This window comes from Bubalus kerabau, chromosome 10 (genome assembly GCF_029407905.1).
Source record: "Bubalus kerabau isolate K-KA32 ecotype Philippines breed swamp buffalo chromosome 10, PCC_UOA_SB_1v2, whole genome shotgun sequence".
NCBI lineage: Eukaryota > Metazoa > Chordata > Mammalia > Artiodactyla > Bovidae > Bubalus > Bubalus kerabau.
Window position 1 is genome coordinate 49,712,449 of NC_073633.1, and position 288,358 is coordinate 50,000,806.

Here is a 288,358-nt window from a genome sequence, read left to right on the forward strand (position 1 = left end):
CAAGAATACTGAAGTGGATTTGCAATGGATATAAAATTAGCCTCTTTCACAAACAGGGAGAGAAGTGAATTGAACCTCCTCTAGACAGACTGTAGTTGCCTGTCTAACTAAGAGCTATTTTACATTGCTATCAGTTACCTACAACTCATAGAGTCCTAAAATATCTCAAAGGCAAGGAAAGGGACAGAGCCCCTGGGAACCAGAATGGGATAAACCCAGAGGAGTGTGCTTTCCAATGAAGCACAAGTTTTCCCCTACAGTTGAGATCCCTTTAGATGCCAGCCACTGAGCTAATCTGAGTAAGAAAAAAGTGGAACTTGGTGTGTACCCTGCTCTCCAGTCCATGGGGTTGCAGAGTCTGACTAACACAATATCTGCTCTCAAAAGGCTCTTTCAGTCCATCTTTATTACCATGTTCTGTGGACTGGATGTTTGTGTTCCCCTCAAATTCATATGTTGAAAATCTAAGGTCCAGTGTGTTGGTATTTGGAGGTGAGGTCTTTGGGAGATGATTAAGTCATGAGGGTATAACCCTCATAAACAGGGTTAGTTTATAAACAAAACCCCAGAGCTCCCTCATCCCTTTCACCAGTGTGAAGATGAAGAGAAAAGACAGCTGTCTAAGACCCAGGAAGCAGGCTCTCTCCAAACAATCTGCTGGCACTTTGATCTTGGACCTTCCAACCTCCAGAACTCTGAGAAACAAATTTCTGTTGTTTATAATTCATCCAGTCTATGGTATTCAGCCCAAATGGGGTGCTGTAGTCTATGGTAGGGTAGCTTGAATAGACTAAGACATCATATAACCCACCACTAAAACTGGATCTCACCCTAGCTCTCATACAGAGATATTTAGGTATTTCTTTGGGTTCATCGCTGTCTTCTGGGTGATAAAAGCTGCCATCTATTTTAGTGCCTACAGTGTTTCAGGTTCTTGACATTCTCCTTAAAGCCCCATCAGATAGGTAATAGTATCTTTCAATTTACAGACGAAGAAAGAGAAGCTGAAGAAGTTGTCATACACACACCCAAGATCTCAATCTCTAAGGGTCTGTTTAGGTTCAAACCTTGGTGTATCAGGCTCCACTTTTGCTCTCTCCCCTAGTTCAGTGCTGATCCAGCAGAGCCTCTCTGGCAAAATTTGCACTTTGCAGTCAATATTCACACCAGAAAAGAGCAGTTAGTTTTGTTGAACCTTGAGAATTATGTGTTTTCAATAACCTCTGAATTTTCAACATCTCTATGCTCAGTAATAGACATAGTAGGACCTCAAAGAGGTGTTTGTTTCCTTCCTCTTTCTTGGAGGCTGAATATTTCTAGATGGGGTCCCAGGGAAAAAATTTTACAAAGATATTCTCTCAGAGAGATGTAGAAATTACAGATGAAGTCCAAAGTTTAAGTCAAGAGATAGTTTAAAGCAGGAGTTGGCAAACCACAGTCTGTGGGACAAACCTGGCAGAGTGTTTTATGGCTATAAGCTAAAAATTATTTTTGCATTTTTAAATGGTTGGAAAAAAAGAAAAATTATATTTTTGACCCATAAAAATTATATAAAATTAGATTTCAGGGCCCATAAATTAGGTTTCATTAAAATACAACCATGCCCACTCATTTTATATTTTCTGTACCTGCTTTTGAGCTACAATAGCAGATCTGAGAAGTTGTGACAGAAACTATATGGCCTACAGAAGTGAAAATGCCTATTATTACCAGAAAACGTTTGCCAACTTCTGGCTTAGAGTCACTTTCAGTTTGAATGTTGAGAATAATTCCCCAGGAACCCAGAGTAAGTAGTTTTGAAGGAGTCCAACACGACATGACCTAAATATGGCAAGTTTCAGAATTACTTGGGAGGAAATTCTGTTATTGCAGGGATGTTGGTAAGAAGGCAAAACCCTATTGGAGGCTTCAAATTCTCATCTAAACACCACTTTGGGTAGGTTCTCCTCCTGGGTTTCCTGACTTTGGCACCTCTCTCATTCCTTAGCTGTTCTGGGTTTATGTCCTGTGGAAGCTCCGCCTGCATTTACCATTAATTACAATAATTAAAATTAACTGGTGCCTCCTGTGTGGGAATTTTCCGGTCCCTAACAAGACGCTTCCAAAGGCTTATTCTTTCTCAAGAGCACCCTCTGCTGGTCAGTTCTCAGAAGGCACGTCATCGTCACCTTCACAAGCTGTAGGTGGGTTTTGCTGCCAGGAAGACGCCAGAGGCCGATTTTCATCTAGAAACAAAGGCATTTGGGGGGATTGTCTCCATGCCTGGCCAAGTTTTTCACAGCACGCAGGCATTAACCGAAGAAACAGAACTTGGTGAGAGAATAAAACTCACATTGAATGCAAACTAACAAACCCCTAGTTAGGCTGCAGAGGCCTGGAGTACACACAGGCCTGTTGAATGCTGACTTTCAAAAGACCTGTTACTATGGCAAAGCTGTGTTCATTACTGTTTACCAGTAAGGAAGGCTGATAGTGTCTTGATAAGGGAAGGGCAAGGTCTGTTTTATTAATTCTTTGAGGCCTGGCTGAAGGCAGATCAGAGAAGCCTGATTAGGACTGAGAGAGGATTGTGGTATAACAGATTAAGATTGTGGGCTACAACAATGTAAGGCGAGTCTAGGAATGTAAATTTACACTGTCTGCTGATGACTTGAGACTTGCCAGAAATTTCTGCAATGAAACAAAAAATTTGCAACTCGCTTTTCCAACGTAAGAGTCTCTGGACTAGTAAAGTTACGCTAATGAAACTGACTTGTTAATGTAGACAGGTTGGGGGATTGCTAGTTTGGATTCTAAGCTGACTGAAAAAAAAAAAAAAGCAGAACCTAAAAGTTGAGAATTCTGTTTTATTTGGCAGCCAAAACAGTACTTAAGCCCAGGACTCAGTCTCTCAACTCTGAAGGACTGCTTCAAAGAGAAACCAAGAGTTTTTGCAACAAAGACCAGGTAGTTGGAATTTCGAAAGATTACTGTTAATAAAAAAAAAAACAAAAACTTAGATATCTCAAGTTAATGAATTTAGCACTTTTCTTTGTATGGGAACATGTGAGAGTCTGGGCTCACTTAAATTATTTCTTTGGTAGGCACCTCAGCTATCTAGGGCCAGTATCCTGTTCTTGGTGGCGGCTTTAGTGGCCTTGATAGCTGTAACGTCCTTTCTTTACTCCCATGGCAAGCAACATTTTTCGTTCACACGTCTTAAGATAGTGAGTGTTGTCTAAGAAGCCTAGTGTGGGTGGGAGGTGGGCATGCCTAATGCCATTGTGACTCCAGACAAAATGTTGGGGCTGCTCTGAGTTTCCACATTTCTTTGGGGGTGAAGGGAACTTTGTTACTAACTCATGCTTGGAGGTAGGCACTCTGCAAGTACAAGGGAGCTAGAGCTGATTAAAAAAAAAAAAAACCAGACCGTGTCACCCCAAAATATTCCTCTGACATAAAAAATTATTTTCAGCTGAAGGCAATTAAGAAGTTGCAAACCCAGGAAAAGCTCTCCCTTGTTTGCCTGAAGACCGGAAATAAAATTCTCCTTTTACTGGATATAGACTCTTATCGGCCCATAGAGGGCAACAAAGGAATCTCTAAACAAACCTTGTTAAAGGAACCCTTATCCTTGTTAAAGAAGATAAGGGTTACCTGGGCCTCCTTGAAACATCCTTAGTCCAAACTCCTTTGTGTTGTTAATTCTGCACACATTTACTGTTTAATTGGCGGAAAAATATAAACATTTCCTACTCTGGTCACTTCTTTGAGTCTTCATTCTCTGGTGAGGAATCCCACATACATTTTTTTAAATTTTATTTTAATTTGTATGCTCCCCTCCTGTTAATCTGTCTTTCTCAGTTTAAGTTTCAGACCCAGCCAGGCACCCCAAGATGTCCCTGGGGGAGTTTCTCCTCCCCCAGCACCTGTCAGGAAAAAGATTAATGTCTAGAGGCTGTGTGAGTGCCGATTTGATAGGAGTATGTGCGTTGGGCCCTAAGGGGGTCAGGGTGAGTGAGAGACCACCCCATTCTCCTCTGCAGAGGCCCTGCCCTCACTGAAGAGATCCCAAAGGTGCTGAGGACAGAGCCTAGGCTTGGCTGGGTGCAGGGAAAAGTCAGGGAGCCTGCACAGGGTTGACGGGAGACCTGGGATTCCAGGGGTGATGGGAAGGGGACAGGCTGCCAGAAAGTGTCCCAGGCCTGAAGGCCAGAAAGCTCCCAGCATGTCCAGTGTGCTTTGGAAACAGGCAGGAAAGGAAGTCTGGGGCTGGCCTTATTTGCAAAGGTGTTGAACTTGATCTTTTAGGTGGTAGGAAGCCCCTGAAAAACTTTTAGCAACAAAGTGCTAAATGTGCTAATGATTTTACTTGCTATTTAGAATTCTACTCCAGTTTGGAAGCTGTAATAACAAAAACAGAGCGAGGGCCTTCCCTTAGAAAGTGGCTGTGGATGGAGGGGAGGAAAGATTCTGGAGGAAGGGGCAGGATCACCACGCCCTGGACAGCACCCCAAATGGGGGGGCAGGAGGTCAGGAAGACGGAGGGTTCTCTAGCCTGGATACTGCAGGAGACTTTGGTTCCATTAGCTGAGATGGGAAATGCAAGAGAGCAAGTTCATTACGGACAGCGCCCCTTTGGTATAAGGATTATTTCAGCTGGTTATTTTTTAAAAACAGCAGATACCGGATAAGCTCTATATTTATAAAGGAACTCTCCATTTGTAAGGGTGTTTCCCTCTCTGTATCAGGAAGAGAAGAGTGACCCTAAACCACAAGAAACTCTTATCCAAGGAGAAGGCAGCAATTTAAATCTGCGTCACAAACAACCCTGCTTTTCCTGCCGTTGTCCCCATGACTGGCCTTCCCCATGCCCATTTTTTTTTTTTTAGTGAATATGAAGATGGTATTTCAGCCTGAATTCTAAGCCACCTCTTAGAGAGTTACTTTTTCTTTTTTCTTGGGTTTCTCGCATGTCCACATACACAAGGTACACCTGGGAATTAACTTGCTTGTGTTTTTCTCACTAATCCATCTCTTTGCCCGCAGGGGCCCTGCTGAGACTTTAGAAGGTTAAAGGTAAAAGGTTTTCTTCCTCTCCACAGAGGTGATAGATTCAGCTTTGCAATTGCTGGCTGTGAGGTGCAGAGGATGGGGCTAGCCCAGAAATTGCAGAATGAGAGCTTCTCTGAGAGGTGGGGATTGCACACATGGGTTCAGGCTTCTTCAACAGCTGAAACTACAAAATAGCTGAAGTCAGCAAAGGAAAGAGTGAGTGCACATGGAGAACAGAGGGGGAAAATCCCTGAAGGAAACAGCGGTGGCTTTGCCGTAGCATCAGTGGCTGAGCAAAACCAAATCCTTACAAGGTCCTATGCTTCTTTCTCCAGGGATCAAGCCTCTGGTCAAAGGACAAGAAAGTGTCTTCAAGCTTCTGTGGACAACTAGGGGCCTTGTGCCCTGCCTAGTGGAGAATGCTGTCGACCACATGGAGGATCAAGCTGGGTGAAAGAGCAGCAAGGACTCCCCTACCTCACAGGACAGAATGAGGAAGACAGAGAAGGTAATTAGTTTGTATGGAACAGAGGGCTTGACCTATTTCTGCCTCTGAATTTAATCAACTCAGTGCCTGAAAGGTAGGGAAACAATAGAAGTGGGAAGGAAATTGTACCAAAAGAAGCTGCCTCTGGGGGATCCTGCCGCGTGAGCTGCAGGAAAGGCAGGTGTGTGCTCTCGTGGTTGTTCCAGTCTCGGTGGTTGAACAAGGACAAGTGAATGGCCCTGGAGGAGGTGGGGCTGAGCTGGGCCTCAGGAAAGGGTCTGAGTTAGGAACTTCTGTGTAGAAGCTCATGGGAGCCCAGAAAGGTCTCCAACAGCTGTTTCCAGTCTTGAGAGTGTCACCTGGAGGGCTTGTTGAAACGCAGCTTGCTGGCCTCACTCTCATAGATTCAGACTCATTACATCCAGGGTAGGGCTGGAGAATGTACATTTCTAGCAAGTCCCCAGGAGATGTTGGTGTCGCTGGTCCAGGGATCACTCTTTGAGAACCACTGGTCTATGAGATCCCCAAAGAGTAGTGTGCATACCTGTACCCAAAAGGATGGTAGAGGTGAAAAAGTCGCTTTAGTCGTGTCCAACTCTGTGCGACCCCATAGACGGCAGCTCACCAGGCTCCTCCGTCCCTGGGATTCTCCAGGCAAGAACACTGGAGTTGCCATTTCCTTCTCCAATGCATGAAAGTGAAAAGTGAAAGCAAAGTCGCTCAGTCGTGTCCCACTCTTAGCGACCCCACAAACTGCAGCCTACCAGGCTCCTCCATCCATGGATTTTCCAGGCAAGAGTACTGGAGTGGGGTGCCATTGCCTTCTCTGGAAGAGTATAACAGTTGTGTATATATTTTCATGTGTATTTAAAAAGTACCATTTGCCTAAAAAATTCATGATTTTAAAAAATATTGTGTTTTAGAACAAGACTAAAATGGATATAAACAAAAAAGCAAGTCAATTTATATAAAAATACTTAGCCAAAAAGTAGTATATACTTACTATGTAGTTAGGGGTCAGGGTGAATGTTCAAAAATTAACAAATAGAAAGGCATGGACATTGCACAATCAGAACAGACACAGTTAAAAGTTATACTTTTAACTGAGTTATACTTTTATACTGAGTTATGCAGTAGAAGTGAAGTGAAAGTCACTCAGTCGTGTCCAGCTCTTTGTGACCCCATGGACTATATAGTCTATGGAATTCTCTAGACCAGAATACTGGAGTGGGTAGCCATTTCCTTCTCCAGGGGATCTTCCCAACCCAGGGATCAAACCCAGGTCTTCCACATTGCAGGTGGATTCTTTACCAGCTGAGCCACCAGGGAAGCCCAAGAATACTGGAATGGGTAGCCTATCCCTTCTCCAGCAGATCTTCCCCACCCAGGAATCAAATCAGGTTCTCCTGCATTGTGGGTGGATTCTTTACTAGCTGAGCTACTAGGGAAGCAAAGTAGAAAGGAATGCAGCTAATTTCAGCCCAGGCCAGCTGATTGGGTCTCCTTTATAGATGAGGGAACTGAATTTTTGAGAAGCTGTATTCCAAGATCACAGTCAAATTAGAAGCAAAGCTACAACCACTGCAATATGTAGAACATTGCAGCCGTAACTGCAAAATGTGCCCACAACCTGTGTGTGTGTGCTAAGTTGCTTCAATTGTGTCTAGTTCTGCGACCCTATGGACCATAGCCCACCAAGCTCCTCTGTCCGTGGAATTTTTCAGGCAAGAATACTGGAGTCAGTTGCCATTTCCTCCCCCAGGGAATCTTCCCAACCCAGGAATTGACCCCACATCTCTTACATCTCCTGCACTGGCAGGTGGGTTCTTTACTGCTACCAATAGCACAGGGGACACCGACATGGAAAGGGGGACACACTCCTCTGTTAGCACTGTCCTCCCACCCCACCCTTACCCTCGGAAATAGAGGAGCTTCTCCCTTCATACCATGGCCCTCCTTCCTCTCCTGTGGACCACCCAGGCCCTCCACAGAGGTCATTGGCCCACATATACATATGTATACACAAGCCCTGTCTATAAATCATTTTGATTGTTTGCATTTGTTCAGCAAATATTTCTAGAGCATTGCTGGAGCTGGGACACTGTGCTCGATGCAGGATACAAAGCAATGAAATACAAACCCTGCCCTCAGGGAGCTCACAGTCATTGATGGCAGCAGATAAGAAAGGAGTACATGGAGTCGTGATGGGCTGAGGGAAGTTGCATACCGCCAGATGGAGAGAGGGTGACCCAAGGCACCCCAAAGGTGGTGACCTGACCTGGGTCGTGAGGGCAGGAGGATATGAGGCTATTCCAGGCCAAGAGGGGAGCAAATACAAAGAGACGGAGAAGTCATGGTGCACTGCGGGACCAAAACTGACTGATCAGCTTAAATCAGTCTGATTTAAGCACTGAGTGTGGGAGGCTGCGATAGGAAAGGAGCATAGCATGTGCCAGGCACTGGTGTAAGCACTCTGCACGTGCACACACACAGAATTTTTGTACATCAATCCATATATACATATACATGTGCAAATTAATGAATAAATATCATTAACACATACACATATCATGCATGTATGTGCAATATATGTACAACATATGTTGATACATATAAATTCATATACACATATGTATACATGTATCCTATATGTAATGTTGATGAATAAGTGAAGTTAATTTTACTTTAACTTTTATTACTCATTTATTTTTGGTTGTACTGGGTTTTTGTTGCTCCTCACAGGCTTTCTCTAGCTGCGGGAAATGGGGGCCACTCTCTAGTTGCAGCGTGCGGACTGCTCATTGCAGTGGCTTTTCTTGTTGCAGAGCATGGGGTCCAGGCACAGCCTGTGGGCTCAGTAGTTGCAGATCTTGGGCTCTATAATATGCAGGCTTCAGTACTTGTGGCAGGCACACTGGCCTAGTTACTCCTTGGCATGTGGAATCTTCCCAGACCAGTGATTGAACCTGTGTCCCCTGCATTGGCAGGCGAATTCTTATCTACTGTACCACCAGGGAAGTCCAGTAAAATTAACTTTAATATTCACAAGCCTACCAGGTAAGTACTGTTATTATTCCCGTTTAATAGATGAGAAACATGAGGCATCAAAAGCTTTACCAGTCTTCCCAAGGAAAATTATTAGTAAGTAAAAAAAAAAAAAAATTGGTAGTAAAACTATTAGTAATTTTCCAAGGAAAATGACACAGCTGTGATTTGAACCCAGGCCATCTGATGCTAAAACTTGAACTCTTATACTGGACTGATAGAATGAGGGTGGGAAGAAATGTAGACAGGCTTCAGATTGTGGGCCCCACATCCCATGTGGGACAGACAGGCCTTTATCTTGAAGCTTGCCAGCTTGAAGGATTTTAAGTAATGGAGCAACAGGATTCATATATTCAGTCAGTCAACACATATTTTATTAAGTGCCTATAGTATGCCAGGTACCATATACTAGACCCTGGGGACAGAGCAGTGAACAAGGTAGAAAGGATCCCTACAATCAGGCAGGGGGGTTTCTGCTAGCAGTAGGTACAGTCATTAAAAGAAAAAGTCCACAATTAATTAAATCCTGACCATGGTGTGGATAAAGAATGTGCCTGCTGATGTAGGAGCCATGGGTTCCATCCCCGGGTTGGGAAGATCCCATGGAGGAGGAAATGGCAACCCATTCCAGTATTCTTGCCTGGAAAACCCCATGGACAAAGAAGCCTGACAGGCTACAGTCCATAGGATCACAGAGAGATGGACATGACCAAGTATGAACATAGACAAGATGGTAATAAACTGAAGAGCAGATCAAGGTTGGATGAAAGTGTGCAGCCAGGGGCGCAGCCTGGTCTAAGAATTTGGTGGCAGCTTCCTGGAATAAAAGAAATGCCATCTTATAGCTGAGTAGATGGGAACTGGGCAAAGGGAACTGGGAAGGAAAGGTTAGAGGGAGTTTCGGCCTGGAAGAACTGCATATGCTGGGCCTCTTCACAGCCAGCTGGGCCTGGAGCACAAAATCAAAGAGTGGGGAACAGCAAAGGAGACAGAAGAGTGGGCTTTATTTTGGGGAACATTGAGCTTGAGGTATCAAGAGGATACACAGATTGAAATGTCCAGTGGGCACTGGGTACAGAGATTGGGTACAAGGATCTGGATTTCAAGACAGAGGCTCGACCAAAGGGTACAGATCTGAGAGTCAGTGAACATGGCAATTAGAACTGTAAGAATGAATAAGACCGTTAGGGAGTGTTTGAATAGAGAAAACAGCTGAAAGTGGTTCCCAAGATAGACTAGGAGGTAAATATCTGAATTCTTTGGGAGCAGAAAGGAGCCCCATCAGCCATAAACCATCAGAAGTGGGTCTTCTACCCCCGACCTCAACCCCAATCCCAGGCCTCACACTCACAGACAGCCTCACATACAGACTTTCAGCTTTATTTCTACATGAGGCTAGATCTGCAGTCTTCTTATGTGTGTGTGTGTGTGTGTGTGTGTGTGTGAAAAGTGTTAATTTGCTATGTATTAGGCATTTAATATGTAATACTACAATTTTTACATGGCTTGATGTTCCTTGATTTTGAAAACATACCCAAACCCTCAAAAAACATACATAGTCTGACCTCCCATAACTTCAGGGAGGCCCTGAAAGGGTAGGCAGGATTTTCTGTCTTCAGTATCCCTCCCAAGCGGCCCAGTTCCTTCATTGTTCTGGCCTCCAGGGTTTTCTTTTCCAGGAAGAGTCTCTCTGAGGCTGGGTGACCCTTGCCAGCGGTGTTACTAAGGGGGCTGCAACCCCTTAGCAACACCGCTTTTGGGTCTCAGACCTCTGGAGTCCTTCCTCCACCCCCACCCCCACCACCCCGCCACCTCTTTTAAAGCTGGAAAGAGAACCAGGAATGACCAGATCTTGGGTGAAAGTGAACCAAGGTCAAAGAACATGTGGATTCTAATTCCAGGGCCTTTTCTTCTGCTTCCTCTAGGTGCCTGAGCCTTCGTTCAAATTTGGGAAAATAGACTGTCAAATTTCAATTGGCAATAATAAATAGACCTGTGTTTTCTTAATCAGATTTCTGTGATGCTCTATAATAGAGATCTCAAGTTTTCAGGCTATATTTGTGCAAATTCATGAGAATGAACTTAAGAGCCCAAAGCCCTGAATTTTGTTCCCGCTTCTGCCACTAACATTCTGTGAGCAACCAAATGGCATCTTTGATTGTTGTTTTTTTTTAACTGAAGTATCAAATCAGCAAGTGTGTGTTGAGAGCCTACTTGATACAAGGCTCTGTGTTAATACCATGGGAAAGAAAGTCCTCGAGCTCAGGCAGTGGAATATCGGGTAAGGGTATAATGATTCCAGTATACCATGACCATAATGCAGTGTCCAAAGGTTGGCAGTTGATCTGTGTTCCGCAGAGGCTCAAAGAGCAGGAAAGATGCCTCCTAGCAGAGGTGGCATTTGAAAGGACCTTGAAAGATCAGAAGGTCTTGAGAAGATGAGCATGGTAATGAGGGCTAGGGGAGGCAGGGAGGATGGACAGCGATGGGCACAGCTTTCCAGGTAGAGAAACAGCATCAGCAAAGGCACAGAAGCAGAGAAGTCTGGGAATTGTTCTGCCATGCTTGTAATTGTTACTGACCCATGATGAGTTAAGTAGAGAACTGAGCGAAAGCTTTTAAAAATTATATAGTAATATAAGGGAGTAATTTTTCTCTTCAAACTAATAATTTTTAAAAAATGAACTTGTGTTTGTGTATGTCCTTTTATTTCATTTTTTGTTTAGTGTTAAAGTTTTTTACATTTTACTGTGTTTTAGGTGTAATTTTTTATTGAGATATAAATGGCAGGGTACTTTATGTAAATTAAGAAGAGACATTACTTTGCCAACAAAGGTCCGTCTAGTCAAGGCTATGGTTTTCCCAGTAGTCATGTATGGATGTGAGAGTTGGACTGTGAAGAAGGCTGAGCGCCGAAGAATTGATGCTTTTGAACTGTGGTGTTGGAGAAGACTCTTGAGAGTCCCTTGGACTGCAAGGAGATCATTCCTGGGTGTTCTTTGGAAGGAATGATGCTAAAGCTGAAACTCCAGTACTTTGGCCACCTCATGAGAAGAGTTGACTCATTGGAAAAGACCCTGATGCTGGGAGGGATTGGGGGCAGGAGGAGAAGGAAACAACAGAGGATGAGATGGCTGGATGGCATCACTGACTCTATGGACATGAGTTTGAGTGAACTCCGGGAGTTGGTGATGGACAGGGAGGCCTGGCGTGCTGCAATTCACGGGGTCGCAGGGAGTCGGACACGACTGAGCGACTGTACTGAACTGAAGATGTCCAACAAGTTGATTTGACACATTTACATGTTGCAATGTGATTGTCACCATAGCATTAGCTAACACGTCTGTAATATCACATAATTACCATTTCTTTTTTTAAATGAAACAAAGATGAATATTTTCAATGATGAAAGGTACAATTCACAAAGAAGATAGACATCATATACCATTAGACACTGTAACAATAAAAGAACAAAGATACATAAAACAAAAATCAGAAAAAATACAAGGGAAAAGAAAAAATAATCATAGTGAGACATTAACATTTCTCTGAGAATATTTTATCAAGTGCAGAAAAAATAAGAATTAGGATTATCTTGAATTATGTCATTAATAATTTAAATATAATAGATTTATATTTAATTTATATTAATCATATCCCACACAAATATCTTTAAAACTTTGTATCTCACACATTGTTATTAGATGTCCATAGGACATGTTTAAAAACTGGTAAAAAGATAAACATTGCTAAATTTCGAAAAGTAGAATCCTTTTTTGTGTGTGTGATTCGTATACACACGTTATACATATACACACATGTTATTATACGTAACACACATACATTTTATGTATACACATGTTATTTTTGAAATTATTTTCCATTATAAGTTAAGTTATTATAAGATATTGACTGTAGTTCCCTATGCTATACAGTAAACCTTTATTGCTTGTTGCATATCTAATTTTTAATTAGAAATCTAGCATTCTATTCATACTAAGTCAAACAAGTAGAATCAAAATGTCAAATTTTTTAGGTAGGCAAAAATTCATAAGTTTTCTAAAATACATATATCATACATATTATTTATATTTATGTATACAAAAGTTTTTCCACTATGCTTGATAAGTCTTGAGAAAGAACATTTAAAAAAAAGAGATGGAGAAATAGGAAAACATAAACTAAATGAAATGGGAGCACTGAATATGAAATAGAAAAGTGAAACAAACTAGATAAAAGTAAAATATCCTCATAAGTCCAGTTCTTTTTAAACATGGTTGCTCATTAGAAACATATCTGGAGCTCTGGCAAAAAAAAAAAATAATAATACTAATACCTGGGCATTTGTATTTTTCAGAAAATTCCAAGATAATTCTGATGTGCATATGGATTTTAAAAAGTGATTATAGGCTTTTCTATTAAATGCTAGATTTGGTGATATAGAATTCCATAATTTTTCTGTTGACCAATCATGATACAATGATATTAAGTAATAGTTACATAATCACAGTAGTAAAAGATGTTTGTCAGTTTTCACAATCAATAGCCAGACAAAAAATAAAAGGTGATTACAATTGCAAGCCATAATGGGAACATGATTAACCTAACAATATAAAATAATTACATTCAATTTGGGGGGTCAAGCAGAGTGATGTGGTCAGTGGAAGTGCATACACGCACATGTTTTCATCAGCTCAGCCAGTCTGTCTTTTGGTTAGTGCATTTAATCCATTTACACTTAAGGTACCTCAACATGTGTGATCCTATTACTGTTTCCTTAATTGTTTTTGGGTTCCTTCTCTTGTTTTCTGCCTAGAGAACTTCCTTTAGCATTTGTTATAAAGCTGGTTTGGTGGTGCTGAATTCTCCTAACTTTTGCTTGTCTGTAAGCTTTTGATTTCTTCATCAAATCTGAAGGAGAGTCTTGCTGGGTAGAATATTCTTCATTGTAGGTTTTTCCCTTCATCACTTTAAATATGTCATGCCATTCCCTTCTGGCTTGTGGAGTTTCTGTTGAGAAATCAGCTGACAGCCTAATGGGAGTTCCCTTGTATATTATTTGCCATTTTCCCCTTGTTGCTTTTAATAGTTTATCTCTGTCTTTAATTTTGTCAGTTTGATTACCATGTATCTCAGTATGTTCCTCCTTGGGTTCATCCTGCCTGGGACTCTCTGTGCTTCTGGGGCTTGATTGATTATCTCCTTTCCCATGTTAGGATTCAACTATTATCTCTTCATATATTTTCTCAGGTCCTTTCTCTCTCTCTTCTCCTTCTGGGACCCCTATAACGCAAATGTTCATATGTTTAATGTTGTCCCAGAGATCTCTTAGACTGTCTTCATTTCTTTTCATTCTTTTTCCTATGTTCTGTGGCAGTGATTGCCACCATTCTGTCCTTCAGGTCATTTATCCATGCTTCTGCCTCAGTTATTCTGCTGTGGATTCCTTCTAATGTATTATTCATCTCTGTTTGTTTGTTCTTTAGTTCTTCTAGGTCTTTGGTAAACATTTCTTGCATCTTCTCAATCTTTGCCTGCATTCTTTTTCCAAGATCCTGAATCATATTCACTATTGTTATTCTGAATTCTTTTTCTGAAAGGTTGCCTATCTCCACTTCATTTAGTTGTTTTTCTGGGGTGTTATCTCTCCTTTCGTTGTGACATAACGTTCTGCTTTTTCATCCTGATTAAATTTCTGTAATGTGGTTCTGTTTTAGTTGTTGTGGGATTGTGGTTCTTCCTGCTTCTTCTCTCTGCCCTCTGATGGAGGAGGCTAGTGTAAGCTTTCTTAGAGAAGGGACTGGTGGTGGGAAAAACTGGGTCTTGCTCTGGTAAGCAGGGCCTTACGCAGTAAAAAGTTATGTGAAAGTGAAAGTTGCTCAGTTGTGTCCAACTCTGCGACCCCATGGACTTATACAGTCCATGGAATTCTCCAGGCCAGACTACTGGAGTGGATAGCCTATCCCTTCTCCAGGGAATCTTCCCAACCCAGGGACCCCACATTGCAAGTGGATTCTTTACCAGCTGAGCCACCAGGGAGAGGGTAGCCTATCGCTTCTTCAGTGGATCTTCCCCACCCAGGAATCAAACCAGGGTCTCCTGCATTGCAGGTAGATTCTTTACCAACTGAGCTATCAGGGAAGCCCAGGAAGCTACTCAGTTAGGTTCAGTTCAGTTGCTCAGTTGTGTCCTACTCTTTGCAACCCTATGGACTTCAGCACGTCAGGTTTCCCTGACCATCACCAACTCCCAGAGCTTACTCTAACTCATGTCCATTGAGTTGGTGATGCCATCTAACCATCTCATCCTCTGTTGTCCCCTTCTCCTCCCACCTTCAATCTTTCTCAGCATCAGGGTCTTTTCCAGTGAGTCAGTTCTTCACATCAGGTGGCCAAAGGATTGGAGTTTCAGTTTTAGCATCAGTCCTTCCAATGAATATTCAGTACTGATTTCCTTTAGGATTAACTGGTTGGATCTCCTTGCAGTCCAAGGGACTCTCAAGAGTCTTCTCCAACACCACAGTTCAAAAGCATCAGTTCTTCAGTGCTCAGCTTTCTTTATGGTCCAACTCTCACAACCATACATGACTACTGGAAAAACCATAGCTTTGGTAGATAGACCTTTATTGGCAAAGTAATGTCTCTGCTTTTTAATATGCTGTCTAGGTTGGTCATAACTTTTCTTCCAAGGAGCAAGCATCTTTTAATTTCATGGCTGTAGTCACCATCTGCAGTGATTTTAGAGCCCCAAAAATTAAAGGAAGCTACTCAGTAAAGTTTTAATACAATTATCTGCTGATGGGTGGGGTTGTGCGCCCTTCCTGGTAGTTTTTTGGCCTGATGGTCAGGTTAATAGTGACCTCCAAGAGGGTTTATGCTAAAGGGGACCTTCCCAGACAGCTGCTGCCAGTGCCCCCGTGCCTGTGGCGAGCCCCTGCCGACCCAGGCCTCCACAGGAGACCCTCCAACACTAGCATGTAGTTTTGGTTGTTTCCTGTGGAGTCATTGCTCCTTTCCTCTGAATCTTGGTGCATACAAGGTTTTGTTTGTGCCCTCCAAGACTAGAGTCTCTGTTTCCCCCATTCCTATATAAGTCTTGTGATCAAATCCTGCTGGGCTTAGGTCAGATTCCCTGGGGATCCCCAGTCCCTTTGTCAGCTCCCTAGACTGGTGAAGCCTGATGTGGGGTTCCAGACCTTCACAACAGTGCAACAACTTCTTTGGTATTGTTCTCCAGTCTATGAGTCACCCACCCAGTGGGTATGAAATTTGATTTTTTCATGATTGTGACCCTCCTACTGTCTTGCTGCAGCTTCTTGTCTTTGGACATGGGGTATCTTTTTTTGGTAGGTTCCAGCATCCTCCTGTCAATGGTCATTCTACAGCTCATTGTGACTTTGATGCTCTTGCAGGAGGAGATAAATGCAAATTCTTTTTTACTCTACCATGTTGAACCAGACTCCTATATTTTACTATTGCAATCAGTTGGAAATTTTTTGAATTGATCCTTTACCACAAACAGTTTAAGAAGCACTAGGGTTCAAGCAGTGTCAAGTCTCTAGCTCCATACAGTGTCAAGTATAGAACAGAACTGAAAAAGGTAAGCTTGAAGAGGTAGTTTGAGGTATATTGCAGGGGATGGCTCTTTAAAGGTCTATTTGTGGGTTCAGAGAAGGCAAGGAGACAGGAACGAATGGAAGGAGGATCTGAAAAACATGAAAGCTTCTGATTTCTAAGTGTTGGATCTAATTTTAATTTTTTATTAGTATACATGAAACAAAACACATCTGAGGGCCACGTGTGGGCCACCAATTTGCAGGCTGATGTAGGCACATGAGGCTGAGTTACTCAGTGAAACAGGCCACAGCAGAGGATCAGCCCTGCGGCCGCCTGGGTCCCAAAGGCCTTGGAAATAGAATTCCGTCGCTTAGATGGTACAGGAGCAGTGAGATATTCCCAAAGAACTGAGGGCAGCAGAGCAAAGAGGACCTGGAAACCTAGCTTGGACACGAGGGAGCCAGCAGTGACTTTTGCAGAGATGGACAGAAATGAGAACAATAATCAGATTGGACAGAAATGAGACCATCCTGGGGTTCCAAGGACGGGCTCATTGAGGACACTGATCCACCACCCACTCCTTGGCGTTTTAGAATGTCCCACCCGCAACAAAGGCAAATCCCTGGGAAACGAGGTCAAAACACTGCGTCAACAGACTCATTAGAGTGTAAGTTGATTGTGATTCGGCTTCTACCAACCTACCACAAGAGGAAAGGAGGTCCAAGCAGAAGTTCGGTTCACAAATACAGACTGTTTTATTTCACTTTCTCCATGAATGCTTGGGTCAGGCAGGCTGGGACCTATTTCATTTCCCATGAGCACTGTCAAAGAGGCCCATTGTCAGAAGCAGATCTGGACTTTAAAAAAACAAATTCCAAATACTTCCAGACTGTGAGAAAAGAGTGCGAAAAAGGCAGCATCTTTAAAGACACATACTACGCTGAACTCTGAAGCCTCAGGCTGCCAGAAAATTGGCTCGTTGGGGGAAATAACTCAAACCCTCATTAACTATCTGAATTATTTATTCCTACACAGTCATTAGTGGAACCACTGAGGTCAGGTCGCAGGTTCTGGCACCACCGCTGGGGAGACTGGGTGATGACAGCTGGAGAGGGAAGCAGGAGAAAGCAAGCTGCCCTGGGCTGAACACACCTGTGCCCAGGATGGCGTGTCAGGCACCGAACACGAAATTCCCCTGGAGGCTGCTGCCACTGCTCTCATTTGCCAAAGCTAAGTAAGAATGACACAACAAATATAGGAAAAGTAAAGAGAAACAAAGTGCTCAAGTGCAGATGAGTATGAAGAACAAAATTTTTCCTCTTCATTATTAAAATCCGAGAGAGTAGCACATGTGCCATATTTTCTAGGGAGCTTTGTAAAACAAAAAGCTAGTGGTTCTCCTGAGCCGAGGAGAGAAACTGGGCCCTGCATCTCACTGGAAAATAGATCTGTTTGAAGTAAGAGTCACAGTGGAAGAGCTGAGGAATATGTCTTGACTGATAGTGGCTATATTTCTCACTTTCTTTCTAATGTGCTCTTGCTCTTTAGAATTTATTTTACTATAATGGAAAAATTACCAAATGGTTCTCCAGCTCTTTCAGAAAAGCTGAGTAATAAACAGGAGGTATAAGAGTAAATAGTGAAAAAAAAAAGGAGTAAATAGTGTACAAGATGAGACTCCCCATCCTTAATAATGATGGCTGAATAGAGGGAAAAGAGTAATTTGCAACAGTTAACCCCCTCTCCTATACATGATAGTATATCTGGCAGCCTGCTCTGACCTTCCCTCTGCTCCCTAACTACTGCAACACCCTCCTAATTGCCCTCCCAGTTTCTTACTTTTTTCTTTTCCTTCTTTTTTGTTTTTAGTATATTGGCTGTGCTGCATGATACGTGAGAAAGCTTCCCAGGTGGTGCTAGCGGTAAAGAACCCACCTGCCGATGCAGGAGACTTAAGAGACGTGGGTTCGATTCTTAGGTAGGGAAGATTCCCTGGAGGAGGGCATGGCAACCCACTCCAGTATTCTTGCCTGGAGAATCCCTTGGACAGAGGGCCCGGGGGCTGTAGTCCATAGGTTGCAAAGAGTCGGACAGGACTGAAGTGACAGCATGCTCGCATGGTATGTGGGATCCTAGTTCCCTGACTAGGGATCAAACCCATGTCCACTGCCAACTGCATTCTGTTTGCCACCCAGTAGCCCGGAGGATCATAAAGCCCAAGTCACAACTCCCCACCCCTGCCACCATTTAATACCAACAATAGCTTTCTTCTGCACTTAGAATAAAACCTAGACTTCTTGGCCTTCAGGGCACCCCTGACCTGTGTCATAAATAAAGTCAGATGCTAGCTAAAGTGGTACGGACAGATTTTAATCAGTTACACATTTTCCAACAGGAAAGAGTCCATCATGAACAGAACTCAACCTGGATTGGTAGAGATGCATGGGTCTTTTAAAGGGAGAATGAGGGAGTAGGGAGAGGAGGCAGACGGGAGCTTAATACAATCAGGGAAGTGCAAGATTACAAAGGGGAGTGAGTATCAGTGCAACTAGGCTAGCTGTGTCTGCTGGCCAACCACTATGGACGTTACAATTTTACCATCCAATAGAGATTGAGAGATGAAGACCCTGTCCTCAGGCGATGACCAGAACCAACAGCAAATTTCCTGACAGCCTTGAGTTTTCTCAGGTAGGTACTTTAAGTGGAGGCTAGGATTATCTTAGGGATATGTGGCCTTGAGCTATTAGAAAACACATGTTTGTTTATGTCTTTAGAGACCAGGCTTAAGACCTAGTCAAGGAGGGGGCTCAGAGGAATGTGACTCTAGTTTTTCTGAGAAGAGAATCTTTGTCACCTGCCCTTTCCCTATCGTTGTCCCCTCCCCACTTAACACCCACCCACCCACCTTGCTCATCCCCTTTTCCCACCATGGCCTACCTTCAGTTCCATGGTATCATGGCCTTCCTGCTGCTCATGCTATTTTCTCTGCCTTTTTTTTTTTTTCTCTCATTTGGACATCCAGTAATAGCTCATATTTTATAACTCAGCCCAAAGGTCACCTCCTTCAAGAAGTCTCTCCTCGCCCCCTGGTCTAAATCAGACCCCTTTCTGCTCATCTCTGTCTCCTTTGCCTTGTTGCTGTTTTCTGTCTCCCTGTTGGGCTGTAAATTCCATGAGGATGAAGATCAGATCTGTCTTCATCATCTCTATATCCCAAGTATCTAACTGGTACAGAACAGATGGCTTGGTAAATATCTGCTGAATGAATGAACAAATGGATGACTGGCCGCCACCCTCACCCAGGTCTCACTTCCTCTTGGATTGACCCTCTGTGAGGTATCTGAGGTTTACATGTCATTGGAGCACAGGATAGTTCTGTGAGACTTTGAGGTAGAAGGCAGAGAATCTTGTGTTCCTGAATCAAAATAGGATTTTACTTAAAATGTCCTCATATCTGAGAGCCAGTGTGGGATTCGGGCAGATCTGGAGGAGTTCCTCATCCCCTCCCTTCTTTCCAGCTTGCAGGCTCTGCTCCAGTGCTGTGGTTCACAGGGAGGAACCCTGGGAAGTCTAGCCCCAGCATGAAGCCTGCATTTGGAGCTCACTCAGTAGGACAATGCCCTTTACAAGACGATCAAAGAACCTTTGAGAAACCTGACTTCCCAACACTATAGGGATTCCTGTAGTAGCAGTCCCTGTCCAACTCCTAGCATCCTGAGGAAAGCCTAGTTTGCAGAAATTTGAAAAAAAAGGAGGATTTAGCCAGTACCATGCTTACTGAAGGGTTTCCCAGGTGGCTCAGTGGTAACAAATCTGCCTGGCAATGCAGGAGACATGGATTCTATCCCTGGGTCAGGAAAATCCCCTGGAGGAGGAAATGGCAAACCCACTCCAGTATTCCTGGGAAGAGGAGCCTCAAGGGCTACAGTCCATGGGGTCTCAAAGAGTCAACCACGACTTAGCAACTGAGCACATACACATATGCTTAGTGAAATAAGTCAGATGGAAAAGGACAAATATTGGATGATATCACTTTGATATGGAATCTAAAAAATAAAACAAACTAGTGACTATAACAAAACACAAGCAGAGTCATTGAGAACAACCAGTAGTTACCAGTGGGGAGAGGGAAGATGGAAGATAGGAGTAAGGGATTAAAAAGTACAAGCTACTATGTATAAAATAAATACACTACAAGGATATATTGTACAGCACAAGGAATGTAGCCTATATTAAATAATAACTATAAATGGAGTATAATCTTTAAAAATTTTAAATCACTATGTTGTACATCTCAAGCTTGTATAATATTGTAATTCAAATACACCTCAATAAAATAATAATAATTAAATATTTGAAAAACAGGAAATAACTAAGATTTCGTGGGTGATTCAGAGAGTTAGCAAATGTACCTGAGGGCTCACTGGGGTGTTGAGAAGAGGAAAGAGGGAATAAGAGTACCCACAGGAGATCTGGCAAGTTATTTATTTATTTAATATTATTTATTTGACTGCACAGGCCTTAATTGCAGCACTCAGGATCCTCTTAGTTGCGGTATGCAGGATCTTTAGTTGCCACATATGAATTCTTAGCTGGGGCATGTAGGATCTAGCTCCCTGATCAGGGATTGAACCTAGGTCCCCTTCATTGGGAGTACCAGGGAAGTCCCTAAAGTGAATTATTAAATCTGTATGTTACTATATGAGATCATAAGCTCTGCCATATTTATTACTTACCTGGTTTCAAGCATTCAGAATTGGCTCTTTTATAATATTTAGGGGAAGCTTCATCAAAATTCTATCACTCAAATGTTGACCTCTGTTGCCCTGCTTCCAACTCTGCCTCTTTCCAAATCTTCTCTTCTCTGCCTTTTGGATTGTGATATTCCTGATTTTCTTTCTCCTGCCAATCACTTTTCTCATGAAAGTCACTCCCCCAGGTTTTCCTAAGATGCAGTCACCAGCCCTCTTTTCTTTCCATGGTTTCTCAGGGAGCCCATCCTCATGGTTCAATTACAGCTTTACATTGATGGCTCCTCAGCTGACATTTCTGCCTGGACCACTCACTCAGGCTCATTCCAGAATCTCAGGAGTGTTCACAGGTGTAGGCAAGGAATCATCATAATTTTCCCTCTACCCTGTGAGTTCTTGGCTGAGACCCCTGTAACAACAGTAACAACCACAACAAAACAGATGAACTAGAGAAAACCAAGTCAGTTATTAATACATGCAGCACACATAGGAGAGCCTAAACCAAAAGTAACTCAAAATGGTGTTTTAGAATTCCAGATTATAGAGTACCTTCAACAGAGAACAATACATTTGTAGAGAAATGATAAGACAGAGCAGTTTTAGTCTTCCAAACTGAGGGAAGGTAAATATATGGGAGGAAAATAAGGGAATGAGGTTTGTTTGCAGGTTTCCCTGTTGTATCTCTGAGCTGATGAGAATCCATCTTGAGTAAAAGGAGAATTTATATCCTCAGTCAGTTCAGTTCAGTCTCTCAGTCATGTCTGACTCTTTGCAACCCCATGGACTGCAGCATGCCAGGCTTCCCTGCTCATCACCAACTCCCAGAGCTTGCTCAAACTCATGTCCGTTGAGTCAGTGATGCCATCTAGCCATCTCATCCTCTGTTGTCCCCTTCTCCTCCTGCCTTCAATCTTTCCCAGCATCAAGGTCTTTTCCAGTGAGTCAGTTCGTTGCATCAGGTGGACAAAGGATTGGAGTTTCAGCTTCAACATCAGTCCTTCCAATGAATATTCAGGACTGATTTCCTTTAGGATTGACTGGTTTGATCTCCTTGCAGTCCAAGGGACTCTCAAGAGTCTTTTCCAATACCACAGTTCAGAAGCATCAATTCGTCAGCATTCAGCTTTCTTTATAGTCCAACTCTCACATCCATACATGACTACTGGAAAAACCATAGCTTTGACTAGATGGACCTTTGTTGGCAGAGTAATGTTTCTGCTTTTTAATATGCTGTCTATGTTGGTCATAGCTTTTCTTCTAAGGAGCAAGCATCTTTTAATTTCATGGCTGCAGTCATCATTTGCAGTGATTTTGGAGAAAAAAATAAAGTCTGTCACTGTTTCCATTCTTTCCCAATCTATTTGCCATGAAGTGCTGGGACCAGATGCCATGATCTTAGTTTTCTGGATGTTGAGCTTTAAGCCAACTTTTTCACTCTCCTCTTTCACCTTCATCAAGAGGCTCTTTAGTTCTTCTCTTTCTGCCATAAGGGTGGTGTCATCTGCATATCTGAGGTTATTGATATTTCTCCCAGCAATCTTGATTCAAGCTTGTGCTTCATCCAGCCCAGCATTTTGCATGATGTACTCTGCATTATAAGTTAAATAAGCAGGGTGACAATATACAGCCTTGATGTACTTCTTTCCTGATTTGGAACCAGTCTGTTGTTCCATGTCCAGTTCTGTTTTATATCCTGCCTTTAGGCAAAAAAGGGAGGGAACTTTTTCTGGGTTTGCTGCTTCTCAATTACCTTCAGCTCAAAGTGAGTTTTATGTCAAAGAAGCATACCTATTTTGTGATGACATATTCTGGTTTCCTTCACATTTCCATCAACCATCACCTCAAACTCAGCAGGTCCCAAACTTGATTCTTCATGTTCCTCAACTGGTTCATTTCTCCCAGTGCTCCTGTTTCTATGACTGCAACCACTATTTTTCAAATCTCTGATGTATGACATTCCTGAGGTCACCTTTAAGCCATCCCCTTTTCATCCCATGCTGAGTCCCACCAACTCTGGACTGTTTCTTTCAACCCTCTCTCTGGTATCTGTCCTCATGTTAGGACTATGTCATTTGTAAGTGAAAAAACCCCAACCCTACCTGGCTCAAGGACCCAAAGGAATATATGGGCTCACATATATGAAAAGTAAGACATTTTCAGGAATTGTCTTTCTCCACCTCTTCGTTCTGTTTTCATTGCCAGGCAAGCTTTTCTCCTGAGCATCAAATATGGAGGGTGGATACTTCATGCTCCCTAGATGGCTAAGGAAATTCCTATTAATTCCTATTCCATTTCTACCATTAAAATTGAGCTTCATTGGTCTGCTTTTTGCTTTTAATGCTAAATCATGAAATTCCAGAGCCTGACCTTCAAAAAAAAAAAAAAAGGAATGAAGATGTTCTATCTCCAAGGAAGAAGAAAGACTCTGTATTTGCAATTTGTTTTAAAAAAAGGTCTGATTTAATGGGGCATTAAATTGATAGCATTCATTGGAATATCAAAGTTGTCTTTCTAGACAATAGAGACTTCTGTAGAAGTGTTATCAATTTGTTCTGTTCGTTGTTTTTGGAAGAATAATTTGAACAAAGAGGTCTAGTAAATCTGCTAAGACTTTTTAAAAAATGTTGCAAGTCATGAAAATAACCTTCAAAGAGTAACCTGTATCTCTGATTTGTTGTTTTACTTGATAGCGAGTTGCACTGGTAATAATGTTGAAATTGCCGCCTCTGCATTTCTGAAACCATGCAAACTCTCACAGATACTCCAGGCTTCATGAGCCATGCGGTCCCTGCCACCAGCATCAACTCTACCCTTTAGCACCAGAGCAGCCAGTGAGCACATGGTTGTGACTATGTTCCAATACCACTCTATTTCGGGACACAAAATTTGAATTTCATATAATTGCCATGTGTCATGAAATATTCTTATTTTGATTTTTCAACTAGTTAAAATTATATAAACCTTCCTTATCCCTCACTTGCACTGAGTACTCTGTCTAGAACTGTCTTAACCCTGTGTATTCATGTGGCTAACTCCCTTACCTTCTAGGTCTCTTCTTTTTTTCCCCTCATATTTATTTATTTGGCTACACCAGGTCTTAGTTGTGGGACTCAGGATCTTTAGTTGTGGCATGCAAATTCTTGGCTGGGGTGTGTGTGATCTAGTTCCTTGACCAGGGATCAAACCCAGGGCCCCTACATTGGAAGCATAGAGTCCTAGCCACTGGACCCAGGAAAGTCCCTACATTTTACCTTCTCTGTGAGGCCTAACCTGACCATCCTCTTGAAAACTGCTACCTGCATCGTTTCCCACTGCCTCCGCCATCCCCATCTCCCCTCCTTACTCCCCTTATCTTGTTATGACTTCCCCATAGGATTTATCACCTCCTAAAACATGAAATAATTTACTTATTTATAATTATATAGTTCATCTTCCCTTGCCAGATGGAAGGCTCTCAGAGGGCAGAGGTTTTTGTGTGAAAGTGCCTAAAAGACTGCCTGGCACACAGGCAAGATTGAATAACTTTGTTGAATAATTAAACAGATGGATTAATGCCCTATCAACCCCTTGGCCAACTATTAGATTGGGGTTCAGGTCATTTGATTAAAAAAAATAGTCAATTTCTCCCTCTTGATGTACATAAAGGACTTAATCTTCAGAAATGGAATTGTCCAAGATTCACTTCCTGTTGGACACTATAGGCCAAGGGACTCCTTCAAATGTAGGGGGAAGAAAAGACAAATTTTTGTAAATAAAAAAGAAGTTGAATGCTTATACTCTTCTATACTTCTTTTCCACAATTAGTTTTAGCCCCTGCTCGAGTCTGGTGGTTCTTGCAGCATTCTGTGTGTCTGAATCCTCTTCCAACCTTCTCACACCTGGGGGTGATGACTTTGGGCCTGAAATAGAGAGACATGGTCAGGAGCAAAAAACTTAGTTTTTTGCACTAAGGAGTCAATTCCACAAAGCAAAATTTAAAAGTTGCTTTTCCCCACTTTTTAAAGAAATGCACTATCTGCAGTTGCATTAAGCATTCCTTTATTATTTTCCCTTTGTTTATGGGTTCTGGTCATTTTTCTTAATTTTTGGCTGGTACCTCATTGATTATACAATTAGTATACACCACAGCGTGTGACTAGGGCCGCAGCTCTGATCAAATTTTGTTTGAGGCAAAACACTTGGAGCTGATTTTCCTGATTTACTCAGTAAGCATCTTATTTGGAAAATATAGATTTTCTCACAGTTCCTCCTTAAAGCTGTATTCTGACCTGATAGCACACTTTACACTTCTCAAAATTTATCACTTTATAACTCTAGATCATAAGCACTTATTTACATGCCTATTTTTGCTTTTATAGTTGAATTTCCTGAAAATATCTAACTCATTTGTATGCCCCACAAATGCTAACACAGTGTTTAATTATAATCTGTTGAAGTGAAATTTATATAATTGGCTTACCCCCCCAAGAACTTCAATAGTTCCCAGTAGCATGGCATGAAAGATCCTTCTTGATCAGGTCCTTGCCTCTGTCCAAGTCTCATCAGCTGTCATTCTGTCCTACCTTCCAGCTCCCATAAGTTCTAGCCCCTCTGGGCCATGCCTTTCCTTTGTATATCCTCTTCCCTCAAGACAAGTTACCCTTTTGACTGCACGGTGAACTCACCACCTTCAAGTCATAATTTAAGATTGTTTGTCTGTTTATTGCTTTTCTTCCCTCTAGGGCTTATAAACTTCATGAAAGTAAAGGCGTGGTCTCTCTGGCTCACTGTTGTCTGTCCGGTATCTAAAAGCAGATGGGGACTGAATCAGGAAGGATCTTAAATATGATAAGAAGTTTTGATTATTGCTAGAAGGCAATGAGGACCCACTGAAAGATACTAAGCTTTAAACTGTTATGGACAGGTTTTTGTTTTAGGAGGTTTTTATTCTACAAAATCACTATCATTACTGTGTGGGGGAGTGGGCTGGAGAAGGCAAGACTGGCTCTAAGAAATCAGATAATTAGAGCAAGCAAAAATTATGAAGGCCTGATTTGAGGTACCAACAGTGAGGTTGGGAGGAGGTGAGGAATTTGAGAGGCAGAACAGCAGGAATCAATGAACTACTGGATGTTGTAACTGCAGTCAGAGGGAGTAAAGGGTAAGTCCAGGTTTCTGGCTTTAAAATTTCGTGGTTGCTAGTCATGTCAGGAACTATCACGTAGTATTACAGTTGTATGTTTACCTATGGACCACTCCTAACAAGTCATGTGTATGCATACTCAGTCGCTTCAGTCGTGTCCGACTCTTTGAGACCCTATAGACTGTAGCCCGCCAGTCCATGGAATTTTCCAGGCAAGAATACTGGAGTGGGTTGCTGTTTTTTTCTTCAGGGGATCTTCCCCATCCAGGGATCAAACCCACGTCTCCTGCAGTGGCAGGCGGATTCTTTTACCACTAGCGCCACCTGGGAAGCCGAAGGAGTCATAAAGTGGTGGTTTTAGTGAGTGAAGTTGCTCAGTTGTGTCCGACTCTTTGCGACCCCAAGGACTGCAGCCTACCAGGCTCCTCCGTCCATGGGATTCTCCAGGCAAGAATACTGGAGTGGGTTGCCATTTCCTTGTCCAGGGGATCTTCCCCACCCAGGGATCGAACCCAGGTCTCCCACATTGCAGGAAGACGTTTTAACCTCTGAGCCAAAGGTGTCTTCGACTCTTGCGACCCCATGGACTGTGGCCCGCCAGGCTCCTCTGACCATAGGGTTCTCCAGGAATACTGGAGTGAGTTGCCATTTCCTGCTCCAGGGAATATTCCCAATCCAGGAATCGAACTCGGGTCTCCTCCATGGCAGGCAGATTCTTTACCGACTGAGCCAGGAGGGAAGCCCGAGTCATCAAGGGACCTTGCTAAAAGTCTTTGTATTAGCCTTGTTAGAAGAGCACCTATTATGTAGGAGGCATATAATTAAATGAATGAATGAATGAATACACTGAAAATACTAAACAGTTTGTATGGTCCAATAAGAGGTATGGCCGATAGCAGAAATTCTAAGGATACTGTTCTCTGCATGCTGTTATCAAGACCGCGAAGAAAGCAAGCGGTAACTATGTTTCTCAGGTGCTCTCTGCCTATTGTTCCACTAGAAAGCTGACAATAAAGTTTATTTAAGCGTCGACGTGCCCCGACGTGGCCCCGCCTCCCCAGCCAGAGCCGCGATTGGTGGGCATTGTCCGGCGGCTGCCGTTCCTAAGCCACGATTGGCTAAGGCCGCCATCATTTCGGAGCTCCCGGCGCCCGCCCGCCTTCTCGCCGCGTCACCCGTGTCTGCGCCTCCTACTCTCCTTGCCTCGCCTCGCTTCTCCCGGCCGCATCCCGCGGGACCGGAGCGAGCAGCGGGGACCATGTTCCGACGCAAGTTGACGGCCCTTGACTACCACAATCCTGCCGGCTTCAACTGCAAAGGTGAGGAGGCGGCCCCAGGCCCGCAGCGCGTCCGTGACCGGCCGGCCGCCGCTTTCTCAGCGCCCGCTTCTGGGCTCTCCACCTGGACCGTCCGCGGCCTTGTCTCCCCGGCGCCCCTCTCCTCCCGGCCCCGAATACCTATGCTTTCTCCCATCCTTCCTTATCCGCTACCCACTCTTGCCTCTGCATCGCCACTTTCTGCACTTGCTGAACTCCAGACACCACCCCCACAGCCCTCGTCCGCACCCTCAGCACTCTAGAAGGAAAGTCTTCGCTTTTTAGCCCTTCAGCCCCGTGTTTCACGGGTGATTGGGCGATACCCTGAGCACCTGCTGGGGTCGGCAGAGTGCTGGAATTCTAGGAAAATGCTGAGTAACTTGAAGACGCGTTCAGGGAACTAAGGAGGGGACGGGGTAGGAGTAAGGGCAGTCAGAACCCATCCAGCAGTTTGAGCCCAGGACAAAATGAAGTCCAAGACTGACAGTGTTGGGGTCAGCGCGTGTACTAACGAGCTAATTACAGTGTGGGGGTTGTTGGGGGGGGCAGTTAATAGACGAGCGGGGCAGGTGAATTGTAAATACAAAGGTATTTGGGATTTCACAGCTTGAAACTGTAGAAAGTATTAAGATTGCTACCCACTGCTACTCACCTGCCGCCCACCACTACTTATTTTCTTCCATAATTCTTGGCCGGTGGTAGATTAAGTTTGAAAGGGATCGAGTAACACCTGAGATGTTAAGACCATTGTGTATTCTCAAGACTTGGGGAAGCCTAAATTTGAACTCAAGCTTGAACTTGGAAATTGAAGATGACAGTGTTTTGTCATCTCCTGTAGAAGCATGTCAACTTACAGAATCTTGTTTTTCTGCTTTGCCTTTTATTTAACAAAAAAGGTTCAGTAGGAATAGAGCTTAGATCTGGATTTGAAACTTTGAGCCTCAACTTTTTCACTGGTAAAATGGGAATATTACTTACCTCAAAAGCATATGGAAGGATTAAATGAAACAACATACATACTATTCAATGAATGTGTTTAATGTCCTTAATAGCAAATGACAGTGATAGTTGGTATCCTTGTTCTGATCGCCATTTAATTTCTTGTACTTTATTGTTGCTATTAATTTAACCTTGCTCAGTCCTTTCTCCCCCTCTTCCTCACAGGAACTGAAATAATAACTGACAAGTAGCAAAATTGTGTGCCAGGCACTATTTTTATTCTTATTTTATTTAATCTTTCATAACAAGCCTATGAGGTAAGTCCCCATTTTGTAACTCAAGAATCTGAGGCACAGAAAATTTAGTTAATTAGCCCAGGTTCACACAACCACTGAATTTCTGGAGCCAGAATTTGAATTCAGGCCAGTATATGAACAGAAGTTAATCCAAAGTCTGTACATTCAACTCCTACTTCAAGCAGCTCAAGTAATTTATGATTTTGCAGTTAAAAAAAAAAAAAAATTCCACAAGACTATTTGTGGAGAAGTAAGTGTTGTACCTAGTTCGTCTCATGGGCTTCCCTTGTGGCTCAGCTGGTAAAGAATCTGCTTACAATGCGGGAAACCTGGGTTCGATCCTTGGATTGGGAAGAACCCCTGGAGAAGGGAAAGGCTACCCACTCCAGTATTTTGGCCTGGAGAATTCCATGGACTGTATAGTTCCTGGGCTGGCAAAGAGTCGGACATGACTGAGCAACTTTCACTTTATTGATTTATATGGTGTTTTTATTACAGATGAAACAGAATTTAGGAACTTCATTGTTTGGCTTGAAGACCAGAAAATCAGACACTATAAAATTGAAGACAGAGGTAATTTAAGAAACATCCATAGCAGTGACTGGCCCAAGTTCTTTGAAAAGGTAATAAATTAGAAAGTAAAATATACCGAGAGCTTGTCTATGAAGACAGCTTTTAAAATAATATAATTTTTCTTTTAAAATAATATAGCCGGATAAAACATCCACAAAACTTATTTGCAGGGCAGGAAGAGAGATGCAGACTTACAAAACACACTTTTGAATACAGCAGGGAAAGAGAGGGTGGGACAGATTGGAAAATTAGGATTGACATATATACACTACCATGTGTAAAGTAGATACTGGGAAGTCAGTGTATATAGTGCAGGGAGCTCAAGTCAGTGCTCTGTGATGACCTAGATGGGTGATGAGTGGAATGGGGGGTCGCGTAGGAGGGAGGTCCAAGAGACACACACACACACAGACGTAACTAATCATTGTACAGCAGAAACGAACACAACATTGTAAAGCAATTATACTCCAAACAATAATAATAATAATCAGTGTTAGAAAGGCTTGATTTCAGGGATGTAACTTTTTTTTTTTTTTAACCATATTTTTAAAGCATATTATCTCTTCCTACCAAGCATTCAGTATTAGATAGAAACAGTATGGTGAATCATCAGGCGTGAGGGTGGGGGCAGGAATATAGGGGATAAAGAGTTTGAGCTTGATCCAACTAGGGAGTTCTCACAGTTTTAGGTGATATGACTGGACTAATGTTGCCACTTCTCAGCTTTCCCAAGCAATCCCTGGCTTCTTGAAACTGTCAGCATTAAGCTAATGTATCTGGAGAGCAGGCCCTTATCCCCAGTACTTAGATGAGTGCCTGACATTCAACGGAAAGACCTGTTTCTTTCATGAAAATATATATTTATAAGTCTGTATTTGTATACATATATGTTATGAATATAAATGAGTGAATGTATAGCAAAATTTATTCAAATCCTCTAGGGCCCTGTACCTGACTAGCAGGCTGCCCATTGAAAACTAACTTTATAGACTATTAACTAATAAAAGTAATGGCACAGTTAGACACTCAAAGAAAAGAAATAGTGTAGTCCAAAAAACAAAGAGACTTCTTAATTAAACAGGGACACATATAAATAGTAAAAATGGCCAAAATCAGATTTTTTTTATATTACATTAAAAATGTAGCAGAAATAGTATTAAGACATTATTAACATGATTGAAAACTAAGGTTCTCTTGTGTTTGCTTATATTTAACATACACAGTTGTCCTTTTTGTCTACAATAGAAATAATACTTTTTAAAAAACGGTATTATCTTATTTTTGTGGGTAGAATAACTTTTTCATTGACCTAGTTTAATTTTAGTAACATTTTTGCAGAAAACAGTTTTTTCAAATTAGAGTAAAAATTACATTTTACAGTGTCATTATATTAAACATTTTTATCAGCTCTGTTACTTTGATGAGATCTTTTCCTTTAAGAATTTGAAAATGATTTAATTTTTCATTGAGTGGAACAGAGTGTTTAGGTAGCTAACTTTCTCTCTTTGTGGACTAGGGAATTGTGTAAGCTACATACTATCTCTGTGACAATGAGTAAGTTTATTAACCTTTCTGTGGCTTGAGATTTTTATCAATAAATGGGGATAACAGTGGTATCTTGTCTCAGGAGTGGCATATTGTTCATGAAATATACCTGTGAGCCTGTCACAGAGGTGCCTGGCCCATCACAAGTGCTATATGTTTGTTGATATGCCTGCTTCTGCTACTAATATTGGTACCACTAGATCATTTTCCTTTACCCTTCAAAAGTATATTTTGAAATTTTTGACAGACTTGTTAAGACTTTGAAATACATTATTAGAATTTTATATTTGCTTTTATCACATTTTACTTAATAGTCTACTCGTGTACAAGACGATACAGAGTTCCACGTGTGGGAGGGTGTTGAAGAATAATCAACTTTCCAATGAAAAAGACCCAGAAATGACAGTAAAGTAGTATAATCTAAAGATAAATATATTGGAACTTACACAGATACTGTCCTTAAGGTGGTCTCTTTGGAATGATGATGTCATTGCTTAAAGCATATTTAGAACTTCTTTTGGAATCAAAAGATTTAGATCAGGAGACATATTTTGAATATTGGCAGTTTTTTATACTTTGAAGTTGGGTTTGCTTTTTGTATCATGACTAAATCTTGTGAATGAGATGCCTTTTTTTTTTTTTTTTTTTTTAAAAAAAGCAGGTGAATAAAATTTTTGGTTAGAAAATAAGGTATGGTTAAAAGTGCTAATTCATTAGGTATCCCCCAAAGGATTTCCAGAAGGTTTGAGTTATAGCATTGTTGTGGGATTAGATTTTAAGCTCCTGAGACATTTACTTTAAGGACATGCTTATTTGAATATATCGCTTCTGATGTTTATTCAAAACACCTGTGTGTCACATAGCTTACTCTCTTGGAAGCATTCCAAAATACGAAAGCTAAGGTTTAGATAATAATTGGGTTTTGTTTTTTGATACATGTTTTTATTTAACTACTCTGTGTATTGAGACCTAGAATCATGGTTTAGATTCAGGTCCCTGATTTAAGTTGTATAACTGTCAGGAAGTGTTAACCTATAGGCTTCAGTTTTCTCATCTACAAAATGCAGTTATTGTAGATCAGTGATGCCCTGTCTGGAATCTGCAAAAGTAAAACTTTCATAAAGCATGATGGGAGTACTTAATTTTTTTCCTAAAGTAGTATATACTTAAATGGGTATAATTGCATCAAAGGTTTAGTAATATAAATGTTACAAGAAATTCGTGAGAGATAAAAACTCAGGTCTCTTAATTCCACCATGTTTTATTTTGTGACTTTATAGTAACAATGAAGCAATTTTCTTTTTCCTTCACAGTATCTCAGAGATGTTAACTGTCCTTTCAAGATTCAAGATCGACAGGAAGCAATTGACTGGCTTCTTGGCTTAGCTGTTAGACTTGAGTATGGAGATAATGGTATGTTTTGTGGGGAATATATTGTTTTAAAGGAAGGGAGAGAAAGGGTGGGAAAGGAGGGTAAAAATGTAGGGAACTTGCCCATTTGTCTTAGATTGTTTTACCTTTGATTCATTTTCAGTTTTGTACATCCTCATCTCACTTTACAGTATCTGATTAAAATTTTACTTTTTGTTTGTAGTCATTCTAGATTTTCTTTTTTAGAATTTGAAGGTGATGTCCTCTCACAAAGTCACATCACTTCAGTGAATTTGCTGGCTTGGCACAGTCTGCACCTTAGCCTTCAAGTTCATTTGTTGCTACTGTCCCAGAATTAATAGGATTTCAGGTCTTGGGTGCAGCAGCCAATTTCACTAGAGACTGAAATATACATCTAATGCAAATATGCACTATAAGCCAAAATGTATTTATTATTCATGTTTAACATTATTTTATTACAGAAACTTGTATCATTGGAATATTTTGAATATTAGTACTTACCGTGAAAATAGGTTTCCAATAAACCATTTTCTCTCATTAGGCCATTTCATTTTGAAAGGCCTGCTAACATCTAAATCTAAGATCTGATTATCTTATTTTATCTCCATCCTCTGCATTTATGTTCTCTTTCTTGCAACTATCAGTTCCAGTCTTAATCATTTGCTTTTGAAGCCTTTTTAATGCCTTTTGTTGTTTAGTCTCTTAAGTCATGTCTGACTCTCTGGGAATCCATGGACTGTAGCCCACCAGGCTCCTCTGTCCATGGGATTTCCTAGGTAGGAATACTGGAGTGGGCTGCCATTTCTCGCTCCAGGTTTAGTTTCAGTGTCTTTGGCCCCTCTTTTCTTCCCATCCATCTTTTCCTTTGTCTGCTGTATCTTTCCTTCTCCATCTCCACTGCCGTCACCCAAATTCTAGCTCGTGTCCCTTTCTCCTGAGATTATCATAACACCTTTCATAGTAGTCTCCCATCTGTGTCACCCTCTGTTTTCATCCACATGGCCCCCACCAAGCTAATTTTTTGAAACATAAATGTTTTAGGATGCTACACTTTGTCTCCAAAGTATAGTTCCTTTTATATATTCACAAACACCATTGCTTTCCCATTTTCTACAAAAGGAATTTCAGGCTCCTTAGCATGATATCAAAGCCTTTAAACTAGTATTCATATACTTGCCACCCCAGCCAAACTAGAGTAATGCTGTTTCCTCTTTCCACCTCCTTTTTTCCCCCTTCTTTCTTTGCTTTCACTTTTCCCTTGGCTAATATGCCATTTCAGTCTATCTCTACACATATAAATCCTGTCTGTCCTTGTAAGATCCAGCTCAAATGCCAGCTAGCAGCAGTGATACTTCCTTGTTAACTTTCATAACTTTTACCTCAATAACTTTTTAGATCATTTGCACTTTTCATTTTGCTCGTGTTACTTGCCTCATTAAATTGTAAGCTGATGTTCACCTTTGTTTTCTACATGGTACCTCTATTAATTTCCTGTGGCTGCTGTAACATATTGCCATAAACTCAGTGATTTAAAAGACAGTATTTTACAGTTTCGGAGGTCAGAAGTCCAACATCGGTATCAGGACTGAAGTCAGTTTGTCGACAGGGTTGGTTTGTTTTGGAGGCTCTAGGGGAGGATTCATTTCTTTGTCTTTTCCGTCTTCTGGAGGCTGCCTGCTTTCCTTGGCTCTGTTCCCTGTATCTTCAAATCTAAGCCGCATAGCAAGTTCTAATAATCTCAAGTTCTAATAATCTCGGTAATTCTGCTTTCATTGTCACGTCTTCTCTGACTCTGACCTTCCTGCCTCCCTCTTCTAAGGATGCTGTGATTTCATTGTGCCCACCTAGATAATCCAGGGTAACCCGCCACCCCCAATTTCAAGGTCCTTAATTCAGTCACACCCACACAGTCCCTTTTGCCATGTAAGATAACATATTCATTACTTCTGGGGATTGCAGTATGGCCATCTTTTGTGGGGAGGGAGCAGTCATGGTTCTCTCTGCCACAGTACCTGATGTAGTTTCTTGTGTACAGTAGATGTGCTTATCAATTTTAATAAATCCTTGGTAAGTGCAATATATGAATGTAAGTACAGTTATTTCTCAGTGATAGCATGGTTTCTTTTAATGTATAAAAAAGCTGAGTTTATATCTGAAACACTGCCCCTTAGCAGTAGGAGGCACTGTTGTTCTCTTACAGCTTTACATTGATGAGTTCATTCTTCTTGACTTTTAAGTTATTTTAAATTTTTATTTTTGATAAATTATAAATTTTTATTTATGCCTTAATATTTTGTAAAGCCTTTAGCTTGCTTGTCAATTAAGGTGATTAAAAGCTAACTTAAGTTCTTTTAACTTTTTTTGATAATTTCAAATTTACAGAAATGTTGCAGGAATAATAAAAATAATTATTACTCAAATTCTGCAGGTGTTATTAACATTTTACTTCATTTGCCTTATCCTTTTCTGTGTATTCACATACTCCTAATTTTTTTCTGAACCATCTGATACTAAATTGTAGATGATTTCTCTTGTACTCTGAAGCACTTAAATGCACATTTCCTAAAAGAAAAAGTCATTGTCTTACATAGCTACAGCATGCTTATCATAATCAGGAGATTAACTTTGATTCTCTGCTGTTGTCTGTAGGTATTACTCACATTTCAGTGTTTGTCTCAGTAATGTTCTTTATGGCAAAAACAAGCAAACAAAAACCTCCAAAGCAATCCTGGATTGTGTGTTTTGTTCATTCATCTCTGTGTCCATTCTCCTACACTCTGGAACAATTTACTCAGTCTTTGTGCTTTAGGACAGTGACATTTATTTTTAGAATGGGTGTGTCTGATGGTTCCTCATGGTTGGGTTGAGAGTTTGTAGTTTATTAAGAATAACACAAGTTATGTTGCATTCTTGTAAGTACCTCATATTAGGATGCATGTGTTAGTGATATACCTAAATGTTAGTCATTTTTCTGATCACTTGGGGAAGCTTTCTTCAGTGTAAAGTTACTGTTTTCCCCTTTGCAATAAATATGTATCTTATTTTTTTCTTTTTGACTTGCACCTCACAGGATGCAAGACATTCATCAAACCCCATGCCCTCTGCAGTGGAAGACCAGAGTCCTAGTCACTGAAATTCCTTAGATACCTATCTTGGAAAAGAGATACTTTGAGATGATTTCTCTGTGCTTTTCCTCCTTAAATCTTAGCTTTAGTATCCATTTGATGATTCTGGCCTGAGTCAATTATTATATTGATTATGATGGCCAGAAGGTGTTTTTCTGATGCCATCATTCTTCTACATTTTTTTTGGCTTTCCACTGAAAGGCCTTTAAGAGCAGTTCCCTTCTTACCAATGTATGTTTTTATTCAAATCAGTGTAGATATGTGAATTCTTATTTTACTCAGTGGGTTTTAATCCTTATTTGTCATCGTGTATTTAAATGTTTGTTCCAGATTTGGCTAGTGGGGACTCCTTTCAGCTAACTTCTGTCTGACTTAAATTTTAATGCTTTTATTTTCCTTTTTTTTTTTTTTTTTTTTTAAGCAAATCATAAAAGCACTATAGCCAAAGATGGCTTGGGGGGGCATTAAATTTAGTGAATTACTATTAAATATTTTTATTTGTAAAATCTTAAAATACTGTTTTTCAAGTAAAGCTAATAAAATATATTTTTGGAATTCTGCATTTTAAGACTCAAAGTTTAGCTTTGTGTATCATGGTGTATTTGAAGTGCTGTTTTTTTCTAGAAAGCAAAGTTTTTGATTCTGTATACAGCATTCAAAAGATTTGAGAAGAAACTTCTTAGTAAATTTGTTTTTAACCTCATGTGACTTATATTTACCTACCTCCCATTCTTCTACCCCTCCCAAGTTTCAGAGGAAGCTGAAAAGCAGACTTTCTCAAAATTTAGATACCAAAGAAACATTAATGAAAAGGTATTTGTGTTGGATAATCATTTTACCTTAATTAAAACAATAAACTACTCATATTGTCTTGTAGAGTTTTTTAATAGCAAAAAGTAATTTTGAATGGATGAGTTGTCTGTGCTTACAACCAATTTGGCTTAAATTCAATAACTAAGCAGTGTTTGTTTTACCTTAAGTTGAAGTCCTACAAATTGTATTTTTGGCTGTCTTTACAGCTGAAAAATACAACAAGGACTTGGTACCTGATAATACAAAAAATGCTGACAATGCAGCTAAAAATGCAGAGCCATTGATCAATTTGGATGGTAAGTTTATAAATGCATAAAAATTATCAACATTTTTGGTTTCTTAAATGTTTTTTACTTCTAGAATGAAGTCTGGGTTTACTTGGTTTTAGTAGATTAAGAATGTTTCATGGAGACAGACATTTGTGTTCATATTTTTTTATTCTTTATGCTGTTTTTTATTGTTGTGACAGTGTCCTTTCTCCTTAGATAGTTGAGTACCTGAAATTTAAAATGCTGTGCTTTCATCTGTCCATAGTAACTTGGGTGTTTGATTTGTGTTTAATCATAGTGGTGATTGCTTTCCTAGGTGCAGAAAATATTAATCTAATGACTATGAAACAAGTGTTAAAATTTCTCATTTTTGTAAGTCCCAGATGTCTTTAAGTAGTTCTTTCTCCTTTTAAAAGTATGATGATTCTAATTACTTAGGTTATGTTAAATATTCTTTTGCTGACTTATGGTGACCTGTTATTTATGAGTTACCCCTATGAATTAATAAGCTGCTTGGACACTCTAGGGCTGCTGCTTGGAGAAAAGGTTTTGGGAAAACTGTCCTTTGAAGGGAATCTGTGTATTAAAATTAATAGCTTTTTGAGAAAATTTAATTAAAAGTGCTACATAAATGGGCCTTGCAGAGAAAGTTACAGGACAAACCTCATGTGAGTTAGTCATTTATTGGGTTGTTCACTTTGGTTGATTAGTAGGAAAACCATTGATCTCATCAATTTACCTAATGATGATGCCCCATACTACTTTTGTCAGCATTAATTTTAGAAATTAAGAGATTTTTTTGTTACTAGAAAATAAAAATGTTTTTAATATATGCTTACATTTATGTCTGTAATTACATGCTTACAGAGCTATAAGTTGCCATTTTTAATCTTTTATAGTAAATAATCCTGATTTTAAGGCTGGTGTAATGGCTTTGGCTAACCTTCTTCAGATTCAGCGTCATGATGATTACCTGGTAATGCTTAAGGTCAGATTCATATTTTTGATTCATACATGTAACAATTTAAAAACTCATTTTCTAAGTAATTATATATTTATATATAATTTTTAAAATCTTCATTTTCTAAAAATAATTGATATTTAAATCTATGGTTGAATGAGTAAAATGTGGAGGAATGTAGGACATAAACCGGATTTAATTAGTTCATTGGTTTTAGATTACCTAACAACCAATATCAAAGTATTTACTATGTACCTGCCTCTGTGCTAAATCTTTTGCAAAGATGATCTCATTCAGTCTTCCCAACAATCCTAGAGATAGTTAACTGGTATCTTTTAAAAAATATGTATATGAAGAAACAGACTAAACGATAATAGATAATGTTCAAGCTGACACAGAAAATGATAGGATTTAAACTAGACACTTGACCTTAAACTAGACACTCGGTCCAATCTTCCTCCTGTATCACCCCACCTCTTTTTAATTAGTCCTTCTAAAGATTCATGGTCTATAATACATTAAGATCATGGAAAATGCCAAACTAGTAAATGGTGCATTTGGTCAAAAATATATACCCCCAAGTCTCTCTGAGGAGTGAATGTTTCTGTCCTCCAAGCCCCCCATCCTAGATAGGCCATTCAGTTCAATCCTTCCATCAGGGAATCTGATGGTCTGAAAGATATGTCTTATTTCTGAGAGGAAAATCTGTTCTTGCTTCAGACAATTCATGTTGAGTAACTATGATAGTCTTGTGGGGGAGGGGCAGGGGAGTGGTCCTTAGGATACCAGATTGGAAGTTATTTTAGAAATTATTATTGATTTCTATGAGAAAGAGCTTTAAATTACTTTAAGCCACTTTTCAGGAAATTAATTTCACTCTCCCCACAAGAGATTAAGCCATAATTTATTCTCCTTTTTAGAATTATATTAAGTGACAGTTGTAAGAAGGGAAAGACTATTCTATTCCTAGATTATTGTAATTCTTTTTGCTGAATCTGAATGTTTAACTTGGATCGTCTCAACTCCAATTGGATGCCAAGAGACAAAAGTTGTTTTTAGTGAAATTTAGCTCTTTCAAAGGCTTGTTCCTTTCTTGGGCAATTATAGAAATCATTTTGGAATGGTTCTACAGTGGTTGTTTCAGCCTTAATCATAAACTTAGAGGAAAATAGTGTATTTGGGATGCTAAAGTATAAGTCAATTATAATAAAAAACTATAAAATTCTAATCCTAACTGCATGTTTGTTCTTTTGAGTTAATTGAAGCAAACAGTACATGACAATATGGACATCTTCATAGGTTTGCTAGGTGTGAGAATCAGTACATTAACTGTTTGGCAACTGGACTATGTAATATATTTGCAGTGACTGTTAGATTGGTTTAGTTATTTTTCAAATGTATTTTTCCAGGTTTTTATTATTAAAAATAATTTTTCACACTTATTTTGGGGTTTTCACTATGATTCACTAAAATTCCTTAAAAAAAATCTTTTCGAGTGTGTGCAAGTACATGTATGCACTTGTGTCTGCAGTGAAAAAATGTGTTGATAATGAAAAAATGTGTCCTATGAATAATCTGAAAAAATTTTACTACAGTGAAGAACCCAAGGACAGTATTATACACTACTCTTTGTGTCAGAGATTGTGTGCATGCACACACGCATGTGCATATATCCCTGGTGAGCTTGTAATTTGTTAGCCTTTGTGAGTATGTAGAAGGATCTGGTAGCAATAATTGTTTTCTGAAACGATAACTGAGCCTTGGATAGAAAGGAGACCTTTATTAAAATTTTTTACCACACACAAATTACTTATTCAAAAAATGTAATTGTTATGAACATCATTCCACATTATTAAATGTTAAAAGTGAAAACTTGCATTACATTAGCAGTTTTCTTTATTTTTAACTTGCTGGAGAGTTTGGTACTGAATTAAGTATTTCTAATTTCATCATATTGAGCATCCTTATTCTATATATTGAGAGAAGAAAAGATAACAGCCAGTAAAAAGTAAAACTAATGTTTTGGGGGATTTCTTAGGCAATTCGCATTTTGGTCCAGGAGCGCCTGACACAAGATGCAGTTGCTAAAGCAAATCAAACGAAAGAGGTACGTTGTTTTTTTTTTTTAATCTAAATAAATTCTAAATTATTACTGAACGTTTTTTTGGAGTTTGAACTTTGCTTGACAATGCTTAAGATAGTCTGTGCTAGAACTGCCCAGAGAAAGTACTTCAGCAGGGTGGAATTAGATTCTTAAGCAAATTGTACCCAGTCATATTTGAGTGAAAAGTGAACTTCACATTTATCTCACTTCATTACTTTTAAGAAGCTACCAGTAGCACATTGACAGCCTACCAGTAGAAAACCACTGTGTGTGCTCAGGTAATTTAAAAGAACTTACCCTTGTGAAATTTACTGGGTTATTTTGACTAACTTCTAGAAAACAGGACACACCTCCTCTTTGTTACTCGTTAGTTTTCCTTTTCTACATAAATCTTTATCTTCACCCTTTTGTTTCTTCAGAGAAATCTCATTTCCTACCATAAACCATGATAAAGTAACTTGTTCATAATTTTAGGATAGTTTCAGATGAATTGTACCAAAAATCCAAATGTCCCTAAAGTCTTCTTGAGTATGGGTCAGTGCAGACAGTGTCCTTGGGTTAGCAGCTGCAGATATCTGATAATGCCCCTTCCTGCTACCTAGATGAATGTCTTGGTTACAGTCTGTATTCTGAACCCTGGTCCTTCGGTCATGCCTCCCTCACCCTCTAATTCCCCAGTGTCTATTGTCCTCTGACCTCATCTTTATCAAAACCCAGTAGTTTTGAAAGGTTATTAATGCCAGGGCAGGGTAATGCCCCTCTGAAAGACACTCAGTTTCTTTTAAAGGTTCTTACTGGCTTATTAATTATGTATGAATCAGGCCACTGGAAATTAAAGCTCAGCTTATTTCACCCCCACTATAGAACAAACAGTAAGTTGTTTTGGCATAATAAAATCATTCATAATCATTCAGCAAAACTATGCCTTTGGTTTGGAAGGCAGTGCAAATAAGGCTGTAACCAAATAATCTTTGCTGTTATTTGCCAAGTAAAATTCAGTTTATTTTCAGTGTTCCAAATAAGTCCTAACTTCAGTGTCATCTCAGAAGATACTGTGCTACTGTAACAACAGTGGAAGAGTTCTACAGTTTCTTGTTCGCACTCATTCAGTACACTGGGTTTGGGGCATGAAGTGAGAAGTGACAGTTTAGCATTTGTAACATTGAAAGGATTGACTTTAACTGGTAATGATTTTATACAGTATATAATAAGCAGAGAGTCTAAACCGCCTTCTTGATTTTTGATAGTTATTGTGAACTTTATATGGTTTGGCATCATACCAAAGATGGTGATTATGATACAGTGCTGACTGGTTAACTAAATGGTTTAGATTCTGTTCATTTTCCAAGACCATTTCAAAGTAACTTTTAAATAATATGCAATCTGATAAATGTCATAACCAGAAAAAATAGTTCTGTATATTTTAGATTTGTACAGTTCATAAAGACAAATTGATATGCTCAAAGTTGAAGAAGCTCATGAATGGAAGAAATCCTGTTTGTCCTGTACACTGGCTGCTTACTGTCACTAAAGTGGACAAGAGCAGCCCTGTCAACCTTTGCTCCATAGCTGTAATGATAGCACTGCTGCAGCAAGGAGCTGTGCTTTTATAGTGCCTGGTTTTAAAGGATTGGATTGTGTTATGGAACTAGCTTCTTACTACATGGAAAAAGCTTTTTTGGGGTTTTTTTTTTTTTTTTTTTTTGGTAGTAGGAAAAAAGTCACTCATCAAAAGGCATATTTAAAGAGAAAATTCTCAGGCACCTTGCCACTGCAGCTAAAAGGGCTAAAATAACAAACTAGCTAGTTGCTTTTCAGTTTGAGCTAAGAAAATAGACATGTATCACTATATATAGTCTGATTTTTGTCCTTTTTCCTTAAGGGCTTGCCTGTTGCCTTGGACAAGCATATTCTTGGTTTTGACACGGGGGGTAAGTGATTTTTAATTCAAACTTTTGAGAGACTTGGTGATTATTTGGGGGAAGTGAGTGAATAAATGCAAAAGTTACTGATTAATGCAGTGTTTCTTATGAAACAGATGCAGTTCTTAATGAAGCTGCTCAGATTCTGCGATTGCTGCATATAGAAGAGCTCAGAGAGCTACAGACGAAAATTAATGAAGCCATAGTAGCTGTTCAGGCGATTATTGCTGACCCAAAGACAGACCACAGACTGGGAAAAGTTGGAAGATGAACATTTTAGGATTTCAGCTTCTCACCTACTTAGTACAATTGGGAACCATGTAAGCTTTGGCATGTGTTTGGAAATGTCATGTTTTCAAGGGAAAAATCCCAGAAAATTGACTATGTTCTAGAGATTTACCATCATTGCTTTTTCTTTAATAAAGTTGGGAAGGCGATTTTTTTTTTTGACTGTTGGTTATGTATCTGTAAAAGTAATCTGCTTTCTCCCTTGTGGTTTTACGTTCATGCCACCCCCGCAACTTCATTATAGACAACACAAATCCTTAAGTCATAGGAAAACTTAAAAATATATTTTATTGGAGTAATCTAGAAAATTTGAGAACCGTTACATCTTTGGTATTTATATATAAATGTAATTTTGTGGGTAATCCTATAGAGGGACTTACAGGATCAGAAAATACAAATTGAAACATTCTAGCACCTTTTAATATAAATAGAAATGCATTGATGTAGAGGTAAAAAAAAAAAAACCCCTTAGAACTTTTGTTGGGAAACTATAAATAAGTTGGTTATTTCCCATCAGTTCTGCATTAGCCTTCTCTTAACTATGTCAGGGTTTATGATCTTTTAGGATTGTATTTTTATACCGATCACGTGTGCTTTAATTTCTTGTCCAGAAAGCAAAAATCAGATTTAGGGTCTCAGCGTGCTCTAATTGGTTCTTAGTTGAATGAATTTGACCTTTTAAATATGATATAAATGTTTATGGAAAGTTGCTTATAAGCAACAATTAAAATTCTGTTGCCTTTTTTAATCTTGAAATAACTTGTTTTTTAAAAATACAGTAGTAAAGATTGAGGTATAAACTTTTCACAAAATATACTTAGTCTTTTTGCACTGAAAATGTTCATCTTGTATGTCCAGGAACTTCTAATGGCCAATTCCTTTTTCACTTTCACCTTTGTTCCTGGTAAATGTTCTTTAGGGTCCAGATTCCAATTGTAAACTCCAAGTCCATATTTACTTTCTTCCTGTGGAGGGAGGGAACAGTATGTGAGTATCTTATATCTAATTTGCAACAGCAAGTCTTTTTAAAGGGGAAATATCCTAGTAGGCTGACATTTTTTGTGTACAGTTAAGCTTGGTAGACTTAAGGTAGCAGAATGGTCACCCCTATGTGTTGGCCATGAGCTCTTCTAGCTCGGAGTGGCTGTCACTGGTGGTGGCAGCAGGCCAAGGGTGATCAGCTACTAGATCCATCCTCCTCTACTCAGCTGATCCAAAAGGAGCTGCCTGAGCAGCTGTTTACCTGGGCAGTAGGGGTAGACTGCAGTTATCCCATAGAGGTGAGATCGCTGCTCTGGGAGATACTCATCAGTAAACTGGCCGGTGTCTCTGTTTACTGCTATAACACCGTCCCTGGTAACAGAAAGGAAGAGTGAATTCATAGGATTTAAGACTGGGTAGAAAAAGTCAGTTTATCGATAAGCGAAATCTCTGCCAGACTTCTCAGATACATTTTTAAAATTAACTGTGACTTGTGACTCGGATTCTGAAGATCTGTCTGTATCAGTGATTCTCAAAGTAGTCCTCAGATGTACATCATCTGGGAACTTGACAGCAGTACAGATTCTTTGGGCTCCTACTCAGATTCTAGAATGAGACCGATCAATATGCTTTGTCAAGAGCACAGGATAATTCTGATGTCATGCTATGCTAAAGTTTGAGAACCACTGTCCAAATCAGAATTGCTGGGGGTGGAGTAGAAGGACATACACTTATTTTTAATGCTTCCCAGTTCCTCTTAGCCAACTAGTGTAAGGTGTAGTATTTTTCATTCTTCTGGGGAGCAACTAATATGTCCGTGTCACTTTTTATTCTCTGAAGATCAGACTAATGTCCTTGCTTTTTGGATAGTTTATTACCAAATAGTATTGCTCACATGTAGCTTAAAAATGGCAGACCTCTTAAATTTCTGGGTGATATAAAAGTATGCTTTTAAAAGTCTTCAGTAACACTTGAAGAATGTTATCTACTAATGAAGAAAGAATGAAAAAAAAACCTTAAGCATAGGGCTTAATTTCTAAAGTCACTTACTAACGTGGTACAACAAGTGCTGTCTCCTCCAGAACAGTGCCTTTTCAGGCTTGTCCAGAGTGTCAGGCTCACCTTCTCCAGTCGGTATGGTAGAAGTGATCTGCGTAGCTCACAATGTTGAAGGGGTAGTTGAGGTTGTTTTGAATGACACGCCGTCCAGTTCCATCAGGTAGTATACACTCCAGTTTTTTAGTTCCTTTTAAATCAAAGAGGTCCTTTTATATGATGAAAAAATTCTTTTACCAAAAACAGTGGCAAGTAAATTCATTCTCAGAGAAAACAAAGGTGGAATATTTTATCACCAGTGCAATAATACAAATTAAAAACTAAAATTTTCCTGTTCTATTACCAGTCTTCAGTTTGTTTAAGAGCATTCTAGTTTTTACTGGAATTTAAACTCTTAATCCTGTTTTGGAAAACAGGATTGCACTTACAGAAACCTGGCTAAGTTTCTGCCAGAGGAGGAAATAGAGATAAAAGTTAAATCAGTGTTAAAGAAGTCTACATGTGAGCTCATAAACTGTTAAAATATTTGGATAAATACCTGCCCTTTGTAAGCAATGTATGATAATAGCCAAAGCTGCCTTTTAACTAAAATCCTTTTTTTTTAGACTATATTATTTTCTAGGCAGGAATAAAAAGTAAAAACTAGCCTGACTTGTATTTTTCAATATAAATATTTTAAATAGCTAAACAAGGCAAGAATTTCCGAGTGTGACCTCATGGACTGTGTATCCCAGCAGGCTCCTCTGTCCATGGAATTCTCCAAGCAAGAATACTGGAGTGGGTAGCCATTCCCTTCTCCAGGGGATCTTCCCAACCTAGGGATTGAATCGAGGTCTCCTGCAGTGCAGGCAGATTCTTCACCAGCTGAGCCACTGGGGAAGCCGTTTTCTCATGGAACCCTTTAAGTAAATTTCAAATACTTATTAAAAATATCACTTGTTTTGGGCAGCTGGGTTGTAATATTGACCCACCTGCATTTTCTTCCCTTTTATTAGAATCAAATTCCTTAAGAACAGCTTTTTTTTATTATCTAATGAAACAAAGTATCTTTTCAGTTGTACTAATAGTAACGAAATTACACAACAGAGAGAGAACCTGGGAACAGGCAGCCCAAATTTATTACTAAAGGAAGCCATCCTGCCATATCGCTTTTCAAAGACTGTCCCCAGCATAACAGCATACTGACTTAGAATAACAGATATTTATAGACAGTGAACTCCGGGAGCTGGTGATGGACAGGGAGGCCTGGCATGCTGCGATTCATGGGGTCGCAAAGAGTCGGACACGACTGAGCGACTGATCTGATCTGATCTGATAGATGTTGTAATACTGAGAAAAGAAAAGAACAACCTCTGTTTATTTATCTAAGCCTGTCGATTCCAACAGTGTATAATACTTATTTTTAACCTAAAAGATGTGCCAAGTGCTTGTGTTGGGAGAGGGAAAGCAGTAAAAAAAATAAGTTGGATGTCGAACTAGCTCTCAAACTTAGCACCTCATTTATACACATAAGGCCTCAGGAAGTTCACTGTAACAATCGTTACAAAGTGTCCTTTAAAACAGGGGTCCCAAATTTCTGGGCTCTTAATGTCTGATGATCTGAAGCGGGGCTAATACAATTAATAATAGAAATAAAGTGCACAGTAACTATAACATGCTCAAATCATCCCAAAACGTCCTGTCCTCCCCCAGCCATGGAAAAACGGTCTTCCACGAAACCAGTCTCTGGTGCCAAAAAGGCTGGGGACGGCTGCTGTGAAAGGCGTAGAGCATCTGCTGCCGTGTTATAAATTTAAACCAGACGTTCCGAAGGGCGGGATCTGGTTTTATTGTAAAATCAGAGTGCTCACACTCACTGCACGCTGCAGTGTTCTGTATTTGCATTCCATCAATAGTATTACCTGCATCTGCCCAGCAGAGCAGTTTGGAGAAGGGGTCAAAGGTTAAACCATTGGGTAGTCCAATGTCTTTATTCACTAGAATTCTTCTGTTTTCTCCATCTAAAGACGACATTTCAATCTTAGGTGCTTCTCGATTCCAATCTGTCCAGTACAGGTTGCTGTGGGTAAATCAAATGGAGAAGGATAAACCTTCCTCAATGCATAGAATCCAAATTTCAGAGTCAAAAACACTGCTGAAAGTTAAAGCTGAAGGTTATCTTTGTATGTCCCAGTTGGTGACCTTAGCAATTATTGTAGACAGGAAACTGTTCTGTTAACCACTGCCACTGTGAAAATGGGGCCAGAGGAATAGCACGTCTGGTGTCTGAGTTTTGCTCACTTGTGCCATTTTACACAGGTAACCCCACTATGGGTTTAACAACTGGGATTTCCTAATGGGTTGCTGGAGGGAAACCCACCTCATTCCAGTTGAAGTCGCAGGCTTGGCCTGATCCAAAGTAGCCCCCAGTCTCTCTCACATACTCTTGAATTCTCTACATACCACATCACAGGCTTAGTAATTTCCTTGTTATTCTATTATTCATTAGTTTACTGTCTTATTTCCTAGAACGTAGTAGAACTTAGACTTCATGAAAGGACAGACCCTGTCTTTGCCTGAACAGTGCCTGACACCTAGTACATCCTCCATGAATACTGTTAAATTAATGTGCACTTTTATGCTCATGCTCTGACCCTCCTTACACCGTACTTAGAACCCAAGGGCTTCAAGTGAGGGTCAACAGGTAACAGAGGAGAATTAGGGAAGCCCAGCCGACCCCTGGATTGGATCCACAGCGATGGCACGAGGGTTCACCAGGTCCGTGTGGAAGAGGGCCCGACGCTCAGAGCCATCCAGCCTGGCCCTCTCTATCTTATCCAGGCCGCTGTCCGTCCAGTACATTGTTCTACGGAAGTGGTCGATGGCAAGACCTTCGGGGCTTATTAGACCTGAAATAAAACAAAGGCAAGACTGAAGCAACTGAAGCTATGAAAGGAGAATCTGAAGCAGAGAGGTCTACTATGTTCCCACAGTTAAGGGGAAAGTCGTGAGAGTCTCTAAAAAAACAGACTTAATAGAGGAGTAGGTCCTTTGTGGTTTTCCTGCCAGCTCTAGTTCACTCTAGCCTCACAAGACCCCCCCTCCCCCAAGCCTGGTGGCACCAAGCGTCCAGGTGGCTGGGGCCACTCCCTGAGTTCCTACACAAACCCTTCCTGTTCAGAGTCCTATCTAGAAGGTAGATGGGAGACTTAGGCACAAAACAGGCAAATAACCTGGACTGAGTAGAATGAAATGAAATGGGAAGTGTCTTCTGGGTGGAGCTGCTGACCTGAGTTAATGACCATCTCGGGCTCTGCTCCTGGTTCCAAACTGGCGCGGCTAATTGTCCGTCCAGCAACATCTGTCCAGTACACCATCCTCTCCCGGCAGTCATAGTCAATTCCCACGACTATGGAGCCCTGTGTGACCAAAACACAGAATTGGAACAATTAGGATTCCTTGCACTTCCCCCGACCTCATGCTCAGCCACCTCACTCGTTTGTTCATGGCGGCATTGACCAGCTGCACTGTATGGTTTTATGGGCAGTGGGGCACAGTGGGTAGAAGTACAGGTGATGGAGGCTGGCTTCCCTGAGCCAGCGCCAGGCTTGGCCACTTACTTCGGCACTACCTTCATTTTGCAGATGAGGTGACAAAGGCATACAGAAGTTAACAGAACCTACTTCACAAGGCTGCTATCAACATTAATACCATAAAAGCTTATAAAGTATCCTAACCAGTGATGAGTACATTGTAAACTTTCAATAAGCATTATTACTGTTGGTGGTAAAAGCAAAAGTGATTTCATGAAAAGATCAGCCCATTCAGTGATTAGCGGACAAATGTTAGTCTCGGCAAAGTAAGTCTTCATTACTTCACTGGACAAAAACTCTGTCAAATGTAATCCAGCACTTTTTGAAAAAGCCTAAGATTTGCCAACATATAATGAAATCAACCCTCCTCTGCCCTGTCAGTGAGATCTTTCTGCTATTTGAGATGCAGACACCCTTAACCCTCGTCTCTGCATCTTACTACAAAGCAATCCTTGGGCTGTACTCTAGTGTAAAAGAAAGTCTATTACAACTTGAAGGAACTGGGGAATGGTGGCCACCTGACTTCTGTCTCGGGAGCTCTCCCCTCCTTCCTTACTGCTAAATAAATGACAAAATCCTTTTTTAAGTGCTGAGTCGGTGATATTCCTTTCCAAAATTCTGCACAGAAGTTGCTTCATTGAATTTCCAGCCCAGACTCATGCTCTGAGAAGCCCAGCAGATGTGCAAAGCCAACACTGAGGCTGTCCCTGAGGTCTTGCAAGCTCCCTGCTTGCCTAACAAAGCCTCCTGGGGCTGGCCTGACTGGGAGAGGAGTCAGGACAAGAAAAACAGCATTAGGCTACTGTGGGAAAGTGGGCAGTTTTATATAGGAGGATTTTAATTTTCAATTTTACTTGAAAATGGAAAGTTACCTATCTTGGGCAAGGGGGCACATCCATACAGGCTTCCATTAACCCAGGGGATCATGGGATTCATAAGCCCATTAATGATTTCAAGATTTCTTGGAGAAAAAAGTCCCACTTAAATCTTGTAGAGAAACTAAAAATCAGCAGCTAGTGTCTGGAATAACACACAATTCAAATCTTAAAAGGGGGGAAGGGAACCCATTATAAGTGTCAGTGCCTTTCTGGTGAACTCCCTTCTCTTTCCTCCCATCTTAGTAAAGAAATCCCTGCTCCAAAATGGAGTGTGTTGACCATAGGGAAGCTGTCAGCTTGGGAAGCAGCCAGCATCCCTTGGGGAAAGCCCTGTCTACTTTCCAGGATCACATGCTCCCAATATTTTCATCTATGACAGATTCAGAGAAGATAAGCAGCTGGTCAACAGGACCAAAGAGGAGGGCAGGGGTCCGCAACAACAAGGCTATCACTAGTTGACTTCCAGAATCTGCAGAGATGTCTATGGCTTAAATAGAACGCTGGGACTGGGGTTAACCTATCATTTTCCCGTGGATCTCCAACGCTGCCTCAGCATCCTGACAACTCTGAAATTCACTTTCCACATAGCTGAAACCCCACACACCAACTGGAGAAAGTGGCCTTGATCAGTCCGATGCGGCTCCCAGCAACAGCACCCTCCCTTCTGTGTGTGAGGTTCCCAAAGACAACTGCCAAACAAGCCCTCGAGGAGCACCCCCACACCTCAGACCTTGCCCAGATCTGATAATCCAATACAGTCCCACCCCCAGGGGAGAAGTCCACTTTACATGCAGCGACAGCAGGGTCTTGGCCATGTCTTTCTGAAGCCTGGTACCATTGAGGGGCAAGTGGCCAATCTGCTGGCCCTGGGCATAGAGCAGGAAGGTGCCCACTGGTGGAGGGGTCACGTCGGGCCGGGGTGTGGGCCGGATCGTGGGTGGAGCCACGGTGGGTATACCTGTGGTGAGGAAGAGGGAGGTAGAAGGAGCAGAGCAAAGGAAACAGTCAGTGGAGAGGAGAAGAAAAGTTACTTCCCCATTTGCCAGAGCCTCCAGAAACATCAGCAGTTCTTTACCCTGGACAGATGTGCCCCAGATGTGCCTTAAAAGAAATTCTAATTTCCAGGGTTTTTTCTCCCAAAGATCAACTAGACAAATAACTGCCAATTACTGGGGAGGAAGATGACAAAGTATTTCCCTTTGAACAAAGCAGAACATCCCCCTTTAAAAAAAAAAAAAAATCCAGAGCCAGTGTTGTGTCAGCTTCTCTTTGGGGCCCCAGGGTGACACGTGTCCCTTACACCCCGGGCTCAGAGTAGTGGGAGCAGGCGGTGGGACTACATATTGAACTCAGCTCCAGATGTTCTAATTACAGCAACTGCTGATGACAAAACCAAACGTTAAATCCACATTGGGATCTGGGGCGGACAAAATTATAAATCGGCATAGCCCATCAGCGACTTCTTCCACTGGACTTGTTCGCCCCTCATTCCCCCACCTTCACCCACAGCTGGCAGCTTCCCTACAGGGACCTCAACATGGCAGAGGGGAGGGAGGGCTGCCCTGGGGTGCTTACACGCAGGGGTGATGCCTGGCTGCGAGCGGGTGCCCTGCACCTCTCTGCCGTCCTGGTCAACACACCAGCAGAAGTCACTCTTGCCATGGCACTGCAGAGGGGTGAAGTGGCCCACGTCGTCGCACTGAGGCACGTACTGGTCGTCCCTGGGGGTGCCCCCGTAGTGCTCCAGCAGGCTTTCCCTCCAGCGCTCACAGACGGTCCGGGGCCTCTGGGTGGGCTCTGAGCAGATGTGGACAAAAAGCCTTTGAGTGGGAGCCAAGGACAGACTGTAGCATGTAGTTCAAGATCCCCAGGCCTGGCCTCCTCGTCTTCTTCCTCCTTATGTCCATAACGAGGCCTCAGCCAAGCCCCTGGATTCTGGCCCCGAGCAGGAAAGTACTCCAGGAGGTTCTGCTGGGGATCGGGAGAAGGGGTTGTCCTGATGCTCCTGTGACCCTCAGGCCAGGAGGAGTGTCATCAAGGCCCAGCCACATCAGGAAAGAACAAGAGGTGGTAACATCTAGGGTGCAGGCCTTGCTCAGCCTGGGAAGGGGCCTCTGCTAACTCCTGGGGACTCTCCTTGGGGACTCAGTGGCCTACATGATGCTTAAAGCCAATATTTATTCTTTCTGTTTCAAACTCTGGGACCTGCATCTGAGAGGACTTTCTTGAGACTGGCCAGTGTGTCTTAGGAAGTATTACCAAATGCCCTGCTTACGTGTGGCCCTACGTATCTGTCCACTGGAAAACTATATTGAGTAAAACTGACTATAATTAGTATGTGTGATCATAGAGTTGGTGGCAAACAACTTGATACAGACTGCGACATTCCAGCTCCTTGAAGTCCTTTGGCCACCCTGCCCCGGGTTTATCTCAAAGCTGAGGCTCCAGCTTCCCGTCGTGTTGCTTGGTCCCTCCCTTTCTCCAGCATCTTTCCCCATCCTTCCTCCTTCCTTCCTCACGACCGTGCTGAAACTCTTGTTAGCTTCCATGGCAGAGCAGCTTCCTTACCAGCAGCTTTTTCCCAGACTGCTTCTACAGGGCTGCCAAGGCTCTGTCCCGGATACAGCAGTTCTCTGTCTAAGAGGACTCTGCTTGACGTGGTTTAACTTGACAGTCTCCTAAGACAGGACGACCTACAGGAATTTAAGTACTGATAGAAGGTATTTCTCCTTCATTAATTCCTGCAACTCAGAGCCTGCAGAATCACACAGCCAAGTACCTACTTCTATCACCATGTGGATGTGTAACAGATCTCAGAGGAGAACAAAAACTGGGCTTTCTCCCCTCAAAGCTTCTCTCCCCTAGACTTCTGCATAGCATTATACAGCATCTCCATCTTTCCATTGCTCAGACTCACTAAACCCTGACTCCCTTCTCCCACTCTACATCTGATATATCAAAACATGTCAGCTGATATCTTCACATCTCACCACATCTACCCCTGTCATCTTGTGCCAGAATTACTATGTATGTTAGCCTTCTTACTGGTTTCCCTGCTTCCATCATCTTTCCTGCTCCCCACCCCCTGCCCTGCTGTAAACTCAACCAGCAGCCAGAAAGAGTCCCTTAAAAAAAAAAAAAAAAAAAAGTCATCTCATGTCACTCCTTTGGTCAAAACCTCCAGTGAGTTCAAAGAACAGCTGGAAACATTACATTTGAGCACCTGGAAAGCCAGAAGATGGTGAATAAAATCTTCAGAGCTCCAACCAAAGGAGCACAACTCCAAGACTCACAATGTTTGGGGCAAGCTGATGCCCTCCAGGTTGCCACTGGAGCTCATAACCCTCGGGAAGCAAAGCTCTTTTTAAAACATCATGGAGAAAAAAGACTGACTTCCTCACCCAGATGTGTCTCAGGACCCAGAGAGGGAAATACCACTTCCTCAGACACTCGCCATTGTCACCGGGTGGGATTCCCTGAAGAAGTTCCCAGCATCACCCCTGGTCCACATTCCAAACTCAGAGCATCAGTTCTCGGGGGACCACCCAACAAGGCACACACAGCAGTCAGCCTCTGGGAAAGGAGGACCTCACGTCACTTACACGTGGGCATCTGTCATTGCTTACTATTTCAAGCTATTTCTCAATCCAATCATGGATTTATTTCTCTTTCTGGCTGGCAGGGTTTTAAATACTTTTGAAGTTTGGGCACAGAGTGTTCTCTCACCCTTGAAAGTGGACCCTATTATGCAGATGAGACTAGTCAGAAATGGCGACCAAGGCCAAACCAGCACTGAGAGAGGCCTGGTCATGGGAAAGAGTCTGCACAAAGGAACATGCCCCTCTTTCTGTAATTAACGTCTCCTTCTCTTGGCTCCCTTCTGGATCACTCTCCTTAATACATGCCTATCTTAATAAATTTAACAGGATTCTGAACCATTCTGTTAGGGCACCTCCCAATCATCTGATTTATTCAAATCCCAGCTGGAATTTAATCAAGACTTTTTAAAGACTAGGCATGAGTGAAACAGAATTTCTCTGTATTTTTTTTTGGGGGGGGGGGGGGGAGGCAGGGCGGGGACCTGAAAAATCTTTCCCCAGAAACAGGGGAAAGAAAAAGGAATGTTATAGTGGAAGCAAGGGTATATAGACATCTAGAGCAAACATTACCAGTGTTTACTTATATGAATCTTAGAAGCACTAATGTCCTGGCCATAACAATTCATATTATTGAAAGGATCAAAACTGGCAATCAAAATCAAAACTGTAATCAAAATTACAAAAATGAAGTAATTTTCCATTTCTTACTCTCGTACATTAAAAGCCAAGACTGGTACTTATGGAACCTTCCTCAATGGTAAAAAGTGATCTTTGAATAGTGAGCTCATGTATCTGTATAGGAATTATTTTGGTTAAAATGATACCAAACCAATGCTGTGTTTCATTAATAAAGTTCTTCTGTATTAAAAGAAAAAATTCTTCCTATCTTTGAACAACTCAACAAAGGAGCAGCAGTCTGCCTTGGCAACCTACAGTTGGCGTGAACTCTTGAGTGCTTGGAAACCACACCCCACGCCCCATGCAGACAGGGAGTGCTTAGACCATAACAGACAAGTTCATCAGCAGCATCTCGGGTCTCTAAGGTGAACAAAACAGATCCCTGCACCTCTTCTATAGGTGGCAGGAGCAAGAGTGATTCCCCATCAACATGTTGGGAAGAGGGCTGAGGTTATTAGCTTAGAGTAAACCAGCGGGGTCCACCTACAAGGGTCATACTTATTTTCCCCACTGATATTAAAACAGACTTCAGACTATTTCCTGCACTCTGCAAGTCAGAGTTAAGTGATACAAAGTTACATGGGGAGGCCTCCAAGACCTTACCAGGTGTGCACTGAAATCCATCCCCGTAATATCCAGGTTGGCAGCGGCAAGAGAAGGAGCCAGGGGTATTGGAGCAGGTGGCCGAGGGGTGACATCTGTTTTCTGAGCACTCGTCGACATCTGCAGCAGTCAGGGACAGAGAGGGAGGGAAGGAAGGAGCATGATTTCAATGAACACAGACTGTGCTACACGTGCCTCAGTGTGTGTGGATCGACACCCAGGCATCCACTTCAGAAGACCCTCGAGTAGGGGCAGAAACATACCAGCACCTTAAAGGCAAGCTTAAGGGTACAGAGTCAAGGAGCACGTTCAGTGTAGAAGTCAAATGTGGTCTTTCACACAGAAATATATCCTGGCATCTTTCGTCTACAGTGAATTCCAGGAAGTTATTACCTTTGAACTAACCTTTAGCCCATAAACCATTTCCTTTCAGTAACACTACAATAAATATATGTAACAATAGTTTATTTTTTCCTTTCCTTATTGGCACTACTCCATATTCAGTTCAGTTGCTCAGTCATGTCTGACTCTTTGCGACCCCATGAACCGCAGCACGCCAGGCCTCCCTGTCCATGACCAACTTCAGAGTTTACCCAAACTCATGTCCATCGAGTTGGTCATGCCATCCAGCCATCTTAGCCTCTGTCGTCCCCTTCTCCTCCTGCCCCCAATCCCTCCCAGCATCAGAGTCTTTTCCAATGAGTCAACTCTTTGCATGAGGTGGCCAAAGTATTGGACTTTCAGCTTCAGCATCAGTCCTTCCAATGAACACCCAGGACTGAACTCCTTTGGGATGGACTGGTTGGATCTTCTTGAAGTCCAAGGGACTCTGAAGAGTCTTCAACACCACAGTTCAAAAGCATCTCTTCACAGTCCAACTCTCACACCCATACATGACCACTGGAAAAACCATAGCCTTGACTAGACAGACCTTTGTTAGCAAAGTAATGTCTCTGCTTTTTAATATGCTGTCTAGATTGGTCATAACTTTCCTTCTAAGGAGTAAGCATGTTTTAATTTCATGGCTGCAATCACCATCTGCAGTGATTTTGGAGCCCAAAAAAACAAAGTCTGACACTGTTTCCACTGTTTCCCCATCTATTTGCCAAGAAGTGATGGGACCAGATGCCATGATCTTAGTTTTCTGAATGTTGGGCTTTAAGCCAACTTTTTCACTCTCCTCTTTCATTTTCATCAAGAGGCTTTTAGTTCCTCTTCACTTTCTGCCATAAGGGTGGTGTCATCTACTAACCCTCTTCCAACAACACAAGAGAAGACTCTAAACATGGACATCACCAGATGGTCAACACTGAAATCAGATTGATGATATTCTTTGCAGCCGAAGATGGAGAAGCTCTATACAGTCAGCAAAAACAAGACTGGTAGCTGACTGTGGCTCAGATCATGAACTCCTTATTGCCAAATTCAGACTTAAATTGAAGAAAGTAGGGAAAACCATTAGACCATTCAGGTATGACCTAAATCAAATCCCTCATGATTATACAGTGGAAGTGAGAAATAGATTTAAGGGACTAGATCTGATACAGTCTGATCTATCAGATCTATGAATGCCTGATGAACTATGGAATGAGGTTCATGACATTGTATAGGAGACAGGATCAAGACCATCCCCATGGAAAAGAAATGCAAAAAAGCAAAATGGCTGTCTGGGGAGGCCTTACAAATAGCTGTGAAAAGAAGAGAAGCGAAAAGCAAAGGAGAAAAGGAAAGATATAAGCATCTGAATGCAGAGTTCCAAAGAATAGCAAGGAGAGATAAGAAAGCCTTCCTCAGTGATCAATGCAAGGAAATAGAGGAAAACAACAGAATGGGAAAGACTAGAGATCTCCAAGAAAATTAGAGATACCAAGGGAACGTTTCATGCAAAGATGGGCTCAATAAAGGACAGAGATGGTACGGACCTAACAGAAGCAGAAGATGTTAAGAAGAGGTGGCAAGAATACACAGAAGTGTACAAAAAAGATCTTCACAACCCAGATAATCACGATGGTGTGATCACTGACCTAGAGCCAGACATCCTGGAATGTGAAGTCAAGTGGGCCTTAGGAAGCATCAGTACAAACAAAGCTAGTGGAGGTGATGGAATTCCAGTTGAGCTATTTCAAATCCTGAAAGATGATGCTGTGAAAGTGCTGCACTCAATATGCCAGCAAATTTGGAAAACTCAGCAGTGGCCACAGGACTGGAAAAGGTCAGTTTTCATTCCTATCTCAAAGAAAGGCAATGCCAAAGAATGCTCAAACTACCACACAACTGCACTCATCTCACACGCTAATAAAGTAATGCTCAAAATTCTCCAAGCCAGGCTCTAGCAATATGTGAACTGTGAACTTCCTGATGTTCAAGCTGGTTTTAGAAAAGGCAGAGGAACCAGAGATCAAATTGCCAACATCTGCTGGATCATGGAAAAAGCAAGAGAGTTCCAGAAAAACATCTATTTCTGCTTTATTGACTATGCCAAAGCCTTTGACTGTGTGGATCACAAGAAACTGTGGAAAATTCTGAAAGAGATGGGAATACCAGACCACCTGATCTGCCTCTTGAGAAACCTATATGCAGGTCAGGAAGCAACAGTTAGAACTGGACATGGAACAACAGACTGGTTCCAAATAGGAAAAGGAGTATGTCAAGGCTGTATATTGTCACCCTGCTTATTTAACTTCTATGCAGAGTACATCATGAGAAACGCTGGGCTGGAAGAAGCACAAGCTGGAATCCAGATTGCCGGGAGAAATATCAATAACCTCAGATAAAATTGCCGGGAGAAATATCTCCCTATAGTACTGATTTATAGATGCAAAAGAACCCAGTGAAGCTCCAACTTAGTTTCTCAACTAACAAACACATTCAGTCTTACATATTCAGAGACTCCTACTACCTAGAATGTCCAAAACCTTTCAGAAATTAAAAAAAAAAAATTTTTTAATCAGAAATTTACTTTCCACCTTTAGAAGAAATATAGAAGTATAAGAAAAATATTATCAGAGTATTTAAGACAACACATAGAAAAGAAAATTTAAATTTGTCCAGGTTTTCAGTACAAACAATTCAGGTCCCAACATTCCTACACAGTACCACGTGGATTAATTTTCATACTTCTCATAGCTGCAACATCCTGAAACTTCAAACAAAGGCAGACTTACATTCCTTTTATTTACTGAAATCAGTGCAGGCTGACAATAGCAAGACACCGCCCCTACCCTCCACCCTGCTGCCAGGAAAAAAACGTCTGACAATCTAACTGCTGAAACCAATGGCCAGTAGTTGAGATAAGCCATCTTCAGAGACAGGAAGTCTTCCTAGGCAAAGAGGGGATCAAGGGGGTGGATCTGATCAAGGCTCAATGGAAAATAAAGCAGTCACACCCGAGCTAACATACAAAAAACGTTTTAAAATTGTGTGAAGAGGGAAAAAACATGGGATGGGATGATCAGCATTAAACCAAGAGAACAGGAGTCACAGAATGAACTATGTCGATTCTGTACAGCTTGTGACAGAGACACATGGCACCCTGGAAGCTGGAGACTTACAGCCCTGAATGTGACGTCAGTCAGCGGGGGACAAACATAGCTCCTCGCCCAGCCTCCCAGGTCCCAGATGAATTCTCTCCTGGGGTGATCAGTGCCACCCCTGCTGTGACCATGTTACGCTGAGCCACCTCTCCATCACTAAGGGCTTTCCCATCTACCAGTAAGTAGACGTACTGGACACAGCACAGATGTTCTGTTCAGGGGAAAGGAAAATTTCTGACATCATAATTAGCAATGTAATCACTTACATTGCTTATCTTCCTGATCCAGCATTTCAGTTCAGTTCAGTCGCTCAGTCGTGTCCGACTCTTTGCAACCCCATGAATTGCAGCATACCAGGCCTCCCTGTCCATCACCAACTCCCGGAGTTCACTCAAACTCACGTCCATCAAGTTGGTGATGCCATCCAGCCATCTTAGCCTCTGTCATCCCCTTCTCCTCCTGCCCCCAATCCCTCCCAGCATCAGAGCCTTTTCCAATGAGTCAACTCTTCGCATGAGGTGGCCAAAGTACTGGAGTTTCAGCTTTAGCATCATTCCTTCCAAAGAACACACAGGACTGATCTTCTTTAGAATGGACTGCTTGGATCTCCTTGCAGTCCAAGGGACTCTCAAGAGTCTTCTCCAACACCACAGTTCAAAAGCATCAATTCTTCAGTGCTCAGCTTTCTTCACAGTCCAACTCTTACATCCATGCATGACCACTGGAAAAACCATAGCCTTGACTAGATGGACCTTTGTTGGCAAAGTAATGTCTCTGCTTTTCAATATGCTCTCTAGGTTGATCATAAGTTTCCTTCCAAGGAGTAAGCATCTTTTAATTTCATGGCTGCAATCACCATCTGCAGTGATTTTGGAGCCCCAAAAAAGTTTGACACTGTTTCCACTGCTTCCCCATCTATTTGCCATGAAGTGATGGGACCAGATGCCATGATCTTAGTTTTCTGAATGTTGAGCTTTAAGCCAACTTTTTCACTCTCCTCTTTCACTTTCATCAAGAGGCTTTTTAGTTCCTTTTCATTTCTGCCGTAAGGGTGGTATCTGGCATTTAGCTCCCATAAATTACTTCACTCTGATGTCTGAAAAACCTTGAATGCCTGACATGACCAAGGTTAAATGCCACCTAGAGAGACTCTGCCTAGATGAGCATTTGGCCTGCCTGGATGCCTTCCTTTCACTGACAAAGGCATTAAAGTGGTTATAAATTTATCTGCAAGGTTAAAGTGGTTAGCTCCTCAGTTAACCAAAACTAAACCAAATTAATTACAACAACCAGAAACTTATCTCCAATCTGATCAGTCAGGGCTGTATATTGTCATGTTTCATTATCTTTGAGGTTGGCCCTGTCTGTTCAAAAGGACAATGCCAATGTCCAGTTGGCTGAAGTTGGTGCCCATTCAGTTCCTTGTGCCTTCTATGATGCTATAAAACCAAACTGCAAAAATTAACATCCAACCAAATGCAGGAAATTAAAGCTATTCATAATGCATATGCTAAAAGTACTTCTCATGGTAACAGGAACCCCAGGCAATGGCAGGAAGCAGGAATTCCTGAGACACAGAGCCTATTTCTAGAACCCATAGATCAGTCGCTTGTGATTACTTTTGTGAACAAAGAGAAAGAGGATTCCCCAGAGGTTCTGAGTTGTGTTCTTAAAGCCTATGGCCTAGGAATGCCAACCAGACCTAAAAGAGCAGCCATCCTCCCAAAGGCAAAGTCATGGGGAGACAATAACTTACGAATGAATAGGGAGAATCTCTGAAGAGACTGAGAACATCACAGGTGAACAACTCCTGTCCCCTAAAGCTGGAGAAGCTTAAGATTCCCTGAAGCAAGCTCCCATCTCCTCCTTGGAGGCTCTCGCACCATGTCAGAGAACTGGAGCCCCACCAGCCACTCCAGGGCCTGAGTGTAGAGCAGGCTACCCACCTTCCTCAGAGGGCCAACCCTGAGGAGTGTAGGGGGAACCAGAGCTTGTGTGTAAAGGAGAAATCTTCCTAGCTTCCCAGGGGATCAGGTGTCAGCAGAAAGTATAAAGACACTTTGAACTCCTTAGCAAGGGAGGGGTTTCTTCTTATGCCCCTGGGGACAGGGGCCTGCTTAACCACCATTGTCAGGGTCTTCAGGTGCTGGTAGGTCAAGGCAGCAAGGTTCAGGCACAGGACAGTCTCTGGCCAGTCAGACAATGCCAGATGGCTTAATCTCAGCGCAATTCTCCATTCTATCTGCTCCCAAGCAGCTAAAAAACCTCTTTGGAAAATGTGTTTAAAATTCTCTATTTTGAGTGCAGGCTTTGGTGCTTCAACATTCTTCTCCCTGCCTTACTTCAGAGTCCACACCCAAAACCCAGCTGAAATCCCTTCAAAACAAAGCCAGCCCCTGGACTCGAGCTTTCCCCCCGTGCCACCCCTGGTTTGCTTTTGAACCACCCAGTGAAATTCCCTGGCGCCAACTCTGCTTGATCCCGCTCCAGACCCCAACAAAGGCTTGAAGCATCATGAGTTGTCACTCCCCACCTACTCGGTCAGAACCCAGATTCTAGCTATGCCCATAGGGTCCTGCATGGCATGCAGTGACCTGCTCTCTGGGACCTTTGAGTAGAGGCAGCTTCTTCCCTTCAAGCCTTGGTCTCTACATCGCTTGTGGCCACACCAACTTTACTATACCTTATCCAGAGTCTGCACTCCTCCCACAAAAGCCATGTGCGAGAACAGTGTAAGAACCCCTGTGACGGCCCTTCTGTGGGTGATGAGCCATCTGTAACCCAGTTCCTCGACTCACATGTGCTCCTCCCTGAAAAGGTCTCAGCTCACAACAATCTGCTTTTCCATCCAGCAGAGTCACTAAGAGCTGCAGGGACAAACGTGCCTGAGAAATATCCAGCTCACGCCAATGCAGGGTTGAAATCAATCCTGACTGAGGGGAGCTGGAAAAGATTTCATTCTACTTGCATAAAAATAATTCCTGCTTGTGACTCAGGCTAGATCGAGAACCCAAAGCCAAGGGCAGCCTCCCCAGGGAAACTGGTTTTTAACAAACTGGCTGGAGAAAGGAAAACCCACACACTCTTTCAATGCCAGTTTGATGGACTGAAAACAAATGTGCACTTTAAGCGTGCTCACTTCACAAAACGGAGCCTTCATCGCCATTTTTCTCTTTTTTTCTCTATCTCAGTTGTCACTGGGACACAGGCACACTGTGACATGCCTTTAAAACTGCGTGCACACACACACACGTTTATACACTTCTCCTGCAAGCCACCTCCATGATTAGCCCAGCCCAATTTATGCACAGCAGAGGTCTTTAGGAAAATGATTGCTATTTTCTATGGCCCCGAAGCTTGGACAGCAACCACAGGGTAACTGACTACGGGAGGCAGTCTCTCATAGATGGTCCCAAAGATCCCTTCCCTCCTGGTATTCAGGGTCTTCTATAATCCCCTTCCTTTGAGTAACTGGCTTCCAACCAAGACACTAAAGCAATACTGAGGAGACATCACTTTTGTGGTCACTGCCAACCTGCTAGCTGGCCTCCTGACGCTGGCTTTGATAAAGGAAGTTCCCTTGTGGGAGATGTCTCAGTGGCAAGAAGCTGAAGGTCATCTCCAGGCAATAGCCAGCAGGGACCTGAAAGTCCTTGGGGAATGGAACCCTGCCGATAACCACGTGAGCCTCTTTCCCCACCTGGACCCCAGATGAGACCCCAGGTCTGGCAGACCCCCCTGACTGCAGCCTTGTGAAGACCCTAAAGCAAACGAATGAGCTAGACCATACTGATAATAATACTGTGTACTGTTTTAAGCTGTTACGTGTTTGGGGTAAATGGCTATGCTGCAATAGATTACTAATATACTGGGGAAGCAACAGATTGGCCTGGCCTATGTTTAAGTTTGTGGGTTCCAGAGAGAATCCCAAAAGTAGAGAAGCAGAGATGAAATAGGGACAATTGAAAATGTCCCTGAAATCAGAAAGAGGGCAACCATAGCAAAGAATGACAATCCTAGAAAACTCCCAGCATGGAAAAGTAGCTAATTTCAAGGTCCTACTACAACCCCAGAAGGTAACCCAAGTCCTCCGAGACAAGCAGAAGTTAAAAGAAGGGAGAATGATTCTCGAAGGGGTTAGGACAAGCAGCAGCTCACCTACATTAACATTCTGATTTTCATCCTCATCACATCTAAGCGGCGATTAATTTCAACTTCTTTGTTTTAAACCAAAGACCTAAGGAATAAAATGCTTTCTAAACACCATCTCGGCTGACCTGAGCAGCCTGATGTTTAAATATGAAATTCTACAGACAAGATTTTTTTCTCTGTGTGTTCTCATTTCTGAGAGCCGGTAGTGTGTTACGTCAAACTGAATGATGAGTTTCTACAAGGGAGGAAAAAGCAGTATTCCTACTGTGGGGCTCAGCAGAAATGTGAGAGGTTTGTGCACATCACCTGATGCCTCCTCCCACCCCCAACCACCCCCAGACCTAGAGGGTGCCTCCATCTGTAGAGAGTATCTGTTGCGGATGGAGCTCTCTGGCAGTCAAGTGGGACAAGCACCTGTGACTTACACCTCTACTCCATCCTAACTTGAAAAGCACTTGAGCTCTGTCTAAACCTGGGGGTGTTTTTAGGGAGAAAAAACCCACCTCAGGGCTGAACTGAGTCACAGTTTGGGGTCATTTCAATATAAACTGTGTTTTCAAGAAAGCCATACAGCTAAGCCTCTATACATCAGAAGTGGAAACATTCAAGAGCCAGATTCGAAAAGCCCCACATCTGGAAAGGAGCAGAGGGCTGTGCTGCCCTGACGTATCTGTTCTGTCAAGAACATGTGGCTTTAGGCTGCTGGTCCATTCAGCCCATCCAGATGAAACCAAAAGGAAAGGGGAGGAGAAGAAGCTGGTGAGGAGGGCGGGGCCAGGCTATGCGATCTGTTTAAGAAGATTTGATTTAGTTAAGAACAGGCTATTTGATCTGTTTGAGAAGGAGGAGAAGGGGACGACAGACGACAAGATGGGTAGATGGTATCACCAACTCAATGGACATGAGTTTGAGCAATCTCCAGGAGATAGTGAAGGACAGGGAAGCCTGGCGTTCTGCAGTCTATGGGATCGCAAAGAGTCATACACAAGAGGGACTGAACAACAGCAGCAAAGAAGCTCCTCGAGTTATAAGGCTGTTCTTAGCAAATTTGCTCAGTACACCCAGGTATTCCAGGGCCAGATGCAAAAAGCGATTTGAAAAGAGGGGAAAGCCTGCATTTTCGATTTCTGTTCCTAAAACTGACTCCTTTCCCACCATGCTCTCATTTCCAAGTATCTCATTTAACCATTATTTGTGTGTATTACTGACAGATGTTTTGAAGATCTTTAGCGAATTACGTGGAGAAGGCAATGGCACCCCACTCCAGTACTCTTGCCTGGAAAATCCCATGGACGGAGGAGCCTGGTAGGCTGCAGTCCATGGGGTCGCTGGGAGTCGGACACGACTGAGCGACTTCACTTTCACTTTTCACTTTCATGCATTGGAGAAGGAAATGGCAGCCCATTCCAGTGTTCTTGCCTGGAGAATCCCAGGGACGGGGGAGCCTGGTGGGCTGCCATCTATGGGGTCGCACAGAATTGGACACGACTGAAGTGACTTAGCAGCAGCAGCAGCGAATTATGTAGGCTCACTGAATGATCTCTATATTAAGGTACTACTAATTCCAGTTTCATGAACATTTATAATCAGAGTGTTATGCCTAGTTTTTCAGTAACAACCTCATACATCTTGAAGTTAAATTTAAACAGTTAGTCCTGCTTTCTGGTTTAGTGATTTTATAAAATATGGTATAAAGTCTTAAAGATAGTTAGATTTCTGGAAGGAAAGCTTTGAGTACTTAGGTATGCATTAATATCCTTTTATATCTATGGATTTTACTTCTCTCTCCCCCTCTCCCCTTTCAGAGAGAGAGAGAGAAAAGGAATAAATTACACAGAAAGAATTGTTTGTATGTTTAAAGATTGCTTCAAATATCACTTCAAGCAGGGGAACAGCAACTAAAAATTGGGCAAGACTGGAAGTGCTGAATTAAGCCATTAGCTAAAGAAACTGAAAGATGGAGACTTCCTCCCAGGGGAATATACAATTTTCCCTTGCATCCCTCCAAGCTACAGTAGCTCCAGGGAACAGGAGACTGCAAGCTGGCAGGAGCTCCCCACTGCTCCAGGCACATCTCCTCCAAGGACAACCATACTCGCTCAACAATCTGACTCAAAGGACACCTTTTTTTTTTTTTTTTCCCTCCCTCTTCCAGCAGTTCCAGGAGGTGTGAGTCAAAAGAAAGGAGAGGTTTCTTGAGGCCCTGGGGATGTGGGGATGTGCATCCAAAGCAACTTTCAGGGTCACTGAGCTGCCCACAGGTACTCACCAGTGCACCGGTGCCCGTCTCCGGCATAACCAGGCAGGCAGGCGCAGCTGAAGGAGCCATCTCCATGGTGAATGCACCGGGCCTGGCTGGCAGGAGCACAGTTATGACGGCCATCCTCACAGGGGTTGGGAGGTGGGGTGATCACTGAAGAGAGAAGAAGGCAAAGATGTCCAAGAGCCCAGGCCCGCGAATGGGTGAGCCCTGCTCTTTGCAGTGTGATCTGCACACCAACAGCATGGGGACACCTGGGGGTTTATAAGGAATGCAGTTCCCAGACCCCAACCCAGAGCCAGTGAACTGGAATAGGCATTTTAACAAGATCCCTGGATGGCTGTATGCAAATTACAATCTAAGAAGTGATGGTCTTGGTTTGTGTCTATAATACTAGGCATGAAAATAAGTTGTCAGCAAATGTCCTTGACTAAAGCAGAACACTGCTGCTTGGCATGCCTGTGTGTACATGTACACACACACACACACACACACACACACACACACACGAGTCTCTATGATTGCTGCTACCTTTTCATCTCACTGGATTCAAAAGTGGGTTTTCTCTAATATTATCTGGCTCTAGCAATGGAATGACTTTGGAAATCTAGTTCTTTTGGATCCACTCTTATGTCAAGTATTTATTTGGAACTCTAGAAAGGGTATATTTACCACCAATGGAGTGTTTGGTCAGTCAAATAGGACAAGCCTCTTTAAATTACAAAATCTATGTCATTCTGATTTGAGAAACACTTGACCTCTACCTAGAGCTGTTGGTATTAGAAAAGTTCATAGTCTTACTACATGATTGGGCCAAACATCAAGCTACACAGCAGTCCTGACAGAGGTGAACATCCTTCCATGACTTACACCAAAAATTTCTATTTCAATAGATAAATAGCACAACACAACAACAACAAAAAAAAAAACCCAGACAAAAACAAAACCCCAACACACAGGACTGAACTGAGCCATAGCTTTGGGTTCTTCCCATGTGAACTGTCTGTTTCCTAGAAAACCATGCAGCAGATCTCCTGTAGAGCTGCAGTGGAAAGTCATGCACTCTGGAGCACGGGTAGGCACTCACAGATGCAGGTGTGCCGGTCGTCTGCAAAAGTGTAGCCACTCCGGCACTCACATCTGTAGCTCCCCAGCAGGTTGACGCACACAGAGTTGGGGCCGCAGCGGTGGAAGCCAGTTGCACATTCATTGACATCTAAGGAGGAATAAGAACAGAAAGGGCTGCTTAAACCAAAGGCCCCACAAGTGGATGGTCTGCAGACTCTGTATTCTCTCAGCCCTGAGAGGTTTCGGTGGGACTAGCAGTCGGTAGACTAAATGGGGGGCAAAGTGCAGGCTGCTCAGCACCAGATGTAGATGCGCACTGCAGCCCGCCATAAAAATAAACATTTATTTCAAGTCATTCACGTATGAGCCCCAGGGAGATGTGTTCTGAACAAATCTTCTGAGAATTCTTTAAACATTTAAGCAATTCTGAACACTGAGAAGAAAAACACACAGAGTAACCATGTTTCTTTTTAAGTGTAAAGAAATCTCCATGACTGCTTTTGAGATACAGTAACTGAAAGAAATGGATGAAATGGATGTCTGAAATCTGAAGGTAACCAGAAAAATGTACTCTTTATTGAATGTAAAAAATACTTGATTCAGGCTCAAAACAACAATATTTAAGAGTATAAAATATCCACGAATTACAATAGCCCTAAATACCCACTCCAAACTGCTCTGGCAAACCTAACCAGAATATGCCTGGTTTTTAAATAGTTGGTATTTTTAGATGAATAGCTGCTAAACTCATTGATCCATGGAGATGACAAAGCAGACATTTGTCTTCTATGGACAGAATGCTGGAGGCCTTCATGGAGGAACACAGAGCACCAGGGTCTTACCCACACAATTCCGTCCATCTCCCTGGTACCCAGATGCACACTCACAGGTGTAGTCCACACCTGTCGCCGGATGGCACCGAGCTGTGGTGGCACATGTGTGGCTCCCATCATAGCAAGGATTCACTGGGGTGGGCTCGGAGTCTCCTGGGTGGGTAGAGAGAAAATACAAAAGAAAAGCACAATCTGGTTGTCATCAAGAGAATGGCACAGCAGGAAGTAGATCGGCAAGTGGAACTGGCTGTGGACTTGTAAGTTTGAAGCCTGCCTGGAGACCTGACTAAATTATTAATATCTAAAGTGAGGGTGGATCGTCTGCTTTGCAGTTCTCAATTCCAGAATGGCTTCCTCTTGCCTTCTCTGCAGATAACTAACCTTTTCTTATTTACAGCAGGTTTGTGTCCAGAGAATAAAAATAGCCAACACAAAATAGCCAACATATAGCATCCTTTTAGGAGAAGGCAATGGCACCCCACTCCAGTGTTCTTGCCTGGAGAATCCCAGGGACGGGGGAGCCTGGTGGGCTGCAGTCCATGGGGTTGCTGAGGGTCGGACATGACTGAACGACTTCACTTTTACTTTTCACTTTCATGCATTGGAGAAGGAAATGGCAACCCACTCCAGTGTTCTTGCTTGGAGAATCCCAGGGATGGGGGAGCCTGGTGGGCTGCCGTCTCTGGGGTCGCACAGAGTCGGAAACGACTGAAGCAGCTTAGCAGCAGCAGCGGCAGCAGCATCCTTTTATTTAAAAGTACTTTCATTCTATCATCTTCTGTGATTCTCGGGATAATTCTGTGAGGCAGGCTGTCATTCCTTTTATTGGTAATTTTCACCAATAAGGAAAATAAGCAAGAGACATTAGAAAAATTGTCCAAGCTCAGAAAGCCAGGAAATGGGACAGCAAAAGTTATACCAAAAATTTCTGCCTCTAAATCGGACAGTCTCACTAAGTGCACTATTCTATGTCTCCAAGTTCAATTAATGAGAAAATCTTGTATTTTTTTTTTTTTAAGATTTATAAGACCAAATAAGCGGGAATAACTTGTGCAGTATTTACTCTTTAGGATTAACCTTGCCATGGCTCCATCCGACCACTAGGCAGTGATGACAGCTAACATCTGAAATCTTCCCTTGATCTACTGGATCGAGTGTAACAGTAATGCGTATTAAGCACTTATGTGCCAGGCATTGTTCTAAACCATTACTTACTCTATTCTATTAATTACTCATGACTATACTGTGAGGAATGTATTATCATCTTCTTTTTACCGCAGCACAGAGAGGTCAAGTAACCTGACCAAGGTCACAGAGCCAGAAGAGGTGGACGGGTCCAAAAGTCAGGCAGAGGCCATGCTCCCCAAATCACACAGGCATGCTTGGACGTCCCTCATCCCTCCGCTCTGATTCTCTTGCCAGGTGGTCTGGAAGTATAGCTTTTGGGTTGTGGTGGCAGGGTTAACTTGATCTTACTGACCAAGGTCCTGAGTCAGTCCCCAGTGTGTGCTGCAGTTGAAAACAATAGGGTCATGTCTTCACTGAAGGCCCCACATGAAACAAAGACCTGACTGCCTCCCATTATTCTCTCTCCATTTTAGGAGAAGGTTTTGTACCAAATTCCTGACCTACCCAGCCAAAGGAAGAAGTGAGCTTTGAGATACTTTAGTTTATAAATACTGATGACTTAGCCTTCTTGTTCAGTGCTCTCCAGCATCAAAACTGCACCATGGTGCATTCCAGCAGAGATTAGTGGGTATACATAATGTCAGGAGCTTACCAGCGTGAGAGGCATTAAAAGGAGGAAAAAAAAAATGCAGCCCAGAAGTTGATTGGCCAACTTGGACAGGATACACTAGCCTGCCTGAAATTGAGGAGAAAGTGTGAATACCTGCATCATACTGACTTAAAATAGCCTTCACTTACAGCGTGGCCACACCATTTGCTAAGCCCAATGCAAAACAAAACTGTGGAACTCTTTGTTCAAAAATTATGAAGAGTTTCAAGACAGTGACAGCACAGCTTTAAACCAAGTATCAGCCAATTTCTGAGCCTGAGGCCCTATGCTCAGAATTTGGTTTCCAAAAACACTATATTAAAAATCCATTTTTAAAACTGTGAGTCTATTCATTCTCTGTGACTAGTTAGCTTTTCTCCTATTATAGTAAGTAAAGAAGAGCTGTATCCTTCTTAAGACATTTTCTATTTCTCCCTCTCCCTCTTGAACAGTTTGACTCTCTGACAGAGGATCTGGAACTAATTTAGTCATTTAATCAAGAGGAGAAGACTGGTTTTCCTTAAAGGAACAGTCCATTCAGCTTCAATGCATGGCCCTCTGCCCAAAGGCTCCTCAACTGGAGAGCTGAGCCCTGAACTGGGAGCAAGGGCAGGAAGCATTCCTGGATCCTGTCCTGCAACCCCACCAACACCAGCCAAGCCACACGGGAAGCTCAAACACTTGGGCAAGCCAGGGGGCTGGCTGGTGGTTAAGGAGAAGGGGCTCCCTGGGAAGACTGCCTCGTGAACCCTGGACACCCAACTGGGAGCTCTCATGTCAGGTGGGGCTGCTGTTTTGTTTCACACACATTCCAACCAGATCACCGCTCCCTCTGGAAAAAGGGAAAGGCTCTTAAGATACTTGCAGGCACTGAGAGAGGAAAGAAAAGAGGCTGTGTTTTTCTTTTTAATTTTCTTCTTTCTTCCCCATTTTTCTCCCATTTGGATAGAATCAACAGTATTGTTGTTTTACATAGGAGTGGATGGATGAGCAGGGTTGAAACACAAAGGGTAAACATGCACATTCCTTCTTTTAAAATTTGATCTATGTTACAAGGCAGTCCTGGAGTCTGTAACAGCCATGAGTGAGGGGTGAGAGTGGGCTCTGGGGGTGGCTTTGGATTCGAGCCCCGGCTCAACTCTTCCAGCGTGACCAGGCAAATTATTTCATGTCTACACCATTGTCTCTGTAAAAGGGAGTAACAGTCCTTTGACTGGTAGGGTTGTTGTGGGGATTTGATGAGTTAAATTCATGAAAGGTACTTAGAACAGTGCTTGGCATCAAGTAAAACTGTCCTTTACTACTACCACTACTACCGGTACTAATTAAAATTAGACTTGGGTAGAAAGGAAAAAATCATGTCATTCTAAAAGCAAATTAGCAGCCTGGTACCCACCAGTTTGTGGGCTTTCTAACCTTTTGCTACTCCCTTAGGGTGTGTCTCAAGGAAAGATACACCCAGAGATCTGTCTTTTCCATAAATGATTCCAGAGTCTGAATGGGACTCTGGCCTGGGAGGTTCTCCCACTAAGTTACTTCTCTTACAGATCAGACTCCTACACCTAGCGAAGGGCTGAACTGGACATTCAAAGGTGATGGTCGTTTTCCCTAGGTGTTTCTGTTGAAATCTGTCCTTAAGATATCAGCAAAAACTGATCTTTTCCTTCCTTCTGAGGTACATGTTTTTATAAAGTCAGCTGATATTTTCATGCTATTAATTCACTACATTATAATCCCTTGTTCAGACACTCAGCGGCTGTGCCCCCAACCAAGTTTCTTAAAACTGAACCAACCAAGCACACGAACTAGTTCGGGATTCCTGTTTTGTGTCACCTCTACATTCCACAGGAGAACCCAGTCCTCTTTATCTCCTGTTATCATACTGCTGAAGTGACACCTGCCCAGAGAGCCCGAGGAGGTGGTAAAGGAGGCCTCGGCTCTAGTGGTAAAATATAGTTATGAACCCACCTGTCTGAGGTGCAGATTCTGGACTCAGCAGTATCAGTACTGCTGAGTATCAGTAGAACTGAAGGGAAACCTTCACTCTCATCATGTGCCTCTAGTCTTGAAGAACAAAACTGCCTACTGGCTTTCAGAATTAAAATGTCCCCTTGATCTGACAAAGTCATTTCCCATCAGTAGGGTTCCCTGACTTCCAGGCTCATCCTCTGGCTTGCCCAGAACATTTTTAAAAGTTTAAATACACTTTATTGTTTAAAACAGTTTTAGGTTATCAAAAAACTGAGGAGAAAGTATAGAGTTTCCATCAGATCAGATCAGATCAGTCGCTCAGTCGTGTCCGACTCTTTGCGACCCCATGAATCGCAGCATGCCAGGCCTCCCACCCCCTAACCAATTTACACAGATTCCTCTATTATTACCATTATGTATTAGTATATACATTCATATCACAGTAATCTAAGTCTATGCCCCAACCAGTAACACTGAAGAAGCTGAAGTTGAACAGTTCTATGAAGACCTACAAGACCTTCTAGAACTAACACCCAAAAAGATGTCCTTTTCATTATAGGGGACTGGAATGCAAAAGTAGGAAGTCAAGAAACACCTGGAGTAACAGGTAAATTTAGCCTTGGAATACGGAATGAAGCAGGGCAAAGACTAATAGAGTTTTGCCAAGAGAACACACTGGTCATAGCAAACACCCTCTTCCAACAACACAAGAGAAGACTCTATACATGGACATCACCAGATGGTCAATACCAAAATCAGACTGATTATATTCTTTGCAGCCAAAGAGGGAGAAGCTCTATACAGTCAACAAAAACAAGACTGGGAGCTGACTGTGGCTCAGATCATGAACTCCTTATTGCCAAATTCAGACTTAAATTGAAGAAAGTAGGGAAAACCATTAGACCATTCAGGTATGACCTAAATCAAATCCCTTATGATTATACAGTGGAAGCGAGAAATAGATTTAAGGGACTAGATCTGATAGAGTGCCTGATGAACTATGGACAGAGGTTCATGACATTGTACAGGAGACAGGGATCAAGACCATCCCCATGGAAAAGAAATACAAAAAAGTAAAATGGCTGTCTGGGGAGGCCTTACAAATAGCTGTGAAAAGAAGAGAAGTGAAAAACAAAAGAGAAAAGGAAAGATATAAGCATCTGAATGCAGAGTTCCAAAGAACAGCAAGAAGAGATAAGAAAGCCTTCCTCAGTAATCAATGAAGAAATAGAGGAAAACAACAAAATGGTAAAGACTAGAGATCTCTTCAAGAAAATTGAGATACCAAGGGAACATTTCATGCAAAGATGAGCTCGATAAAGGACAGAAATGGTATGGACCTAACAGAAGCAGATGTTAAGAAGAGGTGGCAAGAATACACAGAAGAACTGTACAAATAAGATCTTCACGACCAAGATAATTACGATGCTCTGATCACTCACCTAGAGCCAGACATCCTGGAATGTGAAGTCAAGTGGGCCTTAGGAAGCATCACTATGAACAAAGCTAGTGGAGGTGATGGAATTCCAGTTGAGCTATTTCAAATCCTGAAAGATGATGCTGTGAAAGTGCTGCACTCAATATGTCAGCAATTTGGAAAACTCAGCAGTGGCCACAGGACTGGAAAAGGTCAGTTGTCATTCCTATCCCAAAGAAAGGCAATGCCAAAGAATGCTCAAACTACTGCACAATTGCACTCATCTCACACGCTAGTAAAGTAATCCTCAAAATTCTCCAAGCCAGGTTTCAGCAATATGTGAACCGTGAACTTCCTGATGTTCAAGCTGGTTTTAGAAAAGGCAGAGGAACCAGAGATCAAATTGCCAACATCTGCTGGATCATGGAAAAAGCAAGAGAGTTCCAGAAAAACATCTATTTCTGCTTTATTGACTATGCCAAAGCCTTTGACTGTGTGTATCATAAGAAACGGTGGAAAATTCTGAAAGAGATGGGAATACCAGACCACCTGACCTGCCTCTTGAGAAACCTATATGCAGGTCAGGAAGCAACTGTTAGAACTGGACATGGAACAACAGCCTGGTTCCAAATAGGAAAAGGCGTACGTCAAGGCTGTATATTGTCACCCTGCTTATTTAACTTATATGCAGAGTACATCATGAGAAACACTGGGCTGGAAGAAGCACAAGCTGGAATCCAGATTGCCAGGAGAAATATCAATAACCTCAGATATGCAGATGATACCACCCTTATGGCAGAAAGTGAAGAGGAACTAAAAAGCCTCTTGGTGAAAGTGAAAGAGGACAGTGAAAAAGTGGGCTTAAAGCTCAACATTCAGAAAACTAAGATCATGGCATCCGGTCCCATCACTTCATGGGAAATAGATGGGGAAACAGTGGAAACAGTGTCAGACTTTATTTTTGGGGGCTCCAAAATCACTGCAGATGGTGACTGCAGCCATGAAATTAAAAGACACTTACTCCTTGGAAGGAAAGTTATGACCAACCTAGATAGCATTTTCAAAAGCAAAGACATTACTTTGCCAACAAAGGTCCGTCTAGTCAAGGCTATGGTTTTTCCAGTGGCCATGTATGGATGTGAGATTTGGACTGTGAAGAAAGCTGAGTGCTGAAGAATTGATGCTTTTGAACTGTGGTGTTGGAGAAGACTCTTGAGAGTCCCTTGGACTGCAAGGAGATCCAACCAGTCCATTCTAAAGGAGATCAGCCCTGGGTGTTCTTTGGAAGGAATGATGCTAAAGCTGAAACTCCAGTACTTTGGCCACCTCATGTGAAGAGTTGACTCATTGGTAAAGACTCTGATGTTGGGAGAGATTGGGGGCAGGAGGAGAAGGGGACAACAGAGGATGAGATGGCTGGATGGCATCACCAACTTGATGGATGTGAGTTTGAGTGAACTCAGGGAGTTGGTGATGGACAGGGAGGCCTGGCTTGCTGCAATTCATGGGGTCTCAAAGAGTCAGACACAACTGAGTGACTGAACTGAACTGATTAGTATATACATTTGTTATAACTGATAAATCAACATTGACACATTATTATTAACTAAAATCATAGTTTACATTGGGGTAGACTCTCTGTGCTGTACAGTTCTACAGGTTTTGACAAATGTATAATGATGCATATCCTCCATTACAGTGTCACAGATGGTTTCCCCTGTGGTCCACCTATTTATCCCTCCTTCCCTCCCTCCCCTTGAGCCTCTAGCAACCACTGATCCATTTACTGTCCCTACAGTTTTACCTTTTCTAGAAAGTCTAGAATCACACAGTATGAAGCTTTTTCATACTGGCTTCTTTCAGTTAGTAATACGCACTTAAAGTTCCTAGAACAAGTTGGCAGAGTAGAAGGATGAGCACTCATCTTCTCCTGAGGGAACACCAAAATTTCAGCTAGCTGCTGAACAATCATCAACAAGAAAATGTTGGAACCCACCAAAAAAAGATATCCCATGTCCACGGGCAAAGGAGAAGCCACCACAGGACAGTAGGAGGGGCCCAACTGCACCTAAACCAAACATTATGCCCGCCAGAGGAACTGAGAAGGCACACCAGGACTCAGGGAAAGGAGCAGTGACCCCCCACAAGAGACTGAGCCAGACCTGCCTGTAAATGTTTGAGGGTCTCCTGCGGAGGCATGGGTCAGCAGTGGCCTGCTGTGGGGAGAGGGGCTCTGGCAGCAGCAGTCCTGGGAGGCACAGCATGTGGCATTAGTCCTCTTGGAGGAGGTCGCCATTAGCCGTACTATAGAGCTGCTGGGTGGGCGATCCACAAACTGGAGAACAGTGATATCAAAGAAGTTCTCGCACTGTTGTGAAAATTCTAGGCCCTACAACAGACTTCCCAACTTGGGGATCCAGCAAAGGGACTGAGAATCCCCAGGGAATCTGACTTTGAAGGTCAACAGGATTTGATTACTGAATTTCCACAGGACTGGGGAAACAGAGACACTTGGAGGGCCCAACAAAAACTTGTGTGCACCAGGACCCAGGAGAAAGAACAGTGACTCCACAAGAGACTGAGTCAGACTCACCTATGAGTGTTTGGGAGTCGCTGGTGGAGGCGTGGGTCAACTGCAGCCTGCCACAGGGCCAGGGGCACTGACAGCAGCAGTCCTGAGAGGCATGGCATGCTGGTGTAAGTCCTTTTGGAGGAGGCTGCCATTACCCCTTCCATAGATTGGCCTCAGGCCAAACTATGGGGAGGGAACACAGCCCCACCCATCAGCAGAAAATTGGATTAAAGATTTACTGAGCATGGCCTTGCCAGAGCAAGACCCAGTTTTCCCCCCAGCCAGTCCCTCCCATCAGGAAGCTTCCATAAGCTTCTTATCCTCATCCATCAGAGGGCAGACAGAATGAAAAGCACAATCACAGAAAACTAACCAAAATGATCATGTGGATCCCAGCTTTGTGAGCCATGCCGTGTAGGGCCACCTAAGACAGACAGGTCATGGTGGAGAGATTTGACAAAACGGGGTCCACTGGAGAAGGGAATGGCAAATTACTTCAGCATTCTTGCCTTGAGAATCCCATGAACGGTACAAAAAGGCAAAGAGATACAACACTGAAAGATGAACCCTCTAGGTTGGTAAATGTTCAATATGATACTGGAGAAGAGCAGAGAAATGGCTCCAAAAAGAATGAAGAGATGAAGCCAAAGCAGAAAAGATGCCCAGCTGTGGGTGTGCATGGTGGTGAAAGTATAGTCTGATGCTATAAAGAACAATATTGCATAGGAACCTGGAATGTTAGGCTCATGAATCAAGGTAAATTGGAAGTTGTCAAACAGGAGATCGCAAGTGTGAACATCGACATTCTAGCAATCAGTGAACTAAAATGGATGGGAATGGGTGAATTTAATTCAGATGACCATTATATCTACTTCTGCGGGCAAGAATCCCTTAGAAGAAATGGAGTAGCCCCCATAGTCAACAAGAGAGTCCAAAATTCAGTACTTGGGTGCAATCTCAAAAACGACAGAATGAACTCTGTTTGTTTCCAAGGCAAATCACTGAATATCACAGTAATTCAAGTCTATGTCCCAACCACTAATGCTGAAGAAGCTGAAGTTGAATGGTTCTCTGAAGACCTACAAGACCTTCTAGAACAAACACCAAAAAAAAAAAAAAAAAAAAAAAAAGACACCCTTTCATCATAGGGAACTGGAATACAAAGTAGGAAGTCAAGAGATTCCTGGAGTAACAGGCAAATTTGGCCTTGGAGTACAAAATGAACAGGGCAAAGGCTAATAGAGTTTTGCCAAGAGAACACACTGATCACAGCAAACCCCCTTTTCCAACAACACAAGAGATAACTCTACATATGGACATCACCAGACGGTCAATAACAAAATCAGATTATTATATTCTTTGCAGCCGAAGTTGGAGAAGCTCTATAGTCAGCAAAAACAAGACCAGGAGCCGAGTGCCGCTCAGATCATGAACTCCTCATTGCAAAATTCAGACTTAAATTGAAGAAGGTAGGGGAAACCACTAGACCACTCAGGTATGTCCTAAATCAAATCCCTTAATAATTATACAGTGGAAGTGACAAATAGATTCAAGGGAATAGATCTGATAGAGTGCCTGAAGAACCATGGACAGAGCTTTATAACATTGTACAGGAGGCAGTGATCAAAACCATCCCCAAGAAAAAGAAATGTAAAAAGGCAAAATGTTTGTCTGAGGAGGGCTTAAAACAAGTTAAAGGAGAAAAGATATACTCATCTGAATGCAGAGTTCCAAAGAATAGCAAGGAGAAATAAGAAAGCCTTCTTAAGTGAACAATGCAAAAAATAGAGGAAAACAACAGGTTGGGAAAGACTAGAGATCTCTTCAAGAAAATCAGAGATACCTAGAGAACATTCAATGCAAAGACAGGTACAATAAAGGACAGAAACAGTATGGACCTAACAGAAGCTCTAAGAATACTAAGAATACTAAGAAAAGGTGGCAAGAAAACACAGAAGAACTGTACAAAAAAGGACTTAATGACCTGGATCACCATGATGGTGTGGTCACTCACCTAGAGCCACACATCCTAGAGCGCGAAGTCAAGTGGGCCTTAGGAAGCACTGAGAGAAGTTAAATGCAAGTGCAAGTCACTCAGTCGTGTCCAACTCTTTGCAATCCCATGGACTATACAGTCCATGGAATTCTCCAGGTCAGAATACTGAAATGGGTAGCCTTTCCCTTTTCCAGTGGATCCTCCCAACCCAGGGATCTAACCCAGGTCTCCTGCCTTTCAGGCACATTCTTTACCAGCTGAGCCACAAGGGAAGCCCAAGAATACTGGAGTGGGTAGCCTATCCCTTCTCCAGTGGATCTTCCTGACCCAGGATTCGACCCCAACCCAGGGGTCTCCTGCATTGCATGTGGATTCTTTACCAACTAAGCTATCAGCAAAGCTCTAGGAAGCATAACTATGAACAAAGCTAGTGGAGGTGATGGGATTACAGCTGAGCTATTTCAAATCCCAACAGATGATGCTGTAAAAGTGCTGCACTCAATATGCCAGCAAATTTGGAAAACTCAGCAGTGGCCACAGGACTGGAAAAGGTCAATTTTCATTCCAAAGAAGTGCAAAGCCAAAGAATGTTCAAACTACCATACAATTGCATTCAGTTCACATGCTAGCAAGGTAAACATGCTCAAAATCCTTCAAGCTAGGCTTCAAAGTATGCAAGCCAAGAATTTCCAGATTTACAAGCTGTATTTAGAAAGGGCAAAGGAACCAGAGATCAAAATGCCAACACCTGTTGGGTCACAGAAAAAGCAAGGGAATTCCAGAAAAAATCTACTTCTGCTTCATTGACTATGCTAAAGCCTTTGACTGTGTGGATTACAATAAACTGGGAAATTCCTCAAGAGATGGAATACCAGACCACCTTACCTGCCTCCTGAGAAATTTATGTGCAGGTCAAGAAGCAACAGTTAGAACCACCCATGGAACAACAAACTGGTTCAAAATTGGGAAAGGAGTACATCAAGGCTATATATTGTCAACCTACTTATTTAATCTCTGTGCATAGTACATGATGCGAAATGCCAGGCTGGATGAAGCTCAAGTTGGAATCAAGATTGCTGGGAGAAATACCAATAACCTCAGATATGCAAATGATACCACCCTTATGGCAGAAAGTGAAGAAGAACTGAAAAGCTTCTTGATGAAGGAGAAAGAGGAAAGTGAAAAAGCTGGCTTAAAATTCAACATTCAAAAACCGAAGATCATGGTATCCGGTCCCATCACTTCATGACAAATAGATGGGGAAATAATGGAAACAGTAACAGACTTTCTTGATCTCTTTTCTTGCACTCATCTTCTCCTGCCAGAGCCACAAAATTGCAACTAGCTTTTGAACAACCATCAACAGGATGACACTGGAACCCACCAAAAAAGACACCCCACATCCAAGGACAAAGGAAAAGCCACAACAAAATGGCAGAAGGGGAACAATTACAATAAAATCAAATCCTATGCCTGACAGGTGGTGACTCACTAACTGGAGAACAATAATACCAAAGAAGTTCTCATACTGTTGTGAAAGTTCTAGGCCCCATGTCAGGCTTCCCAGTCTGGAGATTTAGCCAAGGGACTGGGAATCCCCAGGGAATCCGACTTTGAAGGTCAGTGGGATTTGGCTACAGAGATTCCACAGGACTGGGGGAAACAGAGACTCTTGGAGGGCACAAACAAAATCTTGTGTGCACAGGACCCAGGGGAAAGGAACAGTGACCCCACAGGAGACTGAGCCAGACCTACCTGTGAGTATTTGAGGGTCTCCTGCAGAGGTGTGTGTTGGCAGGAGCCTGCTGAGGGAATGGGGGCACTGACAGCAACAGTCCCAGGAGCTGCATCATGACATAAGCCCTCTTGGAGGTCACCAATAGCCCTACTATAGAAGCCTATAGACTCCAGGACTGGGTTATCTCAGGCCAAACAACTAACAGGGAGAAAGAACAGCTCCACCCATCAGCAGACAATTGGATTAAAGTTTTACTGAGTATGGTCCTGCCCACCAGAGCAAGAACCAGTTTCCCCAGCAAGTCCCTCCCATCAGGAAGCTTGCACAAGCCTCTTATCTTCAAAGGGCTGACAGAAGAAATAAGAACTACAATCCCATCAGCCTCCAGAACTAATACCACAATCAAAGAAAGCTACCCAAAATGAAAAGAAATAGGATTATGTCCAGATGAAGGAACAGATAAATTCCCAGAAAAATAACTAAATTAAGTGGAGATAGGCAACCTACCAGAAAAAGAATTCAGAATAATGATAGTGAATATAATTCAGGATCTCAGAAAAGAATGGAGGGCAAAGATTGAGAAGATGCAAGAAATGTTTACCAAAGACCTAGAAGAACTAAGAAACAGAGATGAACAATACACTAGAAGGAATCAACAGCAGGGTAATGGAGGCAGAAGAATGTATAAGTGACCTGGAAGACAAAAGGTGGAAATCAATGCTGCAAAACAGAATATAGAAAAAAGAATGAAAAGAAATGAAGGCAGCCTAACAGACCTCTGGGACAACATTAAACACACCAACATTCACATTATAGGGGTCCCAGGAGAAGAAAGAGAGAAAGGACCCTAGAAAATACTTGAAGAGATAATAGCTGAAAACTTCCCCAACATGGGAAAGGAAATAGTCAATCATGTCCAGGATGCAGAGAGTCGTCAGCAGGATAAATCCAGTGAGGAACACATCGAAACATATGGCAATCAAACTGACAAAAATTAAAGACAAAGTTAAATTATTAAAGCAACAAGGGAAAAAAGATAAATAACATACAAGGAAAAACACATAAGGTTATCAGCCGATTTCTCAACAGAAACTCTACAAGCCAGAAGAGAATGGCAGAATATATTCCAAGTGATGAAAGGGAAGAACCTACAACCAAGAATGCTCTACTCAGCAAGACTCTCATTCAGATTTTATGGAGAAATCAAAAGCTTTCCACACAAGCAAAGATCAGATCAGATCAGATCAGTCGCTCAGTTGTGTCTGACTCTTTGCAACCCTATGAATTGCAGCACGCCAGGCCTCCCTGTCCATCACCAACTCCCGGAGTTCACCGAGACTCACGTCCATTGAGTCGGTGATGCCATCCAGCCATCTCATCCTCTGTCGTCCCCTTCTCCTCTTGCCCCCAATCCCTCCCAGCATGAGAGTCTTTTCCAATGAATCAAATCTTCGCATGAGGTGGCCAAAGTACTGGAGTTTCAGCTTTAGCATCATTCCTCCCAAAGAAAACCCAGGGCTGATCTCCTTCAGAATGAACTGGTTAGATCTCCTTGCAGTCCAAGGGACTCTCAAGAGTCTTCTCCAACACCACAGTTCAAAAGCATCAATTCTTCGGCGCTCAGCCTTCTTCACAGTCCAACTCTCACATCCATACATGACCACAGGAAAAACCACAGCCTTGACTAGATGAACCTTAAAAGCTGAGATTATTCATCCCTGCTAAACCTGTTTTACAACAAATGCTAAAGGAACTTCTGTAGGCAGGAAACACAAGAGAAGGAAAACTTCTACAAAAAATAAACCCAAAACAATTAACAAAATGGTAATAGGATCATACATATTGACAATTACTTTAAATGTAAATGGATTAAATGCACCAACCGAAAGACATGCACCAACCAACAGACTGGCTGAGTGGATACAAAAACAAGACCGATATGTATGTTGTCTACGAGAGACCCGCTTCATACCTAGGGACACTTAAAGACTGAAAGTAAGGGGATGGGAGAAGGTATTTCACACAAATGGAAATCATAAGAAAGCTGGAGTAGCATTACTCATGTCAGACAAAATAGACTTTAAAACAAAGACTGTTATAAAAGACAAAGAAAGACACTACATAATGATCAAGGGTTCGATCCAAGAAGAAGATACAACAATTATAAATATATATGCACCCAATATAGGAGCACCTCAATATGTAAGGCAAATACTAATAAACAGAAAGGGAGAAATAAACAGTAACACAATAACAGTGGGGGGCTTTAATACCCTACTTTCATCAGTAGATCATCCAGACAGAAAATCAATAAGGAAACACAGGCCTTAAATGACACTTTAGATGAACTGGACATAAATGACATTTATAGAGCATTCCATCCAAAAGCAGCAGACTACACATTTTTCTCAAGTGCATACGGTCATGTATAGCCCACACATGACCACATGCTGGGCTACAAGATGAGCCTTGGTAAATTTAAGAAAATTGAAATAATATCAAGCATCTTTTCTAATCACAATGCTATGAGATTAGAAATAAACTACAAGGAAAAAAGCCCTAAGAAACACAAACATGTAGCGGCTAAACAATATGTGACTAAACAACCATTAGATAACTGAAGAAATAAAAGAATAAATTTAAAAAAGTACCTAGAGACAAATGAAAAGGAAAGCACAAAGGTAAAAAACTTATGGGATGCAGCAAAAGCAGTTCTATAAGGGAAGTTTATAGCAATACAGTCTTACCTCAAGAAACAAGAAAAATCTCAAACAAAAAACCTAACCTTACACCTCATACAACTAGAGAAAGAAGAACAAACTAAACCTAAAGTTAGTTGAAGGAAAGAAATCATAAAGATCAGAGCAGAAATAAATGAAATAGAGACAAAGAACACAATTGCAAAGATCAATGAAACTAAAAGCTGGTTCTTTGAGCAGATAAACAAGATTAAAGCATTAGCCAGACTCATCAAGAAAAAAAGGGAGAGGACTCAAATCAGTAAAATTAGAAATAGAAAAGATGTTACAACTGACTCCACAGAAATACAAAGAATCATAAGACTACTATGAACAACTTATACCAATAAAATGGCATTTTTATTGGAATTACTGGAAGAAATGCACAATTTCTTAGAAAGTTACAATCTCCGTAAATGAACAGAAAATACGAACAAACCAATCACAAACACTAAAATTGAAACTGTTATTAAAAAACTCCCAACAAACAAAAGTCCAGGACCTGATGGCTTCACAGGCAAATTTTATCAAACATTTAGAGAAGAGTTAAGACCTATCCTTCTGAAACTATTCGAAAAAGTTGCAGAGGAAGGAACACTTACCAATCCATTTCATGAGGCCACCATCTGATACCAAAACCAGACAAAGATACCACAAAAAAAAAAGAAAGAAAATTACAGGCCAATATCACTAATGAACAATAGATGCAAAAATCCTCAACAAAATATGAGCAATCCATATCCAACAATACATTAAAAAGATCATACACCATGATCAAGTAGGATTCATCCCAGGGTTGCAAGGATTTTTCAACATCCACAAATCAATCAATGTGATACACCATATTCAACAAATTGAAGAATAAAAACCATATGATCATCTCAATAGATGCAGAAAAGGCTTTTGACAAAATTCACCACCAATTTATGGAAAAACTCTCCAGAAAGTGGGCATAGAGGGTACATACCTCAACATAGTAAAGGCCATATATGACAAGCCTACGACTAGCACCATATTCAATGGTGAAAAGCTAAAAGCATTCCCTCTAAAATCAGGAACAAGACAAGGCTGTCCACTCTCACCATTTTTATTCAACATAGTTTTGGAAGTCCTAGCTACAGCAGAGAAGAAGTAAAGGGAATCCAAATTGGAAAAGATGCTAAATTGTCACTGTTTGCAGATGACATGATACTATACATAGAAGATCCTAAAGACATTACCATAAAATTACTAGAGTTCATCAACAAATTTGGTAAAGTCGCAGGTCATAAAATTAATACACAGAAATCTGTTGCATTTCTATACACTAACAATGAAAGATTAGAAAGAGAAATTCAAGAAGCAATTCCATTTACCATTCCATCAAAACAAATAAAACACCTAGGAATAAACCTACTTAAGGAGATAAAAGACCTGTACTCCAAAAAGTATAAGATGCTGATGAAAGAAATCAAAGAAAACATAAACAGATGGAAAGATACACTGTATTCATGGATTAGAAGAATAAATATTCCCAAAATGACTATACTACCCAAGACAATCTACAGATGCAACACAAGCCCTATCAAATTACCAATGGCATTTTTCACAGAACTAGGAGAAGGCAATGGCACACCATTCCAGTACTCTTGCCTGGAAAATCCCATGGACGGAGGAGCCTGGAAGGCTGCAGTCTATGGGGTTGCTGAGAATCGGACACGACTGAGCGACTTCACTTTCACTTTTCACTTCCATGCATTGGAGAAGGAAATGGCAACCCCCTCCAGTGTTCTTGCCTGGAGAATCCCAGGGACGGAGGAGCTGGGTGGGCTGCTGTCTATGGGATCGCACAGAGTTGGACACGACTGAAGTGACTTAGTAGGTAGTAGAACAAAAAAAATCTCAAAATCTGTATGGAGACACAAAAGACACCAAAGAGCCAAAGCATCTTGAAAAAGAAAAATGGAACTGGAGGAATCAGGCGCTTGGACTTCAGACTATACTACAAAGCTACAGTCATCAAAACAGTATGGTAATGGCACAAAAATAGAAATACAGATCAATGGAACAGGATAGAAAACCCAGAAATAAGTCCACGCACCTACAGTCAGTTAATCTATGACAAAGGAGGCAAGACTACACAATGTTGGAAAGACAGTCTCTTCAACAAATGGTGCTGGGAAAACTGGACAGCCACATGTAAAACAATGAAATTAGCTCATTTGGTAACTACATGCACAAAAATAAGCTCAAAATGGATTAAAGACCTAAATGTTAGACCAGACACAATAAAACTCTCAGAGGAAAACACAGGCAGAATACTCTCTGACATAAATCACAGCAAAATCTATTTTAATCCATCTCCCAGAATAATGGAAATAAAAGCAAAAATAAACAAATCAGACCTACTTAAACTCACAAGCTTTTGCACAGCAAAGGAAACAATAAACAAAACAAAAACAAAACCCACAGATAGGAAGAAAATATTGACAAATGATGTGACTGATAAGGGATTAGTCTCCAAAATTTACAAACAGCTTATGCCACTTAATAGCATCAAAACAAACAACCCACTCAAAAAATGGGCAGAAGACCTAAATATATATTTCTCTAAAGAGAACATACAGATGGCCAATAGGCCCATGAAAAGATGTTCAAGATCGCTAGTTATTAGAGAAATGCAATTCAAAACTACAATGAGATATCACCTCACACCAGTCAGAATGGCCATCATCAAAAAAGCCACAAACAAATGCTGGAGAGGGTGTGGAGAGAAGTGAACCCTCCTGCACTGTTGGTGAGAATGTAAATTGGTATAGCCACAATGGAAAACAGTAAGTATGGAGGTTCCTTAAAAAACTTAAAATAGAGCTACCTTGATGAGAGAATTGACAGAACTTTGTGGTTTAATGTTGGAGACACATTTAAAAGAGATACATACACCCCAATGTTCATTGCAGCTCTGTTTACAATGGTCAAAACATGGAAACAACGTAAATGTCCATTGACAAAGGAATGGATAAAGAAGATGTGGTATATCACACACAATGGAATATTACTCAGACATTACAAAGAATGAAATAAGGCCATTTGCAACAACATGGATGGACCTAGAGAGTGTCATACTGAGTGAAGTAAGTCAGACAGAGACGGAGAAATATCATATGACATCCCTTATATGTGGAACCTAAAAAGAAAGGATACAAATGAACTTACAAAACAGAAAGAGACTCACAGACTTAGAAAAGCAACTCATGGGTGCTGGGGGGAAGGGATAGTTAAGGACTTTGAAGGTCATGTACACACTGCTATATTTAAAATGGATAACAAAAGTCTATTGTACAGCACATGGAACTCTGCTCAATGTTATGTGGCAGCCTGGATGGGAAGGGGGTTTGAAGGAGAATGTATACATGTATATGTATAGCTAAGTCCCTTCACTGTTCATTTGAAACCATCGCGACATCATTAATTGGCTACACCCCAATACAAAATGTTTTTGGTGTTAAAAAATAAAAGTAAAAAGTAAAAAAGAAAAAGTAAAGAAAAGTGACAAACACATAAACAAAAAATTATTCCTACAATTATACTAATACCACAAACATGACTATCAAAGAACATAATCTAAATTAATACCACAGTCCATAGCTTATTAATTAGTCTATAAGCTTTTTTGTCTTAATTTAATGACAGTAGCCTTAACTTCTCACTAATTTTTTTCTCTAAGTCCTTAATCAGCATCATTATTAATTTTTAACAATATGACTCATGATTAACATTAATAGCCAACCAATTTCGCCTACTCAAAGAATCATTAGCTTAAAACAATATTTACCATACTAATTATATTAGAAATATTCCTAATTATAAAATTCACAGCCACAGAATTAATCTCATTTTATATTTTATTTGAAGCAACAGTAATTTCAACACTTATTATCATTACCCAATGGAGTAATCAAATAGAACATCTTAAAGCAGAACCTTCTCATTTTATACCCTAGTAGGAGTTCTTCTACTCTTAGTAGCACTAGTATATATTCACATCATCTCAGGTTTGGGACCTCCCTGGAAGTCCAGGGGTTAAGCCTCCAAGCTTCTACTGCAAGGGGTGTAAGGGAACTAAAGATCCTGCCTAGATTCTGCATGCTGCACTGCATGGCCAAAACAAACAAAAACTGTCACAGGCTCACTACATTTTCTAATACTTCAATATTGAACACAAGCAACATCCAACTCCTGATTCAACATTTTCACACGACTAGCATGTATGACAGCCTTTACAGTAAAAACACTCCTCTACAGCCTTCACCTTTGATTACCTGAAGCGCAGGTAGAAGCCCCCGTTGCAGGATCCATAGTCCTAGTGGCTGAACCAGTAAGATCCTGAGGCTGTGGTATATTGTGAATCACAACAATTCTAAACACATTAACAGATTTCATAACATACCCTTTTTTATACTCGCCTTATGGAGAAGGCAATGGCACCCCATTCCAGTACTCTTGCCTGGAGAATTCCAGGGACGGCAGAGCCTGGTGGACTGCAGTCCCTGGGGTCGCTAAGAGTTGGACACGACTGAGTGACTTCAATTTCACTTTTCACTTTTCACTTTCATGCATTGGAGAAGGCAATGGCAACCCACTCCAGCACTCTTGCCTGGAAAATCCCATGGATGGAGGAGCCTGGAAGGCTGCATTCCATGGGGTCGCGAAAAGTCGGACACAACTGAGCGACTTCACTTTCACTTTAGGAGGAATAACCATAACTAGGTTCAATTTGTTTACGCCAAACAGACCTGAAGTCACTGATTGTGTATTCATCTGTCAGTCACACAGCAGTTGTTATGCTCAGTTCAGTTGCTCAGTCATGTTTGACTCTTTGTGATCCCATGGACTGCAGCACACCAGGCTTCCCTGTCCATCACCAACTCCTGGAGCTTACTCAAACTTATGTCATGTCAGTGATGCCATCCAACCATCTCATCCTCTGTCATCCCCTTCTCCTCCTGCCTTCAATCTTTCCCAGCATCAGCAGCTTTTCCATTGAGTCAGTTCTTCCCATCAGGTGGCCAAAGAATTGGAGTTTCAGCTTCAGCCTTACAATGAATATTCAGGACTGATTTTCTTTAGGATTGACTGGTTGGATCTCCTTGCAGTCCAAGGGACTCTTGGACTTGGAGAAGACAAGAGTCTTCTCCAACACCACAGTTCAAAAGCGTCAATTCTTTGGTGCTAAGCTTTCTTTATAGTCCATCTCTCACAACCATACATGACTACGGGAAAATCCATAGCTTTGACTAGATGGACCTTTGTTGGCAAAGTAATGTCTCTGCTTTTCAATATGCTGTCTAGGTTGGTCATAGCTTTTCTTCCAAGGAGCAAACGTCTTTTAATTTCATGGCTGCAGTCATCATCTGCAGTGATTTTGGAGCCCCCCAAAATAGTCTTTCACTGTTTCCATTGTTTCCCCATCTATTTGCCATGAAGTGATGGGACCAGATGCCATGATCTTCGTTTTTTGAATGTTGAGTTTTAAACCAGCTTTTTCACTGTCCTCTTTCACTTAACACCTTAAAGCTTATATAGGAGCCACAAATCTAATAACTGCCCACAACCTCACATTATCCATATTATTCTGCCTAGACAATTAAAATTATGAAAGAATTCACAGCCAAACAATAATTCTAGCATGAGGTCTACAAACGTTCCTCCCATTAATACATGATGACTACTAGCAAGTTTAACCAACCCAGCTCTAACCACCAACTATCACTCTAACTGGAGAACTACTTGTGGTAGTATCATCCTTCTCATGATCAAATATCACGATTATCTTAATAGGAATTAACACAATACAATAATTACTGCCTTATCTTCCTACACACATTAATTGTAACACAATGAGTCAAATAAAACATACCTTATCAATAATATTAAACTATCATTCACAGAAGAAAATGCCTCATAACCTCTCACATTTTACCTCTCTTACTCTTATCATTAAACCCTTGAATCATTTTAGGGTTCTAATACTGTAAATATAGTTTTTTTTTTTAAATATTAGTTTATGAATCTAGTAACAGGAAACTATACCTTCTTATTTAAAAAAAAAAGTATGCAAGAACTGCTAATTCATGCTACCCCATATAATAGTATGGCTTTTTCAAACTGGATAGTAGTTATCCCATAGGTCTTATGAACCAAAAAATTGGTGCAACTACAAATAAACTAAACTTATTTACTTCTTTCACACTACATATTTATACTAAATGTATCGATTATAATAACAAACACCAACATCTACAAAAGTAGTATATATCCATCCTATGTAAAAACCACTACTTCTATCAGCAGCTTAATTCCAACAATATTTATTCATATATGTCAAGAGATAATTATCTCAATCTGAACCCTTAAATCATCACTTAGCTTCAAATTAGACTATTTCTCAATATTTGTTCCAGTAGAATTATTTCTCACATGATCAGTTAAGGAATTTTCAATATGATACTTAAATACTACTTTTTCTTATCACAATACTAATTCTTGTCACTGAAAACAATCTTTCACAACTTTTCATTGGGTGAAAAGGAGTCAGAATTATATCTTTCCTACTTATCAGGTGATGATATGGATAAGCAGACGCAAATAGAGCTGCTCTTCAAACAATTTTATATAATCACACTAGAGACATTGGATTATATCAGTAGTATAATTTCTATTTAACTTAAACCCATGAGACATACAACAAATCTTGATGCTTAACCTAAATCGCTTACTCAAACCTACCTCTAATAGGACTTGTGTTGTCTGCAACTGGAAAATCCGCCCTATTTGGCCTCTGTTCGTGACTTCCCTCAGCAACAGAAGTCCCTACTCCCATTTTAGCCCTACTCCACTCAAGCACAGTAGTTATAGCAGGTATTTTCCTACTTATCCACTTTTACCCTTTAACAGAATAATAAATTTATCCAAACAACATTATATTTGGATAAATATCACTACATTATTTACAGCAATATGCACTCTTACCCAAAATGACATTAAAAAGATTGTTGCCTTCTCTACTTCAAGCCAATTAGGCCTTATAATCATTAATAATCAATATTAACCAATCTTATCCAGCATTTCTCGATATTTGCACACACCCCTTTTTAAAGGCCATACTGTTTATATGGATCCATATCATAGTCTGGATCCATTATTCATAGCCCAAATGATGAACAAGACATTTGAAAGTTAGGAGGTTTATTTAAGGCATTACCTTGTACCACAACAGCCCTCACTATCAGAAGTCGCTCACTGTTGGGAATACCGTTCCTCACAGGCTTCTACTCTAAAGACCCAAATTATCAACATTGCCAATACATTGTATACCAACACCTGAGCCCAAGTCTCATCACCACGTCTCTTACAGCTGTCTATAGCACCCACATGATTTTCTTTACACTATTAGGACAATTCATTAACTTTAATTAATGAAAACAATCCACTCCCAATCAATTCTATTAAACATTTACTCGTGGGAAGTATTTTCACTGGATTCATTACTTCCAACAATATTTCCCCAACAACAATGCTTCAAATAACTCCACCTTATTTCTCGAAACTAACTTCCCTTGCTGTGACCATCCTAGGTTTTACTCTGGCATTCGAAATCACTCTCACTACACACAACTTAAAATTTAAATACCCTCAAATTTTTCAAATTTTCCAGCCTCTTAGGATATTTTCTCATTATTATACATCACTTCCCACCATACTTAAATTTATCAACAAGCCAGAAATCAGCATCATCCCTCCTAGATTTAATCTGACTAGAAAGAATCCTATGAAAACTACTTCCCTTATTCAAATAAAATTCTCTACACTACTGTCAGACCAAAAAGGCCTAATTGAAGTATATTTTCTTTCATCCCTCATTACACTCACCCTAAGCATAATCTATTTAATTATCATGAGTAACCTATGGTTTTTCCAGTAGTCATGTATGGATGTGAGAGTTGGACCATAAAGAAAACTGAGTGCCAAAGAATTGATGCTTTTGAATTGTGGTGTTGGAGAAGACTCTTGAGAGTCCCTTGGACTGCAAGGAGATCCAACCAGGCAATCCTAAAGGAGATCAGTCCTGAATATTCATTGGAAGGACTGATGCTAAAGCTCCAATACTTTGGCCACTTGCTGCAAAGAGCCAACTGATTGGAAAAGATCTTGATGCTGGGAAAGATTGAAGGCAGGAGAAGAAGGGGATGACAGAGGATGAGATGGTTGGATGGTATCACCCACTCAATGGACATGAGTTTGAGTAAGCTCCAGGAGTTGGTGATGGACAGGGAAGCCTGGCGTGCTGTAGTCCATGGGTTCACAAAGAGTCAGACACGACTGAGCAACTGAACTGAACCTTTATAATAACCACAACACCAATAAGCAATGATACACCAGTAACAATTATCAATCAAGTACCAGAGCTGTACAATACCCCAATTCCTGTATCTCTTCATCAAAAAACTCAGAATTACCTGTATCATAAATAACCCAATCATCTAGCCCATTAAACTTAAACACAATCTCCCCTTCCTCATCATTTAAGACACAAAATACTACTGAAAATTTTATCATCAACCTTGAAAGAAATATATCTACAACAGTCTTACTAGAGACTCAAACCTCAGAATACTTCTCAGTAGCCATAGCTGACATATAACCAAATACTACTAATATTTTGCCTAAATAAATAAAAATACTATTAAACCCCGAAATGAACCACCATAATTCAACACAAGCCCACAACCAATACCACCACCTACAATCAGTCTAAGTCCACATAATTAGGTGAAGGTTTTGAAGAAAACCCCACAAAACTAATTACAAAAACAGTACTTAAACACAATGTATGTTATTGTTCTTACATGGACTCTAACCATAGCCAATGAAATGAAAAATCATCACTGTTAATTCAGCTATAAGAACACTACGGCTTCCGTAGTGGCTCAGTGGTGAAGAATCCGTCTGCCGGTGCAGGAGACACAGGTTCAATCCCCAGTCTGGGAAGATCCCACATGCCACAGAACAATTAAGCCTGTGCGTCACAACTCTTGAGCCTGTGCTCTAGAGCCCCAGAGCCACAACTACTGAGCCCACATGTCGCAACTACTGTAGCCCGTGTGTTCTAGAGCCCTTGCTCCACAATGAGAAGCCTGCGTAGCACCAACTAGAGAGTAGCCCCCGGCTTCCCACAACTAGGGAAAAGCCCATGCAGCAACGAAGACCCAGCACAGTCAAAAATTAATTTTAAAAAGAACATTAATGATCAACATTCAAAAATCACACCCATTAATAAAAATTATTAACATGTAATTATTGATCTCTTAGCTCCATCAAACATTTCATCATGATGAAACCTTGGTTCCCTACTGGGCATCTGCTCAGTTCTACAAATCTTGACAGGTTTATTCCTAGCAAGACATTATACATCAGACACAATCATCACTTTTTCATCAGTAACACATGTCTGCCAAGATGTTATCTATGGATGAGTTATCCAATATCTACATGCAAATGAAGCCTCCATATTTTTTATTTGCCTATTTATTCATGTAGGACAAGGCTTATATTACTGATCCCATACTTTTTTAGAAACATGAAGCACTGAAATCAACTTATTTACAGTCATAGCTACAGCATTTATAGGCTGTCATACTCAACGACAAATATCTGAAGGGCAACAGTTATTACTAATCTCCTTTCAGCAATTCCAAATATTAGCACAAGCCTCATCAAATGAACCTGAGGTGACTTTTCAGTAGATAAAGTAAATCTTACACAATTCTTCACCTTCCATTTTATTCTCCCATTTATCATTGCAGCACTAGCAGCTGTCCACTTACTATTCCTTCACAAAACAGGATCTAATAACCCCACAGGAATCTCATCTCATATAGACAAAATCCCATTTCATTCCTACCATACAATCAAAGGGGCTTCCCTTATGGCTTAGTTAGTAAAGAATCTGCCTGCCAATGCAGGAGACGAAGATGACCCAGGTTCAATCCCTGGGTCAGGAAGATCCCCTGGAGAAGGGAATGGCAGTCCATTCCAGTATTCTTGCCTGGAGAGCCCCATGGACAGAGGAGTCTGGCAGGCTATAGTCCATGAGGTCGCAAAGAGCCGGACACGACTGAAGAGACTGAGAATGCACACATGCGTGCAATCAAAGACATCCTAGGTGCCTCATTACTAATTCTAATACTAATAACATAAGCAGTATTTTCACCACTTACTAGGAGACCTACCCAACTACACCCCAGTAAACTCTCTCAACACACCACTTCGTATCAAACCAGAGTGTTATTTTCTATTTGCCTATGCAATTCTACAGCCAGTTCCTAATAAATTAGGAGTACTGGCCCTAATCTTTTCAGTTTTAATTCTAGCATTTATCCCAGTGTTTCACACATCCAAACAATGAAGTGTAATGTTTCAACCTCTTGGTCAATATGTATTTTGAGTACTAGTAGCAGACCTGTAACACTGACATGATTTGGAGGACAACCCGTAGAGCACCCCTTCATTATTATCCAACAATTAGCATTCATATATTTCTTTTTAATTCTAGTGCAATGCCAGTAGGGCTTCCCAGGTGGTGCTAGTGGTAAAGAATCCACCAGCAATGTAGGGGACCTGGGTTCAATTGCTGGGTCAGGAAGATCCCCTGAAGGAGGGCACAGCAACCCACTCCAGTATCCTTGCCTGGAGAATTCCATGGACAGAGGAGCCTGGCTGGTTACAGTCACAGAGGGTTGGACGCGACTGAAGAGATTTAGCATGCATGCACACACATAATGCCAGTAACTAGCATCATTGAAAATAACCTCCTAAAATGAAGAGTCTTTGTAGTATATCTATAATACTGGTCTTGTAAACCAGAAAAGAAGAAGAATACGTCTCCCTAAGACTCAAGGAAGAAGCTCCAGCTCCACCATCAGCACCCAAAGCTGAAATTCTATTTAAACTAGTCGCTGAAGATTTGTTATGGGATATTTACAAGATTTACATTTACTAAGTACCATCTCAGTGTTAAAATAACCTCTTTTTACCATAAATTACTGTGTACTTCGTGCAAGGCATGTATTACCACATTAATAAATACAAATACATATTATAAATAATCTACTACATGTATAATTATTTGTTATTTACCCCATCTTATTAGCATGCACATGAACCTACTGATAGTTCATAATACACTATACATAAATTCATTATTTACTCCACGCTTAAAAGCACATATGTTATACTATTCTTTCATGGTACGTATTATTGGTTGTACATAGTACATTAAGTCAAATCAATTCTAGTCAACATGTGCATCATATCCAATAGATCACAACTTTAATCAGCAAGTCACATGAAACCATAAACCCCTCTTGGCTGGCATCCCTCCTCTTGTTCCAGGCCAATAACCTGGGGTGTTTTCTATTAATGTCTGAACTTCATCAGATATCTGGTTCTTCGGGACCTAAAATGACCTGCCCTTTCCTCTTAAATAAGACATCTTGCTGGACTAACGACTAATCAGCCATGCTCACACATAACTTGGGTTTCATGCATTTGGTATATTTTTAATTTTTAAAGGCATGCCGTAAGTTGCTGTATAACACAGGGAGCCCAGCCTGGTGCTCTGTGATGACCCAGAAGGGTGGAATGGGGGGCAGGGAGGGAGGTGATACACATACAATTATGGCTGATTTGCACTGTTGTACAGGAGAAACCAACATAACACTGTAAAGCAATTTTCCCCCAATTAAAAAAAAAAAAAAACCATAAAGGGATGCTGTGACTCAGTTATGGCCATCTGAGGCTTTAACATAGTCAAATAAACTGAATGTTAATTGCAAATTATTGAATATTATTTACCAACATCAACCATAAGGTTTTACTCAGTCGATGGTTATAAAACAAGGAAATTACACACATGTATGTACATGTATGGACTGAACAGGTAAATGACCTATTTAACAAACCCCCCTCACTCCCCACTAAATCCTATGCTCTACATGTCCTTAATGCCCTGTCAAACCCCCACAACAGGGCAGAAACATATAAATACATAGAATTTAATCTATCCAACAATGTAATGTGTAAAATACAATAGACCTAGAAAATAAGCATTAATCATACCAAAGAATTACTTAGATATTTACCATTTATATAGACAGATATCTCCCAAGATCCATCAACCATTTTAATAAAAAGTTTAATACTAAATTTAGCATAAATCACACAAAACATTATATACATGTTACTTCACTATATAAACACCACTTGTCAATGTAGCTTAAAACCTAAAGCAAGGCACTGAAAATGCCTAGATAAGTTTATCAATTCCAAAATACATAGGTTTGGTCCCAGCCTTTCTATTAGGTTGTTTTTTTTTTTAATTGAAAGATAATTGCTTTACAATATTGTGTTGGTTTCTGCCATACATCAACATGAATCAGCCACAGGTATACATATGTCCCTTCCCTCTTGAATCTCCCTCCCACCTCCCACCCCTCTAGGTTGCCACAGAGCACTGGTTTGAGCTCCCTGCATCATACAGCAAATTCCCACTGGCTATCTATTTTACATACGGTAATATAAATATTTCCATGCTACTCTCTCCATTCATCCCACCCTCTCCATCCCCTCTGTCCATAAGTCTGTTCTCGGCGTCCACATCTCCATAAAACTACATATGCAATCATCCACACCCAATGAGAATGCCCTCTAAATCACTAAGATTTAAAGGAGCCGGCATCAAGCACACTAACAGTAGTAGCTCATAACCTCTTGCTTAACCACACCCCCAAGGAAGCCAGTAGGAATAAAAATAAAGCCATAAACAAAAGTTCAACTAAGTTATATTAACTAGGGTTGGTAAATTTCATGCCAGCCACCAAGATCATACGATTAACTCAAATTAATAGAAATTTAGTGCAAAACATGTTAAAGAGTAATATAAAGTTAAATTTCAATTAAGCTGTAAAAAGCCATAGCTAAATAAAAATAGACTATGAAAGTGATTAGTATTTCTTAACGACATGACAGTAAGACCCAAAGTGGGATTAGATACCCCACTATGCTTGGCCCTAAATCCAAATAACAACAAAATTATTCACCAGAGTACTACTAGCAACAGCTCAAAACTCAAAGGACTTGGCTATGCCTCACACGCCTCTAGAGGAGCCTGCTCTATAATCGATAAACCCCACCAACCCTTGCTAATTCAGTCTATCTACCACTGTCTCTAGCAAACCCTAAGAAAGGAATAAAAGCATAATTATCATAAATAAAAATGTTAAGTCAAGGTATACCTGCTGGGGTGGAAAGAAATGGGCTGTATTTTCTATCTCAAAAATATATTTCTCACTACATGGACGTTTTTATGAAAACTAAAAACCAAAGGAGGATTTAGTAGTAAATTAAGAATAGAATTCTTGAGTTTCCCTGTTGGTCCAGTGGTTAAGAATCCATCTGCCAATGCAGGGGACATGGGTTCGATCCCTGGTCCAGGAAGATCCCATATGCCTCAGGACAACTAAGACTGCTAGTGAGCTCACGTGCTGCAACTACGAAAGCCCATGTGCCTAGAGCCTGTACTCTGCAACAAGAGAAGACACTGCAGTGAGAAGCCCAAGCACAGCAACTAGAGAGTAGCCCCCACTCGCCACAACGAGAGAAAGCCCACACACGGCAACGAAGACCCAGCACAGCCAAAAATAAATATTTTTTAAAGAAAATAGAATGCTTAATTGAATAAGGCCATGGAGCACGCATACACCACCCATCACCTTCCCCAAGTACTGAAATAAACACTAAGTATATGAGAGGACACAAATCGGAACAAAGTGAGTATACTGCAAAGTGTGCTCAAATAAGTCAAAACATGGCTTAAATAAAGGCATCTAGTTTACACTTAGAAGATTTCATAATTTATGAATACTTTGAACTAAGTCAAGCCAAACCCCCACAAGTTTTACTAATATAAGCAAATTAAATAAAACATTCACTCAACATTTAAAGTATAGGAGACAGAAATGCAAAATATCCTTTGGCACTATAGAGAAAGTACAGTAAGGGAATAATGAAAGAAACATTAAAAGTAACAAAAAGAAAAGTTTACCCCTTGTACATTTTGCATAATCATTTAACTAGCAAACATTAACAAAGAGAAGTTAAATATCCTGAAACCAGAAGAGCTACTTATGAACAGACTCAACTATGTAGCAAAATAAGATATATAAGTAGAGGTGACAAGTCTAAGGAGCCTAGTGATAGCTGGTTCTCCAGGAAAAGAATTTTAGTTCAACTTATAAAATTACCAAAAGATTAAAAACTTTAATGTATTTTTAAATGTTAATATAAAAAGGCTAGATTTTAGACATGGATACAACCTTATCTAGAGGTTAAAAACAACACCACAGTTGGCTTAAATGTAGCCACCAATTAAGAAAGCATTCAAGCTCAATAACTTTATCTTAATACCAATAACAAGCAAACCGACTCCTAGCTTTATACTGGACTAATCTATTGACCAATAGGAACAACAGTGTTAATATGATGATGAAAGTGAAAGTCACTCAGTCATGTCCAACTCTTTGTGACCCCATGGACTGTAGCCTGCCAGGCTCCTCTGTCCACAGAATTCTCCAAGCCAGAATACTGGAAAGGGTAGCTGGTTCCCTCCCTTCTGCAGGAGATCTTCCTAACCCAGGGATAGAACCCAGGTCTCCTGCATTGCAGGCAGATTCTTTACCAGCTGAGCCACAAAAGTCCAAGAATACTGGTGTGGTAGCCTATCCCTTCCCCAGTGGATCTTCCTGACCCAGGAATTGAACTGGGGTCTCCTGCATTACAGGTAGATTCTTTTGTTTTTAAATTAATTTTAATTGGAGGATAATTTCTTTACAATATTGTGGTTTTTGCCACACATCGACATGAATCACCCATGGGTGCACATGTGTCTCCCCATCCTGAACCCCCCTTATCTCCTGCCCCACCCCATCCCTCTGGGTTGTCCCAGAGCACCGGCTTTGAGTGCCCTGCTTCATGCATTGAACTTGCACTGATCATCTATTTTACATATGGTAATATACATATACTGGAAAAGGTCAGTTTTCATTCCAATCCCAAAGAAAGGCAATGCCAAAGAATGCTCAAACTACTGCACAATTACACTCATCTCACACACTAGTAAAGTAATGCTCAAAATTCTCCAAGCCAGGCTTTAGCAATACGTGAACCATGAACTTCCAGATGTTCAAGCTGGTTTTAGAAAAGGCAGAGGAACCAGAGATCAAATTGCCAACATCCGCTGGATCATGGAAAAAGCAAGAGAGTTCCAGAAAAACATCTATTTCTGCTTTATTGACTATGCCAAAGCCTTTGACTGTGTGGATCACAAGAAACTGTGGGAAATTCTGAAAGAGATGGGAATACCAGACCACCTGACCTGCCTCTTGAGAAACCTGCATGCAGGTCAGGAAGCAACAGTTAGAACTGGACATGAAACAACAGACTGGTTCCAAATAGGAAAAGGGGTATGTCAAGGCTGTATATTGTCACCCTGCTTATTTAACTTATATGCGGAGTACATCATGAGAAACGCTGGACTGGAAGAAGCACAAGCTGGAATCAAGATTGCCAGAAGAAATATCAATAACCTCAGATATGCAGATGATACCACCCTTATGGCAGAAAGTGAAGAGGAACTAAAGAGCCTCTTGATGAAAGTGAAAGAGGAGAGTGAAAAAGTTGGCTTAAAGCTCAACATTCAGAAAACTAAGATCATGGCACCTGGTCTCATCACTTCATGGGAAATAGATGGGGAAACAGTGGAAACAGTGTCAGACTTTATTTTTTGGGGCTCCAAAATCACTGCAGATGGTGACTGCAGCCATGAAATTAAAAGATGCTTACTCCTTGGAAGGAAAGTTATGACCAACCTAGATAGCATATTGAAAAGCAGAGACATTATTTTGCCAACAAAGGTCCATCTAGTCAAGGCTATGGTTTTTCCAGTGGTCATGTATGGATGTGAGATTTGGACTGTGAAGAAAGCTGAGTGCCAAATAATTGATGCTTTTGAACTGTGGTGTTGGAGAAGACTCTTGAGAATCCCTTGGACTGCAAGGAGATCCAACCAGTCCATTCTGAAGGAGATCAGCCCTGGGTTTTCTTTGGAAGGAATGATGCTAAAGCTGAAACTCCAGTACTTTGGCCACCTCATGTGAAGAGTTGACTCATTGGAAAAGACTCCAATGCTGGGAGAGATTGGGGGCAGGAGGAGAAGGGGACAGCAGAGGATGAGATGGCTGGATGGCATTACCAACTGGATGGATGTGAGTCTGAGTGAACTCCGGGAGTTGGTGATGGACAGGGAGGCCTGGCATGCTGCGATTCATAGAGTTGCAAAGAGTCAGACATGACTGAGTGACTGAACTGAACTGAACTGAATATACATGTTTCAATGTTATTCTCTCAAATCATCCTACCTTCAGCCTTCTCCCACATAGTCCAAAAGTCTGTTCTTTACAATTGTGTCTCTTTGGCTGCCTTGCATATAGGATTGTCATTACCATCTTTCTAAATTCCATATATATGCATTAATATGGGCTTCCCTGATAGCTCAGTTGGTAAAGAAACCACCTGCAATGCAAGAGACCCTGGTTTGATTCCTGGGTCAGGAAGATCCACTGGATAAGGGATAGGCTACCCACTCCAGTATTCTTGGGTTTCCCTTGTGGCTAAGCCGGTAAAGAATCCGCCTGCAATGCGAGAGACCTGGGTTTGATCCCTGGGTTGGGAAGATCCCCTAGAGAAGGGAAAGGCTACCCACTCCAGTATTCTGGCCTGGAGAATTCCATGGACTATACAGTCCGTGGAGTCACAAAGAGTCGGACACGACTTTCACTTCATGCATTAATACACTGTATTGGTGTTTCTCTTTCTGACTTATTTCACTCTGTATAATAGGCTCCTGTTTCACCCACCTCATTAGAAGTGGCTCAAATGTGTTCTTTTTTATACATAACATTCCATTGTGTATATGTACCACAACTTCTTTATCCATTCGTCCACCGATGGACATCTAGTTGCTTCCATGTCCTAGCTACTGTGAACAGTGTGCGGGTGGATTCTTTACCAGATGAGATACCAGGGAAGCCCTCAATAACTTTATCTTAATACCAATAATAAGCAAATCAACTCCTAGCTTTATGCTGAACTAATCTATTGACCAATAGAGGCAACAATGTTAATATGAGTAAGTAGAAATATTTCTTACATAAACTTACATCAGTAATAATATACTGTATTATTATATACTGTGTCTATATATACTGACACATATACATATATACTGACTGTATACAGTAGATAATATACTGTGTCAGTGCACTAATAATATACTGACACATGCATGCACGCTAAGTCACGTCAGTCGTGTCCAGCTCTTTGCAACTCTATGGACTATAGCCCGCCAGGCTCCTCTGTCTGTGGGATTCTCCAGGCAAGCACACTGGAGTGGGTTGCCACGCCCTCCTCCAGGGGATCTTCCTGATGCAGAGCTCAAACCATAGTCTCCTGTGTCTCCTGCATTGCCACGTGGGCTCTTTACCATTCGTGTCACCTGGGAAGCCCAATATACTGATAATTCACAGTAAATAAACACAACTCAAGATTATTCAGTAATTATGCTATTAATCCAACGCAGGCAGGCACTCAAGGAAAGATTTTTAAAAAGTAAAAGGAACACAGCAAACAAAAAAACATCACCTCTAGCACAACTACTATTATAGGCCCTGCCTGCCCAGTGACAAATGGTAGACAGCCACGGTGTCCTGACTGTACAGAGGCACCATAATCATCTGTTCTCTAAATAAGGCCTTGTATGAATGGCCACATGAGGGTTTTACTGTTTCTTACTTTCAATCAGTGAAACTGACCTCTGCATGAAGAGGCAGCAATAGCAAAATAAAACAAGACCCTTTGGAGCTTTAATTAACTAACACCCCAGAAAACTAACTAAACCACTGAGGGATAACAAATTTTTATATGGGTTGACATTTTTGGTTGGGGTGTCCTCAGAGAATAAAAATATCTCCAAATGACTAAAGTCTAGACTTACTAGTCAAAATATTATTCTTTACTGATTCAAAAATTGATCAACAGAACAAGCTACCCTAGGAATAACAGTGCAATCCTATTCTAGAGTTCATATTGACAAAAGGCCTATGACCTCGATGTTGGATCAGGACACCCCAATGGTATAACTGCTATTAAAAATGTGTTTGTTCAATGGTTAAAGTCCTACATGATCTGATTTCAGGCCAGAGTAATCAAGGTTGTTTTCTATTATATAGTTTTTCCAGTGTGGAAAGACAAAGAGAAATAATGCCCATGTGAAAAGGCTGCCATATATATATATATATATATATATATATATATATACACACACACACACATACACACACACACATATATATAACCAATTAATGATTTAATTTAATATATACAAAATATTACCCAAGAACAGAGTTTATTAAGGTGACAGAATACGGTAATTGTGTAAAATTTAACCCTTTATAACCAGAGGTTCAAATCCTTTCCCTAACAAATGTTCATAATTAACTTCTTAATATTCATCATCTCCCTTCTTTTAGCCATGGCATTTCTTGCATTAATTTAGCCAAAAATCTTAGGTTATATGCAACTTCCAAAGAGACCAAATATTGTCAGACCATACAGCCTATTACAACCTATTGCTGACACAGTCCAATTATTTATTAAAGAACCACTATTCCTTAAGTTATGACCAACCTAGATAGCATATTCAAAAGCAGAGACATTACTTTGCCAACAAAGGTTCGTCTAGTCAAGGCTATGGTTTTTCCTGTGGTCATGTATGGATGTGAGAGTTGGACTGTGAAGAAGGCTGAGTGCCAAAGAATTGATGTTTTTGAACTGTGGTGTTGGAGAAGACTCTTGAGAGTCCCTTGGACTGCAAGGAGATCCAACCAGTCCATTCTGAAGGAGATCAGCCCTGGGATTTCTTTGGAAGGAATGATGCTGAAGCTGAAACTCCAGTACTTTGGCCACCTCATGCGAAGAGTTGACTCATTGGAAAAGACTCTGATGCTGGGAGGGATTGGGGGCAGGAGGAGAAGGGGACGACAGAGGATGAGATGGCTGGATGGCATCACTGACTCGATGGACATGAGTCTCAGTGAACTCCGGGAGCTGGTGATGGACAGGTGGGCCTGGCATGCTGCGATTCATGGGGTCGCAAGGAGTTGGACACGACTGAGCGACTGATCTGATCTGATCTGATTCCTTAAGGAACCAGCTACATCTTCCATTTCTATACCAGTCCTAACTTTAACCCTGGCCCTAATTATACGAATTGCTCTACCCATACATTATCCCCTCATTAATATAAATCTAGGGGTAATATTTATACTAGCTATGCCAAGCCTAGCTCTATATTCCATCTTATGATCCAGATGGGCTTCCAACTCAAAATATACATTTATCAGAGCCTTATGTGCAGTACACAATTTCATACGAAGTAACACTAGCAATTATTCCTCTATCAATCCTTTTAATAAATGGATCTTTAACACTCTCAACCATCATCACAAGAACATTTATGAATAATCTTCCTATCATGACCCCTGGCTATAATCAATTTATTTATTTCCACCCTAGAAGAAACTAACCAAGCCCGAGCCCCCTTTGACCTAACCAAAGGAGAATCTACACTCGCAACAGGTTTCAATGTAGAATATGCAGCAGGCACATTGGATATGTTTTTCTTAGCAGAACATGCCAATGTTATTATAATAAATACTCTCACAATAATCGTCTTTCTAGGATATTCCACAACCCCCACATACCAGAACTATATACAACCAACTTTATTATAAAACACTATCAACAATTTCTTTGCTTTAAACTAAACACACTCCAGTGTTCTTGCTTGGAGAATCCCAGGGATGGGGAGCCTGGCGGGCTGCCGTCTATGGGGTCACACAGAGTCGGACACAACAGAAGCGACTTAGCAGCAGCAGCAGCAAAGCATCCTACCCTCGATTCCCATATGATCAACTAATATATCTACTCTGAAAAAACTTCCCACCACCAACACTAGCTCCCATGCCTATGACACATCTCACTGCCTATTATAACATCAAGCATCACCCTCCACAAACGTAAGAAATGTATGATAGGGACTTCTCTGGTAGTCCACTGGTTAAGAATCTGCCTGCCAATGCAGGGGTCACAGGTTCAACATCTGGTCCAGGAACTAAGATCCCCCATGGCCTAGGGCAACCAAGCACATGCAGTGCAACCACTGAGCCCACGCACTCTGGAGCCCATGCCTCTCAACAAGAGAAGCCACCAAATGAGAAGCTCATGCACCGCAACTAGAGAAAGCCCGCCCACAGCAACAGAGACCCAGTGCAGCCAAAAATAAATTTTAAAATAAAGACAAAAAGATTCCTTAAAAAAACAAAAGTCTGATAAAAGTTACTTTGCTAGAGTAAGTAACAGAAGTTTAAACCCTCATATGTCTAGAATCATAGAAATTGAATCTGCCCTTAAGAGTCCAGAATTCTTCGTGTTACCATATTACACTATATTCTATAGTAATGTCAGCTAAATAAGCTATCAAGCCCATTCTCTGAAAATGTTAGTTTATATCCTTCCTGTACTAGTAAACACCATTATCTTTATCATCATCCTAACAACCATTATCTCAAGGACCATAATTGCAATGACCAGCCCCCACTGACTACTTATCTGCATCCAGTTCAGGCACTGGGTCCTTGTCCCAACTTGATTTGGTGAAATCCTTATCACCCTTTAACTAGCTTAAATGTCACTTCTCTGGGGACATCTTCCCCGAAATTCCCATCTAGGCTCACAGCACCCTGTGCTTATCACTATCATAACAAATATTTGTCAGCATCATTCTCCCTCCTAACTTGGCCATGCCTTGATCACAGGTGTGTCCCCAACACAGATGGGTGCACACAATTGGGTGTTGCAACAAACCAGCCTCATGTATAATGCTCTATCCCCGATCTTGGCAGGGACACTATCTAAAAGCTCCATTTCTACCTCTGTCTCCACCTCAAGGACAGGATCCTGCTTTATTCACCCTTACACCCAGCACCTAACAGACCTGGCACTCAGTTACCTTTAGTGACCCACGTAAATCGTTCTGAGGCACTAAAAAGGAATGAAGAGAGAAGCTTCAATGTAATTTTTGCCCAGTAAGAACAGAAAAGGGAAACCATACCTTCAACAGGGCCAATTTGATTGGTCACGGCGAATCTGAGCACTTTTTCTTCATCCGAGTACAAGGCAAAGACCCGGTCAACATTCAGCTGCTGGGTGACGGGGACGGCCCAGTGTCTGGGGGCATGCCTGCACACCTGGTAAGTGATGTTCTGGTGGATGCGGTAGGACCGTGTTTGGTTGATGGCACCAGACATGAGAGAGTAGGTTCTGGAACTTGTGGAGGTCACAGCTGCAACAGACATCATTCAGTCAAACAAGAAAATTTGCAAATATTAAAAACAGAGGTTTTTTTATGTGGGTTGAGTTTCTCGGCACAGTTTTTATGTAGCTGCTGGAGTATGTCCCCCTCAGAAGTTCCTGAGTTTAAACGGGAAGCTGCGAGGCAACCCCAAGAACGGGTGTAAAAGTAAAACCAAAGCGCTGAGGGCAGGAGATATAAACCCTGCTGTCAGTATTCACAAAGCATACACTATGTTATCTGCCAGCCATGCCCAGCACTCTATATGCACTGCCTCATTTACTCCTCACAGCAGCCAGTAAGGTGGACCCTGTCACCTTGTATGGAGAGCCTTACAGAGCTTAAGGAGTAGTTAAGAAGCAGTCTAAGACACAAGGCTGGTAACACAGAGTGGTAACTGGAATTCAAGCTGACCTGACTCTACTTCCCAAGTTTTCAGCCAATCCATCCATCAGTGCACAGAAAAGAAGCTTTCCTACACCTTGCACTTAAGTCTGAAGGCTTCTGGGGAAAGGAAGTGGGGGAGGACGTCTTTTATTTCCATCTGAGTGCAGAGTAGGGAGGCCTGACAGGTTTCTCGCCATCAGTCACCCTGTGCCCAGGCCAGGTCTCTGCTGCCCATTCTCTTCCCTATGCCTCTTGCCTGATTTCATCATAGAAGAAGCAAATGCACAATCAAAACCCTTGTGCTGCAGGACAGGAGCTGAGATCGGGGCAGGATCTTGAAAGCAGATGGTGTTTCACAGAACACATCACACTTAACACGTCACCCAAGTGAGACAGACAGAAAGCGGGTTATTATTCTAGAGATGAGCAAACAGGCTCTCTGGTGTAAGTGACCTTCTTCCCCACATTCTTTAGACACATTATGACAAAAATTCCTATCTTCTGACTCCAAATTTAACAGTAGTTTTACAACGCTGCAGCTCCAAACAAAGTTACAGAACAAGTATAAATTTCAATAATTAGTACTTTTCCATGGTCCAGAGGGGACGAGAGTTAAAAACCGTACATAATTATACCATCCCTTCCCACTCCACAGACAAGGTTGTAACTGATTATGTTATTATTATTTGCAAGTACTGGGTAGGGATGTTGATATTCTTGTGTACAACAGCCAGCACTTTTCTCAGACTAACAAAATAGCAAGAATAATCAAACCAATATTGAACTCATTTCATGGGCCATGCACTGTTCTAAGGACCTTCCATGCAGTCACTCACATCAGCTTCATAACTATCTTGTGAGATGTGTACCATCCCCATTTAACAGATGTGAGAGCTGGCGGCATGCACCTGAGTCTGCGTAGTGGTAGAGTTCCTTGTAGGGAGCCACGTGGGCGGAGAAGTTTGCCGGGAGGTAAGGCACCTGGCCTTGAATGTTGGTCTTAATGCTCAAGTAGTTCTCTGGGTCCAGCCCCTCAGCAGTTTGAGTGATTCGAACCCTCTCCTCTCCTGGGTAGAAAGTAACTTCCACGTCATGGATAAAGGTAGCACCTGGAGAGAAAAATAAAAATTCAGCACAGGAATGAAAAGAAGCGTTGCATCTTTCAGCAATAATCACCAGTGCATACTTCCACTTCCCAATTTCTGCTGCTGTTGGAGGCAGTACCTAAGGAGATCTGATAACCAGGATAAAGTACTATCAGCTGTTGATTTCATGAGTTCCCCAAACTTTCTGTTCAAGAGTGTGGTTCCATCCTATCCCATTTCACACTGCTTCTCTTTGTAGGAACTTGTTTTCTGTGAAAAATAAACCCCTATGAACATCCTGATGGAGAAGGCAATGGCAACCCACTCCAGTGTTCTTGCCTGGAGAATCCCAGGGACAGCGGAGCCTAGTGGGCTACAGTCTATGGGGTCGCACAGAGTCGGATATGACTGAAGCGACTTAGCAGCAGCAGCAGCGTGAACATCCTTGATCTTTCTCTTTCAAAGGCTGCCAGACTTAGCAAAACCAAACAAAACTCCCCAGGACACCCATTTATATTTGAATTTCAGATGAATAAAAAACAGATTTTTAGTATAAGTTATGTCCCATACAATATTTGGGGCATACTTACAGAAATTATTCAAATTAATCATTGTTTATTTGAAATTCAAATGTAACTAGGTATACTGTATTTTATTTATCTACTTTTGACTCAAGGTTTTATCAAACCTTGATTAAAAGCAAGACCCTACAAACAGCTACTGAGCTCTATAGCTGGAGGTGAGCAAAGAACTGCTCTCTCACACTTTATGTGCAATAAAGATAAATCCACTGAGGAACAAGGTGTACTGAGGTGAGAAGCCAGGATGTATTCCCTACACCCTTGCTATTAAAGGGTGGGACTCAGACCAGAATTATCATCTCCTGGAAGCTCGCTAGGAAAAGAGGATCCCAGATACCCCTGGCCCCCCCCTTCCCTGCACCTTTCTCCTCCCCCCACTTAATCAGAACCTACCCTTTCCTGAGGCCCCAGGGGATGTGCATGTGGGTTAAAGTCTAAGGAGTGCTGTCTATACCATTATAGGTATGGGTCATCAAGGGACAAGGAGGAAAGGCACCACTCTCCATGAAGGGAAATCACCTCCAGGTGCCCTAGAATTTTCACGTGCATCCCTATTTGACAGATACGTGCATGACAACTCAGTTACATGGGGTGTGACACAAAGGCTTCAACAAATGGGGTAAAAGACCATGAATGATCCAAATGGAATCATCCTACTTCTCAGAACAACCTGGAAAGCATTTAGAAGGAATCACGGGGTCTTAAAAACAGTCCTGCAAGGCCAAACCATCCCCCACTACCTTGGACAGTACAAGCCCACCCATGTGGCTCTGGAGCAAGTGAATCCTCTTCCACTGAGTGGAAACCCAAGCCACCAAAGCAGTGGTGACCGCGGCCTTGCTCACCTGTGAGGCTGAAGCCGTTCTCCCAGCCTGGTTTTTCTAAAGCAAAGAGCCAGCCAAATAGACCTCCGATCGGCGTGAGTGGGAGAAGGGCCTGGGCAGCGGGCTGAGGGATGTGGCTGATGGCCGTGTAGGCTCTGCCATCGTTGCCCACCACATAAGCGTGCAGATCCACGTCGGTGAAGTGCACGGGTGTATGGCCCACGAGGAGGTGCCCACTCACCTTCCCATTGACTCGATGAGGTGCCCCTAAGAGATAGAAAACCCTGTCAACCTTGACCATCATCCAGGCGCACAGATAAAGCCACCCAGCAACTCCCCAGTCTCCATCTTCAGCCCTTTTCCCAACTCCTTAACATCCCACTGGCCATCTAGGTACCAGACAGACCTGCCTTCCATCTCTCTCCTCCCCTCCTCCCTCTCTCCCATCCACTTTGACTCTAACGCACTAGCAAAATGGGAGGAAACATTTCTGGTTAATCCTCAAATTGGGAAATCAGCTCAAATGTGTTCATTTCTCAGACATTTATGGAGCACCTGCAAGTTGCTAGCACTTTGATTCAAACAGTAGTGACACAAAGTCCACAAGCAGAACTCATGGTGGCCGCTAGAAACAGCAAGTGGCAGGAAGAGACCCAGCACAGCCCCCTGCCCCAATCAAGCCATCACCCCTCACCTTCCGGTAGACACTGCTTCCCGTTCCCGTAAAACCTGGACTGGCAGTGGCAGCAGAAACCCGTGGCATAGTCAGTGCAGAAGGCGTGCCGGGAACAGCGCTCGTGGTTGTGTTCACAGGTCTCCTTGTTGGCAGCATTGTATGTGAAGACTGGAAAATAAAACAAACTTGCATGAAAAGGACTAAGTGATTCTGGTGTCGTGGCTGCCAAGCTTCATCATGGACACAGCATCTGCTCCATAAAATCCATTTAGAGTGTAATAAACAAATGCAGTTTTGATGTTTCAGAGACAGGGATGACATTCAACGCAGGGAGAATAAACTTGCTTGGTCTTCTGGCAAGAAGCACTGCTGAGTGCTCGCATCTGGTCTCCCTGCAGAGCTGGTGAGCAAGGATGAGGCTGAGACCCTCTGTGTGGGGACAGGAAAGCCAGCCAGGGAGTAGGTCTTAGGCTGAACTGTACAAAATGGCCATTTTCTGGGTCAAAAAATGGCCAAAGATCAGCAATTTTATACGGTTCAAACTACTAGCAGTGAGTTTCTGAGAGGATGACCAAAGAGAAAAACTAACAAATGCGGTCTTATGTTTAACCATTCTTCTCTTCTTTTTGGTAACCCTGAACTTGAGAGAAAATAACCTATAGCTTGTCTTACTACCCAGAAAAAAAAAATGTTTTTCTGAAAGAGAAGAAGGGTGTTAAAGAAAGAACACATACACATACACCCTCTAAAGAATGTGTATGGGGAGGCAGGTTGTGATGGAGGAGAAGGAGCAGGGAACCCAGGCGTGAAAATTTCTGGGGATTTGCAGGGTTTCTTGCGGTGGGTGTGACCCAAGCGGGATGTCTGGGCAGTAGTGGAGAGCCTGGGCACAGGCACCCCTCTCTAGGAAGCCACGTGGCCCCAGGTAAGTTCAATGCTCCAGTAGCTAACCCTTCCATCTCCTGCTTATTCTGCCCATTAGAAAAAGAAAGAGGACCATTTGTGCTGCCAAGAAAGAAAGGAACTGGAGCAGATTCCATTGTCACTACAGCGAATGGCCAAGGAGGTGGGGTGTGGCCAGGGGTGCTGACAGACAAGAGAAGGCTTTCCCCGGACACTGGGGACGATGCCAGTGCCGAGCACGGCCACCAGGAGGCAGAGCGGCCGTGCACACCTCTGCCGCGGGATCCCCTGGAGCAGGAGTTGGGTGGAGACTCCCCGAGCGGACTGAGGAAGAAAGAAGGCACAGAATCCAGGGCTAGACTCCGGAGCTGCTGTGAGAAACACGGATAACCTGCTCTTTGGAAAAACTGAGTGGCAGCTGCGTTCCAGGACTAGGTCTGAAAAGGAGGAAATGGGAAGGGGAGGAAGAAATGGGAAAACCAATACTTACCCAGTATTCCAGAAGAGAACAGAAGACAAAATTGGGGGGTGGTGGTGGGGGCGAGGAGGTGTACCACCATAGAAGTTAACAGTGGGGCCAGCATAAAGACTTGTACCAGCAAGTGAGAATATAACAAACTGAACATTGAAACAGTGCCTAATAAATGCCAAGTACTTTAAATGCTAGGAACTTTAACTTAACTTTTTCAGTGTGCACAAAAGCAGGGACTTTTTTCAAATTCCTATATGCAGATAAACAAGTTTTGGCACAGATCAAACTGACTCTCCTAAAGTCACAGAGGTAGCCAATGTGGGATTTGAACCCAGAGACATTTGCTCCAGATTCTTAACAGCTGCACCTGACCACCCACTGGTGGGGCCCAAGGAGGTCTATCCTGAGAGCCAGGCAAAGGAGCTGGTCAGGTAACTAGCGTTAATCAACACAGGCCTCGACCAGTAGAGTTTGAGTCATACTTCATGTATCAGATGGAACGGGAGAGGACAGCAGAGATCCCCCAGAGGGCTATCTCCCTGGCAGAAAGGCACAGGTAAGAGAACTGAGTAGCAGCAGCCACTTCTGGACAGTATCTGACTGCTGTTTACAGGTTCCTGAGAAAGCAGCGAGCTGAGGGTTGGCAGGACAGACGATCTTGACTCAAGTGGAATATCTGACTGGGAACAGAAAATAAAGTTGGTGAATCAAGATTTGGTACTGGGCCTTGAGCACATGGCTGAGAAATTCCAGTTCGTTAAAAATAGAAAACTAGGCATCACTCTGAACATTTGGGAAAAAATAAGAACAGGAAAGTGACACAAAACTCAACGCAGAAAAACAAAACAGATAATAAAAAAGATTGTAAAAAGTGGCTATGAGGGAAAAACTGTGCATCGTTATTTACCATTGATTTAATAAGAAAGAGGGCAGGAAATCCCAGTTTGAGTAAAAATAAATGAATATAACTTATCAAAATCTCAGATTTCTCCAGCTCAGAAAGTCATGACGAAGTGTTAAGAAGTGGCCCCTGGAGGAACTGGCACACGTGTGAGTGTGTTCACGGCCTCAGCTGCCATCAGGACCCTCCTCTCCCGGAGCATAAGGGAACTGGGTGGCAAAGCACCCCACATCTGACACTCAACAGCAGCCTGGCTCAGATGGCTCCACGGAAACCAGAGATGCAGAGTCTGTTTCTTCCTCTCCAAAATCAAGATGAACCCCATACACACACACATACCCCTCGTCACCAGAAATCACACCATTTCTAAGCGTACTTCTGGATGCAAAGGTGAAGGTGACCTGATGCAGGACTAAAGGGTAGTCATCTTCAGGAAATTCAGGTAAAAAAATTGGTATAGATGAACCTATTTCCAGGGCAGGAATAGAGACGCAGATGAGAGAAGAGGTATGTGGACACAGGGGGAAGGGTAGGCGGGATGAATTGGGAGATTGGGATTGACATATATATATTACCATGCGTAAAACAGATAGCTAGCAGGAACCTGCTGTAAAGCACAAGGAGCTCGGCTCGGTGCTCTGTGATGACCTAGAGGGGTGGGATGCGGGTGGAGGGAGGCCCAAAGAGGGAGCAGATATATGTGCATGTGTGTGTATATATATGTATGTATATATATAATGCTTTTGAAGTGTGGTGTTGGAGAAGACTCTTGAGAGTCCCTTGGACTGCAAGGAGATCCAACCAGTCCATTCTGAAGGAGATCAGCCCTGGGATTTCTTTGGAAGGAATGATGCTAAAGCTGAAACTCCAGTACTTTGGCCACCTCATGCGAAGAGTTGATTCATTGGAAAAGACTCTGATGCTGGGAGGGATTGGGGGCAGGAGGAGAAGGGGTCAACAGAGGATGAGATGGCCAGATGGCATCACTGACTCGATGGACTTGAGTCTGAGTGAACTCCAGGAGTTGGTGATGGACAGGGAGGCCTGGTGTGCTGCGATTCATGGGGTCACAAAGAGTCAGACACGACTGAGCAACTGAACTGATATATGTATATACACACACATATAGCTGTTTCACTTCATTGTACAGCAGAAATTAATGTTGTAAAGTGTTTGTATTACAATTTTAAAAAACACTGTTCTGCCCTCAAATTAATAAATGATGGGTTTGTATTCAGTTCAGTTGCTCAGTCATGTCCAACTCTTTGCGACCCCTCTTTGAGCCTGCCAGGCTCCTCTGTCTATGAAATTCTCCAGGCAAGAATACTGGAGTGGGTTGCCATTTACTTCTCCAGGGGATCTTCCTTACCCAGGGGTTGAACCCATGTCTCCTGGATTGCAGGCAGATTCACCATCTGAGCCACTAGGGAAGTCCTACAGATGTGTAGAGTTGGGTTAATTGAACTAAACTAGTAGGCGGAGGCATGGCTATGCTATGGGTAAAAAGAGAGGCTTGGCAGTATAGCCAGCAACATACAAATGCAACTGTGCCAAAGTTTAAAAGTTTATGGGCACACCATCTGCATGTTTCTAACAAAAAATAAGTTAGGCTCCCATGAAAGTCTATTACATGACTGAAACTATAATTATAATGGGTTAGCTACTGGTAGGCTGGTTTGGGGATCTTTTAAAACTGTGTATGTAGGGGGGAGGGGAGCTGCATGCTCAGGATGGGACTTGCTGAGCCAGGAATACAAGCTGTGCTTTCCAGCACACTGGGGGAACATGGGTATGCTCCTGGTCAGAGGAACATCCGGTTCCTTTTCTGCACCTGCCTCCATGTGCAGATGAGCACACGTAATACTGACAGTGCCAACTTAGGTGAAAGGCAAACGCTACAATTTTCTTCAGTAATTCAAACAAGTATTTACCAAGAACTCCCTATGCGCCTGGCCCTGGAGTAGGAACTGAGGACACAGCAGGGAATAAGAGAAACAAAAATTCCTGTCCTGGACTTCCCTGGTGGCACAGTAGATGGGAATCTGCCTGCCTTGCAGGGGACATGGGTTCGATACCTGGCCCGGGAAGAGTCCACATGCCTCGGAACAGCTAAGCCCGTGAGCCACAGCTACTGAAGCCTTTGTGCTCTAGAGAGCCTGTGCTCTGCAGCAAGAGAAGACACTAGCAATGAGAACCCTGCGCACTGCAACCAAGACTAGTTCCCCCTTGCTGCAACTAAAGAAAGCCCTCGCGCAGCAACCAACACCCAGGGTGGCCAGAAATAAATTTAATTAAAAAAAATTATTTCCTGTCCTGAAGCTTATATCCCCCTCCCTAGACAACAGTCAACAGACAGGTAAATTATTTGGCATCGGGGATAATATCCAGAGCTATGCAGAAACTTAAGTCAGGGAGGGACGGGAGGGTGAAGGTGACTTTGGGCAGAGGCCTGGAGGAGGGGAGGATGAGTGAGGGCAGGCACGCCCTGTCAGGCAGGCAGGCAGGCGCATGGGAGAAAAAGGGGCAGGGAGAGGGGAGAAGGCCGGAGAAGTAGCCCTGGTCACTTCTCTCCTGTCAGGCCTGGGAGGTCAAGGGGAGGATCTGGGTTTTAGTCTGAGCGAGGTGGGAAGCTGCTGGAGGGTTTGGAGCAGAAGGGTGATGCTGTGTGGGAAGGGAGTGGTGGCTTGGTTGTCGGAAGTGCTGATGGAGGGGCTGGAGAAGAGACCAGATCTGGAGTGCTGTGAGGTAGAGCTGCCAGGGTGGGCTGATGGGCTGGATAGAGGGAGAGAAGAGGAGGAGGAATGGGGGGTAAAGTAGAGAGAGGGGAGGTGGGTGGGGAGGAGAAAGAGAGGGCTCCACAGGGATGTTCATTTCCTGGTGTGGGAACTGGAAGGTTGGAGCTGCCGCTTACTGGAGGAGGTCTGTGGGAGGTCAGTTCTGGCAGCACCTCTGAGGCACCTGGGAAGCTCCACTCAGGCTCTGAAGGGACTTACACCTTCAGCATGGTGCCAGGCAGAGGGAATGCTGCGTTCCTTCCTATGAATTCTGGGAACTGCTGCATCAGAATCACCTGGGATCCCAACTAAAAATGCAAATTCCTAGGGCATACCTTTGACCTACCAATTCAGACTCAGAGGGCAGATCCCAAGAGTCTGCACCTTAGCCACACCTGGGGTCTCTTCTGCCCATGGATGACAATGGTCAGCATATTTGCAAACCTTCCCTTTCTGAGTTGGAGAATGCTGTTTCACGTAGTGAATGAATTTCATCTGACCAATTAATTAGCAGCTCCTGGGGTGGGTGGGTTTCAGGGAATGCTTTAGCATTCACTCCTGCCCTGACTGAGAAGCAGGACGCTGCGCTGGATGGCCCACTTAGGCTAAGTCCCCAAGCGTGGCATGTGAAGATCCTTAATGGAGGAAACCAGGCACCCAGGACCCAGGTCTTTATCCGGGCAAGAAAAGCCAGACTTCTGGCCAATGTGACTTCTCAAACTTCTGTGGGAACTGCAGGTAGATTCAAGGATGCTGAACCCCATGGAGGCGGACACTCAGTGTCTGAATCCCAGCTGGATGAGATGTGCAGTGAGTACCTTTTCTTTCTCAGTGGTCATTTTATGCCTCTTTATCTCACAGCTGTAAATGTGTTTTCATACACTTCTTCCTGTTCCACAAAGATTATATGATCTTCTGGCTCTAAATCCAACACTCCTTCCCTCATATCAGCAATACTCAATTGAAGTGGGCTTCAGAATCACTAGGGGACCTGGCTTAAACAGGCAGATTCTGGGTCAGAAGGTGGAGGAGGGGTGTGGAATCAGCATTTTAAACCAGGGCCATGAAAGAAAGAACCACAAGTGGACTAGAGCCACACTTCAAGAAATTTAGTTTTCATCCCACAGATTCCTCTCTCCCAAATTTTACCCACTGGGCAGGCTTCACTCCAGACCCTCTGGGGACCCACATTCTGCCTGGCGGCTCCTGTCACAAGGGAGGGACAAGTCTGCTGGCAACTTGGACCTCACAGGAGGGTGGAGGGCAGCCAGGTGTGAATAGGCTCAGTTTGCAGCAGTTTTGTTAAATGAAATTAGTTGCTAAAAGAATCTCCCTATGAGGATTTAAAAAACGTCATTTCTCTTTTTTTCGTTGAATGTTTTTTCACTCTTTTCCTATCCTTAACGGAAAGAAAAAATGAGGGTGGAGTCACGGGGCTATATCAGGAAGAAGACGGAGAGGCGCTGCCAGGGCACTTGAGACTTGTCCTAACTGGGAGATTTTCACACAAATGGAAAACTCCTCCTCTGCACTTATTCTGATCCATCCTTCAGTCTTCATTTCTCCAAAAACCCTTAAACACTCATCTTCAGCCCTGGCCCAGCCACGTGGAAGACTGGCAGGTTCCAGGGTGCAGACCAGATTCACCGTGCAAATGGGGACCGAGGGCTTTCCTGAGCTGGCCCTGCCTCTGGCAACTGGGCTGACCTTTACTTTAACAGCTCTTCCTGCTACCTCAAGATAAAGAACCTACATTTTCCACTGCAGGACAGATTTTTTTCTAAGTTTCCCACCTCACAGCATGATAGACGAATTAAGAAAAACCACACCCAGCTTTATAATGAAAACCAGTGGCAGGCTTTTCCCTCCAGTGTTCATTTGTTTTTGGTGTATACGTGTGGTACATAGTGAAGCTGGCTGGGCAAACAGGTATTAGGACCCTGTTTTTTGTTGGGGGGAGGGTTACATCTGACCCTAGAAGGCTCTCCCTTAAGGTGTCTTCAGCGGTATGGGTGACCCTCTTGTTCACATTCCCTCAGCAACCTGGGGGTGCCCCCCACCCCTGGAGAGGGACTTATGTGTCTGGAAGGCTGGGTTGGGCAGCAGAGCCTGTTTGAGTTCATCCCAGGGTAGAAGCTACTTGAGACACATCCCTAAGGCCTTTCCCAAGGCCAGAAGCCACAGGGAAATCCTATTCACATCCTGGGCCTTCCCTGCATGACTGCCATCCAAGTACAATCAACAGCATCGCAGGACAGAGTGAGAACGCCTGAGGGTGCTGAAAGCCAGGTGTCCCCTTTCCAATTCATCATGCAGCTGAGGTCAAATAAAGCTCCTCATTGCACCACCTGGGCAGGTAGGTTTCAGAATCTTAAGAACCTCTATGGTCCCTGTGAATCAAGCTCGTCCCTGCTGCCCACAACACTGGCAGGCTCCAGGCAGTGAGAGCCTTGCTGGCAGCTGCCTCTTACACCTACCCTCTGCAACTCTCTCTCTCTCTCCCCCCATTTCCACCTTACAACCTCCACTCGTGTCACTCCTCTGTCCAGAATATGCCCTACTTTCTATCTCTCAAAACTGAGGCTTTGACCTCAAGGCCTGGCTCAAGTCCTCCTTCTCCAGGAAGATGTGCCCGACGCACCGCAGGTAGATCTGCCCTACATGGTGCTTGCTCTAACCTTACACGGCTCTGCTGCAGTCCTGGCCTGCCTCTTACCCTGACAAATCACTCAGTACTTCAGGCTTCCGCCTCCTCCTCTGCACTGTGGGAAGGATCTACTGCACAGGGCAATTCTGAGGATTAACTGCGCTAGTGCCATCCAAGCAAAGTTCCCGCTCAGAGTCCACGTGGACACCCGACAAATATCAGTGAAGACTTCCACTAGTGCCCTGATCAGAGGAGGCCACTGCTCAGGTAATTTTTGGTTTGACAACAAGTTTCCAGAGTTGCTTGGAGAAACAATACCCTTGAAACAGAGAAAGTTTGTGCAGCCAATTTACTGCTGGTTTTGTGGTCTACAAAAACAAAGAAAACAATAAGCTTGAGGCTAGAATTAGAGTGAAATTGGGACATTCTTGCCTAGTGTGGACATGACCTAAAAAGAATCTAGATTTCTCAACAAAAAGTCTATAAAAATAGTCACTAAGGGAAAAAAATTTTTAAAGAAAAGGGAAATCTATTTAATTTCTTGGTTTAGCAAGTTAACTACTATGAAACTTAAAGGCGAAAGTAAAATCTACTGGGCCTGGTGGTTCCATGCCCAATTTTAATTCTTGCAACTCTTCGATGAGGTCCCAGGCGGCACTAGTGGTAAAGAACCTGCCTGCCAATGCAGGAGATATGAGACCCAGGTTCAACCCCTGAGTTGGAAAGAAACCCTGGAGAAGGGCACAGCAACCCACTCCAGTATTCCTGCCTGGAGAATCCCATGCACAGAAGCGAGCTACAGTCCACAGGGTTGCAAAGAGTTAGACACAACTGAAGCAACGTAGTACACACAGCACACACACATTATCTCTGCTTCATAGCTGAAGAAAATGAGACTCAAGCAGAGCAAATGTCTTATCCCAAACCACATAAGAGAGCTGGAAATCAAACTCAAGTCCACTGAAAACCAAAATTCACACTCCTCCACTCCATCATTAGAAAAAGCTGGCAATGTGGCTCAGGGCTGGCGTTTTAGCAGGCAGTGTTCAACGTGAGTCTCAGCCACCCCATCCACTAACTTTCCCAGAGGGAGTCCACTTTTGCCTAATAGACCTGTGGGATGCTAATGTTTTGTTTGGAAAAACAAACTTCACTGCCAAGAAAAACCAAGTAATTAATAATTGCACGGTTCTATACAGTCAGCCCTCTGGTATCCACAAGTTCTGCACCTGCATATTCAAGGAGCTGCGGATCCTGTGCTGTATTTAAGATTCACGGTTAGGGGAACTCACAGCTGAGGGAGTTGAGGTTGCAGAACCAGGGATCCGAAGGGCTGACTGAGGGCCTTGAGCATACACAGATTTTGGTATCTGCACGGAAGAGGGGGTCCTGGAACAAATTCCCCGAGGATACTGAGTCTTCCTAAAGCTCGAGATGAAACCAGAGGTTCAACTATTTTTCATTTCTGCTTTCAAGTTTTAAAGCTTTCCCTCTCTGCTAATATGGTGGCTGATTTTTCAAAGTTCAAAAACTTATAGATTTTTTTCCCCTAAATGTCTCATTGTATTACCCAGATGTTTCAAACGCATGTTGCCATTTCCGAGATGTCAGGGGTAGGCGTTATCTAGCAGCTGGTAAATATCATAGTTCATGCCCCCACGGGAGTTATGGCTGCTGCCTCTGTTCTCTATGGCCAGTTCCCTTGGCCTCCTACAGTTAAGCCAGCTTCTCTCAGCCCCTCACAGCTCAAAACAGGGCGTGCAGCCCATTCTTCTTAACCCTTTAACAAATCACTCCAGGGATCTGCTTTCTAATATTCCAAGCTCTTCTCAGGGCAGGAAGTCACAACCCACAAATGAAAAAACCACTTTGGAGCATATCTTTACCTCAAAATCTCTTTGGTCAACAGAAACCAACACAATATTGTAAGCAATTATCCTCCAATTAAAAACAAATTTTTTTTAAAAAAGAAAAAAACAAGTCTTTGATACTTGGCTTTATATTTTCTTTAGATATATGTCATTTATGCTGAAAATTCAGGAGACTAGACTAAAAAGGTGTGAAAGTTCTGAAGCCTCCCCATAAAACTCACTTCTCTCTCTTGAGAGAAAGGAGGTCCTTAGGCACAAATTAAGGCACAAGTTCTTAACAAGCCCACTCTTTTCTACCACCCTACCCCCATTCCCACTGCTTTAAATCCTCTATAATTAGTAAAAGCAGCCACCACTGAAGTGACTTAGCAGCAGCAGCAGCCACCACTTATTAAGATCTAACTAGTACAGACACTAACCTAAGAACTTCATTATCTCTTTCAATTCTCTCAACAAATTTAGGAGAAACTAGAGGTTTGGGGATTACATGAAGCCAGCATGACAGCCAAGATTCAACCCTAAGTCTGACACCAATGTTCTCCTTGTCATCATTACCCAGCGTCACCTCAGTCATGAAAGTTTCAAACCGCCACCTCCCAAAAGAAGTGCTTCTTCAAGCAAATTCTTGCAGGTCAGGGGCCACTGCAGAACCACCTGAAAGACCTTTTGCTAGGTCAACCTGTTTTACCATAAAAAGCATGGGAAACAGGAAAGGTGAAGAAAAAATACAAAGGTTCTAAAGAATGCTTTCACCTCCGACCTCTTCCCTCCTGTCAGAGGTCAGATGAGCAGTCCCTGGAACAAATAGGATAAATCTGTGGCCAGTTTCCCATTCAGGTGTTCACATCTCTGACTGGGAAGAAAGAGCTGACCTGACAAGTCTCGCCTTCAAGAGAAGGCAACATGGGCTCCGTGTCTATATTAATTAAACCAAGGCCTCCCCTGGGCATTTCTCTGCTGGCCCCTCGCTCTAGTCAGTGAGTCATGAAATGAGGACAAGGCTCCAGGGAGCTGAATAGCACAGCTGCACAGCTGTGAACCAGAAATGACAAGACACAGGTGGTTCGAAGTTTTCTCCCCAGGGGTCCCCTCTCCCACACACTCCACCACCATGTCCCTAACTGAGGGGAGCACTGAGGTCATCCCATTATGGAGGAAGAATCTGGAATGTTCATCCCAGCCAGCACAACTCACCACCTGAAACTAAAGCCCGAAGCCCTCCATCACCATAATACGTGTGAGGCCTCAGAAACGCTTTACCTTTGCTGAACTTTCAGACTAAAATACTTCATTCCACTTGAGAGAGTAGCTGGCACGAGCAACCCCCAGTTTTTCCCCACGTGCTTTAAGAAGCCCCTCTTTTAAAAAAAAAAATATTATTAATGGTCAACAGATTCCAAACAGAATTTGCCTGCCAAGATTTCTTTGGCAAAGAAAAGATACTTGGGTTTTAAAAATAAATCCCCAGCTTCTTTTTGCTAAACTCTTCATCTACTCACTTGAAAGAAAATTCATGAGTCTCTGCAAGACCAGTATTTTTTTTTTTTTTCAATGAATTCTTAGCACCCAGGGTTCAAATCCACTTACCCTCAGTGTTGGAGCTGATGTCGTCCTCCACTCCGACCACTTGCCCCCGGTGACCCAGGTGTGGGGAGTGGTCGGGCCCAGGGTAGTTGGGAAGGGCCGCCGCTCCTCCGGGATGGGCTGGAAGAGCATCCTGGTCCGCTGGCCCGGCCCCTCCCTCTGGGGAGGGCGGCGGGGCTTCCCCGGGAGGAGCAGGTGAATCTCCTTCAGTCTCTGGAGGAGCAGGGACTCTGGTCCCTGGCTGTTCAGAAGACTCGACTCGCCCTTTTAAATCCGGGGCATCGGTCTCCCCCTGAAGTCTCCTCTCTTTGGTGTGAGGGTCCAAGGGGGAAGATTCTGTTTCAGGCCCACTCTGAGATGCTGAACGTGGCTCAGGGGAGGCCAGGTAAAAATCTGGAGCAGAGATCCTACCTCCTAAAGAAACATCGACTGAGCTGTGGCCATTTGATGCCTCCGCTGGCTCACTAGGTGGGTATTCGATTTCCTCCTCATTCTCATCATAATCATCCAAAGTGTCCTGAGTGTAGTCATCCTCCAGGGCCACAGCATGGCTGAAGGACTGTCCCAGAGGAGCTGAAGGACGGGCTTTGGAAACGTCTCCTCCAATGGTCGCTGGCCTGACGTTGTCCAACGGGGAAGTGCTGCCTATGTGAAAAGCCCACACTCCAGGAATGCCCAGGTTGCTGTGTCTAAACAGAAAGGAAAAACGATATTGTAGCATACGTGTCCACCCACCACCTTCTTACAAAGGTGAGCAATTTATCTGAAAACTGAAAGACTATTCAGATCAGATTAAGTTTTCACTGGCAGGGAACCAAACAAAGCCAGACTTACATGATGACTGAAAAGCATTATATTGGAATTTTGATGCAAACAATCTCTTATTAAACAATGGGTTTCAAAGGCCATATGCCTACCGCCGGACACTCAAATCAGAATTCTGTACTACATGTTTTATCTAAATGGCTATATGAAAACACCTAGGGAACAAGGGCTTCCCTGCTAGCTCAGATGGTAAAGGATCTGCTTGCAACATGGGCAACCTGGGTTCAATTCCTGGGTTGAGAAGATCCCTTGGAGAAGGGTATGGCTACCCACTCCAGTACTCTTGCTTGGAGAACTCCATGGACAGAGGAGCTTGGCAGGCTACAATCCATGGGGTGGCAAAGAGTCGGACATGACTGAGCAACTAACACTCCCTGCTGACTCAGTGGTAAAGAAGCCTCCTGCCAGTGCGGAAGGCATGGGTTCAATCCCCAGGTTGAGAAGATCCCCTGGAGAAGGAAAGGGCAACCCAATCCAGTATTCTTGTCTGGAGAATTCCATGGACAGAGGAGCCTCGTGGGCTACAGTCCATGGGGACACAAAGTGTTGGACATGACTTACCTACTGAACGCAAGCACACACACACTTTTAACAAACTCAAGAAAACATATGCTTAAACATTTCTGCCAAACACCTAAATAATAATGAGTCCTTTTTATTTGAGAGTTACATGCCAAGTGCTTAACATTCTTCAACACAACTTGCAAGGTAGGGGCAGTGATATGCCTGATTTTTCAGAGGAGAAAACAGGTTTAGAGAGGTTAACTAATCTTCTTAAGGTTGCACAATAATAATTGGCAGAGCTTGGACTTGAATTCAGCAATAACACCAAAGCCTATGCTCTGAATATCCACATCATGTCAGAAAATCAGTACACCATAGTCAGTCCACATCCTAATTCTTTTACACTACAGAACATCAGAAACATTTTGCTGTTTAGTCACATGGATTATTCAATTAACTAATTCACAAACCCTAGTAAATCAATGTCAAAAAACTCAAAGAAATAGAAATACCTAAGTATCAAAAATGTTGAGCAGATGTAGAACAAAGGTAAGGGGCAGGGGGTGGGGGATAAGAAAGCAGGTTAATTAACTGCCACGGGTCACAGGTAAGAGGCATCCAGAAACATTTGGAGCCAGGGAGCTCACTTGTACACCTCCACTAGAAAAGAACACAGGCTCCATTCAGTCTTCCAAATATCCCAGCGATCCATTATTTTAGTCAATGATACATTCTAAAGAGAATAACCCCACAAACAATTTAAAAAAAAAAAAAGGAAAACCCGAAGAAAGAAAGGGTCTGGCAGGCTTGAATACACCCATTTCTATACTCTCTGGTATATGGACCAAACACCAGGCTCTCAGTCTCTCGTGTTGTGGGATTTTCTCTGCAGTCAGTCCATGAGAAGTCAGTTAATGACTAATAACATTAACAGGAAATTCATTGACTCATATGAGGACAAGAGAATTTTGCTCATTTGGGCTGGCACTGCTCGCCTTCATGTGGATTTCTATAGCAATAATAGTTATTAACACAATCCCAAGAATCAGCCAGTCCCCAGCCCTTCACATGTTGTTACCACCACCGCTGTCGCGATTAGTTTAGGGAAACGAGTATAGAAAGAAAAACTTTTGATCCTTTGTGCAATATGCTTTGTAAACTTGGTAAGTTCTAAGAATTAAATGCTGGTGCTTTCTGGCAAGAAAGCAAGGAATGTTAGAGAAGATAAGAGAGGACTCAGAAAATCTGAGGATGTTGAGTTTATTATCACATCGGAGGTGTTGCAGCTGTGAAATTTCTTCTTGAAGTCAGAAGCAGAGAACTATAAAAGCTTCAAAGAGTAGGAAAGTACAAATTATGGCAGATAAAAGCTAAATAAAATAGCCTTCTACTTAAATATGAATCACCACCCTGGCTTTTGTCATTGTGCATGATAGGAAAGTAGCCAGTTTGAGTTTATCCTAAAATCCAAGGTCATTGGGAAAGCTTAGCGATAGAAAGAAGTTAATTTATTTCCTAGAAAGAAAACAAGGCTACAAAATGAGATGGACAGTGCCTTCCTCCCTGGGGTATTAGGAGGATTAAGCTAGAAAATCAAATAAAATGTTCAGCATGGGGCCCTGCATATAATAAGTGCTTAGTAACTGTTTTCTAGGAGACAGAAAAGAATAATCTCAAAAAATGCAAATGTGTACATTCATATTTAAATGTGCAGAAGAATTATTACAAACACACTATGAATTATATAATTTATGACCTCTAAACTTATAAGACAAGTTTGAGGAAGAAAATAATTCTATTGACTAGGAGAATTTTATTTTTTAAAAATGCATACTGATGCACTGAGGGGCGAGTGGCATGATGTGTGTCACTTACTTTAAATTAGTTACATAAAAAAGAAAAAAATTATTAAGATGGCAAAATGTCAACAGCTTGTAAATCTAGATTACCTCCACTTTTCTGCATATTTTTGAAATTTTAAATAATGAATGCTGGAGAGGGCATGGAGAAAAAGTAACCCTCCTACACTGTGGGTGGGAACGTAAATCAGTACAGTCACTATGGAGAACTATATGGATGTTCCTTAAAAAACTAAATATAGAACTGTCATATGACCCAGCAATCCCACTTCTGGGCATATATGCAGAGAAAACCATACTTTGAAAAGATACGTGCACTCCAATTTTCATAACAGCACTATTTACGATAACCAAGACATGGAAGCAACCTAAATGTCCATCAACAGATGAATGGATAAAGATGTGGTGTGTATATATATATATATATATATATACACACACACACAATGGAATATTGCTGAGCCATAAAAAAAGAATGAAGTAATGATCAAAGTGAAAGAGGAGACTGAAAAAGTTGGCTTAAAGCTCAACATTCAGAAAACTAAGATCATGGCATCTGGTCCTATCACTTCATGGCAAATAAATGGGGAAACAGCGGACACAGTGGCTGACTATATTTTTCTGGGCTCCAAAATCAATGCAGATGGTGATTGCAGCCATAAAATTAAAAGACGCTTGCTCCTTGGAAGGAAAGTTATGACCAACCTTGACAGCATATTAAAAAGCAGAGACATTACTTTGCCAACAAAGGTCCGTCTAGTCAAGGCTATGGTTTTTTCCAGTGGTCATGTATGGATGTGAGAGTTGGACTATAAAGAAGGCTGAGTGCTGAAGAATTGATGCTTTTGAACTGTGGTGTTGGAAAAGACTCTTGAGAGTCCCTTGGACTGCGGAGATACAACCAGTCCATTCTAAAGGAGATCAGTCCTGGGTGTTCATTGGAGGGACTGATGTTGAAGCTGAAACTCCAATACTTTGGCCACCTGATGCAAAGAGCTGACTCATTTGAAAAGACCCTGATGCTGGGAAAGATTGAGGGCAGGAGGAGAAGGGGACAACAGAGGATGAGATGGTTGGATGGCATCACCGACTCAATGGAGATGGGTTTGGGTGGACTCTGGGAGTTAGTGATGGACAGGGAGATAGACAGGGAGGACTGGCATGGTGCGGTTCATGGGGTCGCAAAGAATCGGACATGACTGAGCGACTGAACTGAACAGAACTGAACACCATTTGCAGCAACATGAATGGACCTAGAGATTATCACACTAAATGAAGTAAGCCAGACAAAGAAAAATATCATATGATATTACTGATATGTGGAATCTAAAAGAAGAGAAAGACACAAATGAACTTACTTCCAAAACAGAAAGACACAGACACAAAACACAAACTTACAGCTACCAAAGGGGAAAGTGGGAGAGGGATAAATAAGGTGTTTGGGGTTAACACATACACACTACTATACATAAAATAGATAACCAATAAGAATCTATTGGATAGCACAGGGAACTATATTCAATATCTTGTAATAATGGGAAGGAAAGAAAGAAAGGAGAGAGGGAGGGAGGAAAGAAAAAAATGAAGGAAGGAAGAAGGGAAGGAAAGAAGAAAGAAAAAAGTAAAATAGAGGATTAAGTTGGGGAACTGTTCTATCATTTGGAGGTAGAAAAGGCCTTCCTAAGAATAATACTGAGACCTGAAATCACAAAGGAAAAGGCCAATAACTTTGACAACCCTAAAGTTATACCTTTTAGATCGTAACTACCTTTAAAGATGAACAACTGGATAAAAATATGGATGGCATTTAAGAGAAAATATTTTTACTAGATTTTTCTTATTTGTAAAAGATCTCTCTCTGTAAATACCTCAGTAGAAAAGAGCAAAGAAATGGCTATTAACCATTGAAAAGGTGCTCAGTTTTACCAGTAATCATAAAAATTAGAGTGAAAATATGAACATTTACACCTATCAGATTCACAAATATTAAAAAGATTAGAAGCCTGTAGGAAATGAACATTGTCAATCACAGCTCTCTATTATTGGTGGGATTGTAAGCTGGTGCAGGGTTTCTGAAGGGTGATTTGGTTAACCTGCGCTAAAATGTTAAACTGCATATACCTTTTCTCAGCAATTCTACTTTTAAGAATTTATCTTTAAGACAAGTGAGCATCCAAACAATGTATATTATTTTGTTTACTGCAACAATAATTATAAAAAGGAAAAACCAGAAATAGTTTAAATGTTCATCAATCAGTTTATTATTTTAATAATACAGGCCATATATGATGCCATGTTTTATAGCCTTCAAATAATAATATAAAGATATCTTACTGAAAGATGTCCATAAGACAGTGGTAAATGGGAAGATTCCATATGTATAACAAAAGAACCATTTTGGTTTTAAAAAGGTTTTGTATACACCTAAACTTCTGAAATGACTATTAATAATGGTTATCACTTTGAAGCAGTGATAATGGGTGATTTTTACTTTTATTTCACAATTATCAGCATTACTTGCACCTTATTTTAGTTTTTATACTAAACAGATTTTACTAAAGAAAACTTCTTCTGCCAGTCATTCTGGCCCCCTATCTTCCACTTTCAATCAAGCAACTTGGAGGTTTCTAGGAAGCATGAAAGACAAAGATGAGGTAGGCGTTGTTGCTATTGTTTGGTCACTAAGTCATGTTTGATTTTTGTGACCTCATGGACTGTAGTCTGCCAAGTTCCTCTGTCCATGGGATTTTCCAGGCAAGAACACTGGAGTGGGTTGCCATGCCCTCCTCCAGGTGACCTTCTCAACCCACAGATTGAACCCACATCTCCTGCATTGGCAGGTGGATTCTTTACCATTGAGCCACATGGAGGAAGGTAAATGGAAGCAGTGTATATGTGTACATGTCTGCGTGTACATGTCTGCGTGTCCATGTGTGCCTATGTGAGTTCTTAGGGGCCTTTACGGCTGTGGCGGGGAAGCATAACTGCTTTTTCCCACAGGCTTTTGGCCTCCACTACCTCCTGTACCCTGAGGAGGTGTTAGCACCTAGTCGCATGCTCTGGAACTGTCAAACTGTTCCTCCATCTAGTCTAGGAGAATGCAGGCTGCTAGTATACAGGGCCTAGGCCTTAGACATCTTTGTCTTTCCAGCGCTTGGATGATGTCTGAAAAGCAGAGAATCCATGGGCTCCAGAGAAGAGGGTGGTGAAGCCAGGGCAGAAAAAGCAAGGAGCTAAGTTTTCTCCAGAGTCAAGACTAAAAGGCAGCCTCAGTGGAGCCCATAAGATGCCCAATGTGAGTCCTGAGAATGGGAAAGCAAGCCAGGATTCAGCATAAAAAAAAAATAGTAGTTCAGAGCTCCAGACTCGTGCTTGAATTTTGGCTTTGCCACTTCATAACTTTGAGATTATAGGCAATTTAACTTTCCTAAGCTCATTTGTCACATTGACAAAAGAACAGAACTTACCCCCCGAGACTCTTGTTGAGTTTTAATTAAGAGAACTTCTGGAAAGTGTTTAGCATAATGTTGGCAAACAGTAAGCTCTCCATAAATGTCAGCTCTGAGTAACCCTGTTTGGCTGTAGGGCCCGCTCTCTGGTCCCTGAGTAGAGAGGATGGCATGCAAAAGTGTAAGGTGTTCCAGTACCCAGTAATCTCATTCTGTCCAGCTTGTAGACCCGTATTCAGGGAAGCATAAAAGCAGAGAGATTTTTTTTAAGCCCAGAAATGAGTAAATATCAACTGATGCCAACCCAGATACTGAGCATGATGTGGACAAGCAAAGTGCGCTCACGTGATGGGACTAAGGAATGTGCCCAGTTCCAGGCATTTCATGAAAAACCCATCCGGGCGATTTCAGATAATGAAGCCATTGAGAAATCCCAAGACTTCCAAAACCCTAGTGATCTGTTTGTTGGTTTTTCTCTTTTTTTTCCAAATTACACAACTCTTAATTTAACTTTTAACACCTATCTGTTTAAAAGACTAACTTACAACATTTCCAGCTGTGAAACGATTAACCTGGAAAAACCTCAACCTGGCAGTTATATTACTGAATATTTTTATGTGGTTCCAAGAGCAATGTTTTCCATAGCAAGCCTCAGTGGCTGTGCTAACACACACACACACACACACATACACACACACACACACACACACTCACATATACTCACACACATAGTTTGGTTTCTGGTATCTCTAGCCAATACAGCAGGAAAAATAACGAACCTTTTATATTTTGGTCAACTTGCTCCTCCCAGGGTCTAGTCTAGTTCCTGGTTTTGACATTGATGCCTTGCTTAGTTAGAAACTACCAAGATACTATTTAATGGTCTTAGAGCCACTGAAGTTTGGGTAGCTCCTAAGGGTCCTTACATTCCAACAGGAAAGGGCTTAAGCCCTATGCTACTTACTGGTAGAGATTTTTCACAGACTGTTCAGTGCTAGTCAAGCTGAAATATGGTCCCTGTCTATTCAGGTCATCAACCTCTCCTCGGCAGAAGCCCACCCGGGCTGGAAGCTGGAGCTGGACGTTGTAAGATTCTTTGGGGCGTGTTCCAAAGAACTGAAGGCCATTGGCAGGATAAAGAAAGAGGGCGTAGGTGTCAGATTCATCAGATGCCAACACTGCCTGGAAAGTATTCAGCTGTGAAAAAAATAGACAATATTCTTAATAAATCAAACAAATAACAACAAAAACTTCAAGCAAAGCATTATGAAATGCAAAGTGTTGTCCCCCTTCTCAGGATTTCTCTAAATTGTTTTAACATAATATTCTTTTCAGTTTCCTCTCCAAGTTATAAGCATAATTACATAAGCTGTATTATTATAATCATCTTTTATCAACTTAGATTAATAGTTGAAATATGCATAGGTTAAAAAAAAAACAACACACAGGTTAGGACTTCCTTGGTGGCACAGTGCATAAGACTCTGCCTGCCAACGCAGGGGACACAGGTTTGATCCCTGGTCTGGGAAGATCCCACATGCCGTGGGGCAACTAAGCCCCTGCACCACAACTACTGAGCCTGTGCTCTAGAGCCCACGTGCCACAGCTACTGAAGCCCGTGCACCTAAAGCCTGTGCTCTGCACTGCCATGAGAAGCCCACACACTGCAACAAAGCGTAGCCCCCACTCGCTGCAACTAGAGAAAGCCTGTGCAAGTCAACAAAGACCCAGCACAACCAAAAATAAAGGACTTTCTTTAAAAACACAGGTTAAAAAAATAAACCTATTTTTTAAGGTTTCAAACTTCTATCATCTAAACTTCTTTCAGAGCTGAGAGTAAATAGCAAAATTAATGTGTACATTCCCATAGTCACTGCCCTAGTTTACTGCTCTGGGCACTTATTGGGATCATTCATTCATTCACTCATTCACTTATTTATTGAATCCCCTTTATGGGCAGGGGTGGTGTGAGGCACTGGCTGATCAAAAGGCCTCATTACTGTTCTCACAGCCTCACTTTCTATTCTCTTCCATCTACCTTCTGACACCAGCACCAGAGTTATCCTATCCTCATTTCTCAGATGAGGAAACCAGGACATAAAGGCTAAGAGACCTGCCTAGGGTTAGGCTGTTAGTATGCAGTGGCAGGCCAGCCAGCTCCAGGGTCCCTGCCCTGCACCACCAGGCCGTGCCAACCACTCCTTGGCCTGCCACGCCAGGTGATTTATAAGCTGCAAACTCTCTTTCCAGGCTCACATCCACTGTATCTTCACCAGATTATTTAATATTGCCCATCTGTCCCATGTACTTTGATGCTTCTGAACATTTATTTACTCACGTTTTCCTGTGTCTAGAAACACTCCTGACCTTCTAGTACTGACCTCTGAGGGGTTTTCGAGATTCCCTGTAGATTTATTGCTGTTCTCTGACCCTCCACGACATCTTAATGAGTGTTTCTAGTTAGGAGTCACCTCGTTTAGCCTGATTAGCTGTTTACATGTCTGTAAACTTGATTCATTAATTCATTTGTACATTAATTCAGAGAGCCAGGTGCCAGCCAAGCACTGGACAGTATGCTTGGTGGGAACAAGCAAAGGGGCAAAGGATGGAAGCCTCCACTCAGGACAGTCTCAGAGTTTATGACAGGGAGCAGCCATGGCTGGGATTCCAGGAGAGTTGCTGGAGAAGGTAGTAGAGGCCAGAGAGGAAGGCATGGGCCCCAGACCTCAGGGCTGGAATGGGCAGGCGTCGCAGAGGCTGACTGAATGGTAATAAACACTGCAGGAGCCAAAGCAGACCAGAAGGACAGGCCAGGAGCCTGAATTAGCCACAAATGCAACACCCAGGTCCTTATAGAATCCCTCCTTAAAGTTCAATTTACTCTAGTATTTTCAACAGGACATTTTTTTTTTTTTTTTTTTTTTTTTTGCCTTTATCTACATCCAGCTATCTCCCTCACAACACACAAATGATCAGTTAATGGTACTTGAGTATCTTTTAAAAAATGTTATATGAAGGCCTCTGAAGACACCCCTCTCACTAAACCCCATTCTTTTTGCAACTTAGCAAGGAGCAGGAGAGGTATTTATAAATACCACTACTTCCTAAATATTGTGACTCCTAGAAACATTATTTACTGGTAAGGAGCACTGTCTCCCCATTTTGCTAGACACACAAAGTTAGGCAGAGAGAAACGTATCGCATTTTACTAAATAAAACAGCAGACAATAGGTATGGGCCTGTCCTGCATCCTTCCCCAAATGCTGGCCAAGCTCTTTTCTAATGTTAATTATTCTTTTTTGATGTTTAACTTCGAAGTATAGTTTGGATGGTTTGCTTACAAGATAAAGTTTAGGTGTTAAAATGTTTTTCCAGAAAAAAACCAAAATATTATCCAACTTTTCTTCTAGATCGCCAACATAGAAAAGGTCACCTTACATGGCTTGGCTTTTTGCTTTCCTTTAAGTTCAGAAACTTAAAGACAAGGGGGGGCCCTCATATATTTGTTATTGTTTTCATTGTTGATTGTTTCAGCCGGAAAGCTTGACTTTTCCAAAAACAAAAGGCAAGGGATGTTTTCTAGAATTTCTCAAAGCTCGGAAGCCATAACTTCTGCCAAACGTAAACAAAGGCCATTCTGTATCATGTCCATACAGAATGTACACATGATCGATTAATGGCAATTCAGTAACTTAAGAGTTTTACTTTACTCAGAATAAATAAAGTTCCGCTAGAGAAAGAAAGGTACTCAAGGAAAGAGACTCTGTTTTAAGAAGCAAAGCTTTCAAAGCTTCTGGCATTGATTGCCCACAATAAATGTCAGATAGGAGGAATCCTAGTTCTACATCTAGAGAAGCTCTGTGAGATAAGGAGGTCCTATAGATTGTGAAGGAATTGAAGGGGATGGGAAAGGGAAGGAAAATGTAAACAGAGCTGGGAAAGGGAGAGTCTGGCTTTTTACTGTGGGGTCTGGGTATTTAGCTAGTCAACAAATTTTATTCATTCTTTAAGCCAGTGAGCAAATTTATTTCAATGCAAAGTTATTCAACGTCTTTATATGCCATCCTTGAGACAAGCACTTATTACAGGTGGCAAGCATTTATTTAATATACTTGTCTTCACTGAAATAGGCAAATAGAAAAAGTTTAAATAGGATTTAGGATCCCAGAGTACCAGCCAAAAAAGTCTGGCTGTTTAAAAACCATCCGCACACCAAATGATCACGTTTAAAGTTTTCTCTCAGTTCCACAACATTCTACCTAATCCCTAAAGAGTCTGCTTCATGATGTCCTGCAGGGTTCCTCCCCCTAGAACACTCTTTAACTGGCTTCCTAACCGGAAAGGTCTACACATTCCTGGAGAAAAGACTTCGCAAGAACCCCACATGCTCTGTCCCTGAAGGAAAAGCCTCAGATGGGCTGCCAAACCTCACAAAAGGGTCACCGGTTTCCAACTTCCTCAAGACCCCAGGGAGGAGAGGAGCAGGGCCTGTGCTGCGGAGCTTCAGGATCCACCTTCCTGCTATCAGAAAGAGAAAAGCCAGAGCCCTCAGGAGAAATCAATCAGCTTCGGGCTCTCCCTTCCAGGTGCAGGGCATCACCAATCAGTCCTGACTTGATGCTTGGCAAAGCCAGGCTGACGGGTACAAAGCATGCTCCTCAATGAGTTCCCAGTTTATGCAATTTATTTAATTTCAGCCATCTGGCCAAATATCACAACAATACCATCCATGTCCCAAAGGGTTTGCCTAAAGTGGCTTACAAAAATTATAATGAAAATTAAGAAGTAGGGTCACAAAGTTCCCCTTCTTGTCTTCTTTAGGGCCTCATGCTCTCTATACTCGGAGAAGGCGATGGCAACTCAGTCCAGTACTGTTGCCTGGAAATCCCATGGACGGAGGAACCTGGTGGGTTGCAGTCCATGGGGTCGCGAAGAGTTGGACACGACTGAGCGACTTCACTTTTGCTTTTCACTTTCATTCATTGGAGAAGGAAATGGCAACCCACTCCAGTGTTCTTGCCTGGGGAATCCCAGGGGCGGCGAAGCCTGGTGGGCTGCCATCTATGGGGTTGCACAGAGTCGGACACGACTGAAGTGACTTAGCAGCAGCAGCAGCTGTTCTCTATACTCCTAGCATTATTAGCTTCTTGTCTCCATTGTTTGGTGTGAATGCTAATCTCCATTCCTTAGTATATTTCTCTATCTACCATTACCTATACATCACTGTCACTTGCATGATTTTCCCTCATTCATTTTCTTCTGCCCTTAATCCTACAGATCCTGCCAAAAATACCAAAATAAATGCCCAGTACTATCACATCCCTAATACTATAATTTTCCTAACACTTGGTCTTTAGCAAAACTTCAGCATTTCTTTAACCAATTTCCATGTATGTCTCTGTTCTCTATGTCTGCATAGCTAGATCTCAGACACAAGCTAAACTCTCTCAGACAGACTGTAGACCTCCCTTCTTTGGGACCTCAGCTTCAAAATTCAAAAAAAGCTACAACCATGTCCTGCTTTTACTTCTCATTTTCTCACTGGATCCAACCCCCTCCATCAATGACCATCGTTCTTTGAAACATGTTGGCATATCTCACTCCCGAGGTGAGGCCTCCACTAGGAAGCCTTCTGCTCATCTTATCTTACTGCCCACATCTGCCTTCATCCATATCTCCAGCCTCAGCTCTCTTGGCCTTCTCCTGGGACACATCCTCGGCCAGCACAATCTGTCCTGTTGCCCCATTCTCAATATCCATCATTTCAGCCCAACTTAAAAGTCGACAAAACATTCCCTGTACCACACAGATCTATGAAGCCCAGTTTTCTATCCCCCTTCATCCCTCAAATAACAACACCCTCACCCACACCACCCTCGAGAAAAAGACACAGCTAAAGTAAACATTAGTCCTCTTTATGTCTCCCGTCAGTAAGTTCTTTGAAGGTCAAACTGACTCACTGGAAAAGACCCTGATGCTGGGGAAGACTGAAGGCAGGAGGAGGAGGAGATGACAGAGGATGAGACAGTTGGATGGCATCACTGATTCAATGGACAGGAGTTTGAGCAAGCTCTGGGAGTTGGTGATGGATAGGGTAGCCTAGCATGCTGCAGTCCATGGGGTCTCAGATTCGGACACGACTGAGCAACTGAACTAAACTGGGACTTTGCTCTGTGATGTACTTACGACAATTCAAGGTGTCTCAGATTGTGCTGACAAACACTATTTGGTCATAGCTTTTTAGATTCCTACAGTATCAGGTACCACATCCCATCACATCCATCGCGAATGTCCATGGTGAGAAAGGACAACATCTGAAACAGTTTTAAAAGGTAAAGATGCCTTTCCTCTGACATCTTCAAGTTTCTGGTAACTCTGCAACATGTTATATGCCAAAGTTTAAGAAGGCCATGTAGAACTCACACAGTCCTTCAAGCAAAGTAGATTACTGTTTGCCAAAATCTATTTCCAAAGAACTATTAAAACAACAACTCATGTCACAGGGCTCTTTAAAGTATTCAGAAGGAACCTTCAATGTGGGTAATTAAAAAAACATCCTCTCTCCAAACAGAATCTTTATCTCCTTTCTAAATTAAACATTCTGAAGCCAGCTCAACATTTGGCAACATTTCTGAAGATTAATTTTAATTAGAAAAGTAAGAGATGGATTCTACAAATCTTCCCACGCTCTGCCCCCACCATAAAGAGGCCCAGACAGAAGTTGCAATGCAGAAAATCTTGTATTTAAAGAGTCCTTAAGTTAAAAGACCCACATCACAGTATCCTTTCAAGATAGAGAAATCAAAGAACCAGAATCTGGTCCTACATCAACCCCATGTAGGGGAACACAGATCTGCTGAGCAAATGCACCTGCTAAGACTAAGGGACTACGATGGCTACTTTAAAATGTCACCTTAGTGAATTCTCACAACAGTCCTGTAAGGTAGGCATTGCTACCTCACTTTACAGGTTAGTAAACTAAGACTGAGGCTGGATCATTGCTTCCAAAGTCACTGGATAACCTTTCATAAACTACTTCTTTCAAAACGTTTTTTGTCATTATCTTCACATCAGAAGCATTATTTCCATGCTACAGATGAAAGAGAAAAATATTTGTCTGCATTACAATTTTCAGTTTCAAATAAGTGCTGATAAAATTGGACTCCTGAAGCTCTAAGAGTGACTTCATCACCCCATAGGTTCTGTGCAACTGCTCATCTCTACAAATCATCTCACTCAGCTCAACATTACCTTTTTTCTCTCTGTTGAAAAAGACAGATGCAGCTGGATTCACTTCAGACCACTGGAATACTAATTTGGAAGTAATAAGGCATCAATAGTATCCTTGGCAAATTTCATTCCAAGTTCATTCTTCCTTTGAATGAGATATGAGTCCAAGGACTCTTCTGGTACTAAGATCACATCAAAAAAATAAAACAAGCCTCATTTACTGGAAGTGATTGGAAAAGGCATAACTATTGTGTCTGCCTACATCACTTATGCCAATAGAATGGGTCCTGCATGAAAAGTCTGGGTAGAAGCAACAACAAAAACCTAAGAATCAACAAGTCTATATTATAGGGCTTCCCTGGTGGTCCAGGGACTGGAACTTTACGCTCCCGAAGCAGGGAACCTGGGTTCACTTCTGGTCAGGGGACTAGATCCCACATACTGAAACTGAGAGTTTACATGCCACAACGAAGGATCCCACACACCACAAAAGAGAAGAAAAAGAAAGTCTGTATTCTAAACCTGCCTTTGCCTTACTACGTACAGAATTCTGCACACTCACCTTAACTTACTAGTTAATGGCAAACAGTGAGTTTTGCTGTACTTGTCTTGCAGCAGTGTTGTGAGAAGACAGCAAGATAAAGTGTTGTTATAAGAATTAACAAGATATCCTGAATAAACAACACATATAATCATTGTCCAAGTAGTCAGCCTTTCCTTTGAACCCTTACCTTCTCAATAGTCAAAAAGAGCACTCTTTGAAAAACAAAATCTTCTATTTAAAATCCTTCAAGAGCTGCCCAGTGCCAAAGACCCAAGTCCAAACTCTTAGCAGAGCATGATCTGCCCCTACCCCATGGCCTTCCCAGCCTCATCCCCACCACCCTTCCTGTTCAGTAATAGGATACCACGTGTAATGCCCCAAAACACATTAACGATACAGTACGTAGGTGATACGTCATATGTTACCCCTTCTATAGGGAATGTTCAACTCTGCTCAACTCCGATTCAAAGACAATTGCTCACTGAAACTTTCCCAGATTAGGTTCCCTAACCAGGGAGGGGTGGAGTTAGTCTCCTTAAGATGTCACTTCACTTACATTGAATTATAATCAATATTAAACCCTGAGATTCTTGAAAGTAAAGAATGTGTCCTTTCACAGTGTCTACACATCCTGACATACAGTAAGTGTGCAAAAAAGTTTGCTGGATAAATAGCTCTCAACTATGTTTAAATACAAATTACTTACACATACATATACTAATATATCACATATATATGTTTAGAAAAGAAGATTGGAAGAAAACAAAATAGCAGTGGTGACCTCTGATTAGTATAATTATAAACTGTGTTTATCTTCTAAACTTTGTATTATAGGTATGTTAAACTTTAAATGTTTTTTAAACTTATGGACAAAAATAAATGAATGAATCAACATACTTACCTTATTTATCTTTATCCAACCCTCCACCTAGCCCAATGCCCTGCACAAAGAAGGTGCTCAATATATGTGTTTGACGAGTTGCCAGTCCAGGTTCGATGCACGATACTTGATGCTTGGGGCTGGTGCAATGGGAAGACCCAGAGGGATGGAATGGGGAGGGAGGAGGGAGGAGGGTTCAGGATGGGGAACACATGTATACCTGTGGCGGATTCATTTTGATGCTTGGCAAAACTAATACAATTATGTAAAGTTTAAAAATAAAATAAAATTTAAAAAAAATATGTGTTTGAATTAAATATACTCTGTTGAATTGAATAACTGAAATGTCAAATCTATGCATTAAAAAGTTATTCAATAAACAAAACTAGATGTTTCCAAAAAATTGGCTAAAATCAATTCAAATGGTTTTTTACATCTCTAGATCCTCTTTGCTTAGTAGAGTCTTTAGAAGATACTCCTCTCATTCAGGGAACACAGTAAGAATGGCCACTATCTTGAATCATTCAGGGAGAGTGTGCAAGCTACTTAACCTCTCTGAACCTGAAGGAGGATATGTACTGCCTCTATATAGCTAAAAATCACACTGATGAGTTAAAATAGAGATAAGTTGAGAGTTTCAGCCCTTGGAGTATGACATTTTAGATTCAGGTTGAATTTCATGTAGGAACCCTTACCTACCCCAGGAATGAGGCAAGTAACCTTTTGCCAAACCACCCTGACCCATCTGATAATTCATTTGGAATACCTCAGTGAATGAATGCATGTAACATACTTACCTTCTTTATCTTTCTCCAACCCCCCACCTAGCCCAATACCCTGTACAAAGAAGGTTCTCAATATCTCAGGTAGAGGCTATACAATGGATTAAGGGCAGTCTTCTGTAAAGTTGGGAGCATGTGAACTGGTACCTGAGTGACAGTTGGGCAAAAATTATCAAAAACTTCATATAAAATGCATCAATTTGGCCCATCAATTCCACTTCCTGGAAAGTCAAGTGGTGACATGGCATAAAGATTTAGCCTAAAAAAGAAAAAGTGCTTCACAAATTTATAATGATGAAAAATTGGAAATGACATTGCTGACCACTGGGCACAGTGAGAAATCCACTGGATGGAATATACAAACGTTAACGATGTTGTAGAAATATTTATTGACAGTGAAATATATTTGCAACTTACTAAAAAAATTTACAAAACAGTATGCTGAGTGTGAATCCATCATTAATAGACAGAGACACATACAGATACAGATAGGAAAAAGCTCTGGCAGGTGCACACAAAACTGTTTAATAGTGGATATCTTAAGTGGCAGGAAAATGAGTGGCTGTTCTTTTCAAAACTGCCTGCCATCTTCTGATGTTTTTCCTTCAATGAACATATAATCAGAAACAATTCTTGTATATATGAGGTGATTCTAAAAATAAACAATCAAACCATAAACTCCCTCCTGCATCTGCACTGGGGCATTCTCATCTCCTAAGCAGTTCTCCTTATAAGAGTGACCACCTCTCAGACTCTCAGAGAAAGCCTGGAGAAAACCAAGCCACTTCAGCCCCGGTGCCACCAAACCTTGTACATGAGGTTCATCAGGAGACCAGACTCAGGAGAAACTTCAAGCCTGGGTTCCAGCCCAGAATTCAAGTCCATCTTTCAGTAAGCACAGAGGCCAAGCATTCGTGGTCGCTTACCTCTCCCGAAGGCGGGGCCCCACGCTTGGCTTCTTCGTAGGCGCCCACCTGCTCCCAGGTGGCCAGAAAGGCGTGGGTGGGAGTGAAGTGCGCGCCGGAGAGTGGGAAGCCTGTGCGCACGTAGCTGGCGGCCAGGCCCAGCACCCCCGGAGAGGTGTCCTGGCGGTACAGGACCCGGCCCCTGCCGCCACTGGTGTCGATGTCGGCCAGGAAGGGGGCGATGGCCGGGAAGTCTGTGGGGAAATCGTCGTCCACATACTGGGTTTCCCTGGGGAAGTCCTGGGTGGAGATGATGCCGTTGGTGCCCACCTGGGGAATGAGGGGGACAAAAGGGTGACCGCAGGAAGCCCAAGGACGTGAGAGCCTACCCTGGCACCCCAAGGAGGGAAGGGAGCCCTCGAGGCATGAAACTCCCCACTTCCCCATCCTCTGTAAGCCTGACTCCTGGTTCAGAGCGACCAGTGCAACTTCAACCCGCGTCGTCCCCCCGCCCCGCCACCCTATCCCACACGTGCAGTGCAATAGCTCCAGGAGCCCTATACTCCTTCACATACCTTTTCACTTCCCTCACAACCCTGGGGAAAAAGCTCTGGGTTCGAGGAAGGAGCACCCAGTTCTGCAAATTTGCACGGCCCTCTCGCTGAACTTAACTTTAGACCGCACGTACTGGCCGCCTTAGGAATCCCACCTTCTTTTCTGCCTGGGACGCTTATGCGGCTGAGAACAATTCTTAACTGTCCCCTTGTAGCAGGGGAAAGCAGTGCGTTTGGCAAAGGCAAAAAGCCAGGTCCCACCCCAAGGGCGCTCGGGGACAGCCGACGATGCGGACTATTTCCTCCCCTCGGAAGGCAGGGGTCCGGTGAGATCCACACTACCAATGACCCCTGTTCAGAAGCTGCTAGAAATCTGCCGAGTCCCGCACTATGAAGAAGCTAAACTTACGTAGAGGTCGCTGAATTGGGCATCATAGAAGCGCAAGGAAAGCGTCAGCTTCACGGCGGCTGAGCTTTCGTCGTCGCCTTCCTGCAGGAGCTGGTCCCCTCGCGACTGCCCGTAGGGGAAGAGCTCGCTTGGGTGCAGCGCCGCGGCCCGCGACAGCAGCAGCAGCAGCATTAGCAGCAACGGCGGCGGCGGCAGCGCCGGCCACCCGGCCGCCTGGTCCCCCCGCATGCTTGCTCGGCCCTGGGCTGCCGCGCGACAGACCGCGTCCCGCCCGGCCAGCCAGCCCACTAGCGGCGCCGAGCGGGCCTCCGACCTGGATCCCCGCGGGTGCCGGGGTGGGGCGGGACTCTGGGCCCTTCCAAAGCGCTGATTGGCCGCGGCCTTGGGCCCGGACCCAATCGCCGGCTCTGAGAAAGTTCGACAGCGGCCACCACATCTGGTTCTCGTTAAGTTCTCTAAGGCAGCGGTCACCGGAGCGGCTGGGGCTGGAGAGGTGAAAGCCCCCGCCAGGGGTGATCGGAATTACTTCTTCTCCGCCTCCCCTCCCCGAGAGCTCGCGGGGAGGGGAGGTCATCTCCGCCCTCCTGACGGGGCTACCCGGAGTTCCTGGCGAGTTCCGCCCCGTGGACCAAATGGCCCACACGGTTCGAAGGCGGCGGCGCTGCAGGAGATGACCTCGGCGCCAAGGGAGACCTCGAGGCGGCATGCGCCGCCAGCCTGGCAGGGCGAGGGTGGTGGGGGTTACGGTTTGCACCCTGCCCTGGGGTCCCAGGCGCCCGTCGCCCTGGACGTCAGGCTCTCGAGCCGAGAAGCAAAAGGCATTGTCGCAGCCACAGCTTCCCATGCGGCCGCTTCACTTCACCCAGAGACGCGTTGCGGAGAACCGCGGCTTTGTGTAAAGCCTGGGGACTGACTCCTAAATTCCATCCCCCTCCCGAAGGTTGCCTCCCAGGAGGACGGGACCGCCCGGAAGGACTGGGCCACCGGGCCGAAATGCCTGCCAGTTCGAGTCAAGAGCGTTGTTTACCTTCCCCGGGGAAAACCGCACCCGGGAAGGGCATGAAACGCTACAGTGTGTGATCGGCTGTTTGGGGCGTGGAATAAGGCATCCGGTTTGGACACCAAGCAGAAACGGGCTAGGCGCCACGGTGGAGAGACCCTGGGTCGGGCATCGAAGCTGCTCTTGACCGCTGCCACAGAGGTGGTAACCCGAGCTCTCCGCGGAACTGGAAACCTCACAACCGCCAAACCAGAGGCCCTGAGAGTGTGGGGGAACCCCATCTACCATAAATGTACCCTCAGCGAAGCTCCAGTAGCTGGAAGAGATTTTACTACCAATTTTATTATCAAGAGCTTGAAATTTCCCAGATAGTCTGTTTTCTCTCTTGGGATCTCCCTGGGGTCTTTGGAAGCAAAGGTATTTTAAAAGAAGGGAAAAGCAAACCCTTGGAAATGCCTTTAGGAACGCTCAAGAAACAGATTTCCTTTTGTGGGTGTTATTCCCGTTACACAAATCCTTACCAGCCCACAGGGCCAAGCCCTGAAAACTTTAAAAAAAAGATCAGACTGTGAGACTCACAGAATTAGCACAAAATGGAAAACTGGCCTAAAGTACTTTGCTTCTTCAAACTGTGAAGACATATATTTGATGTTACAAAAATGTATTTGTGTTTGCATATATTATATTCTCCTTTCTTTTGGAGACAGATTATTTTCATTGTACTGAGGAGGAAATAGCTCAAAGACGTTAGGTGACTTGACTTGCCCAAGGTCACCTAAAGTTACTCTGTGGTATGAAATCCTGCACTGATTTTTGTAGCTCTTGCAAATCTCTCAACTGAGAATAATAATAGTTAACATTTATGAAATGGTAATAAGCCATAAGTTAGTGAGTCAGGCAGACCCTAAGATGGCCCTCAATGACCCCCATTTCCTAGTGTTCACTCCCTTGTATAATCTCTTCCCCTGGAGTGTAGGCTGGCCTAGTGACTTCTTTTTTTTTTTTTTAATATAATTTTATTTATTTTGCTTATTTTTGGTTGCACTGGGTCTTTATTGCTGCGTGGGCTATTCTCTCGTTGCAGTGAACAGGGGTTACTCTCTGTTGTGGTGGGTGAGCTCATTGTGGTGGCTTCTCTTGTTGTGGAACACGGGCTCTAGGGTATATGGGCTTCAGGAGTTACAACTCCTGGACTTCAGAGCACAGGCTCAACTGTTGTGGCCCACAGGCTTAGTTGCTTGTGGTGTGTGGGATCTTCCCAAATCAGGTACTGAACCCATGTCTCATGCATTGAAGGTAGATTCTTTACCACTGAGCCACCAAGGAACCCCCTGCTGCTGCTGCTGCTGCTGCTAAGTCGCTTCAGTCATGTCCACTCTGTGCAACCCCATAGATGGCAGCCCACCAGGCTCCCCCATCCCTGGGATTCTCCAGGCAAGAACACTGGAGTGGGGTGCCATTTCCTTCTCCAATGCATGAAAGTGAAAAGTGAAAGTGAAGTCGTTCAGTACTGCCTGACTCTTAGCGACCCCATGGATTGCAGCCTATCAGGCTCCTCCGTCCATGGGATTTTCCAGGCAAGAGTACTGGAGTGGGTTGCCATTGCCTGCTCCAGGAACCCCCTAGTGACTTCTAAACCAAAGAATGTGGCAACAGAGTTGAGAAATCATTTCAAATATTAGGCTAAATCTGTCTTGCTGGCAGACTCTTTCTCCCTGGTTTTGATGAAGCAAGCGATTATGCTGGGAAGGCCAGTATGGCAAGGAACTGGGGGCAGCCTCTGGCCAACATCCAACAAAGCACTGAATTCTGCCAACAACCATGTAAGTGAGCCTGGAAGGAGATCCTTCCCCAGTCATGTCTTGAGTTGTTGTTGTTCAGTTGCCCAGTCATGTCTGACTCTTTGCAACCCCATGGACTGCCACATGCCAGGCCTCCCTGTCCCTCACCATCTCCTGGAGTTTGCCCAAGTTCATGTCCATTGCATTGGTGATGCCATCCAGCCATTCATTCTTTGCCACCCACTTCTCCTTCTGCCCTTAATCTTTTCCAGCATCAGGAACTTTTCCAATGAGGAAACGTTCACTAGAACAGGTGGAACAGCCACCTGTTCGCATCAGGTGACTAGAATACTGGAGCTTCAGCTTCAGCATCAGTCCTTCTTGTGAGTATTCAGGGTTGATTTCCTTTAGGATTGACTGGTTTGATCTCCTCGCTGTCCAAAGGACTCTCAGGAGTCTTCTCCAGCACCACAGTTCGAAGGCAACAATGTCTTGAGACAGCACCTTAATTCTGGCTGACACCTGGACTGCAGTCTTGTAAGAGACCCTGAAGCAGAGGACCCTCACTAAACAAGATTCACATTCGGGACCCACAGATGCTATGAGAATTTAATAAAATCATGTTATTTTAAAGCTGTTATGGTTTGGGATAAATTTGTTATGCAGCGATAGTTAAGCCACAGAGCTAGACACCATGCTAAAGAAATCAAGACTTGATTTCTGGGTTAATTTCTTGTGTGTGGTTAACACACACACACACACAGAGTTACTGCTACATAGCTAGTAAGGACAAGAACATGATTTGAACTCAGTTTTGTCTGATTTCTAAACCTCTGCTCTTTAGTACTAAATCACATTGCCACAAGGCCCTCTGCAAGGTTGCTCAGGCCTACCTCTCTAGCTTCAGCTCTGGCCATGGTTATCCTTTCAGGTGAGACTTTAGTTCTCAAATGCAACCTATATTATAGTTAGGAATATCCTTATATGCTTTCCCCAATTCATCTCATCTAGCTAAAACCTATTCATCATTCAAGACTTGAATCAAAACCCTTCTCTTCAGGAAGCCTTCTTGGAAACAAGCCTAACACAGAAGACCCTTCTCTGTCCCATATGCCCAGTGCTTGTCATTATCAAATCTTCTGTCATCCCTAGTCTCTGCATGTCCCCCTTCCCACCACCACCACGCTTGGAGAATGGGGACTTGGTCTCATTCAGGGCCTGCTACAGTGCCTGCCTGGCCTGTTGGAAGACGTTTAAAGAAGTATTTGTTGAAGGAGTGAAGCCAAGCAAGGCAACCTAGAGCTAGGATCCATGTCTGTGGCTCAAATGAAACATTCTTGTCCCTACACCACCTTTCCTGTTAATCTGACCTGAGTTTTGTAATTATCTTCATCAGGCTGTCTAGCGACTTACCTACCATGGCTCTCCAGTTTTTGTCATTCTTTCATTCATTCATCCACTCTACAACTATTTTCTGGAGTTTACCATGACAAATACAGCTCTGCAAGAAATAATGGAGTGCAAGATGTGACCCTTCACCTTATAAATCTCAAAATCAGTTGCAAAAACAAAGCAGGAATATGAAAAAAAAAAAAAGGACCAATGCTGCAAGGTAATATGCATTTAATAGAAAAACAGGCCAAAAAATGCCTTTGAACTGAGAGACTGTCACTAGGTGTGAATCTGGTGTTATCTGAATACAAAAGAAGTAGATTCAAAGGCAAGAGGCTGAAATGAGCCGTCCTGACTCCTGTTTGCATTAAAGTGGCCAAATTCTTTTTGAAATATGAGGCTTTGGACAGCTGTGCTTAAGCAGATATTCCTTTGAACTTTTATTCTAATATTATTTTTAAAAGACTCTATGGCACCCAAAGAGTGGTTTCTTCTTTAAAATGTCACGTTGGGCCTGGAGGAAAAGGAAAAAAAAATCTGTCATGGCTATTTCAATGGTCAAAGTAAATACTGAAGAAATATTTCTCTTGTATCCTCTGCTCCAGAGTAGAATTTCCATGACCTGCCAGACTAATTAAAGAGGCAGAGGCCCCTTTCTGGCTAAAAGTTATAGAAGACTTCTCTAGACACTTTTAGTCCTCTTGGATTGGATCTTCAAGTAATTGCTTGAGACAGAAGATTCTCAACTGTAGTTTTTATCCCAAGACAAGGATGGTACCAGACACCTTGTCAATAGACCTTGGCAAGTCTCCAAAGTTACACACACACACACACACACACACACACACACACACAAATATATATATATAGTGGTTATATTTTTGTTATAAATACCAAGACTGCAAGAATGATGATACTTTCTATTATTTTAATCAAGAGAATGAAAACACATTTGCTCCACAGTGTGGCAAATAGATTTTGGTATTCAAAGCCAAGTTCTATATATAGAATGGACTCGTGTGTGCACATGTTTATACTGGAGATGGCCTTGGCAGAAAATGTTCTGGTTCTTGTCACACACAGTGATTCTTTGCATAACTTTACTCTCTATTAAATTCCAGACTGGGTGTTCTAGCATGTAGTGAAAATAGAGTTGTACAAATTAGCATGTCTCCACAGACTCAGGATGGACTGAAACCATCCATAGGCCTGAGAAAAACCACTGAGACATTCCTACTGCTTGGATTATATTTGAAGGTTATTACAATGTAGGTGGGATGCTCTACTTTCAAATGACCTCCAAATATATTCCAAGCCCTAAATCTTCACTTGAGTTTTGCGTTTATATTCAACTCCCTGCTGAACATCCTTGGGACGGTACCGCAAATCCACATTTAAGTGTTAGGGAAATTAAAATGGAAGAAGTCCTGTTCAGGCTTCAGAAACAGGATAGCAGGCCTCTGACCTGCTTCTGACCATCCTAGATGCTCCCCAGATTCTGTGTCTGCCTGTAAGCACAGCAAGTTAGGCAGCACTTCAGATAAGAAAAGGAGTGGGTCTTGGAATCTCTTAAGCCCCTAAGGGCCTGGCCAGCCCCCCAGCACTGAAGAAGTTACATGACTCACAAAGTAGAACAAACAGCATTGTAAAATTTAAAAGAAATACCAGAAATGACACTTAACATCATCGAAACAAACAACCCAATCAACAAGTGGGCAGAAGACCTAAACAGACATTTCTCCAAAGAAGACGTATAGATGGCCAAGAGGTACATGAAAAGATGTTCAACATTGCTAATTATTAGAGAAATGCAAATCAAAACTACAGTGAGGTATCACCTCACACTAGCCCGAATGGTTATTACCAAAAAATCCACAAACAATAAAGGCTGGAGAGGCTGTGGGAATGTAAATTGGTACAGCCACTAGGAGAACAATATGGAGGTTCCTTAAAAAACTAAGAATAGAGCTACCATATGACCCTGCAGTCCCACTCCTGGGCATATATCCAGAGAAAAATATGGTCCAAAAGCATATATGCACCTTTGCAGCACTGTTTATGAAGGAGGAAACAGAACAGGCTCCATCTTGAAAGCAGGACTCCATGCTGCTCCATGGGCCGGACTGTGGACTTTGAGCTATATGCCCAGTATCTATGGAAACAACATACCAACTGGAAAACCAGGCCCCCTGGATGGAAGAGCCCCAGGGCTCGAACCTAGACTCTCTGTTGCCTAAGAGAATACCCTAATTATCTGTGTAACCGAATATAATCATAAATTCTATTATGCTTATTGGGTATGACCACAGGCCTATTGATAATTGTCCACTGTTAACTACCTAAGCTTAAGGTATATGAATCAGGGGTTAACTTTGATTGTAGCTTTCTTTTCCTTTGTTCAGACTAGTTTCAGGGAAATGCGGGAGGTGGGTTTGGGCACGTACACTTAGGGTATATAAGGTTTTCAGAAAAACTGGTCAGGGTCCTTGGCTAAGAGGAGACTCTGCCTTGGGCCCGCCGGTGTAATAAACTGCACTCCACTATCTGCATGGTCCTTATGAGTGAGTTTCTTTCCCAAATGCGTGGCTACAACATTTACAGTAGCCAAGACATGAAATCAACCTAAATGTCCATCAACAGAGGAAAGGATAAAGAAGATGTCGTACATATATACAATGGAATATTACACACCCATTAAAAAGAATGAAATAATGCCATTAGCAGCAATATGGATGGACCTAAAGATTGTCATACTGAGTCAAGTGAGTCAGTTCAGTTCAGTTCAGTCGCTCAGTCGTGTCTGACTCTTCGCAACCCCATGAATCACAGCACGCCAGGCCTCCTTTTCCATCACCAACTCCCGGAGTTCACTCAGACTCATGTCCAATGAGTCAGTGATGCCATCCAGCCATCTCATCCTCTGTCGTCCCCTTCTCCTCCCACCCCCAATCCCTCCCAGCATCAGAGTCTTTTCCAATGAGTCAACTCTTCGCATGAGGTGGCCAAAGTACTGGAGTTTCAGCTTCAGCATCATTCCCTCCAAAGAAATCCCAGGGCTGATCTCCTTCAGAATGGACTGGTTGGATCTCCTTGCAGGCCAAGGGACTCTCAAGAGTCTTCTCCAACACCACAGTTCAAAAGCATCAATTCTTCGGTGCTCAGCCTTCTTCACAGTCCAACTCTCACATCCATACGTGACCACAGGAAAAACCATAGCCTTGACTAGACGGACCTTTGTTGGCAAAGTCATGTCTCTGCTTTTCAATATGCTATCTAGGTTGGTCATAACTTTCCTTCCAAGGAGTAAGCGTCTTTTAATTTCCTGGCTGCAGTCACCATCTGCAGTGATTTTGGAGCCCCAAAAAATAAAGTCTGACACTGTTTCCACTGTGTCCCCATCTATTTCCCATGAAGTGATGGGACCGGATGCCATGATCTTCGTTTTCTGAATGTTGAGCTTTAAGCCAACTTTTTCACTCTCCACTTTCACTTTCATCAAGAGGCTTTTTAGTTCCTCTTCACTTTCTGCCATAAGGGTGGTGTCATCTGCATATCTGAGGTTATTGATATTTCTCCCGGCAATCTTGATTGCAGCTTGTGTTTCTTCCAGCCCAGCGTTTCTCATGATGTAGTCTGCATAGAAGTTAAATAAGCAGGGCGACAATATACAGCCTTGATGTACTCCTTTTCCTATTTGGAACCAGTCTGTTGTTCCATGTCCAGTTCTAACTGTTGCTTCCTGACCTGCATACAGATTTCTCAAGAGGCAGGTCAGGTGGTCTGATATTCCCATCTCTTTCAGAATTTTCCACAGTTTATTGTGATCCACACAATCAAAGGCTTTGGCATAGTCAATAAAGCAGAAATAGATGTTTTTCTGGAACTCTATTGTTTTTTCCATGATCCAGCAGATGTTGGCAATTTGATCTCTGGTTCCTCTGCCTTTTCTAAAACCAGCTTGAACATCAGGAAGTTCATGGTTCACGTATTGCTAAAGCCTGGCTTGGAGAATTTTGAGCATTACTTTACTAGCGTGCGAGATGAGTGTAATTGTGCAGTAGTTTGAGCATTCTTTGGCACTGCCTTTCTTTGGGATTGGAATGAAAACGGACCTTTTCCAGTCCTGTGGCCACTGCTGAGTTTTCCAAATTTGCTGGCATATTGAGTGTAGCACTTTCACAGCATCATCTTTCAGGATTTAGAATAGCTCAACTGGAATTCCATCACCTCCACTAGCTTTGTTCATAGTGATGCTTGCTAAGGCCCACTTGACTTCACATTCCAGGATGTCTGGCTCTAGGTCAGTGATCACACCATCATGATTATCTTGGTCATGAAGATCTTTTTTGTACAGTTCTTCTGTGTATTCTTGCCACCTCTTCTTAATATCTTCTGCTTCTGTTAGGTCCATACCATTTCTGTCCTTTATCGAGCCCATCTTTGCATGAAATGGTCCCTTGGTATCTCTAATTTTCTTGAAGAGATCTCTAGTCTTTCCCCTTCTGTTGTTTTCCTCTATTTCTTTGCATTGATCTCTGAGGAAGGCTTTCTTATCTCTCCTCGGTATTCTTTGGAACTCTGCATTCAGATGCTTATATCTTTCGTTTTCTCCTTTGTTTTTGGCTTCTCTTCTTTTCACAGCTATTTGTAAGGCCTCCCCAGACAGCCATTTGGCTTTTTTGCATTTCTTTTCCATTGAGATGGTCTTGATTCCTGTCTCCCGTACAATGTCATGAACCTCATTCCATAGTTCATCAGGCACTCTATCAGATCTAGGCCCTTAAATCTATTTCTCACTTCCACTGTATAATCATAAGGGATTTGATTTAGGTCATACCTGAATGGTCTAGTGGTTTTCCCTACTTTCTTCAATTTAAGTCTGAATTTGGCAATAAGGAGTTCATGATCTGAGCCACAGTCAGCTCCCGGTCTTGTTTTTGTTGACTGTATAGAGCTTCTCCATCTTTGGCTGCAAAGAATATAATCAATCTGATTTCAGTGTTGACCATCTGGTGATGTCCATGTGTAGAGTCTTTTCTTGTGTTGTTGGAAGAGGGTGTTTGCTATGACCAGTGCATTTTCTTGGCAAGTCTGGATGTAGGTTGGCCCAATTTGATGATGTATACACTGCTACTTCTCTCTATTGTTTCTATTTCTTCTCTTTTGTTCATTGTATATTGAAATTAAGTCAAAAAATCTATAAAAAATTGAAATTATTCATTTGTGAGTAATGAGTGGTTTCTTTTGTTAATGAATCCTTGAAATCTAAAATTAAAGTAATACTTTTGGCAAAACAGAAGTTGGTGCTATGAGCAGGATTTGTAAAACAAAACGCAGCTTGTTACGAAGAAAGGTTAAGATTGATGAGGTTTTTATTCCTAGATGGGAAGATCTGCCTTACTGCTTGTTAGTTGCTATAGGGGGCACATCCACTGGATTGTGTGAGAATTGGGACCCCAAATTAAAGTGGGCTGAACCTTTTGAAATTATTGAATGTTTGCAGCTCGTGCCAATTGAGAAAGGACAAAAATGTACCATGTTGGGTCTGAGAGGCTGGATCCTCCTCTCTGCATATCGTCAGGTACATGAAGCCAAATTAAAATTGGTTGAAGAGAAGACAAAACTAAAGAAATAATTATGTGATTTGCAGGGATGATTGTCCATGTTACAATGTCAAAATTATATTTTAGGTGACTAAGTCTCCACTTGCCAATCGATAGCAGAAGAAGCCGCTGTAAAGGTTGCACAAGCTAAACATCGAAAGCAGCATAGTAAGGTTGACAAGAAGGTAGTTCATGCAGCGATAGCTAAATCAGGGTAGACTGGGACCCTGATGCTTGGGGTATGGATATCTGGGATGATAGTTCAAATTCAGAGGCAGAGGATGATGCAAGCTCAAGAGCACAACCTAGCTCTATGCAAGCCAAGGAGAAATCAAACCCCCTAACTTTTATGCTGAGTCGGCATAGTGTGGAGCATGGAAACTGATGCCCAAGAGAATGTCATAAAGAAGGATACCCTTGAGGAAAATACCCAGTATGAAATTAACGACATTCTAAGCAGAGGGCTGAAGAGCCCCTTACTTCTCAGATAGTGTGTGTATACGACACTGGGGCAGCAGGAATCCTCATAGATGAGGAAGACACAAATAAATTTGGCACTATCAGCAATGATTCTTTTGTGCAACAAGTTTTTAGAAATAAAAGTCAAAGTGCTGGAGACTCAATTCTGCTAGAAGTGGTGGCTGAAGGGTGGGTGCGTTAAGAAATATCCTTTAAAATCCACCTGGCCTAGGAGTGATCGCCCTTGGTATGCATTAAAGCACTGTATTCAGAGACTGAAGAAAAAGGCTATGAAAAGTGCCATCTTTGCAGAGCACACGAATGAGATGTCACAAATGCCTTTAACAGTACAAATGAGAAAGAAGATCTTTAAAATGACCCCTCCAAGCTACAATCATGCCATTTTAACCCTATTTTAAATAAGATGAGCACTCCCATTAATTAAGTAATTGATACAGTCCAGCAACTGAGTGACTTGGGAGAATGGAATTTCGAAAAATAGGAGGACATAGAAAAAAAAAATAAAAGCAATAACAGAGTATCTAGAAAGGACATGTTTATGGCTCACATTAAAGAGAGAGTTCCTAGAGAGAAAATTGATGGAGTAACAACTAAAGAATTATGGGAAATGTACTGTAAGAATGGATTAGATATAAGAAAGACTTCCCAGAAAACTGTTAAGGGTAAGGAACAAGAGGAAGGAAAAGGGGAACCAAGAGGAAATAATCCATTTAATGACAATAATGGTAAAGATGAGTCTAAGTAATCAGATTTGTTCCCCTACCCCATTTATCCCTGGACAGATATGGGGAAAATTTAAAACAAACAATGACTTGTGGGACAAGCTCCAGTAAATTCTTCGGCTAGGAAAGATAGGTGGCCTCATTTTAAAGTAATAATTTTTTTGAAAAATGACTCACCAATTACTTTTAGGGCATTATTTGATACCAGGGTGGAAGCCTCTTTAGGCTATGGGAATCTCAAGAATTTTAAAAGACAAAAAAATAATAATGACAGGCCTTGGAGGTAAACAGACAAAAGCTGTACAAACCAAAACTGATTTCAAAATAGGGCAATTGCCTCGAAGAACTTATTCAGTAATGACTGTTCCTGTTCCAGAATATATAATTGAATTTGACATCGTGGCAGGCATGACTTTAAATCTAGAAGCAGGAAGATATCAATTTGGAGTACATGCTTCACAACTGGCATCTCCTGTAATTGTGAGAAAGTTAATCATGCCCCCCTAAAACTACTGGCTGCTACCAAATTAATTCAGCTAAAACAATATCAAATTCTGGAGGGACAGACTGAAATTACTAAAACTATACAAGACCAATTAGAGGCTTCCATTCTACTGAATGGAATAACCTTGTACGGCCAGTAAAAAAAAAAAAAAAAAGATGGCTCTTGGAGAAAGACTGTAGATTATTAGAAACTAAACAAGGTGGCAGGTATGACTTTAAACTGTCTGCTGCAGTTTCTGATACTATAACTTTAATAGAATGAATACACAGCCATTCAGGACAATGGTATGCAGGAACTGATCAGGCCAGTGCTTTCTTTATTATACTCATAGAAGAACAATCATGGAATCAATTTACTTTTACATGGCAGGGGTGACAATATACGTTCACCCACTTGCCACAGGGTTATGTGCCCAGTCCTACTATTTGTCAATGACTTGGAGTTGAACATTTAGATCACATGGAAATGTCTGATGATGTAAAAATATCTTATTATATTGATGATATTATGATACAAGGACCAACAGAGGAAACGGTGTTAAAACTCTAAACCAATGTGTTAGTATTTTAAAGAAACAAAGGATGGGAGATTAATCCCTCCAAAATTCAGGGACCTGGCCAGACTGTAAAAGTTTTGGGAATACAATGGGTTAAAGAACATAGAGAGATGTGGTCCCTCACCTAGAGCCAGACATCCTGGAATGCGAAGTCAAGTGGGCCTTCAGAAGCATTACTACAAAGCTAGTGGAGGTGATGGAATTCCAGCTGAGCTATTTCAAATCCTTAAAAATGCTGCTGTTAAAGTGCTGCACTCAATATGCCAGCAAATTTGGAAAACCCAGCAACAGCCACAGGACTGGAAAAGGTCAGTTTTCATTACAATTCCAAAGAAAGGCAGTGCCAAAGACTGTTTAAACTACCACACGATTGTGCTCATTTCACATGCTAGCAAGGTAATCCTCAAAATCCTTCAAGCTGGGGTTCAACAGTACATGAACCAAGAACTTACAGATATACAAGGTGGATTTAGAAAAGGCAGAGGAACCAGAGATCAAATTGCCAACATCTGTTGGATCATACAAAAAGCAAGAGAATTCCAGAAAAATAGCTATTTCTGCTTCACTGACTACACTAAAGCCTTTGACTGTGTGGATCACAACAAAATGTAGAATATTCTTAAAGAGATGGGACTACCAGAGCACCTAGCCTGCCTCCTGAGAAATCTGTATGCTGGTCAAGAAGCATCAGTTAGAGCCAGACATGCAACAACAGACAGGGAAAGGAGTATGTCAAGGCTGTACACTGTCACCCTGATTGTTTAACTTATATGCAAGTTATCCTGCTTGTTTAACTTATATCATGTGAAATGCCAAGCTGGATGAATGACAAGCTGGAATCAAGATTGCTGGGAGAAACATCAATAACCTCAGATAGGCAAATGATACCACTCAAACAGCAGAAAGTGAAGAGGAATTAAAGAGCCTCTAGATGAGGGTGAAAGCGGAGAGTGAAAAAGCTGGCTTAAAATTCAACATTCAAAAAACTAAGATCATGGCATCTGATCCCTTCACTTCATGGCAAATCAATGGGGAAAAAGTGGAAACAGTGACAGATTTTATTTTATTGGACCCCAAAATTACTGCAGACGGTGACTGCAGCCACGAAATTATAAAACGCTTGCTCCTTGGAAGAAAAGCTATAAAAAACCTTGACAGTGTAAAAAAGCAGAGACATCACTTTGCCACATATTCAAAGCTATGGTTTTTCCAGTAGTCATGATGGATATGACAGTTGGACCATAAAGAAGGCTGAGCTCCAAAGAATTGATGCTTTCAAAATGTGGTGCTGGAGAAGAATCTTGAGAGTCCCTTGGACAGCAAGGAGATCAAACCAGTCAATTCTAAAGGAATTCAACCCTGAATATACATTGGAAAGGCTGATGTTGAAACTAAAGCCATACTTTGGCCATGCAATGCAAAGAGCTGACTCACTGGAAAAGACTCTGATGCTGAGAAAGACTGAAGGCAAAAGGAGAAGGGACGGCAGAGGATGGGATGGTTAGATACCATCATCGACTAAATGGATATGAGCAAATTCCAGGAGATAGCGGAGGGCAGAGGAGCCTGGAGTGCTGCAGTCCATGGGGTCACAAGAGTCAGACATGACCTAGCACCTGAGCAACAATGAACATAAAGAGATTTTACCCAAGGCAAGTGGTACCCATGGTAAAGAACTCTCTTGCCAGTGCAGAAGACGTAAGAGATCCGGGTTCAATCCCTAGATCAGGAAGATCCCCTGGAGTAGGGAATGGCAAACCCACTCCACTATTCTTTCCTGGAGAATCCCAAGGACAGAGGAGCCTGGCAGGCTATAGTTCGTGGGGTCACAAAGAGTCAAACATGACTGAAGGGACTTAGCATGCACACAAACAAAAGATAATGAAATTTAAAAGTCCCCAGACAAAAAAGGGAGGCTTAGAAATTTAGAAGGCTATCTGGTTTCTAGTGACAGTGTATTCCACATTTGGGCCAGATATTAAGTCTACTTTACAAAGTAACTAAGAAAAGGTATAAATTTCAATGGCCTGATGAGCAACAACAGGCTTTTTATGCCACTAAAAGTGCAATTGTTATTGTTGTTTAGCTGCTAAGTCAGGTCCAACTCTTGCAACCCCAAGGAGCCCACCAGGTTCCTCTGTCCATGGGATTTCCCAGGCAGAAATACTGGAGTGGGTGGCTGTGCCCTTCTCCAAGGGATCTTACCAACCCAGAGATTGAACCCATGTCTCCTGCTTGGTAGATGGATTCTTTACCATTGAGCCACCTGGAAAGCCCCACTGAGGAAGGTAAAAGTAGCCAATTTGCAGAGTTATATGCCGGGAGTTGGTGATGGACAGGCCTGGCATGCTGCAACTCATGAGGTCGCAAGGAGTCGGACGTGACTGAGCGACTGAACTGAACTGACTGATGGTATTTATCAGGTATTAAAGCACTCATGGTGGCTCAGATGGTAAAGAATCTGCCTGCAATGCAGGAGCCCCAGGTTCAATCCCTGGGTTGGGAAGATCCCCTGGAGAAGGAAATGGCAATCCACTCCAGTATTCTTGCCCAGAGAATTCCATGGACAGAAGTACCTGGTGGAATACAGTCCATGGGTGCGCAAAGAGTTGGACACAACTGAATGACTAACACTTTTACTTATCAGGTATTAAAGCAAGAGAATTTAACTAAATGTCAAGGTCAGTAGCCAATGGATGGCCACTTGGCTTCCCCTATGGGTAAAGAATAACTGGCAAATTCACTCCAAAGTGCTATGGGGAAAGGAATTATGGTCAGATATTTTGGAAATTGCACAAACTACTAATATTTCAGTCTTTCATGTAGATGCTAATAGTGTTCCAAATTCTACAGAACGATGCTATAACTCTATTACAGATGAACAAACCATAATTCAAGTCTTAGAAGTCAATCCAGACTCTAGCAACTTAAAAGGTTTGACTCTACAGGCACACTAAAAATATGGCCATCTGGAAGAAAAAGCAACATACAAGTGGGCTCAGGATTAAGGTGTTTCTTTTAACTATGGCTCTCATTAAATTTGTTATTTTAACATAGCTGATCTGTCAACATATTTAAACACAGAAGCTTGCCACAACTAGTCAAAGGACAACTGGCACATGACAAGCTGCCTGGGTAAATATGGCAATTTGATTATATTGGTCCGTTAATTTGAGATAAAGGATGCCAATATATATATTCTGCTGTGGACAGCTATTCTGTATATTTAGTGGCCACTCCCTTTGGGAAAGCCAATCAGACTGATAATATTAAAACATTGTAAAAATTAATTTATATTATGGTGTTCTACTTTAGATTCAGAGTGACAATGGGTCACATTTTAAAGGTAAGTTAATACAAGAGTTTGCCCAGGAACATAATACACAATGGACTTTTCATATTTCTTACAGTCCTCAAGTTGCTGGTTTGACTGAAAGAATGAATGGTTTGCTTAAACAACAATTAATTAAACTTGGAGAGGCTCTTAGAAAAATTGGAGGACTAACAACATTTAGAAAACGAAGATCATGGCATCTGGTCCCATCACTTCATGGGAAATAGATGGGGAAATAGTGGAAACAGTGTCAGACTTTATTTTGGGGGGTCCAAAATCACTGCAGATGGTGATTGCAGCCATGAAATTAAAAGATGCTTACTCCTTAGAACGAAAGTTATGACCAACCTAGATAGCATATTCAAAAGCAGAGACATTACTTTGCCAACAAAGGTCCATCTAGTCAAGGCTATAGTTTTTCCAGTGGTCATGTATGGATGTGAGAGTTGGACTATAATGAAAGCTGAGCGCCAAAGAATTGATGCTTTTGAACTGTGGTGTTGGAGAAGACTCTTGAGAGTCCCTTGGCCTGCAAGGAGATCCAACCAGTCCATTCTGAAGGAGATCAGCCCTGGGATTTCTTTGGAGGGAATGATGCTGAAGCTGAAACTCCAATACTTTGGCCACCTCATGTGAAGAGCTGACTCATTGGAAAAGACTCTGATGCTGGGAGGGATTGGAGACAGGAGGAGAAGGGGACGACAGAGGATGAGATGGCTGGATGGCATCACTGACTCAATGGACATGAGTTTGGGTAAACTTCAGGAGTTGGTGATGGACAGGGAGGCCTGGCATGCTGCCATTCATGGGGTCAAAAAGAGTCGGACACGACTTGAGTGACTGAACTGAACTGAACTGAACTTGAATACTGCCCTCAATATTTTAAGTAACAGATCTATAGGAGTATCAGAAACTCCTTTGATGAAAATGACTATGCCAAACCTACAGATTCATAAAATAGACTTCCATCCTGAGACAACTGAGTATCAGGAAATTATCCCAGGAGCACCGCAGCTCTTTTCCGAGCTCCTTCTGAGGCCTTGGGACTGGATTTCTATCTATATCTGAACATACACTTACTAAAAGATTGATATGTGCTATTTCAACTGGTATTGGAAATAAAATGCCTCCTGGACACTGGATTAATCAAAGAACACTCCAGTTTAGTGTTAAAAGGGATTTCTGTCCATGGGGGTGGGGTGTTATAGACTCAGACTACCAAGTAGAAATATGAGTAATTTTACAAAATAAACGAAAGGATGATCTACTTATTAATACACAGGATTGCACTGCCCAGTTGTGGATTCTTCCATGGGTAATTGGCAAAGTACGAAAAGGAGAACCTCCCACCTTACTAAAGGTTAGAGGTGATGCAGGGTTTGGATCCACAAATGATATACATGCAATTGGAGTTAAATTCTGGGTGAAGCAGCCTAATGGTCCTCCTAAACCTGCTGATGCAACTGTGCAGGGGAAGGGCAACACTGCATCAGTGATGATCCCTGGACAGGAAAAAGGGACATATGTGCCATTAACCCACTGTTATTCCCGTGAACAGACTATTCTTGGAAGACTGACTGTAATGTGCATTGTCATTCACACCACAAACTTCAAGAATACAGTACAATTAAAAGAAAATATGAAGTGTACACACTGCTATATTTTATTTTTTTATTTTTTTTAATTTTATTTTTAAACTTTACATAATTGTATTAGCTTTGCCAAATATCAAAATGAATCCGCCACAGGTATACATGTGTTCCCCATCCTGAACCCTCCTCCCTCCTCCCTCCCCATTCCATCCCTTTGGGTCGTCCCAGTGCACCAGCCCCAAGCATCCAGTATCGTGCATCGAACCTGGGCTGGCAACTCGTTTCATACATATTTTACATGCTTCAATGCCATTCTCCCAAATCTTCCCACCCTCTCCCTCTCCCACGGAGTCCATAAGACTGTTCTATACATCAGTGTCTCTTTTGCTGTCTCGTACACAGGGTTATTGTTACCATCTTTCTAAATTCCATATATATGCGTTAGTATACTGTATTGGTGTTTTTCCTTCTGGCTTACTTCACTCTGTATAATAGGCTCCAGTTTCATCCACCTCACTAGAACTGATTCAAATGTATTCTTTTTAATGGCTGAGTAATACTCCATTGTGTATATGTACCACAGCTTTCTTATCCATTCATCTGCTGATGGACATCTAGGTTGCTTCCATGTCCCGGCTATTATAAACAGTGCTGCGATGAACATTGGGGTACACGTGTCTCTTTCCCTTCTGGTTTCCTCAGTGTGTATGCCCAGCAGTGGGATTGCTGGATCATAAGGCAGGTCTATTTCCAGTTTTTTAAGGAAACTGCACACTGTTCTCCATAGTGGCTGTACTAGGTTGCATTCCCACCAACAGTGTAAGAGGGTTCCCTTTTCTCCACACCCTCTCCAGCATTTATTACTTGTAGACTTTTGGATCACAGCCATTCTGACTGGTACACACTGCTATATTTTAAATGGATAACAAGGCCCTACTATATAGCATATGGATCTCTGTTCAATGTTATGTGGCAGCCTGGATGTGAGGGGAGTTTGGGGGAAAATGGATACATGTATATGGATGGCTGAGTCCCTTCACTGTTCACCTGAAACTATCACAATATTGTTTGTTAATCAGCTATAATCCAATACAAAATAAAAAGTTTGGAAAAAAAGAAAATATGAAGAAAGTCATTGGGGAATCTTCAACTGGAGAAATATAAGCTGGACCTGAACTCAGGATAACTTCATCTGCCCTGCAAACAAGGCCTGTCCTTTCTTATCTCTGACTTTCCATGGACAAAATTTATCTGTCTGTTAGATTACACAGCACTAGTAAATATATAGCTCAAGCCTTAACTATCAATGCTAAATGGATGCTAAAGCCCCATGAATATAGCTTGATTTATGATAAAAAAATTTTTACAGTTATTTAATGATTCAGAAGGCAAAAGGAGAAGAGGGCGGCAGAGGAAAAGATGGTTGGATAGCATCACCGACTCAATGCACATGAACTTGGACAAACTCCAGGAGATAGTGAGGGACAGGGAGGCCTGGCATGCTGCAGTCCATGGGTTCACAGAGTTGGACACAACTTAGTGACTGAACAACAATAACAATGACTCAGTAATATTTCATCTACACCAAACTAAATCATTAACTGACATATTTGATTGGACTATTTGTTCTATGCAGTTATTATATTACCTTGCTCAAAAGGATAAGGCCCAAGGAATTTTAATGTCTACTAATATGTATGCATGAAAGAAATTGCCGGGGTCCAGCCCCGGCTGATCCAGGGTATTCGAAGCGGGGACGGCGTCGGCGACTTATTTAATTATTTATTCATCAAAGATATAAAGAGTAATAGAATAAGGATAGCTCAGTGAGGAAATTCAGTGGAGAAAAGTGGCTGAAATAAGGATAGCTCAGTAGGAAAATTCAGTGGAGAAAAGAGGCTGAGTAGCTTGGTTTACGCGGGAGACCAATAAAACTTCAAGACAAGAAGTTTGCACCACTTACGTAGGCCGCAGGCGTCCTTCCGTTCTCCCGAAGGAGAGGAGACACTGAGGCCTCCCCGGTCGGATCTTAGAAGCCCAGGCATAATTAGCAAGCATGGCGGGTTCCGCGCTCCAGATGGAGACTCAGCCGGAAGTTGAAAGAGAGAGCGACATGGGGAGACCAAGTTTTGGTGAACAAGGCCCGCAGTTTATTTTCCAAAGTAGTTTTTATACCTTAAGTTATGCATAGAGGATAATGGGGGAAGGGGTGGAGTCATGCAAGGACAGCAGTTCCTGGTTCTAATCTAAGCCAGGCTTTCAAACTTATCATATGCAAAAGTTCAGGTGATTGACATCATCTTCTGGCCCGGAGGCCTGTTAACATTTTAAGAAACTTATTTTTTTCTAAAGGTGATTATTCCAAAGTCAGGCACCAGCCTCCAAAAAAGCATTGGACAAAGCTGCATTTTACATTTCTATACACCCATTATATCAATCAATACACTGCCAAGGACACAGTAGGTAAGGAGTATGGAGACTTAGCAGCAAACATTGGCCCAACAAGTGAAAAACCCTTCACCAATACAATTTCTAATCAACCTTTTAACTACTCAAAGGAATCTGTGTTTAGGCAGTTTAGAACATCTCCTGCCTCCCACAGTTGGGAGGCTCTGAACAATCACATGTGGCCGGAAAAACCCATTCAGGCAGGCTAGAGGATTTCCAAAGGAGTTTGTAGGTTGAAACACTGTCACACCCAGGAATTATTAACTGGAGCTGTAAGCTAACTCTTTTTTTCAGAGAGAGGTAGTGGGGGACAGCCCCCTGTAAAGTCAGAGGTGTGGGTGAAAGCACAAAGCAGAAAGTAGGCAGACTCTGGTTTGGGGGGTAGATGCTCGAGAATTTCCAGGGGGACTCCTGAGGCTCAATCCCGCCTTTGCGTATGCCGAGCCTCCTTCCTCATGACCTTTGTCACGGGCGGAGTTCCTCACGCTGGCTCCCGGCAGTGATAGAATTCCAGTTGAGCTATTCCAGATCCTGAAAGATGATGCTGTGGAAAGTGCTGCACTCAATATGCAATATGCACGCAATATGCACTCAATATGCAATATGCCGGCTCCCGGCAAGAAATTATTTAAAGAATGGATTCCTGACAATCATTGGGTAGTTGTCCCTGAAGGCATTACTAAATGCACTGACACGTGGTACCAAGGAACTCTGTACCACTACAGTATAGCTAATGTGAGTTTAATATGCCAGTTTCATGTGTTACCTATTGTTTTTAGAGATGAGCATTGGCTATTTCATTTCACTGGAAATTATTTGGACTTTGATAACCATATGCACTTATTAACAGATTTTGACAAAGCTACCAAAAGACTTGGGCTTCGCTTGTAGCTCAATGGGTTAAGAATCCTCCTACAGTGCAGGAGACCTGGGTTCGATTCCTGGGTTGGGAAGATCCACTGGAGAAGGAAATGGCAACCTACTCCAGTGTTCTTGCCTGGAGAATCCCATGGACTGTAGCCTGCTAGGCTCCTCTGCCCATGGGATCGCAAGAGTTGGACACGACTTAGCAACTCAACCACCACCACCACCGAAAGACTGTTATGTGGACATACTTCATGCATTTGGGACCCCTACTTATTGGAGAACTCCATCAATTGGGGTCTAAGAAGTCAAATGACTCACAAGGTGAAACAATCATTGTGCAAGTTAAAACCAGAGCTTCATTTTTATGTGCAAACTGATGATGATATCAGTTTATGGCTGGGGATTATAAGCAGTAGCCCCCAGAACTGCAATTTGGAGTCTCCCCCATGGGGTGGATGCACCACCTGGGACTCTTTCCCAGTTGGAACTCCGGATAGCTGTCATTCAGGACTTTCCAATGCTGCTCAAGTCTAGATATAGGTTGGCACAATTTGGTGATGTGTACATTGTTACTTCTCTCTATTGTTTCTATTTCTTTTCTTTTAATGAGTGTATGTTGAAATTAAGTCAAATAATCCTCCATAAAAAACTTAAATTGTTTATTTGTGAGTAACAAATGGTTCCTTTTGTTAAAGAATTCTTCAAATCTAAAACTAAAGGAAAACTTTTGGCAAAACACTAAGAGAATGAGATCCACTCCTCAGAATTTCTGAATTTTCAATTTCAGTTAATTGGCAACAATCCATCTCTCTTACCATTGCCTTGTTTTAGGTCCTCATTTCCTCCTACCTACTACCTTTTATGGCAGAAATTATGGGTCAGCTGCTGCTGCTAAGTCGCTTCAGTCGTGTCCTACTCTGTGCGACCCCATAGACGGCAGCCCACCAGGCTCCTCTGTCCCTGGGATTCTCCAGGCAAGACACACCACTTATTCCCAACCTCCCCCCTTGCCCAAATCTTCTACGTAAGAAGATCACTGCTTTCCTAGCTTCTGTTGCAGCTGGAGGTGGCAGCTAGTATAGTCCTGACCTGATCACCGGTAGTTCACTCCAAGTCTGGTGGTCTCCAGGACAGCTTTTACACTGATGATGAAGGGAAGAGTTGCATCTCTCCCTGTTCCTGCCGCCTTAAACACAGATGTGTTGTTTTGAGCTCAGAAGGCTATCTTCTGACCAGGAGGCGACAATGTGAGGACAAAATCTTGGCAAAACAAAAAGACAGCAAGGATGCGAATGTCTTAGCCAGCGAGGAACTGCCCATCTTTACACTTCTTATGCGTGAAAACAAACCTTGCTGGCTTAAGCCAGTGTTTCATGCAGCAGTATCTAATCCTAACAGATACCTTGCTAAATCTTTTCTCTACTTGTATCTGAAACACAAATCTGACCATCACATGTTCCTGTCTAAGACCCTCTGATTGATCTCCCTCAACTTTAGGATGAGTCTTAAGCCAGAAGTGCTCCTGTGGCTTGGCCTCTGCCTGTCCTCTCCTGCCCCCTCCTACTCAGACCTTTAGCAGCACCCAACTGTTTCTAGTTCCATATCAACATGAGTCTCTTGCCTCCAGTAGTCCTCTGGTCATGCTATTCCTGGCCCGAAGCACCCTGCCCATCTCCTGATGGTCTCTCCTTCCCTTCAGGATTCTGTGCAGATATCACATCACATAGGCAGAGAACCTCTCCTCTGTGCAGCTATGACACCTGGGCACACTACTGTCTTAGCTCCTCGCAGAAACTACTGAAATGGCCTCTTTATGTCTGTCCCTTCATCTGGTTGAAAGGGCCTCAGAGGTAGTTTTCCTGTAATGGCAATCTTCTGTCTTCTTTTTTCTTTTATGCACTCATATGCCTATTTCAGACTGTTTTTACCACAAGCTGGGGCACAGAAAGAGACAGGTCTTGACAGTCCTATCTGGCTGCTAGAGTGTGAACCATCCTCAAGGGCAGAATCAGTTCTTCTTCTAAATCTCCCAGGTCTAGCACAGTACCTGCTACAACCCTCTGGGCTGTTTAGTAAACCACTGCTGATTTGAAGGGGAAAGTGTTGTTAAGAAATCTTTCTTAACTCTTGTACTTTTTTCCTGAATAACCCACTCCCTGCTTCTTTACATATTAATTATATTCTAGACTGTTGCAGGGAAAATAAAGATTTAAGGTGTAGCTTTAATGTGGGTAAACAAGGATCCCACCACTGAATATGTTTGAAGGTATTCCAGTTGAGGGCATAAGATGCCTATAGAGAAACTAGTGCAGAAAAGCCACTCTTGCTCTCTCTCCTCCTGTGAGTACCACCCCAAGTACAGGCTGAACCACCCGAGTTAGCATTTGATTCCTCTAACATTGGCATCCAGATCCTTTCACAAAGACTTCTCTCCGTGCCCAGACTGTAAGTTCCTCAAAGGTCCTGCTTTCGCCTTCCTCTAAGACTCCCTCGGCTGTCTAACACAATGCTGAATAAATAAAGGCTGGTCAACTTCTAATGAGCTGAGAGACTGCCCAGGAGTGATCTCAGTGTGTGCTCTCTCCATTGGGCACTGGCTGTGGCCATGTTTCCACAGGCTGTTGTCCTTGGCTTCATCTACGCTGCTTTCCTAGACATCCTGTGCTTCTTACCAAATTGAGTCACCTCGTTTCTGCCACATGTGACCGGCTGGCCATTGTTACTTCCTCTAGAAACTAGTGCATGAGTCAGAACAATGCTAATAAAGCCAAAAATAATCATAACAAGCCTTAATTGAACCTTTATAAAGTACCAGGTTCTAGTTATGGGACTTCCCTGGTGGTTCAGTCGATAAAGAATCCGCCTGCAATACTGGAGATGAGAGTTCAGTCCTTGGATCTGCAAGATCCTCTGCAGAAGGAAAGGCAACTCACTCCAGAGTTCTTGCCTGGGAAAGCCCATGAACAGAGGAGCCTGGAGGGCTACCCACCATGGGGTCAAAAGGGTTGGACACAACTTGCTGACTAAACCAGCACCACCAGGTTCTAGTTTGAACTGGAAATGCATGGTTTCCTGAATCCACTGAACATATCCAGCGTGCAGATAAAGAAACTAAGGTGAGAGGGTTTAAGGAACTTCACTGAACACAGCCAGCAAGGGTTGAAACCAGAATTCAAACCCAAGCAGTCCTACTCCGTTAGTGCATATCTGTGACTTACAGAGCTTTTTTTGATTTGCCACACTGAATACTGCTGTGTCAGGTCCCAGGCAGAGAATGTGATCCAAAATTAACCAAAATCTGCCCTCAGCAGTAGTTTCCCGGATGCATCTGATATCTGAAACACAGCCCAAGGATGTATATTCTCTACATTCCATCCCTGTATTAAGTGATATCATCAGAAAACAATGCACTAGGGTTATGTTATTTTACTGCTTCCAAAAAATACTTTGACTGAGTTAAGATTTAATTTTATGCTTTCAACTTTTATGGAAGGTCTTTATGAGAAAAGTCAACCTGATAAGTATTTCATTATCTTTTCATAAAACTGTATTTAAAGATACTCTCTATTGTAACAAATTTTCTCATACAAGGTTTATAAGAAAAATGCTTCCTAAAATTCAGAAGCAGGAATAAGTGTTTCCAGTCCAATCTGGGTGTCTCTTGAATCAAATACTGACTAAACTGCATGACTCCACATAGACCTCATGGCTCCAGTCACAAAACCCAAAAGTCAATCCTGAGCTCACTTCCTTTCAGGAAAGCATTTTAATTAGATAGCAATTCTCCAAGTTCATCGGGCTGAAAACTGAATGTGTCACAGTTCGTACCAACCTAGTCCTCCTCCTGCCTCCCACTGCTGTCAACTGAGCTACCATGTTCCCAGACACTTAGACTGGAAACCTCAGGCACCTCTATTTGACTTCTCACGTTCCCTTTTCATGTACATCCAGTTACTTGACAAACACCACAGACCACAAATTCATTGAGATTAAGAGTTTGTCTCTTTTGCTCACCAATTGTATTCTCTGCCCCTAATGCAATACCCGACACACAGTAAATGTTCAATAAATATTTACTGAGTGAATGAAGTTCTACAGATTTCCTTCCTGCCTCCTGGTCTCCAGTCTTTTGCCCTCTTTCAATCTTCCTACCATCACTCAAGTCCAGGCACTTACCACCTCCTCTTGTCAATAAACAACACCCTAATCTACCCAGTCTTAGCCCACAAGTTCCAGTCTATCAGAGTCCAGCTGCCGCTAAGTAAGCTTCCTAAAATACCTGCATATGCACTTTCCTTGTTCAAAAGCTCCCCCTGACCTAACATTCAAGATGAGTATTTGATATTATTCTTACATCTGCTTCCAATAATAACTACATGATTTAGTAACTGAACAACAACAAAATGAGTGAAGAGGAGCAGGGGGCGAGGCCAGACCACGGCGGCTGGGGAGGAAGACGCTGATTAGAACTAAGCACAGGGTCAGCGTGAGGACAGACAGCTTAAGCACCTGTCAGGCTGTGGGCATTAAAGAAGGTTATGTAAAGCAGGTTAAAATGGTAAAGCGCCACAGACAGGTATGTTTTATGTGTCAGGATTACATGTTCCTGAAGATGAATCATCCAGAAAAAGTGCAAAGACATGTCAGAGAAATGGATATATCATTTTAGAAATACTTCCGTCATAGGTTTTCATTCATTGTCTTACTAGGTTATAACAATCCTCATGTCAGAGGAGTTTGTGGTTTACAGTGTATGATTTACACTGTGTGATTATCTCACGAAGCTCACTTCAACACCCTGAGAGACAAGGATCAGTATCTTCAAGCAGAGACCGAGGCTTGGAGAGGTCAGGAGACATGGCCAAAAGTCACCTAGCTAGTAAATGGCGATACGAATCCAATGGCATTGACACTATGGAAATTTTTTTGTGGGCACAAAAACACACAAAGGCCTCTGTGTCATCTCGAACTAAAACCCTAGACTCTGGATGCCAAGCCTGGTACCTTAGTCACTGCACCAGAGCCTTCCCTTCTCCCCTTCCCCCCAACCATCCACTGCTGTGTAATTCTGGAGTGTTATCATTCACTACATACTCTGTGTAGTACTGGCAGTCTACTTCAAATGTTTCATGTTCCAGGCAAATATGCACTATTTCATTTAATCCTCCCAGCAATTCTTTGAGAAAAAAAAAATATTATTATCTCTTTTTACATCTTTTTTTTTTAAATTCTGATGAGGCCCAGAAAAGCAATTTAGCTAAGGATACACAGCTACCAGGTACTGAGGTAAAAATTCAAACCTGGGTAGGCTATCACAAAAACATGAGTATTTAACATCATCATACCATGTGCCCTCAAATTTTAAACATTTCCATCTTTCTCAGTTGTCCTTTAATAATGTTCTCTGTCTCCCCTTGTCACATGTTGAATTTTCATTTTATTCTGTATATTGAATGAGCAGTGTCCTGATGAACAGATAAGTTCGTGATTTAGGAAAAATCCTGAGCATTATGCATCCTTGAACTCCATTACTGATTTGATCTCTTTGAGTTTCAAATGTTTCCCCCTCTTATTTCATAGACTCATAGCCTTTCAGAGCTAAAAAGGGCCTGAGATATCCTGTGCTCAAATCCCCTTGCTTTAGTGTGACAAAACTCTGACTCAAAGTTTTGGTCCCTCTTTCACAAATCATAGCAGGAAGAGAATCAAGTTTCAAGTCCCGAAGCCAGGAATCACAGAGCCAGAGCTCCGGGCCTTCGCCCCAGGCTATGCCAGCAATCAACAGAGATGATGGAGAGAAGCACCCTCTCTCAGATCAGTTCAAACTGCTGGTGAGCTCTTTGCTCAGCTCTTTGGCTATGACCTCTTCAAAGACAAGGTATATGGGAAGGCCATAATAGATCCCTATTCACTTGACTTCCATGTGGAAGCATTCCCTTGATAGTTTGGGTTGAAAAGACCCCCCTTTAGCCCTTAATTGAAGTATTTGGCAGGCACAGTAAAGAGAATAACACAATCACATAGGCTAGCTTCTCAACGTTATCTTCTGATGGGAGGGGAAAGGTGTTCTATCCCAAAAGGGGAAATAAAATGATAGGCATTTGTGGGAGGGATCTTTCCTCAGTTGAGACTCCTGGGTAAGCTGTTCTGTGAAGTGGTGACTTCACCAAGAACATCTGGTGCATTCTAACCATTACTTAGGAAGCCATATAAAAGAATTATTTACACTGAATGATCCATTTTGGCCTTTTCTGTTTACAATCCAAATTTGTCAAGCCTGACTCATTAATAAGCCATGTGAATAGGACAGGCCTCATCTCTAGGCTGAGCTGGAAAATGAATGCGACCAAGAAAAATTTAGCCTTCTGACCTCAGGCTGGCAGATTTTCTTGGGTTGTTTTCTCCTTCTCCTCCTCCTCCTTCTTTTCCTCTTTTTCTTTTTTTATAATTGCTCTTACATAATACACAGAAACTTAAATAAAAAATGTAACTGAAAACATTGCTTTTATTTGGCAAAGAGCAGCAGCAGCAGTGGTTCCCTGGTGGCTCAGACGGTAATGAATCCACCTGCAGTTCAGGAGACCCAGGTTCAATCCCTGGGTCAGGAAGATCCCAGGGAGAAGGGAATGTCAACCCACCCCAGTATTCTTGCCTGGAGGATTCCATGGACAGAGGAGCCTGGCCTGCTACAGTCCATGGGGTCACAAAGAGTCGGACATGACTGACTGACTAATGTAACACATGCTAACTGCTGAAGAGATTATTCTCATGCCACCCACCAAAGCGTTCCATATGGCGTCCAGGCAGATATATACAGTTAGGGTCCACAAAACTGTCACAGAAGGGAGATCATTGCTTACTGTGGTCCTCAAGAGCCTTCTTTACTCATGGCTTTAATAAAAGAAAGAAGGAGGACTTCCCTTCTTAGTCATCCAGTGGTTAAGACTCTGCTCTTCCAATGCAGGATTCATGGGTTTGAACCCAGGTTGGGGAACTAAGATCAGGAATATTCTGTGGTGCCACAAAAGAGAAAGAAAGAAGGAGCATAGGCATTTAAGATAAACAGGATGAAACAACATTTTGCATCTAATTGGTGGTGGGAAAAGGCAACCCTCAGGCACGAAGGGGGTTAAAGCCTTAATGACAGACATACATCTTCAACAATCTGACGTCCACTCCTGAACAATTGAGCATTGATCTACACTTCAAACATTTTTCATTTATACAGAGTTTGCAAGCAATGGCTCTGAACTCCCAATCTCTCCTCAAACAGTTCATTTACACTTGACGACCATCTTTGTCAAATTTAAAAGCAATCTTTCTTAACTCTACCCAGAAAATTTATAGGATGAATAAAGACTTGTGGAGAGAGATACATATTTTTCACAAAACATCAATTAGATCTTTTTTTCCAATTACTATTTTTCTGTTTTAAAAGTTATTTTAAAATGTACATACAATAAATTTCGCTTTTTTGGTGTCCAGTTCTACGAGTTTCAACAAATGCTTAGTGTTATATGATCACCATCACAATCAAGAGATAAAAAGTTCCATCACCTAAAACACTGCCCAGTGCATCCACTTTCCTCATTCCACCCCTCAGCTCTGAGCACCACTCATCTGTTCTCCAAATGTCATAAAAATGAAACCATAAAGCTATTTGAACTGGATTTCTTTCACTTAGCATAATGCATTTCAGATTCATTTATGTTGGTGCATGTACCTGTACCTTATTCTTTTTTACTGCCAAGCAGTCCATTTTATAGGTGCACTGCGGTTTCTTTATCCATTCACCAGCTAAAGGGTATTGTGCTCTTTCCAGATGTTGCTGATTATGAAAAAGCAGCTATAAACATTCATGTATAGGTGTTTGTGTGAAAATAAGTTTTTCTGTCTTTTGTCCTGTGAGTGCAATTTCTGAGTCATATGCTAAGTATATATTTAGCTTTATACCAAAATGCCAAACTGTTTTCCAGTATGGCAGTACCATTTTGCATTCCCATCAGCAATGTATAAATAACATGGTTCTTCCCATCCTTTCCAGCATTTGATGTTGCCACAATTTTTTAATTTAGGCATTGTAATAGATATGCAGTGGTAGCTCATTGTGGCTTTAATTTGTATTTTTCTAATTTTAATGATGTTGAGCATCTTTTCATATGCTTATTTACCTTCTGTACATACAGATTTTTAAAACAGTCTTTATCTGATTTCAAATGTGATACATGATTGTTATAAAATTTTAAATGTTAGAGAAATATGTTATATTGAATACAAAAGTTTAATAATTTTACTTTCTAGTCATAGCTACTGTTAACACTCTAGTGTATAGTCTTCCATGTATAAGCTAACATATATAGTATTTATAGCAGTACAAAAATGGTGGTATTTTATACATACTGTTTGAAAACTTGCTTTTAATCACGTAATAATAATCCTGGATAGTTTTTCACATTGTGCTATTCAATTGTCTTGTGTCATATTGTAAGAGAAATGGAGGAAGTCTTGTTCAGGCTTCAGAAGCAGGGGAGCAGGTCTCTGTCCTGCTTCTGACCTGCCTGGACACTGTCCGGATTCTGTGCCTGCCTGTAAACACAGCAAGTCAGATAGCACTTTAGATAAGAAAGGGAGGGCTTCCCTGTGGCTCAGTGGACAAGAATCTGCCTGCCAATGCAGGAGACATGGATTCAATCCCTGATCTGGAAAGACCCCACATGCTACAGAGCAACTAAGCCGATACAGCACAACTACTGAGCCTGTGCTCTAGAGCCTGGGAGTCACAATTCCTGAGCCCATGCACCACAACTACTGAAGCCCTTGCACCCTAGAGCCCATGCTCTGCAATAAAAGAAGCACCGCGATGAGAAGCCCTCACCCAACTAGAGAGTAGCCCCTGCTCAGGACAACTAGAGAAAATCCACTTAAGGACCAAAGGCCCAGTATGGCCAAAAAGAAAAAAAGGGAATGTGTCTTGGACTCTCTTAAGCCCCTGAGGACCTGGGGTCAGCCCCCTTGGGTCTAAGAAGTCCTATAACTCATAAGGCGAAACAAACAGCATTGTGAAAGTTAAAGTAAAACCAGAGCTGCATTTTTGTGTGCAGACTGATGGTGACATATTTGCAGCCTGGGATTATAATCGGGAATCCCCAAAACTGCAATCCGAAGTCTCACCTCTGGGGTGGACACACCACCCTGGATCCTTTCCCAGTTGGGGCTCCAGACAACTGTCACTCAGGACTTCCCAGTGCTGTTCAAGTATGGATGTAGGTCAGCCCAATTTGGTGATGTATATGATATAACTTCTCTCTATTGTTTCTATTTCTTTTCTTTTACTGACTGTATATTGAAATTAAGTCAAATAATCTTCCATAAAAAATTGAAATTGTTTATTTGTGTTTAATGAGTGGTTTCTCTTGCTAATGAATCCTTTAAACCTAAAATGAAAGTAAAACTTATAGCAAAATATGTATTTTCTAATGAAATAGAATTTTTTCTGATTTTAAGTACAAAATATCACATTTTGATGATTCTATATCCTTAAAGATAATAGCAATGAGTATTTCTAGTATATTTGAGTAAAATTGTAAAGTTATACAAACTTCCTGATTGCACATTTCTCAGTTCTGAACTGAGAACTTTGTTGCAGTAATAAGAACTATTTCAGAAAGATACCTAAAAGATGATGCTGTGAAAGTGCTGCACTCAATATGCCAGCAAATTTGGAAAACTCAACAGTGGCCACTGGACTGGAAAAGGTCAGTTTTCATTCCAATTCCAAAGAATGCTCAAACTACCACACAATTGCACTCATCTCACACACTAACAAAGTAATGCTCAAAATTCTCCAAGCCAGGCTTCAACAGTATGTGAACTGTGAACTTCCAGATGTTCAAGCTGGTTTTAGAAAAGGCAGAGGAACCAGAGATCAAATTGCCAACATTCGCTAGATCATGGAAAAAGCAAGAGAGTTCCAGAAAAACATCTATTTCTGCTTTATTGACTATGCCAAAGCCTTTGACTGTGGATCACAATAAACTATGGAAAATTCTGAAAGAGATGGGAATACCAGACCACCTGACCTGCCTCTTGAGAAACTGTATGCAGGTCAGGAAGCAACAGTTAGAACTGGACATGGAACAACAGGCTGGTTCCAAATTGGGAAAGGAGTACATCAAGGCTGTATATTGTCACCCTGCTTATTTAACTTATACACAGAGTACATCATGAGAAATGCTGGGCTGGAAGAAGCATAAGCTGGTATCAAGATTGCCAGGAAAAGTATCAATAACCTCAGATATGCAGATGACACCACCCTTATGGCAGAAAGTGAAGAAGAACTAAAGAGCCTCTTGATGAAAGTGAAAGAGGGGGGTGAAAAAGTTGGCTTAAAGCTCAACATTCAGAAAACGAAGATCATGGCATCTGGTCCCATCACTTCATGGCAAATAGATGGGGAAACAGTAGAAACAGTGTCAGACTTTATTTTGGGGGGCTCCAAAATCACTGCAGATGGTGATTGCAGCCCTGAAATTAAAAGACGCTTACTCCTTGGAAGGAAAGTTATGACCAACCTAGACAGCATATTAAAAAGCTGAGACATTACTTTGTCAACAAAGATCTGTCTAGTCAAGGCTATGGTTTTTCCAGTGGTCATGTACGGATGTGAGAGTTGGACTATAAAGAAAGCTGAGCAAAGAAGAATTGATGCTTCTGAACTGTAGTGTTGGAGAAGACTCTTGAGAGTCCCTTGGACTGCAAGGAGATCCAAGCAGTCTATCCTAAAGGAAATCAGTTCTGAATGTTCATTGGAAGGACTGATGCTGAAGCTGAAACTCCAATACTTTGGCCACCTGATGCGAAGAGTTGACTCATTTGAAAAGACCCTGATGCTGGGAAAGATTGAGGGCAGGAGGAGAAGGGGACGACAGAGGATGAGATGGTTGGATGGCATCACCGACTCAATGGATAGGAGTTCGGGTGAACTCCGGGAGTTGGTGATGGACAGGGAGGCCTGGTGTGCTGCAGTTCATGGGGTCGCAAAGAGTCAGACACGACTGAGCGACTGAACTGAACTGAACCAGTTGAATTATGTGGAAATATAAAACAAGTTTCCAGTTAATTTCATGTTTGTGTCTTAAGAAACTTGGCATGTGGATAGTGCTCTATCATAGGGAATAGCAAGACTATAAATTTATTATATTGTATTATTGTTCCCCCAGGTTTTCCATTTTAAACAAGCTGATTTTGGTACATACTTTTAATTATTTCACTCACAGGCAATTCCTTTCTGCATCAGTCATTCCTATTAACTTATAATATTCTCATGGGGGTTAAAGTACTAACAGTGTCCTTTTATGAATGATTTCACAGAGAACAGATAACAGGCAAAGGAATGTAAATGATTTATATCTTGTGACTTAACCTTAAACCCCCATGCTTGTTTAAATTTAGGAAAATTAGGGGGAAATTCTGACAATATGATTATTCTTAAGTAGAAGAGGTTTTTTGTTTTGGTTTGTGGGTTTTCTTTTGTAACCATAGATAGAAATATTTAATCTTAGAAGGCTATTGAGAAGGAGGAAAGAAAATGGAAATATCAGAGACCTTAGTGGGTATTTCCTCTCCCTCTTTTCTAAGAGCATTTAATCTTTTGGTTTTCGAAGCAAATCTCTTGCAGCTGCTTAGCTCTCTTTCGTGCCAAGGACCCTTTGTTTATACTAACTGCACCCAAAGCATTCTTCTTACACAAGTTGTACTACTTAAGCTCTTTTGCAAGTCTCAGACTTTATTGCATACATGGGGAAACAGAGCCATACTTTTCTTTCTCAGCATTCCTTCTGGTCAAAGGAGAATGTAAAGGATTTGATTTCTTAAGCATCAAGCCTTAACCTAAGACTGCTTGTGATATGCACGTATCAGTGTATAAGACAACTCTCACGAGGCTTTGGCTAGATACCCTTACCATTTCCATGCACATGGTGACAGTTCTAAGAAGGGACCAGGAATAACAGTAGTCCATTTGTATTCAGCTGGTTTCTAACCTATCCTTAAAATTAACAAGAACCAACTAGTGTAAGAAACAGAATAAAATGTGTGTGCATGCTCAGTCATGTCCAACTCTTTGCGACCCCATGGACTGTAGCCCACCAGGCTCCTCTGTCCACGGGATTCTCCAGGCAAGAACACTGGAGTGGGTTGCCATGTCCTCCTTCAGGGGATCTTCCTGACCCAGGGGTCAAACCTGCATCTCCCGCATTAGCAGGTGAACTCTTTACTACTGAGCCACCTGGGAAGCCCGCCCAAATAGACCTAGTTCTCCTAGCGAAGACTGATTTTGGATATTCATCTGTAAATTCACAACTTTTTAATTCCATGAAAAATACACTTATCTTGGACATATTTCTAAAGCCCTTAAAGATTAAAGAAATTATGTATCATCTTTTTATCACTAAACTCCAAATTATAAAATTGAGCCAATTGTCAACTTTTAACATTTGTTCCTGAAAGCTCAAAGGCTGTGAATAAAAGGAAGTTCCTTCTTTCAAGTTTTGTATATTCAACCCCCAAACTTAATATTATGTAAACAGTTGGATCATAAATGCCATTCATTTACACTGTCTCCAATGATGCTTGTTTGTTTTAGAAATGAGACAGTCAAAAGCTGCTGCTGCTGCTGCTGCTAAGTCGCTTCAGTCCTGTCCGACTCAGTGCGACCCCATAGACAGCAGCCCACCAGGCTCCCCCGTCTCTGGGATTCTCCAGGCAAGAACACTGGAGTGGGTTGCCATTTCCTTCTCCAATGCATGAAAGTGAAAAGCGAAAGTGAAGTCGCTCAGTCGTGTCTGACTCTTCGCGACCCCATGGACTGCAGCCCACCAGGCTCCTCCGTCCATGGAATCAGTCAAAAGCTAGGAAGGGTCAAAGGACACATCCAAGATCATGTAGCTGATGTGGCTGAAGGTGGACTCAATCTAGACCCTTCAATTCCTCCATACATTTTTATTGTCATTCAGTCACTAAGTCATGTCTGACTCTTTGTGACCCATGGAAGGCTGCAGCATGCCAGCCTTCCCTGTCCTTCACTATCTCCTGGAGTTTGGTCAAATTCATTGAGTCAGTAATGCTATCTAAACATCTCATCCTCTGCTGCCCTCTCCTCTTTTTGCCTTCAATCTTTCCCAGCATCAGGGTCTTCCATAAGTTTATTGTACCACAATTGCTTTTCCTAAATTATATAGATGATAAAATTAAATTTGCAGATTATCCAGATGATAAAAATTATAAAAATGAAAATACAGCCAATCATACTGATGTTTGCTATTACCCTGATACTAGTGAATGATAGCGTGCATTTTTTTTTTTTTTACATCATATAGATAAAACGTCATCTATGTCCAAGCTTGCTTGGCTAACCCTACTCTCTAACCTCTTATTTATTTTCCTGTTCCTACTGAAAAGTTCATCAAGACTCACAGATTCACATCTAGCCTTAGCTGTGAGCTGTGTGACCTTCACCAAATTCCCTGAGCACTGAGCATCTGTTTCTTCATTTTATGAAATAAGAGAAAAACAACAGCAGTCTCCTCAAAATGGCTATAGGGAAAATTAGATGAGAAAAGTCTTTAGGGAAGGGTCTGGCCAGGGTAAGTACTCAGTTTCAGTGTCCAAAGAAGGCATGCTTCAAGAATAAACATAGGGATATATGAAGAGTAAAGAGACTGGGGATCTTGTCACTAAATCGCAGGTGACACAAGTGTGCTCCAGGCTCCAAAATGTGTTCAATAACAATATAACAGACACAGTAAGCTGTGGTATATCAGTGGCAACTGATACCAGCGAGAGTCAATTTTACATATTTCTTCCCAACTCCGTTTTCAGTGAGGTCAAGTTGGTAGCTTGAAATCAGCCATGGTTGGGGGTATTTACACTCCAGGAAACTGGCAAACACTATAAAGCAGACCTCCCCTCACCTCCCACAGAGCTGGCTGTTGGACATTTGCCAGCATACCACTGATAGAGACCAGGCTTTGAAGTCAAGTAAATCTAGGTTTGTAGCCAAATCTAAACTCTGACGCTTACTAATATACTCTTATATATAAATAGTAGAGTCAAGCCATCTGAGTCTCTGGTTTCTCATTTTTGAGATGGGGATAACAGTACTAAGTTTGAAGACTGCTGAAAAAATTAAATGAGATAAAACATGTGCAACACTTAGAACAGGACCTAAAGCCTTAGTAACATCAAAAAATAGATGATAATGGTTGTTACTATTGTTGTAAAAAGTCTGTCAGCCTAGGTTAGAAAAGAATTTGTTTCATGGAAAAAATTTCTATTCAAGTTCTTTTATTGTCTCTGTTTGAGAAAATATTTAAACAAATTTGAAAATCTAAACAAAGACAATTTTAAAGCCAAAAATCTTTAAGTGCTCTGAGTCTCCTCTAAGCATTGTTCAACAATGTTGGGCCCCAAGCCAGAACATGTTACAACCTTTTTGAACCCACCCCACCCTGCCTCAACAGCAGGCCTCCCCCAGAGAAAAGAATCTGATACAACGCCAACAAGAGAATCTTCCTCCTTAGACTATCTTAAGGCTTTCATCCTTTTTTGTTTAAAAGAAAAGCTAAAAACTTGGGGTGCAACAGGCTTCAAAATATTCAGATACACAGAGTGTGGAGAAAGGAATATTCAAAATTTAAAAACCTGTGGTTCAGAGGTATGTGGATGAAGGGCCTGGGCCTGAGGTACCCCTTGCCATATTGCAAGAGCTCAGGTACCCATAGGTATGGTGTCTCCGTCCACTTCTGAGCCTTTTCTCCAGGTACCTCATTATGAAGGGGGTAGCTGGTCACCCTCCTACTGAGGCCCTTAGCAGAGATCTGTTGCAGTGGCTCAAGACAGTCCAGTTGAGGAGTTGGGTGATGGGTGATTCATTTTTCACTCTGTTGCAAGGGCATGTGGGTTGGGGGGACAGGAAAAGGAAAGCAGACAGGACTTTAGAACACTGGTGGAGCCCTGGAAGCCACACCAAAGCCACACCCTGTGAGCTCGCGCAGGAAGGATGTGGAGACGACAGTCTAATGCAGGCCCATTCAGTGTTCTGGGTAAGTCTCTCACTTCCTCTCCATCCCCACCATGTGCCTCTTGCTTTTTCTGGAGGGGCTGTCAGGAGCACGTAAGGCATCTGAATCCTCTCTAGCAGAGTAAATCAAGATTGTCTATGGACAGCTGCCTCTTTATTCTTATACACAATTTCCCTGGCACAACAACAGTATCATAAGCTGTATCACCCCTGCCCCATTACCATGCAAAGTGAAAGTGAAGTCACTCAGTCGTGTCCGACTCTTTGTGACCCCATGGACTGTAGTCTATCAGGCTCCTCCATCCATGGGATTTTCCAGGCAAGAGTACTGGAGTGGGTTGCCATTTCTTTCTCCAATTACCATGCAAGATGAAAGACAAATAGAACCTTAGAGTTACACTTTGTTCAATGGACAGACTCCAAAGGGTGAAATCCTTTTCTTACGGTTGCATAACTTGTTAACTGTGTCTAGAGCTCGGTTTGGTTTCTTTTTTTTTTTTCCTTTTGCCTCCTTCTGAGCACAATTTTCCTAGTCTTTACCTTTTTTGAAAAGGAGAGAAGTGAAATGCAAAGGAGAAAAGGAAAGATATTCCCATTTGAATGCAGAGTTCCAAAGAATAGCAAGGAGAGATAAGAAAACCTTCCTCAGCAATCAATGCAAAGAAATAGAGGAAAACAACAGAATACAAAAGACTAGAGATCTCTTCAAGAAAATTAGAGATACCAAGGGAACAATTCATGCAAAGATGGGCTCGATAAAGGACAGAAATGGTATGGACCTAAGAGAAGCACAAGATATTAAGAAGAGGTGGCAAGAATACACAGAAGAACTGTACAAAAAAGATCTTCACGACCAAGATAATCACGATGGTGTGATCACTCACCTAGAGCTAGACATCCTGGAATGTGAAGTCAAGTGGGCCTTAGAAAGCATCACTACGAACAAAGCTAGTGGAGGTGATGGAATTCCAGTGGAGCTATTTCAAATCCTGAAAGATGATGCTGTGAAAGTGCTGCACTCAATATGCCAGCAAATTTGGAAAACAGCAGTGGCCACAGGACTGGAAAAGGTCAGTTGTCATTCCAATCCCAAAGAAAGGAAATGCCAAAGAATGCTCAAACTACTGCACAATTGCACTTATCTCACATGCTAGCAAAGTTATGCTCAAAATTCTCCAAGCCAGGCTTTAGCAATACATGAACCGTGAACTTCTAGATATTCAAGCTGGTTTTAGAAAAGGCAGAGGAACCAGAGATCAAATTACCAACATCTGCTGGATCATGGAAAAAGCAATAGAGTTCCAGAAAAACATCTATTTCTGCTTTATTGACTATGCCAAAGCCTTTGATTGTGTGGATCACAATAAACTGTGGAAAATTCTGAAAGAGATGGGAATACCAGACCACCTGACCTGCCTCTTGAGAAACCTGTATGCAGGTCAGGAAGCAACAGTTAGACCTGGACATGGAACAACAGACTGGTTCCAAATAGGAAAAGGAGTACCTCAAGGCTGTATATTGTCACCCTGCTTATTTAATGCAGAGTACATAGAGTACTTCTATGCAGAGTACATCATGAGAAACGCTGGGCTGGAAGAAATATCAATAACCTCAGATATGCAGATGACACCACCCTTACAGCAGAAAGTGAAGACGAACTAAAAAGCCTTTTGATGAAAGTGAAAGAGGAGAGTGAAAAAGTTGGTTTAAAGCTCAGCATTCAGAAAACTAAGATCATGGTATCTGGTCCCATCACTTCATGGCAAATAGATGGGGAAACAGTGTCTGACTTTTTGGGGGGGCTCCAAAATCACTGCAGATGGTGACTTCAGCCATGAAATTAAAAGACACTTACTCCTTGGAAGGAAAGTTATGACCAACCTAGATAGCATATTCAAAAGCAGAGACATTACTTTGCCAACAAAGGTCCGTCTAGTCAAGGCTGTGGTTTTTCCTGTGGTCATGTATGGATGTGAGAGTTGGACTGTGAAGAAGGCTGAGCACCGAAGAATTGATGCTTTTGAACTGTGGTGTTGGAGAAGACTCTTGAGAGTCCCTTGGACTTCAAGGATATCCAACCAGTCCATCCTAAAGGAGATCAGTCTGGGTGTTCATTGGAAGGACTGATGTTGAAGCTGAAACTCCAATACTTGGGCCACCTCATGCAAAGAGTTGACTCATTGGAAAAGACTCTGATGCTGGGAGGGATTGGGGGCAGGAGGAGAAGGGGACGACAGAGAATGAGATGGCTGGATGGCACCACCGACTCGATGGACATGAGTTTGAGTAGACTCCGGGAGTTAATGATGGAGAGGGAGGCCTGGCATGCTGCGATTCATAGGACTGCAAAGAGTCAGACACGACTGAGCAACTGAACTGAACTGACCTTATCATCTTGGAAGGAAAGATGATAAGACTTTATCATCTCAAAGACTCAAAGTTTATGTCTTCTTTGAGTCTTCTTTGAGTCTTCTCCTCTCAATTGACTTTTGGAATTTTGCTTCTTCAGGCTACCCTTGAATTAAATTCCCACATGGCAATACACCTCCCCTTCCATATTTTTAGGAGCAGCGACCTCCTTCTCATTGGAAAAGATTCTGATGCTGGGAAAGATTGAAGGCAGGAGGAGAAGGGGACGACAGAGGATGAGATGGTTGGATGGCATCACTGACTCAATGGACGTGAGTTTGAACAGGTTCAGGGGGTTGGTGATGGACAGGGAAGCCTGATATTTGTTGAATGAAATGATAGAAAGTGACAGTGGTATTTTTTTTAACCTTCACTTTTTCTTTTTTTTTTTAATTAATTTTAAATTTTAAAATTTGGGTCCATGGGGTCGCAAAGAGTCGGACACGACTGAGCGACTGAACTGAACTGACCTCCTTCTAGATTCATTTCTCCCTGTGCCTGGGTGGGCCCCCAGGTCTGGCTTGGTAGGCCTCCTAGCGCCATCTGCCCTCTCTGGGTCTCTCCAGCCCTTGGCTTTTCCATTCACAATCTCACGCTGCTGGGTCTGGCTGGGCTCAGGCAGCCTTTGTCACTGTCGTTGTTGTTTAGTTGCTCAGTCATGTCTGACTCTTTTTGCAACCCCATGGACTGTAGCTCGCCGGGCTCCTCTGTCCATGGGATTTCCCAGACAAGAAATCTGGAGTGGGTGGTCATTTCCTTCTCCAGGGGATCTTCCTGACCCAGGGATCAAACTGCATCTCCGTTCGTAGGTGGATTCTTTACCACTGAGCCACCAGAGAAGCCCCACACCTATCCTTTAGGTAAGAAAAGTACTAAGAGGCTTTAGAGATTAAGAGACATTATGGGATTTGCTCATGGTGCCAGGCAGGCAGATTTTAGAGTCACACCCTGTTCCTCTTGACTTCTTGCCTTCAACTTGCCCACTAACCAGACCTCCTCCGCACCACTTAAAAAGATCACTGTTGCATGAGACAGGGTGCTCAGGGCTGGTGCACTGGGATGACCCTGAGGGATGAGATGGGGAGGAAGGTGGGAGGGGGGGTTCAGGATGGGGAACACGTGTACATCCATGGCTGATTCATGTCAATGTATGACAAAAACCAAAACAATATTGTAAAGTAATTAGCCTCCAATTAAAATAAATAAATTAACTTTTTTAAAGAAAAAGTGAAAGTTAAAAAATATATCACTGTCACTTTCTTTCATTTCATTCAACAAGTGTCACCTGAGCATACATTGCTATAGTCAGCATAAAGGAGGTGGAAGAGCTAAAAAGATCAAAATGACACACCCCATCTTCCTAAATCTACATCTCCTTCCTAGAAGAACCCAGACTTTAGCCTATCATATTTTAAATAGGAATTTTCCCCATCTTCCCAAACTACACAATTTTTATTTATTTATTTAATTGTATTTTTGTTTATTTATTTGGCTGCACTGGATCTTAGTTGCAGCATGTGGGACCTAGTTCCCCAACCGGGGATAGAACCCAGGATCCCTGCACTGGGAACTCAAGAGTCCTAGCCACTGGACCACTAGGGAAATCTCTACAATTTTTATTTATTGAATGTGTTCAATATATTTATTAAATGTCTCTTCTAAACTCTGTGTCTGTTTTCTCCATTATTAATTATGAGCCTGGGCTCCTTAACCCCATGTTTTACACAAGGAGCAGGTAGATTTTAGGTTTAGCTGCTCTTCTGACTTAACCTGAGCTTTCCAGAAAGCAGGGCCTGAAGCGGTTTTTGATGTCATTACCTTATTAGGGATGCACGCTCAGGTAGCAGGCATGAGATACAGGGAGAGTGAGGCAGGAAGGAAAGTAAGCCAACAGAAGGATACTTCATAGTTTTATGCCATTAAATTCAATTGATGCCTTGATACTGTTGGGACTGTCCCTTAAAAAGCCATGATAAAAGCTGCGTGTGGGGTAGGGATAAAGGAGGAAGAATTTACCCATCGGTTTCCTTTTCCACCAAAGGTTTGCCCCATGGAGTGTTACTGCTTACTGCACTTTCAGGATTGCATGTGTGAGTACCAAATAGGGTGTGACCCACACCTCAGCATCAGAAGGGAAGCTATGGGGCTGGAGACAACAGAGGTACAATATATAGAGAAAGGGGCGCCCTGGCGGGGGGCACCTGCATGAAGTTTATCTGAGCACACGTCAGTACCGGTTCCCACAGGGGCTTTGAACCAGACCAGGTGAGGTCTGATGCAGGTGTTTGATATGATTGCTATTGACTTTGATCCTGTTCTCTGTTTCCTTATAAAGACAGGAATAAAGACAGTTGATTGTAGTTGCTTTTGACTGTTCTTAACCCATGGTTCTATGGTCATGAGTCTGAAAGGGCTAGGTTGAATGAGTTCAGTATAGAGCCTCCAGGTAATCATACTCCAGCCAAAACTCACACCTCAATAGATCCTGAGGGTCAGGGTTGATAAGGTTCATCTTCTAATTGATCAGATAACCATTTGTAGCACTGCACAAAAGAGATATTCTGTCTTTTTAACTTGAATTTTAATTATTAAAGGCCTGCTATTAAGACTTAAAACACATTCTCAATGCAAAGGTTATGGTTTTACAGCAATGTACTAGGAGGGGTCTTTATAGACTATTAGTCTTACTAATAAATTTTTGTCAGAAATAATGGCTTAAGAAAGAATCCTAATAAAAAATAGTTAACTCTGGCATATGTTTTCAATTCTAATCAGATTCTCTCCATAATTCTGAATGACAGATGTGTTCTTCCCCTTCTCCCTTTTAGCAGAACCTTGATTTTGTTTTAGAGGGCTTCCCTGGTGGCTCAGATGGTAAAGAATTTGTCTGCAATGCAGGAGATCCTTGATTTTGTTTTAGTAACCATCTCTCTCCCAGCAAATTAGTGTTGGATCTTGATTGATCTATGTGTATCCAGGGATCCCATTCAGCTTGCCAGTAATTCATTTGGGTGAATTACTCACCATTTGAACCAGTGAGATATGAAGGGGAGACAGTTGAGGGGTTTTGGGGACACATTATACTTGATCTTAAAAAAGTAAACAAAGATAAGGAATGAGTTTATTGCCACTGGATGTTGTTGAATAGGAATGGAATGCTTGGAGCATCTAGAGAACTCGACTGAAGATGAGTCAGATACTCTAATGAGGAATGGTGGAAAAGCTACAAAAATGCTAGATTCTTGATGATGTCTTTTAGTCACTAAACTAACCAACTCTGGAACTGCTCAAACTGTGGGTTTGTTAAATGAGAAATAACTCTGTTATTATTCAGGCCAGTTGAGTCAGGGTTTCTGTTACTCACAATTCAAAGTATCCTGATGTGGTTGTTGGGAATTCAATGTACAATTAATTTGTACTGGAGAGCAAACCAGAAAGGTACACAGCTTAGAATCAGAAGTTCTATGAGAATTTTATTTAAATTTTTCTATGACTTTGGCAGGAAATGAATACTATCTTCTTTTAAAATTTTCTAATCTTATGATTAGATGATCTGTTCCATACCACAAGAACTTTAGAGTCCTGGAATCTTTGTCACTTAATAAATTAGAATAACCCCAAACATATTTCAGGCCTCCCAGGTGGCACTAGTGGTAAAGAACTCGCCTGCCAATGCAGGAGACTCGAGAGACATGGGTTCGATCCCTTGGTCAGGAAGATCCCCTGGAGGAGGGCATAGCAACCCACTCCAGTATTGTTGCCTGGAGAATCCCATGGACAGAGGAGCCTAGCGGACTACAGTCCGTAGGATCACAAAGAGTCAGGCACGGCCGAAGCAAGTTAGCACGCACACAAGTGAACCTATTTCCTGGGGATGATTTTGGTTCTGCCATGGTTCTGCCCAGACAACTGTCCTGGTTAGGCTCCTTAATTTCAATAAGAAAATCATAATTTTCCCCTGGGCTCTACTGATTGCCAAAGCATTTGGATCTGGTTTTAATTAGCAACCCAGAATACTGATACTCCAAGGTTTTGCTAAATATTACAACTTTCAACTCTCTATGGTCCAGGACTTTTCCAAAGCTCAGCTACAAGAATGGAGCTTGCCAACAGGCACAGAATCCTCATTCTACTGGAGATGAGAAACCTTGCTCTTGGCCCAAACAGACGGTCCAGCAACCACAGCTGTACCGTTAAGCCTCCTTCTCTCTCCCATGTCACCCATCAGCCATAAAATTACGTTCTGAAGTTCTTTTTTCAACTGAAGAATGGTAAAGAAACAGCCTCTAAATTCTGTATTAAATATAAACCTACTGAAGCCCAGAATCTTAGCGGGGTCCTAGTCAGAGAAACACAGTTTGGCAGCCAAAAAGTAACTTCAAAAAAATGAAAACTCTTAACATGTGTTTCTTAAATAGACCAAAGGCAATACAAAATTCACAGAATATTTCTTAAAAATCTCAATGATAAGTTCACTATCTTGATTGTGGTGATAATTTCATGGATGTCTGTTGTCGTTCAGTTGCTCAGTTGTGTCCGACTCTTTACGACCCCATGGACTGCAGTAACACACAGCTTCCCTGTCCTTCACTGTCTCCTGGAGCTTGCTCAAACTCATGGCCATTGAGTCGGTGATGCCATCCAACCATCTAGGAATATTCTGTAACCCTGACGAAGAAATGTCCTATAATCAAAGGTGCCTCTGGGACAATTCCAGCCATGCAAAGCATAGGTCTGGATTGTGCTTCTTCTTGGAGTTGTCTTAAGAAAGTAGGCATTCCTCTGTACTGACTTGGAAACCAACAAGTTGCCTTTTCTTGAGCCTTCTTGTTTTGTTTCTGGTGAGGCAACCTCTATTTAATGAACACACACCAGTACATTATCCCTTAGTTTGCAACTTTTAGTGGACCAAATCTTTAAGTTTGGCCACTGTTCCAATATTTCAAGGCCGGCCACCTGTGCTCTTGATCTAACTGTCAGAGAGAAACAGACCTCAGATGCACAGTGATGTCAGTCTAGCACAGGGATGAAGTGCAGCATTTCAGGTCCACCATCCGCACCCCCTCCCCCGCGCTACCAGTGCCACCCCATATCTCCATAATGAACCAAGGACTCACATCCTGCCATCTCAGAGTGGTACCAGCATCCATGGAAGAAACTCCAACAACCAAGCTTTCAAAGTAAAATAATCCCTGATTAACATTTCTCAAACATTATGAAAGAGACACACAGTCAACAGCAATGTTTCTCAAAATCATTTTGTTCTCCTTGTGCCTGTTTCGTTTTTCATGGCTCCTCCAAGCTGCAGCAACACCAGGCTTCCCTGTCCTTCACTATCTTCTGGAGCTTGCTCAAACTCATGGTCATTGAATCAATGCCATCCAACCATCTAGGAATATTCTGCAGCCTGACCTCTCTGAAAACTCCTTACAGGGTCCCTCCCCCAACCTTAGTTCACCCATATGCCTTGGTTTCCCATCCTTCCCCTTTCCTCTCAATTAGTCATTCACAGAATCCTGGGGGGAAAGTCTGCAAAGGCAGAACTGTCCTTACATGATAGATGAGGAGAAGGAATTGAACAAACAAAGAAAATACTCCTTAAAGAGCAGGGCAGAGGGAAAAGCCAGCACCATTCATATAGTAATGCCTTTTCTCCATTACAAATCCCTGTAGGCATCAGGCAGGAGACTACCTCATCTGTTACATCATTGTGTCCTCTTTCTATGACAGCAGGAAAACATTCACGGATCAATATCGTGAAAAGCTGTGCTCCTACTAAAGAGGAAATTTACTTTCATGGGTACTGAGAATCCTCTATTGGCAGTGCTTCTGTCCCTGCACAGATTATTTGGAAATTTAGACCCAAATTTACACTATCGCCCTAGTAACATGCAGTGTAGTGTCTACAGTATGTAAACTTATGTGTCGGTATCACATCTGGGTTTAATAGTTCCTGTGTTTATTTCTCTATCTATCAATTCTATCTATCTATCAATTCCCTCATCTACTTATAATCTATGTAATTTTACAGATGGTTTCAGATCTATTGCAGCATAAAGTGATGGAATGAATGAATGAATGAAAAGGCACATATCTTTCCTTCTATCTCTTCCTAATTTACAAGGTTACACTTGCCTTTTCCCTTCCTGTTTTTTTTTTTAATTTGAAAATAAACCATTTTATTTATTTATTTAAATTAATTTTTTTCCACTTAGGAAATTCTAAGGTTTTTTCTTCCAATTTTATTGAGATATAATTGATAGCACTGTATAAGTTTAAAGAATACAGCATAATAATGAGTTGATTTACATACATCATGAAGTGATTATCACAATATGTTTAGTGGACATCCATCATCTTATATAGGAACAAAATTAATAAAAAAATAATCCCTTGATTTTTCAACCTCAGCTCCATCATACTACAAGGGCTTCCCTAGTGACTTAGTGGTAAAGAATCCACCTGCCAGCACAGGAGATGCGACTTTGATCCCTGGGTGGGGAAGAGCCCCTGAAGCAGGTAATGGCAACCCACTCCAGTATTCTTGCCTGGAAAATTCCATGGACAGAGAAGCGTGGTGGATTACAGTCCACGAGTTGAAAGGAGTTGGACACGACTGAGCAACTAAGCATGTATGCACGCCACCATACTACAAACCCATGTCTGTCTCAGGTTCCCTTCTGTCTCCCAGAGACCCAGGATCAAAAGCGAAGCATGACCTTTGCCTGCTCCTGTGCTTCCCTCGCAGGCAATCAGAAGTTCTGCCAGTTCTTACTTCATGTGCTGCTACATATTCCTTCCAGTCTCAATGACAGATTCTCATTTGGGCCCTCATCACCTCATGACTGGACCACTGTGATATTTGCATAACTCATTTCCACTGCAGACCTTCTCCACTCCAGACCATCCTGCAAATGCTTTATTTGCCATTATTCCTATCACACCACCTGAAGCATATACATTCCTTTTTTTTTCCTCTTGCCTAAATTTAAACCCCAAATCCAAATTTTATTTTAAAAAGCTTTTAAGATTCTTTCACATCAAAACCATCTTTGAGCTTTTCCAGATAGTCCTTAGGTAACCAAAAAGATTTATCCCTTCACCTTATGAAAGGAGCAATACAAAAATAATAAGGCTTGTTTCATGCTCTTCATATTTTAATTAGCTCTGTCAATGACACAAGTGACTGGAACCATTACATCAATACTCACTTTCTGAATCCAGATGCCAAATGAGCCTTTTCCTTTCTTAAGCAAAAACTAGACTAATCCCCTACTTTGAACATTTTGACCTATGCCAATCCCTTCTTCCACACTGTGCATTCAGGACAAGGTTATACTTTAAAGGTACTTATTCAAAACTCAGAGCTTATCATAAGCCCATAGCTTATGTTTTTCTCCACCCCTCATCTAAGGCTTATCCACCTTGTTTATCTGCTAGAGGCAGCAAACAATAATAAACACATGAGGCCATTTGATTATCACCTATAAAATTCTTGTATTGTCTGCTTCCTACACAGCAGTAGATAACCCTATCTCCCTTCCCTATATAAGTGAATCTCATGACATCTAAGAGCTGCTTTAGAGCATGCCCAGTTCTCATTGGCTGATGTTTGACCCTGATGATAATCCTAAGATAATATTACTTGGGGATGACTACATCTTAAGAATAATCAATGTATACTTGCTATGCTAAGTCACTTCAGTCGTTTCCGACTCTGTGCGACCCCATAGACGGCAGCCCACCAGGCTCCCCCATCCCTGGGATTCTCCAGGCAAGAACTCTGGAGTGGGCTGCCATTTCCTTCTCCAATGCATGAAAGTGAAAAGTGAAAGTGAAGTCGCTCAGTCGTGTCCGACTCTTAGCGACCCCATGGACTGTAGCCTACCAGGCTCCTCCATCCATGGGATTTTCCAAGCAAGAGTACTGGAGTGGGATGCCACTGCCTTCTCCGAATGTATACTTAGTGCTATATGAATAATAATAAAAGACTCTAAATACTCTGTTGTGTGTGTTTGTGTGTGTGTGCTCAGCCATGTCTGACTCTGTGTCCCCATGAACTGTAACCTGCCAGGCTCCTCTGTCCATGGAATTTTCCTGGCAAGAATTCTGTAGTGGGTTGCCGTTCCTCCTCCAGGGGATCTTCCTGACCCAGGGATCAAACCTGCGTCTCCTGCATCACCTGCATTGGCAAGCAGAGTCTTTACCACTGAACCACCTGGGAAGCCCAAATACTCTGCTAGCAATAGCTTATTGTCCCCTAGATAGCTCTGACATGCATGTGTGCATGCATGCTAAGTCGCTTCAGTCACATCTGACTCTTTGCAACCCTATGGACTGTAGCCTGCCAGGCTCCTCTGTCCATGGGATTGTCCAGGCAAAAATACTGGAGTGGGTTGCCATTTCCTCCTCCAGGGGATCTTCCCAACCCAGGGATCGAACCCACATCTCTTAAGTCTCCTGCATTAGTCAGACAGGTTCTGCATCACATGATTATGTTACAATTAAGACAGGTCAAAGTTAACATTGTTCATGATTTTGACATATTACTTTCTTGAAAGGGCTTTTCTGATTTCTTTTGACACCCCCATAAAAACATTAAGAAAAACAACCCAGTGGGGGTGTCAGGGTCAAATTGGTTCAGACATTACAAAATTATGGGTGGGAAAAAATTTACCTGAGAGACTCAACAGGTGATGAAATTTTACCCTGTGAATAAGTATCATAATCCAGGGAAAACTGAATGATTTTTTAAAATGTCACTTTACCGTTAAAATATTTAAAGAAGTATGTCAATGACACATCATTTCTGAAACATAAAATGAGTTACATTGTTTTAGAATCAAAACTACCCCAGTTTTCCATTTTAGTGGGATCTGTCAAAATCCACATCAATCTTCACTGTATAAAACTGTTACGTAAAGCCCTGTGAGACTTGACTTGACTCTCCCTCCAACAGATTCCATTTGGAACATTCTGGCCTTGTCAGATATGATCAGGTTGATATGTAGTCACAGGTCCAACAGATGTGAGCTGTGATTCTGGAAGGTACTTGGCTCAATTCACCACCACATGTTATAGATTTAGGAAGCCAAATACACTCAGACTACAATGAAAGCCAGCCTTCAAACTACATATAACAGAGCCATTTCAGGTGTTCTTAAACACAAATACTGATCTTAAGTTCCAAGACACATATCACAATCAACTTTGCTAGTAAACATACTGAGGCTTTTCATCTGAATCTTCCAATCTAGACCGCTGTACATCTGACTCAAGGCTCACTAAAAGGCCTCCAGAAGCAGACAGTTTCTGGAAGCTATCAGCTTCCTTACCAACCCTTGATGGATGAAAAAGGTGACATCAAGTATGTTTTTATATGTTTGGATGCACATACATAGCTGGGTCAAAGGCCTTATCTTTGAACTTGAAATGTATTCTTTGTCTCTTTCTTCTTTACTTATACTCTTTTGCATTAATCTCTTTTGCTCTCGGCTTAACTTCTTCATTTCCCATAAATGTCTCAACTAAATTTGCCTTTCTCAAAGAATAGCAGTGACCACTCACTCTAGTATTCTTGCCTGGGAAATCCTACAGACAGAGGACCCCGGCAGGATACAGTCCATGGGATTGCAAAGAGTCGGACACAACTGAATGACTAAGCACTAGCACTACCAAACTTTCTAAACACTAATTTTGATATACATCCTAAAAATTCACTAATACATATATATTTTTTAGCTCTGACACATCTATATTCTTTAATGGGATTGTAAGTCCCTACCAATTAGTTCCTGTTACTGATATTTCTCAGAAACTCAAAGGGATCCAAGGACATCAGAGAACAAGGAAATATGAGACTAACTAAGCAAACTGTTGCAATTATTTTCCCAAAAAGCTATGCAGAATCATTGCATGATTTTTTAAACTCTCCCTGGGATTTTGTCCTCCACAATTAGACCAATTACAGTCAAACTGTCATTGATATCTATTCCCATTAAAAGGGACCTCGATGGCCATTCTTGGGCCTATCCTTCTTGATTAATGAGACAGCCTTGTTGTCATTACCATTCCAAAATGTGATCTGTTCTTTAGACATGGCAATCTAGTCTTTCCAAGCATTCAAAGCCATTCTTTCATTTGTTCATATTTCATCAAGTTTTACATGACAACTTACCAAAAATTGTCCTTATAGTGGATTTCACCTTTTCACAAGGATTTCTGAACTATGATGAAAGATCCATAATTTATCTCTGACAATGGCCTCATTATCAAGTTAAAAAATGCAAACTTGAGTTGCTTAAGAAGCTAGTATAAATTTGTTTCCTAAAGAGTTCTAAAAAATAAAATTGTCCTAGACCATCCAAGATGGAGTCTGATAATACTTCAAACATTTTACTGTGCTTGGGTAAATATATCAAAAAAGACAAAACAATTAGGCAATAAAAGAGATAAAAGTCACCTGGTTAATTAAAACTGATCAAACCAATCCTTTGAGACTTATTCTCCTGACTAGATCTAGACTGACTAAAAATTGAATACAAAATCAGTTCTAATTAAAAAAAAATACTTGTTGTTACTTTCATATGTGTTTGTCTTTCTCTACCCTTTACCCTTTACTTTCTCTACCCTTTACCCACAAACTGTGGAAAATTCTGAAAGAGATGGGAATACCAGATGACCTGATCTGCCTATTGAGAAATCTGTATGCAGGTCAGGAAGCAACAGTTAGAACTGGACATGGAACAACAGACCGGTTCCAAATAGGGAAAGGGATACATCAAAGCTGTATATTGTCACCCTGCTTATTTAATATATATGCAGAGTACATCATTAGAAACGCTGGGCTGGATGAAGCACAAGCTGGAATCAAGATTGTCAGGAGAAATATCAATAACCTCAGATATGCAGATGACACCACCCTTGCGGAAGAAAGCAAAAAAAGAACTAAAAAGTCTCTTGATGAAAGTGAAAGAGGAGAGTGAAAAAGTTGGCTTAAAACTCAACATTCAGAAAACAAAGATTATGGCATACGGTCCCATCACTTCATGGCAAATATATGAAGAAACAGTGGAAACAGTGGCAGACTATTTGGGGGGGCTCCCAAATCACTGCAGATGGTGATTGCAGCCATGAAATTAAAAGATGCTTACTCCTTGGAAGAAAAGCTATGACCAACCTAGACAACATATTAAAAAGCAGAGAGACATTACTTTGCCAACAAAGGTCCATCTTGTCAAGGCTATGATTTTTCCAGTAGTCATGTATGGATATCAGAGTTGGACTATAAAGAAAGCTGGGCGCCTGAAGAATTGATGCTTTTGAACTGTGGTGTTGGAGAAGACTCTTGAGAGTCCCTTGGCCTGCAAGGAGATCCAACCAATCCATCCTAAAGGAAATCAGTCCTGAATATTCATAGGAAGGACCAATGCTGAAGCTGAAACTCCAATACTTTGGCCATCTGATGCGAAGAACTGACTGACTAGAAAAGACCCTGATGCTGGGAAAGATTGAAGGCGAGAGGAGAAGGAGACGACAGAGGATGAGATGGTTGGATGGCATCACTGACAATGGACATGAGTTTGAGTAAACTCCAGGAGTTGGTGATGAACAGGGAGGCCTAGCGTGCTGCAGTCCATGGGGTTGCAAAGAGTCAGACATGACTGAGCAACTGAACTGAACTGAACTGAACCCTTTACTGATGACACTGCATCAAAACGTGACTAAAGCCCTCATGGTAAACCGCTTCTTTAGGAGTTTGAACAAAATTGTGTGTCCGTTTCTCTCCCCTGCACAGATGGAGATCAATTATAGAAATAATTCTCAACCCTTAGAAGGGACAACCCAACTGTCCTCCTGGTGGTCATCACAGGTATGACCCTGGCAGTGGCCATTCAGGGCGAGCAGTATTCCACTATCAGAGAGACACCTCTGAGGCACTGTCAGAACCAGGAGGTCAGAATCTTGGCTTTGTCACCCACTGTTGCTTCAGTAACCAAGACCGGGACTTAGACAACCTAGTGTGCATCTCTGGGAATCCAAGATTTATTTGGAGAGAAACACTGGTAGAAATTGGACATGCAGTCAATAGCCATGAAGACTTGCCTATGTGTGTTAATGGACTCACATTTGTGTTTAGCAGCTTTAGACATTGGGATTACACTTATAGTTTCCAACTGGAATATATATAATTGGCCTCCCTGACTCAACTCTAAATTTCTCAAGGGCAGCTATTCAGTATGAACAGAGAGTTTAATTGGTTGATGACAGAATGAAAATAACCTCTAGAGGTTTAAATATATAGAAATGAAGAACAATTAAAAGTAGGTCAAGAACTTCCTATCTTAACCTGTGTTTCACGCAGAAGACCTTGAAAATAATTTTTAAACTGTGTGACATTAGAAAATGTAGCAATAAGAGGTTAATTGAATTAATATAATTTAATATCCAATGTGATCATGTGGTGGTGTCCCCTTATTTACCTTTCAGAATACCCAAAAATAAGCTTCTATTTCTGCTTGTTATTCAGAAAGAGTAGCCCAAAAAGAATCTGACCAGGCATGGGTTCAATCCCTGATCGAGGAAGATCCCACATGCTGCAGAGCAACTAAGCCTGTGCACCACAACTATCGAGCCTGTGCTCTAGAGCCTGGGAGCCACAACTACTGAGCCCACGTGCTGCAACTACTGAAGCCAGTAGGCCCTAGAGCCCGTGCTCCACAGCAAGAGAGGCCACCACAAATGAGAAGCCTGCACATCACAACTAGAGAAAAGCCCTTGCATCAATGAAGACCCAGCACAGCCAATAAATACATAAATAAATAAAATTATACATATACAAATAAAAAAGAACCTGACCAAGAGTAATGGGGTGGATTTGATTTAGCTACTGACTTTTATGATTCTGATTCTGACATTTAACTTCCTTCCAAGTGTATTTCCTCATCTGCTAAACGAGGATTATATTTGTCTGTGACTCTCAGAGTTATTATAAAAGCTTACATAACATTTAAAGGTATTTTATAATGTAAACTATTCTATATTAGAAGTGTTTGAGCACTCCTTCAGTCAATGAATGCATTTTAAGCAGTATTCATTTGTGGGCCATTTGCTATCACTGGAAAAAAAAAAAAAAGATGGTTCTCTATGGGGCAAATTTATACAGATAAGGTCACTGTTGGCAAAACTATATTGAAAACAGAGTCCTCTGCATAAAGTGGTCCTGAGGGTAAAGCCATTATTTCAACACTGAAACATTCAGCTATAATTCCTGCAGCATTTCCAAAAAGGGAAGGGAAATCAGCATGCTGGGATCTTTGGAAGGTACAGCTGGCTCAGGCCAACAGCTTACCTGTTTGCTTTGATTTCAACTCCTGGCTCAGAGCAGGCAGTATTATCCCTGTTGATGTCGACAGATTATATTGCTCACTGCTAACCTCATGCTAATGCAGAGGAAGCATCGCCGTTTGGGAAGCAATTCTTACAGACTAGGTTACAAAGTTGAATGAATTAAGCAATACATGTCAGAAAAAACTTTGTAAAGAAGTTCTATGCACAGGACATGAGACATCTATAGACTCCCAAAACTTTCAAATATTTCCTGTCTGTTTTTGTTTAACTTATTATTACTATGCAATGCAGTTTGTTATTTGACAAATACAAATCCAACTAAGAAAAAGAAACAATTTTTTATTTTTCCTGGTGAGTGAACCAGGGAAAGCCATAAGGCAGGCTTACAGTCTTTTAAACTCAGGATAATATGAGAATCAGAGAACCAGAAAAAGTGTCAGAGAGATGTTTAGATGGCAGACATCTAGAAGATCTTCTATTTTGTCTTAAAAGATTTTTCAAAGATGGATATTCTATTGTCACTTCAAGTGGTCTAATGTTTGAGCTCTCTTAGATCAACAGAGGAGAAGGCAATGGCACCCCACTCCGGTACTCTTGCCTGGAAAATCCATGGACGGAGGAGCCTGGTAGGCTGCAGTCCATGGGGTTGCTAAGAGTCGGACACGACTGAGCAACTTCACTTTCACTTTTCACTTTCATGCATTGGAGAAGGAAATGGCACCCCACTCCAGTGTTCTTGCCTGGAGAATCCCACGGACGGGGAGCCTGGTGGGCTGCCGTCTATGGGGTCACACAGAGTCAGACACAACTGAAGTGACTTAGCAGCAGATCAACAGAGCTTCTCTTTGCCTGAGCTCTCCTTTACTTCAAGTTCAGCAAATACTGCATCTCCACTGAGGAGATGGAAAACAACTGTCCAGCATTATCCTCTTGACTACCACTGAACATACAATGCTGCTGTATGCTGCTGCTGCTGCTAAGTCGCTTCAGTCGTGTCCGACTCTGTGCGACCCCATAGACGGTGGCCCACCAGGCTCCCCCGTTCCTGGGATTCTCCAGGCAAGAACACTGGAGTGGGTTGCCATTTCCTTCTCCAATGCATGAAAGGGAAAAGTGAAAGTGAAGTCGCTCAGTCGTGTCCGACTCTTCGCAACCCCATGGTCTGCAGCCTACCAGGCTCCTCTGTCCATGGGATTTTCCAGGCAAGAGTACTGGAGTGGGGTGCCATTGCCTTCTCCAATGCTGCTGTATATTTATATACAAATGTGCAAAACCTACATGGCACCTTCATGACAATGAATGGGGAAAGATACCTCTTCTGGGTGGGTGCTTGTCCTGCCAGGCAGAGGATGCCTTAGTGTGAGAAAGGTGTTCTTATACCTTTATGAATTCAGTCTGAGCCAGGGCAACAGTCTGGCAAGCTCCCATTGGCCATTTTGGCTACAACCCCTTGTTCAGTGTACAGATTCAACAACCATACGGAATACTTCTTCAACACTTGAGGATAATCACTGTCCCAGCTCGGCTTTCTATCAACAACAGTGCCCCACATCTGTTTGTGTTTTACAAAGTTCTTTTGACATTATCTCTTTTAATTCCTTTAAGAATCACCTAAAGAGATATTTTTATTTCGTAGATAAGGAAATTTAGATGAAGAAGCTTAGATAGGTTAAAGGACTTGGCTAATAAGTGGAGAGGCTTATTTTCACATCCAGTCGGTGTGCTTGCTGCTCCATCTTCATTCCCCAGCTTAGACATACCAGCTTTGAGGGCCATTTTCCATCCATCCATTTCTCCCCATTCACAGTTATCTTTGTAGAACCATCAGTCCCACATCTTTTTAGAGTTTGGAGCTCCAAAATCCAGACACCAGCATTTATATCAGCTCAGGAGTCCACAGCCTTTATGGAGTCCATGGTGAGAGAATCCTAAGAACCAGAAGGCACACCTCCTGAGCTTGGGGGAAGCGTTGTTTTTAAGCTGACAGGAATGGCATTGTTACTAAAGCTTGCCTATGTTTGCTTCTCTTGTGAATGTTAGTTACTTTTTAACACTATGGTTTGACACTGTTCATCCGAATGTCAATGCCATACTTTCCCTCAGTTTTCCTCAGTTTGTACCTTTAGTATTTCATTTTAGATCCTAAATGACTATTTCAAAATAATCTTTTATCATATTCATTTTAATTCTTTTTCTAACATTCAATGAACAACTTTCTCCTTATCCTGCCTTATTTAGAGGTACCTACAAATTCAGCCAATATAGGTTCAATACTTGATTTCAAGTCACGTGGGTCATCTCTCTTAGATCTTCTACTAACGACAGAAATCTCTCAGTAAGGGGGTTAAGATGTGTCAGGTTATGTCTCTAAATCCACTGGAGTGGGAGTCAGCAAAAGTTTTCTGTAAAGGGAGAGAGAGTAAATATTTTAGGTCTTGTAGGCCAGATGGTCTCTGTCACAACTGTTCAACTCTGCCCTCATAGCACAGAAGTAGCCATTGACAATACATAAGTAAACAGGCATGGTTGTTGTGTTCCAATATGGCTTGATGTATAGATACTAAAGTCTGAATTTCATATAATTTTCACAAGTCACAAAGTATTATTTTCCTTTTGATTTTTTTTTTCCTGACCATTTAAACATTTAAAAATTATTCTTAGCTCACAGACTATACAAAAGCAGACTAGGATTTGTCAAAGTTGCTAGCCCTGACACAGAGATCAATACTTACATTAACATACTGTGAACTAGCTATGTATCTGATAAGGGGTTAATACCCAAAATATATAAAGAATTCACACAATTCAATGCAAAAATATCAAATTAAAAATGGGCTGAAGAAGTGAACAGACATTTTTCTAAAGAAGAATAATAGATGGCCAACAGGTATATAAAAAGGTCCTTGACATCCCTAATCATCAGGGAAATGCAAACCAAAATCACAATGAGATATTACCTCATACCTGTTAGAATGGCTATCATCAAAAACATGAGAAATAAGCATTGTCAAGGAACTAGAGAAAAGGGAAAGTGAATGTTGATTAGAATGTATATTGGTACAGTCATTATGGAAAACAGTATTGAGTTTCCTCAAAAAAATTAAAAATAGAACTACCAGGGGAGGAGCTAAGATGGTGGAGGAGTAGGATGGGGAGAACACTTTCTCCCCCACAAATTCATCAAAAGAACATTTAAAAGCCGAGTAAATTCCACAAAACAACTTCTGAATGCCGGCAGAGGACATCAGGCACCCAGAAAAGCAACCCAAGTCTTCAAAAGGAGGTAGGGAAAAATATAAAAGACAAAAAAAAAGAGACAAAAGAGGGAGGGACGGAGTTGCGTCCCGGGAAGGGAGTCTTAAAAAGAGAGAAGTTTCCAAACACCAGGAAACCTTCTCACTGCCGAATCTGTGCCGAGCTTTGGAAGCACAGAGGGCAACATAACAGGGAGGAAAAATAAATAAACAATTAAAACCCGCACATTGCGAGCCCTACAGTAACTCCCCCAGCAGAGAAGCCACACAGACGCCTGCATCCGCCATTAGCAAGCGGGGGCTGGGCAGGGAGGTGCGGCACAGGCTGCATTGCAAGGATCTGGCCTGAATACCCCGAGTGCTATCTGAGCGAAATAATTTGGGCTAGCAAACCAGACTATGGGATATCTACCACGCGAAAAGCCAGCCCTAACCTAAGACACCGCCAGGCCCACGCACGGAACAAAGGACTGAACAGAGAAAGCCAGCGGCAGACCATCGCCCTCCGGTGATAGGCAGCCAGAGCCGGAAGGGGACAATCACAGCCCCAGAGAGACATTATCTATAAAACTGTAAGCAGGCTTCTTTGCTAACTAAAACTTCTTGGGGGTCTGGACGGTCAACATCTGCCTGAGAAGGTGCGCCGGTGCACACCTAGATAACCGAGCGGCGGGGAGGTGATAAGTCGCAGCAATCGCGCACACCAAACACCTCATCACCTGAGCTGCTCGGTTCTGGGAAGGGCACAAAACGCAGGCCCAACCGAGAGTCTGCACCTCTGAGGACTATCTGAGTGCCTGAATCTGAGCAGCTTGGACCTGGAAGTGCAGGCAGCCCAGGGCCGGCCACGGATGGTTCCCGGCGGAGCAACCTAGAGCCTGAGCAGCATGGGCAGGGAGGCTACACATGCCGTGAATGGGGGGCAGACCCAGTGTGGCTGAGGCACTGCGAGCACACGCCAGTGTTACTTGTTTGCAGCATCCCTCCCTACCTCCCCTCAGCGCGACTGAACAAGTGAGCCTAAAAAAAAAAAAAAAAAAAGTGTCCTCCACCGTCCCCTTTGTGTCAGGGCGGAAACCAGACACTGAAGAGACCAGCAAACAGAAGAAGCTATAACAGAGGGAACCGCCTTGGAAGCTACAGGCAATAGATTAAAACCCTGTGGTAGTACCAACTACATAGGAAGGGGCCTATAGATCTTAAGAAATATAAGTTGGACCAAGGAACTAGCCAAAAATGAACTGAACCCGCAATACTCACAAAAAAAACAGACAAAGTCCTAGATATATTTTTACTATTTTTATGATCATTCTTTCTTTCTTTCTTTTTATTTTTTTATTTTTTAAATTTTTAAAAAAAAATTTTAAGTCCTCTATTATTCCTTTAATTTTCACTTTTATAACCGATTACTTTGCAAAAAAAAGAAGACCCCATTTTTTTTTAAAGCAAACTTCATATATATATATTTTATAATTTTTTTGACCTTGGTTTTTTTTTCTCCTTCTTTTCTTTAACATTGTATTTTTGAAATTCCAAACTCTACTCTAGATTTTTAATTTTAGCTTTTTGGTATTTGTTATCAATTTTGTACCTATAGTTTTTTTTTTTTTATAATTTCTGTGACCCTTTTTTATTTTTTCTTTTTCTTTTTCTCTGTTTCTTTCTCTTCTTCTTTTAAATAACATTGTATATCTGAAATTCCAAACTCTACTCTAGATTTTTAATTTATGCTTTTTGGTATTTGTTATCAATTTTGTACCTGTATTTTCTTTATAATTTATGCGACTTTGTTTGTTCTTGTTTGTTTTTTTCTCTCTCTTTCTTTTTCTTCTTCTTTTTTTAACATTGTATTTTTGAAATTCCAAACTCTACTCTAAATTTTTAACTTTTGCTTTTTGGTATTAGTTATCAATTTTGTACCTATATTTTCTTTATAATTTTTGTGACCTTGTTTGTTTTTGTTTGTTCGTGTTTTCTCTCTTTCTTTTCCTTCTTCTTTTCTTTAACATCGTATTTTTGAAATTCCAAACTCTACTCTAGATTTTTAATTTTTGCTCTTATGTATTTGTTACCAATTTTGTACCTTTAAGAACCCAATCTTCAGTACCCATTTTTCACTAGGGAGCGAGATTACTGGCTTAACTGCTCTCTCTCCCTTTGGACTCTCCTTTTTCTCCACCAGGTCGCCTGTGTCTCCTCCCTAACCCCTCTCTACTCTACCCAACTCTGTGAATTTCTGTGTGTTCCAGATGGTGGAGAACACTTAGGGAACTGATTACTGGCTGGATCTGTCTCCCTCCTTTTCATTCCCCGCTTCTATCCTCCTGGCCACCTCTGACACCTTCCTCCTCCTTCTCTTCTCTGTATAACTCCATGAACAACTCTGAGCGGTCCAGTTGTGGAGTGCACATAAGGAAGAGATTACTGGATAGCCCATTCTCTCCTCTATTGATTCCACCTCATCTCATTCGGGTCACCTCTAACTCCCTCCTCCCTCTTCTCTTCTCCATGTAACGCTGTGAACCTCTCTGGGTGACCCTCACGGTAGAGAAACTTTTCATCTTTAACGTAGGTGTTTTATCAATGGTGCTGTATAGAAGGAGAAGCTATGAAACTACTGTAAAAATAAGACCGATAACTGAAAGCAGGAGGCTTAAGTCCAAACCCTGACTCCAGGGAGCTCCTGACTCCAAGGAACATTAATTGACAGGAGCTCATCAAATGCCTCCATACCTGCACTGAAACCAAGCACCACACAAGGGCCAACAAGTTTCAGGGCAAGACATACCAAGAAAATTCTCCAGCAACAAGGAACACAGCCCTGAGCTCCAAGATACAGGCAGCCCAAAGTCACCCCAAAACCATAGACATCCCATAACTCATTACTGGACATTTCATTGCACTCCAGAGAGAAGAAATACAGCTCCACCCACCAGAACACCGACACAAGCTTCCCTAACCAAGAAACCTTGACAAGCCACCTGTACAAACCCACACAGAGCGAGGGAACTCCACAATAAAGAGAACTCCACAAACTGCCAGAATACAGAAAGGACACCCCAAACTCAGCAATTTAAACAAGATGAAGAGACAGAGGAATACCCAGCAGATAAAGGAACAGGATAAATGCCCACCAAACCAAACCAAAGAGGAAGAGATAGGGAATCTACCTGATAAAGAATTCCAAATAATGATAGTGAAATTGATCCAAAATCTTGAAATCAAAATGGAATCACAGATAAATAGCCTGGAGACAAAGATTGAGAAGATGCAAGAAAGGTTTAACAAGGACCTAGAAGAAATAAAAGAGAGTCAATATATAATGAATAATGCAATAAATGAAATTAAAAACACTCTGGAGGCAACAAATAGAATAACAGAGGCAGAAGATAGGATTAGTGAATTAGAAGATAGAATGGTAGAAATAAATGAATCAGAGAGGATAAAAGAAAAACGAATTAAAAGAAATGAGGACAATCTCAGAGACCTCCAGGACAATATTAAACGCTACAACATTCGAATCATAGGGGTCCCAGAAGAAGAAGACAAAAAGAAAGACCATGAGAAAATACTTGAAGAGATAATTGTTGAAAACTTCCCTAAAATGGGGAAGGAAATAATCACCCAAGTCCAAGAAACCCAGAGAGTCCCAAACAGGATAAACCCAAGGCAAAACACCCCAAGACACATATTAATCAAATTAACAAAGATCAAACACAACGAACAAATATTAAAAGCAGCAAGGGAAAAACAACAAATAACACACAAGGGAATTCCCATAAGGATAACAGCTGATCTTTCAATAAAAACTCTTCAAGCCAGGAGGGAATGGCAAGACATACTTAAAGTGATGAAAGAAAATAACCTACAGCCCAGATTATTGTAGCCAGCAAGGGTCTCATCCAAATATGAAGGAGAAATCAAAAGCTTTTCAGACAAGCAAAAGCTGAGAGAATTCAGCACCATCAAACCAGCTCTCCAACAAATACTAAAGAATATTCTCTAGACAGGAAACACAAAAACAGTGTATAAAATTGAACCCAAAACAATAAAGTAAATGGCAACGGGATCATACTTATCAGTAATTACCTTAAACGTAAATGGGTTGAATGCCCCAACCAAAAGACAAAGACTGGATGAATGGATACAAAAACAAGACCCCTACATATGTTGTCTACAAGAGACCCACCTCAAAACAGGGGACACAGACAGACTGAAAGTGAAGGGCTGGAAAAAGATTTTCCATGCAAATAGGGACCAAAAGAAAGCAGGAGTAGCAATACTTATATCAGATAAAATAGACTTTAAGACAAAGGCTGTGAAAAGAGACAAAGATGGTCACTACATAATGATCAAAGGATCAATCCAAGAAGAAGATATAACAATTATAAATATATATGCACCCAACACGGGAGCACCGCAGTATGTAAGACAAATACTAACAAGTATGAAAGGAGAAATTAACAATAACACAATAATAGTGGGAGACTTTAATACCCCACTCACACCTATGGATAGATCAACTAAACAGAAAATTAACAAGGAAACACAAAGTTTAAACGATACAATAGACCAGTTAGACCTAATTGATATCTATAGGACATTTCATCCCAAAACAATGAATTTCACCTTCTTCTCAAGCACACATAGAACCTTCTCCAGGATAGATCACATCCTGGGCCATAAAGCTAGCCTTGGTAAATTCAAAAAAATAGAAATCATTCCAAGCATATTTTCTGACCACAATGCAGTAAGATTAGATCTCAATTATAGGAGAAAAACTATTAAAAATTCCAACATATGGAGGCTGAACAACACGCTGCTGAATAACCAACAAATCACAGAAGAAATCAAAAAAGAAATCAAAATTTGCATAGAAACTAATGAAAATGAAAACACAATAACCCAAAACCTATGGGACACTTTAAAAGCAGTCCTAAGGGGAAAGTTCATAGCAATACAGGCATACCTCAAGAAACAAGAAAAAAGTCAAATAAATAACCTAACCCTACACCTAAAGCAACTAGAAAAGGAAGAAATGAAGAACCCCAGGGTTAGTAGAAGGAAAGAAATCTTAAAAATTAGGGCAGAAATAAATGCAAAAGAAACAAAAAAGACCATAGCAAAAATCAACAAAGCCAAAAGCTGGTTCTTTGAAAGGATAAATAAAATTGACAAACCATTAGCCAGACTCATCAAGAAACAAAGGGAGAAAAATCAAATCAATAAAATTAGAAATGAAAATGGAGAGATCACAACAGACAACACAGAAATACAAAGGATCATAAGAGACTACTATCAATAATTATATGCCAATAAAATGGACAACGTGGAAGAAATGGACAAATTCTTAGAAAAGTACAACTTTCCAAAACTCGACCAGGAAGAAATGGAAAATCTTAACAGATCCATCACAAGCATGGAAATTGAAACTGTAATCAAAAATCTTCCAGCAAACAAAAGCCCAGGTCCAGACGGCTTCACAGCTGAATTCTACCAAAAATTTAGAGAAGAGCTAACACCTATCCTGCTCAAACTCTTCCAGAAAATTGCAGAGGAAGGTAAACTTCCAAACTCATTCTATGAGGCCACCATCACCCTAATACCAAAACCTGACAAAGATCCCACAAAAAAAGGAAACTACAGGCCAATATCACTGATGAACATAGATGCAAAAATCCTTAACAAAATTCTAGCAATCAGAATCCAACAACACATTAAAAAGATCATACACCATAACCAAGTGGGCTTTATCCCAGGGATGCAAGGATTCTTCAATATCCGCAAATCAATCAATGTAATACACCACATTAACAAATTGAAAAATAAAAACCATATGATTATCTCAATAGATGCAGAGAAAGCCTTTGACAAAATTCAACATCCATTTATGATAAAAACTCTCCGGAAAGCAGGAATAGAAGGAACATACCTCAACATAATAAAAGCTATATATGACAAACCCACAGCAAACATTATCCTCAATGGTGAAAAATTGAAAGCATTTCCTCTAAAGTCAGGAGCAAGACAAGGGTGCCCACTTTCACCATTACTATTCAACATAGTTTTGGAAGTTTTGGCCACAGCAATCAGAGCAGAAAAAGAAATAAAAGGAATCCAAATTGGAAAAGAAGAAGTAAAACTCTCACTATTTGCAGATGACATGATCCTCTACATAGAAAACCCTAAAGACTCCACCAGAAAATTACTAGAACTAATCAATGATTATAGTAAAGTTGCAGGATATAAAATCAACACACAGAAATCCCTTGCATTCCTATACACTAATAATGAGAAAACAGAAAGAGAAATTAAGGAAACAATTCCATTCACCATTGCAACAGAAAGAATAAAATACTTAGGAATATATCTACCTAAAGAAACTAAAGACCTATATATAGAAAACTATAAAACACTGGTGAAAGAAATCAAAGAGGACACTAACAGATGGAGAAATATACCATGTTCATGGATTGGAAGAATCAATATAGTGAAAATGAGTATACTACCCAAAGCAATTTATAGATTCAATGCAATCCCTATCAAGCTACCAACGGTATTCTTCACAGAGCTAGAACAAATAATTTCACAATTTGTATGGAAATACAAAAAACCTCGAATAGCCAAAGCTATCTTGAGAAAGAAGAATGGAACTGGAGGAATCAACCTACCTGACTTCAGGCTCTATTACAAAGCCACAGTTATCAAGACAGTATGGTACTGCACAAAGACAGAAATATTGATCAATGGAACAAAATAGAAAGCCCAGAGATAAATCCATGCACCTATGGACACCTTATCTTTGACAAAGGAGGCAAGAATATACAATGGATTAAAGACAAGCTCTTTAACAAGTGGTGTTGGGAAAACTGGTCAACCACTTGTAAAAGAATGAAACTAGAACACTTTCTAACACCATACACAAAAATAAACTCAAAATGGATTAAAGATCTCAACGTAAGACCAGAAACTATAAAACTCCTAGAGGAGAACATAGGCAAAACACTCTCCGACATACATCACAGCAGGATCCTCTATGACCCACCTCCCAGAATATTGGAAATAAAAGCAAAAATAAACAAATGGGACCTAATTAAACTTAAAAGCTTCTGCACAACAAAGGAAACTATTAGCAAGGGGAAAAGGCAGCCTTCAGAATGGGAGAAAATAATAGCAAATGAAGCAACTGACAATCAACTAATCTCAAAAATATACAAGCAACTCCTATAGCTCAACTCCAGAAAAATAAATGACCCAATCAAAAAATGGGCCAAAGAACTAAATAGACATTTCTCCAAAGAAGACATACAGATGGCTAACAAACACATGAAAAGATGCTCAACATCACTCATTATCAGAGAAATGCAAATCAAAACCACTATGAGGTACCATTTCACGCCAGTCAGAATGGCTGCGATCCATAAGTCTACAAGCAATAAATGCTGGAGAGGGTGTGGAAAAAAGGGAACCCTCTTACACTGTTGGTGGGAATGCAAACTAGTACAGCCACTATGGAGAACAGTGTGGAGATTCCTTAAAAAACTGGAAATAGAACTGCCTTATGATCCAGCAATCCCACTGCTGGGCATACACACTGAGGAAACCAGAAGGGAAAGAGACACGTGTACCCCAATGTTCATCGCAGCACTGTTTATAATAGCCAGGACATGGAAGCAACCTAGATGTCCATCAGCAGATGAATGGATAAGAAAGCAGTGGTACATATACACAATGGAGTATTACTCAGCCATTAAAAAGAATACATTTGAATCAGTTCTAATGAGGTGGATGAAACTGGAGCCTATTATACAGAGTGAAGTAAGCAAGAAAGAAAAACACCAATACAGTATACTAACACATATATATGGAATTTAGAAAGATGGTAACAATAACCCTGTGTACGAGACAGCAAAAGAGACACTGATGTATAGATCAGTCTTATGGACTCTGTGAGAGAGGGAGAGGGTGGGGAGATTTGGGAGAATGGCACTGAAACATGTATAATATCATGTATGAAACGAGTCGCCAGTCCAGGTTCGATGCATGATACTGGATGCTTGGGGCTGGTGCACTGGGACAACCCAGAGGGAGCGTATGGGGAGGGAGGAGGGAGGAGGGTTCAGGATGGGGAGCACGGGTATACCTGTGGCGGATTCATTTCGATGTTTGGCAAAACTAATACAATATTGTAAAGTTTAAAAATAAAAGAAAAAAAAAAGGATCAGTGCTCATCTTATTGGAATTACCAGAAACTCTATAATACCGTTTTATATTAAATATGTACCATGAAAGAAAACAAATAAACTGAAGAATATCACTCAAAAAAAAAAAAAAGAACTACCATATGATCTAGCAATTCCACTTCTGGGTATGTATCTGAAGGAAATGAAACTAACATACCCAAGAGATATCTGCACCCCCATGGTCATTGCAATATTATTTATAACAGCTAAGACATGGAAACAACATAAGCATTCACTGACAGATGAATGGCTAAAGAAAATATGGTATATATACAATAGAATATTATTCAGTCATAAAAACAATGAAATTCTGCCATTTGCAACAACATGAAGGGAACTTGAGACCATTATGTTAAGTGAAACAACACAGAGAAACACAAATACTATATGATCTTGTTCATATTTTCTATGATCCAAATTCATAGAAACAGAAAATAAACTGGTGGCTACCAGAGGCTGGGGGTAGGGAGGTGGTGGAAAAAATCAATGAAGGTGGTCAATACATAAAATTCCAAGTATAAGATGAATAGATTCTGAGGTGTAAAGTACAGCATGGTGGGACTTTCCTAGTGGTCCAGTGGCTAAGAATCCATGTGCTCATTGCAGTGGCCCAGGTTTGACCCATGGTCAGAGAACTAGGCACGGTCCTCTGTAACTACTTAGTAACTTCTTAGTAACTACATGACTAAGAAGTTCACATGCCACAACTAAAGATCCGGTCCTCTGTAACTACTTAGTAACTTCTTAGTAACTACATGACTAAGAAGTTCACATGCCACAACTAAAGATCCTGCATGCTATAGAAGGAACATACTTCAACATAATAAAAGCCACAGATGATAAACCCACAGCAAACATTATCCTCAATGGTGAAAAATTGAAAGCATTTCCCCTAAAGTCAGGAACAAGACAAGGGTGCCCACTCTCACCACTACTATTCAACATAGTTTTGAAAGTTTTAGCCACAGCAATCAGAGAAGAAAAAGAAATAAAAGGAAACCAGATTGGAAAGGAAGTAAAATTCTCACTGTTTGCAGATGACATGATCCTCTACATAGAAAACCCTAAAGACACCACCAGAAAATTACTAGAGTTAATCAATGAATATAGTAAAGTTGAAGGATATAAAATTAACACACAGAAATCCCTTGTATTCCTATATACTCACAACAAGAAAACAGAAAGAGAAATTAAGGAAACAATTCCATTCACCATTGCAACAAAAAGAATAAAATACTTAAGAATAAATCCACCTAAAGAAACAAAAGACCTATATATAGAAAACTATAAAACAGTGGTGAAAGAAATCAAAGAGGATACAAACAGATGGAGAAATATACCATGTTCATGGATCGGAAGAATCAATATGATGAAAATGAGTATACTACTCAAAGCAACCTATAGATTCAAGGCAATCCCTATCAAGCTACCAATGGTATTTTTCAGAGAACTAGAACTAATAATTTCACAATTTGTATGGAAATTGTGAAAAAAACTTGAATAGCCAAAGCAATCTTGAGAAAGAAGAATGGAACTAGAGGAATCAACCTGCCTGACTTCAGACTATACTACAAAGCTACAGTCGTAAAGACAGTATGGTACTGGCACAAAGACAGAAATATAGGTCAATGGAACAAAATAGAAAGCCCAGAGATAAATCCACGCACCTATGGACACCTTATCTTTGACAAAGGAGGCAAGAATATACAATGGAGAAAAGACAATCTCTTTAACAATTGGTGCTGGGAAAACTGGTCAACCACTTGTAAAAGAATGAAACTAGAACACTTTCTAACACCATACACAAAAATAAACTCAAATGGATTAAAGATATAAATGTAAGACCAGAAACTATAAAACTCCTAGAGGAAAACATAGGCAAAACACTCTCTGACATAAATCACAGCAGGATCCCCTATGACCCACCTCCCAGAGTAATGGAAATAAAAACAAAAATAAACAAATGGGACCTAATTAAACTTAAAGGCTTTTGCACAACAAAGGAAACTATCAGCAAGGTGAAAAGACAGCCTTCAGAATGGGAGAAAATAATAGCAAATGAAGCAACTGACAAAGAATTAATCTCCAAAATATACAAGCAGCTCATGCAGCTCAATTCCAGAAAAATAAATGACCCAATCAAAAAATGAGCCAAAGAACTAAACAGACATTTCTCCAAAGAAGACATACAGATGGCTAACAAACACATGAAAAGATGCTCAACATCACTCATTATCAGAGAAATGCAAATCAAAACCACAATGAGGGACCATCTCACTCCAGTCAGAATGGCTGCTATCAAAAAGTCTACAAACAATAAATGCTGGAGAGGGTGCGGAGAAAAGGGAACCTTCTTACACTGTTGATGGGAATGCAAACTAGTACAGTCAATATGGAGAACAGTGTGGAGACTCCTTAAAAAACTGGAAATAGAACTCCCATACGACCCAGCAATCCCACTGCTGGGCATACACACAGAGGAAACCAGAATTGAAAGAGACACGTGTACCCCAATGTTCATCACAGCACTGTTTACAATAGCTAGGACATGGAAGCAACCTAGATGTCCATCAGCAGAAAAACTGGTAAGACAGCTGTGGTACATATACACAATGGAATATTACTCAGCTATTAAAAAGAAGGCATTTGAATCAGTTCTAATGAGATGGATGAAACTGGAGACTATTATACAGAGTGAAGTAAGTCAGAAAGAAAAATACCAATATATAAATGCATATATATGGAATTTAGAAAGACGGTAACAATGACCCTATAGGTGAGACAGCAAGAGACCCAGATATAAAGAATAAACTTTTGGACTCTGTGGGGGAAGGCAAGGGTGGGATGATTTGAGAGAATAGCATTGAAACATGTATATTACCATATGGGAAATAGATCACCAGTCCAAGTTCAATGCATGAAGCATAGCACTCAAAGCTGGTGCACTGGGACAACCCTGAGGGATGGCATGGGGAGGGAGGTGGGCGGGGGGTTCAGGATGGGGGACACACGTACATCCACTGCTGATTCATGTCAATGTATGGCAAAACCCACTATAATATTGTAAAGTAATTAGTCTCCAATTAAAATAAATTAGTTAATTTTTTAAAAAAGATCCTGCATGCTGCAACTAGGATCCAGTGCAGTCAAATACATCAATATTTAAAAAATAATAAAGTACTGCATGGTGACTAAAGTTAACAATACTGTATCATACTTAAAAGGTGCTAAGAGACTAGGTTTTTAAAGTTCTCATTATAAGAACACAAAATTCATAACTACATGAAGTGATGGATGTTAACTAAACTTACTGTGGTGATCATTTTGTGATATATAAACATATCATATCATCATGGTATACATCTAAAACGAATACAATGTTATATGCCAGTCATATTTCAATAAAACTGGGAAAAGATAAAAAGCCTACTCTCATCCTTATATGGGGCTTCCCTGGTGGCTCAGAGGTTAAAGCCTCTGCCCACAATGCGGGAGACCTGGGTTCGATCCCTGGGTTGGGAAGATCCCCTGGAGAAGGGAATGGCAACCCACTCCAGTATTCTTGCCTGGAGAATCCCATAGATGGAGGAGCCTGGTGGGCTATGAAGGGAATGGCAACCCACTCCAGTATTCTTGCCTGGAGAATCCCATGGACGGAGGAGCCTGGTGGGCTACAGTCCATGAGGTCGCAAAGAGTCGGACACGACTGAGCAACTTCACTTTCACTTTCACATCCTCATATATTCTATTAATTTTACATACAGGTATACAGTCTAGATGATATATTCTTATGGAAAGCCATTAAAACATGAGTAAATAAAAATAATTTATAAAATTTAGATGCCCATGGTAATTGAGCCTATTCTAAACAGTATCATTTATACATTGATCAGTTTAGTTCAGTTCAGCCACTCAGTTATGTCCGACTCTTTGCAACCCCATGGACTGCAGCACGCCAGGCTTCCCTGTCCATCACCAACTCCCAGAGTTTACTCAAACTCATGTCCATCGAGCCAGTGATGCCATCCAACCATCTCATTCTCTGTTGTCCCCTTCTCCTCCTGCCTTCAATCTTTCCCAGCATCAGGGTCTTTTCTAGTGAGTCAGTTCTTCGCACCAGGTGGCCAAAGTTCTGGAGTTTCAGCTTCAGCATCTGTCTTTCCAATGAGTATGCAGGACTGATTTCCTCTAAGATGGACTGGTTGGATCTCCTTGCAGTCCAAGGGACTCTCAAGAGTCTTCTCCAACACCACAGTTCAAAAGCATCAATTCTTCAGGTGCTCAGCTTTCTTTATAGTCCAACTCTCATATCCATGCATGACTACTGGAAAAACAATAGCTTTGACTAGACAGACCTTTGTTGGCAAAATAATGTCTCTGCTTTTTATACATTGATAGATACATATCTATACATATACATTGATAGATATTACATACATAGTCATTGCTTACCAAAGAAGCATTTGTTAAGTGCTTGCTATAACTTAGATGAAAGACACAGGAAGAATAAATATGCACTCACTACCTTTAACATTTTGATGAAAGAAGCTTATATTAAATACACAAATAAATCTTCCTAGCTCATAATCTGAACAAAAGCAGGCTAGGATTTTGCAAGGTTTGCTATCCCTGATGTGAAAATCAATACTTATATTAACATACTGTGAACAATATTTACAAAGTAATGTGTTTACAAATTAAAGTCCCACCTGGCCTTTTTTATGTTTCCTGAGATTGAGTTTCTTTATCTTGAAATCATTTCCATCACTCTTTTTATTAACTTGAACACTAATGTACCTACTTTATAAAGAAGTACCTAGTTTTCTTCTTTACTAATGGCAATAAATGCCTCTATGAAGCTGCATAAAACCACTGAAGTGAGAATATTAACAGGTTTAGTCTTCTCTATTTGAATATGCCTGGAAATGAACTTGAACAGGCAAGTGATTGCTGACATTTTTACATTACCAAGCACAGTATGGCTCAGTGTAAAGAATCCGTCTGCAATTCAGGAGATGCGGGTTCAATCCCTGGGTCAGGAAGATCCCCAGGAGAAGGAAACGGCAACCCACTCCAGTATTCTTGCCTGAGAAATCCCATGGACAGAGGAGCCTGGTGGGCAACATACAGTCCATGAGGTTGCAAAGAGTCGGACACGACTAAGCAACTAAACAACATCACTGTGAACTAGGGACAAGTAACTACAACTTCATGAAAGTTATATGACAGTTACAGATACACAAACCCTCTCAGTTTCCCAGGTAGTAAAATCACTAGAATCAAATCCTAAAGCCCAGAGGCAGAAACTAAGAAAAATATGTTTAATGAAATAAATTTCAAATTCAACCGAGAAACAACTTGCTCCTGTCAAGTTTGATTACAGTTTGCTCCGGTTAGGTATATTCATTTATTCAAATTAGGTTTCAGATTTTCATATTTCCCCTTTCCCTCCAAACTTTGGCTTAATGAAGTATTCATAGAAAGAAATATATGAAAAGCTGTTTGACTCCACGTTACTAGTAAACAGCTCCAGGCAGTGAGCAAGGTCCACTCCCCTTGTTGCCCTTGGCTTGGGAGTCTGAGCAGCCACGTCAGCCTCTCCTTTCCATCTTAGGTAATTTTAATCCAGCCCCACAGTCCAGATTCATGGTACCCGGCTTCTAGTTTGGTTACACGCCTCTGTGAACAAAGTTAAATAAATAATTCAGATTCAGGACAGTAAACTTTGGACGAATCTTTTTTCAAGAATAATTTCCAGGTGGTAGGATGAACTGGAGAGAAGGATAAAGAAATGGAGAAATTACCTGTGGAGGAAAATGTAAAGTGGCCTCCAAGACTACCGGCCTCATTAGGACTTTGGACCCAAAAACACTATATGCTAAAAAAAATGAAAAATCTGCATCCTGTGGATATAGCTATTTTGGACTTTGGCTATGATATCTGGATCAGGCTGTTGTCTAACCTTCCCTTTTCTCTTAGCCCACTTCTAGGCATGTATCCTAGTGGAAGAATCCTCAATAGAGGAAAAAAGCTTTCAAGCTCAAAGATATTTATTATAATATAATTATGACAGAAAAAGAAAAACCTAAATAGGTAAACATGTGGGGGTGAAGTGAAGTGAAAGTCGCTCAGTTGTGTCTGACTCTTTGCGACCCCATGGACTATACAGTTCATAGAATTCTCCAGGCCAGAATACTGGAGTTGGTAGCCTCTCCCTTCTCCAGGGGAGCTTCCCAACCTAGGGATCAAACCCAGGTCTCCTGCATTGCAGGTGGATTCTTAACCAGCTGAGCCGCAAGGGAAGCCCAAGAATATTGGAGTGGGTGAAATGAAGTGAAGTGAAGTCGCTCAGTCGTGTCCGGCTCTTTGCAACTCCATGGACTGTAGCCTACTACGCTCCTCCGTCCATGGGATTTTCCAGGCAAGAGTACTGGAGTGGGTTGCCATTTCCTTCTCCAGAGGATCTTCCTGACCCAGGGATTGAACCCAGGTCTCCTGCACTGAAGGCAGACACTTTACCACCTGAGCCCCCAGGGAAGTCCTCCAGGGATCTTCCTGACCCAGGAATTGAACCAGGTCTCCTGCATTGCAGGCAGATTCTTTACCAACTGAGCTATCAGGGAAGTTGGGGAGACTAAGTTAACTAAGCAGTACATACTCAATAAGTAGTGTAAGTATTTACAATACAAGAAAAAATTTAAAAAGCTGGATATGAAACTGCATGTGTAATATGATTCCCACTAATAAAAAGGATATTCACATAGAAAACATGGGAAGAAAACATTACAAATAACAGCTATCTTGCTGTTTAAACTATTATGCACTTGATATGTACTATTTCACATGCATTGGTACAATCATAGAGTAGAGAAAACATATGGAAAGCCTAGTGAGCTACTGCTTAGAGAAAAAAGCTGAACTTTTTTCCAAGCTAAAGCTGCATGGAAAAAATGGGTGCAATTATTTTGAAAACTTCTATATCAAGAGCATTAAATTTAAATACCAACAGGAGTCAAACACAGCATAAATAAAAGAAACTGCACTGGGACAATTTTCAAGTTGGCAAGCACCTGCCCCTTCTGAGGAGGACCACCTCTTCTTCACTCTTGACATTTGAGAATGCATCTAAAGTTTTCAAGAAAAATTCTAAGTATGGATTTCAAGTGAAATCTCTTCATTTTTTGCATGTTAAATCTGAATTTAAATTATAAATATATTTCCCAGGCCAGACAAAACAGGCCAGATGATTTTTTTGGCCCCAAAGCTGCCCATTTGCATCTTCTGCTCTATATCTGAATAAGTACAAGTGCACACACATCAATAGATGTTAGAGACAATCCAACCAAAATGGACCTGAAAACTCTAGAAAACAAAAAGTCCATCTCCTGCAGATTTAGCTATTTTGTGCTTTGCTTCCATAGAAGCAAAATCTTCTTTAATATGCATGGATGCTTTTATAATGAAAACATTAAAGCATTATTTTTCACTAAAGTACAGAGTTTATCTTTTTTGAAGCTTTCTCAGGATGTGGAGATTCTTTTCATTTTTCTCTACATATTATAGCCATTAAATTAAACTTTTAATTGTTCTTATGAGGCTGTTACAGACAGCACTGATGGAGTCATACATATAAGACAAAGACATCAGCACGAAGAATGACAACTATGGAAAGTGGACAACGTCCACTATGTCCATCCTTAAAAAGGATGTCACGTTAACTCAACATAGCTGCCTAGTCACTCTCTCTCTCTCTCTCCCCATACCCTTGACCTCGTCCCACCACAACCCAATCGGTGGAGGGAATCATGTCCCTTGAGCCTACTGACAAAAATCACAAAAGTGTAGCCCAGGAGGGGAGGGAACAGGAGGGAAGTCACTAAGCTTATGAGAACTTATGATAATGTAGGAAGAGTTGACAACTAGGAAAAAGTGAAAGGTTTTACATCCTACCCCAAATTCTTTTAATAATTCTACTTGGAAAGTTGAGCTGTTTCTCCAGACATTTAAAAAAAGGGAATGAAAAAACCATCTGCAATTCTACTCAAGACAGAGTTGCAGATGTTGGAGAAAAAGCATAAAGGAAGTGAGATTTGCTCTTCTACAAATACAAGTGCTGTTAAGGGCCCTTTTACTTTGCTTTATACGTTCCTCATAAGATCAAAGGGATAGTTCGAGTTTCACTTTGTGCTCAGGGGTGGCATGCCCTGTTATGTCAGGAGTCATATTTTCATCCATTCTTTTGCTTCTCCTTGAGAATGTACCCTGTTTTCTGGCCTGTTCTAAGAGCCCCTGGGAAGCTTCCTGCTTGGCATAACAAGAAAGTGTTTGAGAAAGTGGGCTTTCAGGGAGTCGTGGGGCACTGCAGTGGGCAGGGGGTAGTAAGATGAAGTGGTTAAGGGTTTGTATGCTTTTGAACTTCTGCCAGGACTGCTTGATATTCTCTGGTATTTCCTCTGAAAGATTATTATGGTTTGTCACAGTGATGCACTGTTAAACGTTTAACAACTAGTTCTCTGAGGAAAAGAACCCTTATCTATATAGCACTTGCTCATTTTTCTGGTGTAGATGCTCCCACCATAGCTGATTTCACTAAATGCAGAGCCAGGAAGAGAAATGCACAACAGGCTCCTCCAGCTCACCCCTAGTCTGTCTTCTGCTCCATCTTCGTCTCACCAGAGTGTCTGAGGCTCTCCAGTAGGGATGCTCAGCCTGTAAGCAGTGCCTGCTGTGAAGAAACCCACTCTATCCTCGGTTGCTGCTTTAACCACCATTGTTCAGTCTTTGTAATCTTTTTCAGCTGATCACATTGTTGAACAATTTTATGTTACTTCTATTTCTCTCTTCTTACAGTTTATCTTTTTCATTTTATTGATTTTATTTCTTTACCACTGTTTATCTCAACAGGGAAACACTGAATCTAAAATTGCCCCTTCTCTGAAAAAGGTACAGAGCTCACAGCATGGTAGACACTAAAAGGTCCTCTTGTAGTCAATTTGGGACTCACTCTGGGACTAAGCTTAGTTGCCTCCTGAGAGATCAATGATATTAGTTATGCTGTTCAGATTGGCAACGTGCAATTGATGAGTCAGCTGCTGGGGCAGTACTACTGTGTTTTTAGACACGGCCATCTCAATAACTTGGAATAACAAATACTTATTTCTCACTCACAGTCTGCAGGTCCATGGCAGCTGCTCCTCTTCAGGCTGAACGTAGGTTTCAGGACGCAGGTCCATCCTATACATCTTCTTCCAGGGCCCACAATGAAGGACGACGGGCTTCTAGAGCTTGATCTAACTGTAGAGTTCCTAAAGCTGGTGCTTAGAACTGTCACGTGGACTTCTTTGTCCATGTCCCACTGGCCAGAGCAAGTCACATGGCCAAGCCCATCATCAGTGGGGAAGTAGACTCCACCCTAAAGGGAAGGGGAGCAGAGACGGGAACATCTGCTAAGCGACGTTCCGTTACAACAACTCTTGAAGGTATTGCATGCTCAATGAAGGTGCTCTGTGAGCTAGTTTCTCCTGGAAGGGCTCCCCGGGTGAGAAGGAAAAGGGTAGAAAATAAAAGGGTGGAAAAACCACAAAATGAGCAGCTTGCTGTATAATTCCCTGGGAGGAAATCCCTCACATCTGACCACCTCAAAGTATACGACAAGGAAAGTGGGTTGAAAGGGCTGCCCTCGGGCATGGCAGATCCTCACTGTAAGGGGTTGCCAGCTTATATGCATAACTTGGCGGGGGTGGAGGGGCTTTCTTTAAGAAAAGAAATATGAAATTACAAATATAAAATTAGATTTTAAAGTTTTTATTTAAAGTGAGAAAATAAACCACAAATCACACATTTTGGAAAAAATTGATAATTACCCAAAAATCCCCCAAATCCAGAAAAAGGATATTTTAATTAACAAACTACCTGACATGCCTCTATAATATTGTCCTAGATTTTTTGCCTGCAAATATTTTGATAGTCTCGGACAACAACTTGGTAATATCACATGTTAAGAGAATAGATTCATTTTTCAATTTTTTCCTATTTCATTGAAGTATAGTTGATTTACAATGTTGTGTTAATTTTTCCTGCACAGCAAAGTGGTTGTTACATGGTCATATGTACATACATATATATACATTATTTTTCATATCCTTTCCATTATTCAGTTCAGTTCAGTTCAGTTCAGTTGCTCAGTCATGTCCGACTCCTTGCAACCCCATGAATCGCAGCATGCCAGCCTCCCTGTCCATCACTAACTCCCGGAGTTCACTCAAACTCACGTCCATCAAGTCGGTGATGCCATCCAGCCATCTCATCCTCTGTTGTCCCCTTCTTCTCCTGCCCCCAGTCCCTCCCAGCATCAGGGTTTTTCCAATGAGTCAACTCTTTGCATGAGTATTACAAGATATTAAATATAGTTCCCTGTTTTATAAAGTAGGGTCTTGTTGTTTTTCCAAAGAATAGATAGGTTTAGTCATTCCTCTAGCATGAAAGTTTCTGACTATCTCAAACTTATTTTTCCTCTACAACCCTCACACTCTGGCTCAGGCACCCCGAGCCATGTTCACAGGATGATAACACCACTGGCCCTGGACCTTCACACTGAAAGAATTAACACACTAATTAGGAAGAGTATTCCTGGAAATAACCCAAAATGTCTATCAACTGATGAATGGATTAACAAAATGGAGCACTATTCAGGCACAAAAAGGAGTAATATACTGATTCATGCTAAAATGTAGATAAGCCTTGGAAACACTGTGCTAAGTAAGGAAAGCCAGACACAACAGGCACATATATTATATGATTCCATTTATATGAAGTGTCCAGAATAAGCAAATTCAGAAACAGAAGATATTTAGGAAGAGATTTAGGAGTCAGCTGGTGAGAGGAAGGGAGAGAATAGGTAGGGACTACTGATGTGGTTTCTTTAGGGGAGGGATGAAAATGTTCTAGAATTAAAGAGCTGTGATAGTTTCACAACCTTGCTGCTGCTGCTGCTAAGTCGCTTCAGTCATGTCCAACTCTGTGTGACCCCATAGACGGCAGCCCACCAGGCTCTGCCATCTCTGGGATTCTCCAGGCAAGAACGCTGGAGTGGGTTGCCATTTCCTTCTCCAACGCAGGAAAGTGAAAAGGGAAAGTGAAGTCGCTCAGTTGTGTCCGACTCTTCGCGATCCCATGGACTGCAGCCTAGCAGGCTCCTCCGTCCATGCGATTTTCCAGGCAAGAGTACTGGAGTGGGGAACATACTAAAGTCACTGAACTATATGCTTTTAAAAGGTCAAGTTTATAATATGTGAGTTATAGCTAAACTTAAAATTTTTAAGATCATTCCTAAAAGCCACTCTTATATTCAAACAGCCAGAAATAAGTATACCCAGAATACCTGCAAACTATATAAATATATCTCACTGAACCCAAACTCAATGTATATCTTTAATTTAACATCCTTTTAGCCAGACCCCAAAATATCCTTGGCTGCCATGTGATACAAAGGGGTGGTTATAGAAGTCAGCATAGAAAGAGACACTGGTTTTACCCTTCTAAATTGTACAAAGCCACATGACCAAGTCAACCTATTATTAGGGCCCTGGACCACCCTTACATGCCAAGCACCCACCCCACTTCCCCACCCCCACCCACAGTGTCAGCCACACGCATTTAAATTTTAGAAAACAGTCAAGCAGTCCTGAATATTTTTACACAGCTTCTTGAAGGCAAACAAAGCAACCATTTCTCAGCTAAGCTATTAAATCCTGTTTACATTGTACCTGAATGTCTAAAATGACACACTTCCCCTTTGAAAAAAGACAGCTTTAAAAGAGGTTTCTTTTCCTTGTTCAGGACATTGCAAATTTTCCCCTCCTCCATGAAACAGAGGGTAAGCTCTGATTAGAATCCCTCTCAAGGGGGTCTGACCTTGCCCAGAGGATCAAAGTCCAAATTTCATCTCACCACCAAGGCCTAATGAGAATTCCAGAGCCCTCCAGATCATCTCAGTTTTGGCGAATCCGCCCTCAGGCTGACCCTCACCCACATGGAAGCCCCCCTCCCCAGCTGTAGCCCTGAGCTTGGCCTGCACCTGGCTGGCTTCTGCTCGAGCCTCTCCCCTGCTCAGCTGGAAACTGGACTCTGGTGTCTGTAAATTCTCCAGCTGCCGGGACCCAAACTGCTTCTCAGCCTGGAGGAGAAGTCCTGCCAGATGCAGGGGTTGTAATTCATTTATTTGAGGATTATATAATTTCAAACTCCAACAGACAAATACATGGAGATATCTGCCTGTGTTTCTGACTTTGAGTGGCCCATTTCTCAAAGGCCAAACAATATTCTTTTGGATGCAAGCTTCAAATACCTTCCCATTCAGATATTAACCAGAAATCAGCTTTAAGAAAAACAAATTGTCCCTGCTTCTTAACTAAATGTTCATTCCTCTTCTTGTCTCACTTTAGCAAAGATGAGTAAATAAGCACTAATCCCAATGGCCATCAGAGGGTTGGCTTCTGAGATATCTGGCTGTGTGTTCTGTGCTTCGTCAGTCAGTCATGTCTGACTCTTTGTGACCCCATGGACTGTAGCCAACCAGGCTCCTCTGTCCATGGGGATTATCCAGGCAAGAATACTGGAGTGGGCTGCCATGCCCTCCTCCAGGGGATCTTCCCAGCCCAAGGATCGAACCCAGGTCTCCCATGTTGCAGGCAGATTCTTTACCATCTGAGCCACCAGGAAAGCCCTGGCTAGGCTGGCCTAAACTGAGGCTTTCATTTCAAAATGCTGTACCAAGTACAAGTTGAAATTTCCTTTGAGTGGCTAGAAATAACTGTGCTTAAAAACTAGATTAAGAATCTGAGAGCTTCTCTAGTGGCTCAGTGGTAAGGAAACCGCCTGCCAGTGCAGGAGACATGGGTTGCAGGACACAATGCAGGCGACATCAGTCCCTCGTGGGGGAAGATCTCACATGCTGAGGAGCAACTAAGCCCGTATGCCATAACTATTGAGCCTGTGCTCTAGAGCCTGGGAGCCACAACTACTGAGCCCACGTGAAACGACTACTGAAGTCCACTCACCCTAGAGCCTGTCCTCCTCAACAAGAGAAGCCATTGCAATGAGAAGCCCAAGCACCATAACAACAGAGAAGTCCCTGCTCGCCACAATTAGAGAAAGCCCACATGCAGCAATGAAGACTCAGCACGGCCAAAAATAAAATAAATAAAATTATATTTAGTAGGAAGTCAAGAGATATCTGGAGTAACAGGCAAGTGTGGCCTTGGAGTACAAAATGAAGCATGGCAAAGTTTGCCAAGAGAATGCACTGGTCATAGCAAACACCCTCTTCCAACAACACAAGAGATGACTCTACACATGGACATCACCAGATGCTCAATACTGAAATCAGATTGATTATATTCTTTGCAGCCAAAGATGGAGAAGCTCTACACAGTCAGCAAAAACAAGACTTGGAGCGGACTGTGATTTGGATCATGAACTCCTTGTTGCCAAATTCAGACTTAAATTGAAGAAAGTGGGAAAAACCACTAGACCATTCAGATATGACCTAAATCAAATCCCTTACGATTATATAGAGGAAGTCACAAATAAATTCAAGGGATTAGATTTGATTGAATGCCTGAAGAACTAAGGATGGAGGTTCGTGACGTCATAAAGGAGGCCATGATCTAAACCATCCTCAAGAAAAAGAAATGCAAAAAGGCAAAATGGTTGTCTGAGGAGGACTTACAAATAGATGAGAAAAGAAGAGAAGCAAAGGCAAAGGACAAAAGGAAAAACACATCCGTCTGAATGCAGATTTCCAAAGAATAGAAAGGAGGGATAAGAAAGCCTTCCTCAGCGATCAATGCAAAGAAATAGAGGAAAACAACAGAATGGGTAAGACTAGAGATCTCTTCAAGAAAATTAGAAAACATTTCATGCAAAGATGGGCACAATAAAGGACAGAAATGGTATGTACCTAACAGAAGCAGAAGATATTAAGAAGAGGTGGCAAGAATACACAGAAGAACTATACAATAAAGATCTTCATGATGCAAATAACCACAATGGTGTGATCACTCAACTAGAGCCAGACATCCTGGATTGAAAAGTCAAGCGGCCCTAAGGAAGCAACACTACGAACAAAGTTAGTGGAAGTGATGGAATTCCAGCTGAGCTATTTCAAATCCTAAAAGATGATGCTGTGAAAGTGCTTGCTGCACTCTATATGCCAGCAAATTTGGAAAACTCAGCAGTGGGCACAGGACTGGAAAAGATCAGTTTTCATTTCAATCCCAAAGAAGGGCAATGCCAAAGAATATTCAAACTACTGCACAGTTGCACTCATCTCACACGCTAGCAAAGTTATGCTCGAAATTCTCCAAGCAAGGCTTCAAAAGTACATAAACCGAGAACTTCCAGATGTTCAAACTGGATTTAGAAAATGCAGAGGAACCAGAGATCAAATTACCAACATCCGTTGGATCATAAAAAAGCAAGAGAACTCCAGAAAAACATCTACTTCTGCTTCAGTAACTACACTAAAGCCTTTGACTATGTGGATAACAATAAACCTGGAAAATTCTGAAAGAGATGGGAATACCAGACCACCTTAACTGCCTCCTGAGAAACATATACGCAGGTCAAGAAACAACAGTTAGAATAGGACATGGAACAATGGACTGGTTCCAAATTGGAAAAGGAGTACATCAAGGCTGTATATTGTCACCTTGCTTATTTAATTTATATGCAGAGTACATCATGTAAAATGCCAGGCTGGATGAAGCACACACTGGAATCAAGATTGCCAGAAAAAATATCAATAACCTCAGATATTCAGATGATACCACCTTTATGGCAAAGAGCAACTAAAGAGCCTCTTGGAGAAAGTGAAAGAGGAGAATGAAAAAGCTGGCTTAAAACTCAACATTCAAAAAATGAAGATCATGGCACCCAGTCCCATCACTTCATGGCAAATAGATGGGGAAACAATGGAAACAGTCACAGGCTTTATTTTGGGGGGCTCCAAAATCACTACAGATGGTGACTGCAGCCATGAAATTAAAAGATGCTTGCTCTTGGAAGAAAAGCTACAACCATCTATACAGCATATTAAAAACCAGAGACATTACTTTGCTGACAAAGGTCCATAGAGTCAAAGCTATGGTTTTTCCGGTAATCATATATGGATGTGAGAGTTGGAAATAAAGAAAATTGAGTGCTGAAGAATTGATATTTCTGAACTGTGGTGTTGGAGAAGATTCTTGAGAGTCCCTTGGACTGCAAGGAGATCAAACCAGTCAGTTCTAAAGGAAATCAGTCCTGAATATTCATTGCAAGGACTGATGCTGAAGCTGAAACTCCCAACACCTTGGACACCTGATGTGAAGAACTGACTCCTTGGAAAAGACCCTGATGCTGGCAAAGACTTAAGGCAGGAGGAGAGGATGACAAAGGATGAGATGGTGGGATGGCATCACTGACTCGATGGACTTGAGTTTGAGCAAGCTCCAGGAGTCGTGATGGACAGGGAAGCCTGGAATGCTGCAGTCCATGAGGTCGCAAAGAGTTGACATGACTGGGCGACTGAACCTAATTGATATTTTAAAAACTTGATAGTTGCTGTTAGTTTTATGTGTGATAAATGGAAAGAGAAAGAGAGAGGATGGGAAGGGAGGGGAAGGAAAAGGGAGGGGAGGAGAGAATAGGAGAAGGCAGAAGAGAGGAAAAGCAAGGGAAGGAGAGGAAAAGGAGCAAGTCAGGAGGAGGAGGAGTCATGGCTAGGGCAGAAAAAAAGGGAAGTCACAGGGTAGTAGAACAATCTCAGAAATCAAAGAGGAGTGCTTTTCTAAAAAGAAAATTTGGGGCCACTAGTGAGACTCCAGTAGTTGGAAAGCCCACTGAATATGCATGATGTCATGCACTGTACATTCACAGCACACACAAGGCCACATTCAGTCTGCTGACCTCGAGGGCAGAACACAAGGCGCACTTGTTCCCCCTGGCCCTTGACTCTGAAGAGAAGGAGAAGTCTGTACTGGAAGCATTTTAATTTTGAATCAGGCTGGTTGTTAGCTACGTTGTGAAATAGATTAGCTTTCAGAAAGAGAAATATTCATTTCTTTTTATGGTCACTATTGTAAGTAGATGGTGGGTAACAGGCTTGGGAGGCCCCCAACTTGGTGTCAGGGCTGAAGTGACAAAGCCAGGACTCACCAGTGGAGAAGAACCAACCTGGCTAAGGGGGAATAAGTCGTATCCCAACTTCTACTGTGACTCAAACAGGGCTTACTTATGCAATTTGGGTGTCTCTTTTAGTGACTTCTGGAAAAACAAAGCTAAGATATAACCTTATAAGACTGTAAATCACATCAGTCACAGGAAATTTTGTCATGGCTGGATTAGGTGGCATTACACATGCAAACAGAAGGGAGCTAGTTCTAAGAAAAAAGTCAGAGGAACTGGGATTTGTCTGAATATTACTAGAATTATACGGAAGAGAGGTAACTGGGTTCTTTTAGGTTGATGGTGCCAAGATACAGAGAAATGGAAATATATAGAGGAGATGGTTACTTCACCAGATTATTTTGTTCATTTAAATATTCTTTTGGAAATGTCCAGTTTCCTTTTTTCCCTCTTTTTCTATGTTTACCAAGGTTTATTTTTCCTATTTTTTATAAACTATGTTTATTTAGAGATAACTTAGATACCAATAGTTCATCTTTTTCTTTATTTTTTAAAACCGTTAATGATAGAAAATTTCAAACTTAAAAGTAGAAAGAAAAGTATAATGAACTCACAAGTACCAATTTAACAGCAGTTCTTAAAAATCTATTCTCCTTTTTTTTTCCTGGTGTATTTTAAAGCAAATCCCAGACAAGATATTAATTCACCTGGAAATACTTCTATATACATCTATCTTTAACTGTTAAGAAGTTTAAAAATGCCAATTATCCCATTTTGATAATAATACAACTTAAAATAATTTGTTTATATGATTGAATACTAAGTCTATCTTCAAATTTCCCTGATTATGTCAGATGTACTTTGTCACAAGTTTGTTCAAGTCAGAATCTAAACAGTTTCATACATTGGATTTGGTTAAATATCTTTCATTGTTTATAAATCCATCCCTCAATTTTTATGTCATTATTTCAGAAAAACTAGCTCATTTGGCCTATAGAATATCTCATTCAGGATTTGATTTATTGCATCTTGGTGGTTTTGTTTAAAATATTCTTTGCCTTATTTTCTGTGAGCTGATAGCTAAAGCTATTGGCTGGATAAGATTCAGGTCTGATTTTTTTAGGCAAGAATACTTCTTTTTTTTTTTTTTAGAATACTTCTTAAGTGGTGTGTTTTTCTTATTGTAGGACATCATTATACTGTCACGTTGTTTTATTTTTAATTTTATACCACGGGAATCGGTGGATTCAGGTGATAGCAATCCATTATTTCCATTATGAAGTTCTTTGTTGACTTTTTTTTTTCAATTTATTTGGCTGTGCCTGGTCTTAGTTGTAGTATGTGGGATCTTTGTTGCCATGTGCAGGATCTATTTCCCTGATCAGGGATGGAACCTGTGTATCCTGCATTGGGAGCACAGTCTTAACCACTGGACCATGAGGGAAGTCCCTCTTTATTGACTTTTAACTTAACTGTTTTAGCAAACATAATTGTTGTCTAGATCCATTGTTTTATTTGGAGTTGTAAAATGATGATTTTATAATTCCATCATTCCTTCTGCATTCACTGGTTGAATTATTCCATAAAGAACTTTCCCTCATAAATAATTTGGTTATCATGAAATATAGTTCATACAGGAAAGGCAGAATAAAATCCTTGATATTTCCCTTTTTAATACATTTTTGTATTTCAAGAAGCAATAGTTAGAACTGGACATGGAATAATAGACTGGTTCCAAATTGGGAAAGGCGTATGTCAAGGCTGTATGTTGTCACATTGCTTATTTAACTTATACGCAGAGTACATCATGTGAAATGTTGGGCTGGATGAAGCACAAGCTGGAGTCAAGATTGCAGAGAAATATCAATAACCTCAGATATGCAGATGATACCACCCTTATGGCAGAAAGTGAAGAAGAACTAAAGAGCCTCTTGGTGAAAGTGAAAGAGGACAGTGAAAAAGTTGGCTTAAAACCAAAATTCAGAAAACTAAGATCATGGCATCCGGTCCCATCACTTCATGGCAAATAGATGGGGAAAAAGTGGAAACAGTGGCAGACTATTTTTGTGGGCTCCAAAATCACTGCAGATGGTGACTGCAACCATGAAATTAAAAGACGCTTACTCCTTGGAAGGAAAGTTATGACCAACCTAGACAGCATATTAAAAAGCAGAGACATTACTTTGCCAACAAAGGTAGTCTAGTCAAAGCTGTGGTTTTTCCAGTAGTCATATATGGATGTGAGAGTTGGACTATAAATAAAGTTGAGTGCCAAAGAATTGATGTTTCTAAACTGTGGTGTTGAAGAAGACTCTTGAGAGTCCCTTGGACTGCAAGGAGATCCAACCGGTCCATCTTAAAGGAAATCAGTCCTGAATATTCATTGGAAGGACTGATGCTGAAGCTGAAACGCCAATACTTTGGCCACCTGATGCATAGAACTGACTCTTTGGAAAAGACCCTGATGCTGAGAAAGATTGAAGGCAGCAGGAGAAGGGGACGATGGAGGATGAGATGGTTGGATGGCATCACCGACTTCATGGACATAAGTTTGAGCAATCTCCAGGAGTTGGTGATAGACAGGGAAGCCTGGTGTGCTGCAGTCCATTGGATCACAGAGTCAGACACGACTGAGCAACTGAGCTGAATTGAATACATTTTTGAGTGATGATCTGGTGCCCTAGTGACCTCCAAAAACGACTAAAGACATATTTTTTTTAATCATTATCAGTTCAGTGCAGTTCAGTCGTTCAGTCATATCTGACTCTTGGTGACCCCATGAACCACAGCACGCCAGGCCTCCCTGTCCGTCACCAACTCCCGGAGTTTACCCAAACTCATGTCCATTGAGTCAGTGATGCCATCCAACTATCTCATCCTCTGTTATCCCCTTCTCTTCCTGCCTTCAATCCTTCCCAGCATCAGGGTCTTTTCAAATGAGTCAGCTCTTTGCATCAGGTGGCCAAAGTACTGGAGTTTCAGCTTCAGCATCAGTGCTTCCAATGAATATTCAGGACTGATTTCCTTTAGGATGGACCAGTTGGATCTCCTTGCAGTCCAAGGGACTCTTAAGAGTCTTCTCCAACACCACAGTTCAGAAGCATCAATTTTTCGGTGCTCAGCTTTCTTTATAGTCCAACTCTCACATCCATACATGACTACTGGAAAAACCATAGCCTTGACTAGACAGACCTTTGTTGACAAAGTAATGTCTCTGCTTTTTAATATACTGTCTAGGTTGGTCATAACTTTCCCTCCAAAGAGTAAGCATCTTTTAACTTCAGGGCTGCAATCACCATCTGCAGTGATTTTGAAGCCCCTCAAAATAAAGTCAGCCTGTGTTTCCACTGTTTCCCCATCTATTCGCCGTGAAGTGATGGGACTGGATGCCATGATCTTTGTTTTCTGAATGTTGAGCTTTAAGCTAACTTTTTCACTCTCCTCTTTCACTTTTATCAAGAGGCTTCTTAGTTCCTCTTCACTTTCTGCCATAAGGGTAGTGTCATCTGCATATCTGAGGTTGTTGATGTTTCTCCCGGCAATCTTGATTTCAGCTTGTGTTTCTTCGAGCCCAGCGTTTTTCATGATGTACTCTGCATATAAGTTAAATAAGCAAGGCTACAATATACAGCCTTGATGCACTCCTTTTCCTATTTGGAATCAGTCTGTTGTTCCATGTTCAGTTCTAACTGTTGCTTCCTGACCTGCATAAATTCATTAATTTTTCATTATCTGATGTATTCTAATTTTTTTTCATGTACATATTGCCCCATCTTTGGCCAGTGGGAGCCTTTTAAGAATGGCTTTTACATCGTTTCGATTTGACTATTTGTTTTGAAAGAATTCCTCATTTCTTCTTTGACTTAAGATAATGTCCCAGACTCACTTTTTAAGTCCTGCCCTAAACTTGGAATCTGCAAAAACTCATACACAACTGAGTGACTAAGCACAGCACAGGGCAAACTTGGAATCAGGCATTTCCCCAAAGATTTCTGGTTCCTCTTAGTAGGGAATGGTATTCAGAGACCATAATGTGAATGCCTGTTGTGCTTATTACTACTAAATTCATTGTTTCTAGGCCTTTTCAACAGTCAGAGCAATGAAATATGTTATTTTTAATTTAAGAGACAAAAAATGAGTTTATACTGATATTTCCTATTCATATATGAGATTATGGGATTTTTACTTAACTCTGTTGGTTTTATACTCTTATTTTAGTAATCTTATGTTATTAGTAATACTGATGCTTCAGTATCTCTTATTTTTGAGTCAACAGCCAAGGTTCACCAGATATTTAAGAAAATCTGAACACTGAAAACAGAAACAATAAAAGGAATTTAAAATATATCAATTTAAAAAACATTATAACTAATATCCTCAGAGACACAAGAGATAATATTATCCCCATGGATTTATTACAAAGAAATTTTAACCTGCATTAAATGTGTTATTTTCAAACCAAAGCTAATAAGTAATGATGTTACTAATAATATCACAGAAATCAAACTGATCAGCAAGGGAGAAGTAACATACAGATACAAGTCAGTTAGGAAAAACCATGTAATCTTAAATTTAAATTGGAAATATCAGTAAGAACTCAAATTTCTCTCATTTTCAAATGTGTAAATGTTCTCACTCTTTACTCTGAAAAATCCACAAAACAATGATAATTCAGTAGCAAAGACTATCTCTTATGCCCGTATGGTGGTCTCTAAATACCATTTCCCAGTGAAAAGGAACTAGGAATCCTTGGGAAAATACAACAGCCAAACAGAGGATATGAAATTCTGTAGATTTGATCAAATGTTTGATCAAATTTCTCCTACAAATAAATGGCACTAAAAAGAGAGGAGCACTTCCCTGGTGGTCCAGCAGTTGAGAGTCCGCCTGCCAGTGTTCGAACCCTGATCTGGGAAGATTCCACATGCTGAAGAGCAACTAGACCTGTAGGCCATAATTACTGAAGCCTGGGCGCCCTTGAGCCTGCATGCCACAAATGCCGAGGCTGTGTGCCGCAGCTACTGAAACCCACAGACCTAGAGCCCGTGTTCCGCGATAAGAGCAGCCGCTGCAATTGAGAAGCTCGTGCACGGCAACAAAGGGTAGACCCTGCTTGCCACAACTAGAGAAAGCCGGAGCACAGCAGAGATCCAGTACAGACACTAATAAATATTTTTCAAAACTTTTTAAAAAGAGAGGAAATAATATGCATTGTGTGGATCTTGTTTGAATCCTGTAGTACAAGAAATATATGGTCTTTATCCATGATTATATGATATTAAAAATTATTAATTTTATTACATATGATAGTAGCATTATTATGTGGAAAAAAGGGACCTTACCAGCCAGCAATATATTCAGTTTTTGTAGCTGAAATGATATATTTGGGATTTGCTTTAATACACTGGGAGAAAAAGAAGTGGAGGAGACATAAGTGAAAGAAATTTGGCAAAATGTTGATAAATACTAAAGCCAGGTGGTACGGGTTCAACATACTATTTTTTTGTATGTTCTTTGTATGTTTGTATGTTTGAAAATGACCTTAATAAAAAAAGGTTTAAAAAACAGAACTCTGTTTAGAAACAAACTCTTATTTAGAAACACTAAAGAGGACCCAAATACATGGAGAGATATTAGGATATAATTAACTAATGAAGTTAATTAAAGGCACATAGGAAGCAAGAGAGAATCCAGCCCCAATTCCACGCCTCAGGCTCCAGCAAGCAGCAGGATGTGCCTGACACCCCCCAGAGCTTCAGTCCAGGGGCTGGACTTGGCTCCAGATGTCCGTTGACCCCTGGGGCTCCCTGGCCTAGGGCGGCAGGTCCCGTTCCCATTCCCAGGCTGCTGGTGGGAGGCCCTTTGTGCAGTGGGCTGCACGTGCAGCTTCCTAATTCGCAGAGCCCTTTTGGACACGCGTGAATAGCTGGTTACATTCTCCACATTTTTATGCAGATGCTCCTGCATGGGGTGGAGACTAGAGGCAGCAGCAACTGATTAGGAAACCACGGAGGGCAGCTCTGGAATAGCCTCTCCCTAAGGGACCCCACAGGAAACCTGCACAAACTCACATCCCTTTTGGTTTATTCCTCTGCCATGGCTGCCGGTTTCAGCCGTGTTTCGGTGTCCCCTTCTCCAGCTTCCGGCTCCCCCACCAGCTGTTGTTTCCCTCACCTCCTCTGCTCCCACCCAAGGTACAGGAGGACTTCATTCCATTTAGAGAACTCCTGATGTTTCCTGGCGGCTGGGGATGATTCATTTTTACTCCCTGGAATCTTCTCGGTGGCCAGAACATTGTTTTCCATATCCTTCCCACCCCCACCCCCAGGAAAGAACAAAAGGCAATATTTGGTCTTCTGGCTGGAATCTAATCACCCCATCCCATACATGGTTTGGGCTGTGGTTCCTCCAGCTCATCTCACAAAACATTTTGAGATAAACTGTAACAGGGGGACATGGTCGATTTCCTGTTGAAGTGATATATTATATGATTCATCTGTTCCCTAAGATTTCCAGTTATAGTCATGAAATCTGGCCTCTACCCCTAAAGCTAACCTTTATGTTTATTAGAAATAACCCTAGTAACCCACACATTTTCAGAGCTGCAATCATGCTTCCATGAGCTTGTAAACTCAGCAAGATAAAGTTTTCTCTGTTGCAAATAGCAATGCTTGAAAAGTTGGTACAGTTGAAATAAGCTTTAAATAAGATACGTTTGATGAAGTTCTAATTCAAGAATTTCATTTTCTCACTTCTGCCCCAAACCATGGCCAGATCAATGGGACCTTCAACTGCATTATATTTCACGTTGTGATCCCAGAAGGAGCCATACCATTTTAGAAAGAAGGATGAACAATGGATTCAAGCCATCCAGAATTAGATTTGCAACAGAGGGCAAATAAGGTCCTCAGAATCAAAGAATGTTAGGGGGAGAGAGATGTTAGTCAGGATCTACCCTCTCCTTTTAGAAGTGAGAAAACTAAAGTCCAAAGAGAGTCATATTTTCCTAAGGCTACAGAGGTAGTAAGGTTCAAAACCAGGTTTAAAACCAGAAGACCCCAAACCCATTCTCTCATCATGCTAGCTTCTGAAAAGTCCTCCTTGCTTGGCTTCGCCTCCTCACTGGTCTATTCTCCAGTCCCCAGCCACCTCCTCTACAGCACCCCTTGGTTCCTATCTCTCCTGGCTCAGAACTATTCACTCACTCTTGGCCGTCCCCCATGACTTTCCAGTTGTATCACACACTGCACTTCTGTGCCCTTCCCAGACCACATGGAAAAGTAGCTCTTCCCCAAGAAAGCCCTGTGCTGACCTATATCTTTTCCAATGCAGTTTTCTCTGCCCAGAAGATTCTTCTTCTCTATCTTTACCAGGCAAAATCCTCCTCCCTTTCAGAGGATCATTTCAGATGCTACTTCCTTCATATTCAGATGCCATTTCTTCATTAGCTCTCCCTAAATGAAATCTCTCTCTCCACTGTCTCCCTGCACTGTATACTGTGGACCTTTGGTTTTATAGATACCACATTCCATCTGGCATAATTCTGTAGTTAGTTACGAACATTCTGCTTCTTCCCACTAGTTTATAAATTCCTGTAAGTCAAAGACCAGATCTCATTTGGTAGAGATAGTTAGCAGAGTTATTTGCTCAGAGTAAACATAAAAAATTTTTTTTGTTCAAATGAATATAACAAAACAGAAACAAACTCACAGATACAGAAAACAAACTAGTGGTTACCAGTGGGGAACGGAATGGAGAAAGGGGCAAAATATGGGTAGGTGTTAAGAGATATAAACTACTATGTATAAAATAAATATGGTACAAGGATATATTGTATAGCACAAGAAATAAAGCCAATGCCTTATAATAACTTTAAATGGAGCATAATCTATAAAGATATTGAATCACTATGTTGTATACCTGAAACTAATATTGTAAATGAACTATAATTCAATAAAAATTTTAAATTAAAAAAAATTAAACTGGATTAAAATCTATTATCTTTAGAAACCCACAGCATTTAGATATGCAATTCTAAAGAGCTGAATTTAAGTATTTTATATATTTCTATCCCTGATGTTCTCAGGTATGCTGAAGGGCACTTCTATCTCCTACAATGCATCTTGGATTAAAACAAGGAGGATTATTTTTCCTTTGCTATTTACTTAGATCCTGCTCAGCAAAAGGTTCAACTAAAGATATACCTGTTGAACATATAACAATTGTCAATTGTCACTGTCTGCTATTAAAGAAACTTACAACAAATAGCTTAAGGAACTACCTTCGATTAGGAATCAGAAGACCTTGGGTCTACTTTAAACGATATTAAATTTCTATCAGTATGACCTTGGACCAGTCACTTAATCTCTGTTCATTGGTAAAAAGGACTGCTTATAAAAGGTGGGTTCCTTCATAGACACGGATGCCACCCACTGGACCACAATCCAGTTCTGAAAACATACAGTATGAGTTACAGTACTGGTTGTCACTGTAGTCCTCAGACCATACCATCTACCAAGAACTTGATAGAAATGCACGGTGTATTCTGGTGCTTCCTCTTCTCCAAATGGGAGGGGGTGCTGGTCTTCTGGGACACCGCACTGGGGTAGTTCCTCCTCATCCTACCAGCTCATGGTCTAGGAAGTCTAGAATGATCTTACGCATCACACTGAAACAATTCTGCTTACCAAAGGCACCACGAGAAAATAACACCCACCCTACTTTCCGCATAGAGATAAAGCTGTGTCTGAGGTTCAGAGGACATAATGATTGTGAAAATACTCTGAAAATTAAGAGGGACCATACAAATGTAAATATTGTTCAAGTTGCCTAGTCTCTGATGGAGCTGTATGAAGGAGAAAAACAGAATAAATGGAAGAGACACACATGTCAGATTATATAAACTACTCAGCTACTGAAAAAAAGCATCATTTTGATTGTATACATAGCTTTCCTCCCTTGATTTTTATCCTGCTTGTCTGTTTATGTTTGAAATAAAGGCATACCACATAGATAAAGTGAAGACACAGCAATTTAAAAGGAAGCCCAGTACTCTATAACCAGTACCTGGCTACTTCATTTACTTCTACAAAGAGAAAGTATAACCTCTAGAGCCCTCTTGAAAGGTCAGCTGGAAGGAGCATGGCATTGGATTCTGAAGCAAACACAGTGCTGTTTTTCCCCTATTTCCACAACTCCCTATCACTTGAGTAAAGAATGAACAGCTTGCATGTAGTTCAGCTCCATAACCTCGCACACGTAAGAATCCCCCTTCCGTTTTGACTAAACAAGATAGATTTGGTCTTTTCCAAATGCAGAACTGGTTGTCCTCTTTAATTCCGCCCCGCCCTCCTCCGCTAACAAACCACCTGTGTGAATTACTTTTCAGGGGAGCAAATGACCTTGAATCATAAAGGCAGAGTTTCAGTTGGGCTTCTGCTATTTACTATATGGCCGTGAGTAAAACCTGTCCTGACCTCATTTTCCTCAGGCTATTTGAGTGGACTGTCTGATATTTGTTAACTGCAAAACATTTACAATAGAAGGTGATATTATCACACTACTGTTAGCAAAGCAGAGTAGCCAAGACCTGCTGTTTTCTAAAGACAGTTTGTAGACAGAGAAGGAAGCCATGCTTATCTGGAGAAATTAAATGACAGGGGAACAAATCAAGACACCCATTTCCTTGAATGTCTCTTCAAAAAATGGTAGAATATTTGTTAGTGGCTATGGTAGTCTTGTATCTGCTTCTGTTTTCAGTCTGTTGTGAGATACTGTTTTGGTTGAAGCATGTGAAGAAAGCCTAGCCTCACACAGAGAATTAGCTGGAAATGAGAGAGGAATTTCAGCAGCTTTTCAGATATGCTGATGATCTTTCACATTACACCAAACTGCCAAAATGATCGTTTCTAAAAGACGATAACAATATGGAATCTGAAACTGTATCAGTGAACTTTTTGTACTCTATTACACTAAAATCCACTGATCTATCTTATGCTTTGAATAAATCTTTTACTCATGCATAGGGTAACAGTTATTCATTGAGCTAGGCAGAACTTTCAAATTTTGATACATTACATTATGCAATACCAAAATTCATTCCTTTTGCCACCAAAATCACCAGAAAAGTGTCCAAATACAGAGAATTTGTGAAGTTAACTGTGGTAGATAAAAATATTCCAGATTTCTAATTTTCACTTAAAAGCTCAAATTGTATCATGGGCACAAATACTGATAATTAATTTCCTTAAAGGGATGAATTCACCTTTTTTTTTTTTTTAACTATCTGCCAGATACTGAAGTCTGAAGAACCATAATTTGTTTGCCAAATTATTTTTCTTTTTGAACTAAAAATGGTGTTCCAGAAAAAAGGGGATTCTGTTCAGGATACACAAGTGTTTTCTTCAAGGTGACCTTTCTCCTTTGACATTCAGCAGAACTGTTTTATGCATATTCCCATTTTGTTGCACAGAATATTAAAAGGAAATGAATTCAAGGGTCAAGATTTGATAAAACTAAGAATTTTATTACTTTATCAAGGGCATTCTTAGGTGAAACTGATGATTTTTTTTTAATTATTGCAAATGTATGATGGTGGAGAATACACCGACTTCTAGGAGTTTGGTGCCACTATCTTGATTCATGCCGAGGCCCTGTCTGTTTTAACTGCCATTGTTTCTGCACCATTGGTGCTGGTAACGGCCCAGGGGAAAAGGTAAATAATGTCTTGGTATTAATCTGACAATAGTTTACTTCATGGCTGCCTCAAAGTGTTAGTGACCTTCAGAAATCTGAAGAACCACACTATGAGAATCAGTTAGGCAGACAACCTTCCTGCCTCAGAGATTGCACTGTGTTCAGTTCAGTTCAGTCACTCAGTTGTGTCCGACTCTTTGCGACCCCATGAATCGCAGCACGCCAGGCCTCCCTGTCCATCACCAACTCCCGGAGTTCACTCAGACTCACGTCCGTCGAGCCGGTGATGCCATCCCGCCATCTCATCCTCTGTCATCCCCTTCTCCTCCTGCCCGCAATCCCTCCCAGCATCAGAGTCTTTTCCAATGAGTCGATTCTTTGCATGAGGTGGCCAAAGTACTGGAGTTTCAGCTTCAGCATCATTCCTTCCAAAGAAATCCCAGGGCTGATTTCCTTCAGAATGGACTGGTTGGATCTCCTTGCAGTCCAAGGGACTCTCAAGAGTCTTCCCCAACACCACAGTTCAGAAGCATCAATTCTTTGGCGCTCAGCCTTCCTCACAGTCCAACTCTCACATCCATACATGACCACAGGAAAAACCATAGCCTTGACTAGACGGACCTCTGTTGGCAAAGTAATGTCTCTGCTTTTGAATATGCTATCTAGGTTGGTCATAACTTTCCTTCCAAGGAGTAAGCGTCTTTTAATTTCATGGCTGAAATCACCATCTGCAGTGTGTTATTTCCTCTAAAACGTCTCTTGAGAGAATCTGAAGCAGAGATAGAGAGAAAACTAAAGAACCAGAGAGGCCTGATACATCAATACACAGTCTTCTGAGGAAAACTTATGCTCTTCTGCCCCCTCGTGGTAGACCATCAACAATGCAGCTGATTACACAGCAGGACTACTCTATGTAAGCAAAGGAGTACGGTTTTCTTGTTGATGTGTTGATGTGGCAGAGGCATTATTTTACAGCTACACTTTCTACATTCACATTCAAGATCTAACTGTGCTTGAAATGGAATGTTTAAAAATCCCTTTTAAAATCGAATCAAAAATACTTAGGAATAAACCTGACCAAGGAGGAGAAAGGCTTATATGCTGATAACTATAAAACATTAATAAAGAAAACTGAAGATGACTCAAAGAAAAGGAAAGATATCCCATGCTCCTGAATTGGAAGAATCAATATTGTTAAAATGGCCATACTATCCAAAGCAACCTACAGATTCAATGCAATTCCTATCAAATTATCCATAACACCGTTCAAAGAACTTGAACAAATAGTCCCAAAATTTACATGGAAAAAGAACAAAACAGAAAGCATAACGCTTCCAGTCTTCAGACAATATTACAAAGCTACGGTGATCAAATCTGATATTGGCACAAAAACAGACATATGGATCAATGGACATGAAAAGATGCTCAACATTGCTAACTATTAGACAAGTGCAAATAAATACTACAATGATGAACCATCTCACACCAATCTGAACGGCCATAATTTAAAAGTCTATAAACAAGAAATGCTGGAGAGGGTGTGGAGAAAAGAAAACCCTCCTACATTGTTGGTGGGAATGTAGATTGGTGAGGCCACTATGGAAAACAGTACACAGGTTCCTCAAAAAACTAAAAATAGAGTTGCCATATGGTCCAGCAATCCCACTCCTGGGCATATATCTAGACAAAACTATAATTCAAAGAGATATATGGACCCCTATGTTCATAGCAGTACTATTTACGATAGCCAAGACATGGAAGCAACCTAAATGTCCATCAACAGATAAATGGATAAAGAAGATTGGTACATACATATACAATTAAATACTACTCAGTCACAAAAAAGAATGAAATAATGCCATTTTCAGCAACATGGAGGCAACTATCATCATACTAAGTGAATTGAGTCAGAAAGAGAAAAATACCCTATGATGTCATTTATATGTGGACTCTAAAATATGGCACAAATGAACACATCTAGGAAACAGAACCAGACTCACAGACGTAGAGAACAGACTCAGTTCAGTTCAGTCACTCGGTCGTGTCTGACTCTTTGCGACCCCATGAATTGCAGCACGCCAGGCCTCCCTGTCCATCACCAACTCCCAGAGTTCACTCAGACTCACATCCATCGTGTCAGTGATGCCATCCAGCCATCTCATCCTCTGTCGTCCCCTTCTCCCCCTGCCCCCAATCCCTCCCAGCATCAGAGTCTTTTCCAATGAGTCAACTCTTCACATGAGGTGGCCAAAGTACTGGAGTTTCAGCTTTAGCATCATTCCATGCTAAAGAACAGACTAGTGGTTCCCAAAGGGGAGAGGGGGAAAGGACTGGCAGTTCAGGGTAAGCAGATGCAAACTATTCTATATCGGATGGATAAACAAGGACCTACTGTATAGCGCAGGGAACTACATTCAATCCTCGTGATAAACCACAATCAAAAAGAATACATATATATATATATATATATATATATATATGTATGTATAACTGAATCACTTTGCTATACAGCAGAAATTAACAATGTAAATAAATTTTACTTCAATAAAATAAAATGTTTTAAAATATAAAAAAAAGGATCTAAATGTGTTTAATCTTTTAGCGACTAAAATGCAGGAGAATAAGTTGCCATCATGATAAAGCCTGAGGATAGGGTCTCTGGTGAAGATAACCAATGCCTGCTTAATTCTCAGGGGCATTCCTGCCACCCCTTTTCTCCCAGTGCTCCGAGGCTTGGCTCTCTGTGTCAGTGAAAACCTTTGCTACCCTCCACTGAGGAACAAACTATAATCCCAGAGTTTTTCACTTTTCTATAAACCAAGCTTAAAAAATGAGTTCTAAGGGTCTTCATGTATAATTATAAAGGGGAGGTTGACCAGGTTTCAAAGGCTGCCCTCTATGCTGCATTCTATTTCCACTGAGATCTCATCAGTTCAGTTCAGTCACTCAGTCATGTCCGACACTTTGTGACCCCATGGACTGCAGCACGCCAGGCCTCCCTGTCCATCACCAACTTCCAGAGTTTACTCTAACTCATGCCTCTTGAGTCAGTGATGCCATCCAACAATCTCATACTCTGTCGTCCCCTTTTCCTCCTGCCTTCAATCTTTCCCAGCATCAGGGTCTTTTCAAATGAGTCAGCTCTTTGCATCAGGTGGCCAAAGTATTGGAGTTTCAGCTTCAACATCAGTCCTTCCAATGAACACTCAGGACTGATTTCCTTTAGGATGGACTGGTTGGATCTCCTTGCAGTCCAAGGGACACTCAAGAGTCTTCTCCAACACCACAGTTCAAAAGCATCAATTCTTTGGCTCTCAGCTTTCTTTATAGTCCAACTCTCACAACCATACATGAGTACTGGGAAAACCATAGCCTTGACGAGACGGACCTTTGTTGACAAAGTAATGTCTCTGCTTTTTAATATGCTGTCTAGGTTTGTGCGCTGCCGTCTATGGGGTCGCACAGAGTCGGACACAACTGAAGCGACTTAGCAGCAGCAGCAGGTTGGTCATAACTTTTCTTCCGAGGGGTAAGCGTCTTTTTATTTCATGGCTGCAGTCACCATCTGCAGTGATTTTGGAGCCCCCCCCCAAATAAAGTCTGCCATTGTTTCCACTGTTTCTCCATCTATTTGCCATGAAGTGATAGGATCGGATGCCATGATCTTTGTTTTCTGAATGTTGAGCTTTAAGCCAACTTTTTCACTCTCCTCTTTCACTTTCATCAAGAGGTTTTTTAGTTCTTTTTCACTTTCTGCCATAAGGGTGGTGTCATCTGCATATCTGAGGTTACTGACATTTCTCCCAGCAATCCTGATTCCCGCTTGTGCTTCTTCCAGCCCAGCGTTTCTCATGATGTACTCTGCATATAAATTAAGTAAGCAGGGTGACAATATACAGCCTTGACGTACTCCTTTCCCGATTTGGAACCAGCCAGTTGTTCCATGTCCAGTTCTAACTGTTGCTTCCTGACCTGCATATATGTTTCTTAAGAGGCAGGTCAGGTGGTCTGGCATTCCCATCTTTTTCAGAATTTTCCACAGTTTGTTGTGATCCACACAGTCAAAGGCTGTGCCATAGTCAATAAAGCAGAAACAGATGTTTTTTCTGGAACTCTCTTGCTTTTTCGATGATCCAGTGGATGCTGGCAATTTGATCTCTGGTTCCTCTGCCTTTTTCTAAAAACCAGATTGAAAATCTGGAAGTTCACGGTTCATGTATTGACAAAGCCTTGCCTGGAGAATTTTTAGTATTACTTTGCTAGCATGTGAGATGAGTGCAATTGTGTGGTAGTTTGAGTATCCTTTGGCATTGCCTTTCTTTGGGATTGGAATGAAAACTGACTTTTTCCAGGTCTGTGGCCCCTGCTGAGTTTTCCAAATTTGCTGGCATATTGAGTGCAGCACTTTCACAGCATCATCTTTTAGGATTTGAAATAGCTCAACTGGAATTCCATCACCTCCACTAGCTTTGTTCGTAGTGATGCTTCCTAAGGCCCACTTGACTGAGATCTCATAGAGGCAGACAAAATCCCCACACAGAGGCTCTAACTCGGCCCTCTCTACATTTGGGACAGAGTTGCAGATTTGTATATTTGAGAGAATGCTAAAGGCCAGGATTACAGGAGACATCCGTGTATCGCAAAAGACATGCATGTATCACAAGAGTTGGTGCCCCAGTGGAGACCTGAGGGGAAAAGACGAGCAGGGAAGGGAACAGGACCCAGGGCTGGTGGCTCTTGAGGCAGATAGAGAAGCAGAGTCTGAGGTTTTTAACCCTCTCCCTCTCCCTTACCCCCTTGCTCAGATGTCCCATGGTGAGGCGAGAGCTACAGCCAACCATGCCTGCAGGGCACAGGCGAGCTGCCGTCCAGGTAGTTTAGAAAAAGGGAAGAACAGTCCAGGGGTTGGGTGCTGGTGGCTTTGCTCTGCGAGCTCCGGGAAGCCATTCCTGTGAGGTTATCCATTGGCAACAAGGAACATAGAAGGAGGTGGAAACCCAGAACTCTGCCAGGCTGAGCTGAGGGAAGAGGGATTGACTAACAAGAGGGAGAAAACAGACACCTGGAGTCCTTTCTCACAAGCCTTGAATTCATATCACTGGATTTTACAACAGCGTCAAAGGCAGAGGGTGGGGTCAGGGCCACCCCTTCTCCTCTTTCACGCCATCTCCAGGTGGTCCCCACATGTTCTCTCACAACCGCATCTGGTTCCAGGTCCGCCTGGAAATGCTCCAGCGAACAACCAGCCCTTCCCTCCACCAGGCACCTTCTCGCCAGCCTCCTGGACCAGCCTCCACTGCTCCTCAGCCTCTGCAGCGCCCCCTTGTGGCGCTCCCTCCTCTCACCCATCAGATCCGGCCTGAGATGTTCACGACCCGGCCACCCTGAATGCTCCGGGCAGCATGCCCTTACTGGACTTCTACATGTATCACTCTACCATGTTGGTCTGTCTCTGCCAAACTGCAAGCACTGTGGGGTGAGGACTCTGTCCACATTCCTGTTGTATTCCCCGTGCTCAGCAGTGTCCTGGTGCCTGACAGCCAACAAATCATGAAACCTTAGAGTGTTCTAGGCTCCACCTTTGATGGTGAACTCTTAGATCACCTGAGGTTACATTCTGCTGAGGAATTCTTCTCTTGCTTCAAGACATAGCTCAACATTTTGACTCCCTAAAGTCTTCCTTCGCTGACGTGCCATCCTACTAATACTTGACCCTTCCTCTGTAGCTGTCACGCCATTATTAGGGCCGATGGTTGCATATATCCAACTGGCTTGGAAGAAATTTAGTTCACTCCATATGTATCTTCCCCAATGGAGTTGAAGTTCCTTGAAAGCAAAGGCCACTCCCAGCCCTATTCCTTCATAGTTACTTTGCATAGAATTCACTGCAAAATATGCATTAATTCCACGTCTCCCAGGAAAGAAAACCAAGGTTTTCTCTCAGAAACAAGGACACTGGTGTGACTGGCAGGGGCAGGGATTTAGCAGGTTGAACTTCAGTGATGTAATATGAAGCACCATAGGGGTTGTAATTTTCAAAAAGGATTTGACTCACGAAAGATGTTTAAAGTGAATTTTGCTAAATTTATCTTTCCACTGACTTTCATCATAATATAAAAGATGCATTCAAATGGAAAACATTTTTACCTCAAGATGAAGAGGAGGCTTGGTGTAGTAGAAAACGCACCAGTTTTACAATCAGAGAGATGTGAGTTTGAATTTCACCTCTGTTCCTTATTCCTTGAATAAATCACTTAAGCTAGTAATTGTTATCAGGCTGGCAGAGAGATCAGGTACAGGTGAAATACTGATGACGATGATGAAAGTAATTATTATTATAATCTGTGAACAGTGAAGACAAAAATGTTCTATAAGTAATAAAACACAAAATTAGAGTATATCCAGAATTTAGAGCTATATTTAAATAGCATTTGGCACCCCACTCCAGTACTCTTGCCATGGAAAATCCCATGGATGGAGGAGCCTGGAAGGCTGCAGTCCATGGGGTCACTGAGGGTCGGACAGGACTGAGCAACTTCACTTTCACTTTTCACTTCCATGCATTGGAGAAGGAAACGGCAACCCACTCCAGTGTTCTTGCCTGGAGAATCCCAGGGACAGGAGAGCCTGGTGGGCTGCCATCTATGGGGTCGCACAGAGTCAGACACGACTGAAGCGACTTAGTAGTAGTAGTAGTATAACTAGTATACCTGGAGTATTCTTTCAATTACAAAGATGAAAACAAATTCAAAAAGGTTAAGCTAAAAGCAGAATTATTAAATCACAAGTCGGGCATCCAGGTGTGTGTCTAGTTTCAGGCACATCTGAACCCAGAATTTCAGTGATCTCCTGGGAGCTCCGACTGGCTCTCCATGCCTTGAGTACACTTTAGCCATAGCATGGGTCCCATGAGTTGAGTCAATCCAGAAGGAAACAGAAATGAGTGGCCTGGGATGAGAAGGGACCAGGTCAGAACCCCATAGCACAGGGAAGGGCCATTTCCCAAAGCAAAACTGGGTGGTTTTACCAGAGGAAGAGAGTAAGTGCTGCCCAGGCAAAATTAATTGCCTGGTTGATACCCTACAAGCAATCTGAATTAACTGTGCTTCAGTTGCTCCCAACTACTTTGTAAATATCGCTTCATTTAACGCCTTCACGATGTAACGCCATACGCGGTGCTATTCCCATCTTACAGTCATGTAACAGTGCCACTGTAGTCACTAAGTCGCGTCCAACTCTTGCAACCCCATGGGCTGCAGCCCACTAGGCTCCTCTGTCCGTGGAATTTTCCAGGCAGGAATACTGGAGTGGGTTGCCATTTCCTTCTCCAGGGGATCTTCCTGACCCAGGGATCGAACCTGGGTCTCCTGCATTGGTAGGTGGATTCTTTACTGCCTGAGCCACCAGGGAGGCTTATTTCACAGTCATATAAGGGGAATTGATAAAAGTAGCTCATAGTCACTTATATTAATTGTATATTAACTTATACTATCATAGCATTTGTCTTGCTCGAAAACTCTTTGACATTATGATGAAAGTCAGTATGCCCAAAGCATGCCCAACATATTCTACCTTCCTATCCTCCAAGATCTTGGAGCTTACCAACTCCTTGATGCCCTTCTTAACAAATACATCATTTATTTGAATTATGGTTATAATGACAAACATGTATTGAATTTACTATGTACAAGTGCTGTGCTAACAGCTTTACATAGATTATCTCCTTTCATTCTCCCCACTCTCTTATGAGGAAGGCACTGTTATCTCCTTGATTCAGATGAAGACAAAGAGGTACAGAAAAGTGAAGTCAGTTGTCCAAGTGAATGGGGTCAGGATTCTAACGAGGGCTTCCCATACAAGAGCTTGTCCTCTTGACCACTACCAGGCCTGTAAGTGACCCCGGGCACATTATACCATTTACAACACATTGCATGCACTTCTTTATGTATCTAGCATAGTCACTGAGCAAGGCAGCTGCTATGGTAGTATAAGTTAAGACAAACTTAATATAAGAGATGGTGAACTGCTTTATCACTTCCCCTTTTATGACTGCAAAACAGGAATAATAAAGCCAGGTATCACATCGTGTTGTGGAAGGATTAAATGAGGCAATATTTGTAAAGTAGTTGGGATCGTGCCTGATACACAGTAAGTTATCGTTACTGGTAGCGATAGTATCATCACCATCATCAAACTAATCACTTCTGCTTGAGCCCAGCTGTCCTGGGGATGGGAGACCTGGATAAGAAGGGGTGTCAGTGTAGACTGAGTCTCTCTTGGATCTATGACAAGAGAGAAAAGAGGAAAACGTCTGGTTTCCCTCTTTTGTTTTTTAAGAGAAGCTTCAAGATGGGCTAAAGACCTAAATGTTAAGACCAGAAACCATACAACTCCCAGAAGAAAACATAGATGGAACATTCTCTGCTAATAATGGCTATTGTAAAAAAAAAAAAACACACACACACAAATAACAAACGTTGCCAAGGATATGGAAAAACAGGAACCCTCATGCACTATTGGTAGGAATGTAAATTGGTGCAGCCACTGTCGAAACAGTACAGAGATTTCTCAAAACACTAAAAATGGAACCACCATATAACTCCGCAGTTCCTCCCTTGGATATATATCTGAAGAAAATGAAAACACTAATTTGAAAAGACACGTGCATCCCAATGTTCATGGCAGCATTATTTACAATAGCAGAGATATAAAAACAACTTATTATGTACAATAGCAAAGATATGATACCACTTATATGTGGAATCTAAAAAATTAATTAGTGAATATAACAAAAAAGAAACAGATTCACAGAATTACAAAACAAACTAGAGGTTACTAGTGGAGAGAAATAAGATAGAGGTAGGGCATTAAGTGGTACCAACTACTATTAAATTACAAGGATATAGTGTAGAACACAGAAAATACAGCCAATATTTTATAATAACTATAAATAGAGTTTAACCTTTAAAATTGTGAATCTTTATGTTGTACACTTGAAACTTATAAATCAACTAGACCTCAATAAATATGTACATATATATTCCCCTACCATTCAGAGGGACTTCACAGGTGGCTCAGTGGGTAAAATATCTGCCTGCAATGCAAGAGATACAGGAGACTTTGGTTCAATCCCTGGGTTGGGAAGATCCCCTGGAGGAGGGCGCACCAACTCACTCCAGTACTCTTGCCTGGAGAATCCCACAGACAGAGGAGCCTGGTGAGCTCCAGTCCACAGAGTCACATAAAGTCCAACAAGGCTGAAGCGACTTAGCACACGTGTACCATTCAGAGACAAAAGCCGGGCCAGGACACAACCAAGGAAACCAACATTCTAGAACATGGAGAAGATCGTGCAAGACACAGCTAATGTGAAAGCCAGGCTTTGAATCCAGGATTCCTAAGTCCTAAGCCCAGTGCTGCATCCCCAGAGGGTCATAAAAGGGGGCCTTTCTATGGCTGGCCCTGTCTCCTACCACCACCTCCCCAAACGTCACAGTTTGTCTTTCTACCATCAGGAAAGTAGCCCAGCTATTCCTGACGCCATCTGCCCCACATGACAGGAAAACAGGCCTGAGTCTTCACCCAGAAGGCTACAGTTCTGCCCATACCATTTGCTGGCCCTGATCAGAACGGACAGCAAAAGACAGAGCCGTTTGTGGGCAGAGCCATCTAGTTTTCATCTGCTGAAATAAAATCCTGAATCTCAGCAGAACGTTTTCATAGGGAACATTCCTATACTTTGCTGGGCACACTTTGAGATGCAATTGCTAGGCTTTCGTGATGAAAACTAAAGCACATTCTTTATGGAATTCCCAAGGCAGGGAATTCAGAGACTACTGCCAACGGGAAGTTCAATGGGTCCCATCAGTCATCGCCCATCTCGTTTCATTTCTAAGACCTACGGGAGTTGACAGACCAATCCTCAACTCTCCCTTCACCTCTCCTGCTTCGTATCTTGGACACTCAGTCGCTAACTGTTCCTTATATGATTTATATTGTTTTGTTATATTGTTTCAGCAATGTCCTTCCAAGTTTTTATTTATTTATTCCCTTGTGGAAATGAAAGAGCAAGTGCCAATCCCCTGCTAATGGATAGATAAGCCTGAAATACTAGCTAGAGCCACTAAAAATTCCCTACTCTCTGTCGGGTCCTCTGCAGCTAATGAGGAGAGGAGTCAGTCTAGAAAATGAGCCTTTGAACCTGAGTCTTAAAAGCAGAGATGCTGTTGTTCAGTCATTGTGTCCGACTCTTTGTGACCTTGTGGACTGCAGCACACCGGGCTCCTCTGCCTTCACTAATTCCCAATTTGCTCAAATTCATGTCCATTGAGTAGGTGATAGTATCTAACCATCTCATCCTCTGTTGCCCTCTTCTCCTTTAGTCTTCAGTCTTTCCCAGCAGCAGGGTCTTTTCCAATGAATCAGCTCTTCAAATCAGAACCAGAGTATTGGAGCTTCAGTATCAGTCTTTCACAGTTGATTTCTTTTAGGACTGATTTGTTTGAGAAATATGTTGATGGCCTAAAGGAAGGGAGGGAGAACTCAGCAGGGTTCCAGCACCCAGGATGAAGTACCCAGCTACTGCTCATAACTTGGCCCTTTGGTCAAGCCTTAGAGGTGGATATTGGTAGAGGATTTCTATTTAAAAGAATGCACTCTGTGTCTTACCTCTTGTAATTAGACCAGCAGAGACTTTCCTTTTTAATCTTAAAGGTATTTCTCTAAGCCACTTCCTTGAAGCGACAAGCTTTCCCAACTCCTGAGTCATATAAGCTTCAAACATCATACACTGGACTAGTATTAGTGAACACCAAGATTATCTGTTCACCCTTTTCAGAGGTCTCTCTACTTCCTTTAACATTAGGTCCTTAAAGTAGTGAATTCCTGTTTCGCCCATCCCTGTCCCCTCACAACATCATGGATAGCATCATGGACTCAATAGACATGACTTTGAGGAAACTCCAGGAGATAGTAAAAGACAGGGAAGCCTGGCATGCTAAAGTCCATGGGGTTGCAAAGAGTCTCACATCACTGAGAGACTGAACAACAATGGCCTCCCTGACTCTTCTCTCGCCCATTCATTTTTGGAGTGGAAAAAATAATGAAACAGAGACCACAGTTCTGAGGTCCAGCTCTGGATCTACCACCAATTAACTGTGTCCATAGGTTTCAGTTTCTCATCAGTGATATGAGAGGTGGGTCGAGGTCATCTCTAAGACCCCTTTAACTCGTGGTCAGGAGGTCTCATCACCTTACCCACCCTGGGAATCAGGAGCAGTTAGGGCAGTGTTCCAACAGACCTTGGCTAAAGGAGAATGGAGGTCCAGCTCTGGATCTACCACCAATTAACTGTGTCCATAGGTTTCAGTTTCTCATCAGTGATATGAGAGGTGGGTCGAGGTCATCTCTAAGACCCCTTTAACTCGTGGTCAGGAGGTCTCATCACCTTACCCACCCTGGGAATCAGGAGCAGTTAGGGCAGTGTTCCAACAGACCTTGGCTAAAGGAGAATGGAATTTTGTGGCTGAAGGTCTCTCAGTGGAGGAAACGGTAAAACTAGAAGAGCATTTTACTGAAGGGTATAAAAGCTCTTTTAGGTGCTTAGAAACCATAAGAGTCTACAGTTAATCAAAGGAGCTGTGGGTCCCAGAGAAAAACTTACCCTAGCTTTGTTAACAGTGGTGCACTGGTGGAAACAGTCAGAACAGCTGAGCAAACATGATAATCATTTCCAAAGCTGGCAAGATAATAATTTGTAATAAGGATACAGCTCACACCCCTTGGATCTCTGTGGGTAGAATCTATGCCTAAGAATTTGATCCTGGGTTATATTAAAGAATAACTGTAGTTTCAAAGATTCTGCCAGTTCTTTGTATTTTTTTCCATGATAAAGTCATAGAGCAAATAATTCCTTATTTAGCTAAGCCCAAAATAAATTCTCGTATGTGCAAAGTCAGAACAAAATCACATTTCAAATGGTGGGAGAGAGCTACAATGCTTTACATGAATTTGAAACTACTTCTTAAACTGGATAGAAAGATAAAGGGAGCAATTCCAATGACATGAAGAAGAGAGTAGACAGGATCAAAGTAATATTTTGTGGAGCAGGGAAGGTAAATTGGTAAAACATATCTTGCAGTACTAATGTCTAATATTCAATGGTTGTTTCCTTTCTTGACCTGCAATTAACTTGCATTATCTCATTATTTTTGAAAATGGTTATAATAGGCCATTGTCTATTGTGATTGGAACTTTTCGGAAGTGAAGAAGGGTGGTTCCCTTCTTGGGAACCTTCCCTGGGGAATCAGTTCAGTTCAGTCGCTCAGTCATGTCCGACTCTTTGTGACCCCATGAATCGCAGCATGCCAGGCCTCCATCACCAACTCCCGGAGTTCATCCAGCCATCTCATCCTCTGTTGTCCCCTTCTCCTCCTGCCCCCAATCCCTCAGGATTATGAATAAAAAATAGTCAAGACTTAGGAGTTAAAAGGACGGTGAGGTTGAAGATACAGAAGAAAGAGAAAAACTGGTAGAAAAGTTTCCTGAGGGGATGCAGACATTAGATTCCATGGTATTAAAATAAGTATTTGGGCACTCTATCTGGGTACACCATTTTTCAGACTTTTCCATTATTATCTGCCCCTCCCTACCCCCTAGTTAGAATGCCTGTCTTATGTCCCAGTCTCCCAAAAACAATTTTCTGTGCTCCACATGCTGTCAACCAGCTAAAAATAAAGTATCCAGGACACGTTGTGGGATATGGTTGCTACTGGCTTCAGGCAGCTAACTGAGCATTTGAAATGCAGCTGGTCTGAACTGAGGTGTGTCCTAAGTGTAAAATGCATACCAAATGGTGAAATTTTGTATGAAAAAGAGTGTAAAATATCTCATTATGAATATATTGATAAATGCTGAAATGATAATGTTTGGGGTATACTGGTTTAAATAAAGTATATTATTGAAATTAATTTCATCTATTTCTTTTTACCTTTTTAAATGGAGCTACTAGAAAATTCAAATTTTGCGAAACAAATTTCTACCAAGAAGCAGTAGTCTAGACTAGTCTAGTACTAGTAGTCTAGTACTAGTCATGATAGTAGTCGTGTCTGATTAATGTTAGATGTGCTTTGTGCTTAGTCGATTAGTCGTGTCTGATTCTTTGTGACCCCATGGACTGTAGCCCACCCGGCTCCTCTGTCCATGAAAATATTCCAGGCAAGAATACTGGAGTGGGTTGCCATGCCCTCCTCGAGGGAATCTTCCCAACCAAGGGATCGAACCCAGGTCTCCTGCATTGCAGGCGGATTCTTTACCATCTGAGCCACTAGTCCCTCATTGTATGCAACTATATATAGCAAAATAGAAACAGACTCACAGACATAAAAAGCAAAAGTAGCAGTTACCAGTGGAGACAGGGAAGGAGAGAAGGGCAGGATAAGGGTAGAATTTTCAAAACTGCCTTAAGAAGACAACACTTTATAATTTTGAACCTGTAGAGGAAGAAGACCCCAGGTGGTGCAGTTGGTAACGAATTTGCCTGCCAATGCAAGAGACTTGGGTTTGATCCTTGGGTCAGGAAGATCCCCTGGGGAAAGAAATGGCAAACCACTCCAGTATTCTTGCCTGGAAAATCCTATGGACAGAGGAGCCTGGAAGGCTACAGTCTATGGGGTTGCAAAGGATCAAACGTGACTGAGCACACACAGCACACAAGAAGATGGTATTTCAGCCTAAATTCTAAGCCGCCTCTTGGAGAATTACTCATTTTGCTTCCCCAGTGTCTCAGTTAGCAAAGAATCCACCTGCACTGCATGAGACCTCCTACAATGCAGGAGACCCGGGTTCAATCGCTGGGTCAGGAAGATCCCTTGGTGAAGGGAATGGCAGCCCACTCCTGGAGAATTCCATGGACAGAAGAGCCTGGCAGGCTACAGTCCATGGCATTACAAAGAGCTGGACATGACTGAGCGACTAACATTTTTGGTTGCAGAGCACAGGCTCTAGGCGCAGGGGCTCAGGAGTTGTGGCTCACAGGCTCTAGAGTGTGGGCTTAGTAGCTGTGGTGCTCAGGCCTAGTTGCTCTGTGGCATGGCATGTGGGATCCTCCTTGACCAGGTATCGAACCTGGTCTCCTGCACTGGCAGATGGATTCTCGACCACTGGACCACCAGAGAAGTTCCCATGTAGTAACTCTTTTAAGCTCTCAGATGAGGAACTTGCTGACTCCAACCAGTAAAGGGCAGAGCCAAGACAAAACATTTGGCTTTTGAAGCTTTAGACTATACTGCTTCCTGATCAGGGCTTCCTAGGTGACGCTAGAGGTAAAGAACTTACCTGCCAATGCAGGAAACGCGGGTTCAATCCTTGGGTGGGGAGGATCCTGGAGGAGGGCATGGCAACCCACTCCAGTATCCTTGCCTGGAGAATCCCATGGACAGAGGAGCCTGGTGGGCCACGTACGGTCCATTGGAGTCACACAGAGTCAGACACGACTGAAGCAACTTAGCAGGCATGCTTCCTGACCAACTTTTCTTATCACATTCTACTGCAACACCATTTTTAGGTACAACCTAGCATTCTAGTACATGGCTAAATAATAATTTACTTAATAAATCTATAAGTGGGCATTTTGACTATTTCTGTTTTTCCTCTATTAAGCACTGCTGAGCTGAACCTAATTACAGCCATCTTTGAGCCATCTGATGATTTCCTTGAATTAACAATGTGCATTTTCACAATAGCCACTTAGAACTGTGAGAAGGGGTAACACTACTCACCCTCCTGCCTTTAGGGCAGGCCTCAAACAAGGCGGAAGTTCCATCTTGCTTTGACATTTCTCCACTAACACCTACCAAGGTGTTAAATTTCCTGTCTTGAGGTTTCTCATCTGGTCCCCTTAAATAACCCACAAAGCTCCACCCTTTGGGGCTCCCTACTAAACAACACACACATACACACACAGAGCCATGTGTCTCAGGTCCACAAACTTCTAGTATAGCAGTGGGGTAAAGTAGGTAAATTATAGGTTCATATCACTGATGCTGGCTTGAAGCAGGTCTGTTTTCCTGACACTTCTAGTCTTATCTCCCTCAGATAATTTTCCATTTCCTGTCCTTAGACTGATACTGTCCTTTCTCTTAGTTTGAACCACAAAGACCTGCCAATATTCAACCACTTAACCTACGAAGACAGAAATTTCACCCGGTTCCACCTAACAAGGCTGAGATGTTATTTACCCACTGGAGAACACGGCAACCATCTGTCATGTTGGGAAGCTGTTCAAAACCTATGCAAACCCTTCCTATATTGGGGGAAATCTCCATCTTTTAAATCCTGGTGTCCCTAGTGTCATGCTGGAAACTCACTTTCTCAGATTTAATTAAGATTAAAATATATGAATGTGACCCAGTTCCCTCCAGTCAGATGCAAGATTTTTGATGCAGCCCAGAGAACAACAGGAATAGCCATTCTGCCTTTGATGAGAGTCAGGAACTGGAAGGGGCAGAAAGCTCAGGGAAATTTCAAGTTCTTGGCCAGGGTAATGGTTATATGGTAGACCATATAACCACTTGCACCTTCTGCATGTGTGTTATTCTTTATTTTTTAAACAACGTTTTAAAAACTCAATTGTGGCAAAAAATATGGGACAGACGTGGAGCTTCCCAAAGGAGGAAGACAGAGGTCTTGATATCTTGGTATCAGCTATGTGAGCTGAAAGCTCATTGCGCTCCGAGGGAGCAGTTCTCCAGGCAATTTGGGCATAGTTCTTAACACACAGCCTCCAAGACTGTTTCTCTGGCTGTCCTAATGTTCTAGGAGTGTTCTACGATATATCCTTTAATAAATACTCTTCCTGCTCTCACTAGCTAGAGAAGACTCTCCTTTTTGACTAAGAGCTCTGGCTGCTACAAGGAAATTCAGGTTCTTTTCAGGCCAGATCTTGACTTGACACCCAGTCCTCAGGGCCACTGGAATGCTGGCTTAGTGGTCCCTCCAGACTCTAGAGATTCCTCTGTTTTACAGTCGGAGCATACAGGGTTGAAACTATACATAGCATGCTTTGCTGCTTTTGAAACCATGGGTCATCATTAGTTAAATCCATTTCACCTGTAATCTGCCCACACTAGTCAAGTTTAACTGTGGCTACATAAGACTTGCATTTCCTCCAAGCACCAACAAGCCTGAACAATCTGAAGTTTGAGTTGTTTTCCAAGAACTTGGAGTCAATTGTGTCTAGTTGCAGTTGAGCCGGTTAAGACTAGATAGGACCACTGACCCTCCAACTGGGCATGCGCAAGTGTCTACTCAGTGACCTCTTGACATCAGAGGGATGAAAACTCCACCCTCACATCATGCTAAGTGCCTCCATTTTGAACAGGTGTAGCTTAGTTACACCTGCACAGAATGACAGTTACCACACCTTTATCCAATTACCTCTCCACACACTCCCCATGCCTCAGACCACTCTGTTTCTTTTTTCTTTATCTCATAATCTGAGCCCCTTGCCTCCATGAAGGCAGATTTGACACTTGTTTACCCATCTCCTCGCTTGGCTGACTTGTGAAAACCCTCTCTTTGCAGCAAACCTCCGTGTCTCAGCATTTTGGCTTACAAAACTAACCTGGTTCACTAACAGCTTCAATCAACTATTATTATCTGCAATGAAAATCATACATTTTTCTATATTAATCTCCATTATTTTCCTTTTCCTCACTGCTCCCCAGAATATATTTGTAGACACACATACATACCAATACCACCACAACGATCACCTCCATCGCAACCCAGGATACCCAGGAATGTGTAAAAGTCATGACATACCCATGTAACAATAGAAGGTAAGGTTCATGAGCAGAGATACTTGTCTATTTTGTTCATTGCTCCATCACAGAATTTAGAATGATGTCTGGCCTATATTAAGTACCCAATAAACATCTGTAAAATAAGGGAATACCCTGCCCTAAACTGCATTTGTCAACTAGTTCATCCAGCAAAGAACAAATGCTCATGGGAGTGCATGTTGGTGAAGGCACTTGTCTGGTTGTCAGAGATGTCAAGGTAATTAAGATACAACTCTGCCCATGAACAATTCAGGATGTTCTGCTTATTTTAGGAATACTGCTATCAACCCTCAGAATACATTTTGTCCCCTCTATAAGCCCATTTGGAGCTTCTCTTTAATGAAGATATGGGACAGTGCAGCTGGGAGGTTTTCTTAAACCAGAAGCAATATCTTCCCTCCTTTGATCTCAGTTTCAGGCCAAACAGGAGGAAGATGACATATTAAAGTATGTGTCCACGTCTTTGGTCCATGCTAATGCCCTGAACTCAATGGTTGTGAATCAACTTTGACCATGAATAAAGCAATATCAGGGTGGTGATCAGCAATCAGATCTTACCGCTCTTGCCAGCAGCTTTTCTTCAGATTTGAAATTAAGCCCACTATCTGGTCTGGCCCCTATATGATCCTCATCCTTAAATGATCTGGCTTCACCTGCCTCTCTGACCGCCTGGCAGTTGTGCTTCCTCCTCACCAAGCCTGCTGTCTCCAGTACAAGCTGGTCCCACCCTTGGTCTTTCCTCAGTCACTCCCTCTTTTAGGAACATTCTCTCCACTTATGTTGCTTTCTTTTTTAACACTGAAACTTAACTTAAATGTCACCTCCTCAAAAAGGCTTCCCTTGGCCACCACACAAAGGCAATCATCCTGTCACCTCTTTAACATGACCTCGTTCAGTGTGTAGCAATTTGGGATGATTCCATAGCTGGCATTTTTCTCATGTTTAACATTCTTCCTTTATCTTTCTTCCCGCTTCTTCTCTTCCTCCCTTTCCCCATTTTCTTTCTTTGGCTATTCCTCCTTTGGCTTTCCATAGCTGGCATTTTTCTTATGTTTAACATTCTTCCTTTATCTTTCTTCCCCCTTCTTCTCTTTCTCCCTTTCCCCATTTTCCTTCTTTGGCTTTGTCTTGTTTGGTCCACCTGTTCCACTAGATTCTCAGCTTCATGAAAACAGAAGCTTATGGATCCTATTGACGCATGTGTTCCCAGTGACTGAAACAATGCTGTACATACAATAGATATGCAATACACATTTGCGTAAAGGCTACATTCATCTAGATCTTTAAAAGTAGAGGCTAACATCACTCCCTTCCATGATAAACTATTACCTGCTGTTTGTTAAGCAATTTGGGCAGAATTTTCACAATTGCAGAGAAACCATGCTTATGGTAAAAATTGAGCTTTCTGAGAAAAGTGTGTGTTGGTATTATGGTCTGGGCCATCGCTGACTGAAGAAATGTGAAAACAGGAAATGATCTGAATAAGACAACAGGTAAAATTCGAGATGTTCAAAAGTAAGTTATTATATTGTTCAGAGCATCAAATGTATCCCTTGTTAATATGAAATTTTTTAAGTTCAATTTACTTCATACACAGCCTGGGGAACAATCATCTAACAAATCTGTTACCCTCTCTAAATGTTCTCCCACACTCTACTACATTTAACCCTCATAGCAGCCCTATCTGCATGTGTGTGTGTGTGTGTGTGTGTGTGTGTGTGTGTGTTAGTCGTTCAGTCATGTCCAATTCTTTGCAACCCCATGAACTGAAGCCTGCTAGGTTCCTCTGTTCATGCGATTTCCCAGGCAAGAATAGTGGAGTGGTTTGCCATTTCCTTCTCCAGGGAATCTTCCCGACCCAGGGATCAAACCTGGGTCTCCTGCATTGCAGGCAGATTCTTTACCATCTGAGCCACTAGGGAATCCCTAGCAGCCATATGAGAAGGGCCTATTCTTTATCCCCCTTTTTCATATGAAGAAACTGAGCTCAGTGAAAACAAGCAAGTTGCTCAAAAATGAAGAACTAAGTCTGCCTTCAGAGCAATTATAAATTGTTACTGAGCTCAGAAATGAGCAACAATAATAACACATATGGGTTAAGAGGAGTCTTTGGGGACATTTTTTAAACTGCCCTTTCTTTTTTGGTTCACAGCACAACTACAGGAAAATACTCTGAGCCAATCCAAGGTCAGAAGATGATGACTCTGTTCCCAGCTCGGCAGCCGACCAACTGTGACAGTGAATGAGTCACTCAATGTTGCAGATGAGAAAGACACAATAGGAAAGAGTCTATTTGGCTCAAGATATTTTTCAGCAAAATGGTCTGAATATAATATATTGCTCTTGGTGCATTCCTGGTTGATTTTAAAACATCAGCCTAATCAAACTGACAGTAGCTGAGCAACAGAGAAAAAGAGTCTGAGGTACTTACAGACGATGTAAGAAACATTTAATGACTATGTGGCAGAAAAATAGCTCATATCAGGAAATTTTTAAGACACCATTTGGAATACATGGTTCATTTCCATGTACAAGAGGTATGGATTCCCCATGACCTGAAAAAGCCTAAGCACAGTCAGTCAGTTCAGTCGCTCAGTTGTGTCTGACTCTTTGCGACTCCATGGACTGCAGCACGCCAGGCTTCCCTGTCCATCACCAACTCCCAGAGCTTGCTCAGACTCATGTCCATTGAGTCGGTGATGCCATCCAACCATCTCATCCTCTGTTGTCCCCTTCTCCTCCTGCCTTCAACCTTTCTCAGCATCAGGGTCTTTTCCAATGAATCAGTTCTTTGCATCAGGTGGCCAAAGTATTGGAGCTTCAGCTTCAGAATTGGTCCTCCCAATGAATATTCAGGACTGGTTTCCTTTAGGATTGACTAGGGTGATCTACTTGCTGTCCAAAGGACTTTCAACACAGTCACCTTTTAAAGCTATGCAACCAATTTTGTACATTTTCTATATTATATCTTAAAGAAAGTCCCACAAAATCCAATGAGTCCGTGCATGCCCCACATGGGAAGAAGAGCTAAAAGTGAAATAGCCCTGCAAAAGCTAACAAAATTAGCCCTGCTGAGGGACTGCACCTTTACATCCCAAATCTACCTATTTTCTTCAGTTATATTTAGAGATAAGCTGGGTTGGTGGGTTGGTGGGTTGGTTGGTGTGTTTATTAATCAAGCATAACACAAAAATGAGAATTTAAGTAAATTTTTGTTAGTCATTTAATGTGTTTTAGAGGCTAATTTAGGGGATTATCAAAATGGATTTCGATAGGACAAAAGTGATACTATATTTTTATTTTAGCTATTAAAGCAATGAACTTGAATATGTGGTCAATCTCAGTTCAACCCCCAGAATTTTACGATTTGAATGGCTCTCATGTAAAATAAATTCCATTCCTTTTTTCTATTCTGTGACTTGGCAATAAATAATAGAGAAGACTTAAACACTATTATATTACTAAAATTATTCTGAGGCCATTTTGCAGAGAATTTTTAAAATGCTAAGTAATGTTAACACCTAATTACAAAAACAATGGATAAGGAGCATTCACATTCTAATTGTTCCCCAAACGTGGACAGCATTGGGGTGCTGGTGGTGGTTTACTCTCTAAGTCATGTCTGACTCCTGTGACCCCATGGACTGTAGCCTGCCAGGCACTTCTATCTATGGGATTTCTCAGGCAAGAAAACTGGAGGGGGTTGCCATTTATTCCTCCAGGGGATCTTCCAGACCCAGGATCAAACCCAGGTCTCCTGAATTGCAGGCGATCTCTTGCATTGCAGGCAGATTCTTTACAGAGGACACACACACACACACAAAATGACAAGAGAATGTTCATCTTGCCAGTCAGATAAGTAGAAGCAGCACAGGAAATAGTACATCCAAAAGGTCATCACATCCATCACAACAGTGAGTTAACAATTTTAAAGTTTGGGGCTCCCTAGGTGACTCAGTGGTAAAGAATCCGCCTGCCTACCAATGCAAGAGATGCAAGAGAAGTGGGTTTGATCTCTGGGTCAGGAAGATCCTCAGGAGGAGGAAATGGCAACCCACTCCGATATTCCTAAGTAGAAAATTCCAAGAACAGAGGAGCCTCGTGGGCTACAGCCCCTGGGCTCACAAAGAGTCAGACATGACAGAGAAACTGAGCACAAGCGTGAGCACGTGAACTTTAAAGTTGATATTTTCTGAAAGCTTTTGCTGAAGTCAGTGAGTCATCAGAGCTTTACTCCTGGAACACTTGAAAAGGGAATCTGCTTTCCTTCCAGCCCGGCTAAATTGCAGTTTTCAGGATCTTAGATTCACAGGCTATTTTTCTAGGGGCTTAAGAAAGGGATCAAATTGCCAACATCCGCTGGATCATCGGAAAAGCAAGAGAGTTCCAGAAAAACATCTATTTCTGCTTTATTGACTATGCCAAAGCCTTTGACTGTGTGGATCACAATAAACTGTGGAAAATTCTGAAAGAGATGGATATACCAGACCACCTGACCTGCCTCTTGAGAAATCTGTATGCAGGTCAGGAAGCAACAGTTAGAACTGGACATGGAACAACAGACTGGTTCCAAATAGGAAAAGGAGTATGTCAAGGCTGTATATTGTCACCCTGCTTATTTAACTTATATGCAGAGTACCTCATGAGAAACACTGGACTGGAAGAAGCACAAGCTGGAATCCAGATTGCCAGGAGAAATATCAATAACCTCAGATATGCAGATGACATCACCCTTATGGCAGAAAGTGAAGAGGAACTAAAAAGCCTCTTGATGAAAGTGAAAGTGGAGAGTGACAAAGTTGGCTTAAAGCTCAACATTCAGAAAACTAAGATCATGGCATCCAGTCCCATCACTTCATGGGAAATAGATGGGGAAACAGTGGAAACAGTGGCAGACTTTATTTGGGGGGGAGGGGGCCTCCAAAATCACTGCAGATGGTGACTGAAGCCATGAAATTACAAGACGCTTACTCCTTGGAAGGAAAGTTATGACCAACCTAGATAGCATATTCAAAAGCAGAGACATTACTTTGCCAACAAAGGTCCGTCTAGTCAAGGCTATGGTTTTTCCTGTGGTCATGTATGGATGTGAGAGTTGGACTGTGAAGAAGGCTGAGTGCAGAAGAATTGATGCTTTTGAACTGTGGTGTTGGAGAAGACTCTTGAGAGTCCCTTGGACTGCAAGGAGATCCAACCAGTCCATTCTGAAGGAGATCAGCCCTGGGATTTCTTTGGAAGGAATGATGCTAAAGCTGAAACTCCAGTACTTTGGCCACTTCATGCGAAGAGTTGACTCATTGGAAAAGACTCTGATGCTGGGAGGGATTGGGGGCAGGAGGAGAAGGGGACGACAGAGGATGAGATGGCTGGATGGCATCACTGACTCGATGGACGTGAGTCTGAGTGAACTCCGGGAGTTGGTGATGGACAGGGAGGCCTGGCGTGCTGCGATTCATGGGGTCGCAAAGAGTCAGACACGACTGAGCGACTGAACTGAACTGAACTGAAGAAAGGGAAAAAAGGGTATGTTTATACCCTGTTTTCCCAGTACCTTTTTCAAGTTTTCCATTTCCTGTTAAAACCTGACTTGTGTGTTTGGAGTGGGGGTGGGGGGTGGGCAGGGCAGGGGGTGAGGGAAGGACATTCTCTTTGAAGCACAATTGAAATCCCAGATCTGGGTAAGAACTGCCTCATCTTCACCTAATCATGATCTACATTACACTGCTTCCCACCCACCACTTCCTTCTCACCCAACAAACCCTCCCCCTGCACACCTCACTGTGTCTGTGGTTTATCTTTTCTGACCAAAAATGAATCCTAACTGGGCAAGGGGATGAAGAGAGAAAGATAAACAAGAAATGCAACAACCATGACCATAACCACCAACCAATAACTGATATTCCTCATGGGCCACCCCTGAACCTGGGAAGAAAGACACCCCCAGAAGTAGAGTTGGAGACCATTATCCCTTATGATTACAGATACAAGAAGTCCTTCAAAGTACTCGATTCAGCTCAGTTCAGTCACTCAGTCGACCCCATGGACTGCAGCATGCCAGGCTTCCCTGTTCATTACCAACTCCCAGAGCTTGCTCAAACTCATGTCCATCAAGTTGGTGATGTCATCCAACCATCTCATCCTCTGTCCCCCTTCTCTTCCTGCCTTCAATCTTTCCTAGCATCAGGGTCTTTTCCAGTGAGTCAGCCCTTCATATCAGGTAGCCAAAGTATTGGAACTTCAGCTTCAACATTAGTCCTTCCAATGAATATTCAGGACTGATTTCCTTTAGGATTGACTAGTTTGATCTCCTTGCTGTCCAAGGGACTCTCAAGAGACTTCTCCAACACCACAATTCAAAGCATCGATTCTTTGACGCTCAGCTTTCTTTATGGTCCAACTCTCACATCCATAGAAGACTACCGGAAAACCATAGCTTTAACAAGATGAACCTTTGTTGGCAAAGTAATGTCTCTGATTTTTAACATGCTGTCTAGGTTGGTCATAGCTTTTCTTCCAAGGAGCAAGCATCTTTTAATTTCATGGCTGCAGTCACCATCTGCAGTGATTTTGGAGCCCAAGAAAATAAAGTCAGCCACTGTTTCCATTGTTTCCCCATCTATTTGCCATGAAGTGATGGGACTGGATGCCATGATCTTAGTTTTTTGAATGTTGAGTGTTAAGCCAACTTTTTCACTCTCCTCTTTCACTTTCATCAAGAGGCTCTTTAGTTGCTCTTCACTTTCTGCCATAAGGGTGGTGTCATCTGCATATCTGAGGTTACTGATATTTCTTCTGGCAATCTTGATTCCCACTTATGCTTCATCCAGCCCATCATTTCACATGATATACTTTGCACAGAAGTTAAATAAGCAGGGTGAAAATATACAGTCTTGACATACCCCTTTCCCACTTTGGAACCAGTCCATTGTTCCATGCCCGGTTCTAACTGTTGCTTCTTGACCTGCATACAGATTTCTCAGGAGGCAGTTAAGGTGGTCTGGTATCCCTATCTCTTTAAGAATTTTCCACAGTTTGTTGTGATACACAGAGTCAAAGGGTTTGGTGCAGTCAATAAAGCAGAAGTAGATGTTTTTCAGGAACTCTCTTGCTTTTTCAAAAATCCAACGGATGTTGGCAAGTTGATCTCTGGTTCCTCTGCCTTTTCTAAGTCCAGCTTGGACATCTGGAAGTTCTTGGTTCACATACTGTTGAAGCCTCGCTTGGAGAATTTTGAGCATTACTTTGCTAGCGTGTAAGATGAGTGCAATTGTGTGGTAGTTTGAACATTCTTTGGCATTACCTTTCTTTGGGATTGGAATGAAAACTTACCTTTTCCAGTCTTGTGGCCACTGGTGAGTTGTCCAGATTTACTGGCATATTGAATGCTGCACTTTCACAACATCATCTTTTAGGATTTGAAATAGCTCAACTGGAATTTCATCACTTCCAATAGCTTTGTTCATAGTGATGCTTCCTAAGGCCCACTTGACTTCACATTCCAGGATGTCTGGCTGTTGGTGAGTGATCTCACAACTGTGGTTATCTGGGTCATGAAAATCTTTTTTGTATAGTTCTTCTGGGTATTTTTGCCACTTCTTCTTAATATCTTCTGCTTCTGTTAGGTCCATACCGTTTCTATCCTTTATCAAGCCCATCTATGCATGAAATGCTTCCTTGGTATCTCTAATTTTCTTGAAGAGATCTCTAGCCTTTCCCATTCTATTGTTTTCCTCTATTTCTTCGCACTGATCACTGAGGAAGGCTTTCTCATCTCTCCTTGCTATTCTTTGGAACTAATTTAGCAATATATAAAAATAATTTACACAATGACCAGGTGGGGTTTCTTCCAGGAATTCAAACTGGTTTGATGAATGAAAAGCAATCAATTAACCATATTAAGGGAGAAGGAAATGGCAACCCATTCCAATATTCTTCCCTGGAAAATCCCGTGGACAGAGGAGCCTGGTGGGCTGCTGTTTACGGGGTCGTACAGAGTCATACCGACTGAAGCGACTTAGCAGCAGCAGCAACCATATTAAGAGGCTAAAGAAGAAGGGGGAAATGTCACATGATGATATCAGTTAATGCAGAAAATGCATTTGGCAAATTCAAAAGTCATTTGCTCATTCATGATACTAAGGAAAAAGCTCTTAGAAAAAATAAAAGAGAATTTCCTCAACTTGACAAAGAGCATCTGTAAAACATCTACAGCTAACATCATACTTAATAGTGAAAGACTGAGTGCCTTTTCCCTAAAATCAGGAATTTAGCCAGGATGCTCACTGTCATCACTCTTATTCAACACAATGCTGTATTTCTATTTAGTGCATTAAGGTAAGAAAAGGAAATGAGATACATACAGAACAAAGAAGAAATAAAACTGTTCCTACTTGTAGATGACATATGCAGAAAATCCCAAGGAATCTACAACAACAAAAATCTAGAATAAGTGACTTCTGCAAGGTTGTAGGTTACAAGGTAAACATACAAAATCAACTGTACTGCTATAGACTAGGAATTAACACAGATACAAACATGCATAATCACTCAAAGAAAAGAGAAAGAAATACTTAGTTGTAAATCTAAGAAAACATGTATAAGACTTATAAGCTGAAAATTACACAATACTGATAAAAGAAGTCAAGGAAATCTAAAATAAACAAAGAACTAGGAAAAGTCACTGTAGTAAAGATGTCAATTCTCCCAAACTGACTGATATCTAATACAACCTCTACCAAATCTCAAAGAGAGTTTTTGCTGATATAGGGAAGTTTATTTTAAAATGCATGTGGAAAGGAAAATCAATAGAATAATTAATGGAACTTTGAAAAAGAAGAATAAAATGAGAGGAATCCATCTATCTGATTTCAAGACTTATTGTATAGTTACAAAAATCAAGACTGTGTGGTATTAGTGGAAAGACAGACGCACAGTTAGTAGAACAGAGGAGAAAAGCCAGAAATAGATACCAAAATGCCCAAATGGCTTTTGACAAAGATGAAAAAGCAGTTCAATGGAGGAAAAGATAGTCTATTCAACAAACAGTGCTTGAAGAAATTGCACATCAATAGGCAAAGAAGGAGCCATGACCTAAACTTCATACCTTATACAAAAATTAACTCAGAATGGTTCATAGACTTAAAGGTTAACATGAAACTATAAAACTTTTAGAAAAAAGAAAAAAAAGGAGAAAAGGGGGCAGGCAAAGATAATTTGACACCAAAAGCAAGATCTGTAAAATAAAAAAATTGTTATAATGAACTTCAGCAAAATTAAAAACTTTTACTCTATGAAAGCTCTGGCAAGTCAACGAAAAGACAAGGCACAGAGTGGGAAAAATACTTGCAAGCAAAGAATATATAAAGAATTCAAAACTCAACAGAAAAAGCAAATAACCCATGGGCAAGACACGAATAGACATTTCATCAAAGAAGATATTTCAATGGCAATAAGTACATGAAAAGATGTTAAATATCATTATCCACGAGGGCAATACAAATTAAAACCACAATGCTCTATTACCAAATACCTATCAAAATAGCTAAAATAAAAAAATAATAACACCAAATTTTGGAGAGAAATCAAATCACTTTTGCATTACTGGAAGGAAGCAAAAGGGTATAACCACTCTGAAAAATATTGTGGCAGTTTCTATAAAAATGAAGCATACCAGTGACTAAAACAGTGTGGTATTGGCACAAAAACAGACATAGATCAATGGAACAGAATAGAGAGCCCAGGAATAAACTCATACACCTACAGCCAATTAATCTTCAACAAAGGAGGCAAGAATATACAATGGAGAAAAGACAGTCTCTTCAGCAAGTGATGTTAGAAAGCTGGACAGTTACATGTAAATCAATGAAATTAGAACACTCCTTCAAATCATATACAAAAATAAACTCGAAATGATCTTAAATATAAGACATGACCCTGGAAAACTCCTAAAAGAGAACACAGGCAAAACATCCTCTGACATAAATCATATCGATATTTTTTTAGATCAGTCTCCCAAAGCAAAAGAAATAGAAGCAAAATAAACAATTGGGACCTAATCAAACATAAGTGCTTTTGCACAGCGAAGGAAATCATCAACAAAATGAAAAGACAGCCAACAGATTGGAAGAAAATATTTGCAAACCATGTGGCTGATAAGAGATAAATTTCTGAAATACAAACGGCTTGTATAACTCAATATCAAAAAACCAACTCAAATCAATAAATGGACAAAAGACCTAAATAGACATTTCTCCAAAGAAGACATGTAGAGGGCTGACAGGCGTATGAAAAGATGCTCATACCACTAATTATTAGAGATATGCAAATCAAAACCACAATGAGATATCACCTCTACCTGTCAGAAGGGCCATCATCAAAACGTCTACAAACAACAGACGCTGGAAGAGTGTGTAGAAAAGAAAGCCTCTTGCACTGTTGGTGGGACCACTATGTGGGGCACTAAATTGGTGCCACCACTATGAAAAACAGGATGGAGTTTCCTTGAAAAACTAAAAACAGTGCTACCATATGATCCAGTAATCCCACTCCTGGGAATATAACCAGAAAAGACACACACTCTAACTTGAAAAGATACATGCACCCCCAATGTTCATGGCAGCATTATTGATAATAGCCAAAACATGTAAGCAACCTAAATGTCCACTGACAGATGAATGGATTAAAAAAAGATGTGGTAAAATATATATATAATGGAATACTACTAAGCCATAAAAAGAAAGAAATAATGCCATTTGCAGCAACATGGATGAACCTAGAGATTATCATATCAAGTGAAGAAAGTTATAGAAAGACAAACATTGTATGATATCATTACATGTGGAATCTAAAAAATAATAGAAATAAATCTATAAAACAGAAAGAGACTCACAGACATTTTAAAAACTACAGTTACCAAAGGAAAAAGGAAAGGGGAGGGGATAAGTTAGGAATATGGGATTAATAGATACACACTACCATATATAAAATAGATATAAGCAACAAGGATTTACCATATAACACAGGGACAAGCATTCAATATCTTATAACCTATAATGGAAAATAATCTAAAAGATATATATTTACATAACTGGAATCACTTTTCTGTACACCTGAAACTAACACAGTATTAAAAATCAACTATATTTCAATAAAATAAAAAATAAAAGCTAAAAAAAACTTAAGCACCCAATGATCATATGACCCAACAATGGCACTCCTGGACATTTATCCCAAAGAATGAAACTTAGTTCCCACAAAAATCTGTACATAAATAAAGAGGCTTCTTTATTCATAACTGCCAAAAAATTGGAAACAACCCATACCTCCTTCAATGACTGATTAAACAGACTGTGGTACTTCTGTATTGTGAAATATTATTCAGCAGTAAAAAGGAATGACTGATAGATACAACAACCTGATGAACCTCCAGAGAATTATGCTGAATGAAAAAAGTCAATCTCAAAGGCTTTTTTCATACACATCTAAATGAATGATTCCACTTCTATTATATACTTGAAATGACAACACTAAGAAATGAAGAACAGATTAGTGGCTATCAGGGATTCAGGCAGAGAAGGGTGTGGAAAGAAGGTGGGTGTGGTTGTAAAGGGATTATATGAGCAATCCTTAGATGACAGCTCTCTTGTGTATCTTGACTTTATATGTGACTATGCCAGCTATGATACTGCACTATAATTTTGCAAGACGTTACCACTGGGGGAAACTGGATAAAGGTTACACAGGATCCCTCTATTTTACTTCTTAAAAGTGTACATGAATCTATGGTTATCTCAAAATAAACAGTTTAATTTAAAAAATTAAAATTAAAATCATTAAAATTAACCCGTGATCTCTGTAAGAAGTGCCTTATCTCCACTGCATCCTGTTATACATCACACCTCTCCTCACCCACTCTCATCCAACCCACACACAAACCACACAATATCTAAGAGGGTAAGGGAAGGGAAAGAGAGGGTTGTGAGAGATAACGACACATGGAAAGTGCTGCTGCAAGGACCATCCACACAAATCAACCATCAGTGTTCTTCATGGCCTAACCTCCCTCCCACTTTGAGAAGCATGAGGCTCTGAGTGTGCGAAAGTCGCTCAGTCGTGTCTGACTCTTTGTGACCCCATGGACTATACAGTCCATGGAATTCTCCAGGCAAGAATACTGGAGTGGCTAGCCTTTCCCTTCTCCAGAGGATCTTCCCAGCCCAGGGATTAAACCCAGGTCTACTGCATTGCAGGTGGATTCTTTACCAGCTGAGCCACAAGGGAAGCCCTTGGACCATCCACACCAATCAACCATCAGTGTTCCTCATGGCCTAACCTCCCTCCCACTCTGAGAAGCATAAGGCTCCGAGAGGCAGGGTCAGAACTTAGTAATCCATCCAGGGATTACTATCTGGTGACTTGTCTTTGTCCTGGCTGACTTCCTGGCTACCTCTGACATCTCTCACTGAACCTCTCTCACTCTACCTCTTACCATCCTGCTTCCTTTTCCTGCCCATATCTGTTTCTTAGCTTTGACACTGATTTTTCTACTCTCTGCACCAAACAATCTCGTCATTTCTCTCCTCTCTTTTGGAAACACTCAGGCCTTTTGAGATAGCAATCCTTAACAAATCTCAAAAGGCCTAAATGTTTCCAAAAGAGAGAAGAGAAAGGATGAGACTATTTTGTGCAGAGAGTAGGAAGAAAAAAAAAAAAACAGTCAATCCTAAAGGAAATCAACCCTGAACATTCATTGGAAGGACTGATATCGAAGCTGAAGCTCCAATACTTTGGCTACCTGATGCGAACAGCCAACTCATTGGAAAAGGCCCTGATTCTGGGAAAGTTTGAAAGCAGGAGGAGAAGGGGATGACAGAGGATAAAATGGTTGGATGGATCACCAGCTCAATGAACATGAGTTTGAGAAAGCACCAGGAGATGGTGAAGGACAGGGAAGCCTGGCATGCTGCAGTCCATGGGGTCGCAAAGACAGACATGACTGAGCGATTGAACAACAACAAAGTATTGCATTTCCTTTTAGTCTTAATAACAAAAGGATGCCCTCTGAGATAAAACAATGACAGTATTGTCTCCTCCATGCTTCAATTTACTTTCTTTAATTTCTACCAGATAGAGAAAGATAATGGGTTACATTCTTGACTCTCCAGCAGTTGCCAGCTCTGGTTATACGTGATGACCCCTGAAGGGAGGGAGATTTTTTAACAAGCACCAAAGGCTGGCCCCAATCCCCATTCATTGGCCCAAAACTTGGAGGCTGGGCATCATAAGCATGGGTATCTTTATGAACTAGCTCCAAAGATTGTTCTCATACCAAGGCACTGCTTAGAACCATAATTTTACAAAAAGTACTAAAAGAACATTTATCCCTAATTCACAGGAAAGCAGATTCCGTATAAATTAATCCAAAGCCAGCAGGCTCCTGGGGCAGCAGGGCCCTGAGGCAGGACATCTAGAAGAGGTGGAGCTGGATTAGAAGCTGGGCACCTGGGTTGACTCCGGGAGGTACTGACGTTTATGAGGAATAACACATTCCCTGAGTAAACTACAAAGACTCATGTCTATTGAATTACAAGAGAAACAGAAATGGGTCCTGCCTCAGTGGGAGCTGACACTGCCTTCTTTAAAATAAGCATGAGTAAATATTTCAAGAATATTGATTTGAAAGGACCTATATTACTTTGCTAAGGCGCCTGTAACAAAGTACCACAAACTGGATGAAACAACGGGAATTTACTCTCTCACAATTCTGGAGGGTAGATATTTGAAATCAAGGTATCAGCAGGGTTGGTTCCTTCAGGGCTATGAGGGACAGATCTGTTTCAGACCTCTGTCCTAGCTTCTGATAGCTTCAGATGTTCCTTGGCTTGTAGTTAGCTATCTTCTCCATGTATCTCTTCACAGGACCTTCTCCCACTGTTCATGTCTGCCTCAGTGTCCAAATTTTCCCTTTTGATGAGGGCACCAGATATATTGGATGAGAGCCCCACCCTACTCCAGTAGGACTTCATTTTAACTAATTATATCTGCAATGACCCTATTTCCAAATAAGGTCATAGCTGAAATATTAAGGGTTAAGATTTCAACATATGAATCATAACAAGTCATGATTTTATTCAGCACAGAGATTCCCATATGGTGTGGTTCAGGGATGAAAAGAAGGATAAGAAGTTGGAGTTTCAGGGAAATGAGGCAGGACCAGATCAAGTGGGTGGGTGACTGGGAATTCAGAGGAACTGAAGAGAGAGACTGGGAAAAGGCACGTTTGTGGGGAATTATCCAGGAAGAAGGAGGAGGTTGTGTGGCCCTCCTTCTCCTCACTCAGATCCCCATACATTGGAGCACTGGCCAGGATGGGATTGAGGGCATAATAAGCTATGGAAGAGTCTGCAGAAGCAATGGAAGAAAGAAAAAGAGAGAGGTGGGAAGTTCCCAGTTCCAGAAAGGGGACATCAGAGGCACAGGACTGTGGCTCCTGTTGATTCACTCCTAAGGGACAATAGGAAACCCCCTGGATTTTTTCAATATTCATGCTGTTTGGATTATTTAATTTTTCAAGAAGTCAAAAGTCTTAAAATACTAATGAAATAATAAAAAGCAAGTTACTTTTTAGTGTCCTTTTACCATGATAAATTTACTATGATTATAAGAAGAAAATCAATAAATCTATTTTAGTTAGAAAAAATTTTAGAGACCTGGTTGAAAAGTACATATATGTAACTAACAGGCATACCTGGTTTACTCAAGAGAGAAAATAACTAATTCTAGTTCTACTCTACTTTGTCTCAAGCTAGGGCTTTTTTTTTTTTTTTTTTTCTGAAAAGCTAAAATAACTGTCATGTGTTATCTCTTCTAGGTTGATCATACATAAAGACAGATAATATTAATATCAAGTTTTATAGGTCCCCAGAAAGGTCAAGCTGTTTCCCTAATTCGGCCTGTAGCAGAGTTGCAAGTCAAACTTTCTGGGTGTCGTTACTTAAATGGAACTTCCATTTCTTTGCTATGTTTGTATAAGAGGATGAGAGATTCTGAAAGCCAAATAAAAATTCTAAGCAATTTAGGTCTTAGTTTCCTTGAGTAAATCAAGACACTAGTATAAATATAACTCTATGGAAAGACAGGGAGATCCTTATGTAATGAAATGGATTAAAAATATGCAGTTAGGGAAAAAAACTGAGATATTTGTATCAGCAAATACATCTGTGATGGCTTGTGTTCAGCTATTCACTATCATTCTATGACCTGCTTTTTTCACTACCAGGTTCTTTTTTTTATGGATGATAATTGCTTTATAATATTATGTTGGTTTCTGCCATTCATCAATTTGTGGTACATATACACAATGGAATATTACTCAACGATTAAAAAGAACTCAGTTGAGTCAGTCCTAGTGAGGTGGATGAACCTAAATAGAGCCTATTATTCAGAGTGAAGTAAGTCTAAAGAAAAAGATAAATATTATCTACTACCAGGTTCTAAATGCTGCTTGAATGGTCCACCTCAGTCTAACTCTTCACTGTGGTACTTCTCAGAAGGGTACTCAGGTAAGCTCACTGGTCTTGTTCTGAATTTATGTCTACTAACCAAGCAGAGACCAGATATACAAAATATTTTCCTTTTATGAGCATATGCCTGATATAGTATTGTCCTTTATTAAGCTTTATATCTTTGCACAGCTCATGATGTTCATTTATTCTAAACAATATTTATATTTGGCACTTAAAAGAAACCAACTGTCTCCTTTAAAAGAGAATTAAAATGATCCGTTTTGGACATTTTCTGTGATTTTTATTTGACCTTAGTAAGTCTCAAAATTCTTTGATAAATAAATTAAGCTTTTGATGATAAAAGTCACTGTTACATTACCAAAGATTTATTTACAAGTATCTCTGAAACAGGCTCTCTGTTCAGGAGATCATGTATGGGGAAGTGTTTTTCCTTTAAAAATTCATTTTATGGTACTCTGAGGGCTTTGAGATTGAACAGTCCCAATAATTCTCTTTCAATAGGTGAATGAATTCAAATCTGGATTTTGTAACCATGTTTAAAAATCCCCCTAAATCTCCTTTATTAGAAAGTTTCTAATTTGAACCAAGTCATCTCTCTTCAGGCAACCTCTATATAAGGAAAATAACTTTTTAGCAGAGACACTGTGGTTTCAAAATTGTTAAAATTGGTTCAGTATCCTGTTTCGATTCTTGTGTCAAATGTCAGAAAAGATCAAACTTTTAATGTCATGAGTAATCTCTAGATTGATGAAACTGTAGATTAAATGTTGAGTCACTATTTAAACTTTGGTTTTGCTGTTATAGCTTTCACTCGTTTGGAAGGAAAAAACAGTATTTTTAACTAAGAAAATCTAATGTAAAATATGAGATACAGATAATCAAAGATAAGATTTGTACACATGCATATTTTCATTAGAAGTACAAGATATTTTAGTTGAAACTACCCAGAGTTATAATTTCTAATGGATTTTTAATGTATTCATTTAGGCAAAAGACTACATTTAAAATACTTCAAAACTGAAAAGAGACTTTCTTAAACCAACTTTTACAATATAGGAAAATGTTAGGAAAACATTTAACTTCTTTTTCTTTTTTTTTTTTAAGATCCCCTCTAGTCATTTTTTTTTTTCATTTATTTATCTTTAATTGAAGGATAGTTGCTTTACAATATTGTATTGGTTTCTGCCATACATCAACATGAATCAGCCTAAGGTATATATATATGTCCCTTTACTCTTTTTTTTCTTTTTTAGGTTTGCTATTTTTTTCCTTTTTTAAATCTGTCTAACTTAAGGATAATTACTTTACAATATTAGTCTGATTTCTGACATACATCAACATGAATTAGCCATAGGTTTATATATGTCCCCTCCATCTCGGACCTCCCACCCCATCCCACCCTTCTAGATTGTCACAGAGAACCAAGCTGGGCCCTCTGTGCTCTATGGCAAATTCCCACTGGCTGTCTATTTTACATATAGTAGTGTATGTTTTCATGCTACTCTCTTCATTCCCCCTACCCTCTCCTTCCCCTACCCAGAGTTATAATTTTGGGGAGTACCGAGAAGATTTTGCATCTCATAGCATGCATGCTCAGATACCAAACAATTGTACAAGGCAGGGTTCACTCTTCACTTGAGGACTCTACAGGGAGATGTTAAAAAGTTCCAACCCAGCTCTTGTTAATAAAAAAAACAAGGAAGGAATCCACAACAGCACACAAATATTTTTCTGGGAATACGTCTCACTCTTAATATGCAAGTGTCTCCAAAAAATGTTAAGTAATCACTTAGTGAGGTAATATCATGGGCTGAGCACTGTGCTAAGTATCTAATTTTTCTAATTTCTTACCTCTTATTTTAACAATGGCTTATTTAGTACCTGTAAGTTATCTATATTTTATGGGCTCTCACTCCACTTATTCTGTGATTTTTTTGCTGGTCTCTGGTTTTGTTCCAAATGCCTAAATGTATACTTTAAATAGCACTTCATTTTAACCACTGATTCTATCCAGTAGCATCTAAGACCAATAAGTTGGCTGAATCATGCATATTTTTCTTTAGAAGTGGGAAATGAAGTCCTAATGCTCTTCCCATCACTGTCCACTGAAAAGATCCAGAAGCAATGGTCAACCTTTGGAAATGAGAACAACTAGCACCATCAATATCATCTCACTAAAAGGAACCCTGTCAGGAAGCACTTAACAGGAGGCTTCCTGTGTGCTGTTTTGGATCTGTCAGGAATTCTCTGTTCCTTATTAATTCCTGAATATTCAGGAATTAAGAGGAGAGGCAAGCCTCTCCAGGGGGCTGAGGAATCCAGGCATTTCCTTCCTTAGTCGTTCTACATGGTGATAAGTACCCTCTTCCTTTTTATGAACCATATGGTAAAAGTGATTATTTACATCTCTCTCTCTCTCTCTCTCTTTAATATGGATGGCCTATGTTTTGTAAGTCTGGAATTTTAATCTTTATCTTTGCTGAGAATAACTATAGTGTATATGCCCACATGTTGATTAAAACACCTTTGTTCCATCAGAGCTTTGGTCCCAGTGTCTTTCTTTCTCTCTCTCTCTCTCTCTCTCTTCCTTTCTCTCTCTCCCTCTCTCTTTCAGGCTGATCCCCTAGAGCGCAGAAGCTCTCTGAGTTCACTTTCCTGCCTGGGCCTCTAAGACCCTCTCAAGAAGGCGCTCTGTGCCTTCACCCCATTGAGAGGGTGCCTGAGGCCTTTGTGAACAGAGCAAGCCCCGTGCAGGGGCTTTATTGGTTTTCTGCGTAAAGCAAGGAATATCAGCCACTTTCTCTCTCCTTTACTTTCTTATCAGTCGACTCCAGACCACAGGTTCCGGTCCATTAAAGGACCTCAATAGAACCCCAGGCTCTTAATTAAAGGATTAGAAGCAACAGTTAGAACTGGACATGGAACAACAGACTGGTTGCAAATCAGGAAAGAAGTACATCAAGGCTGTATATTGTCACCCTGCTTATTTAACTTATATGCAGAGTACATCATGAGAAATGCTGAACTGAATGAAGCACAAGCTGGAATCAAGATTTCTGGGAGAAATATTAATAACCTAGAATATGCAGATGACACCACCCTTATGACAGAAAGCAAAGAACTAAAGAGCCTCTTGATGAAAGTGAAAGAGGAGAGTGAAAAAGTTGGCTTAAAACTCAACATTCAGAAAACTAAGATCATGGCATCCAGTCCCATCACTTCATGGCAAATAGATGGGGAAACAGTGGAAACAGTGACAGACTTTATTGTTTTGGGCTCCAAAATCACTGCAGATGGTGACTGCAGCCATGAAATTAAAAGATGCTTGCTCCTTGGAAGAAAAATTATGACCAACTTAGACAGCATACTAAAAAGCAAAGACATTACTTTTCCAACAAAGGTCCATCTAGTCAAAGTTATGGTTTTTCCAGTAGTCATGTATGGATGTGAGAGCTGGACTATAAAGAAAGCTGAGTGCCAAAGAATTGATGCTTTTGACCTGTGGTATTGGAGAAGACTCTTGAGAGTCCCTTGGACTGCAAGGAGATCAAACCAGTCAATCCTAAAGGAAATCAGTCCTGAATATTCATTGGTAGGACTGATGCTGAAGCTGAAACTCCAATACTTTGGCCACCTGATGCAAAGAGCTGATTCATTGGAAAAGACCCTGATGCTGGGAAAGATTGAAGGCAGGAGAAGAATGGGACGGCAGAGGATAAGATGGTTGGATGGCATCACCGATATGATGGACATGAGTTTGAGCAGGCTCCGGGAGTTGGTGATGGACAGGAAAGCCAGGCATGCTGCAGTCCATGGGGTCGCAAAGAGTCAGACAGGACTGAGTGACTGAACTGAACTGAACTGAATTCTGAAGCAGGAAAGCACAAGATAAATCTGAAACATCTTGCCATGCTTCAGAAGAAAGGAAAGAATAAAAGAACCTTAGAGACAGATTGAAAAAAGTTTGCAACTGGTTGAAGACAGACCATATAAAGCATCAAAAATAATGCAACATTTAAAATACATCATGTTAGACCCCAGGAGTCCATAATGATACATAGTGTTTTAAAGCAACACTCATCTTTGGAGATTACTAGAACACTAATTCCGGAGAAGGCAATGGCACCCCACTCCAGTACTCTTGCCTGGAGAATCCCATGGACGGAGGAGCCTGGTAGGCTGCAGTCCATGGGGTCGCTAAGAGTCGGACACGACTGAGCAACTTCACTTTCACTTTTCACTTTCATGCATTGGAGAAGGAAATGGCAACCCACTCCACTGTTCTTGCGTGGAGAATCCCAGGGACGGGGGAGCCTGGTGGGCTGCCGTCTATGGGGTCGCAGAGTCCGACGCAACTGAAGCGACTTAGCAGCAGCAGCAGCAGAACACTAATTCATCAATATGAAAAATGGTAAATAAAAGGATAGAAACAAGCATTTATTCTGCCTTTCCTATATGAATGGAATTCCAGCTAATACAGGCAGAAGGAGTGACATAATTACATTATCATTCACTAATAACCCCTAATGAAATAATGGATCTTCACTGCTAAAGTTATTAGGTGACAAGCTGATGAGGAATATTATAGTGAGTGAATTACTCTAACCCATAGATCAATCTTAACATCACAAAGAGAAAGACAATAGGCATAATTGCTTCCTGGTATGACGCAACAGGAAGTACATATAGCACCACCTGTGAACCTAAACCACAAATCCAGAATGCATGCAGTTTTACAGGACAAATGACCTGCAGGGGGAACTGTCACAGAACAAAAGATTTTTTAAGAAATGTATCAAAAAATGCAACCTATGGACCTTTTTTGGCTCCTGATTCAAACAAACCAACTGTAAAAAGCCACCCATAAGACAATTGGGAAATTTGAACACTGAATGGATATTGGACAATATGAAGTATAATAGATATTAAGGAAGTTAAGAATATGTTTTAATAAGTTTATTTTTAAGGAAAATAGCACTGTGGTTATATTAAACAAAAGGGAGCCCTTGCCTTAACAGAGATACACATTGATGTATTAAGAGAAGGAATGATAAAATATCTGAGATTTGCTTAAAATAATCTAGTGGTGTGTTGGAGAGTGTGAAGGCAGTTTTTGTATAAGATGTGGGTTTGTTATACTGCTTTCTCTCTTTTTTGAATATGTCTGATATTCTCCATAATAGAAGGTTTTAAAGACAGACAAAGTAATCTTTTGGCTATCCCCTCAGTGTTTCCACTGCCAAGAGCCTGAGCTCAATCCCTGGTTGGGGAACCTAGCAGCCCAGCTGAAGAAAGAAAGAAAAAAGACAGACAAAAGTACAGATCCCATTCACTCCCTTTTTATTTGTATTCATTTATTTGGCTGCACCAGGTCTTAGTTGTGGCACTCAGGATCTTTCGTTATGGCATGAAAACTCTTAGTTGTGGCATGCGCGATCTAGTTCCCTGACCAGGGATCAAACCCTGGGCCCCTGCATTGGGAATGTGGAGTCTTAGCCACTGGATCACCAGGGAAGTCCCCTCACTTCTTTTGACATATACTTAGGTGTGTCCCATGAGTAAGGTTCTAAACCTGGTGCTTGGAGTACCAACAAGATAAAGACTCTAGGCATATTCCCTTCTCTTATGTATCTCACATTTATTTTTGGTAGGGGGAGATATTTAGAATATCACTAAATAAGGTGATGAAAAACAGAAAAAAGTGAAGTGCTACAGGGACACAGACTAAGTAAGTCATTATGATAGGGAATGGCTTCTGTGAATTGGAAAATGTTTCAGAAGAGAGATAACATTTGAACTGGGCCATGAAAGAGCAGTAGTACTTGAAAAGTTAAATCCTGTTTTCAAAGAGTCAAGGGGCCATTCCAGGGAGTTTATCTTTCTCTTTTTAAATTACATACAATGAAATTCATTTTTTACTGTCAGTTCAATGAATCTCAACAAGTATATAAAATTATGCAACTTTCATGACAATCAAGATACAGAGTAGCTTTATCACCTCAAAACAAAACAGTTCCTCCATATTACACCTTTGTAGTCATCACCAACATTTAATCGCTGAGTGCACTGATCTGTTCATATCACAAGAGTTTTACCTTTTTCCTAATGTCATACAAATGGAATTATCCTGTGTGTAGCCTTGTGGATCTGGCTGCTTTCACTTAGTACTGAGATTCATTTGATATTGTGGAGAATATCAATAAACTGTTCTTTTTTTATTGCTGATAACATTCTATTATATGGATATACCACAGTTTATCCATTCTGCAGTTGATGGGCATTTGGGTTGTCTCCAGTTTTTGGCCATTGTGAATAAAGTGCTATAAACATACTTTTATAGGTTTCTATTTTACTTGGGTAAATACCCAGGAGTGAAATCACTAGGTTATAACCAAAATGTTTTCCACACTGGCTGAGCATCTTAAATACCTATATATGAGAGATGCTCTGCATCCTTGCCAGCTCTTGGCAGAGCAGTTTGGTTTGTCTTAGTTAGCCATTCTGACAGATGGGTAGTGATAACTCTTTGTGGTTTTAATTTGAATTTCCCGAAGAATTAATGCCACTGAGCCAGGCAGACTGTTATTATTATCACTTTTTTCTTGTTGGTTTCAAAAATCTACACTAGCTTTTTCACAAGCCCCCAACTCTGCTCCACTCCCCATCTAATCACCTAATTTTCCAAGAACACAGAAATGTATGAAGTATGAAGTCTGTAACTTTCCTCTCTTACACTTACAACTTAAAAAAAACTTTTTTGCTTTCAAACTCTGGTGCTGGAGAAGACTCTTGAGAGTCCCTTGGACTGCAAGGAGATCAAAACAGTCAATCCTAAAGGAAATCAGTCCTGAATATTCATTGGAAGGATTGATGTTGAAGCTGAAACTCCAATACTTTGGCCACCTCATGCAAAGAACCAACTCATTTGAAAAGACCCCGATGCTGGGAAAGATTGAAGGCAGGAAGAGAAGGGGATGACAGAGGATGAGATGGTTGGATGGCATCACCTAAGTGATGGACATGAGTTTGTGTAAACTCCGGGAGTTGGTGACAGACAAGGAAGCCTGGCATGCTGCAGTCCATGCGGTTGCAAAGAGTCAGACATGACTGAGCGACTGAAGAGAGCAATCAAAGGGTTTCCCTACTGTGCCTTTTGTCTCTACCTAAGAAAAAGCTCTCTTATGCTCTCTGCTAGCAGGATGAGAATATTTTGGCTGTCTGGAAAAGAGGGATAGGCACAGATGACTTTGCTACAGCACAAAATCCAATAGTAGGGAGGCCTTCTGACACCTACATCCTCCCATGGCCACACATCCAGTCATAATTCCATCAATTCATTTGAGGTTGGCTCAGTGGTCAGCTTCTCTCTAAAGTCTTAAGTCAGGAAAATACCACACATTTCATAGGCATTTCCCAGGCTTTTGGTTTTCTCTCCTCATTACAATATGCATAATTTGTCTTCCAGGAAAGATGCACACATATCTGTGTGTGGTTTACTTTTTTCTTTTTTTTAATTAATGGTTACATTTTGCTCATTTGTTTTAAAAAAGAAAGGAGAAAATAATTCATTTCATTGTGAATATGAAGGAAGCTTTCAGTCTATTAAGAGATATTTAGGCAAGGTTCTCCCAAAATAAATGTGCTCAGAATTTAGAAGCTATTTTTTCCAAAAATCTAGGGAAAAAAGATAACCACTTTATACCTAGATTGCTGTCTTTACTGACATTTTATCTTGTAAATGCCATAGATTTTTTTTCTAGGGGATAAGAATTATCCACTACCTCCATTAATTTAAATATGGTAAGACTCTCTCCCAAGAATACTGTTTTGTTTTGTTTTTCAGAGAGATAAGCAACATTGGCTACAACCTCACAGAACCATCAACTGAGAAGATACTAGGAGGTTTCTGAGATTTGGGATCACAGCAGATTTTTATGATTTGCTTTGCTGATTTTGGAACTTTGTTAGTGAATCCTCTTATCACTGACATCAGTATATATATATTTACATTTTAAAATCCTTATTTAGCAAAGGCTGAAATCCTAATTGTCACCACCCAGAGAAAAGCATAACAGACTGAGTTACAGACTAGTTAAATTAACAGATAAAGCATAACAGATTAGTTACAGACTAATAAAGCTTGAGTTACTGGAAATGAGGTTGCTCTGAAATTGATCCCACTAAGAGGAAAGTCCAGAGGGTATTCCAAGAAGGCTACCTAGTATCATGACCTAGGCAGAGGTGGTACAAGGAAGATCCAGCCATCCAATCTGGCTGAAAACCAACCTGGAAGTGCTAAGATTATTAGTGTACAAGACCAGTAATTATGGATCAAGATGTGTGGAGAAGGATAGGGGAAAATAGGATTAAGTAAAGCATCTGGTATTCGGTTCAGTTCAGTCTCTCAGTCATGTCCGACTCTCTGCGACCCCATGAATCGCAGCACGCCAGGCCTCCCTGTCCATCACCAACTCCCGGAGTTCACTCAGACTCACGTCCATCGAGACAGTGATGCCATCCAGCCATCTCATCCTCTGTCATCCCCTTCTCCTCCTGCCCCCAATCCCTCCCAGCATCAGAGTCTTTTCCAATGAGTCAACTCTTCGCATGAGGTGGCCAAAGTACTGGAGTTTCAGCTTTAGCATCATTTCTTCCAAAGAAATCCCAGGGCTGATCTTCTTCAGAATGGACTGGTTGGATCTCCTTGCAGTCCAAGGGACTCTCAAGAGTCTTCTCCAACACCACAGTTCAAAACCATCAATTCTTCAGCACTCAGCCTTCTTCACAGTCCAATTCTCACATCCATACATGACCATAGGAAAAACCATAGCCTTGACTAGATGGACATTTGTTGGCAAAGTAATGTCTCTGCTTTTGAATATGCTATCTAGGTGGGTCATAACTTTCCTTCCAAGGAGTAAGCGTCTTTTAATTTCATGGCTGTAGTCACCATCTGCAGTGATTTTGGAGCCCAGAAAAATAAAGTCTGACACTGTTTCCACTGTTTCCCCATCTATTTCCCATGAATCAAGGCTAAATCATAGAGCATTTTTGAAGAAGAGAGTGGAGAGTTCCCTAATTAGACCTCTCATTGAATCATGAGCCTCCTCTCCCAGATTTCCAAAAGGTGGCTATCTAATCTGAAGATCACCAAATTGATAGAGTGTGAGGAAAAAAGCAATGAATTCTCCTTACACCCTTTGAGCTTTCTTAAAAAAAAAAAAAATTATTCTGTAGATATAGCAATAACCAACATCCAGTATCCTGAGTGTGACTGAAGAAAATCACCCCATTGCACAGATAGTGCCCCATCAAAACATCTGTCTCTACCCTTTGCTGGGCCCTCAGCCTTCTTAGAGCCTCTTCCTTCTCTATCTGCTACCCTCCTCGAAACCTATCTCCAGCCTAACTCCTCTTCTAACCACCCCCTTGTTACTTTCAGCAGATGAGCTTAGCTTCCACTGTATACCATCCCATGGGGTGCACCCCAGATTCCTGCACCCCAACAATCAGGTTTACACAACTGTATTGGTTTCACCCTCCATCAGTATGGAGGAAACAGAAGACTGACTTTTTCACCTCAGCTCTGATTTCCATTCCTCCCGTCTCCTCAGGAGCCCACCTTCGGACATCAGCATCTTGCTTCTGTGTCTCTAACGTATCTTTTCAGCTGGTGTTTCCCTCAGCTTTAAATATCTATTTTGACCTTATCATCTTAAAAAAAAAAAAAAAAAAACTTGACCTACATTCCACTCCATTCTCTTTTCCTTCATAGTCAAGCCTCTTGAAAGCTTTACTGATGCCTGTCTCCACTTCCTCAAGTTCCATTTACTCTACAATCCCCTGTGATTTGGATGGCACTCCCTCCCCACCCCTACACACTATCACCAAAGCTGCTCTGGCAAAGCAATTTACTGAGACTTTTGCTGTTGAATCCAGTAGTCATGTTGTTTATAGTTCTTTTCTTATTTGACCCTCCTGCAGCATCAGCTATTGCTAAATAACCCCTCCTTTTTGTAACTCCATACTCCCTGGCCTTGCATGAGTCAACTTCTTCCCAACTTCTTTCCTATCTTTATTGCAGTTTTTAAATATTTGGGTCTTAATTCAAATCCACTGTGAAAAAAATTACAACATTCATGACACAACTGAAATTTGAAGACTACTTTAAAAAAAAATGATACAAGCTGCTCAAAACCACGATAATGACTTTTAATATAAGAGTACAAGATTTTCAGGTGTAGAACAGAGATGGAGGTAAGGGGCCTGAGACAACTTCCTGGCCAGCTTCCTTCCAACAGACTCACAGGTTACAAAATGGAAGCACCAGGAAGTTAACTGAACTACCTAAGAACATATGAATAGTATTTACCTCTTATCTTTTATGAACACTCTGAACTACCTAAGAACATATGAATAGTATTTACCTCTTATCTTTTAAGAGAGTAAGTATTCATAAAAGATAAGAGGTAAACACTATTCATATGTCCTTAGGTAGTTCAGTTAACTTCCTGGTTCTAGAAAAGGCAGAGGAACCAGAGATCAAAATGCCAACATCTGCTGGATCATCGAAAAAGCAAGAGAGTTCCAGAAAAACATCTATTTCTGCTTTATTGACTATGCCAAAGCCTTTGACTGTGTGGATCACAACAAACTGTGGAAAATTCTGAAAGAGATGGGAATACCAGACCACCTGATCTGCCTCTTGAGAAATTTGTATGCAGGTCAGGAAGCAACAGTTAGAACTGGACATGGAACAACAGACTGGTTCCAAATAGGAAAAGGAGTACATCAAGACTGTATATTGTCACCCTGTTTATTTAACTTATATGCAGAGTACATCATGAGAAACGCTGGGCTGGAAGAAGCACAAGCTGGAATCAAGATTGCCGGGAGAAATATCAATAAATTCAGATATGCAGATGACACCACCCTTATGGCAGAAAGTGAAGAGGAACTAAAAAGCCTCTTGATGAAAGTGCAAGAGGAGAGTGAAAAAGTTGGCTTAAAGCTCAACATTCAGAAAACGAAGATCATGGCATCTGGTCCCATCACTTCATGGGAAATAGATGGGGAAACAGTGGAAACAGTGTCAGACTTTATTTTTGGGGGCTCCAAAATCACTGCAGATGGTGACTGTAGCCATGAAATTAAAAGACGCTTACTCCTTGGAAGGAAAGTTATGACCAACCTAGATAGCATATTCAAAAGCAGAGACATTACTTTGCCAACAAAGGTCCGTCTAGTCCAGGCTATGGTTTTTTCCAGTGGTCATGTATGGATGTGAGAGTTGGACTGTGAAGAAGGCTGAGCACTGAAGAATTGATGGTTTTGAACTGTGGTGTTGGAGAAGACTCTTGAGAGTCCCTTGGACTGCAAGGAGATCCAACCAGTCCATTCTGAAGGAGATCAGCCCTGGGATTTCTTTGGAAGGAATGATGCTAAAGCTGAAACTCCAGTACATTGGCCACCTCATGCGAAGAGTTGACTCATTGGAAAAGACTCTGATGCTGGGAGGGATTGGGGGCAGGAGGAGAAGGGGACGACAGAGGATGAGATGGCTGGATGGCATCACTGTCTCGATGGACGTGAGTCTGAGTGAACTCCGGGTGTTGGTGATGGACAGGGAGGCCTGGCATGCTGCGATTCATGGGGTCACAAAGAGTCGGACACGACTGAGCAACTAATCTGATCTGATCTGATCTGATCATTAACTTATTAAAGTATGATAATGGTATTGTGGTTGCATTAAAAATCCTGCTTATTAGAGTTAAATACTGAAATACGTGTGGATGAAATGATATGATGGCTAATATAAGCTTCCAGATAAAACAGGGGTGAGGCAAATGAATGAATGGGTATGGATGAAACAAGATTGACTATGAGCTACTAATTACTGAAGTTGGGAGATACGTACCTAGGACTTCATTTTACTCCTCCATCTTCTTTTACATGTATGTGAAATTTTCCATCATAAAAATTCTTTTAATAAAAAACTACAGGATGTTTGTTTCTGTGATAGACTAATCGGTACCTGTGGTAAACAATCATGTCAAATGTTGGACCAGAGGCAGTGACGGACTGTGAGCTGGGATGGCAGGGAAGGAAATGAAGTAAGTCCCACAATCACCTTTGTTTTCTGACCAGGGATACTTTTCCTCACCACGATGTGAGGAGGGGGAACCCAAGCAGAGGCTGGCAGTCTCACTGGGCTAAGGAAACATAGTTTAAACTTCAAATGTGAATGGAAGTTGAGGTGAATGCAATTTTCTTAGAAAGGAAGGAGCTTCACAAGGATACTCTAGAAATCTGCATGATGTTTCCCTTGTAACTTCTACCGAATTCTTAGCTGACCTTGCACAGTGTGAGATTATTCAAAGGTGAACAGAAAACCATCACAGGTCTCCTGCAGCTTGCACAGGGCTGGGATGCACTGGAGTGTTAACCAGTCTGACAGGAGAGTCCTCACAGACCCCCGATACTCAGCTGACAGACAAGAAAGGCTACACCTTAGGACAATGGATATTCTAGATCTAAAACAAAGACTAGATCTTCTCCAACCAGGTTTAAAAACAAGATTCAAAAGTACTGTGTCAATCCACAAATAAATTAACTGCCATCAGAACAAAATTCAATACCACCTACAAGACAAGATTGAGGTACTCAACAATGTACTAAACAGAATCCAACATAAAATTTTAAATGATCAGGTAGGTAAAGCCCTCTCTGTACTTTTCATTCACCTTTTCTGTAAACTTAAAACTGTTCTAAAAAAATTGTCTATAATTTTTAAAAAATGAACAAGGGCTCAGTGACCTTTGGGACACCATCAATATCAAGTGATATAGCATGTGTGTAATTGGGTTTATAGGATAGAGTGGGAAAGAATATATATTTGGTGAAATAATGCCTGAAATTTTTTTTCAAATTTGATGAAAAATATCAGCACCCTGTTCTAAAAAGCACAAGCACCAAGAGAGATAATCACAAAGGAAATCACACCAAAACTCACTGTGATTGGGTTTATAGGATAGAGTGGGAAAGAATATATATTTGGTGAAATAATGCCTGAATTTTTTTTTTTCAAATTTGATGAAAAATATCAGCACCCTGTTCTAAAAAGTACAAGCACCAAGAGAGATAATCACAAAGGAAATCACACCAAAACTCACTGTGATTACACTGCTGAAAACCAATGATAAGAGAAAATATTTTAAACAGCCCAAGAGAAAGAAACATTATATACAGGGACCTATGATAAGAATTATGATTGACTTGTTATCAAAACCAACACAAGTTAAGAGACACAGAATGACATTTTAAAATTGCTCAAGGGAGAGGGAAAGGGGACCCAGTCAACCGCTATTAGCCTGTAACTGGATATTCAGAAAATACAACCTTTAAAAAATTAAGGTGTGGGACTTCCCTGGCTGTCCACTGGTTATGACTCCGTCTTCCTATTCAAGGAGCGTGAGTTTGATCCCTGGTCGGAGAACGATGATCCTGCATGCCATGTGACATAGCCAAAAAAAAAAAAAGGTGAAATAAAGGCATTTTCTTATCAGGAAACTTGCACTGCAAGTTGTGTTACAGGAAGCTCAGGATAAAGGAAAATGGCATCAGTCAGTTGGAAACTTGAATTTATACACAGGAATAAAGAGTACATGTAATGGTAATACCTAAATAGAAAAATCTATTTTTGATTCTGAAAAATATAATGTATGAGAAATCCAAATGTAGATATTTTAGGCTGTCAGTAGGTCAGTGACCATTGTAGCTTTCCAACTTCATGCTTTAAAAAATTACAGCATTGGCCTTCCACCAAGTGAGATCACAGTGAGAAGCCTGTGGTCTGTGAGAAAGCAGATTCCCACTAGACACTGAATTGGTCATCACTTTGATCGTGCACTTTTCAGCCTGAAGAACTGTAAGAAATAGAATTCTGTCGTTTATAAGCAAAAGAAAAAACTTACAGCATTCATTAGATTGTATATGAAAAAAACTGGTCCTGAGACAATAATACAGGGCATTTAACTAGTGCAATCTCTGTTATTGCATGCTTCTCTTTTGCTGGTTTCTTTGGTTAACTTATTAGAATATTATATTAAAATGAAGCAGAAGTGTAATAGGTTTATGTTAGCATTTATATAATATTTTGATAATAATTTCTTTTTATCTCCTTTTGATCTACCTACTATATCATTCATAGTTCACTTTTCCTCATATGTACTTTTAAACTGATAATTTAAAAACAGTGTAAAAAAATCTAGAAGGAAGAATCATATGTATCTCAACCTAAGTTCTTTCTGTAATTTGGGTTGCAGGCAAATGCATTTTTCTATTGCTGTAACTATGCTATAATTTTGTATCCCACTTTTTACTTGATACCATACTATAAATAGTTTCCTTATTTTACATATCTGTATAATATTCCAAGCTTTAGCTTTTATTTTTTTATTATTGTCTATGATTAAGAACTTTGTTTCAGTTTGGACATTTTGGTTGAAGAGTAGGTAGTTTTAATGGATAACTCTGCATTCATATGTTTTTGGTTTTATTTATTTTTGTATGAATTGTCTGTTTCTGATATCAGACTGGTACTTGCAATACTCTTTGCAACTGAACAATCATTCACATCACAGAGTTTTAGTTTTTCAACTTTCTCCCTTTACTATTGAATAATTCTTGCATCTCATCCCCCTAAAAGAGTAATCTTATCCATTCAACAAAGTCCAGTTAAACCTTAACCTCTTTATTTAACTTTATCTGAACTTCTCTGATCTTCTGTAGCACAGGATATATAATGATATTCAGTAAATATGTGTTGACTTGAAATTAAATCCAGGACTAGTCATTTATAACTCAATAAAAATTAGTTTAATAACATTATTTTATTGAAAGTTGTGAAGATCTGAGAAAACCATAATGATTTAATCATTAACTTTATTTTCCTTTTTGTGTATGCAGAAGAGTATTACATATTAAAAAATCTAAGTCCAATTCTAAATGATTTAAAATTTTAAATGATATGAAAGCACTGTGATATAATTTAATTGACATGATTTTTTCATAGTGGTACAAAAAATAGTGGTATATTTTATCATCTATAGCATCTTGAATTCAATATATACTTGAGGTCAGATATGGTGGGAAAGAGAGTGTATATTCTGGGTACCTAGAAGGTTAGAAAGGAAGACACGGGGAAGAAAAGAGGAACACAGAAATGAGGACTGGGAAGATGTCAAAAGCAAATGTCAAAATATCACGTGATGACAGTTCTGTATATTCCAAAGTTAACAATGAATTGCATACTCTCTTGCACAATTCTCTTGTATTTTTTGTGTGTTGGCTCTGTCTTCCCAACTAGATCAAACATTTTCCAAATGAAAAATGGTGTATTCTTCTCTCACAGAGCTAGCAAAGCACTTGAGTTGCAAGTCTCTGGTTGGCCTTAGGTGACTGTGCTTTGTTTCATCTAAGCATACACACATTAGAAAGATATTTCTGTTTGAACTCTAACCAGAAAATCAAATTATCCTTTCATATTTCTGGTCTTGTGAGTTAATATGATCAGAATCTTATTAGCATACAAAAGATGCTGTTCTCTATTTAAGACCACTCTGCTAACTAGATACCCCACTGACTGTACTCCCATGCTTATTGATAAATATTTGAATATAACAAAACCAACACAACTTTGGTAATGAAAATATATAAACTGATGCTAAAAAAAAGAATGGAATTCTATATTCACCCCTAAATTCTCTAACGGTATATATAATGAAAAAAACCAGTCTTCTACCTCCCTATGTAGGAAAAAATCATTTCTTTCTACTGTGTGTTTCCTTCCTATGTGTCTCCCTTACTAGTCACACAGAACACTTCACTCTGTTCACTAACCGTGTGGAGGATTTTCTCCACGACACCAGCTGGGTGTTCTACAATCTATTAATTCTATTAATTATTAATCTATTAAATCTATTAATTCTGACACCATCTACCTGGACTTAGCATCAGATCCCACAGGTTAAGAGCTCAGTCCCACAAGATTGCCCCTCCCACCACAGTTCAGATGCTAATTGCTAGTAGATCCCAGGTTACCCACAACTTCTGCCTGATTGGGATACAAATCAGAGGTCCCAAAGACCCCCCTCGACAAGTTTGATTAATTCTCTAGAATTCGAGGAAACACATTCATCAGTTTATTAAAGCATATGATAAAGGATATAGATGAATAAAGGGCTTCCCAGGTGGCTCAATGGTAAAGAATATGCCTGCCAAGGCAGAAGATGCAGGAGATGTGCATTCGATCCCTAGGTCATGAAGATTCCCCTGGAAGAAGAAATGGCAACCCATTCCAGTAGTCTGACCTGGGAAATTCCATGAACTGAGGAACCTGGTGGGCTATACAGTCCATGGGGTTGTAGAGTCGGACATGACTGAGCAACTGAGCATGCACATACATAGATGAATAGCCAGATAAAGAGATACATAGGGCCAGGTCTGGGAGGGTCTGGAGTACAGCAGTTTCTGTTTCCATGAAGTTGGGATGCATCACCAACCTCCATTATAGATGTGTTCATCAGTTTAAAAGTTCTCCAAACAACCATACTTTGGGGATTTTATGGAGGCGTCATCACACAGGCATAATGGATCATTAACTCTATTTTCAGCACTTCTTTCTTCTCAAGATGAAAGGTGAGGAGTGAAGTAAAAGTTGCTCAGTAGTGCGACCCCATGGACTTATAATACAGTCCATGGAATTCTCTAGGCCAGAATACTGGAGTGGGTAGCCTTTCCCTTCTTCAGGGGACCTTCCCAACCCAAGGATCGAACCCAGGTCTCCTACATTGCAAGTAGATTCTTTACCAGCTGAGCCACAAGATAAGGAGGGTGAGGCTTAAAATAACAGACTTCTAATCACAACTTGGTCCTTCTGATAGCAAGCCCTCATCCAGGGCCACTTAGGAGCCCACTCAGAGTCACATCATTAGAACAAAAGATGCTCCTAATGGTCTCATCACTTAGGAACTTACAAGGGTTTTAGGAACCCCATGCCAGGAACCACAGGCAGAGATTGATATATATATATATATATCCACACATATACATATATATGTATATATTCTATTATCTGTATAATATACTGATATAGATATATAGATATATATGAATATATATTCTATTATCTTAGTGTTTACTATACAGATTTATTTTTAATTTTTTTTGAAATATTTTTAAAGATATTTTCAAACCCATAAATACAGGAAAATAAATAAACAGGAGTAGAGGGGAGAGAAAGAAGTACAAGTGAAGAAAGCAAACAGAAGGTGTGATTCTAAGATCTGGAGGTAGTAATCAAGGTTGTTTGTGGATTTACTCACTATTGACAATTGCAACCATACTAAAACATTTTGCTCTGAACACAATGAGATTTTGGAGGAAAGGTCAGTCCCCAGATCTCTCATGCATTGGAAGCAGCTTCATTTTCAATTTAACCTTGTAGGCATATTCTGGGAATAACATTGTTTTCTTTATTCAGTGTACTGAGTACAATGCATGTGATGCAGGAAACAGATGTTATTAAAATCTTTATACTTATCTGTCCTAAAATATCCTTGCATTACTGGAACTTAATTTTTTTTAACATTCTTATAAGCAAGATTTGTTCCAGAAACCAGTGAACAGCAAGGACAATAAAGATAAATAAGCTAATGTATTTGCTTTACTGTGGCAACACGTTTTCGGGATGTAACATCTTCCAGAGTATTCCTAAATCACTTCAGAGCTTATTTTTAAGTCAATATTCTCTTCTCTTCATAACATAGTATTTCCATCAATTTATAATCCTTTTAACACAATATTTGCTTTGGAGATTTATCAAAAGCCTGGAGGCAAATAGAGAGTTAGGAAAGAGATCTCAGAGTATTCAGACCAGAAGGCGAAATATGCACAGTGAAATGAAGGGAAGAAATTAAGCTTGCTGTCTGTGAACCTCAATTTAAAATGTCCAGAAACTTGACTCATCATCACTACTACTCCAGTAGAAGGATGAAAAGAAGAGAAAATTCGGGGAAAATATTTAGAAGACTAAATTGTCAAGACTTAAAAAAAATGCAGGGCTTCCCAGGTGGCTCAGCAGTAAAGAATCTGCCTGCCATGTAGGAAACTCAGGAGACTCAGGTTCAATCCCTGGGTTGGGAAGGTCCCCTGAAGGAAGAAATGGCAACCCACTTCAGTATTTTTGCCTAGGAAATTCCATGGACAGAGGAGCCTGGCCAGCTACAGTCCAGAGGGTATCAAAGAGTCAAACAGGACTGAAGTGACTGACCACACATGCAGAAAAAAAAAAAGCAAGAAAGCATGGTACAGTGGAGAGAACACAGCCTATGGAATCACACCTGATTTTTTTTTTCCTTTTAAACAAGCTACTATTTTAATACTTTATTTTTTTAATTAATTTATTTTTTTAATTGGAGGCAAATTACTTTAAAATATTGTAATGGTTTTTGCCATACATTGACATGAATCAGCCATGGGTGTACATGTGTTCCCCATCCTGAACCCCCCTCCCACCTCCCTCCCTATCCCATCCCTCAGGGTGCTCCAGCCCTGAGCACCCTGTCTCTTTCATCAAACCTGGACTGGCAACCTATTTCACATATGGTAATATACATGTTACAATGCTATTCTCTCAAATCATCCCATCCTCGCCTTCTCCCACAGAATCCAAAAGTCTGTTCTTTACATCTGTGTCTCTTTTGCTGTCTCACATATAGGGTCATTGTTATCATCTTTCTAAATCCCATATATATGTGTTAATATACTGTATTGGTGTTTTTCTTTCTGACTTACTTCACTCTGTATAATAGGCTCCAGTTTCATCTACCTCATTAGAACTAATTCAAATGCATTCTTTTTAGTAGCTGAGTAATATTCCATTGTGTATATGTACCACAGCTGTCTTATCAATTTGTCTGCCAATGGACATCTAGGTTGCTTCTATGTCCTAGCTATTGAAAACAGTGCTGCGATGAACATTGGGGTACATGTCTCTTTCAATTCTGGTTTCCTCAGTGTGTATGCCCAGCAGTGGGATTGCTGAGTCATATGGAAGTTCCATTTCCAGTTTTTTAAGGAGTCTCCATACTGTTCTCCATAGTGGCTGTACTAGTTTGCATTCCTACCAACAGTGTAAGAGGGTTTCCTTTTCTCCGCACCCTCTCCACCATTTATTGTTTGTAGACTTTTTGACAGCAGCCATCCTGACCAGCGTGAGATGGTACCTCATTGTGGTTTTGATTTGCATTTCTCTGATAATGAGTGATGTTGAGCATCTTTTCATGTGTTTGTTAGCCATATGTATGTCTTCTTTGGAGAAATGTCTGTTTAGTTCTTTGGCCCATTTTTTAATTGGATCGTTTATTTTTCTGGAATTGAGTGGCATGGGCTGCTTGTATATTTTGGAGATTAATTCTTTGTCAGTTGCTTCATTTGCTATTATCTTCTCCCATTCTGAAGGCTGTCTTTTCACCTTGCGGATAGTTTCCTTCATTGTGCAAAAGCTTTTAAGTTTAATTAGGTCCCATTTGTTTATTTGTTTATTTTTATTTCCATTATTCTGGGAGGTGTGTCATAGAGGATCCTGTTGTGATTTATGTCAGAGAGTGTTTTGCCTGTTTTCCTCTAGGAGTTTTATAGTTTCTGGTCTTACATTTATATTTTTAATCCATTTTGAGTTTATTTTTGTGTATGGTGTTAAAAAAGTGTTATAGTTTTATTCTTTTACAAGAAGTTGACCAGTTTTCCTAGCATCTTTTCCTAAAGAGATCATCTTTTCTCCATTGTATATTCTTGCCTCCTTTGTCAAAGATAAGGTGTCCATAGGTGCGTGGATTTATCTCTGGGCTTTCTATTCTGTTCCATTGACCTATATTTCTGTCTTTGTACCAGTACCATACTGTCTTGATAACTGTAGCTTTGTAGTATAGTCTGAAGTCAGGCAGGTTGATTCCTCCAGTTCCATTCTTTTTATCAAGATTGCTTTGGCTATTCAAGGGTTTTTTTGTGTTTCCATACAAACTGTTAAATTATTAGTTCTAGTTCTCTGAAAAATACCATTGGTAGCTTGATAGGGATTTCATTGAATCTATAGATTGCTTTGAGTAGTATACTCATTTTCACTATATTGATTCTTCCAATCCATGAATATGGTATATTTATCCATCTATTTGTGTCCTCTTTGATTTCTTTCATTAGTGTTTTATAGTTTTTTAAATATAGGTCTTTTGTTTTTTTAGGTAGATTTTTTCCTAAGTATTTTATTCTTTTCGTTGCAATGGTGAATGGAATTGTTTCCTTAATTTCTCTTTCTGTTTTCTCATTGTTAGTGTATAGGAATGCAAGGGATTTTTGTGTGTTAATTTTATATTCTACAACTTTACTATATTCATTGATTAGCTCTAGTAATTTTCTGGTGGTGTCTTTAGGGTTTTCTATGTAAAGGAAACCCTGTTTTCACTGTTTCTATGCAAACAGTGAGAGTTTTACTTCTTCTTTTCCAATCTGGATTCTTTTTATTCCTTTTTCTTCTCTGACTGCTGTGGCTAAAACTTCCAAAACTATGTCGAATAGTGGTGAGAGTAGGCACCCTTGACTTGTTCCTGACTTTAGGGGAAATGCTTTCAATTTTTCACCACTGAGGATAATGTTTGCTGTGGGTTTATCATATATGGTTTTTATTATATTCAGATATGTTCCTTCTATGCCTGCTTTCTGGAGGGTTTTTTACTATAAACGGATGTTGAACTTTGTCAAAGGCTTTCTCTGCATCTACTGAGATAATCATATATTTTTTTAATTTTATTTTATTTTTAAACTTTACATAATTGTATTAGTTTTGCCAAACATCAAAATGAATCCGCCACAGGTATACATGTGTTACTGTGCACACCTGATCTTGAAGCCCAGCTCTGTAACTAGCTAACTAATGACCCTGGGTAACTTACTTAAACTTTTGGAGACTCTAGTTTCTCAACTGTCAAATGTCAATTTATAATACCTATCTCATTTGGCTGCTGGGAATACTAAAGAGGGTCTTTTGTGTGTGTGTGTGTGTGTGTGGTGGTGGTGGTTTTGGGTTTTTTCCTGGCTGTGCCACATGCAGGGATCTTAGTTCCTTGACCAAGAATTGATCCCATGCCAACTGCAATGGAAGCCCAGAGTCTTAACCACTGGACCTCCAGGGAAGACCTTAACCACTGAAACTCCAGTACTTTGGCCACCTCATGAGAAGAGTTGACTCATTGGAAAAGACTCTAACACTGGGAGGGATTGGGGGTAGGAGGAGAAGGGGACGACAGAGGATGAGATGGCTGGATGGCATCACTGACTCGATGGACGTGAGTCTGAGTGAACTCCGGGAGTTGGTGATGGACAGGGAGGCCTGGTGTGCTGCGATTCATGGGGTCGCAAAGAGTTAGACACGACTGAGCGACTGAACTGAACTGAACTGAATGATCCCTTTCCTGGAACTTCAATCTCCTCATCTCTTCAAGCTCCTTTCCTCAGACTTTTTTTAGTCTTATGCTTCTCTTTGCTTTACTGTGCATTATTTCATCTTGGATAACATGATGCCAAATGCTGATCAGCACTTTTCCAAATAATTTTCATGGAGCACAAATTCCATAAAGGTTAGTAGAATAGGATTACTTAAGAAAAAGTGCTCCCTATGGTTAAATAAACCTAGGTAATACCGGGTTAGAAAAAAAATTAAATAAGATTCTTTAGAAGAGGATTTCTCAGTCTTTAATGCACTCATGTGTATCATAAGTCTCTAAGAGAGATGAATAGTGTGTGATTTTCACAAATTTAATTGACATTATGACCCTTCTTCCTGAAGAATCATATGAGGCCAGTATTTCTCCCAAACATTTTTTGGCAGTGGGACACAATTCAAAGTCTCTTAACTGTTACCACAACCTTTTTTTCTTTTTTTGCCCCACTCTATTTTTTTTTGTTGTTGTTGTTGTAAATCCTAGTCTGGATGTTCTCTCTCCAGCTTCCCCCCTGCAATTGTCACCTGGGCCATATTTGGCTGAGTTAAAAGATGTCCATTTAGTAAAAGAAGTGTTGTCAATGATTATTAACAAGGCTGGGACGAAGAAGATTCAACTAAATAGCAAAGGTTTTAAAAGATCAAATCTTGTTGATTCATAGTCTTGGGAAGCAGAAGAAAAACACAAGAATAAATGTGCCACTCTTGTGAAGGATGTTGATAATTGGGAGGATATGCATATGAGGGGCGGAAAGGGTATATGAGAAACCCATGCATTCCACTCAGTTTTGCTGTGAACCTAAAACTGCTCTAAAAAATAAAGCCTATTTAAAAAAAAAAAAAAACTGAAAGAAACATAAAAACAAACATAAATAGCATTCTGACACTGGGGAAAAGGACCACTGATGCTAGTAAATATCAGATAAATAAAAATTTTTCTTTATGGATTATTTTTAAATCATTTTAAAATTTCTATAAAAACAAGATTTTATATAATTTCATTATACCACTTATACTATTTTATATCATTTGTCTACATCATGACAATTCAGTTATCCAAGCCACAGGATAATAAATTACTACCAGGTCATCAGTTAGACTTTTTCAATCTTGTGGTCCAAAGCCTAGGTGACTTAAGAGATTAACCAGCAGAATTTTTCCAAGTCTTTGAAATATGATTCTGAGATGACATGAAGGGAAATTTTTCAACATTTTACATTCCAAGGTTTAAAATATGGTTCTGAGATGACATGAAGGGAAATTTTTTAATATTTTAAGGCTGACTTTAGCTATCTTGATATGATTTTATGATGAGTGTTTTATACACATAAGCATGCATAACATGTTACAGCTAATTCATTTTACTTAACATTTTGATGAGAGAATGGAAGAACGGTTCAACAACTTCCCACCCCTCTTAAATAGAGTTTAACTAATATCCAAACTCCTAACATTCTTTACCTTCTCTCTCAATGTTCCTATAAGCATATCCTATTTTGTCCATCTGCAGATTTCTGGGCAAAAGCTCTAACTCTACCATTCTAGCAAGTGTCTTGGCTTGAGAAGAAGGTGGGACCCAGACTCACCAGGATCCAGCAGAACACCTCTCTGTGCATCTGCCTGGAAAGGGGGAAGTTCAGAAAGCTCCTCTTTTCTCTTGGCTCCTCTCCCTTTCTTCTTGTACCCCAGGGAGAAGGAATGTGGGTTGGGTTTGATTAGTTGTCAGGGCATTGTTTCAACCAGGTTTTCTGATGGGTATAGTCATGCGGTTTAAAAAGGAATGAGAGTATGGCTCTCTTTCAACTCCTTCCTCCTCTTGGCTGGGGGCAGGAGGTCGGAAATCTAGTTATCTCCCCCTGCCTCACCCTTCTATATGGCTGGGCCAGACTAGGCCTCAGCTGTGGCCTTGGCCAGCTCCCTACCAAGGCAAAGCACATGTGCCATTTTTCTCTGTGGTGTCATCTGACCAGGTGCTGGCAGATGTCCTTCACCCAAACATTGGAGGAATATTCAAAAGTACTGAGGGACAATAATGACACACATTAACTCCTCTGCTAACATTAGAGCCTCAGTTATTTGGAGACTAAGGTAAGATTTGAACTCAGGCAGTTTGGTTCTCAAGCCCATATTCTTACATGCTAGAGAATTCTGTCAAGTGATCTCACCTAGGATTTTCTGCTTGGGCAGACACGAACAAGGCTGAAGAGAGGGACAATTTTATTTGTAACACTATTTTTTGATTAAAAATATTTGGAGCCAGATTTACAACAAATATTAAAGGGACTTATATAGTGAAGAAATACAAGGGAACGAAAAAATCTATAAAATCAACCCCAAACAATTAAGAAAATGGCAATAGGAACATATATACAATAATTACTTTAAATGTAAACAGATTAAATGCTCCAACCAAAAGACACAGACTGGCTGAATGGATACAAAAACAAGACCCATATATATGCTGTCTATAAGAAACCCACTTCAGACCTAAAGACACGTATAGACCGAAAGTAAGAGGATGGAAAATTATATTCCTTCCAAATGGGAAGCAAAAGAAAGCTGGAGTAGCAATCCTCATATCAGACAAAATGGACCTTAAAATAAGGAATATTACAAGAGATAAGGAAGGACATAATGATCAAGGGATCAATCCAAGAGGAAGACATAACAATTGTAAATATCTATGTACCCAACATAGGAGCACCTCAATACATAAAACAAACACTAACAGACATAAAAGGAGAAATTGACAGTAACACAATAATAGTAGGAAACTTTAACACCCGACTCACACTAATGGATGGGTCATCAAAACATAAAATTAATAAGGAAACACAAGTCTTAAATGATACATTAGATGAGATGGATCTCACTGATATCTTCAGGACATCCCATCCAAATGCAAAAGAATACACCTTCTTCTCAAGTGCACATGGGACATTCTCCAAGACAGACCACATCTTGGGTCACAAATCAAACCTCAGTAAATTTAAGAAAATTTAAATTGTATCAAGTGCCTTCTCCTACCACAATGCTATGAGATTAGATATCAACTACAAGAAAAAAAACTGTAAAAAACACAAACACATGGAGATTAAACAATACGTTTCTAAATAACCAACAGTTACTGAAGAAATCAAAAGGGAAATTAAAAAATTTCTATAAAACAAGTGACAATGAAAACATGACAACTCAAAACCTATGGGATGCAGCAAAAGCAGTTCTAACAGGGAAGTTTATAGCAATACAATCCTACCTCAAGAAACAAGAAAAACATCAAATAGACGACTTAACTTTACACCTAAAACAACTGGAAAAAGAAGAACAAAAAAAGGCCAAAATTAGTAGAAGGAAAGAAATCATAAATATCTGAGCAGAAATAAATGAAAAAGAAATAAAAGAAACAATCATAAAGATTAATAAGACTAAAAGCTGGTTCTTTGAGAAGATAAACAAAATTGACAAGCCTTTAACCAGACTCATCAAGAAAAGAAAGAGAGAAGAATCAAAGCAACAAAATTAGAAATGAAAAAGGAGAGGTTACAACAGAAAATGCAGAAATACAAAGGATTATAAGAGACTATTATGAACAACTATGTGGCAATAAAATGGATAACCTGAAAGAAATTGGCAGATTCTTGAAAAAGTTCAATTTTCCAAGACTGAACTAGGAAGAAACAGAAATTATGAACAAGCCAATTATAAGCACTGAAATTGAAGCTGTGATCAAAAATCTCCCAAAAAACAAAAGCCCAGGACAAGATGGCTTCACAGGAGAATTCTATCAAACTTTTAGAGAAGAGCTCATGCCTGTCCTTCTAAAACTCCTACAAAAAACTGTAGAGGAAGGAACACTTCCAAACTCATTCTACGAGGCCACCATCACCCTGATACCAAAACCAGACAAAGACAACACAAAAAAAGAAAACTACAGGCCAATATCACTGATGAACATAGATGCAAAAATCCTCAACAAAAAATTTTAGCAAACAGAATTCAGCAACACATCAAAAAGTTCATACACCATGATCAAGTTGGGTTTACTCCAGGGATGCAAAGATTCTTCAATATACACAAATCATTCAAGGTGATACACTATATTAACAAATCAAAAGATAAAACCCATATGATAATCTCAATAGATGCATAAAAAGCATTTGACAAAATTCAGCACCCATTTATGATTAAAACTTTTCAAAAAACAGGCATATAAGGGACCTACCTCAACATAGTAAAGGCCATATATGATAAGCCTACGGTAAACATTATTCTCAATGGTGAAAAACTGAAGCATTCCACCTAAAATCAGGAACAAAACAAGGGTGTCCACTTTCACCACTATTATTCAACATAGTTTTAGCTACAGCAATCAGAGAAGAATAAGAAATAAAAGGAATCGAGATTGGAAAAGAAGAAGTAAAGCTCTCACTGTTTGCAGATCACATGATACTGTACACAGAAAACCCTAAAGATAGTATCAGAAAATTACTAGCACTAATCAGTGAATTTAGCAAAGTTACAGAATACAAAATCAATACACAGAAATCACTTGCATTTCTATATACTAACAATGAAAAATCAGAAAGAGAAATTAAGGAATCAATCCCATTCACCATTGCAACAAAAAGAATAAAATATCTAGGCATAAACTAACCTAAGGAGACAAAAGAACTACACATAGAAAATTATAAGACACTGATGAAAGAAATCAAGGTGACATAAACAGATGGAGAGATATTCCACGTTCCCGGGTAGGAAGAACCAGTATTATGAAAATGACTATACTGCCAAACACAATCTACAGATTCAATGTGATCCCTATCAAATTACTAATGGCATTTTTCATAGAACTAGAACAAAAAATTTCACAATTCATATGGAGACACAAAAGACCCCAAATAGCCAAAGCAGTCTTGAGAAAGAAGAATGGAGCTGGAGGAATCAATCTTCCTGACTTCAGGTTATACTACAAAGCTACATTCAAGACAATATGATACTGGCACAAAAACAGAAACATAGACCTATGGAACAAGATAGAAAGCCCAGAAATAAACCCTTGATCTATGGGTACCTTAGTTTTGACAAAGGAGGCAAGAATATACAATGGGGCAAAGACAGCCTCTTTAGTAAATGGTGCTGGAAAACTGGACAACTACATGTGAAAGAATGAAATTCGAACACTTCCTAACACCATACACAAAGATAAACTCAAAAATGGATTAAAGATATAAATGTAAGACCAGAAACTGTAAAACTCTTAGAGAAAAACATGGGCAGAACAATTGATAACATAAATCAAAGCAAGATTCTCTATGACCCATCTCCTAGAGTAATGGAAATAAAAACAAAAGTAAACAAGTGGGACCTGATTAAACTTAAAAGCTTTTGCACAGCAAAGGAAACTCTAAGCAAGGTGAAAAGACAACCCTCGGAATGGGAGAAAATTATAGAAAATGAAACAACTGACAAAGGATTAATTTCCAAAATATACAAGTAGCTTATACAACTCAATACCAGAAAAACAAACAACCCAATCAAAAAGTGGGAAAAAGACCTAAACAGACATTTCTCCAAAGAAGACACACAGGTGGCTAACAAAACACATGAAAAGATGATCAACATCACTCCTTATTACAGTTCAGTTCAGTTCAGTCGCTCAGTCATGTCCGACTCTTTGTGACCCCATGAATCGCAGCACACCAGGCCTCCCTGTCCATCACCAACTCCTGGAGTTCACCCAAACTCATGTCCATCAAGTCGGTGATGCCATCCAGCCATCTCATTCTCTGTTGTCCCCTTCTTCTGCCCCCAGTCCCTCCGAGCATCAGAGTCTTTTCCAATGAGTCAACTCTTCGCATGATGTGGCCAAAGTATTGGAGTTTCAGCCTCAGCATCAGTGCTTCCAATGAACACCCAGGACTGGTCTCCTTTAGGATGGACTGGTTGGATCTCCTTGCAGTCCAAGGGACTCTCAAGAGTCTTCTCCAACACCACAGTTCAAAAGCATCAATTCTTCTGCACTCAGCTTTCTTCACAGTCCAACTCTCACATCCATACATGACTACTGGAAAAACCATAGCCTTGACTAGACGGACCTTTGTTGGCAAGGTAATATCTCTGCTTTTTAATATGCTATCTAGGTTGGTCATAACTTTCCTTCCAAGGAGTAAGCTTCCTTTAATTTTTGGCTTAAATCACCATCTGCAGTGATTCTGGAGTCCAAAAAAATAAAGTCTGACACTGTTTCCACTGTCTCCCCATCTATTTCCCATGAAGTGATGGGACCAGATACCATGATCTTAGTTTTCTGAATGTTGAGCTTGAAGCCAACTTTTTCACTCTCCACTTTCACTTTCATCAAGAGACTTTTAGTTCCTCTTCACTTTCTGCCATAAGGGTGGTGTCATCTGCATATCTGAGGTTATTGATATTTCTCTTGGCAATCTTGATTCTAGCCTGTGTTTCTTCCAGCCCAGCGTTTCTCATGATGTACTCTGCATATAAGTTAAATAAACAGGGTGACAATATACAGCCTTGGCGTACTCCTTTTCCTATTTGGAACCAGTCTGTTGTTCCATGTCCAGTTCTAACTGTTGCTTCCTGACCTGCATACAGAATTCTCAAGAGGCAGGTCAGGTGGTCTAGTATTCCCATCTCTTTCAGAATTTTCCACAGTTTACTGTGACCCACACAGTCAAAGGCTTTGACATAGTCAATAAAGCAGAAATAGATGTTTTTCTGGAACTCTCTTGCTTTTTCCATGATCCAGCAGATGTTGGCAATTTGATCTCTGGTTTTTTTGCCTTTTCTAAATCCGACTTGATCTTCTGGAAGTTCACAGTTCACATATTGCTGAAGCCTGGCTTGGAGAATTTTGAGCATTACTTTACTAGCATGTGAGATGAGTGCAATTGTGTGGTAGTTTGAGCATTCTTTGGCATTGCCTTTCTTTGGGATTGGAATGACAACTGACCTTTTCCAGTCCTGTGGCCACTGCTGAGTTTTCCAAATTTGCTGGCATATTGAGTGCAGCACTTTCACAGCATCATCTTTCAGGATTTGAAATAGCTCAACTGGAATTCCATCACCTCCACTAGCTTTGTTCATAGTGATGCTTCCTAAGGCCCACTTGACTTCACATTCTAGGATGTCTGGCTCTAGGTCAGTGATCACACCATCGTGATTATCTGGGTCGTGAAGATCTTTTTTGTACAGTTCTTCTGTGTATTCTTCTTAACATCTTCTGCTTCTGTTAGGTCCATACCATTTCTGTCCTTTATCAAGCCCATCTTTGCATGAAATGTTCCCTTGGTATCTCTAATACCCCATGGCTGAGGTCAGGGGCGGAGGCCAAGAGGAGCTACTCTATGTCCGAGGAGCAGCAGCTGCGTGGGCACAGGAGGGCCGAGAGGAGCTACTCCACGTTCAAGGTCAGGAGGGGTGACCTCGTCCAAGGTAAGGAGCAGCGGCTGCACTTTGCTGGAGCAGCCATGAAGAGATACCCAACCTCCAAGGTAAGAGAAACCCAAGTGAGACGGTAGGTGTTGTGAGAGGGCATCAGAGGGCAGACACACTGAAACCATAATCACAGAAAACTAGCCAATCTGATCACACGGACCACAGCCCTGTCTAACTCAATGAAACTAAGCCATGCCGTGTGGGGCCACCCAAGACAGATGGGTCATAGTGGAGAGGTCTGACAGAATGTGGTCCACTGGAGAAGGGAATGGCAAACCACTTCAGTATTCTTGCCTTGAGAACCCCATGAACAGTATGAAAAGGCAAAATGATAGGATACTGAAAGAGAAACTCCCCAGGTCAGTAGATGCCCAATATGCTACAGGAGATCATTGGAGAAATAATTCCAGAAAGAATGAAGGGAAGGAGCCAAAGCAAAAACCATACCCAGTTGTGGATGTGACTGGTGATAGATGAAAGGTCCAATGCTGTAAAGAGCAATATTGCATAGGAACCTGGAATGTTAGGTCCATGAATCAAGGCAAATTGGAAGTGGTCAAACAGGAGATGGCAAGAGTGAACATCGACATTCTAGGAATCAGCGAACTAAAATGGACTGGAGTGGGTGAATTTAACTCAGATGACCATTATATCTACTACTGTGGGCAGGAATCCCTTAGAAGAAATGGAATAGCCATCATGGTCAACGAAAGAGTCCGAAATGCAGTACTTGGATGCAATCTCAAAAACGACAGAATGATCTCTCTTCATTTCCAAGGCAAACCATTCAATATCACGGAGATCCAAGCCTATGCCCCAACCAGTAATGCAGAAGAAGCTGAAGTTGAACAGTTCTATGAAGACCTAAAAGACCTTTTAGAACTAACACCCAAAGGAGATGTGCTTTTCATTATAGGGGACTGGAATGCAAAAGTAGGAAGTCAAGAAACACCTGGAGTAACAGGCAAATTTGGCCTTGGAATATGGAATGAAGCAGAGCAAAGGCTAATAGAGTTTTGCCAAGAGAACACACTGGTCATAGCAAACACCCTCTTCCAACAACACAAGAGAAAACTCTACACATGGACATCACCAGATGGTCAACACCAAAATCAGATTGATTACATTCTTTGCAGCCAAAGATGGAGAAGCTCTATACAGTCAGCAAAAATAAGACCGGGAGCTGACTGTGGCTCAGATCATGAACTCCTTATTGCCAAATTCAGACTGAAATTGAAGAAAGTAGGGAAAACCGCTAAACCATTCAAGTATAACCTAAATTAAATCCCTTATGATTATACAGTGGAAGTGGGAAATAGATTTAAGGGACTAGATCTGATAGACAGAGTGCCTGATGAACTATGGACGGAGGTTCATGACATTGTACAGGAGACAAGGATCAAGACCATCCCCACGGAAAAGAAATGCAAAAAAGCAAAATGGCTGTCTGAGGAGGCCTTACAAATAGCTGTGAAAAGAAGAGAAGTGAAAAGCAAAGGAGAAAAGGAAAGATATAAAACATCTGAATGCAGAGTTCCAAAGAATAGCAAGGATAGATAAGAAAGCCTTCCTCAGCGATCATTGTAAAGAAACAGAGGAAAACAACAGAATGGGAAAGACTAGAGATGTCTTATTACAGTAATGCAAGCCAAAACTACAATGAGATATCGCCTCACACCAGTCAGAAATGCCATCACCAAAAAGTCTACAAACAATAAATGCTGGAGAGGGGTATGAAGAAAAGGGAATGCTCTTGCACTGTTGGTGGGAATGTAAATTGATACAACCACTATGGAAGACAGTATGGAGATTCCTTAAAAAACTAGGACTAAAACCACCATATGACCCAGAAATCCCACTCCTAGGGATATACCCTGAGGAAACCAAAATTGAAAAAGACATATGTACCACAAAGTTGACTGCAGCACTATTTACAATAGTTAGAACATGGAAGCAATCTAGATGTCCATCTACAGATGAATTGATAAAGAAGTTGTGGTACATAACACAATGGAATATTATTCGGCCATGAAAAGGAACGCATTTGAATTAGTTCTAATGAGGTGGATGAACCTAGAGCCTATTATTCAGAGTGAAGTAAATCATAAAGAGAAAGATAAATATCATATTCTAATGTATAAATATGGAATCTAGACAAATGGTACTGAAGAATTTATTTACAGGGCAGCAATGGAGAAGCAGACATAGAGAATAGACTCATGGACATGGGGAGAGGGAAGGAGAGGGTGAGATGTATGGAGAGAGTAACATGGAAACTTACATTACCATATGTAAAATAGACAGCCAAAAAGAATTTGCTCTATGGCTCAGGAAACTCAAACAGGGGTTCTATATCAACCTAGTGGGGTGGAATGGGGAGGAAGATGAGAGGGAAGTTCAAAAGGGAGGGGATATATGTATACCTATGGCCGATTCATGTTGAGGTTTGACAGAAAACAACAAAATTCTGTACAGCAATTATCATTCAATTAAAAAATAAATTTTAAAAATAAAAATAAATTTGGAGCAAATGTGATAAAATATTAACATTTATCCATGTGAAGTTTTGAAATATATATAAAGTTTTTTCCAAATAAATGAAGATGGAGGAAAGAAAGAAGGAGAGAAGGAGAAAAAGGAGGAAAAAAGATGGATCTCAATTTCCAGATGGAAGACAAGAAGAAATTCCTCCAGATGTCCTGTCTATTAACTCCATCAAGACCCTGCCCCCAGCTCAGGTACACAGTTCCCACCTACTGGAAACTCCAGCCCAAACTCACGATCAACAGGTTTGATTTGTGTGCTTTTTAAATATATATATATATATTTGGCTGTGCTGATTCTCAGGTGTAGCATGTAGGATCTAGTTCCCTGACCAAGGATCAAACTCAGGACCCCTGCATTGGTGCTTGGAGTCTTAGCCTGTGGAAATCCCTCAATAGCTTTGATTTTGAACAACCTAATTTCTGTCTGCTTCTCAACCCTGTTCATTCTTGGTCCATGATGCTTTGCCTCTAGAGCCTGTGGTCTTTCTGGCTTCAACCTGGATCTTCCTGATGACGCCCTGTTCTCCTCCCCAGCAGTGCTGTCTCTACCGCTCTGAGAGGGAATGGGATTCAGTCACCCAGGAAGTGGGACTGTCTTAGGACAGGGTTTTCCTGACAGTCCCCTTTGAAGTCCCCACAGATCCGTTGGGAGGTGCTGGCTCTGAATTAATAATTTACATCTTTGAGGGAAATCCATTTCTGAAGAATGTATATGGATAAGCTCCATACAGTCAGCAAAAACAAGGCTGGGAGCTGACTGTGGCTCAGATCATGAACTCCTTATTGCCAAATTCAGACTTAAATTGAAGAAGTAGGGAAAACCACTAGACCATTCAGGTATGACCTAAATCAAATCCCTTATAATTATACAGTAGAAGTAACAAATAAATTCAAGGGATAAGATCTGATAGAGTGCCTGAAGAATAATGGATGGAGGTTCGTGACATTGTATAGGAGGCAGTGATCAAAACCATCCCCAAGAAAAAGAAATGCAAAAAGGCAAAACAGTTGTCTGACAAGGCCTTACAAATAGCTGAGAAAAGGGGAGAAGCTAAAGGCAAAGGAGTAAAGGAAAGATATACTCATTTGAATGCAGAGTTCCAAAGAATATCAAGGAGAGATAAGAAAGCCTTCCTCAGTGATCAATGCAAAGAAATAGAGGAAAACAATAGAATGGGAAAGACTAGAGGTCTCTTCAAGAAAATTAGAGATACCAAGGGAACATTTCATGCAAAGACGAGCACAATAAAGGACAGAAATGGTATGAACCTAACAGAAACAAAAGATAGTAAGAACCCAGGGACTGAACCTGTGTCTCCTGCATTGGCGGGCAGATTCTTTACCACTGAGCCATGAGGGCAGCCCTCTCGAGGCAATAGTGCCAGTAGTTATAGCAATAGTGGTACGGACAGTTAGCTAGAACGTCTGTGCTAGTTCCTTTCCAGCCTAGTTCTGTGTGATTTAGAAAATTGTTCCTGGATGCATGGTCTCTGCAACTGGTTTTTAAGCCTTCCAAGAGACTTTATGTACTAACCAATAACTCTTTAACAAATTCCTTTTCTGTTTAAATTAAAAAAAAAAAAAGATACTAAGAAGAGGTGGCAAGAATACACAGGATTACTATACAAAAAAGATCTTCATGACCCAGATAACCACAATGGTGTGATCACTAACCTAGAGCCAGACATCCTGGAGTATGAAGTCAAGTGGGCCTTAGGAAGCATCACTACAAACAAAGCTATGAGAGGTGATGGAATTCCAGCTGAGCTATTTCAAATCCTGAAA

General features: G+C 41.3%; 2 protein-coding genes and 4 long non-coding RNA genes across 11 annotated transcripts; 4 read left to right on the forward strand and 2 right to left on the reverse strand.

Annotated features, from left to right (window-relative positions):
* Positions 1-2,173: 2,173 nt before the first annotated feature.
* Positions 2,174-23,762, forward strand: LOC129621330 (uncharacterized). Of its 4 annotated transcripts, none has more exons than XR_008699227.1 (4): positions 2,174-2,313; positions 2,858-2,946; positions 5,370-5,542; positions 23,564-23,762. It is a non-coding gene; the product is annotated as an uncharacterized LOC129621330 (long non-coding RNA). The 4 variants fall into 4 exon arrangements; XR_008699226.1 differs by lacking the exon at positions 23,564-23,762 and adding an exon at positions 11,326-13,480; XR_008699224.1 differs by lacking the exon at positions 23,564-23,762 and adding an exon at positions 10,492-11,284.
* LOC129621333 (uncharacterized) lies at positions 5,072-6,914 on the reverse strand. Its single transcript, XR_008699231.1, has 4 exons — positions 6,833-6,914; positions 6,147-6,203; positions 5,651-6,065; positions 5,072-5,218 (listed from the first exon to the last, which is right to left on the reverse strand). It is a non-coding gene; the product is annotated as an uncharacterized LOC129621333 (long non-coding RNA).
* A 3,334-nt stretch (positions 23,763-27,096) lies between the features above and the next one.
* RTRAF (RNA transcription, translation and transport factor) lies at positions 27,097-41,685 on the forward strand. Its single transcript, XM_055537650.1, has 8 exons — positions 27,097-27,314; positions 29,045-29,169; positions 31,978-32,077; positions 36,201-36,290; positions 37,163-37,251; positions 39,263-39,331; positions 41,211-41,259; positions 41,367-41,685. The coding sequence occupies exons 1-8, from the start codon at positions 27,254-27,256 to the stop codon at positions 41,519-41,521; spliced, it is 738 nt and encodes a 245-aa protein (XP_055393625.1). The 5' UTR covers positions 27,097-27,253; the 3' UTR covers positions 41,522-41,685.
* Positions 41,686-41,807: 122 nt separating this feature from the next.
* On the reverse strand, positions 41,808-133,474 carry NID2 (nidogen 2). 2 transcript variants are annotated; one of them, XM_055537647.1, is made up of 20 exons: positions 133,172-133,473; positions 132,230-132,538; positions 122,832-123,064; positions 115,234-115,919; positions 104,097-104,246; positions 103,424-103,669; positions 101,821-102,021; positions 100,286-100,516; positions 64,761-64,904; positions 63,938-64,066; positions 62,860-63,003; positions 52,906-53,025; positions 49,601-49,822; positions 48,814-48,983; positions 46,844-46,973; positions 46,292-46,463; positions 45,477-45,634; positions 43,642-43,765; positions 42,782-42,891; positions 41,808-42,503 (listed from the first exon to the last, which is right to left on the reverse strand). In XM_055537647.1, the coding sequence occupies exons 1-20, from the start codon at positions 133,397-133,399 to the stop codon at positions 42,493-42,495; spliced, it is 3,918 nt and encodes a 1,305-aa protein (XP_055393622.1). In that variant the 5' UTR covers positions 133,400-133,473; the 3' UTR covers positions 41,808-42,492. The 2 variants fall into 2 exon arrangements, with proteins under 2 accessions (XP_055393622.1, XP_055393623.1); XM_055537648.1 differs by lacking the exon at positions 103,424-103,669 and having other exon boundaries at positions 133,172-133,474.
* LOC129621332 (uncharacterized) lies at positions 109,719-114,573 on the forward strand. Of its 2 annotated transcripts, none has more exons than XR_008699229.1 (3): positions 109,719-109,938; positions 111,862-112,042; positions 114,109-114,573. It is a non-coding gene; the product is annotated as an uncharacterized LOC129621332 (long non-coding RNA). The 2 variants fall into 2 exon arrangements; XR_008699230.1 differs by lacking the exon at positions 109,719-109,938 and adding an exon at positions 111,655-111,774.
* Positions 115,564-123,117, forward strand: LOC129621331 (uncharacterized). The gene is made up of 3 exons (XR_008699228.1): positions 115,564-115,698; positions 115,769-115,980; positions 122,897-123,117. It is a non-coding gene; the product is annotated as an uncharacterized LOC129621331 (long non-coding RNA).
* Positions 133,475-288,358: the final 154,884 nt, after the last annotated feature.

Excerpts from the sequence above, each read along its gene's own strand:
- RTRAF (XM_055537650.1), top strand. The coding sequence starts at position 27,254 with ATGTTCCGACGCAAGTTGACGGCCCTTGACTACCACAATCCTGCCGGC. Across the intron at positions 29,170-31,977 it reads GGCCCAAGTTCTTTGAAAAG|TATCTCAGAGATGTTAACTG; the intron begins GTAATAAATTAG and ends TTTCCTTCACAG. Across the intron at positions 36,291-37,162 it reads GCCATTGATCAATTTGGATG|TAAATAATCCTGATTTTAAG; the intron begins GTAAGTTTATAA and ends AATCTTTTATAG.
- NID2 (XM_055537647.1), bottom strand. The coding sequence starts at position 133,399 with ATGCGGGGGGACCAGGCGGCCGGGTGGCCGGCGCTGCCGCCGCCGCCG. Across the intron at positions 103,670-104,096 it reads GAAGCAGTGTCTACCGGAAG|GGGCACCTCATCGAGTCAAT; the intron begins GTGAGGGGTGAT and ends TCTATCTCTTAG. Across the intron at positions 43,766-45,476 it reads GCTCTGCTGGGCAGATGCAG|GAACTAAAAAACTGGAGTGT; the intron begins GTAATACTATTG and ends TTGATTTAAAAG.